The following is a 288,358-nucleotide window of genomic DNA, read 5'->3' as shown; positions in this document are numbered from 1 at the left end:
ATTCAGACACAAGAGTCCCTGGTTGGCTGGAGCACAAGTAGCATACGTAGCAAGCAATAGAACTCCTTTTGTATGATAAAACGCATTGAGAAATGAGCCCCTAGTTTGCATTGTATGCACGGTGTGAAAAGGACATTACGAAGATGAAAAGAGAAATGTGTCTGTTACCATAGTATGGTAACAAAGACTTGCACAAAGATTATTGGCTAGACATAATGCAAATAAACATATTTTCACATTAAATAACCTGTCTAAATGCAATAAACCCAAAACAAACTGAGGTTATGGTGACTGTAATGTGCTAATGAAGACAGGATAATTCATCAAATATGTCACGTAGAACACACAAGGCATAAATGGTCATTAGAACATTCATTGCATGGCAGTGACTATTTGTTGACAGCTTCACGGGGTTAAAATTAGAGTGTGCAGTACCACATGCAAACAGAGAGAACTACTTTCATGAGTCCTATTGCTGTATGTTTACAATCATGCGGTCTGTTTTCAAGCCACACAAGCAAAATGCCATATTATTTGATGTACTGCCTATTTTGACAACTGTGGTGGTCACATCTGTCTTCAAATTTTCCACATTCAATGACACAATCTGTCTCCCTTCTTCCTCTTAGGGAGAAGCATGTGGGTAATAGAGCACAACCAAACCTCTCTTCTACAGCTTGTAGATCACTTACAGATTATATGCAAACAAAAGATACTAATCAAATATGAAGATTGGATATTGCAGTGTATACAGTATATAGTAGTAATTAGGATCTGGCATATGCCGGGTCAACTCCGCACAGTCCTTGGTCTGCAGTTTTGTCCCTTGTCCCCTGCCTGTGAACATGTTCCATCTCCATCGTAGCATTGTTATGGTGCATACACATGGAGCAATTTCAGACCCTTTTCTAAACGATCTGATTAGATCGCTTAGAAAAGGAGCACGAAATGCTCCGTGTATGTCCTGCAGCGATGCGCAGTCCCGCACGTAGGAAGCGCCGGCTGGGTAAGCCATTATTAAAAAAAAAAATAGGCAAAGCCCCCTCAGCACGAACACTCAGCATCGCAGTGTGCTGAGCGGGTGTCCCGCTGTGTGCTGAGCGGTCCTGCTGCTGCACATCGCTCAGCACAAAAAGCTGAGTCACCCCGTGTGTATGCCCATTTAGCCATCCACATCATGTAAAAGAAAATAGGACCAATGAACAATGGTCTGGTCTGGTGAATCACGTTTTCTCTTACATCATATGGATGGGTGTGTGTGTGTGTGTGTGTGTGTGTGTGTGTGTGGCGTAATGGTCTGGGCAATGTTTATCTGGGAAATCTTGGGTCCTGACATTTATGTGGATGCTAACCTAGCTAATCTTTTTTACAGGCTGAGGTGCAGATGTATTAAGCCTTAACTGTCATAGGGCCAGATGTACTAAGCTTGAAAAGTGATAAAATGGAGAGTGATAAACCACCAGCCAATAAGCTTGTAACTGCCATGTCACAGGTTGTGTTTGAAAGTAGGAGCTGATTGGTTGGTGGCACAAGAGGGGACATACACAATATTAGGCAGATGATTTTAATGTTATGGATGATCTGTATATTATTCATCATCTAAAAAGATATATTTGCTCTTGTTTCTGGAAGTGTAGTTAAGTAGAGTGTTTGAGGCCTATCCCATGGCATACCTACAAGCTTAACATTATATCAGTTCCACGGTTAGAGCTTTCTTGGAAGCAGACTGGCAGAATCTTATGGGTATGTGGGTGAGGTGCCCACCTTTGACCTTGAAAGCACTCTCTATATATATTTTATAGCAGTCTTCGAGATAAATTGGATTACTCAAGATAACAAGTTGGCTTATTAATTTTCTATATTTATCTCTGGAGATTTGCTTAAAGCCCATACCTGTACTTGCAAGGTATTAACTTCTACAATGTATACTGAAATGTTTAAAATACTTAATACAGGACTTACTTGTCACCTCATAGGGACTTTGTCATTGGTCAGCCCTCTATGCAAAACTATTATTGATGTGCAGACCCAGTGGCAGACTTACAGTATACCATTTTCTTTGGCAATGCTCCTTGATTAGGAGATTTTTGCTACAGGTTAAGAAATATGGTGGTATTCAATTAGAGACATTTTTTTTCATAAGCGAAAAAATGAAACTAATCTGACTCCCGACTACTCAGTTGTGGGCATTTTTGCCTCTATTGAAGGCATTTTTTCACCAATACCGTTTCACTTTTTTTAGTGTTGATGCAAAGGTTACTGCAAAAAAATGCAACAGCAGTGAAAGCGGATGCAATTTTGCCTGGAAAGTGGCGAAATTACCTGGATCGGCAGCTAATTTGCAAATCTGCCCTCAATTTGAAAAGGGTGAATCCCCAATTGCCCTAAAAAAAAAAAACCTGAGAAATTTGCATTTTTTTTTTTAAAACTAATTTGTATCTATATAGAATGCACCGGGTTGAGATGGTTCTGCAGAAGGAATCTAAAACAGAAAAGTTTTTTTGATATGTTGGAAAGCTTTATAGACTCCCTATCTCAGGAAGGCAAAGGTCAAATTTATAGAAGCTTATGCTGTACGACCTGGTATCTTACTCGAGAGGTGCTGCTGACAAAAGCCCCCCCCCCCCATTCTATTTTAGGGTACAGGTGAGACTATTTCTGCCAGCATGGGAGTGGGTTTCCCAAGGTTCGAGAGGGGGAACTGTTTTTCTTTTATATGTTCATACTCATTATTTTCCTCCACCGGCAGTTGTTTTTATCATTGTCACTTCATTTCTCCTGCAAGGATTCCGTTTTATTTAAATATGGTATTGTTATTGTCTTTATTATCTGCTGGAAATATTGTTATTGTATATATTTAAATATCACCCTTATTGTTTCATGTTCTGCTGGTGGCAGTGTCCATTGTTATTGCACTAACATAATGACTACTTTGTGTTACATGTAAAAAATGATTAATTTGGTACTAAAAAGAGAATCCTAGCTGTCCTGAACTATTTGTTTCAGCAGAGTAGAAAATGTAGGTGACACATTACAGTGCCCCAGTTCTTACTATGAAATATTTTTGTCCTCAAGTTCATATTATACAACATTGCAATGAGTAAGAAATATGATGCCACATTTACAGTGTCCTCCAGCTGAGATTACGTCGAATTACAGTGCTCAGTTCGGATTATACCACATTGCAGTGTCCCCTTACCATGCAACACCACTCTCACTGACAATGCAATGTCACCCCACTTGGACTGGGCAATGGGTCAGAATCCATTGATTTAGTAGGTACGACTGTCTGGGGAAATAGGTGTGAAACTAGCTATAGCCACGCCCATGCTTATACGCCGTCATTTCAGCTACATTACTTTTTTGTTGTTTGTGACATGTTACATAGTGAGCCTTTTTATGTGTAATTCTGTGTACTTCATTCAGCTGTTGGAACAAGGAGATTAAGTTGTAACTTGGAATTGCTTTGCACTTCTTGGAATCTCCTTATATGTGTCTTATTTATCTCTGGATACACCCAATAACCATATTAAACAAATGCCCCATCTCTTGATGCAACATCGCTGCTTTGCATTACCCAAACATTCCTTTTGCCTTTTTTTAAATCTCAGCTTAAGTCTTGCATTATACAATTAGAATATTAATGAAAACAATGTGCTTACTTGAAGAAGTTCTATAAATCAAACTCATGTTTAATAATGTATTTATATTTTTGTTCCAACTGTACTTATTTGGCTCCCTTTTTATTAGATGAACATCATGTGCTTTAACTAAAGCCCTTTCATATGTGCATGAATAATATGTATTTAGCCTAAATTCATAGTATCTGTGAATGGGTAATTTGCAGAGATAAAGCTATTTTCCCTTTTAAAAAAATCCTATATAATGAGAGGTTAATGCTGCTCCTCACTCACAAGTGTTGATCCTTCGGGTGCGCACAGCCGCCAGCTCTGACATTACTGTTAGGATGTTCTCTCATTTTGACGGACTGGTGACTAGTCTGGAATAACTGCTTATTTCAGTTAAAAAGTGTGCATCTTGTAGCTTAATGTTTATACATTATAATGGTGTGTTTATAATTATAATTATTTAGCGCTTTTATCCAATTGGACACAATGGGCCAGATGTACTAAGCTTGAAAAATGCTAATCAGCTCCCAACTGTCCTGTCACAGACTGTGTGAAAAATGACAGTTATGAGCTGATTGGTGGTTTATCACTCTCCATTTTATAATTTTTCAAGGCTAAGTACTTCTCGCCCTTATGCGGTTATAGACTGTGTTTAAATAATGACAGTTAGAAGCTGATTGGCTGGACGTTTATCATCAGAGGGGACAAACACAATATTAGACAAATGATTTTAATGTTATGGATTATCTGTATGTTATCTGTTATCTAAAAAGATATATTTACTATCGTTTCTGTTAGTGTGGTCATGTAGATTGTTTGAAGTCTATCTGGCATACCTAAAAAGGGAGAGTAAATAAACTGGTATTGTATAATCAGCTCCCAACTGCCATGTTACAGGCTGTGTTTGAAAAATGACAGTTATGAGCTGATTGGTTGGTGGTTTATCCACTTTATCGCACTCCAAGGCTAAGTTCATCTCCCCCAATGCGCTTAAATGATTACAATGTATTAGGGGCTGTTGTGTAATGTGAACAACTACTTACTGTATTTATCGGGAATAATGTGTTTTCCTTTGTTTACAATATATTATGTAGTGCAATATATTGAGAGAATTACACAAATAAGATACAATTTAATGGCAGATAAGGTAAATCTGGTCCAGATGCGTTTCATCTTAGGGATCAGTCATATTTGGTTCAAGTTCCTTACAGCTTACAGCAGCCTGGCAGGGCAGAAATCAGGCTGTGAGGGTGTGATACACTGCAGCATGTACCTAACTGGATTAACCTCTTAGAAGGTATATACTTGATAATTAATTAATTTGTTATCCTTGAAGTCTGAAAGAGAATTACTACATTAAAGGACTTTTGCAGTGTAATACTGGTTACCTAGCCGATATGCCGGCCAACATATACTGCCAGGCAAACACACGGCTGGTACGACAGGACAATGCAACATGCCATATTGCATTCAGCAGCATGGCCTCATTAACAGTATATTCTGACTGATGATGCAGCATGGCTAACCTGAAGATTTCAGAGGGCGCCTTTTCCGGATAAACCCCTCACTAAGAGCAATTTTTTGTGGTGGTGGTGGTGGTGGGGAGGGGGGGGGGGGGGTGTTGTCTCATTGGTTTGCCTGAAAACAAACATCGGAGAAAAATTATGACAAATAGCGGAAAACATCCTTTTTTCCCCCCAATGTTTTTTTGTGGCTAATTGCATACCCTGTTTCTTATTTATTTATTCATTTATGGTACACTGTGTCACAGAATACGTTACTAACACTACCAAGCAATAACCGACATCTTGTAGGTCACCTTGCTGTTTCAAATTAGTATTGCATTAAGATTTCACGGCTTTCAATAACCTGAGCTCTGAGAATACCTCGTTTCCAACTGTATGTCTTAATATGACATTACCTTTCCAAATTTTTAATGACGATGTTGTCCGTCCATATCCTACTGTATATTTCAGAGCTTTCAAAAAGAAAGGACTGTGGTACCATTGCGACATCTTTATTTATAAGGTCATGATTTGATTTCATTTTTTACTGTGGTTGTTAGGCTTTTAGTAAATATTAGCTGGGTGTGTTATTTTTGTCATGCTCCTTCTTTACATCAATTTTTATTTTTTTACACTCTTCAAATATAATAATGGAAATCCTGGTTTGCTTTTACAGGTGTTCCGCTGATTGATGGAGGGACAGTGAGATTGCCACAGTTAATTGGGCTTTCCAGAGCACTGGATCTCATCCTTACAGGGAGGCCAGTTTGTGCCCAAGAAGCATATGCGTTTGGTCTTGCCAATCGGGTGGTCCCTGATGGACAAGGTTAGTTTTTAAGTTAATTGCAGTACTATTTCATACCTTCCAACATGACCCATTCCATTAGGTACAAAATACTAATGTTCTTGGATTTCCCTCTTAATTTAGGATTGCCGTCACCTGTATTGAACTAGTTCATTTATAAGAAAGGTGTGTCAACACACGTGCTAGCAATCATATTAGTAAGAGGGAAGTCCTGGAACAGAGCATTTTGTACCTAATGGAATGGGTCATGTTGGAGGGTATGCTATTGTAAAAATTCCTATATTAGCATATTATTTTATATTGTACATGTATAATTGGGTTGTATGTGGATTACCAGATAGACAATAAATAAGTCTACAGTAAAAAGGGTGACACCATATGGTTGTACTAAAGGTTGACACAAAAAAATGGTTTACACTGGGTTTTTTTGTGTCATTTTTTGTGTAACCATATGTAAGCTAAATTACCTTGAAATGTGTAACTTTGCAGGCCCGTTTCACTCATGATGCTTAGGTGAAGGTGCCGCACTGCGCTCAGCACTGATTACTATACCCAGCCATAGTCCACTTGTATGGAAAATGAGGATATGTTGAAATAAAATGAAAACAAACAAAAACAGCTCCCTAGACCAGGGGTTCTCAGATTTGGGACCCCACACCGTTCACATTTTCCAGGTGCACTCATTACTGACTGACACAGTGCACTCATTACTGACAGGTGCACTCATTACTGACTGACACATTTTAAAAGTGCGGATGGTGTAATGGTTAGCATTACTGCCTCACAGCACTGAGGTCATGTGTATGATTCCCACCATGGCTCTAATGTAGGGTACACACCAGGACGACCTGCTCACGATGCACATCGTGAGCGGGTCGTCAGTGTCTCGTCCGACCCGCTCACGATGACGCGGGAGGGCACGACCCGCTCACGATGTGCACCGTGAGCGGGTCCGATCCGATGGCGACCCGCACCCGGTTGTATGGTCGTCATTGAGATCCTACCTGCAGCAGGTAGGATCTCAATAACGACCGACCGACCCGCGGGACCGCGCATCGGATCGGAATCGCTCCACACCAGCTCAGAAAAGGGCCCAATCAGCACACAATCTGCATCCAATTGATCGGAATCGGATCTAGATTGTGCTGATCGGGCCCTAGTCGTCCTGGTGTGTACCCAGCATAACTGTGCAGAGTGTTTATATTCTCCCCATACTTGCGTGGGTTTCCTCCTGGTACTCTGATTTCCTCCCACAATCCCCCCAAAATATACTGGTATGTTTAATTGGCTCCCAACAAATTAACCATAGAATGTCTGTGTGTACATGTACATGTGGTAGGGATTATAGATTTTAAGCTCCACTGGGGCAGGGACTGATGTGAATGTTCAAATATTCTTTGTAAAGTGCTGCAGAATGTGTGTGCGCTATATAAGAAACTGTTAATGGTACTTGTTTCCTAGCACAGCGCATCGCATACCATAAGGCATACGATGGTATGCGATGCAATGCGATGTTGAGCGATGGCAGCCGATGTTATACAATTTTAAATCGTATACCATCACATTGTATGCCATTGTATGCCATATACAATGGTATACAATTTAAAAACATTGTTTTCAATGTTAAATGTGCCCCCTATAAGATTATTAATTGTATAAGCACCGTAATGGGTGCTTACAATGTTAAAAGCACCCCCACGCCAACCCCACTATGAACGCCAACCCGAAGCGTGGCGAGCGGCGGCGGGATGCGTCCTCCGACTTTTTCATACCCCACTATCAACATCGACGTGGAGTTGATTTTAGATAGTGTGGCGAGCGCAGCGAGCGTACGCGGAATACATGTAAAGTAATATGCGTCCCCTCGAGGGGCTCGCCATGCTTCAGGCTCGCTGCGCTCGCCACACTATCTAAAATCAACTCCACGCCGACGTGGATAGTGCGGGTATGAAAAGGTCGGAGGACACGTACCGCCGCCCCACGCAGGCTCGCTGCGCTCGCCACGCTTCGGGTTTGCGTTGAAAGTGGGGGTTGTGCGGGGGTGCATTTAACATTGTAAACGCCCATTAGGGTGCTTATACAATTAAAAATTGTATAGGGGGGCCATTTACCATTGAAAAAACCCATTAGGGTGCTTATACAATTTAAAATCGCATCGCATGCGGGCATATGGAATGGGATGCCCTATAATGCATTTGATGCCATACGACTGAGTATTGTGGGCGCCGTGCTAGGAAACAAGTACCCTGTTAATAAATAAATAAATAAAAGATCCACAGGTGGATCTAATTGTTTCACTTGATTATTTGAGGAGACCTGCAGAACATGCACTGTGTAGGGCCTGTGGACCGACTTTTGAGAACCTGTGCCTTAGAGCATATGCGTCTTGACCTCTTTTGTACCTGTGGATATATGCACGTCGAACTATCTATTGTATTGACTACCATACAGTACATCTAGCATATAAAATCTATAGTATACGGTTTTATATATTTAATTTAAAAACAGCCGGGCACACGCTAGAGCTGGGGTAGCCAACCCTCGAGAGCTACCAACAGTGCATGTTTTGCAGGTCTCCTCACAGAATCACAAGTGAGCTAATTAGCTCCATCTGTGGATCTTTTAAAATGTGTCAGTGATTAATGAGTGCAGCTGTGCAGCAGCTAGGTTGTCTGGAAAATGTGAACTGTTGGTAGCTCTCGAGGGCTAGGGTTGGCTACCACTGCGCTAGAGTAATGGCAGGCCTATATGCTGTTCCGTAATGACATACCGTATCCCTTACATTACTTAGGGGTGATTCTGGATGACTCGCTAAGCAGCATAACTTCGCTGCTTAGTGACTTAACGCCGACTAGTTTGGGCTGACCTAGACTTGCGGTCTGCATGGGGACGTTTAGTGCTCACCCAGCATTTTCGTGGGAACACCCAGAAAATGCTGGGCATCCCCATGCGAACACCCTCTGCCCGCCTCAAACCGCTCCCCCCCCCCCCCCCCCCCCCAGTGTGAACGCCTCGGTGAAGACGCACACACAGTAGTCCTGCATATGTGAATATCTGGTACATGCTACGGCTTTTCTGTGATTTTGTTTCACCTGTCTCCAGATGGCGAAGCAAAATCCCTGAAAAACAGCACAGTTTTTTGGGCGAAAATTTGGCTTTTTTAAGTTTTTTTCCCCAGGGTGTCCAAATTGGATAGCTCAAAGTAGGAAAATAAAATCAGTGAAACATCAAGAAAAATTATGTCTGTTTTTGTGCCTAATTGAATATTGGCCTTTATGAGGCATTCTTGTTTAATAAGCATCTGTAGAGCCTTTTTTTGTCATGTACAGGTATATGTAGAGCCTTATTAATTATATATGAGTGTCATTGTGATGACACATCAAGGGTGACATTCAATAGGATGAGGTATCTCGACTGATCCGAAATCGCACGTTTTTCCGAAATCGCCAACTTAATAGGATACGAATCGCGCTTAATATTGCATTTTTCCCCAGTCAATTCACACATGTTTACCTGTCGGTTTTAATTAGCACTTCTTGTCGCATCCAGCTGTTTTCCCATTCAAAAGTATACAAATCGCCGATTTCATAGGATGCGAACTTGGAATTCGCCTCTGATTTTTCTTTACTAAAAATCACCACATGAACAGACCAGGTTGTGATGGGCGGTTTTGAAACAGACCAACTTGAAAAAAAAAATGCAAATGGTTAATTTTACACAGGTGTCCCCTGCTATTATAAGAAACACCCCTACATATACCCCAACCTCATTAAGGGCACCTGTGAGAGTTTGATAGATGGAGTTTTTGCACTCTGGAATTGAGCTGGTTGTTTGTGATCTTGCCCATTTGGAGGAGCTGCACAGGGGGGGAGGGAGCAAGCTGTGCAATCAATTCAGGTCCCCTGAGCACTTTGTGATTTGCATAGGTACTGTACTGTGCTAGGGTGTACCAGGACTTCCACTCAGATCAAGAGGTGGTGGGGATGTTTCTGTTGACCTGTACTAATCTCTTGAATTTATATGAACAGGTGAGAAATGATTTGGTGCTGCAACTATGCGGTGTCTGGACTGCCCAAATTAATGTGTGCACTCCACTTCTCCACTCATGGTCCTTGGGGGTTTCACAAGCCACTTTCTCAAAGCATTTTACTCAGGTGTTATATGCCTTGAAGAAGCTGTGGCGCACATATACCACATTCCCATGTTGTGAGTCCGAGTGTGAGGGCCTGAAGGTGGCATTCTATCGGCTCTCAGCAGTGGCGTAACTATGGAGGGTGCAGGGGATGCAACTGCTATGGGGCCCGAGCCTTTGGGGGGGGGCCCAAGGGCTCAGCAGACACTCCCCTGCACCCATGAGATTTTTCTATTTTTAGTAGCTCGGTAGCGGCGCCGTACCGTTCCTCCTTACCCATTCCCCTGTCTCCCCACCAGTGGCTGAATGGGGAGAAGCCAGTCTGGCTAAATCAACCTCTGCTCTTGTCTCCCTGTCCTACCTCTATGACGCTGCCATCTGGTGACCACTGCCGGCCCCAGCGCGAAAATGAGAGCGTGGACTGTGGCGATGTAGTGTATTGTCGCCAGCGCTGTGGTGTGCGGGAGACCTAGGCCTAGTGACAGGAAGACTGGTGGCTGGCAGCGCTGAAGAGGAGTCCCTGGCGGCGGTGCTGAAGAGGAATCCTGGCGGCGGCACTGAAGAGGCATTCTGTTCTGGGGCTGCTGTGGAGACCCAGCGCAACTGTTGGAGAACGGAGGTACACAGTGCACATAATACTGAAGGAGGGGAAGGCACAACCTGTACTTGGGGAATGGGGTGATTTCTCCCAGTCCCCCTCTCTTTCCTGTATGTCTCACCCCCTCTCTCCTATTTTTCAATCTCCCCTTCTCTCCTTAAAACTTCAGCAAGTTTCACACTCGCCAGGCAGTTCGCTTCTAAGTGGCTGGAATAGGGGCGTGCAGGGGGCAGAAGCAGGAAGATGCCCACAAAAATGCTGGGTGTACCTCTGCAGATGCAGGCATATCAATGTCTGCTTCTGGCGGGCAGCTGACGTCACATGATATCAGTGCCCACCTCGAATTCAGAGGACAGCGTTCAAATGAAAAGTAAGTCCTGACTTTTCATTACGAATGGAGGAAAAATCATTCCATGATGAGTGACCATCGAATGATTTTTTCTTTGTGCGGCCACATGCATGTGGATGTGTAAGTATACATATCCACTGGCATAGAAATCTTTGTCTCTCACCCCCCTTACTCTTTCTTCTGCTCCCTCTCCCTTAAGGGGCATTGTAGCAACAACTGAAAGAAGAGCCCTTGTAAAAGTTTTGGGTACTCTTTACCTAGAACGGCGCCCACGATGTCCATCGCGGTCATCGGGGGGTAAAAAATCGCATGCACTAAAAAAACGGGTGCGACGCGATGCCCGCGATTTCCCATAGGGATCAATGTTAAAAGTGTCAATGGACGAGATTTTTGTGTTCAATGCCCGCGATTTTTCCATAGGAAACAATGTTAAATGGGCCACAGAGCCCTAATAGTCCCCCTGAAGCCAGAAATGGCCCCCACAATTGTTAACGCCACCCCACGATCGACGTGAACCCGAAGCGTGGCGAGCGCAGCGGTACGCGTCCTCCGACCTTTTCATACCCCCACTATCCACGTCGGCGTGGAGTTGAGAATAGAATAGTGTGGCGAGCGCAGCGAGCCACCGAGCCCGAAGCGTGGCGAGCGCAGCGCGCCCCGCGAGGGGACGCGGATACCTTCACAGGTAAACGCGTCCCTTCGCGGGCTTCACAGGTATCCGCGTCCCCTCGCGGGGCTCGCTGCGCTCGCCACGCTTCGGGCTCGGTGGCTCGCTGCGCTCGCCACACTATTCTATTCTCAACTCCACGCCGACGTGGATAGTGGGGGTATGAAAAGGTCGGAAGACGCGTACCGCCGCCCCTCGCGGGCTCGCTGCGCTCGCCACGCTTCGGGTTCACGTTGATCGTGGGGTGGCGTTAACAATTGTGGGGGCCATTTCAGACTTCAGGGGGACTATTTGGGCTCTGTGGCCCATTTAACATTGTTTCCTATGGAAAAATCGCGGGCATTGAGGCATTGAACACTAAAATCGCGTCCATTGACACTTTTAACATTGTTCCCTATGGGAAATCGCGGGCATCGCGTCGCACCTGTTTTTTTTTACTGCATGCGATGGCCGCGATGCCCGTGATGGGCGCCGTGCTAGGTAAAGAGTACCAAGTTTTGCTATGGGGCCCCATACGTTCTAGTTAAGCCCCTGGCTCTCAGCATTCCCTAATGTGCTGGGAGCCATAGACTACACCCACATTGGGATTCTGACACCACAAGTGCGGGGGTACGTCTTCGTCAATAGACGTGGGCGTCACTCCCTCAACGTGGTGTGTGACGCTAACCTGAAAATTCGTAGTGTGGTTGCAGGCTACCCCGGGAACTGCCATGATGCCTATATCCTGCGTCACTCTGGCCTTTTGGACCACTTCCTGGAGTGCACCATGCCCAAGGGCTGGCTACTTGGTAAGTACATTTTTACATTTTATTCATGTGTTTGCCTCTATCTATAGTGTATACAGAAAATGTTTAATATGAAAAAACTGCCGAAAACACCAGTACACAGGTGTGCTCACAGTATGTAGTGAATATTGCTTTAAATCCTGTACATGTCAGTTATATTTCAAATGGCATGTTGCTAAGGGCAACCAATGTGAATGGTCACCTTTTGAACTATTAAATTTGACCAGATATAAAAAATGATGCTTGCTTAGCCTCTAGCAACATTCCATGTCAAACTGTAGGTAAATTAGCTAGTTTTCATGGCGCTACAAACATGTTAGTGTTAATATGTAAACTAACATTAGTGTGTTTCAATTCGCAGAAATTTTACAAACAACAATGTGATGTGTTACCTTACAAACATAACAATACACATGGTGCCTAACACTCTAACACCACAATTATGTTTTCAAGGTGACTGAGGATATGGGTGTCTCCCTTGGCTCATGATGCCTCAGCATAACCCACAAGGCTGTGCATAGCACTGCTACAATAATGCACACATTGCCACCCGCAATGTTGTTGAACGCACCTTTGGGGTGCTGAAAAGTAATTTCCAGTGTTTGGACAGAACATCCGGTACATGCCTTTACCACATAGCCAAAGTAGTGATGATTCTGCATGACATTGCCCTGGGCCAAGTCGGTTATGCAGATAAAGGCATTGCAGCAGTCATGGAGGAAGCTGAATCTACCCAACCTAAGGCAGTTAGGGGTACGCGGAGGGGGGATGTGATTCGGAATGAGCTGATACGGCAGAATTTCTCAGGTATTCGGATGTGTTAAATGTACTAAATCAAAATGTTTAACCCCCAAAAAATTGAACTCCATTCATGTACATTAACATTTTTAATGTCCCCCAGGGGCGTAACTATAGCACCGCAGCCCCCGCGACCACGGGGGGGGGGAGGGGGGACTGGGCGCTGTGCATGTGCGGGCACCAGGGGCTGCAGTGCTATAGTTACACCCTGCCACCATCCCCCGCAGTCTTTACCTGTCTTCAGTACGCGCTGGTCCTGGCTCCCTTCTTCTGCTATGAGGACCACCACAAAATGTCCGCCCCCATTTAGCAGACAGTTCTATGAAACTGTCTGCTGTATGGGGGTGGACATTTTGTGGTGGTCCTCATAGCAGAAGAAGGGAGCCGGGACCAGCGCATACTGAATGTAGGTAAGATGGGGGGGGTTGCATGGGCGGCAGGGCGGGGGTTGGTGCGGCGGGGCGGGCGCCCTCCCCTTAACGGCGGGGGGGGGGGCGCCCAAAACCTAGTTACGCCACTGATGTCCCCAATGTTTAGGGGATTAAGGCCCAACACCTAAGAAGTTCTGCCATACCTGTTGGTTTATCTCATGCATACATGCTGGTAAGTATGGTGACCAAATGTAAGATTGACAATGTACTTTATCTTTTTACACATTTAGAATCACATAAGTGCAACTAAAGTATTAAAACATTTTTCAGACATATTTCTAAACAATCATTATCATGTTAAGCAATGAAAAAAAGACCAAAATGCAGGTTACAGTAGCCAAACGTGTTTTACTCTTCAGCAAAATGTACACATATACATATGTAGAAACATGGTACGCCTAAGAAAATATAATTACATTCAAGGAATGTCAGAGAAAGGCAAAAAAAAACCACAAACACCTCACCCCCTTATTAAGGCTTTCTGGGCTGGGTTCTATTACAGCCCCCCTTTTCCACCGTTGCCAACACCACACCCTGGGGCAGATGTATGAACCAGCGTTAAGTGCAAAAATGCACTTAACGCTGGTTAACTGGGGGGGATTACGATTTCCCTAATGTATCACTAGCGCACCTAACGTGCGCTAGTGACAGCCTGCTGAGTTACGCTCGGCGGGGCTGTCCCCTGCAATCCCCCTAGGGATTAACGGCCCGGGCGATGTATTCACCCTGGCCGCTTCGCCAGCTCAGGGCTAGCGTTGTCCTATCCCCCACTGTGGGGACAACGCTAGCCCTGCGTCTAGCTTGGGCTGCGCTGAAGATCTCGCGGGTTTAGCGAGATCTCGCGCATGCCCAGAAAGCCGGCCAGGTCGGGGGACTGCGAGTGCGCATGTGCGGGGCGGCGAGGGAGCCGATAAGGAGAGCCGTTCACGCTGGGGATAATGGCTCTCCTTATCTGCTTAATACATTTGCCCGCTTCTCCACGTTATGCTGAAGAAGCGGGACTCATTATTCGCAAAACGTTATAGGCAGAGTAATACATCTGCCCCCCTGTTAGGTGTGCTTGAGACACTGCTGATGGTTGAAGGGGCAGGAAGAATTATATTTTCAGATTGGGTTGTAAGTTGGGTGTGTAGTGATACCAAAGCAGTGGTTGTGCCATAATGGCTTAGGTTTGAGCATCTACACTTTTTATTGAGTGTATAAGTGAATATGTTTGTGCCCTTAGGGCCTGACTGATTTCCGATAGCTATTAATAGTGGCAGCCATACATATTTTTGTGCCACCAGTTACGTGGACGGTGTTGGCTACCTCAAGCAATTGCTGGCACATATTCCTAAGGTACCCCTGCTTGTTTTGCATTTGATTTGTTTGGTTTGCCATGAATTCCACCTGCTTGGTTTTAATGCTGTCTAATGCCCTTGCCAAATTAACAGCTGTAGGTGCTTGTTGGGTAAGTGGGGTACGTTGGGGTGGCATGACGCTTGTTGCCCTTTGCATGACGGCTGGCTATGTTGCTTCCTCCACAGGTTCTAAATAATCTACTGTCTCCAGAAGAATTTATTGTTCCTCCTCCATCAGAAGTAGTGGTACTTGTGGCTGGAGTGGTTGTTGTGATGTCCCTGTGAATATGTTGACATTGGTAAATGTGTTCGCAAAACTGAGGAGTATGGTTAAGTGTGCCATTTTGGGGCAATGCTAGGATATGCAGATTCATAACCCTTCTTTATACTGAGACTTTTAAATCACCATATGGTTTAACATGATGTGATATATACATGTTTTGATGGGGTTCCATTCAAAATAATTATATTGTGATTAAGTAATGGGGTGTGGGTATTAAAAGTGGTCTGCACACGATCGTCCACAATAATGCTCAGTAATTGGCCCACATAAAGCCACCTTTGTCCTGTGCATGTTTCACCCAGGAAACATGGCTTACCATGGGGCATTGGGTTATTTGTTGTAAAATATTTGGTTTGGGATTTAAAAAATGTAGGGGAGCGTTTTTCTGTGCTGGGGTTTAGCCTAGGTGGCATGCATGTGTACATAATAATTGTGTTTTTGTACATTTTTCAAGAAATTACTCACCAGCAGCTTGTGAAACCACGCTTGCACGCTGTGCAGTCTGTGGAGCAGGACCCCTTCTGAGATGTGGTGCTGTAAACACATTGGAGGACACTGTTTAAATGCTTGGCATTAAGGACATTTGGAACCAGCATGCATCAACACATGTGTAAATTGATCTGAACTAATTGACTACATGGCTGAACATTAATTGTGTCTATTCCTCAAAACTTTGGAAGCTAAAAAACATGGGAAACGATTATTTATTTTATTGTTTTTTTTTCCACTAAAAATATTACTATACTAAAAAAACCTAGTGATGAATTTCTTATTAGATGATGGTGTTATAAATATGTTACAAAATAATGGTAATTCCGACATTTACAACAGTATGTAATGTTTTTGTTTTTTTACAATAATAGCAGTTGTGGAACTACATGACCCAGCATGGCCACAAAACTTCTATTTACAACATTATCTTTACATGAGGCCACCTTGCTGGGATCTGTCGTGCCGCAGCAGCACTATATTGTATAAAACATACCAAGACTGCATAACATGTATTTTACATTAAAATGCTTATTTGGGTACTTGTTTAGTTTCACGGCGGCAGCTCGAGGACGCTGAAGCTATGAATATTGGCAGCTTGCCAAACTGCCTGAAGCTACACTATCAGCGTAGCGACTGTTTGAATTCTGGCAGCTTGCCAGCTGCTTAGTTGTTTAGTTTCAGGGCGGCAGCGCTGCCACCTTACTTCTGTCATGTACGTTATCAGCGTGCTACGCTGACTCCTCCAAGGCAGCCCAGTGCTGCTACTCGTAACCTCCTGTGAAGTGAGCGCCTCTCACACAGCGCTTGTGCCCGCATGATATCCTCTCTCCTGTGGAGAGGGGATCATGCAGGCGCCGGCGGAGAGGCGCTCTATCTGTGTGATGCGTAGTAGCGCCTCAGATGCTCCAGCAGCAATGCAATGATACCCTCCTGCCTCTGACCTCTGAGTAGCTATTGCTCAGCTGTATGATGTGGCAGGTTTGAATGTGTTCCTGAAACATCCACGCCATACCGAAGCGTGGCGAGCGGACGCGTTACGCGTCCTCCCGACCTTTTCATACCCCCACCATCCACGTCGGTGTGGAGTTGATTTTATATAGTGTGGCAAGCCACCGAGCCCAAAGCATGGCGAGCGGACGCAGATAACTTCACATGTATTCTGCGTCCCACGCCGACGTGGATGGTGGGGGTATGAAAAGGACGGCAGGACGCGTAACACGTCCCATCGCTGGGCTCGCTGCGCTCGCCACGCTTCGGGATGACGTGGACAGTGGGGGTATGAAATGGAGGCATTTGCCAGTATGTAACATGGAGCACTGGCAAATGCCTCCTTCATTGTGCATGATACGCAATTGCGTCCACACCCGCTCTTTGGACAGGAGAGGCACGCGCTGCTCAGGCGCAGGAGTCTCATTGCTGGAGCGTCTGAGAAGCTCCTACGTATATAGGCAGCACTTGCTATTTTTAACCATCTGGACTCTGAAGGCATCTCTGGACGCTGCCACTCACCACTCCCTGCTCACCCTGGGGCCACGCATTTGCAAGTCACCCGGATTTTCCACCATTCCATGGGACATTACCCAAACCCACTGTGGATTACAAATTATAAATTCTGCACTTCTCGTGAGGGCTTCTCAAATATCTGGGAATAAGATCATCCTCCAGCGTGAGTTTCCATATCCGTCACGGGACATTGCCTCAAACCCACTGTGGATTACAAATGATAAATTCCGCATGAATCGTGAGGACTTTTCATACATCTGGGAATAAGATCATCCTCCAGCTTGAATTTCTTATCCGGTACGGTACGGGACTCTTTCCACATCACTAAGGGCCTTATTTTGGTTCACTCTTTCTGACAAAATCCTTCTTAGATGGACAAAACCATGTGCACTGCAGGGGAGCATATGCAAAATGTGCAGAGAGAGTTAGATTTGGGTGGGGTTTTACTTCAAAGTGAGATCTATATTGAAGTGTAAAAATAAAGCAGCCAGTATTTTCCCTGCACAGAAACAAAATTACTCACCCAAATCAAATTCTCTCTGCACATGTTACATCTGCCCCCCTGCAGTGCACATGGTTTTGTCCATCTAAGAAGTATTTTGTCAGAAAGAGTGAACCAAAATAAGGCCCTAAGTGGCACAAACCCAGTGGATCAAGGAGCACATCATCTCCACGGGAGTATGATAAATTAGCAGCTCTCCAGATACAAATAAGTATAAGCCTTCATTGTCCATATAATTTATTGATACACATGTTACAATTTAACCTTACTATTGTCATATATATTTATATATTCTTTTTTAATAAATATCATTGTAATATTCAATTGATCCGCATAGCGCTCCACATCATTTTTCTGTTTTGTCCACATACCATAAGGGGGTGACACCCTTTAAGTTGGAGCAGCTTGACACAGCACCCCACCAGGCGCCCGTTTCTATTTTAAGCTACACATTCTCGAGTATACCCCCCTATTTTTATATTTTTAAGCTCCTACGTATCACAAAGTTGGAGCACCTCTCCGCCGGCGCCTGCATGATCCCCTCTCCACAGGAGAGAGGATATCATGCTTGCACAAGTGCTGTGTGAGAGGAGCTCACTAGGCTTCACAGGAGCTTAGGAGTAGCAGCGCTGGGCTGCCTTGGAGGAGTCAGCATAGGACGCTGATAACGTACAGGCAGCTGGCGAGCTGCCAAGATTCATAGCTAGAGCAGCACGCGCTGCCGCGCTACACTGATAGCATAGCTTAAGGCAGTTTGGAAAGCTGCCAATATTCATAGCTTCAGCGTCCTTGTGCTGCCGCCGTGAAACTAAACAAGTACCCTTATTTGTTATTGTAAATATGACAACACTTACCAGGTTGTGGTGGTGATGCCGGTCTGTCTGTGTTGGCAATGTGTAGGCCAGGAAGGACCTCTGGTGAGATAATTCAACTTCTCCTCATGGGCTGTGTATGTAACTTTCACATTGGTTCCGCCCCCTATTTGACTTGGCTTCTTCTTTTCTGTTGCTATTTTAATTTTGAGGAGCCGCTTGATATTGTTGAAGCGCTTCTTCAGTTTGCGCTTACGGCATTTACAGCCCCAGTAATCTCCTCCCACATTTGCGGCTTGTGCAGCATAGTGCATGCATTACCTTTGCCAAGAAGGAAGTTAAAAAGGGGCACAAAGGCACGGGTAAGGGCAGAATTCTTTTCATATCAAAAGCACACATGGCGTCCTGTGGTAGAGCCAGTGTCACCCTCCATCTCCTCCTCATCCTGACCACCAACATCCTCCTCCTAGAAATTGCATTCCGGTTGGTCAGAATTTTGAAAATGTCCAGTTCATAAAATCGCGACACATCGCACCTTATCACATTTTTTTAAGCCGCTAATTCGCATTCCATTATATTGTCAATTTTTTCCCCAAAAAATTGCAGATTTCAGAAAATGTGGTAAAGTATGATTTTGGAACATTACTAAAAATCGCACCCTATTAAATGTCACCCCAAGTGTTAGTAATGAGGTTCCAAATATTACTTTCAAACAATACACCTGTTATGCCATTGACAGTACGAGCAATTTGTATTTGAATATTTTAATAATCCAAAACTTGGTTCAGATGGGTGCAAGGTAAGTGCAATGGGTTCACACACCATGCATCCATTATATATTTGCCACTGTCAATCAGTGGTGGCACTGTAGTAAGCAACACCCAGTGCAGCAGACAGGCTTTGATGCGCGCCAAAGGTGAACAAGGGGTGTGGTTACAGGGAAGGAGCATTGCTTCTGCGGAACCCAGTCTTAACATTACTCAAGGGGTGTGGTCTAGTGGGATGGATTCACGGCCTAGCAAGGAGCTCTTGTTTACATCACTGGTGGTGCACTCAGCATTCCCAAAGACTCTGCCTGGGCTGTCCTTTGAGAACCTGACTGCAATGCCAGCTCCTTCTCAGCGACATGAGCTGGGTGCTGCACATAAATGTCACAGTGCAGCACCTGTCTCCTTGTCACTGGGGTCAAGCCGGTATTGTGGTGTCACTTCCTGGAAGAGAGTCATCCAGGTGTGGACCACTCCCTCTAGTGACTACACTGCTGCCAGCACATATACACCTGCAGGGAAGTGTATCTTTTGCACCTTGTGTAGAGAAGGTTCTAGTACTTTGTGGTGATCATTATATCTTGCAGTAATCTAAGCACATACAGTATGCTGTCGTCCAACATTTGGATTAATGTTTGTGTACATTATTTCGTTTTTTGTGCTTGTTGCTTTCGATTATTGAATGCCGATTTTGCTAACAACTCTATGTACAGAGTTGAAATGAATTGCTTTTTGTTGTGAAATAATTATTCAATGTTTTCTTTTAAATTGACGGCTTATAATATTTATTTGAACATAGCAGTTTATTTTTCTGGAGATTCTTGATCGTGTTTTCTAAGTTCATATAAGAGAGGCAACTATTCTGTAAACAGCTGGTCTAAGTCATGCTAAGCCTCACATTAATATTTTGTTATATGGGTTCCATGCCAAGCTGGGTCAGTACTCTGACTCATCACTGCCACTAAAGAATTCAAAGACTTTAAGACTCATTTTTAGAGGATTTTTTTTCCTCTTGTACAGAACAAACCCCTGTAATATTTTCCAAAATTATTTTTTATTTTCAGCATACCACTAGTATTGGAACCTTTGCTACCATATTAAATAATGGACCATGTGAAAAGCCTTATGACTTACGTCAGGAAAAAAATGTTCACTTCCCAACATCCCATGCTGCTTGTGAAAGTATATGTTACTCTGTCTCCTTACAACAATATACACTTGTGGTCAGAAGGTGAATTATCGGATGTGACCCTGCACCTACTCTGGTTAGCTGCCATGAATGGCTGTTGTGTCTACACGGGGGCCCAGAAACAAGTATTACTCATAGCTACTGGTGCTAGGAAGGAATGATTTCTCTGGAATGTATCTTGCCAATTAATCACTGCCCAAACCTATTCAGAATTTTCATTATTAAAAAACTTTATTAGGAACCTTTGACTTTTACAGAAATTAAATATATTCAAGTTAATATATTTTTTATATTTTTGAGATGAGTTAGAAATCCACTTTCTGCATTTATTTTATATGTAATTGTAATTTTCAATAAGTTAGAAGTACTGAATGAACTGTATGTTTTCAGTACAACTGCTCAAACCCCAACATGTTTCACTTCATTTTTACAGGTATCTTACACTAATCTTTGCTACTGGGACAACAAGGGGGAAATGTGTCAAACCCTCATGAGAGAGACCATGGAGGAGTGGCCTGTAGCAACCAATCAGCTTTTAGCTGTCATTTTATAAACTGCTAGATAAATAACAGAAGCTTATTGGCTGCTATGCAACTTATTCATGTTATCTTTCTCAAAGGTTGGTTACATTTACTCCCCAAATCCTTCTCATATTTAAGATAATAGTTTGAGTTTTCACACTGTGCACTGAAAGTAAGTATCTGCAGCACTAATCACTAATATGTTACTCCCCAAGTAACAGAAAAGTTTATGGAAAAAGTGAAGAATAAGTGATTTTGTTCACTGACACCTGTCCACTAGTTGTGAGAAGGTAATGAAATTTGTGACACAGGAGATACGCCAAGAATAAATAAATGAAATATTACTCTCCTTATTCTCGATGTCTTCGCCTTACTAGAGGCTCTCCATTAATTGATATATTGAAGACATATGGAAAGATAGAATTGCATCATAGTGTGATATTGTAAATATAACAAAATTTATTTGTACATCACACACAATAAAACATATATAAACACAAATATTGTTATTGCTAAGGTTTAAGATGGAGGTTTACCAGAGGCTGGTGGTTTAAAATGCCTGTAGAATAGGTCTTTCAATTCTGTAAATACCCTCGGTCCTCCGGAAAAAACCCAGGGCACAGGTACTCCAAATCGCCAGTAATGGTAAGTTTTCCTCCAAAAAGTGACACAATCCAGGCTGCTGCAACGGGTATCGGGACCTCCTGTCCCTTCCTCAGGCAGTATACTGGATCCTGGGTCACTTCCTTTATTTATACCCTCACCCTCAATCATATCCGGGTCATGGGTTTAAAATTAAATAATCATATTTATCTCCTAAAAAACATATAAAACATATCTGTAGTGCTCCAAACATTTCCTGAATACATATACAATTATAGACAGTTCATCGCAGTAATAATATGCCAAATTTAGAACCAGAGTTAATACCTCGTATCTAAATACAATGAACTTCCGGCTTCTGCCGATACCGGAAGTCTAAATGCGTCATGTGGAACGCGCACGCACACGCACTCGCGAATCCCAGAAGTGCAGTGTTAGCCGCTGGAGCGATAAAGAGAGTGATAAACAACAAGCCAATCAGCTCCTAACTGACATATTTCAAACCCAGCCTATAAGGAGCTGATTGGCTGGCTGTTTATCACTCTATACTTTATCACTTTTTGAAGCTTGATACATCTGGCCCTTTACCTCCTTTATTTCGCTTTCCCATGGCTCCATTGTCCTCTTCATTTAGGGGGGTATTCAAGCCATTTTAATGTGATCCGACAGTAAATGGAAAGTCCGTAGATTGGTGAAAACGGCCTCGGATTGTCTTAAAAAGTTTGAGAATTCGACCATTCGCGGCCATTTCCGACAAAACAGATTTGACTTTTTAAAAAGTCTGCTCCGACAGCCTTCAATGCTGTCATTAACGGCAGCATTGAATAGACGAGTGCCACTACTTCTGCCGGCGGTAATAGCGGCACAGATTGAATACCCACCTTAGTGCTGTCTCCATTTACTTAGGTGAGCAGGTCACTAAATGCCACAAGATAAGATCCATTATCTATTGAAATAATGAGTACTGCTGGAACAGTATGCTGATCTTATTTGCTATTGGTTGTTTTATCTATCATTCCCTACATTGATCAGTTTACAACTCACTCACCTCTCTTGATAGAAATAATTGTGGTTCTTGCAATACAAGGCAAAAGAAGGTTAATTTATTAGACAAAAAAACAATAAAGACCACATCAGAGTCCCAAGAGTCTGTTTCAACTGCTCACAGGCAGTTTTCATCATATATTTTCTATATGCAATCTGAAGGTGGTATTCTGGGGAATGGAGGTCCCCAGCAGTTATGAAGCATTATCACACTTTAAATCAAATAGATGCTGAGAAGAATGAAAATGGTGCTATAACAATAGGCCTTGGTGAGCCATGGCTCATATGGCTATCCAGAGAAGGCTAGTTGAAAAAGGGTCCATCTGTGTGTGTGTATGTATGTATGTATGTATGTATGTATATATATATATACAAACTTAGAATCGTTCTGGCACTCTACTGACTGTATGCAGCTGATCCAGTGCCCTCAGCAAATTAGGATAGACAAGTATGATGAAAAGAAGCGGCACTTGAAGTCTGTTTAATGCAAAACTTCTGCATTTCAAAGAACCACGATGTCCGATGTTTCGGGGGGGGGGGGGGGGGAGACATACTCCTTTATCAAGGTGTGAGAACAAAACAAAGTACATGTGGCTTACCTTATATCCCCAAATGTGAGAAAGAAGAAACCCTCACCTCCGTTTGAGCTGCCAGGCTATGAGGAGGGTGGAAGTTTTGACTGCCACTTCCGGTTGCGTCCTGCTCCTGATGCGTGTTGGTTGCCAGGGAACCCGACGCTCGGTCCTGGTGTTGCCATGGTTACCCAGTACCCGTGCGCTCCCCCGGATCTGATGTATAATAACCACCCACGACGCCACTGCTGTGGAGGCTCGAATGGACACATCGCCCTATAATAAACAAAAACACCAATAGTGATACAGGAAAGTTAATAATAAAGAAGAATCACATCATCTGGCATGTCCTGTCTATGCCTGATTAGTGTTACAGTAATTCATATTTTAACATTCATATGGCTATCCAGATATAGGTCTATGCCAAGAGATCAGGGATGGGAGCTCCGAAACTTACTCAAAACCACTATCATTAACATTTCTTCAATAAACTTGGTAATCAGCAGGGAGGTACTAACAAAATATTGAAAAAAGATGAAAAATACGTAAAAAATATAATACCATGTGCATATATACTAAGTGACACACTTTAATATGTGATATATATGGGCATTTCTAATACAGAAAATCTGCATAAAGTGCTCATGAAAAAAATGATAAGACCTATGTGTTTTATATTCCCCCGTCCCTTATAGAACCTTAATATTTTATAAATCTACTCCATGTCATTTTCTTATTTAGCCCTGCTAGGCTGAAGGTTTTTAATTCAAACATTCTCTTAATAATTGAAGACACCAGATTATTGAGCATATGCCCAAGAGTATCCGTGGGGAGACAGAGCAGGAAAATTACTTCAAATAGAAGCCCAATGGATGTTTGAATTAAAAACCTTCAGCCCATCAATGCTAAATGAGAAAATGCCATGTACAGATGGCAGGGGGGATCAATTACAACCTGCACATCTCTAATGATATCGCGCATATACATTTATTGATATGAACAGAATATTGTTAACTATAATCAGCTCGTGTACGCACCTTTAGTTACATTTACAATAGTGTCAAAGTATCTACATTCTAAGGTACATTTACAACAGTGTAAAAGTGGTTGGTTTGGCATGGAATGTTCCATTAGACTTTTTTTGCAGACGTTTATTTTGCACTATATTTACTATTTAAAATTATATGTAATGTGAAGTTTGCCATCTAGTAAAATGCCTGGGTCTACTAATAATATAGTGTTACGTGTCCAGTGGGGGAAAGACCTGTATGAAATGTTGGTGCTGTATAAATAAAAATAATAATTATATATTGAGTAATGGTCCTTAGAATGACTCATAAGGAAGGTATGTTCAGTAGCTGCCTAGTACTAGTTTTTTTTCACACTTTAAAAAAAATATATTTTTATTCAGCGTCTGTTGGATAACTGTCAGAGTGAATCATCATCTTTGAAGTATAACAGGAATATAACTCATTAACACAGTAGGTGAATCTTTCAAAATGTGGTGTACCTTGTACTGCTGTGGACAGTTCACCCCTCTGAAAGGTAAAGTGATCCATACAAGAGCACTTTGCACTTTTTGTATACCAATATATTACTGTAAAACCCATAGTGTTGCAATATATACACACCAGATTGTGAATCTTAACCCCTTCGGTGGTATGGCTGTAAATTATTTGGGCTGAGCTGCGCTGCCAGTGAGGGTTTTCCCAGAAGATTCCAGGCATAGCATAGCACTAACATCTACTGGGGTGGATTAGCCCGCCGGGAAACCGGGCCATTTCCCGGTGGGCTGCTCCACGGCCTGGCTGGGCAGCCGACCGTGCTATCAGGGCCGGTGCTGGCTTCATCCTATGTGGCTATGCTGTGGCTGCTAGTCGCTGGTGAGTGACGTCACCCTACTCCTGCACCAGCATCAACAGCCAGGGAACCGGAGCTGCCCAGTCCTGCGCTGCCGCCGGCGGGGACCTGGAGCGGGTGGCCCGCAACGGCGACATTGGCAGGCGGGGTGCTGAACGGAGTCCTGGGGCGCAGACCGTGCATCCTCCTGGCCAGCCTGCTCTCCACCGCCAAGGCAGTGGTGATGGCTGTTGCCTGAGACAAGGAGACCCTGCCGGACGGCCGTGTGGTGGTGGGACCCGGCATTGGTGAGTGTAAGCAGCACCCCAACCCCCCCCCCCCCCGGGCAGTAGCGCGAGTGACCAAACCCCCATACACCCCCCCCCCCCCCCCCCCCCCCCCCGCTGCTTCAAGATTGTTCCCGGGCCGGATATCGTTACCAATCCGCCCCTGGACATCTAGGTGCGTGCTAGTGGTGCCTCCGGTGATGCACAGTCTGACAGCACTGACCACTCAATTGTTACCTGTGTCTGTGACGTGTGCCTGGTATAGACCAGATGCTTGTGCTTACATTAGGCCCAAACCACATCTGACTCCATATGAGTATAAACTCACTATTTTTGCATGCAAGTTTTTCATCGTAAATTACACTCCTTGTGCAGCGATCTTTGCCTCAGGCCCTTCATTTCAGCGTTGAGACCAATATGTGTGTGTGTGTGGTGGAGATGCCATAAGAGTATTTATGTACTAATGTAGCAGCCATCATCTAGGCTGCGACTAGTCACACCAGAAATCTGTTTGTTGTGAGGCGTGTGCCTGTATATGTTGTGTGCATATACTGTATGCACACCCATAGCCCATAGAGTTTCTATGGTGCTAATAGTTGAAGCCGAGCACTTTTAGTCATTTCCACGATTAGTATGCACCTGCGTACTTATCGCAGCGATGATGGCAGCTGCAACATCTTAAAGAGGCAGTGCTAGGGGAAGTGGTTGCACCCATTTTTCACTGCTTACCCTTCCAGTCCCAAAACCATGGCAACAGCACTTAAGAAATGGCTGGAAAAATGGCCGACAGCGCTGTACTGCTACCAGCAGGGAGCAGGTTGCCCTGATGGAGGAGTGCACACATGGCTTCCTCCTCTCTTAAAATGCCCCTGGCTAGGGTATCTTACTATTTATATGATAGATCTCTTAAATAATTGTCATCTGTTATTTGTCTGTTTGTTTGTCCGGTATGCATTTGGGCCCCGTTGAACTGATTTGAATGTAACAAACACAAGGCCACTAAGACCCCCAATCCCAACCGCGTGGGAGTCCCGGGGGCCCAAAAACAGGTCTGGCCACTACACAAAGTGGGTCAGGAAGGCAGGATATGGCAAAGTCGCATAACAAAATGTGGTAAGATCCAGGAACCAACCACAGAGAGGTGTATGCCGGGCACACCATGGCCATGGGTCCAATATGCATTCGGACACTGTTGGACCGAGTTGAACGAAACCAACGCAAGGTGGCATGGGGAGCATGATCATGGCCTTCTATTGGATGGATTTAGATGAGAACTTCAGATGACACATGGCAGCCACCTACTAGGTCTGTTGTAGGGATGGCCATCGACCATCGATGATTAGAAATCATCAATGGTTTATGGCTGATGTTGAATAGTTTTGCCATCGATGGGGGAGAACCAGATGGTTTCCCACCATCGATGTCAAGCTTAAACGAATAGTTTTGTTTTTCCTTTTCCCCCAAGATGCCGGGACACGGAGCATAGCTCCGCCCCCAGCACCCATGAAGCCCCACCCCCTGCATTTTGATTGGCCCACAAACCAATCAATCAAAGGAAATGGATGACCATCAATATGTAAAAACATCGATGTTCATCCATTGAATATTTAGACACTATTGATGGCCAGTTGAACTTTTGCCATCGATGGCAACCATCAATGGCTAAGGCAACGATGGCCATCCCTAGTCTGTTGCAAGAGCTGACAACCTTAAAACAAGAGAAAGATCAAGTTCAAGTAATGCTAATTGCACAACCAAACCCGAGCAACGCCGGGTGCCTCAGCTAGTGTTCTAATAACACTCACACACACAGCCTTAATATAAGGCTTACACACCAATTCATGCCCCATTACTGCTTTAGCTCCACCAACAGTATTTACAGATCCACCACAATTCCTGGGCCCGACAATTTCTAATAGCAGCTGTGAAATCAGTTTTTGGAGTTGGAAAATTGAACAAAAAATGTCTTTCAAATTAAATTTGTTTTGTTCAATTTTGCTCCTCCTAGAGTGTTTTTGAGGACATTTGACACACAGTACCTGCATAGACAGACATTTCACACATTACCATTAGAACTTTTATTTTTAATTTTAAATACTCTTTCATGTTATACGCAGCTGGATCTAGAGACCGGTTGGGCGAGTTACAGACTGCCCTCACAAAGTAGAAGCGAGAAGTGTTTCTGTAGTTAATGCCAAAACATTTTCTACATTTTTACATGTGTACAATTTGTATACAAAAAGGATCTAGGGAGGTGCTCACGTATGAAGTGTAAAATGTTACAGCACGGAACGTTATTCAGACCTCCCGAAACTACCTTCATTTCATCCAAAAGGTGACTAATGTCTCTGCAGACTCACAGCAGCTGCCCCGCATCCTGGCTATGGTGTTGTCCTTATTCAAATTAAAATATTACTGTTTTGGTTGGCAGGTAATGAACTATCTCTAGAACTAATACTAATAAAATCAAGTGCTGTGTGCCGAGTATACTGTAAGCAAAATAGAATGACATTTGGCATGTTTTTCCTGACAGATCAGGCCAATTAAAGGATGTTCGGGTGGAGACCGACGTAAGGAGGGATAAAATGAAGACATTAGTTTCAAAGTCAAAATAAAATGATTCTTATTGATAGGAAACCATTTGAATATACTGTATCTACAAAAGTTCATCTTTTATTATAAAAATATAAAAAATATTGATTTAATTACTGTTTTTAGATGCTAGCTAGCGTCATTGCTTTAATATTATCATTCCAGTCAGGATTTAAGGGGTGTTGCACTGATTTCTGCTACAGATAACAGCAATCCTCCTGACGTACAACCCTTGCTTGCTTATATCTTAATTGCGTGTTTAATTTGGAATTCTCATTGTTTCTTATGAAATGAAAACAGCTGCTTCTGCTTAATGATATATTTTGCTAAACACACATTTACATGACAGCTCTTTGATTTAATGCTTTACCCACTGGGTTTGCATAACATGATACAGGCTACCACTGAAGTGAAATTTATGTCTTGAAACAGATTGGTTTGTTTTTGTTAAATCTCATTTTCTCTCTGGAAAAATCTCTACAACTCCCCCACCAAGACGTTACATAGCTGTAATATATCCAGTCAACTTTCTCACTTCAACTTACCTTTTGCATGCAAAGCTTCCACTTGTTTCTTTTATTCCTTTGTTGTAATAGTATTCCCATGTACTGTCCAGCCATTGCCCCTGTGCTTTATTTTAGCTCATACATACAGTAAGGCTACCCTCTCATGTGCATATGCGGAAATTGAATTGGTACCATGGCGTATATCATTTTGATTATTGGAAATTGTCCCGTGGGTCTCTTCTAGCATTACCACATTTTTATTTCCAAATTTCTGGACAGGGGGCATGCTCTGACTTCACTTCAGGGGTCCAGGAGGTGCAGGGCTGCCCCTGGAGACTCTCTGGTCCTCAGAGCTGGGTCCTGCACAGTGACTGAGTAGGAACTTGCATTTTGGTGTCACCCCTCGGCAGGTGGCACCCGGATGCTGCCCAAATCCCTTCTGATGCCACTGCTGTGGGATGTTTCCATAAGCTGAAATGGGTAACCGTTATTTCAAACCACTGTTCTAAATACAGAAAAATGTATTGGGCAGCACACACATTGTAATAGTTAGTGTTACTGCCTCACATCATTGAGGTCATGTGTTCGATTCCCACCATGGCCCTCTGTGCTAAGTTTCTATATTCTCCCTGTGCTTGTGTGGGTTTACCCTGATTTCCTCCCACAATCCAAAAATATACTGGTAGGTTAATTGACTCTCAACAAAATTAACCCTAGAATGTCTGTGTGTGCGTGGAAGGTAATCTAGATTGTAAGCTCCACTGAGGCAGGGACTGATGTGAATGTTCAAATATTTTCTCTGTTAGAGCACTGCAGAATATGACCCATATTCAGATCTGATTGCAGTACAAATTTGTTCTCAAAATGGGCAAAACCATGTCCACTGCATGTGGGGCAGATGTAACATGTACTGTATATAAAGAGTTAGATTTGTGTGATTTATGTTTCTGTAAATATTGGCTGCATTATTTTTACTCTGCCATTTAGATTTCAGTTTCAACACACCCCACCCAAATTTAACTGTTTAGAGGACGTATAAAACAAATAAAAAACTGAATACATTAACACATTACATCTGCCCCACCTTCAGTGCACATTGTTTTGACAATTTTGAGAACAAATTTGTACTGTGATCAGATCTGAAAAAGGGCCTATGTGTGTGCTATATAAATAACTGGTAATAAATACATTTATGGCATCAGATTCCACCCACATGCCATCAGAGGCCTAGTGGTACATGAGGGACCACAGCCCTCTCATACAACTTATTTCATTATTATAATTTCACCAAGAGCTTTCATGACCATCAGAACGCCTTCATGCACCTATATTGTCAGGTAGATGGGAGTTTGTGAACCCTGAAAACTTGAAGAGTCCTATTTTTGCAAAAATGTTCTCGTTGGGCCCTTTTATTCATTAAAGTGAAATAAGGTAATCTATGCATCAAACCAAAAATTTAGCTCAAACTTTGTGATAACAATGGTCCAGCAACCAAAATAATCATAACCACTACTCATGAATTGACCGGAACCCCAGTCTGACTGAAATGCACAGTTATGCGCTACATATCACTTAAATGACATTTGTGCAAACTATTATTGCTAAAAAAAAGTTTGTCTTCATATTTTCTCGATAATCTACAGGTAGGTATCGGGCATCTGTCACTTGATTTTCTTTCAAAAGTATTGTATTTCTTCACTTACAGTAGTTATCATTCAGTTTTTTCACTTTCAATTAAAATACTAGTTTGACAAGTGAGGTTTTTGGTGCCATATTTGATATAATTTCTTATGCCTGTCTTTTAGGACTTCAGAGTGCCATTGAGCTAGCAGAGCAGATATCGGCATTCCCCCAGAAATGCATGAAAGCTGACAGAGTCTCCGCTTACTACAGCACATTTGATGCTACAAGTTTCACAGATGCAATGCAGTTTGAATTAACTAATGGTGCAGATGTTATCGCTGAAGAGTCAGTTTCTGGTGCTAAAAGGTTCAGCGCAGGAAAAGGGAGAAAAGGGAAGTTATAGATAACTTCATACACATATATGATGATGATGATGGACAAACCGGTTTAATTGATCTTAATTTCATTAATTGATTAATTATGAATAAAATGCATAAACATGGATGATGTGTAATTTACATGGATGATGATGGACTAATCGGGATAATTAATGCTTTCCCTTTCAGCATTCTAAATGATTATACAGTCGTTCTAGATAGTTTGTAAACCATTTCCTTTTTTGGGAACTTATTCTTAAATGTGACCTTAAAGTTTTTCAGATTTTCATCCGTGAAGATAAATAGAGAAAATCCAATAAAAATCAAATAACGCACAAAAGGATATACTTTCTAATTTTTATGGCTCATCATGGTTCAATATTACATTTCTTTGTTGGGAAAAAGTATGCTAACCTTTTGGAGTCCATAACTGATGCTACAATCTTGATCAGCAAAAAAAAATGTATGCTAGTCCCAAACACCATGTTAGTTGGCCCATTCCTTTTTAAAGAACTGTTTCTGCTCATAGATGTTGGTTATTTTCTTGATCTTTGGTCCTGCCATAACATTAGTCCTGGATTATGGTCTAGACTTTGTCACTGCAATTTAAAATGTCTATATTTCAACCATTATGTTGTGGATTGATGTGTTTAGGGCCATTGTTTTACTGCAAGAACCTCCATCTGCTGAGCATTTGTTCATTGACAAATAGTCTGAAATTCTTCCGAACAATTTCCTGCTATAATCTACAGTTCATAGTTGAATCAATGATAGCAAACCATCTTACTGCCATGGCAAAAACAACAGCCCCAGACCATGATGCTGCCATCACCACCTTTCACAGGTGGGATGAAGTTTGCTTTATTCCAACATATCATTTTTTTAATTTAAAAGAGAGATGTTATCTCAGACTTATCCATCAACAGAATATATTCCTGTAGTCTTGTGGCTCATCCAGATAACCTTTGGCAAACATTAAACACGAAATAATGTTGCTTTTGGAGAGTAGTGACTTCCTCCTTGCTACCCTCCCAATGTATATCCTGATGTAGTTACAGTTGTGCTCATAAGGTTACATACCCTAGCACAGTTTTGATTTTCTGCCCATTTGTCAGAGAATATGAATGATACTGTAACTCACAAACTTTTCTTTCACTCATGGTTAGTGGTTGGTGATGTCAAACATATGTATTTACTCTTTTTAAATCATAATGACAACAGAAACTACCCAAATGACCCCGATCAAAAGTTTACATACCCCAGTTCTTAATACCGTGTATTGCCTCCTTTAACATCAATGACAGCTTGAAGTCTTTTGTGGTAGTTGTGGATGAGGCTGGTAAAGCTGCACATTCTTCTTGCAAAAAGCCTGTCAATTCTTGGGCTGTCTTGCATGAACTGCACGTTTGAGATATCCCTAGAGTGGCTCAATGATATTGAGGTCAGGAGACTGAGATGGCCACTCCAGAACCTTCACTTTATTCTGCTGTAGCCAATGACAGGTCAACTTGGCCTTGTGTTTTGGATCATTGTCATGTTGGACGTTCAGCTTCCGGGCTGATGAGTGCAAATTGTCCTCCAGTATTTTCTGATAACATGCTGCATTCATCTTGCCATCAATTTTGACCAAGTTTTCAATGCCTTTGTAACTCACACATCCCCAAAGCATCAGCGATCCACCCCAGTGTTCCACAGTAGGAATGGTGTACCTTTCATCATAGGCCTTGTTGACTCCTTTCCAAATGTAACGTTTATGGTTGTGGCCAAGGGTGTGACCAATTTTTGTTGGTCTACCTGAACGTGATTTGGTTTCCACAGAATCCCTCATTTTCCACTTTTTAATTAGAGTTTGAACACTGCTGATTGGCATTCTCAATTGCTTGGATATCTTTTTTATATCCCTTTCCTGTTTTATACAGTTTAATTTCCTTTTCCCACAGATTCTTTGACAATTCTTTTGCTTTCCCCCTGACTCAGAATGCAGACACGTCAGTGCAGCACTGGACGAAAGATGCAAGGGTCTTTCAGGAGACCAGAAACTCCTTGACCTTTTATACAACCACACTGATTACAAGCAAATAGATCACAGGTGAGGATGGTTACCTTTAGTAGCCATTCAAACGCGTTTGTGTCAACTTGTGTGCATGTTATCAGGCCAAAATCTCCAGGGTATGTAAACTTATGTAAAGTGGAGAATTCATTAAGGCTCACACCAATTGCATGCTATTTTAAGTGTCATTTTATTGATTATATGTATTTGATTATGCTTATGTTTATCCATTTTTTTTATGATTTTTTATTAATCAATAAATTGTTTACTGTGGTAAATCCTTCCTCTCAAAGCTCAGTTGTCTACTTTTTTTCCTTGGTGCTTTTAAGAATAACAGGAGAGGATTGACTGGTGCTTTATCTCCATCCACTTTATCGCCATTCAAGGCTTCGTAAATAGACCCTAGTTGATATCCGTATGAAGCAAAAACAAAAAAGTAATCTATACCTGACTAATGTACATGAAAATGTACATAGTAATTTTTCAAAACATGGAATTCAAAGGAATATAGTCTCCTCTGGGTCAGATGGAAAAATAATCAGGAATGTTTTAGGGTTATAGAGTGAGAGACATGTTTTTTAAACAGTGCTAGGGGATTCAGGAGCAAATGAAGTTCCATGAAACCAGGGAACATGTCATGTACACTACCTTAGGGAACATTGGCTCAATAAAGGACAAGTAGCTATACGTCTTATCGCCATCTCCTATAGGAAGTGGAGCATTGCAGAGACCAGCATCACTCATGTTTATGCATGTAGACACTGCCCATGTGCAGAGTACCTTTGCCTCCCTGACATGAGTGGAAAACGTGTGTGAAAGAATTAAAGTACTGGTAGTACAGCAAGTGTGAGAAACAATTGTGATCTTAAGATAGAGCATACATGTAGATACTGTGATGCCCACAACATGGAGGAGACTTGAAAGTAAAGTTAGAGAATATACCAGCCAACAAATGCAACAGCCTGATCCTGACAGCAACCCATTTCTTCCAACATGACTGCCATGCGCCTCAGGTTTGCCTCTGTGATGGGTGTCAAAAAAGTCATAGTGCAACAATAACTGCTGCGGCTCCCCAAGATTTTTTGGCAAAACTTTATCTCTTCCAATATGTCTTTACTTGGCCATTAAACAATATCCATGGACTCACATAATAGGTGATGGAGTCTTTGAGTGACTTGGAGGGAGCAATGCATGCTTTTTTCACTAAGGTTGCATGTAACTATTGTGACATGGCAGGAGAAGCTGCTGGCAGAGGGGCATAGGTAGTGTAGGAACAGATATTACATGTGCTATTATTCTGAGGAGCTGATGGCAGACAGAACCAAGACACAGATATGGTGCATGCTACTGTACCAGTCTCACAGATGGCTGCATGTTTGATAGAAAGAGCTGACAGCCTTACAAAGAAAGCTGCCTGTCTTGCTGAAAGCTGCCATTTGTGAGGAAAGGCTGCCTGGTTATCAGACAGAAGGAACTCTCAACTCCAGACGTGCGTTTATCATTGGCAGAAAGTATGCTGCCAGGGATCTTGTACAATCAGTGAGAGATAGCGCATGAGTCCAGGTTCAGCTGAGAGGTCCAGAGTGAGTCTGCAAATGTTGCTTTTCCTTCTGCTGTTGCTATTACTACACTACCATCACTGGACTACCACCCAGGAATTTGATCTGTGATTAAAGAGTCCTCTACATTCAGTCCATGGAGCGAATTGCCAGCAATGTTACATATTTTAGACAGAAGCTTAGCTTAGCCTTCAACTGCCATACACTGCAGATACAATAACTGGGCTTGGTGGTGTTCTCCTTTTTGATTGTTGTTTATGAAAAGATCATTCTTTGTCGTTACCTCATCTTATACCAATTCATGGTATTCACGGTGGGAAGTATCAAACGTAAAGACAACAAGTGAAGGAATTGCCCTTAACAACCAATAAACTTCTAGCTGTCAATTATTAAGTAAATTGTATAAAATCATAGCTAGATGTTCATTGGTTCTTATTTGCACCTTCTTCTTCTGTCCTCTTTTGAAGGTTTGGAACATCTCCCCCTAGGTATGGCCAGATTATACATGAAGCAGGTTTTATTTTCCTATATTTTTCAGGGTGTGCACTCATACAGTGCATATATTTAACGTGGTGCCTCGTTTAAGCACACGTTAGCCCATGATCTTAGCAATGAATATAACTTTAGACATGGTTCTTACATACAGTACATCCACAGTTTGCATGCCTATAACTCATTCCTTCTTATGGCAGAGTAACATTTCAACATATTGCCATTGTAAATCTGCTAATTCACAATTATTACCATTCGTATATTTAGAGTTGGTGTCAGATATTGTCATCATTGATTGTTCTTCTACATGTCATTGTCCAATGCTACTGTTCAATTAATCTCTCCCCACAAAAAAGTTGCTAACCTTTCAATTTTATATTTATATTGAGCTCTACGACACCACTCTCTTCAGAGAATAAACGGTACTCTTTACCTAGAAGGACGGCCATCGCGGGCATCGCATGTACCAAAAAATCGCATGCGATGCGACTGACGCGATTACCGCGATTTCCCATAGGGAACAATGTTCAATGTCCCAATTGACCCGATTTTCCATAGGGAACAATGTTAAAAGGCCCACAGAGGCCAAATAGGCACCCTGAAGTGTGAAATGGCCCCCCCAATTGTTAACGCCACCCCACGATCAACTTCAACCCGAAGCGTGGCGAGCGCAGTGAGCCCACGAGGTTCCACACTGTTTTGCTTTGCTTCATGAGGGCTGATTTTAAAGCAAAAAGGTCTTGAGACCAGCTGGGGGCGGGACCACTTGATCTGTCTGGGTTATCCAGGAATATGGAGTCCATATCGCTCCTGAGTTTATCCCTTCTGCTTTCAAGGTGTGGAGCTGAGAATAGAAAGTGTGGCGAGCGCAGCGAGCCACCGAGCCCGAAGCGTGGCGAGTGCACTTCGGGCTCGGTGGCTCGCTGCGCTCGCCACACTTTCTATTCTCAACTCCACGCCGACGTGGATAGTGGGGGTATGAAAAGGTCGGAGGACGCGTACCGCCGCCCCGCGCAGGCTCGCTGCGCTCGCCACGCTTCGGGTTGACATTGATAGTGGGGTGGCGTTAACAATTCGGGGCCCATTTCACACTTCAGGGTGCCTATTTGGCCTCTGTGGGCCATTTAACATTGTTCCCTATGGAAAATCGGGTCAATTGGGACATTTAACATTGTTCCCTATGGAAAATCGCGGTAATCGCGTCAGTCGCATCGCATGCGATTTTTTTGGTCGCATACGATGCGACCGACGCAATTTTTTTTACCTTACGATGCCCACGATCAAAATCGTGGGCGCCCTTCTAGGTAAAGAGTACCGAATAAACTTGTTATCTATTGACCACTCAGGGTTCAGGAAGGATTTTAATAGCAGCCTTTTAGTAAACATGCTACATGGTTTGTCCTGATGAATCTACAATAGTAACAATCAAACTGATGTCACTTATGATGTCAACGATAATTTCAATGCTGATGTGACAACAGTAACTGACTGAGGATGTCACCACTGATGTCACAACAGTATAACACTGACGATATCACTGATTATTCCACAACAGTAACTGTGACACAGCTGATGTTACGGCTGCTATCACTTATGATGTCACTAATGATGTCAATGCTGATAATACTGATAATGTCACTGATCACTTCAATTGTAGGGAAAATTTGTCCTCAAAATTGGCAAACCATGTGCACTGCAGGTGGGGCAAACTGAAATCTAAAGTGCAGTGTAAAATTAAAGCAACCAGTATTTACATTGCACAGAAACAAAATAACACTCAAATCTAACTCTCTTCTCATTACGTTAGGACCCCCTTCAGTGCACATGGTTTTGCTCATTTTGAGAACAACTTTTTCCTGCGATCAGGTCTGAATTAGGCCCTATGACACTGATGATGTCACAACAGAGTGAAACAAAAAAATATTGTGTAACCCTGGCGATAATTCACATCAGAGAACACTTACACAATCATATAGATGAAACACTTTAGGTTCCAAGTGTCCTATAACTTGGAGAAACAAAAAAACCATAGTACAAATATCATATTGATAAAAATATATTTGGATTTTATCAGACACTCAAATGGGAGTAAATTTCAATAGCGTTTCAAGATAGGTCTTTTATTCTCTGAGGCTTGTTGATAATATTTTAGAAGTCCTGGGGAGCTTAGAAAATACACATCTAGTGCAACAATGTTTGATAACAAATAAAATTTACAATTATTGGACAAACTCACATGTTCAAAGTGATAAATCGCATGTAACTCTCAATAGGGTAATCAATTCCTCCCTAAAGGATAGTAGATACAGGAAACCTTCACAGTGGCTGCAGCAGGTGTTGGAAATCATGGTAGATTCCTTCCAGTAGTCACAGAGGGGTCCGGTCGGCGACAGTGGTAAGTATGAGAGCGCTTTCAGGCAATATAGCCCTTCATCAGAAGCGTAGCAATTGACGCTGAGAAGGGCCCTTTTAACCCCACACATAGGGGCAGATGTATTAAGCCTTAACAAGAGATAAATGCAAGGGTGATAAAGAGAGATAAACATCCAGCCAATCACATCCTAACTGCCATGTCACAGGCTGGGCGGTATTCAATGAGCCAGAATCGTTGGTCACAGTGATCCAGATTTAACATTCGCCTGCCAATCGCCGGTTTTTAGCTGTGAATCGCCATGCATGGGGATTCGTGGGGAGTCGCCAAGTCACCCTATTCAACGTGGCTGAGAATCGCCGGCCCTAACGGCGATTCTCAGCCATACCGGCGTTTCCCTATACAGCCGCATTAATGTAGTCAGTTGTTTAAAAAAATGCAGAGAAATGCAAGAAAAAAGCAAATTACCCTGGACAAACGCTTCCCATACAGCATACGGCAAACGCTGGGTAATCTGCTCAAAGGGCAAACGAAGGAGTGAGGTGGGGAGGAGAATCATGGGTAAGTGAGGTGCACCATGGGTAAGAACAGTGCTTTGTGGGAGAAAAAAAAAATACCTGAAGAAATTAAATATATATTTGTATAGCACTTCTACGACCATGACATCACACAAGGGCAGCAAATAATAATACATTAGACTTGCACAGTTAAATAGAACACTTAAAACCAATTATTTCACATGTTCCTATAAAAGTTCACCAGAAAAAGATGACGAGGGACACTCGGTGAGGAACGGCGATATGAAAGAAGAAAAAGGAATCGCCAACTTCTCATTGAATACACTTTTGGCGATTCCCCTCAACTACCGTCGATTCCCCATGTAAAATCCTATAGACAAAAAACGGCGATTTGTAGAGAATAACATTTGGCGATTGCTGCTTCATTCACCGGTCGTCATCGGCGATTTCAGCTCATTGAATAGGGTGATTCGCATTTGGGGCTCCAAAAATCACCGTCAGACACGATAAAAACACAGAATCGCCATAAAACTTGGCGATTCCGGCTCATTGAATACCGCCCGCTGTGTTTAAAAAAAGTCAGTAAGGAGCTGATTGGCTGGATGTTTATCTCTCTTTATCACCCTTGCATTTATCTCTTGTTAAGGCTTAATACATCTGCCCCAAAATCTGTAGCAGCTGTTTATGCCGGTACTCCCGGGGCAGAAGTAACGTTAGGTGCTCCCACAAACTCCCCGAAATGCTGCTAGTTACAACAGATGATGTCACTTATGTCATCGATTATGTCAATGCCAATATCAGTGATATCATAAATGATTTCACAATACTATGACACTGATGTTGTCACTACAGATGTCACTGATTATGTCACTGGTGATATCACAATAGTAACCGAAATGGTCAGGTCCCATATCAATTGCATCCTCTGCACCGTCTATAGTTACGCCACTGATCGACAACCATCTTTAAATATTCTGTAGCAAGGTACTGTATCATAGCCTTTGCAGTGACCATCATATCCTATTGTTTTAAGGGTATTTGGATTTTTTTAACTTTTGATAAATAGGTCCATTAAATACAAAAATTGTTATGTTAGAAATTTGGTAAATAACAAGGTCCTGGGCTTGAGACTATAAGAAAAAGGTGAGGTTACCCTAACCGTGAGATATATCATCCCTCTTCCCACCTGGTGCATTGAAGTACCTGGTAATGCAGGAACTTTGTTAATATAATATAGTTTTATATATCTTGCTTGCTGAGATGTTTGTTTAAGGACCATTTCCCCAGAAGACGGTTTTCCAGGAATGACTGCTCCATATAAACTGAAGTCGACCATAACCCACTTCTATGACTCCAAAGAGGGAGGCTAGAATATCAAAAACAGCAGCACTCAGGGCTTAGTGAAAAAATAAACAGTATATTTCGAACCAACATCTTGGGGTTTGACCCGCTTTTGTCAAGGTGAAAAAGGTGAATAACAAAGCGTGTAAACATGATCTTACCTAAATATCCAGTTTTAGCCACTGCAAACGACGGTTGCAGGGCCTAGGCCAGTGCTTCCCAACCCTGGTCCTCAAGTACCCCCAACAGTGCACGTTTTCCAGGTCCCTCGGCAGGTGCACTCATTATTCAGACACATTTGAAAAAAATCCACAGGTGGAGCTAATTATAGCACTTTTGATTCTGTGTGGAGAACTGCAAAACATGCACTGTTGGGGGGGGGGGTACTTGAGGACCAGGGTTGGGAACCACTGGCCTAGGCCATCACATCCTAACAGATCAGTGTGTGTAGAGGGAGATGGGGGCCTTTCACACACACACACCAGTCTTTTGATATGCGCTTTAAGCTCTCCCCGCCCCCAATCTGATATCATCTACCATCTCCACCCCTAAATTTACACAGCACCGGCTCATGGTGTCAGTGCATGTGAAAGGAACAACTGTCAGACAAAAAGCCAGACAAAGTTTGTCCGGCTTTTTGTCTTCCAGTCAAAACCGGTGTGTGTGAAATAGCCCTTATGCTGCCCATACACTGAGCAATGCGCACCGTGCGCTTTGGACTAGATCGCCTCACATCTAGTTCAAAACACAGTCAACATACTAAAGCAGCCTACGTTATGAACTAGATGTGATGTAATCTAGTCCAAAAGGTACATGCAGCACATACTTTTTGCACCTTGCAATATGATGTACTCAGGAGCGCCCATCACAAGCAGCAGAGAATGCAGGGCAGGGAGGCGCCATGCAGTAGAGGCACTCTCCCTGCTCTACATCCCTTGCTGTCCTCTGTGCATGACAGGCATCGGCACCGACAGCTCTGGGGCAGATTTATTAAGCTTGGAGAAGAGATAAACTGGAGATAAAGTGGAGAAAAGGTAAAAGGAGATAAAGCACCAGCCAATCAGCTGTGTTTGAAAAAGACAGTTGGGAGTTGATTGGCTTGTGCTTTATCTCCTTTTACCTTTTCTCCGCTTTATCTCCAGTTTATCTCTTCTCCAAGCTTAATAAATCTGCCCCATCCCTCCTGGCTCCTGCCATAGAGCGGCAGGGACAGAGAAGGGGTAGGGCTACATGAATGGAGGGGGGAGCTACATGGGCGGAGGGTGCGGAGCTACAGGGGAGCAAGACTGATGAAAAAAGGAAGCAGGAGAGGATCAGCTGCCAGCCTGAAGTGCCCTAAACTAGGTGAGTAAAATGTGAGTGTACTGCAACTGGTGTGGGCATATGTATAGGCCGCAATACTGCTGTCTGCATCTGGTGTGGGCATATGTATAGGCAGAGCTACTACTGACAGCAACTGGTGTGGGCATATACAGATTGAGCCCCTGCCATTCTTGGCTGGGGCTCGCCAGACCCTCCCCGCTGGCGAGCGCAAGTGGCAGGGGCTTCACTGAACTGGGATGCACGCCCGTCCCAGTCTCTCGGCGGGGACGCTGCGTGTCCCTGCCCATCTCCACTTCAGGGAGATGGGCAGGGTTAGGGGGGCGGGCGGTGGGGACCTGGAGGAAGGCTCTGTTGCCCCCTGGCGGGGCTGGCGTGATGGCGGGGCTGGTGTTAGAAACGCCAGCCCTGCAAAGATTAAGCCAGCCCCATCTGTATATAGGCAGCGCTACTGCTGTGGGCAACTGGTGTAGGAATATGTATTGGCAGCGCTACTGCTGTCGACAATTGGTGTAGGGGTTATGTAAAAGCAGCGCTACTACTGTCAGCAACTGGTGTGGGTGTTACGTTTAAGCAGCGCTACTGCTGTCGGCAATTGGTGTAGGCATTACATATAAGCAGCGCTACTACTGTCGGCAACTGGTGTTCGCATTACGTATAGGCAGTGCTACTTCTGTCGGCAACTGGTGTGGGCATTACGTTAAGTAGCGCTACGCCTGTCAGAAACTGGTGTGGATGTTATGTATAAGCAGCGCTACTCCTGATGGCAACTGGTCTGGGCGTTACGTATAAGCAGCACTACTCCTGTCGGCAACTGGTGTGGGCGTTATGTATAAGTTGCACTACTACTGTTGGCAACTGGTGTAGGCGTTTTGTACAGTATAAGTTGCGCTGGTACTGTCGGTAACTGTGGGCATTATACATATATAAGCAGAGCAACTTTTGCAGTTATGTATAAGCAGCGCTACTACTGTAGGCATATGCAGGAGTACTCTGGGCATTGTGTGGAGCATAATGTGTCATAATATAAGGGCATTATGGTGTGCGTCATTACTGTATGTGGTATAATGTGTTACGGGCATTATGTTATTAGTATTTTTATATGGCCACGCCCCTTTCCCATGAAGCCATGCTCCTACATTTTGCACTGCGCCTTTGGCATGCTCTCTCCCTATTTTGACTGTGGTGGTGGGGCGGTCACTTTTTGCCTTTCTGGCACATGGTACCGAAATGGCTAGTTACGGCACTGGTTCTGTTGTTTTACTGTGTGGTGTCATTTGGAATGGGAGTACTATTGTGTGGCCATGCCCCTTCCTTATGAGACCACATGTCTTTCTTTTGGTGTGCGCTTTATAAAGTTTTGTAGGGCGCAAATTTATAGTTTGCAGGAGGGCACCAAACACCCTAGCACGGTCGCAAGTTAAAAATAGCACCATGTGTGGGCAGTGGCACCTTTAAATATATAAAAAAAAGTGCTGGAAAAATTGGTTTGGGAAGGATGAGAAGAACAAATGTAGTAACTGACGGGTTAATTTATACCGTGTTCTTACTGCCAGTGAGAAAAACAGGGCTTTTCCCTGGCATTTCCCTGTTCTCACTGCAAGGCAAATTCCCGGGTGAAGAAGTTCTACCCGGTTATTTGACTTTTAACACAGGTTTTTCTGCAGTGTGAATGGGTCAACCGGTGTCTGCATACCCAGATCACAAACACGGGCAAAAAGAAGGGTTTTACCCATGTATGAGATCCGGGTATGCAACCCGTTCACACTGCAGAAAAACCTGTGTTAAAAGGCAAATTCCCAGGTCGACATGCTAGACCCAGGAATTTGCCTGCACATTCGCAGACCCGGGTCATACCAGGGAATGTGTTCCCGAAATGCATCCCGGGACACTACCAGGGAATGTACCCTTTCACACTGTCCACCCGACCCAGAATGAAGTCGGGTGGGTGGCGTCATCTGGAGGCTTGGCCGGGGCAGCGCTGTGAGCTGTCAGCACCTCCCAGGGCTGCATTTTCACCGCAGTGAACAGAATCTGGGTCACGCTGACCCAGAATACCCGTTCACACTGACCACATCCCATGTCGATTCCCAGTTCTACCCAGGTCAGGACCTGGGTAGAAATCCCGGAATGCTGAACACGGGATATTCGTCCAAGACCCTTTCACACTGAGCTAAATCCCGGGTTGATGCGCGTTCATGTGCAAAAACCCAGGATATTTTTGCAAGTGTGAAAGGGGTATAATACCCCTTTTCCACTTGCAGTCCCGGGTCAGACCCGGGAATGTGTACCAGGATGCTTCCCGGGACACTACCCGGGAATGTACCCTTTCACACTGCATTCAGACCCGGGATCGACCCGGGACAGCCCCATTCATACTGATCCCGGGAAATCACTGCAAATACCATATGAAATGGTCATTTTAACTAAAAAAAAAGTGATGACAAGGGTGTTTAAAATTATAATATTTTTATTTGGTTTAGCACCTTTGGATTGTAGGTGCAATTTTTATTTGCCTTTCCTTTTGCCTTTGTATAGACACTACAATAAAACAATAAAGAAACCCTCCTCCACCTGTACCACCCCCATCCCAACCGCCCCCCGCCCCAATCCCCCCATACCAACCCCCCATCCAAACCGCCCCCATCCCAACCTCCCTCGTCCCAACCCCCCCCCATCCCAAACAAGAATTGCTTGAAGTTTAGCATTTCAAGCTAACCGAATGCACAACCAGTTGTGCATTAACACTTTAGTCAGGCATGTCCGACGTTGGCCCTCCAGGTGTTTTGAGGCTGCACATCCCAGTATGCTTTGCAATAGTTTTAGCATTCTCTAATAGCAACACTGTGGCGGAGCATGCTGGGATGTGTGGTTTCGGAGCGTCTGGAGGGCCAACGTTGGACATGCCTGCTTTAAGTGCAAAACAATGAACTACAGGTACATAAACGCATGCCCTCCAACATGGCCCATTCCATTAGGTACAAAATGCTCTGTTTCTGGACTTTCCTGCCAGTGGCAGTTGCAGAGTTGGAGCTGCAGCACAATCCAATGTTCAAAAAGGGGAGCCACACCTAATGCCACTCCAAACATCACTGTCCTGGACTCACTGACAGTTGATGTGACCCCCCTCTTTGAATTGTGGACTATGCTGGAGTCCAACCTCTGTAACTGCCACTGGCAGGGAAGTCCAGGAGCAGAACATTTTGTACCTAATGGAGTGGGTCATGTTGGAGGGTATGTAAACACTGAGGTAAACTGGTGCCTAAGCACTTTAAGTGCAACACAAAATGTACTAGTAGTGCATAAACACTGAGGTAAACTAGTGCCGAGGCACTTTAAGTGCAACACAAAATGTACTAGTAGTGCATAAACAACGAGGTAAACTAGTGCAGAGGCACTTTAAGTGCAAAACAATGAACTACAGGTACATAAACACTGAGGTAAACTAGTGCCGAGGCACTTTAAGTGCAAAACAAACAAAAAAAATTAAATAAATGTGCCTATAGCTTTAAGACAAATTGCGAAAAACTGAAAACTCTGAGGTTTGCTCATTTGCAGCATTGCTTGAACCAAAGTATGGTCCATGATTATATGTGGAATAACCCGGTTCAGGGTATTGTGAGCTGTGGTGTTGGCTTGGAGCTTTTGGATTATTGAACAAACGTTCCAGGAACGCCATGTTCATTTGCTGCAATTCCCTATGACGCTCAAGAGCCTCTCTATTCATGCGTTCCTGCATTGACAGGATTTTAGAAAGAAATGAGTCCTGCATTTCACGCTCGGCCTCTAAAAATTTGTCGATCCTTGCATTCTCCTGTGTGGACATAGCATTGTCCATTTCTCGGAGTTCTTCAACAAGGGCACTTGTCATGGCTCTAGCTGCTTGCCCCGCTTTGTTCATTTTCTTCGTTCTAGGTGGAATGTTGTAAACTGTAAAGATAAGATATAAATTGAAAATGACCATACATAAAAATAGCAGCTTTGGAAACTATTTAATCAGTGGCGTAACTAGAAACATGTGGGCCCCATAGCAAAAGTTTGTAAGGGCCCCTATTTCTCACCTAATGCTAAAAAATGCATAAAGCTAAAGCATATAATAATTTGACAGGCAAAATGGGCCCCTCTCAGCTCTGGGCCCCATAGCAGCTGCACCCATGGTAGTTACGCCCTTGTACACACTGCTTAACACTGCGACATCACTGCAGGTTATACTTTGATAACTGTATATTATGTCACCCCCCCCTTACCCTGTAAACCCCCTTCCCACAGCCTACAAGTACCACCATGCCTTGCCACAGTTTTGCTATTAGGTAATGCTTAAACAGTGCCAAGGCATACTGGGATATGTAGTTCCACAACTGCTGGAGGACCACTATTTGGTCATGCTGTGCATAACCCTATGCTCCACCTCCACCCCACCCCCAACCTAACCCTATAGTGGGCTATGTGTCTTTAAAAAATAAACTTACTGTTTCTCTGCAAAGTTGGGGAGACGGCACTTTGTGGAAACCCACTGTCACTGGTCGCAGCTTCCACGACCTCTTCAACGGCGACGGATATGCTGCCATCAGGGCTGGGCAGGTGGGTGGATGTTTCATGCTCACTACAATCAGGTGTGTCCTCAATTAGCAGGGGTGATGAGTGACAGACTTCACTTGTCTGTGTATCTTCAGGGCCTTGGCTGGTTTCTGCAGCAATGTACTTTGAACTTGAAGACAGACTCACAGGATTGCAGAGAGCTGTGTGCCCGAAGACAGTTGCGCAGATATCATAATATTCCCACTCGATGCGGCCAGCCCCACTCTTTTTACGGTTGTTGTCATGCACCTTCATGAACTTCTTTCTCAGGGTCTTCAGTTTATTGACAACTTGCTGTTGTGTCCGGATCATGCCTCTGGCTTCAAGCAGCTTTGATATGTTTTTATAAACCACGGCATCTTTTACTGTGCCAGTAATTTGGTGCTTTATCTCCTCCTCACCCCTTATGCTCAGGAGCTCTCTCACTTCCTGGTCCGTCCAGTTTGCCATGATGCCCGTCTGCTCCGATCTGCGCATGTCCAGGGCTTCTCTTCCGTTTTCCAGTGCGATTAAAGATGACATCAGCATTGTGAGCCCAAACAAAGCTCCAATCAGCAGCTTTTTTAAAGTCCCGTGTACCCGATCCCGGGTACGGGACCATTCACACTGGCCGCATCCCGTGTCGATTCCGGGTCCTACCCAGGTCAGGCCCTGGGTAGAGATCCCGGAATGCTGAACACGGGATATCCCTCAAAGACCCTTTCACACTGCACTAAATCCCGGGTTGATGCGCGTTCATGTGCAAAAACCCGGGATATTTTTGCAAGTGGAAAAGGGGTATTACTGAGCTCATTGCCATTGAGACTTTCCCGGGTTTCTCATTTTATAAATGCGAGTTCTACAAATACACAGATACACAGCTTGTAGCGATCATGGTAAGAATATAACGCAATATTGTAAATGGCCAGTAGATGTCTCCAGTGGACTCGCTTCTCTAACTGCTAAATCCCCGTTTAGAAGAAATGAGTCAATAAATGTGTATGGAAGGAAGAGCAAGTCGCAGAATCCCTTATAAAGTTTGTTTCCTTTCCACTTTCAAGGGTGTATGACAGAAGTCTGTGATGATAAGAGTCTGAGGCTGAATTACACCCTCTTTAGGTCTCTCATTAGTGAGCAGTTCATATGAATGCAGAGCTGTGTTGGTCATAGAAATGACTGTGACAGTATGCTGAGATGATGATGATTGTCTGAGAGCTGTCACACCTTTAGTAGCTGCAGTGCACACAGAAGAGTGGAGTAACCTGCAGGGAGTACAGGTACATGTGAGCAGAGAGACAGGTGCTCCTCTCATACATGTGCTAGTACAGCTCATCATTCAGAAGCAGTGAGATGATATCCTCTCCAGCACTGACTTCAGTAGCAAGAAGTAGGTAAGGTGGGGTATCTGGCTACTACACGTGTTGTCTGAGCATGCAGAGGTCATCCTCAACTTCCTCCTGGGCACTCTGGCTCTTCTGCTCCCTGCTGCTGTCTCTGGCACAGGGGACACTGGTGGAGAGCAGCAGAAGAGCCAGCATGGACAGCGGCTTCTTGTACCGGCGCCTGAAGAGCCACGAAAAGAGGGAGATGCAGAAGGAGATCCTGTCCGTCCTGGGACTGCCCCACAGACCGAGGCCAGTGCATGGTCTCACCCCTGCTCAGCAGTACCACCCTGGAAAACTGAACTCCGCTCCCCTCTTCATGCTGGACCTGTATAATTCCATGTCTGGCCAGGAACAGGGAATGGATAGCAAAGGCTGGTCACACAGGACAGCTCATCACAGCCACCAGGTGAAGGGTCTCCTGAGCAGCCCCCTGGCCAGTGAGCAGGACAGTGCCTTCCTCACTGATGCTGACATGGTCATGAGCTTTGTCAACCTGGGTGAGTTACCATACAGTATAAGTGTGTGTCAATTAGTTGAGCACAACACATGTGTTTGATGCATATGATCGCGATTTATTACCATTTCTTTAAACACATGAACCTAACTGAGAAACATGTGTGCAGTGAGATAGTGTAATATGTATTTTACTTAGTCCCTGTGTAATAATACTGTAGTAATGTGTTCCTGGGAGAACATGGAAAGTTGCTGCATCACATGACTGGCGATGACAATGTCCTGCTAATTACTACACTGACACTTGTCAGACAAGGACATGTGGTATGAGGATTGGGGATTCCCTCCCAAGTGTTGCAGAACAGGTACATCAATTTGGAAACACTGCATGTGATAGTAATTGCAGATGTCTTTGCTCTGATACAGCCAGATACACCTGTGTGTTGCAATGCAAATTTGTAATATATCTGACAACAATGTTTTGTCTAATATTGATATTTAGACCCTGTAGGAAAAAGGTCATATTCATTTATATTCTTTATCACATTGTTTTTCTAGTTTATTATACTATTTCCGCTATCACTATTACAGTTCTGACTGCACAGTAATGCTCTAATGCAGAGTTCTCCAAACTCCACCATTACTGTCTTGGCATTAATGATATACAGTATGTGTGCTTGAGTATAGATGGTTAAATCAAACTGACTATTGTACTAATTAAATCCCCTGTGCTCAAGCATGGATATCCAGAAAACCTGGACTGTATGTAGAATTTCAGAAACTCTGATCTAATATGATTCATTTATAACACTACTTCAGTATTTGCTTCCACATTTCCATGATGTTCAATGTAATGTCTAATGCATGGATCATCTGGTGCTGAGCTGGTTTAGAAACGTAACAATAGGCGCTAATACTCCGCGTTCATTATGTTTTCCAAGAGAATAAAATGGCTAATAGCCTGCTGCATACAATATACAGTATATATTCTGTAAATGCTGTATGCCTAGTTGAACGCTGTTTATTCAGATCAAAATGTTAAATTTGCATGAGCTTAGCACTTGTACCATTAAAATACATCTTGTATTTATTATATGAGAGACTCCCATTTGCAGATCTCAAGATTCATCAGGTTTATAAAGTATGGTTAACTTGCATTGGAAAAAAATATTTTGTTCTAGTTTGTTGGCATTTGGGTTGCTTATTTGTGCAGATTGCATCTAAATGACTGCACGTGTTACATCTGTTTATATAAAGCAGGTAAAAATAAAGTGACAACATGTTTTATACATTTTGCATTGCATAATAGTTGTACATTTGTCTATTTTAATTATTAGGGTGGTACCTTATTATCTAGAGGTTTGGGAATAGTAGTACTTTTTATAACAGATGTGAGCTGTAATCAGTAAGTGTCTGGTATACTGTAGTTCATACTTGCCTACCTGACCCTCTCCATGAGGGAGAAAATGCTCTGTTCCTGGACTTCCCTGGTAATGTAGGATTGCCATCACCTGTGGGTGGGCTACTGTAGGTAAATAATAAGAAAGGTGTTTCACCACAGGAGATGGCAATCATACATTACCAGGGAAGTCCAGGAACAGAGCATGTTCTCCCTCATGGAGAGGGTCAGGTAGGCAAGTATGCTGTAGTTCAGTGGTTCCCAACCCTGGTCCTCAAGTACCCCCAACAGTGCGTGTTTTCCAGGTCTCTAAACAGAATCACAAAAGAAATAATTAGCTCCACCTGTGGATCTTTTAAAATGTGCCTGAATAATCTGTGCACCTGCTGGGTGACCTGTAAAACGTGTACTGTTGGGGGAACTTGAGGACCAGGGTTGGGAACGACTGCTGTAGTTAGAAGAGCTGCAAGAGCCAAAAGGCAAATAAAACCCTCAATCGTGGATTAACATCATGATTGCCTACCTGACCCTCTCCTTTAGGGAGAAAATGCTCTGTTCCTGGTATTCCCTGGTAATGTATGATTGCCATCACCTGTGGTGAAACACCTTTCTTATCAATTACCTAGCTCCCCACAGGTGATGGCATCCTACATTACCAGGGAAGTCCAGGAACATAGCATTTTCTCCCTCATGGAGAGGGTCAGGTAGGCAAGTATGATTTACAGGAGTGATATTATCTTGGTGCTAAAGATAATCTTGAAATATTCAGTAAGCTTTTTGATACACAATTTTGACTGTATTTATGACATGTTTATTAGTTCTAAGAATTTATTGTTTTTAATTTATTTTTATGTTTGTGGGGAAAATGTCTGTCTCTTTAAATACATTTACATAAGTGTACAGTAAAAGACATAGGGCCAGATGTACTAAGCTTGAAAAGTGATAACATGGAGAGTGATATACTGTCAGCCAATCAGCTCCTAACTGTCATGTCACTGGCGGTGTTTGAAAAATGCCAGTTAGTAGCTGTTTGGCTGGTGGTTTCTCACTCTTTATTTGATCACTTTTAAAGCTTAGTACATCTCGCCCCCGGAGAGAACCCTTTATCTGTGATGGCTGACAAGAGAGTGAGAGCAAATCATCAACATAACAAATTGCTAAATTATGTTTTTTTATTGTGTCGGCCATAAAATATTCTTGTGGGGTATAATTCTGGCCATGCCGTACAGATATCAAGGCAGCACCATGAAAAGTATCTAACAGGTTGTCCTTATCTACTGTACATCCCTCAATTCAAAAGAACACTATGTTACCAGTTATTAAGGTTGTGTACACACAGTAGAAAGGGTTTGTGAACATGCAAGATGTCAACATTAACATTTGCCTACGCCATAATGGTACATGCTCAAAATGGTACCAATTAGCATCCTCAAAAACTGTCCTTCGTATGGGGGCAGCCATTTTCCGAATGTCACTTTTTTTTATAAGCAGCAGGAGCCGGGAGAGCAGGGACCCGCAAGACAGCCGGGATCCGCAAGGCAGGAGGTATCGGCCGCACGGGGGGGGGGGGGGGGGGGGGGTTTCTTAACCACATAGGGGGGAGTTCTTAACAACATAGGGGGAGTAGGTGTTGACCCTACTGGGGGGGGCGCATACTTATTAGTTACGCCACTGTCCCTGCAGCATATGTGAAGTGAGCGGCATAGTCCCTGCAGCAGATGGAAACTAGTAACTAGTTCCCATCTGCTGCAGGGACCCCGCCGCTCACTTCACATATGCAGCAGGGATCCCCTGCCTGCCAGCGCTGCCCACCCTGCACTGCCAGACTGCACTGCCTGCCACCCGTGACCTGCCACTTCAGCAGTGGGGTGGCGGATGTGGGGGCCCCCAGACCGCACTGCCTGCCCTGCGCTGCCAGACCGCACTGCCTGCCACCCGTGACCTGCCACTTCAGCAGTGGGGTGGTGGATGTGGGGGCCCCCAGATGTGTGGGGGCCCCCGGGGCGACCGCCCCTATCGCCCCGTGGCTAATCCGCCAATGCCCTCTGCCCTGGAAACACTTATATCAGGAGATCACTGGTGCTGCTGATTACACACCTGGCTTCTGCTACTGCTCTGAAACCTGGTCTGGATTCTCCACATATAGACATTGTAGGGGCTCTGCACACACTAAATTAACTGATAATAAATAGTGGAGATTTGGTTCATGAATTGATCAATGCATGAACCAAATCTCCACTATTTATTATCAGTTCATTTGTGTTAATAAGTGTGTGCAGAGCCCCTACAGTGTCTGTTTAAACAATGTGGTCACAAGCCATAGGGAACCCCAAAACTAGGAAAGGTGAGTGCCAATGTTTAGTGTATATAGTGTATATATATATATATATATATATATATATATATATATATATATATTCATGTTAGATCTCACATATAATCTGTTGTTCTAAATAACACAATTCATGAACAACTCAGCTGCTGCTACAAATGTTCCAAATTACAGTAGAGTTATATATAATTCCACTTCCTAACAACCAGTCTTCGAAGAACACACAGGGAGAAAAGTAACAGCTTGCAATTTGATTGTTATGGGTTATGAGTCTGTGGCCTATTGTCATTATTGAGATGACAAGGCTCTGAAATGAGTTATAATTATAGCAGTCATATGTCTTGGCATACTAACAACCAAGTACTGAATGTACATTTTTCTATGTTACAATTAAATGGCACATACACAGCATGGTATACTAAAATATAAGCTCACATTGAGGCTGAACACTACTATTCTACCTCAACATATTTAACCATTTTTGTCTGATTGATAAATTCCTAGGTAGTACAGGATTAGATTGCCACAATCGTATTTATGCCCATGTTGATTATAGTTGAAAGCAAAGGATTCCAAAATATCTTTCAGTTTACTCTTCAATTGACCGCTTGATAACCCGCATACAGTAGCTTTGATAAAACAAGCATTTTGCTTTGGGTCGTACTGCCCAATGGATTTATTTAAGTTTATTCAGTGTGGCACAATGATTAGCATAAATATAGGGGAAAATGGGCAGGAGGGAGTTAGCTTAGCTGCTAACCATGGCTGCCACACACACCGGGTCACGTCCCACGATGTGCCCAAACATTTTAGCAGGCACATCACTAAAGTGCGAGACTACACTACACCGCTTCTGTGAGTTTTTATAGTAACTCAAGTTTTATGTGTGGATGAAGATTGCATCTGCGTGAACTGGTTTTCTTTCTTCTCTTTTGTATCGTTTGTGTACCATTTAAAAAACAGTAGATCGCACCTTATGGGGCGGTATTCAATGTCCTGAATCGCTGGTTACAGTGATTCAGATTTAACATTCGCCTGCCAATCGCCGGTTTTTAGCAGTGAATCGCCATGCATGGGGATTCGTGGGGAGTCGCCAAGTCACCCTATTCAACGTGGCTGAGAATCGCCGGCCCTAACGGCGATTCTCAGCCATACCGGCGTTTCCCTACACAGCCTCATTAATGTAGTCAGTTGTTTAAAAAATCGCAGATAAATGCTAGAAACAAGCAAATTACCCTGGACAAACGCTTCCCATACAGCAGACGGCAAACGCTGGGAAATCTGGTCAAAGGGCAAACGAAGGAGTGAGGTGGGGAGGAGAATCATGGGTAAGTGAGGTGCACCATGGGTAAGAACAGTGCTTTGTGGGAGAAAAAAAAAATACCTGAAAAAATTAAATATATATTTGTATAGCACTTCTACGACCATGACATCACACAAGGGCAGCAAATAATAATACATTAGACTTGCATAGTTAAATAGAGCACTTAAAACCAATTATTTGACATGTTCCTATAAAAGTTCACCATAAAAAGATGACGAGGGGCACTCGGAGAGGAACGGCGATATGAAAGAAGAAAAAGGAATCGCCAACTTCACATTGAATACACTTTTGGCGATTCCCCTCAACTACCGTCGATTCCCCATGAAAAATCCTATACACAAAAAACGGCGATTTGTACAGGAAAACATTTGGCGATTGCAGCTTCATTCACCGGTCGTCAACGGCGATTCTAGCTCATTGAATACGGTGATTCGCATTTGGAGCTCCAAAAATCACCGTCAGCCACGAAAAAACCCCGGAATCGCCATAAAACTTGGCGATTCCGGCTCATTGAATACCGCCCATAGTGTCTGGGTGATAACCAGAGGACACCCTGAACTGGTCACCACAGACCACTCCTCTACTCTAAACATATATGTACTGTCCTAGTGTGGGTTTCCCTCATCACCTCTCCTGTGATCGTAGTGTCAGCGCACTGGCATGTACGCTTTGGAATTCGCGCATGTGTATCCTTCCAGCATCTTTGTATCCTACCTGATCCCTGGAGATTACAGCTGTGACATGGGGCCGGTCACAGTGACGGTGGAACAGGTGCCAAATGTTGACTTATGCCAGATGGACTCCTTTTGACAGGGACTGTGTAGTGGGGCAGAGGACACCTGGCCACTGAGTAAAGTACCCCAGAGGAGAGCTCAGACACTGGTGGGAGAATAGCTGGAGGGGAGGTGTAACAGGGTTAAAATGCCTGTGCCTTCTTCAGAGGGGGGCGCTTTCCATCACAGGTCCGTATGTGCAGTGGAGAGCTACAGTAGATATGAGGACCGCTGGTCACCGGAGGTCTGTTTTATTCTACCAAGAGAAGCACAGCAGCGGTGAGTAGGTGTGCCACAATGAATAGCTGTACTACATACATTGTGCCTGCTCATTGTACTTCCCTCCTGATCCTCTGTTTATCCATACACAGCCTATGATCAACATATATACAGCGTTATATACATTTTATATACAGTACTCTCTATCTATACACACACACACCTCTGTTGGGCCTCTGCTTATTCCCACCATGTATATTCTATATCTATCCATCCATTCAAACGCACATCTCCTGGGTGTCTGCTCATCCCTAAAACAGAGTGTGGCCATGGCCGGCTCAATGGCGATTTGAGTTCAGTGGACAAATGGGGGAGCAATCGCATAAAAAGTATAAGTCGCTGATTGTTTGGCTGCTATCACATGTTTTTTTCCTAAACCACCTATTTGTTTCCATCATACTGTGTAAAGGGGAAATGTCAGGAGAGCCATTCGGAGGCAGTGGTGGCATGTTATGAATATTGTGATATATGGTGTAAATGGGGATTATAGTGTGTGGCATATTGCTTAAGAGACACTAATCTGTGGTGCATAATGCGTAAGGGGCATTACGGTGTGTGGCATAATGTGTAAGGGCATTATAGTGTGTGTGGCATAATGTGTAAGTGGCATTATGGTGTGTGGCATGTTGTGTAAAAGGCATTACGGTGTGTGTGGCATAAGATGTAAAAGGCATTATGGTTTGTTGCTTAATGTGTTGGAGCATTACTATAAGAAGGCAAATGACAAATAATTAGAATGAATAATTAAATGAACACTGATTTCACAAAATAAATATCTGAACCACTGTAAATCTGGTTTGGGAATGTAGAGCCTGTCATTTTAAAGATTCAGAATTGGTATAATCTAATATGTTAAGATATGCAAGTGTTCTATATTTCAAATATTTTGCATTACTATTTTGAATAGGCAGTTCTGCATATTACTGCTGGTTGTTGTCATGAGACTACGGCAATTCTCCCCAGTGCATCCTGGAAAATTGGTGGCAGGAAAATACAGCACACATCTGCAAATTAACTAGACCTATGAGCAATGGCAAATCATCTTAGTAGAGGTATTTTGGAAAACCATCTTTCTTTAAATAACACATGATTCCATGCCACGGTGACAGAGCACACTGGATGAATGTGCTAATATCGTTTTACTACTACTATCCACTGCACTGCAATTTTAAAACTTTATTTTCTATTGCTGAATACCTATTACAAAGCTGCTAATCTTATAATGCACTATATAATAATACTGTGCTAAATGAAAATCCAATAGGAAAATATACCAATAAAAATGTTAGAAACTTAATGGTGTTCCTATATTTTGCTAATTAGTGTGTTCACTTCAAATATAAAATAGATTGCAGGATATTTCTAAACAAATCACCTTTTATAAGTGATCGTGCAGCAGAACATAAATCAATTTTTGCAAAAGTATCACTATTAAGGTAAATGATGCTCCTGCAGGTGAGAGGATTTAATGCTGGCCACACATCAGACCAACTTTCCTCCAGCCATCCAACTAGTTGCTTGGATGGACTAAAAATATGGTACTGGCTGGGAGCAAAGGACAATCAGAAATGTGTTCACAAACCCAGGAAAATGGACAAAAACATTCAGTCAAATTGTTTAAATCAAAAAGTTTTTGTCCTTTTCCAGATATTGGGAGCAGATTTCTGAAGTAAATATTACATTTGCTCCCATCCAGTACCAGATTTTCATTCCATCCAAGCAACTAGTTAGATGATTAGAGGAAAGTTGGTCTGATGTATGGCCAGCATTAGAGACAGACAGACAATGTTAGAGGCTTTATGACGACTTTGTCTCTAACCTCAACATTACATGTTGTAGAGAGATTTTTGTCTGACAATATATTGTTAATTACCAGGTTGAGGGAAGGTGCCAGAGGAATTTCTCCATTTTTGTGTGTGGTGTGGTAGACCAAGAAGAAGGACCTAGGTGGCATTCCTGGAGGCGCAGTTTCTCTTCTATTCTTCACATTGTGCTGGGTGTTCCAGAGTCAGATGTCACCTTACAGTCACTATTCCATAATGCTCAGTTTCAGCTAAATAACTTATGGGGGCATATGTAATATGGCCCGAGTTTGCCGGAGATGCAGTTTGCCTTGTAAATAATTGCTGCTTTAAAAAAAAAAAAAACCATCAGAAATCGTCCAGCTTCCCGCACCTCTGGCAAATGGCAGCCTTTAATAAACAGCAACGTCTTGTATTAATGAGTTTTATTTTGCAAACATTCTTATTGTACCCTATTCAATTTGGCCTGCACTTTTACTATCCTAGACCTGTCTGCTGCATTGCATTGATCAGAGGACCAGGGCCATGTTAACATATAGGCACACTGAGAAGATGCCCAGGCCAAGGGAGTGCTGCACAAGAGGACATCATCTGTCTTATGGGCTGGTGCCTCTTGGGCTTCTTGGGTGGCTGGTAGAGAATGCTGCCTGGCTTCTCTGATTGTGAATTACACCAATTCAGAAGAGCCAATCAGCATTCTCTTCACTGCCTCCCAGGCTGCAGCCAAGCATCAAATGGCTGTAATCTTGCTGATTGGTTGATGGTTATAGCTATCCAGCAATCAGAGTGCTGACAGCCATTGGATGTGTGGAAGCATGGGGAGAGATGGTGCGGGACAAGCAGGAGGGGTAAGATACATATGCATTTTTTTAATTTACATTTATTTGCATCAATTAGGATAGTGGTGCCAATGCATAGCTTTGCACAGAACCTACAATTTTTGTAAGGTAGCTCTTTAAAGGACCACCTGGGACATTTTGCAATTATTTATATACCATAACTAGAACAGAAAATATTTCAGGAAACAACTTTAAAAATTTTTTTGGTTGGGTGTCATTGGCCTCCAAGGTGATAGAAATATACATAAACCTATGATTATGTAACCCTCCCATACTTCCATGGGTGTAGAATCTGTCATAACTTCCGACATTGGACGCACTAGCCACCAGCTACAGTGTCAGAGGGGCACCAAGATAAAAATACTGATGGGGCTGCTGAACCAGAACAGAGCTCTCTCCAATCATTTAATAGTGATTTGCTACATTGACTGCTATCCATGGTCATAAAGACCCTTGGCAGCCCCCATTATCTAAAAAGTCCTAGAATATGGGTGATAATAACATATCAAAATGTGTGGAGTAAATAGTGAGCTGCAGCTCTGCTGTTGTGTCTTATATAAAAAAAATAAGGAGAATATACTGTACAGTAAGTTGTTTTAAGGAAATTCACTATTTATTATAATACAACTTTTAGGGGAGATTTATCAAAACCTGGAGAGAGAGAGAATTTAAAGAGATAATGTACCAGCCAATGTGCCCCTAACTGCCATTTTCAAACATATCCTGTAAAATGTAAGGCAGAAGCTGATTGGCCGGTATATCTCAGAATTTTGTTTTCAAATTTTAATTAAAAAAAAAAAACAACAACAACTCCTTATGGCTCGGTCATTTTCAGCTAGTAACTGAAAGGAAAGATTCCTTATCACCACAGTTACAGTAGCTGCAATTAGGAAGCTTTATTCTCCCAGATTTACCATTGGGTCATCAACATATGTGCAAGCCCCTGGGGGTGGGTGATGGGAGGGAGTTACCACCTCCTATTTTACCTCCTTGCACTTATTATGAACTTACACCCCTGGAACCTGTGCAATGTGGCACTCCACTTAGTGGTCAGTGATTGTGATAAGAAAATGTGGCTCCTTAACAACAAATCTCTATGGCATTGTCGGCATGGAGTTGAGAATAGAAAGTGTGGTGAGCGCAGCGAGCCACCGAGCCCGAAGCGTGGCGAGGGGACGCGGAACACGCTCCCGAAGCGTGGCAAGCGGACACGGATTACTTAACATGTATTCCGCGTCCCCTCGTGGGGCTCGCTGCGCTCGCCACGCTTCGGGCTCGTATTCCGCGTCCCCTCGCGGGGCTCGCTGCGCTCGCCACGCTTCGGGCTCGGTGGCTCGCTGCGCTCACCACACTTTCTATTCTCAACTCCACGCCGACGTGGATAGTGGGGGTATGAAAAGGTCGGAGGACGCGTACCGCCGCCCCTCGCGGGCACGCTGCGCTCGCCACGCTTCGGGTTGACGTTGATCGTGGGGTGGTGTTAACAATTGGGGGGGCCATTTCACACTTCAGGGTGGCTATTTGGGGTCTGTGGGCCATTTAACATTGTTCCCTATGTAAAATCGGGTCAATTGGGCCATTTAACATTGTTCCCTATGTAACATCGGTAATCGCGTCGGTCGCATCGCATGCGATTTTTTTTGGCCGCATGCGATGCGACCGACGCGATTTACCATGCATTTCTATGTAAAATCGCGGCCATCGCATCGGTCGCATCGCATGCCATTATAATGGCATGCGATGTACATGCGATGCCCGCGATGGGCGCCCTTTTAGGAAACAAGTACCCAAAAAAATATTCAATAAAATAAATGATGCAATTAAATGGCCTTAAGTGGTAAATATTGATACAGGTTCATTCATTTCAGCCTTGAGTCCTTATTACCCCACGCAGTGCATGTTTTGCAGGTCTCCTTACAGAATCACAAGTGAAATAATTAACCAGGGTTGCCTACCTGACCCTCTCCATCAGGGAGAAAATGCTCTGTTCCTGGACTTCCCTGGTTATGTACGATTGTCATCACCTGTGGTCAGCAAGGTAATTGATAAGAAAGGTGTTTCACCACAGGTGATGGCACTCCTACATTACCAGGGAAGGCCAGGAACAGAGCATTTTCTCCCTGAAGGAGAGGGTCAGGTAGGCAACCCTGTAATTAACTCCACCTTCGGACCTTATAAAATGTGTCTGTGAGTAATTAGTACACCTGTGCACCTGCTGGGTTACCAGCAAAACATGCACTGTGTGGGGTAATGAGGACCAAGTTCCCTGACCACTGCTTTAAGCAAATTAATAGAGCTGGCATCCCAGCAATGAATATGTGCAGTAAGTCGTTTCTAGTTGTAGTTAGTAATCTGCTTTATAAATAGAGCAGGTGTTAGAAGCTTATGCCAGTATGATCATGTTAGTAGGTTGACAACATGCCCCAATTCACATGTAAGCTGACACGCAATAGTGTCCCAATTGTAACAGTTATTGTTAGGGCATGCACGTAAAGCCTCAGGCTATAAGCAGTATGGATAACCAGGCATATGGGTACTTGTGGATTATCACGGCTCCCACGATGGTCATCGTACATGAAAAAATCGCATCGCATCGCATGCGATCGCATGCGATTTTTCACTAAAAAGCATCCAAATGCATTGGAATTAGTATGAAACATGTTCAATGGACCCCAAATGGCATTTTTGAGTCTGTACCACCCCCACTATCAACGCGAACCCGAAGCGTGGCGAGCGCAGCGAGCCCGCGAGATGCGGCGGTACGCTTTCTACGACCTTTTCATACCCCCACTATCCACGTCGGCGTGGAGTTGAGAACAGAAAGTGCCCGAAGCGTGGCGAGCGCAGCGAGACCCGCGAGGGGACGCGTATACCTTCACAGGTATACGCGTCCCCTCACGGGCTTCACAGGTGTCCGCGTCCCCTCGCGGGGCGCGCTGCGCTCGCCACGCTTCGGGCTCGGTGGCTTGCTGCGCTTGCCACACTTTCTATTCTCAACTCCACGCTGACGTGGATAGTGGGGGTATGAAAAGGTCGTAGGACGCGTACCGCCGCCCCTCGCGGGCTCGCTGCGCTCGCCACGCTGCGCTCGCCACGCTTCGGGTTCGCGTTGATAGTGGGGGTGGTACAGCCTCAAAAATGCCATTTAGGGGCCATTGAACATGTTTCATACTAATTCCAATGCATTTGGATGCTTTTAAGTGAAAAATTGCATGCGATGCGCATGAGATGCGATTGCATGCGATTTTGACAAAACCTGCAAAAATTGCATCGCATCGCATGCCACTATATATGGCATGCGATGGGAGCCGTGATAATCCACAAGTACCGGCATATGTAAGTGAAAGCTCACCAAAAGATTACTGCATACGTGATTATGAGGACCGTGACCCAGACCTCCCGCAGCAATGTGGGAAAGCACGCCGTTGTTGGATGGCAGATTCAGGGTCACGTCCAAGACACTCTATAGCAGCTCCAGTGGATGGTCCAGATGTTGCACTGACAGGTGTTGTACAGGGGAGCGCTGTGTAGGGGGAGGGCGGAAGTCCCATGGCACACGGCAACTGCACAGGCGAAGGGCGGAAGTCAAGCTGCTAGGTGGAAGTGACGTAACGACGTGTTTCATCTCCTTGACTACTGAAACTTTATCAAGATAGATTATCTAATTGTTTAGCATAAGATACACAGTCCGGGGGGGGGCACTCAGAGCTCCTCCTGTGGATCGGTATCCTCCTGGCCATTTCACTATGGTAGGCAAGTATGATGCTAGAAACGCAATAATGCTGGTTATTATCAGCAGCACATTGTAGCAGCTTTTTAATTGGCTAATTACATCTTAATCCCTCCGGCTGGTAGTACTTACGTTAGCACTGCAGGTATATTATTGGAAGATATCTATTTCATTGTGCTAGCCATATATCTGAGGGCCTATTCCACAGTTCCAATCCACATGTTCATCTGCTTCAGTAAGAATGTTTCCAATTTTTCCATTAAAGAAATAAACAGATTTTTACATAAAAAATGCTTAATTTTCCTTTCTCTCTTTCATCTTTCTAGCACTTTATTATAATAACTAAGGTCATTTAACAAGTATTCATTTAGCAAACATCACCGGATGTCAGCTGCCTGCCATTTTTCCCTTAGAAATACACGCAAAACTAAGACACCTTAGAGTGTCTTCGTTTTGCGTGTATCCTCCACATCAATCAGTGGTCGGCGATCATCGAATGATGTGGGTGGATCCCACTAGGCTGTGAATGGATGTTAATGTGAAACTACTTACTACTTGCACTGTTAAACCACATCTGTGTGCAGTAATGGGATGTTCCTAAGTCAGGTTAGCAGAAATATGTAAAAATGTTTTAATTCATACATATAACATTCTAAAATTAGTAAATACAGGTTGAGTATCCCCTATCCGAAATGCTCGGGACCGCGAGCATTTCGGATAGGGGAATTTTCCGGTTTTTAGAATATTTTTTTGCAGCCATACTTACCTGTCCCCTGATGGTCCCCGGGCGTCCGCGCAGTCCCCGGGCGTCCACAGCAGGCCTCCGGCATCTTCTCCTGGTCTCCAGCGGTCCCAGGAATGCATTGCGCGAGTGTGCGCGCGCACCGGTGACGTCAACGGCGCGCGCGCACACTCGCGCAATGCATTCCTGGGACCGCTGGAGACCCTGGAGAAGATGCCGGAGGCCTGCTGTGGACGCCCGGGGACTTGGTAAGTATGAAAAGAGGGTTAGGGGGTTAAAAAAAAAAAAAATTCGAATGATTCCAAAAACCACGGTTTTTGGAATAATTCGGATAAGGGATGTCCGGATACCGGATACTCAACCTGTATAAACAAATAAAATAACTGAATAAATGAATATATTGGGAATATCAGGTGGATACAATTTTTGAGAAAGAGAAGGCTGTCATTAGTGTGGCGCACTGGTAAAGAGATTGAATGCGATTAAGCTGCTTCCAGTTATTGTAACATCACCTTGGTGAGAGTCCACGGTTGGTAGTAGAAGGGGGAGAAATGGTTGGTGGAATGTTCCTCCAGACTATTTGGTGTGGTGTCCCTTGCAGAGCTTCCTCCAAACAGTTGGTGGGGGTGGTGTTCCTCCCGGTTGAAATATCTGAAGCTGTGGGTGATCCACTGGGTGACCAGGGTAGGTACTTTAGAGAGGTGGCTTGCCTTCAAATTGGCACTAACTGAGTTGCTTTACATGTAGAGTAGTGTTCAAAGATATGCTTCCAATGTGTTTGAGCCCTCAAACACATTGGAAGCATATCTTTGAACACTTCTCTACATGTAAAGCAACTCAGTTAGTGCCAATTTGAAGGCAAGCCACCTCTCTAAAGTACCTACCCTGGTCACCCAGTGGATCACCCACAGCTTCAGATATTTCAACCGGGAGGAACACCACCCCCACCAACTGTTTGGAGGAAGCTCTGCAAGGGACACCACACCAAATAGTCTGGAGGAACATTCCACCAACCATTTCTCCCCCTTCTACTACCAACCGTGGACTCTCACCAAGGTGATGTTACAATAAATGGAAGCAGCTTTATCAAATCCACCTGATATTCCCAATATATTCATTTATTCAGTTATTTTATTTGTTTATATTTGCTAATTTTAGAATGTTATATGTATGAATTAAAACATTTTTACTTCTACCATTAACCTTGTTCTGCCATCAATTTAGCGCAATCTACCTTCCATATTTTGTATACCTACAGGGACTCACCATCCCTTTTTCAGATTGCTGCTGGCCTAAACAACTCATACAGGCGCCCCAACAGCTACTCAGGTACCTGTTTCTCCAGATAGCAGAAATATGTCACTGGATCCAAGCGCACACAAAAGCAGGCAATGCTGAGTAATACGCAGCTTAGTGGCATCTCCACTTACTGCTAAAGGCAAAGTATACTGTGGGTATATCATGGTTGTGTTAATGGATTGGCAGGTCATGCGGAGATGAGCATATCAGGAAAAATCATCATGAAATACATGTTACTAGTACAGTAGTGTGATCGGATCCAGCAACTGAAGAGTACATTGAATAATTCTTCCAACATAATAAAAATCCACATGGTCACATTTGCTCATACTGAGCAGATATTTTCCCAGGTCTCCAGTACTGATAAGAAAACTGCTGAAAGGAAGACAGATGCTGACCTTCCTTTCCAGGGGCGATTCTACCGGTGACTGACCTTATGCCATATATTTCATTATTGTGGTTTCCTGCTTTTCATATTAGATTTGGTTTCTTGTTTCAGATGTTATCATTTGTTGCTCACACAATAAGAAAGTTGTTTACATCCTTGAGAAATGCTAAACCACAACTCCGTCTCAAAGAAACAGTCCCCTTGAACAGTCTCTATATACAGTATACAAACTGTTCTATATAACAGTCAGTTACACTATGCAATGCATGTACCCAGCATTGGCAAATGCATACACACTTGCCGATGTATTGGCAGCATGGAACTCACTAGCAATTCCTTTCATCAGCCCTGCATGTGACACATACCTCCCAAATGTCCCACTTTCCTCTGGAACATCCTGTTTTTTGGGGACATGCCCGGGGCCAGCAGTGTCCCCCAGGTGGAGGGGGGGCTGCAGTTGGGATTCCCCCGGGGGTGAATAGATGATGTGCTCATGCCCATGGGCAGGCCACATGGGAAGGGGGCGTGGCCTGGCTGGGAGGGGACACTACTTGGCTGGTGTTACTATTGAGGCAGTCCAGCCCCTTTACATCATCACCATCACAGATGGGGACGTGCCTGTTTTCGGCGTCAATGATGGAAGCATGCTCTGCACCTATGGAGGTGCAAAGTTTCCCCTAAGCTATATCTTTAATGTGAAGAGATGCTGTGTGTGTGTGTGTGTGCACGGCATCTATTCATACAACTCCAGTAAGACAGCAGGCAGGGTGCCTCGAAAGGGGCAGGGCACATTTTGCCCTTTAAAAATTTGGCAGAGTAAGGCCCCCTGCTAAAACAGCCTACAGTGAGCACTTATACTTATGTGTTGTTAACTGGTGATGGGGGTCTCTTCTCTCCCCATCTAACCCCACCCCTACACTAACCCATTGGAAGCCATTTCCAGTGGACCCTTCTTAGAGTGAGCATGTCACTATTAGGCCATACAGAGAATGCAGCATGGCTTATTGGTAAACAGTAAGATATGAAGGAACACAGTGATATTGCAGGGGTTAATAGCAGTGGTCATAAACTGTGGTGAATAGCAGTTGTCTGGGTGTCTCACAACGGGAGCCAAGTACTGTGTGTCTACACTGTACACATACTGTGTATGCACCTCTCCATACAGTAAAGAATATGGCTGCAGTCTTCACATGTGCAGTAGCACATCAGCTCAAAGCTCACAACACCCTGCAGACCTAGTACCCAGCAAATATCATTGGAACATTTTCCACAGGGCTACCTAAGCACCTGCCTAGGGCCCAACAGGTCCCAATAGGCCCCATAAATATATCATGGCCAACCAAAACGTTCCCAGAGGTGCATTGTGCGACTCTCATGTGACATCATGACATCAGATAGACCTGCCCACACTCCCAAAGTCCATTTGATGTTCTTGCTGTGAGGATTTTAGATTGACTTCAAAGTCTTCCACAGTGTGTATGAAGCAAGTGCTGAATGTAGGAAAAAGTGGGTTGCTGTCTGTTTGGACCTGCTCCTGGAACCTACTTGCCACTGTCATCAGCAGGATGATTTGACTGGTGGTAGGTTGTGTCTTCAGTGACACAGTTTGTGATAAGTATATTTTTAGTTTAATTTCTATTCCAAACCTGGGGCGAAATGTAATAGGGTGCGTTTTTTTAGACTAAAAAAAAATCGCACCAAATCGCACATTTAAAAATCGCGTTTTTTGCCGCGAATTCGCATATGTAATGAGATGCGAATTAGCGGCAAAAAATGCGATTTGCCGCGATTTTTAGTCATGAAAATGTGCGCATTTTCAGTCATGAAAATGTGCGCATTTTCATAAATGCGATTTTGTGCTAAAAAAAAAAAGTAAAAAAAAAAAATGGCGTGGGGTCCCCCCTCCTAAGCATAACCAGCCCCGGGCTCATTGAGCCGGACCTGGTTCCAAAAATACGGGGGGACAAAAAGCATAGGGGTCCCCCGTATTTCTGAAACCAGCCCCGGACTCTTGGACCGGTCCTGGTTCCAAAAATACGGGGGACAAAAAATCTGGGGGTCCCCCGTATTTTGAAACCAGCACCGGGCTCCAACAGCCCGCGGTGTCATGCCACAGCCGGGGGACACTTTTTATACAAGGTCCCCCGGCCAAAACATGAGCACCGTGGCTGGTCAGCCTTGGACGGGGTACCTGGAGGAGTGGGGACCCCCCCAATAAAGGGGTCCCCCCCCCCCAGGCTTCACCCGTCCAGGGCTGAAGCCCGGGGCTGTCACCGGCGTCCGTGGCCAGTGGACGCCGGCCTGATAGGGTTAAATCCATCATACATATCATTACATTGCTTTTTACCGGCGAACTACAAGTGCCAGCAGACCTCCCCCGCATGCTGGGACTTGGAGAACCACAAGTCCCAGCATGCAGGGCATTAATGGGCCCGCTGGGACTTGTAGTCCACCTGTAAAAAGAATGTTTATAAAAAACACACACACAGAGAAGTACAAGTTTATTACACATACACACCTCAATTTTACACCAGCGTAACTTACCATTCCTGGATCCAGCGCTGGTCTGGCTGCTTCACAGCCGGCTCCCCCCGCACTGACAGGCAGCGGGGAGAACCGCTTTCTCCGTTGCCTGTCACCGGCTTTCTCCGTAGCTTCTGTAGCTCTGTCCCAGTGCTACAGAGGCTGAGAGCGTGATTGGCTGAGCTACAGTATGCGTCTCCATGGAGACGCATACTGTAGCTCAGCCAATCACGCTCTCAGCCTCTGTAGCACTGGGACAGAGCTACAGAAGCTACGGAGAAAGCCGGTGACAGGCAACGGAGAAAGCGGTTCTCCCCACTGCCTGTCAGTGCGGGGGGAGCCGGCTGTGAAGCAGCCAGACCAGCGCTGGATCCAGGAATGGTAAGTTACGCTGGTGTAAAATTGAGGTGTGTGTGTGTAATAAACTTGTACTTCTCTGTGTGTGTGTTTTTTATAAACATTCTTTTTACAGGTGGACTACAAGTCCCAGCGGGCCCATTAATGCCCTGCATGCTGGGACTTGTGGTTCTCCAAGTCCCAGCATGCGGGGGAGGTCTGCTGGCACTTGTAGTTCGCCGGTAAAAAGCAATGTAATGATATGTATGATGGATTTAACCCTATCAGGCCGGCGTCCACTGGCCACGGACGCCGGTGACAGCCCCGGGCTTCAGCCCTGGACGGGTGAAGCCTGGGGGGGGGGGACCCCTTTATTGGGGGGGTCCCCACTCCTCCAGGTACCCCGTCCAAGGCTGACCAGCCACGGTGCTCATGTTTTGGCCGGGGGACCTTGTATAAAAAGTGTCCCCCGGCTGTGGCATGACACCGCGGGCTGTTGGAGCCCGGTGCTGGTTTCAAAATACGGGGGACCCCCAGATTTTTTGTCCCCCGTATTTTTGGAACCAGGACCGGTCCAAGAGTCCGGGGCTGGTTTCAGAAATACGGGGGACCCCTATGCTTTTTGTCCCCCCGTATTTTTGGAACCAGGTCCGGCTCAATGAGCCCGGGGCTGGTTATGCTTAGGAGGGGGGACCCCACGCCGTTTTTTTTTTTATAAAAACACTTTTACACATTTTTATTAACAGAACCATGCACAGATCTCAATGATCTGTGCATGGTTCTGTCAAATTCGCCTGTCAGAACCTGGTCTATTTTTTTTGCGATTTTTGGTAACATTGACCAAAAATCGCACCCTATTACATTTGCGAGTTGTATACTTTATAATGGGAAAACATCTGGATGCGAATTGAAATGTGACTAAAAATCGCACTTCTAAAAGTGCGATTTCGCGGTAAAAAGTGCGATTTTTTACCGCGATTTTCAACCTATTAAATGTGCGATTTTCGGAAAATGTGCGATTTCGGCCGTTTTTGACCAAAAATCGCACATGTCTAAAAAATCGCACTCTATTACATTTCGCCCCTGGTCTCTCTCACTCTCTCTGGGCCACATGTACCAAGTGATCAAATTGAGAGTGATAAAACACCAAACAATCAGCTAGGGGTGGATCCAGGATAAAATGACAGGGGGGGGGGCACCATGATAAAAGAGGGTTTAGGTGGGGGAGGGGCGGTGTTAGTGGTGCCAGTGAACATGCAAAGAGAGCGGCAGAGAGAGGGTGGGAATGGGATTAAAAATAGTCCCTGGCATTTAAAGTACGCAGGCCCACCATGGCGACAAAAGTGAAGGATGTAGTTGTGAGTGGCGCGCTCCGGTAAAGGGGGTGTGGCCACTCAACAGGGGGCGTGTCCTTGAGTGTAGTGTACAACACCATATACAACTTCTACACATTATGCAACAAAATACAAGACCCCATTATACTTGCCCCTTACACATGGAATGGGCCAAAATTCACATAATGCCACATGGATTGAGCCAAAATTCATAAAATGGAATGCGAATTGAGCCAAAATTCACATAATGCCACACGGATTGAGCCAAAATTCACATAATGCCACACGGATTGAGCCAAAATTCACATAATGCCACACGGATTGAGCCAAAATTCAAATGATGCCACACGGATTAAGCCAAAATTCACATAATGCCACACGGATTGAGCCAAAATTCACATAATGCCACATGGATTAAGCCAAAATTCACATCATGCCACACGGATTGAGCCAAAATTCACATCATGCCACATGGATTGAGCCAAAATTCACATAATGCCACACGGATTGAGACAGAATTCACATAATGCCACACAGATTAGATAAAGGGGGTGTGGCCACTCAACAGGGGGCGTGTCCTTGAGTGTAGTGTACAACACCATATACAACTTCTACACATTATGCAACAAAATACAAGACCCCATTATACCTGCCCCTTACACATGGAATGGGCCAAAATTCACATAATGCCACATGGATTGAGCCAAAATTCATAAAATGGAATGCGAATTGAGCCAAAATTCAGATAATGCCACACGGATTGAGCCAAAATTCACATAATGCCACACGGATTGAGCCAAAATTCACATAATGCCACACGGATTGAGCCAAAATTCAAATGATGCCACACGGATTAAGCCAAAATTCACATAATGCCACACGGATTGAGCCAAAATTCACATAATGCCACATGGATTAAGCCAAAATTCACATCATGCCACACGGATTGAGCCAAAATTCACATCATGCCACATGGATTGAGCCAAAATTCACATAATGCCACACGGATTGAGACAGAATTCACATAATGCCACACAGATTAAGACAAAATTCACAATACGCTTCATAAACAGGGACATTGTCCACCAAAGGCGCGCATTAAACATTTACACCATAATGTCCATTACACGTTAAGTTACACGCCATTATGTCCATTATGTATTATGCCAAACACCATAATGCCTATTAAAAATTATGCTACATAAGTGCTGCTTATCTACATGCTCATTGCCAAGGGTTCCATGCTCATTGCCAGAGGTTCCATGCTCATTGCCATGTGGGATTACATGCTCATTGCCAAGGGGGAATACATGCTCGCGGTAAACGGGGGACAGCCGCTGCCAGGCAGAAGTGATAGCCACTGACAGTGGCAGAGCCTGGCTGTATTCAGAGCACTGCAGGTCCCGGCTATTTGAAATAATACCCCTTTCACACCAGAAAATGCATTCCCAGGTTGGCCCCTTTTACACCAGCCAAGTCCATGCATTTTCTGGTGTGAGGGGGAGAGAAAACTTTAACCAGTTATCTAATTTAACCGGCTATATCTTCGAAACCAACTGAACCATTTACATGAGACAAGTATCATATGGAAGAACTTTTGAGTGGGCTTTGAATGATTTTGGTCCAGTGAAACTGGAACATTTGGTTCCAGAGTAATCTGCCCTCAAAGAACATGAAAAGCCATGAAATTACATTAAAAAAAAAAAAAAAATTGGTTTACACGCAATACATGCCCGGGTGCGTGAGGGGGGGGGGGGGGGCACATGCCCGGGTGCCCCTCCCCCTGAATCCGCCACTGCAATCAGCTACTAACTTCCATGTCACAGGCTGGGTTTGAAAAATGACAGGTAAGGGCTGATTGGTGTGTGGTTTATCAATTTCCATTTTTTTCACTTTTCAAGCTTAGTACATCTGGCCCTCTGTCTCTCTCTCCCCCCCCCCCTCTCTTCTCTCTCTTTCTCTCCCCCCCCCTCTCCCCCCCCCCTCTTTTCTCTCTCTCTCCCCCCTCTTCTCCTACTTTCCTCTCTCTCTGTCTCACCCCTCACTCTCTCCCTCTATTCTCTCCCTCCTCTCTATCTCCCCCCCTCACTCAGATTTATAAAGCTCGGTGAAGTTATAAAGTGTCTGGTCTTTATCACCGCCAATCAGCTCCTACCTGTCATTTTTCAAACCAAGCCTGTAATGTCACAGTTTGTAGCTGATTGGCCGGTGATAAAGTACCAGCCACATTATCACTTCACAGAGCTTAATAAATCTGCCCCACACTCTATTTCCTTCCTCTCTATCTATCCTCTTCTCCTCCCTCTTTCTCTCTCTCCCTCTTCTTTCTCTGGGCCAGATGCACTAAGCTTCAAAATTGATAGCATGGAGAGTGATAAACAACCAACCAATCAGCTCCTTACTACCATGTCAGACAGGAGCTGATTGGTTGGTTCTTTATCACTCTCCATGGTATCACTTTTGAAGCTAGTGCATCTGGCCCTCTATCTTACCCTCTCTTCCCAGTTTCTCCTCTCATCTGTTCATGGGGAACAGCAGGAGTTGTACTTTGTAACATCCTTTGTAGTGTCTCCTCAAACCATTCCAGCTGTGCGAACACTGTAATGATTCCAAATGAAGCTGCACTGATTAGAAAATGCATGTGCACATGTCTAATCACTTCATTACTGGATTAGAAGGTGTTTAGCATGTTCTCAGAAATTTTATTGAATGCCATTTCAACACCCATTGACCAACCCTTCAATAGTTTTATTTGCATCGTACCTATAGCATCTGTTTTGTTTTATTTGTTAATAATAAACTGCATTTAATTCTGCGTTGTTTGTAATTTTTCCACCAGGAAATGACATTTTATGGATACAATTACAAGACGAACATTTTATTGATTCCAAATTTGAAATAATGTTGAAATGTTAACATAATCTTAATGTGAGGGGTGTTTCACCACATATACTTATTGCGTATACACATACTCGCTGACAGAAAAAGACCTTAGGCAGGACTTTGTAGCTACGCAAATGTGTATAATATATTAATAAATGGTAATCTGGTTATAACGTTATGGCCAAAATATTGTCCCATGTTTCACATATTCTTATATTTTTCAGTGTTATTCAAATGCACAATAAAATTGTAGGAATGTCATATATAGGAGAAAAATGTATAAATGTAGAACGAATGCAGAACCATAGTGAGATGGGCACTGTTATGTTAAAAGGGTCACCTAGACGTACAGTAAGCATTAGCTAAGCAGCAGAGTGGATCAAACCGTGGATCAAATGAATGCAATTAATGCAAAGGCTAAATGTTTTCTATACAATTATAAAAAATTAAAAAAAATCTAGTTACAAAGAGCCATACAAGGTGCCTGAATCATGTTTGTAAGTGCAAGAAAACAAGCAAGAAACTGGGCAAAACCTTGATGCACTGCAGTTGGGGCAGATGGAACATTTGTGTATAGAGAGAACAGGCCCCCATACCCTAGTCCGACTTGTCCTAAGAACAAGTCAGACCAGATTGCCATTTAGAGCCCCTGGTAGCTCCTCAGGAGGCTCACTTACGATTCGACACTTGATGTGCCAAATTTACATACAATAAATCATATGCGATTTATTGCATGTAAATCCCCGAGAAGGGGGGGTAGCGGGGTCCATGCGGGGTGGGCAGGGGGTCCCTGCAGCGGATGAGCAATCAGTTGCGGGGTCCCTGCAGTGGATGGGCAGTCAGCGGCATGGGAACTAGTAGCGGTATTGGCAGCGTGATAAGCGGCTGCTGAATGTAAAACCATTTTTTAAAAGACTGGACGGCCGTTTATTGGCTGACAGAATTCTCTCAGCCAATCAGATAGGAGGCCGCTGATTGGCTGATAGAATTCTCTCAGTCAATAAAGACTGGCTAGTCTTTTCAAAATATAGTTGCATATTCAGCAGCTGCTTCCCGCTCCGCCACTAGCGCTACTAGTTCCCATCCGCTGCAGGGACCCCGCCGCTGACTGCCCATCCACCACAGGGACCCCGCCACTGACTGCCCATCCTACGCAGGGACCCACCCGCTGACTGCCCATCCGCTGCAGGGGCCTGCCACTATCTGCCCAGCCGCTGCAGGGACCCCTATGCCTCCCCATTGCTGCATGCCCCCCCACTGCCTCCCATTCTCTGCGCCGACCCGCTGCCCGCCCCACAGACCCCGCCGCTGCACATAGGTGTGTGCCACGCACCTGGGATGGGACCCAATCCATTGTGGTTGCTAAAAAGCACCTGCGATGTGCCAGTGATGGGTCCGATCCGATAAATTTAATGTGCAGCCCGTCTGACCTTCCAAATTCGATCTGATGCGCACTCGGATGAAATCGGGCCCAAATCGCATAGTGTATGGGGGCCTTTAAATTTGGGTGGGGTGTGTCTAAACTAAATATCAGTGCAAATACAGTATAGAACAGCCAGTATTATTTACCCTGCACAGAAATAATATAAATGTATTTTCTCCTCTTGCATGGCAACATGCTTTGCTCCACATGCAAAGGGATAAATGTACTAAAATCAGATTCTATCTATTATTTTCCGGAAGGTGCTAAATTAATAAGAAGTAGAATCTGATTAGTTTCTATGGGCAACTTCACATCTGCAATAGAACTGTCATGTTAGTAATTGAGCAAAGGATTATTTTAAATAAAACCACAGTGGTAAATGAAGATATAACACTAGATAGAATGTAAATTAGAATATGTGGCATTGGAATTCTAAGATCCTTGTATAAGGTCTCCGTGTCTCTATCCCAATATACAGTATATCCAGCGGCGGCGGCTCTGAACTCATTGAAGGAGGGGGCTGCCGTTAATGTTGGCCGCACTGCCAGCAATCACTGCTGCTAGCCACTGCTCCTGTTTGGGGTGTCATCACCTGTGTACAGTGCAGATAACAGGCGCCAGGACCGTTGCATGCGCAGTATTGTTGACAGTACTGCGCAAGCGCATACACCCAGCTGCTTCGGCTGCAGCCCATAGAAGACAAATTGGGCTGCGCGGCAAGCCAGCTCTCTGTTTTTAGCAGCCCGGCAACACTGCCTTACTGCGGGTGACTGGCAGGTTGGACTTCCAATAGGATTTCACTGCCAGTCACAGTGAAGCCAATGCAGACTCAGGGTCTGCACCTGGCTTCACTTAGGCTGAGCACAGTGGCGGATTTTACCTGGGGGGCTGCAGTATATTCCTTTTACATTTCACAATAATCTTCTGGACAATTCACATTAGAGATTAATTTATTAATTACCTTTTATATCACTATTATTAGGAATCAGAGGCATAAGTTCATCCCATTTGCCCATAGGCAAGTTGATGTTTTCTGCCCCTCCTCCTTAAAAAGTCTGTGTGTATACATTGTATTCTGGTTGACACGTGTCATTTTAAGCCCGCCTGCCGCTCGTACAGGCTGCCGCTCCCCATCACAGCGCGAATTCGGCCGCATGGCTGCAAATGGATGTTTTACAGCCTACGGGGCCAACCCACATCATTCGATGGTCACCGACCATCGAATGATGTGGGAGGTACAAGCAAAACTAAGACACTCTCACTCATTCTCAGGTGTCTTAACTTTGTGTGTGTTCTGGAAGGGAATATGGTGGGCAGCTGACACCTGGTGATGTCAGTTGTGTGCGGAGGACCGAAACAACCTGAATAAGTTCCTGTATGACAATTGTGGGTGGATCAGGCAAAGGGCACATACACATCATGCAATATTGGACACAATTGTAACAATTTAGTTCAGTACAATATTGTATGATGTGTACCCACTCCCGTGCATCTTATGAGACATCGTCTGATAGTCCTGCATGCAGGACCGATGGTAATATATTAGGTGATGCTCTGCACATATAATGATCTTATGTACATAAAAAATCACATGAAAAATCACAAGGAAAATTGTATACAATATTTTATTGCATCACATCGTTGTAATGTGAACATAGCCTTAGATTTATGAGATTCAGCTGTCTGCGGCATGCAGAATCAGCATTTATGGGTGGGTCCCATTTCAGTCCAGCAGCAGTGGCGGGTGAAGCATTGCTTGCTGCAGCGAAGGCAGAGTGGTATTAGGCTGGAGCCATCCTGACTCCTATTGCAGGTGTTAACTGGGCTCCTGAGAAAGAGTCAATTAGCTATGCAGCAGCTCCATTGGAAATGCAGTGGTCACACTTGGATCCCGTTGTGAACCACACAGATGCTACTCTACTTGCAATTTACCTTTCATGGGCTGGAGCACAGAGGCAGATGACTTCATCGCCCCTGTGAGTTACACTCCTGTTAGGGATATTATTTTAAACAAGATAATCCTAGTGTGACCATAGTGCGGAGGTGTGAACATTAATCTCTATAGCTAGGTTGTTTTTCCTCATTTTCTATGATGGCAATCGTTTGCATATCTGTTTTGTTATATTTGTGATATTATTTTACCAGTTTGTAAAGCCATGTACACACGGGACGATGGGAGCCCCGTGCTGAGGGATGTACTTAAGCACAATTGCACATCACTGACACACATACGATGCACCAGCGATGTGTGCTGAGCAACCTGTGCTGACCAGTGTTCTATGGTGAAATCACTGGCGATGGGATAGCGAAAAACAGGACCCCACAACGCCGTCAATATGGGCTGTACACACGGGGCGATGTCTGCTTCATTTCTAAGCGATCTAGAGAGATTGCTTAGAAGATAGCGAAAAATCACCCCGTGTTTACGGGGCTTAAGATCTCACCAAATGTGTTTCTAATAAATACAAACTATTTTTTGTTACTGTGTACAAGTTAAAACACAAGGAGGTGGTAGACTGGTGAGTTGTATTGACTGAGAGCAGGAAATGTTCTGCCAGAAAATCTGATATGCAAACTGCCATTTTCTTTTATTGTTGCAAGCAGATACTTCATTATTTATTGATAAAAATGAGCTTTGATAGTTACTGTAGCTATGATGATTTGAGGTGTTTCATTCGTGCAGTACTTTTGCAAGCAGACGTTACATAGTTTACCATCATTGCTATACCATGAGCTCAGAAAAGCAACATGCAGAATCCACTTTCTGCAAATGCACAAACTAGATCTGCAAAGTATATCAAGGAGTCTTATGACATCATAAATCACAGTTCTTCATCTTCCAGCTCTGAGAATTTTGGCCATCATCTGTCTGTATTATGTCTCCGGGATTGTAAAAGGACATTTTTCTGTCTGTGGCTCCTTTCTGTAACACTTTCATTGCCTTATTCATGTTAAGTCAGTGGTATGGAATTTTTTTTGCTTGAATTCATAAACTTTAATTAAAGTAGTAGGGGCCTATAACATTTGTAAAAATATTTATTTCATTCTAGACTATCAAAATAATACTAATAATTATAAATGATTGATATTATTAGCACATTGCAGGCCTTGTAAGACAAAAGCTCTATCAGTGTTCAGGTTCACATTCCACAGATTACTGAATAAAGCTGCAAACACCACAAATCATCAAAACTTTCCCGACTATACAAGGGTAGTATGCAGCAAGTCATATCACAGCGAGGATCATATGTCAGACAGTCATAGGCACTAGGATATTAGCAGCAGAATAGACATAGACAATAGCCATAAAACTGTAAGCAAGGTATAATAGATGACGTAGTGCAATGGCGAACTCAGAAAGTCCGGTACTGTGGGTTAGATGTATGAAGAAGTGATAAAGTGGCTGGTACTTTATCACCGGCCAATCATCTTCTAACTGTCCCTTTTTAAACCAGCCTGTAACTTAACAGTCAGGAGCTGATTGGCCAGTGATAAAAGTATCAGCCTTTCTATCACTTCTCCTCCCTTATCACTGCTTCATACATCTACCCCTGTATGTTATAGTAGCTAGCAGTTTATTCAATAAAGACCATCTGCTTAACTCATTGAGATGAATGAGAACCCCAGACAGTACCATAGCAGGATGTGAATTTGCTGCCACTAAGAAGAGCTGAGCACCTGAAGCCAAATGCTGGTCCCTAGGGGGAGCGATGATGTTGCGCCTTAGGCCCCGACAGGGCTGGACTGGCAATCTGGCAGTTCTGGCAAATGCCAGAAGGGCTGATGGCCTTGTGGGACGATTTTGTGCAGAACTTTAGCCGCAGTCATACGGCACCTGAGCCTGCCCCGCTGCCTCCCTGTCCGTCACTGTGCCCGCCACATCATTTGCATATTGACGCCATGACGCCGCAGCGCCATGATGCAGTGGCCTTTCCTGAGCCCGTCCCGCTACCTCCAGTCCTGGCCGCCCATCATTCTGTGCCGCTCCGCCCATCATTAGCATTTTCTCGGCATGACGCCGCCACTACTGACCCTCCAGCACCACCACATCCACAGTGACACACAGTTGAGAACGGAGGAGGGGGAGCTGATAGGCGGGTCAACCACGTGAGTCACTCAGACGCGGTCACTCACATCAATCACTCGTCACATGCATGATCATTTCCTGCGGACAGGAGAATCTGCAGCAGGGCACCATGGCGGCGGGATGCTTTGAACTCTGGGTCTCCCTCCATCAAGAGGCTCCGGAACATTAAGGTTATTGTGAGTACTTTCCTACTATTTCCAGACCCACTTGTTCCTACCATCCTAAAGAAAAAGTTATCCCGCACACGTGGGCTCCTGTCTCCCTGGTTAGCAGAGACGTCGGCATCTACTATTTACAGTGGAGAGCTAAGTCTCTAAGTTAGAGAGGTATGCAGCATTTTGTGTAATGGGCATTATGGTGTGCAGCATTTTGTGTAATGGGCATTGGGGTGTGCAGCATTTTGTGTAATGGGCATTATGGTGTGAAGCATTTTGTGTAATGGCATTACGGTGTGTTCCATAATGTGTAATGGGCAGTGTAATGCCTCCTGTTTGTGATGCCACGCCTCCTTTCCATGAGGCCACACCCTTTTTGCCGTGCAACGGTCCGGTCTTCTGCAGGTGGGCCTGTGTACTCAAAATGCCAGGGCCTATTAATGGTCCCAGTTCAGCTCTGGACCCTGACCCCTGAGCTTTGGCACTCTTTGTCCACCCCTAGCAACGGCCTTGTCTTCAGTACACTATGAGACTCGATTTACTGGTGTAGAATCATGTTTTGTATCCCAATGGCACTATTGAAGTAAGGGAGAACTGTGAGAAATAGACATTGAAAGGGATGCTGTGCCCAGACCTGCCTACAGATTACCTCACCCTATCACCCCACAGACACTCACCCTGTCCTCTACCAGACCTGTGGTATGGCATTGCCTTTGCCCCTTGTTGTGAGGTCACATCCACTTTCACTTCTTTGCAGGCTGAGATTGGCTTTTGTTGAGGGGTGGAGAAGTCTTTCTCTACCTGCCACCAGTGTGAGCCGGGGTCAGAGGCAGAGGGTAGAGGGAGGTCCTGGTATCTTGGCCAGGTTATGGACACGTGACTCTGTGCAAAAATAATTTATATTCCTTCAGCCACCTACTGCTAGAGAGCCAGCATTGTGAGACGAGAGCTGGAGGAGACGAATGGGATAGAGTTTGACAAGAAGGGGGAAAGAGAGTTGGGAAAGATGTGAAAATGGAGTGGTGAAGGAGGAGGGAGAAAAAATGGGAAAGGAAGAGTGGAGTGACAGCACAGCAGATAGTGACCCTATAATAGATGTGTCTAAATAATAGTAATACAATTATCACGTACACCGCCAGTTCTGTTTCTCTGTTTGCACATCACAGAAAAAAAAGATTTTGAGTCTATAGTGCATTCTGCTATGTCATACATAGTAACATAGTAATTAAGGCTGAAAAAAGACGTTAGTCCACTGAGTTCAACCTATCTAACCTGCAATTAATCAATTGGATTCCCTTAGTGGGCAAAAATTCATTCATTAACAGTAGTTGCTGTAATCACCCCCACCCGCAGTGAGTTCCAGAATTTTACTGCTCTAATGGTGAAGAATCCTCTTCTTAATTCAGTACGGAATTGAATTTCCTCGAGCCTCAGTACATGCCCGCGTGTGCTAAGTATAGGCCTGTTAGTGAACAAATCATCTCCCAGTTCCATATGATTCCCAATCCTGCATTTGAACATACTAATCATATCACCTCTCAACCTCCGTTTCTCAAGTGAAAAAATGTTCAGCCTGGTTAACCTATCTTTGTATTCTAGTGATTCAAGACCTTTTACTAGCTTAGTCGCCCTTCTCTGTACCTGTTCCAATTCATTTATGTCCTTTTTAAGGTGCAGTGCCCAGAACTGAACACAATATTTCAAGTGTGGTCTCACCAATGCCTTGTAAAGAGGCACTATCACATTGGCATCCCTTGAATCCATACCCCTTTTAATGCATGCCAGTGTCCGGTTTGCTTTTGCTGCTGCACTTGAGCAGTGTGCACTATTACCCAATTTTTCATCTCTGATGACCCCCAAATCCTTCTCTACAGCAGAATTTCCTATAATAACTAAATTTAGCCTAAAAGTAGCTTGTTCACTTTTGTTCCCATAATGAATTACTTTACATTTTTCACATTAAACTTCATTTTCCACCTTTCCGCCCACCTTTCTAGTTTATTTAAGTCACTTTGTAGTGTTTCCACATCCTCTCCTGAGTTATCTTCCTTACTCAATTTCGTGTCATCCGCAAATATTGCAATTGTAATCACTATGGGCCTTATTTTGGTTCACTCTTTCTGACAAAATACTTCTTAGATGGACAAAACCATGTGCACTGCAGGGGGGCAGATGTAACATGTGCAGAGGGAATTAGATTTGGGTGAGTAATTTTGTTTCTGTGCAGGGAAAATACTGACTGCTTTATTTTTACACTTCAATATAGATCTCACTTTGAAGTAAAACCCCACCCAAATCTAACTCTCTCTGCACATTTTGCATATGCTCCCCTGCAGTGCACATGGTTTTGTCCATCTAAGAAGGATTTTGTCAGAAAGAGTGAACCAAAATAAGGCCCTACAGATGGGTCAGGTCCCATCCTGGCTGGCGGGTCGCCAGAACGTCCGCGCTGGCGACCCGCCAGCAGCCGCGCCAGCGAATACACTGAGATGCGCGTGCGTCTCACGCGCACGCGCGTCTCAGTCTCCGTCGCCAGCGCGACGGAAACCCTGTCCGTCTCTGCCTCAGGGAGACAGACAGGGTTAGGGGGGGGTTAGGGGGGGATGCGGGCAGGCGGCGGGGACCCGGGGGAACGGATGGAAGCGCCATCGGAAGGGGACGCGCGCGCCTCTCGTGCGCGCGCGTCCCCTTCTCACCATCGCCATGGCGCTGGCGGGGGATGGCGGCTGGCGACGCCAGCGCCATCCCCTGCCAAGATGGGACCTGACCCATCTGTATGTCACTTTCAATATCATTAATATATATATTAAACAAGGTGGGTACCAATATTGAACCTTGCGGGGCTCCACTTTGGACCTTACCCCAGCTGGAATGTATGCCATTTACCACAACTCTCTGTCCCGATTGTGCAACCAGTTTTTTAATCCAATTACAAATTTTATCCCCCTAACCCTAAATGACCTAGTTCGATTAATAACCTTTTATGAGGCACCATTTCAAAAGCTTTAGCGAAATCAAGCAGTATTACATCAGATTTCCATAAGTCCAGCCCCCTACTGACTTCCTCATAGAAGCAAATTAAATTAGCCTGACATGATCTATTTTTTGACGAACCCATGCTGAGCCTTACTTATCACTTTCTCCTGTTTTAAGAAATTTTGGATACTATCTCTTATTATTCCTTCTAATAGGAATAATTTTCAGGCTTTCATTTTCAGGGTTAGTTTTGCTACCTTTCTTCTATATTGGTACTACATTAGCTATGCGCCAGTCCCTTGTTACCATCCCCGAGTTGACATAATTTTGACTCATTTTATAATAAATTTTTTATATTTTACAACATGCAAATGCTACAGCAGTGCTCGAAATGGGGCGATATACAGCAATATGGCATAACGCCACTTCAAACACTTTAGCCTTGTATACCAAATGTGATCAAGACAGCAGATATCTGCAGTGACACCAGTAATCACGACAATGGCCTTTATTCAGATCTAATTGCAGTACAAATTTGTTTGGAAAATGGGCAAAACCATGTGCACTGCAGGTGGGGCAGATGTAACGTGCAGAGAAAATTAGATTTGTATGAGTTATTTTGTTTCTGTGCAGGGTAAATACTGGCTTACACTGCAATTTAGATTTCAGTTTCAACACACCCCACCCAAATTTAACTCTCTCTGTACATGTTACATCTGCCCCACCTGCAGTGCACATGGTTTTGCCCATTTTCCAAACAAATTTGTACTGCAATCAGATCTGAATAAGGGCCAATGTGCTCAAGTAGCGAAGAGCCAGCTCACCATCCCCTCTCTTTTTGTTTTCTTCTCCCCTCTCCCCATGCAGATGCACCCTTCCTGCTGACCTCACCGTGACCAGATCCACTTTCCAACTATTACGGTTCAGGTGTGAACCCGCAGCCGGTGACCGCTGTTTAGGACAGCCACAGCGAACCCTACTCTGTCTCTGTTGACCTCTCACAAAGATGGCTGGCACCTGATCTCACATTTGGAGCGGTAAATTAGGTTTACCCCAACTCCGGTGCCACCAGGTCTTACATGGGACAAGGTGCCAGAGATCCTATATGAGAATGACAAACGGAGAGCTAACTAAGGGAACCTAACTGAAACTGCATTAATAACTAACGGCTACCTACCGAAAATACACTAAAAAGCAAACTCATTGCATGAGCAACCCAGTCTCAAAACCACAGGCGACCTAGTTGAACACATAAGAATATAACACCGTACAAAAAGCATTCCACACAAAAACAAGCTGGAGTCAGGAGAAGCCAGCAAGGTGGCAGGATGATATCTGTAATATCATGTAATGATGATATCTGATCACCAGCAGGGCTGTGCTGGACTAGCTCCCTTAAAAAGGCCTGAATAGCCAATCCCCAATGGAACAGCCCTCTGGCCCTAATTATCAGGTGCGGGCAGCCGTGCTGACCTGGCATTTCTGCGTCACCCTGCATTCGCTGAACGAGGGCCGTGACAAACACTGCTGTCACCTGGCGTCCCTGGTTGCCGAGCAACTGCAGGAGAATCTGAAGGAAGCAGCACCCTGACGCATCGCCCCCCCCCCCCCGCATCCCTGTCGCTGAGCAACTGGCTCAGGAGACGCCGCCATGGGGGAAGGAGCCGCTGCAGTCCCGGGACCTGACACACACACATGCTGACCATAGCACCAACTCTCTCTTTAGATGCCAGGTCTTGCAAGTTGTGCCAGTGATTGCCAAGAGGGAGGCTGAGGCTGCTCACCACAAGTTCTATACTCCATCTATGAGGGCGAATAGCCTCTGTTGGTTGGGATCCCGACTGTCGGGCTATCTAGTCAAAATCATCTGCCCAACTCTCACGGTGTGTACACCCCTTAAAAGTCTGGGGATATTCCAGGAAGAGTAAGCTGCCTCCGGTATCTGGCTTTCTGTGGGATTGAGCAGTATAATCTGCTTGTTTACGTGTGGTGACCAGGAGACTGCCAAATGGCCCTGTACCCTAAAGCCATGACCAGGATCACAGAGAACAGTGAACACCTACAGCATTAGGTAAGGCAGGGCACAGTGCAGTCATACAGCCACTGAAGGTCTATTATTGTTTAACCGTTTTACTGCAAAGCTGTGAAAAGGACTAACAGACTGTTGGCAGCTCCACTCAGTGCATTCATTTCTGCCCTGAGAATCTGCTGAGGACACTGACATGACCCTTTACTTCTGATTGTGAAGAGAAGGAGAGCCACCTTATGGGCTGTTCAACCGTTAACCTGTTCCATAGACCCACCACCGCGGGGACCTGAGACCACATCTTTAATACATTGTATCTGGTCCAGACACATTGACAGGAAAATGGAAGGGGAGGGGATAGGGATCGTTTTACACTTGAATTCTCCCATTGCCCCCTTCCCCTTGCCTGCTAGTGAGAATTTCTGGAAATGAAAGACTGTGCTATAGTAATACAGCTGCTAGGTGGAGTACCATAGAGAGGAGTGGGGTTGAAAGGTGCAGGGCTGATAGATGTAAGGAGGGAGTAAAAGGTTTAGGGCTAAAGAGTGACAGAGGCTATGAAACATGCAGGGATGAGACCGGGAAGTAGAATTGTAGGGGAGATGAGGGAAAGAGGGAGTGAGATGTGCAGGGGTGAGAGAGGAAAGGAAAGGTATGGGGGTAATTGGAGGAAAAGGAGGAACTAAAAGGAGCAGAGATAAGAGGTTAGAAATTACGGATTGGGGAAATAAAACAGATACGTGGAATAAGTGGATAGACAAAGGGGAGGTGGGGAACACAGGTTGTATAACTTCATGTGATATGAATATGATTTGGTTCTACTCTGGCCTTCCCTATGAGGCCACGGTACTTGTTTCCTAGCACGGCCACAACGATTTAGATCGTTGTGGTCGTAAGATAAAAAATCGGATCGATCGCATCGCATGCGATTTGGTCGCATGCGATGCGACCGATCCGACCGACCGATTTTTCACCCGATTTTTTTTTTTTTTTTCACCTGATTATTTTTAATTGCCCCCCCAAATGTTACTAAGTGGGCTAGACCCCACGATAGACGTCAACCCGAAGCGTGGCGAGCGCAGCGAGCCCGCGAGGGGCGGCGGTGCGCGTCCTCCGACCTTTTCATTCCCCTACTATCCACTAGGGCGTGGAGTGAGAATAGAATAGTGTGGCGAGCGCAGCGAGCCACCGAGCCCGAAGCGTGGCGAGCGCAGCGAGCCCCGCGAGGGGACGCGTATAACTTCACAGGTATACGCGTCCCCTCGCGGGGCTCGCTGCGCTCGCCACGCTTCGGGCTCGGTGGCTCGCTGCGCTCGCCACACTATTCTATTCTCACTCCACGCCCTAGTGGATAGTAGGGGAATGAAAAGGTCGTAGGACGCGCACCGCCGCCCCTCGCGGGCTCGCTGCGCTCGCCACGCTTCGGGTTGACGTCTATCGTGGGGTCATGGCGGGCACATAAAAAATGTGAAATGGGTCATATTGGCCCATTTCACCTTTTTTATCATTTTTCCCTATGTGAGATGGACTTAATCAAGTCCATCTCATCTTGTGCCATTATAATGGCACAAGACCGACAAGATCCTCCCGATTTCAATGTTAAAAGATTTTTTAACATTGAAGTCTATGGAAAAATCGGGTCAATCGGTCGGTCGCATCGCGGCCGATTTTAATTGGTCGCGACCGACCGATTGACCCGATTTCTGTCAATCAAAGGGAAAAAATTGTAAAAAATCGGCCACATCGTGAGGATCGTGTCCCTTAATTAAGAGCCACGATCACTCACGATTGTGGCCGTTCTAGGAAACAAGTACCGAGGCCACTTTCTCTGTCGTGCACAATGTCCTTACTTTGAATATGAGGGGGTCACTAATTCTATTTCTGGCACAGTGCACCAGTATCTAGTTATGGCTCTACAATTATGATGTGCAAGTACCTAACACACGACCTCATACATAGAATGGTATGTCCTTAAACTAACACAGCAGCATGGCAGCACTACCTGTATGTACCAGGTCACACCACACCTGTATATACATGAATAGGACTCTTTATACATTAAGTAAGATTACAATATAAGGTACTTGTGTAGTTTCACGGCGCCAGCATGGCGCCGTGCGTCTGAGTCCCCTTGCGGGGCTCGCTTCGCTCACCCACGCTGCGGCTCGGTGGCTCGCTACGCTCGCCACGCTATCTAATATCAACTCCATGCCAACATGGATAGTGGGGGTATGAACTATCCATGTTGGCATGGAGTTAAGTTAGTTTATTTTAGATAGTTTGTGGCGAGCGTAGAACACGGAAGTAGCACGGCGCCTATCAATCCAGGGGAAAGCCCTGAACATGCTCCCCATGCCCATGGTGTGACTGGCATGTACCTCTCTGTGGTTGGCTCCCGGATGCGACCACAATTTTATTCTTAAACCCCATGTCCTCTACTCTTCTATGTTATGCAACTGTGCCATATATTGCTTCCCTGACCCACTTTTAATAGTGGTGGGACCCACACGGGGTCGGTATTGGGGGTCTTAGTGGCCGTGAACCTAACCCGCGCCTTGGTGTTGTCCAGATTAGTCCAGCAGTTTCCAAATGCATACCGGACAAACAAAAACACAAATAACAGACAACAAATATATAAGAGATACAGTCTAATGTATTAGTTTGAGTCCTGTGAATGAATACACACATGGGTGAAAAGTGACACCAGCAAAAGGGACAGGAACAGAAGGGCAAAAAATTAAATGAATCACTGCAGAGAATAAAACCCTACAAATAAAGTTTTACCCCACGCTTCATATACTCACATATAGGGCCAGATGTATCGCGGTGCGAAATGCCAGATGAACTCTGAGGTTTTCCCCTGTAAATGACTGAACCTTTAAAAAACCTCCAAGTTTGTCCGGCCCATAGTAACAATAAACTATTATTGCTTTCAGAGACAGTTCTCACTGTAGGTTTGAGAACTTCAACTCATCTGAATATTGGGGGTTATTCAGACCTGATTGCACGGCCGGGTGATTATCGATACTACGGATCGTAGCACACATGCACAAGGCTGTCCTGCGATAAAATCCTACTTTATTCTTTTCGCTGGCCATACACAAGTTGATAGACAGAAAGCCGGAGTTTGTGAGTGAGAACTGCCCATTTTCTGGGAGTGTCAGGAAAAACACAGGCATGCCCAGGTGCTTGAGAGTAAGGCATGTGATGCCAGCTCCGGCCCTAAACCGACTGGTTCTATCGCAACCCCCGAGTAAGTCCTGGAGTACGCACCTACTGCACCCAGTGGAGAAATCATTAGATGGTGAGCGGCTTGCTAATTATTTGCAGAGAATCCCCTATCCAGCTAATCTCCAAGAGCCTGCTAAGCAATTTGCAGACTTGCATGGGGCGAGATTTCACGGGGTGGCGTATACCTGATTGCAGAGCTCTGCAATTTATCAGAGCAGCGATCAGATCTGAATAACCCCCATTAAGGTCATAATTAGAGGATACTTTGTTGTGTAGCAGAATGTGAAGGTTTAAGTATATTAGCTGGTTTTCCACTCTGCTTCCACTTATTTTACAGTATAATTGTATTCTGTACCTACTCACATTTGCAATATAAATGGATTTCATTTGATTGATAAATGCAGAACACGTGATCAAAAATTATTCTAATTTCAGATAACAATAATTACTGTAAATTAAATTTCCTGCATGTAACATAATAACCATTATCTATTATACTTGATTTGAATAGACAAAGAATAATACTTAACACATACCTCCTAACTGTACCAATTTTCGTAAGACAGTCACATTTTTCTGGGATTGTTCCTCTGTTCCAACTGCAGAGGGAGAGGGGGCAGTTAGGAGACCCCTTGTCACTGGCTGCCATCAGTGAATAGATGCCGTGCGCATGCATACAGCGTCTATACACAGAATACACATGGGGGACTGGGGCATGCCAGCAGCTGGGCATGTCTCCACAGAGGTGGAAAACGGGGCGTAAGGCCAAGCCCCCTTTTCTGGAACGTGCGGCAAGAGTCCCATCGTCTGATTGTTGGGAGGTATGCGGAACATATCTGAAATGGAATTCTACTGTATTCTAGAATTATTAAAATATGACTCATCCTTCTGTATTTTTTGTATAAGATGACATCATTTTGTTTCATACTATTTGGCAGTTTCAATCAAAATAAGATGACTCCACTACTGAAAGGCATAGAATGGTCACTATTACCCCATTCTCGAAAATAGGCTTCTCTTTCATAGGCTATGTTTAGCTCAGAGTGGATTTTGGGTCGGGTCACACCTTAGTACTTTACCACATGTGATATTTGTACTGTAGTTTTGGAGTCAGACTGTACCACGTTATATCCTTTAAGTGTTATATTTGAACTCTGGGCCTTACCAGATCAAAGATCCTTGCAAAGTGCAAATAAATAACACCATCAATGTTTTCCCACCCCAATTGCTACTTTCTGTCTCATATTAATTATTTGGTGCACTTGGCTCAAACTTTTCCCTAATGACGTGTTAGTGAAAATGACTTTCTCTTCTCAAAAGGCTGGTTGATTCAGGGCGATGGAGTGCTATAATCTACAGGACACACAGTCTCCTGCTATCAGTGCTAAGCTCAGCATGACAGTTTTACACATACGCACACTATACACACACACACGCACATGCTCTCTATAGTTTTTTTTATCATAGACAATGTATAATACATTGGATTTTTAAAAAATTAGAATAAACAGCGATACATTCATGAATCTATTTAAAAATTAGTAATATGGTAGATAATGCTGCAGTTATAATAACACTGGCAATATCAATATAGTACTACCGGTATGTCAAATAAATATGAAAATAAAAAATGGATTGTTTTATTTGGATATCATACACTTAATTCATATACTCAAAAAATTGAAAATCATAAGACCCTCCTGCTAACAAGCACATATAAATTATCCCACCTTCAGTTCTTACATTTTACAGACGTGACATGAGTGCATAAGGAATCAGTGTCTGCACTGCTTATATATTGGTTAGCAGTTTCTCACCATAAAGTCGAAGTAATTAAGAGAAAGATTTGTTAATAAAACTTGAATATTGTTAAGCTAGGTATACCTAGCATCCATCATTTATTACCGCAGGGGCGTGCAATCACCATTACACACTGAGCATGTAAGTGTTTTGATGTTATGAAACGGTAAATTGGCCCAACATCACTCTAGTGTGTATCCAGCTTTAGACTCCCCATTCAATCAGGCTTTTTATGTTGGCAGAGTATATAGCCTATAGATTGTAAGCTTGCGAGCAGGGACCTCCTACCTCTATGTTGGTTTGTATGTACCCAGTTTTTTAATCACTGTTGTTTCCAATTGCAACGGAATATGCTGCGCTATATAAGAAATAGTAAATAAATAAATAAATATAGCGGTGCTTGTGGTGTTGCAGGAGAAAGTTTGCCTTAGGCGCTGGAGATGACTGGGGTGTAACTCGATACCCAGCAGCCACCACGTAAGAGGGTTGCCAACCTCCAAAATTACAAAAACACAAACAGAGAGCGGGCGCTGCGGTGCTGACCTTTCCATTCAGCGCAAGTCTGAAAAAACGCCAGCAGACAACGACTGGTAAGAACTTGAAAGGGGACAGGACGGACACTGTTTCACCACGTAACAACTAGAAAACAGAAGTCCTTGCTCCCACTTTTGCTTCAATTATACTGTCGCTTTGCCAAGCTATTCCTGCAACTTCACTTAGTGTGCACACTAGTCATTCATACTTCAAATTGGTCTCAGTCAAATAACTGGACACCTAATCCTTATATAAGGAACTGTACCCTATATATTTGCATATACCCACCTGCCAGACCCGAACAAAGGGCAAAGAAGAAATTCACACTGGTGGAACACGCTGAGCAATCATTTGCATCATATCTAGTTGGATGTGCTGATATTTATTAATTGCTTAAGGTGCCCATACACATTACAATTATTGTATACAATATTGTATACAATATCGCATCTCATCCGATCTCGGTTTTGCGATGACATCAGATGAGATGAGATCTAGTACAAAAAGTATGTGCAGCACGTACTTTTTGTACTAGATCTCATCTCATCTGATGTCATCGCAAAACCAAGATCGGATGAGATGCGATATTGTATACAATATTGTGTACAATAATTGTAACGTGTATGGGCACCTTTAGCCTTAATTTTTATATTTTTATATTTTTTATTATTTACTGCAATTCTTTCCATTTACATATTTTTCTTTATTTATTCATTTTTGTGTTTTTCATGCATTATTGTCTATTAATTGTGTGTTACTTTTTAAACATTGTGTGTTGAATAAAACTTTTTTCATCCTGATACCCAAGAGCGCCCCACATCTCTGTTGGTGCTTGTGGTGTTGTTAGACAACACACTTTTTAGAAGCTTAACCAGGAATGGAGGTTTATTTAGTGAGTACAGAGTTAACAATCATTAAAGGGTTAACTTTGGGGTATGCAGCATAGCAGATATGTAACAGGCAGGTGTATAACAGGTGTATGGTGCAGGTGCTTCATATCCTGTAGTTGCAGATGTAATGGAGGTCTCTCTTATGCAGTAGAAGTCTGCACAGCAGTGCATACTGGTAGCTGTGGTCTGACAGCAGGGCTTAGCGATGTGAGCGCTGTGTGCAGGTAACTACCGATGGTGATTGACAGCTCCCCCACTGGGTTGAAGTGCCGTGGCTCAGGACCCACTGTTACTATCATGGCGCCGTACTGTCTCCACTCAGTGCGGGATCTCCACCGCACTCTCTGGAGCCGCGCTGACACACTGATTGCGGTGTCTCTCACTCCCCTTGTCACACTAGCAGGAAATGCGCGCTGGTAACAGACACAGCACGGGGGAACCAGGGACAGCGCCAACAGCAAGGGATGGCAGGTGCAAGGGACCAAAAAGCCTACAGGGCTGCTGCCGCTGCCCAAAGGGGATAGGTGCTGAGCACACCTCGTCAGCATTTTAGGGGTTAAGATTTGTTGTTATGGAGCCTACACACGGAAGATATGTTGAGCAATCTGAACGATGCTCAGAACGCTCAGCAAGATCGCTTAGCACACAGCGATGTGCCCCGCACTGTGTGCTGAGCGATCTCTCAGGGCCAGTGTTTTTCAGTGAAAACACTGGCCCTGACACTGGTAACTACTAGATTTATCCAGCATCGACAGGCGGTAGCAAGACATGACGCATTGATATGGCTATGGCACCTACACACGGAGCGATGTAGGGGCATCTAGTGAGATCGCTTAGAAAATACCAAGAGATGCAACAGTAATCAGCTGTGATGTGCAGCTAAACAGGTGACTGGACCACCTTTTCAGCAGGACCATGCACTCAGGATCTCCTTAGCAGTGATCAATTCATGAAATGTAGAATACAAGCGCTTAATGTTTGTGGAGTTAAAATATAAATGAGAATGTTTATAGTCTTTCTAAATGTAATAGTTGGTGACAGTTGTGGCTAATACTGTATAGTGCAGTTCTCCATGTTCCTCAGACTGGTGTGAGTACATACAGTGCCTCTATAACTTGTTTTGTTAGACCTATTTAACCATTCCTGGACCTCTGGCAGTCTGGGTGCACCTTGGTTTTCTGAGTCGATCATCTCTCACAGCTTGCTCAGCTGGCGGCAGCCCATGATGACATCACTTCCTCTGGATGCACCCAGAGTTTTTTTGTGCTTTTATTGCTTTGATCCACTTCTTGATCTACCTCCTGTGTGGAATTTAAGTAGATCTTGAGACTACTAAGGCAGATTGAACAAGTCATAAGATCTACTTAAATTCCACACACATCCAATTTTTTCGGTGATTTATTTAACCTAAGAATAAGAAAAGCCATGTTTTGCTTTGTGCAAGTCAAATTAAAAACTTCTGTACCACTCCCTGTTTCCCAGTCTATTTGTCACGCTTTCCATGTTTGTAGCAAAGTATTTTATATTTGCGAATATTGTGCATACTTAGAGCCCAACACATCATGTAAGCACACCACAGGTCTCTTTTCATTCCATAATTACATCACCAAATCAATTAAATTCACTTTTCCTTCATGACATACATACCCGAGTCTCTAGTTGTTAGTTCTCCAGTCCTTTCCTATAAATGTCACTAGCAGTTGCATATTGTCAGATAAACCATCACCTATTTTACAGCAAGCTGGACCAGGGGCATAACTAGATATTTTTAGGCCCCATATCAAAAGTTTTTAAGGGCCCCTATTTACCAACCTATGGAGATAAATGTATATAACACATGTAACTTACACTGGGAAGATGGGCCCCCTTCAGCTCTGGGCCCCATAGCAGCTGCACCCCTTGCACCCATGGTAGCTACGCCCGTGAGCTGGACTATTTTTATATACAGTGAAAAATGAAAGAAGAGAAAAGGTACCAATGAATGAATATAAAATAACTACTAAAAGTGTATATTGATCACATACATGTAAGTAACCAGCAGTCATCTTGTCAATTGATACACATGCCAGGGGCGCCTCTGTTTAGGATCAGATACCCAACTATAGTGTATATGAGTAGCTCCCGCTCCACTTGTTCTGGCTCACCCTATAGGACAGATGTCAACATACCACATCTCCACCAATGGCCACGTGTGGAGATGACAGGCTGAAGAACTCTGTCTTGGGAGAGGACTGCAGTACCAGGTTGACAACCTCTTCTCGCTATGTCATTAGCTCCTCTATGGGCTGGACACTCTGTTTGCATTAAAGGTGCCGGTGTTCTACCTGTCATGCAAAAGTGCTACTCTACCATATGCACCAGGCAGCTCCAGAGGTGTGTCAGCCCATCAGGAATCCATCTGGCCAGTTCACTGATGAAACAATGGAAAACAGCCTCAGACTATTAAGGCTTCAGAAGCAGATTAGGTAATTTTGAAACTATTTTAAATTAATTTAAATTTAAACTAACTCGCAAATTTACTAACATTTAACAATGAATATAAAAAAATAGATTTAGAATAATTTTAAACCAATTAAAATTTATCTTTAGTAAATGTTCCGCTAGATCTTGGTAGTTGGTAGTGATAGTTGCAAAAAAGGACAGATGGGTTATACCCATGGGTGGCCAAATCTGTCCTCAAGATCTACCAACAGTTCATGTGTTTCAGGCAACCTGTGGATCTATATAAGGTAAACATTACAGGTCGTTATGATGAATAGAAATGTTAGCTTGGCAATTTTCACACCAAGTTTTACAAATTCACTTGGCACTCTCAGTATGACACATTCTGTTGCTGATGATAGACTAATTACTGCATGATGGTTATTCATGATTGCATGCACCTGTTCAAAAGGGGTGTTTCTAAAATGGCAATATACAATGACTAGAATTCATGTTCCCGCTCATAAAGTGTTGTTGCCATGTTGTGTATGTACTGCAAATCATAACTGTTAAAGGTGGAAAAAAATGGTGGTAGGTCAATCATTTCTCCTTCTTAGTAGAGACTGTCTCACAGATTGTTGAATGTATAGGACTATCCACCAGCCAGAGACCTGAAACTTGTCCTATCACTTTTAATGGTAGATATCACCAACCATTAACCAATCAGTGTGTCAAAATGTACCAAGGTGCTAGTTGGTGAATGACTAAACACTTTTCACCAATAAAAAATACAGAGTACTGACTACTGTTGGTGATAGCTTTCTGGAAATAGTGACCTTTTTCTACAGCATGCCAAGACACTTGTAATAAAGTTCAGTAATCCATCTCTGCATTGTGTAGCCTCTAGACATCTGGAGCCACCACATGAGATTTGAGATTTCTGTATTTTAAAGGCACCATAGATTTGGATGGACTCCATTTTGAGGTTCGGCCATATCACACACAATGCTAACAGCATTCCATTGACTACTGACTTTGTTCAGGGTTTGTGGTTCATACAGCCCCCTGGCCCCATGTTCTCCAGTACCAAATCTGCAGCAGCAGTGCTACAAAGTCACAAAATGAAATTCTCATGATTAGTGAATGCACAGAACAAAAATCAGGGGGAAAATGGATGCCACTATATTTTTGCAGAGACTTGCTTATGCGCAATAGACTGGCACAATGCCAGAGCTTACTCACTTACGCCATTGGCCAGAGAGGAGGGAGCCAGAACAGAGACTGTACACAGGCCTCCTCCCCTCCCTGCATGCTATGGCCTTCCTTTTTAATGGCATATCAATGGTTGTGACCTCACCAAGTACCTTCTCCTGCATCAGTGTATGAAGAGCAGACTTGTGCAAATATACTGGTAGGCTCCCAACGAATTAACCCTAGAATGTCTGTGTGTGCGTGTACATGTGGTAGGGAATATAGATTGTAAGCTCCACTGGGGCAGGGACTGATGTGAATGTTCAACTATACTCTGTAAAGCGATGCCAAATATGTGTGTGCTATATAAGCTACTGTTAATAAATAAATACTTGTACATCTTGCAACAGAAACTCAAAGGAAGGGTGTTGGATCCAATTTTAATTTTGTAGTGTTTTTAATTAATATATTTACTCTAAAAGTTTCTAGATTTAGCGTGGTTTAATTCTTACAATTTAAACATTATCATTTTTTTTCAAAAACGAAAATAAAGCATAAAGGAAATGTTTGTTTTATGAGGTTTAAATTAAAATAATTCAATGATCACATTATTTGTAGAATCGATTTGCATTTTCTTTTATATTAATATTTTCAACATTCGTGTCATTTCAAACAAAAATTCTAAAAGTTAATTTCTTCTTTAGAATCAGTAAAAGCATAGTGCCAGTATTTAGTCCACGTAAAACCAGCTGGAAACAGGGAGGAGCAGTAAATAGCACACATCTTGTCCATGTTCACCCGTTTGAATAATTCTTCCTGCAGGTGCAAAATTGTGTACTTATCTTGTCATCATTTGCATTACGCTTGCCTGGCACACGTTATTTAGGTGTTAGACATTATGTTTACTTGTGCCAAAGAGGTGACATAATGTCTATTGAAACTCAGTCACTGGTGACTGACAGGGAACATTAAAAACAGAAACCTAGATCAAAGTTCTGAGAGGTCTAGATGTACTCAATTAGTGTGCGGCAGCAACAGCAGGGAGGCCAAGGTGCCATATTACGTTTTGTGAGTGAGAAATAAATAAGCCAAATTTAAATCATTTAATGACAAACCTGCTGACCATTACAGCCATGAAACGCTTCCTGTCATTAGGTGTTACTATACTTTATTGCCTTTAAACATCAAATAAATCCTATATGATATTTACAAAGAAAATACAGTTTTGACATGCTTAAAAGATTCGTAGACACTTAAATATTCTATTCGCATCTGTAAAATGAAAATATTCTTTTTGTGCAGAGATTGGTCATATTTGCCCATTTTCCTTTGCGTGTGCCAAGCATTTACAGAGTGATTATGTAGACTTAAGACACTAACTCAAACAGATCACTTCTCTGACAGACTGCATTTTATTTTTGAAACAATGGCTCATTTAATATTTTAATTATGGAAAAATAAAGTTAATCCATGTCATTAATATAAAAATTTAAGAGATTTTTTTTTGTAACTTTTTATGTAAGCTACAAACTAAACAATGCAACACAAATCAGTGAAATAAAAAAAAAATCCTAAAATCCTAAAATAGCTTGAAACATACATTGTGACACATATCTAGTATATTTATAAATGCATTTGGATACTATAAGTAGTGTCGGACCTGGTCATGAAAGTCCAACCGGGGGGAATGCAGGTATGGGGCCTATACTAAGGGGTGTGGCTAGACTCCATAAAGTCTTAGAGTGCATGATCAGAGCTTTTTAAATTCATATATATATATATATATATATATATAATATCCTTTTCCGGAACGTCCTTCAAGCAGCGCGTAGAAGATGCTTTGACCTCTGTCTTCATTCGGTGGAACAGGAAAAAGTCCACTGGGGCCAGATCAGGACTGTAGGGGGGCTGGGGAAGCGTTGCAATGCCGTTCTGGGCCAGGTAGTCATTGACTACGAAGCTGGCGTGGCTTGGTGCAGTCATTTTATCAATTCCTACATGATCTGCGATCATTCGAACACTTAACCACCAATCTGAGTTCAACACATCATGCACACGTTGCACATTGTCCTTGTTTCTGCTCATGGATGGGCATCCTGCACTGGGTTTTTCTTCCACATTCTCTCGACCGTCTTTGAATTACTCCATCTCAAAACAGCAGCTTTTGATAGGCTTTCTCTCCCGAACACTTTCTGGATCATGGCTAACGTCTCCATAGCAGATTTTCTGAGTCCCACACAGAATTTAATAGCATAGCACTGTTCGGTAGAACAATGCATTTTTAAGATTTGACCGAGCTTAGGGACAGGGGTCTACTAAAACCACGCTACGAACTGCACAGAAGCTCGTAGGCGACTGACACTCGGTACATGTTGAAGCTGACTTCACCCGCCATCGAACCCGCCTAGAGCATGTCCACTGCGACGTACAGTCGCGCCAGAAAAAAATAGGTCTCATTACTTTTTGTACAAATACAAACCCTGTATATATATTTATATATAGATATATGTATGTATGTGTGTGTGTATATATATATATATATATATATGTACTGCTAGTGCATGCGTGGCATTGTCTGCAGCTAACCCGTAAAACATGAACTGTGTGGGGTCCTGAGGACTGACTTTGAGAACCTATGGTCTAGAACATATATGAAATAGACCACAGGTTCTCAAAGTCCGTTCTCAGGACCCCACACAGTGCTTGTTTTGCAATCTCCTCACAGAATCAATCTTCTTTTAAAATGTGTCAGCGAGTAATGAGGGCACCTGTCAGGTGACCTGGAAAACTTGAACTGTGTGGGGTCCAGTGTCGGACTGGGGTATAAAGGGCCCACCAGGGAAATGCACTCATAGGGGCCCACCGAGGGGCGGGGTCATTTGCTTTAAGGGGTGTGGCCTCCTGACTGAAGGGGTGTGGCCTCCTGACCAGAGAGGTGCGCCTGCCCATGCCTTTCCTGTATCCTAGGGTCCTCTTCCTCTTCGGGCTGCACAGTCTCTTGAGCCTTGTTTCGTATTCCCATTGTTTCCATTATGCTGCTGACAGAGGAGGGTGACTGCAGGCCCTGCTATGATCATTGGCTGCACACATACTGTGGCTGCAGCAGTTGGCTCCGGCCGTGCACTGCTACCCTTTCTGCGGTTGCATACCAGCCAGATTGCCGCACAGACTGCATGGGCTACACTGCGCCAGGCTTCAGGACTGAAACTGAGCATAATATAACATAATTATTACCAGCCCTGCTTCTCTACCCACTGCTTGTAATAATTATGTGGGTGAGGTTATGCAGGGGCTGGCTGGCAACTTTCAGTCTGGGGGACAAATGGTACGAAGTGGCCCATGGATTTTCTGGTGTGCAGCTGGGTGGGTGGGTGCAGTAGTGTGCAGCAGGGTGGGTGGGTGCAGTAGTGTGCAGCAGGGTGGTTGGGTGTAGTAGGGTGGGTGTGGGAGGGTAAGTGCAGTAGTGTGCAGCAGGCAGGGTGGGTGCAGTAGTTTGCAGCAGGGTGGGTGCAGCAGGGTGGATTTGCACTAGTGTGCAGCAGGGTGGGTGCGAGGGTGGGGTGCAGCAGGGTGGGAGTACACCTGACCTTACTCACCCCCCTGCCTGTGCTGCGTCCTGATCCACCACCCCCTGCCTGTGCTGCTGTAATTCCTTCTGTGCCCCCGCTCCCCCCCGGGAGAGAGACGTGCTGCTGCTATGTAAATTCATTCATATCTCCCGCTGGACCGCTAGCCAATGGGCGCTTGCGGTCCAGCAGCCAATCAACTGGTGGCTGCTGGACCGCGAGCGCCTATTGGCTAGCGGTCCAGCGGGAGATATGAATGAATTTTACATAGCAAAACGGACATCTCTTTTCTGCACACAGCGGGCAGGGGAGCAGGCGAGCGAGCGAGCTGGCGGCACAGCTCCGGCGCCATGCTATGTTCCTGCGCCTGGAGCGTGTGCTTCCCCGGCTCCGGGCTCGCTACGCCTCTGCTGGGTAGGCAGGTAGGCAGGCTCCCGAGTAGCTCAGTGTGCTGTGCGGTGCGGACGTCTCCGTCTGACGTCAGGCACTGCACACGCTGGCTGGCTCCAGGCTCCAATATGGCGGCGCCCTGCGCGACCGTGCACAGCCACATGCCTGGAGCCAGCTGCAGCGCTGACACTGACAGGCGAGTGGGCGGCGGGCTGCGGATGGTTTGTGCGTGGGTTCGGCGGTGGGGAACACTGCTGACGGCGACTTCCCGGGCTGGCGGCAGGCGCAGGCTCCACCCCCTTTAAAAGTGGGAGGAGTTCTGAACCAATGGGGCCCACCGGGGAATCTCCCGGTCCCCTACCAGGCCAGTCCGAGCCTGGTGGGGTCCTGAAGACCAAGTTTGAGAACCCCTGAAATAGACTAATAAATTAACACTTTCATTTAAAAACAGTCATTTAATACAAAATTTTAAAAATGGTTACAGTATAAACAGACAATACTACCTGTGTTGTAATTCAAATAAAAACAGAAAAGCATACGGAATATGACATTATTCTGGCTGGAGGCGTAGCTGGAAACGAAAGTGCAGTGTCCCAGATTAATCTCCAAAGGCTGACAAATTATTATTTTATACATAAGGCTTAGGAACTTTTAACACAGGGTGTAACACTCTGAAGGGAATCCAGATGCTAATATGGGGGAGGAAATTTCACCTATTTGTGAATTATACTGTCCCATAATAATTGATAACCTTTTTTAGCATATAACTTTTATATGAAATTGAACAGAAACATAATTCTAACATTGCTCCATCGATCATATCCTCCCACGCAGTTTGACATTTTCATGGCATATTCTATAAAGATTATTGTTATTAACATGGTTTCTCATAGTTATGCAGCAGTTCATAATAATTTACACCTATTATACATTCCTTGTATTTGAACAAATTGGCAACAAAATGATCCCAATCCTAAAAATATGAACATGTGATTTCAAGATTCCTATTTTCTTTTCTCTTTGATAATTGGTTGAGTTATTTTCCTCTTAATTTTTTATCCCTTTTACCTGGAGCATGGACCTAGAAAAAAACAGGTCAAATAACTCGGATCCACCCAATTCACACTGACACACGACCTGAGCTTTTCCCAGGTTCTTGACACAGTGTGAAAGGAGTATCAAGACAGGGGGCGAAATGTAATAGGGTGCGATTTTTTAGACATGTGCGATTTTTGGTCAAAAACGGCCGAAATCGCACATTTTCCGAAAATCGCACATTTAATAGGTTGAAAATCGCGGTAAAAAATCGCACTTTTTACCGCAAAATCGCACTTTTAGAAGTGCGATTTTTAGTCACATTTCAATTCGCATCCAGATGTTTTCCCATTATAAAGTATACAACTCGCAAATGTAATAGGGTGCGATTTTTGGTCAATGTTACCAAAAATCGCAAAAAAAATAGACCAGGTTCTGACAGGCGAATTTGACAGAACCATGCACAGATCATTGAGATCTGTGCATGGTTCTGTTAATAAAAATGTGTAAAAGTGTTTTTATAAAAAAAAAAACGGCGTGGGGTCCCCCCTCCTAAGCATAACCAGCCCCGGGCTCATTGAGCCGGACCTGGTTCCAAAAATACGGGGGAACAAAAAGCATAGGGGTCCCCCGTATTTCTGAAACCAGCCCCGGACTCTTGGACCGGTCCTGGTTCCAAAAATACGGGGGACAAAAAATCTGGGGGTCCCCCGTATTTTGAAACCAGCACCGGGCTCCAACAGCCCGCGGTGTCATGCCACAGCCGGGGGACACTTTTTATACAAGGTCCCCCGGCCAAAACATGAGCACCGTGGCTGGTCAGCCTTGGACGGGGTACCTGGAGGAGTGGGGACCCCCCCAATAAAGGGGTCCCCCCCCCCCAGGCTTCACCCGTCCAGGGCTGAAGCCCGGGGCTGTCACCGGCGTCCGTGGCCAGTGGACGCCGGCCTGATAGGGTTAAATCCATCATACATATCATTACATTGCTTTTTACCGGCGAACTACAAGTGCCAGCAGACCTCCCCCGCATGCTGGGACTTGGAGAACCACAAGTCCCAGCATGCAGGGCATTAATGGGCCCGCTGGGACTTGTAGTCCACCTGTAAAAAGAATGTTTATAAAAAAGACACACACAGAGAAGTACAAGTTTATTACACACACACACCTCAATTTTACACCAGCATACTTACCATTCCTGGATCCGCGCTGGTCTGGCTGCTTTACAGCCGCCTCCCCCCGCACTGACAGGCAGCGGGGAGAATCGGCTTTCTCCGTTGCCTGTCACCGGCTTTCTCCGTAGCTTCTGTAGCTCTGTCCCAGTGCTACAGAGGCTGAGAGCGTGATTGGCTGAGCTACAGTATGCGTCTCCATGGAGACGCATAGCTCAGTCCTGATTGGCTGAGCTATGCGTCTCCATGGAGACGCATACTGTAGCTCAGCCAATCACGCTCTCAGCCTCTGTAGCACTGGGACAGAGCTACAGAAGCTACGGAGAAAGCCGGTGACAGGCAACGGAGAAAGCCGATTCTCCCCGCTGCCTGTCAGTGCGGGGGGAGGCGGCTGTAAAGCAGCCAGACCAGCGCTGGATCCAGGAATGGTAAGTATGCTGGTGTAAAATTGAGGTGTGTGTGTGTAATAAACTTGTACTTCTCTGTGTGTGTGTTTTTTATAAACATTCTTTTTACAGGTGGACTACAAGTCCCAGCGGGCCCATTAATGCCCTGCATGCTGGGACTTGTGGTTCTCCAAGTCCCAGCATGCGGGGGAGGTCTGCTGGCACTTGTAGTTCGCCGGTAAAAAGCAATGTAATGATATGTATGATGGATTTAACCCTATCAGGCCGGCGTCCACTGGCCACGGACGCCGGTGACAGCCCCGGGCTTCAGCCCTGGACGGGTGAAGCCTGGGGGGGGGGGACCCCTTTATTGGGGGGGTCCCCACTCCTCCAGGTACCCCGTCCAAGGCTGACCAGCCACGGTGCTCATGTTTTGGCCGGGGGACCTTGTATAAAAAGTGTCCCCCGGCTGTGGCATGACACCGCGGGCTGTTGGAGCCCGGTGCTGGTTTCAAAATACGGGGGACCCCCAGATTTTTTGTCCCCCGTATTTTTGGAACCAGGACCGGTCCAAGAGTCCGGGGCTGGTTTCAGAAATACGGGGGACCCCTATGCTTTTTGTCCCCCCGTATTTTTGGAACCAGGTCCGGCTCAATGAGCCCGGGGCTGGTTATGCTTAGGAGGGGGGACCCCACGCCGTTTTTTTTTTAACTTTTTTTTTTTTTGCACAAAAGCGCATTTATAAAAATGCGCACATTTTCATGACTGAAAATGCGCACATTTTCATGACTAAAAATCGCGGCAAATCGCGGCAAATCGCATTTTTTTGCCGCTAATTCGCATCTCATTACATATGCGAATTCGCGGCAAAAAACGCGATTTTTAAAGGTGCGATTTGGTGCGATTTTTTTTTAGTCTAAAAAATCGCACCCTATTACATTTCGCCCAGGGTGTTCACTGCCCCAGCTCTGACCCAGGAGTTTGGTCTGAAAGTGGCAAAAAGGGTGGCTATTGTTAAATACTAGCTAAACCAAGGAATTTGTCCCCTTTCAAATGGCTACTAATGGTATAGCTACAATTGAATAAAAAGACAGATTTGGTTAGTATTGTAAAATTTTAATGGTGGTGTTCACACGTTGCGATTTTTGCTTGCGATTCAATCTCGAATAAATAATAAATTTGAGTGTTATTTTGTTTCTGTGCAGAGTAAATACAGGCTGCTTTATTTTTACACTGCAATATAGATATCAGTTTGAAGTACAAACCCTAAAGGCCCATACACACTAGTAGACTTTCATTTCAAAAGACTTTGCCAAAATCTTTGATAGATAAATCTTTCACCAAAGTAGTGCGTACACACTGGACTATTTTCCTCAAAGAGCAAGAGATTTTCAGGAGGCGAAAGACTTTGCTGAAAATCTTTCATATGCAAGGCTATTTAAATAATGGGCTGGGTTTGAATTCCAAGGGGCCATTTTAATCAGTGCATTCCTGTTCTTGGTGCCTGATTCAGAACTGATTGCTGGGCTGCGTATATTCAGAGCCCAGCAATCAGGTAAACTCCACCCCGCGCCGCCCGGGTGATAGTGACAAATTGTGGGTGACGGCAGCGTAAGGGTGGCCAGTGATGGTGACGTATAGTGGGTAACAGCAGCGTGAGGGTGATGGGCAGTGGGTGATAGTGACAGATTGTGGGTGACGGCAGCGTAAGGGTGCCCGTTGATGGTGACGTATAGTGGGTGACAGCAGCGTGAGGGTGATGGGAAGTGAGTGAGGGTTACGGGTAGTAGGTGAAAGCTGTTTATGTACGGAGTGTCACCTGGCGGTCCCGCAGTTGTAGAGTTGTACTGGCTCAGGGGGCACATGCCATCCTGCCACCTGACACAGTCTGCCACTGGAACTTGGGCCCCTAGAATTATGGGGCCCTAGGGCAACCACCCATCAAGCCCTTGCATTAAGACGGCCCAGAATATATGTGCCAGCAATGTATATATTACTGGCTTATTAATAACATTGGTGCCCAGTGGTGCCAGTAATATATACATTGCTGGCATGTGCCAGCAATGTATATATTACTGCATTATAAAAATTATTGGTGGCCAGTGGTGCCAGGAATATATACATTGCTGGCATGTGCCAGCAATGTATATATTACTGCATTATAAACATTATTGGTGGACAGTGGTGCCAGGAATATATACATTGCCGGCCTGTGCCAGCAATGTATATACTGTATTAATGGCTTGTTAATAACATTGGTGCCCAGTGGTGCCAGTAATATATACATTGCTGGCATGTGCCAGTAATGTATATATTACTGCATTATAAACATTATTGGTGGCCAGTGGTGCCATCAATATATACATTGCTGGCATGTGCCAGCAATGTATATTAATGGCTTGTTAATAGCATTGGTGCCCAGTGGTGCCAGTAATATATACATTGCTGGCCTGTGCCAGCAATGTATATATTACTGCATTATAAATATCATTGGTGGCCAGTGGTGCCAGGAACATATACATTGCTGGCATGTGCCAGCAATGTATATATTACTGCCTTTAAACATTGGTGGTCAGCGGCTGCGTGTAATACATACACGCACTGTGGAGCAGGGGGAAGATGCGGCCAGTAAGCCGGGGGCGGGGCGTTCGGACGGGGGCGGGGCGCTCCGGTGTGCCGTGTAGCCGGGCGGAGGAGAGGAGTCTGCTGCGTGCAGCAGCCAGGTCTGCAGCGTGTGCCGTGTGAGTCGGGCAGCGTGGGTGAGTATAAGCAGGGGGAGGGAGCGGGCGGTCAGCTGGGCTGAAAGTCTGTGATCTTTCAGCCCGGCTGCCGTACACATTTAGTGATGATGGCTAAAAAACCAGCCATCATCGCTAGATGTGCTGGTAAAACCAACAGACTGCCGACCTCGGTAGCGATGATGCGGGAGCGCGCATCATCGCTAGTCGGGGATCTCTGGCCCATACACACTAGGCGATTTTGAGCTGAAAATCGGTCAAAACACCCGTTTTGACCGATTTTCAGCTCAAAATCGTCAAGTGTGTATGGGCCTTAACTCTGATTTGGGCGCGGCCTCGATGGAGATGGGATTGGGATCAAATCGACATTGAATGCGGCTGAAAACCATTCAATGTCCATTTGATTTTGATTCGATTTTGCTTATATAAGTAAAATTGAATAGAAAAATAGACCAATTTAAACCATGTGTACTGTATGTGGCATAGTCTGATTTCCAACTCCTTGGTCACAAATAAGTCCTAGTTAACAACTGTTGTACTTAAGATGTGGCATTCCAATAACATACAGTTAAATAACACCTCCATGTAACCTTTCTTATTTGAAATTATTAAGAAGCATCAGTTTCATACCTGCATTTTAAGTATGGGATCAGGACTTTGTTTCGGCATGCATTAGGTGGACAGTCAATAGTTTGACCACTATTGGTTGACATGCATTAGGTCAAAATGGACAAAATGAGTCGTCCCCCACACACACACACACACACATACATGCACACATAACACCACATTTTTTTTTGTCATATTGTATTTTTTGTGGAAGCCATATTGATGGTGCCGCTCCATACGATACTGACCATACAAACTGGCCGATATCACTCACAATATTGATCGGTGACTTAACCTGTCCCCCTGCACCGTACATGCAGTCACTGGCATTATTGTCAGATTGAGCTGTATGTAGCAACGAAAAGGGGGGTCATTAATGACTCGTGGCCATGTACATCTTTAACGATATTGATTATACACACTGGACGATATTTACGCAATATTGTCAACTATATAGTTATCGTCCATATCGTTGACGATATATCGCCCAGTGTGTACTCAGGAAGTATAGTTTCCAGTTCCAGTGTCTTTGTGTGAGACGAATGAGGGGCAGATTTATTAAGCTTGGTGAAGTGATAAAGTGTCTGTTTTTTATCGGCCAATCAGCTCCTAACTGTGAAGTTACAGGCTTAGTTTGAAAAGTGACAGGTAGGAGCTGATTGGCCGGTGATAAAAATCAGGCACTTTATCACTTCACCGAGCTTAATAAATCTACCCCTGAGTGACAACTGACTGGACTGGTAAGTTACAAGATTTATTTTGCTGCTGCTGGAAAGTATTGCTGGGGGCAGAGCATAGCTTACCTGTCCTGCTGATTGTTTCTTAAATAACTGAAAAGAAGCCTTTTCATTGCTGTGATGAGCAGTGAGAGAATATCTCCTTTTCGGGGTGGCCTCAGTAGAAGAGTTGCCCAAAGGCCTATCAGGCCGCAGGTGTGGAATGGTAGACTGGGCACTCATGTCATCACTCATCTCAAATTATGGTCTGTTGATTAGGCATAATGTTTTCCAAACAAATCTTCTGTATTCCTAACATCTTCTTTAGTTTGTTATGTAATATTAACTTATTTATTCTAAACTTGTTTTCTATTTTCATGATCGAAATTTTTATCCTATTGTTATTATTATTATTATTATGCATTTGTTTTAACCCCTTCCCGACATTTGACGTACATTTGCGTCATGGTCGGGATGTACTTCCCGACACATGGCATAAATGTACGTCAGAGACGCGGTGACAGAGGGACGATGTCTGCTGTCCCTGACAGCAGACATCTTCCCTCATTGCCCAGGGGGGGCAGCGATGCCCCCCGCCATGGGCGATCGCTGCGATTGGCTGTTCAAACGTGAACAGCCAAAAGCAGCGTTTACTGTGTTATGTGTAAAATTTAGACTCTGCTGCCCCCTAGCGTCCAAAAAAAAATAAAAGAAAGTTGAAATAATGATGTAATAATAAAGTTTAGATATGGTCTTTGTTAGTTATTAACTATTTTGAGTGGTATGATTATTTGTCTCACAAGCAGAAAATGTAACATTTTGCAAATTGCAAAATGTTCATTTTTTTTACGACATTTTGGTATTTTTCACAAAAAAAAAAACTGTATCGACCAAAATTTATCACTAACTTAAAGTACAATGTGTCACGGGAAAACAATCTCAAAATCACTAAGATAAGTAAAAGCAAAAAAAAGTTATCCCCACTTAAGTGATACCTGTCAGATTTGAAAAAAAGGCCTCTGTCAGGAAGGCAAAAACATGCTGCGTCGGTAAGGGGTTAAAATGCAATAAAGTTGGCACTTGTTATGTATTACAAATATGTTCTTGCTCCAAATCCTTCTACCTGATTTCTCACACATACCCAGTAGTCTACTTTTAGCTATTACAGTATATCCCATGGGCAGAGTGCATGGAGGATACAGTTAGGGGGATTCAAATGTATTATCGCTCCCGATCTCTCATCTAAAGTGACAGGAGATCATGGGGTGATATTCAAATGGTGGTTTTTATCATGGCTATCTTGCCTCGGCACACTTTGGGCAACTAAACCCAACAAAACTAATTGTCACAACAAGAAAAGTTCAGTTTGGGTGTCTTTCTCGTCTTTTAGCTCGCTACCCTCATGCCTGTTGGCATTAACATTTGAATACCACGGGTGCCGGAACCAGCGGCCAACATTTGATTTCCCCATTTAGTATCCTAGTTATTGAATAAGTTAACATACATATGGGCATATTTATCAATAATCACATTTGCACTGCAATCTGGGTGCAATATTAATGCCCAAAAATCATGTTTCAGTATGTAGTTATACTGCCTGGATACATAAGAGAGCACATGCTGTTTTTGTCGTGAAGAAACCTAATTAGCTTTCTTTTAACTCCTTTTACTGGATTTTAGAACAGTACTTGATTCTAGAACCCACTACCGATTAATTTTGTGTACGGCACACAATGCCAAACTCTGGAATGCCAACCATGGTAAATCTGACAGGATTCCATACCCCAGAGAACCCTATGAGGGCTTCGACTGCTGGAGGGACCACAGCAGATGCAGGAGATATGTGCTGCAGTCCTTCCTTCATACCTTGTTAAGGAATATGCCAGAAGTGTTTATTGATAATTAGGCCCATAGACCTAGCTCCATAGTAAAAGATCTATACCCTTGTTGGTTTTGTTATTGTGTTTTTTAAACTGGGCCTCATTTAGCTTTGTAACCCTTAATTTAATGGGTCTGTATTTACTTTGTTTACAATTAAAGTATAATGCTTCTAAAATATTACAAGTTACTGTATGAACATACAATTTCTCTATCACAGTATTTCCTCCCAAAATTCTAATCATGGCACCCCAGTATATTAGATATTTTTTTACATGTCTAAAGTTTCTGATTGCGAAATACAAAATTACAAATAATAATAATAATTACAAATAATAAAACAAATTAAAAAACAAAACAAATGAATGATTAACATTGTTTATGTCACCCTTGTGTTCAGTTATGCGGTGAGGACCAAGAATCACTTCTGACTGTCCACATATTCTATGATGGGAAGCCACAAGCACTGGTTTTGTCTATCACCATAAATAATTTGAATTGGTCCTGGACAACACACTCAACTTAACTTGTCAGTGCCCCGAGGCACCCAAGGGTGCCACGGCACCTAGTTTAAGAACCACTGCTCTATCACATGCCAGCTTGCATTAAATTATGTGAGAAATGTGTGTGCTAGGAAAGAACCCTATATTCAATGCTGTTTCAGCAGGAATTATGTTCCTGAATCTCTCATTAACTATGACAACATAATGAGGAACCAAAATGTGTTTCCTTCAACATAAGTTTCACTTTAAAGTCCCTTTTGAATGCCTTTAGCTCCACCCACAGACCCAGTGTTCCTGAGCCTATTCTTCCAGAGAAGTAACACTGCCTATATTCATTACATCTTTGGCGTTCTTTACATGATTCTTATAATGGAAATTCAATTTAGTATGTAATGTAACTGTCATTCGCCCATTGAAGGCTTAGTAATATATACTGCATTACTTAACATTGTTCTGGTTACATGTTTTGGTGTATCATTTCTTCTCCATTGCTACACGATGGCTTTATGAAAATAAATACATTCTTAAAGTGGGATGTAGTTGCATTATGTCATAACTGCAGGTCTTTCCAAGACATTGACATTGTTTAGCATTAAGTCTTTATTGCTAAAACTTTAACTGCAAGACATGTCTTCTCAACCTTTCCATCACAGCTACAAAACGGGACCTCCCATTGTGTGTGAGCTGGCCAGTCCAGCTGGCAGTCCTTCATCCACATAATGCCCTCAAGAGTATTCAAGCTGCTGTTAATACTGACGATGAGTCAAATCAAGCTGACAAGAAACTAAGTGGGAATTAAGTATAGTGACAAATCTAATGGGACATACACACAGGGAGATTTGAGCAAGAGATGTGTTCTGAGCCATTTAGTGTGTGAGATTTCCCACAGTCTAGAGATGGAAATGTGACAAAATATAAAATAATAGAATTAGATATAAACTGTAAAGGGATTATGTGTAGCTACAGTACATGTGAACAAGCACATTTTTTAACCCGTCGAAAAAAAAACCAGTAACTGTAGTAATTGGATATGCCAGAAAGGCAATTTCATTTTCCTTTGTACTTATCGCTTTATCACTGATACTAGAGGGGCGATTCTCTTACGCAGAAATGTGGTAAAACCCCGTTATCGGGGTTTTTACTTCATTTCTGTATGCTCTGTACCCCCTCCTCAGTGGCAGCGCTGCGGAGGGAATCTGCCGATTTCCTGCAGAAGCCTATGGGCTTCTTAACGCAGCACTGTGTGAGGGATCCGTGTCGGATCCTTCCCAGCAGGCCCTGTGGCCGGCGCCAAGCTCTGCACATGCGCAGATGGACTCCCGAGTCTCAGACCCAGAAGTCCAGTGCCACAGCGCAAGGGACAGCTCTTATCGCAAGAGCTGTCCCTTACGCTAATGATTGCATAGATGGCTGACGAAACAGGGCTGCAGATGTTAGAACATCCCGCCCTAGAGCTACAGAGAAGAATTATGGAGTAGGACACTGGATTTTTCTTGTATTTTTTGCTGAAATATAAAACTTGGGAAAGCTTGTGTTTGCATTGGTGACACATAGTTACAGTCACATTAGTTTCATAGTCATTTATTTGTGTTTGTGTTATGAGTCGCTGCTCATTGTGGTTGCAGGTCCCGGTTGTTGCTAGGCAACTGGGATGCCTCATCGCGCAGACTAAAGGCATTGGCGGGACAAGTTAACCATCACCTAGCCATGATAAACAGCAGCTGTTGCCTTATTTCGAGTTAATAGTTGTCTTGCCGTGTTTCCAGAGTACATACAGTTCAGCTATCATTCCATGCCTAGGGCCAGATGTATCAAGCTTCAAAAAGTGATAAAATAGAGAGTGATAAACAGCCAGCCAATCACCGATGTCCACGGTGTCCCCCAGCATCAACTGCAGCCTTCAGGATCCTTTTCAGCGGCATCGGTGAAGAGATGCCGCGAAAGAGGATCCCGGAGGCCACCGTGGACATCGGGGGATGAGGTAAGTATGAAAAAAAGGGGCTGTATATTGTTATATGAAAGAGCATCCAGAATGTAACCCCCATAAGATGGAAGTACAGATAAGTCTGTTGATAAACTATCATAATATTATAACATTTGTAGAATTACAAGTAATAGATCCGGGAAGCAAATTTTGTTTCTCATTATCTTTTTTATCATTTCAATTGAACAACACCAAAATAAATGGGTACTTATGTATTATCTGGACTCCCATGTTAAATGCACCCCATTTTTTCATACCCCTACTATCCAACTACGCATGGAGTTGATTTTATATAGTGTGGCTAGCGCAGCGAGCCACCGTGCCCGAAGCGTGGTGAGCGCAGCGAGCCCCGCGAGGGGACGCGGTCTCATAAGAAAAACGGGAGTCCAGATATTACATAAGTACCAATAAATGTAACTAACAACCCATGACACAGGACAGTAATATCTATTAGGCTGACTAGGCTAAATCCTAGGGGCCCATTCATTTCCGACCAGGTTTCAACTGAGAAAGTATCTTGTAAAGTCTCATTACAGTACCTTTCATGCACAACCCCAACCAGGGTGTGAGCCATGAGTGTATCCTGTCTCTGTCTTCTACGGTACATCAAGTCACTTGTATGTTACTGTCAGGGCATATTTATTATAAACATTTTGTGGGAAATCTGGATACCCCTTAAAATGTAAGTATCCCCTGAAAGTATTACAGGGGTTCTGCAGCAAAGATATCTGCTACTCTTTTCCTGATTCCCATCAAAATAGTGATGTAGTCTACAATTTTCAGAGCGAGGTATTGCCTGGATCCCTCACCAGTAAGCCAGTAGCACGTGCATGTGCAGAAGGTCTGCAGCATAAAGAAAAGCTAGTGTACAAATTGTTGGGGTAGGCTCATATTGGATCTCCTGTCACTGGATAACACATCTCCTGTATAAATTGGAAGAAGAAACAAGTACTCTCTTTTGTTGGGGGCACGCTTAATTGTAAGTCAGAAAAAAAGAAATCTTAGAATATAACTTTATAATTTTTTAATTAGAAAATCAATGATGAACCAGACAGACAGTCAACATGTGTTTGGGACAAAAAGAGGGAATAAATGATGGGATAAGCACTAAAATTGTACGGAATAAATCTACAGTGGTATCCTAAGGAGTAAATACATGTGCTTGTCCCTGGTACAATTTATATCTTTGATCATTCGCAGGCTACAAATTTATTGTGCCAAAATTGTTACAACACACTCACCCTATAGGGCCTTATATAAAAGGGTATTTACAGATTGTAACACATTTAATATTGCTTAGCGTTATTTTATGTCACATGTTGTCTGTCTGGTTCATCATTGATTTTCTAATTATTTATGATTAAAAGTTATATTTTAAAATATTTTTTTTTCTGATTTACAATTAAGAGTGCCCCCAACAAAAGAGAGTACGTGTTTCTTCTCACAATTCGTACTGTAATCTTATTCTCAGGGGAGCACCTCCACCAGAATTATCAATACAACGGTATTACACTTGATTACTGTGGATCTATTACTATCATGTCAATATCTACAAAATATTTATTGGAATAACTTGGAAGGTGGAGAGAGTTAGATTTGGGTGGGGTGTGTTCAAACTGAAATTTAAAATCGCAATGTAAGAATAAAGCAGCCTGTATTTGCCTTGCACAGAATAAAAAGAACTTATCCAAACCGAGCTCTCTCTACCCATATTGCATTTGCTCAACCTGCAGTGCACATGGTTTTACCCATTTGAGAAAGATTTAACATTTCAATCAACTTTGAATCAGTCCCATAGATCGATCTATAGATAGATAGATTTAGATAGATAGATAAATAGATAGATTTATCTGTCATTTGGTAAGTGATGTGGTAGGTACAGTAAGTCAAGATCACCCTAAGGGTGCAACATTCAGCGATTTAGGTGCGCGAAAATTAAATTATATTTTGCAACCCCATATATACACACAGCAACACACAAACATTTCCGAAGACTGCTGGTGCGATGGAGGAGGGTGGAGGGCTGGATGCTGGACTTTGCAGAAAAGGTGGTGGATTGAAGACCAGCACAGATTCTAGCGGAGGTTGAGGGAGGTGCCCAGATAACAGGGAAGGGAGGGTGGCCTATTCGATCCCGGCCTCTGTCATCAAGTACCCGCTCTGCTCATGTGCCGGTAAGGCAGAGACAGAATGCGCGTGCACAGATTTCAGGGGGAAAAAAGGCTTAATTTGTTAGCGCTGTTTGGACGTGACAATGCTGCCAAGTGTTTTAACGTTACCACTCACTGGTGGCAGCTTTACTGTGGAAATCTAGTATAAAAAAAACGTGCAGAGTAGTAATGTTAATGAACAAAAGAGAACATTTTTATTGATGGAGTCTGTTGGTATTTTCAGTGAACTGGCAAAGAATAGAAGCGGGATGCAGCTGTCAGTTTATACAGCTAGTTATCCATGCAGAGATCTGTTTCCACTTCATCATAAGTTCAAACCTCATTATAGAACTACCACATTTTTTAACAATTTTATTATATTGCCACACGTGAGATGTTGCAATACACTTTACACAACAAGCAATAGCACAATTACATTAATTGAATCATTTCATGTAAAAGTGCAGATTTTCTATGGAATAAAACATCATGCCATGAATATGAATCTTTTTTTCCCCCATCAATAGGTTTTATTGAAACAATTTTTCCAACGAATGGGGTATGGAACAAAAAGTAGGGAAAGCGGACAGAGTACAATGAGAAAATATAAAGTGTCTCCAACAAATGAGGTACAAAACAAAAAGTCGGGAATGTGGACAGAGTACAATGAGAAAATATAAAGTGTCTCCAACAAATGGAGTACATAAAAAAAAAAGTAGGGAAATTGGACAATGAGAAAATATAAAGTGTCTCCAATTAGGATACGGTAAGACACAATAGAAAAACATGCATGTACATTAACTTCAAGACAAAATGTCTACGGAGGTACTTTGAGAATAAAACAAGGGAACAATCAGTCTATCAAGAAGAATGAGAAAAAAACAGCACCCTTAATAGTATACATGCTAAATCAATTTACCATAAGGGTAGCTTATGTCAAATAACTACTTGACACCTGCTAACTGTATTTTGAGACAGCTACAAACTGGGCCAATGGGGACTAAAGCATGTGCACATGCCTATGGTATGTGGGTAGGTTGGGAGGGTAGAGGTGCTATAAAGATATTTCAGGCAATGAGTTGAGTGCACATTTTAGAACCTTACACTTCTATGCAAATACTTAATTAAAAGAGGGCTATATAGCATGAGAGGGCAAGAAGCCATAAATGCTGTGGCCCTGTCCAGCACAGTTGCACCAACAATAGTTAGACTCAGTGGGCCATATTGTGTGGAGACACTGCAGTGTGATACAAATGGTATGGTACCATTTGACTATCATTTCAAAGTGATTAAAACATTTTTGCACGTTTTCAGCAGAGAAGTAGATGGTCCCATTATGCAATGGAGAGCATTCTATGTTAATGATATTGAGAGGGTCTTGGCAATCGTGATCAAATTGAGAAGTGGTTAATATCAAATGGATAGGTTGCTTTTAACGGTACTTGTGTATTCTCAGGGCGCCCGGCTATGCTACGTTTTCAATGTAGGCTAAGCTACGTTGATAGCATAGCCGGTGCCATGATATTACAGGAGGCAGCACTCAGAGCAGGGTGGTGTGGTTTATACTTACTCTCCTCTGGGTGGCGATCCCCTGATGAGTCCCCGGAGGCAGCAACGGTCACTCCACGGTGGCAGCGTTCATTCCCCCTCCTCCGGCACTCGCAGCGCACGCTGTATGTAATTCAGTGTAGTGCTGCTGGAGACGCATCACATGGTTTCCCTGATCCCCCAGCGGCACTACGCTAATTGTGTACAGCGTCCGTGGCGAGTGCCAGAGCAGGGGGACTGAATGCGACTGCCGGGGAGTCACTGTAGATCCCAGCGTGAGACAGCGGGGATCGACGCGGTGCCCGGGCCAGAGGAGGGTAAGTATAGACCAGTCATTTTACCCCCATTATCCATGTCATACCCCCAGTATCCACATCCGCGTGGAGTTGACTTTATAAAGCCTGAAACATGGCGAGCGCACGCGTATCCGCGCCCCCTCACGGGGCTCGCTGCGCTCGCCACACTTTATCAAATCAACTCCACGCCGACGTGGATTGTGTATTTTTAGGGCTCCAGAGCAACTTACGTAGTTTATGTAGCCAGCATAGTGCTATATTCATATTCTGAATACACCACTACGTAATGGGTGCCATGATAATACAGATGGGGTAGGTCCCATCTTGGCAGGGGATGGCGCTGGCGTCGCCAGCCGCCATCCCCCGCCAGCGCCATGGCGATGGTGAGAAGGGGACGCGCGCGCACGAGAGGCGCGCGCGTCCCCTTCCGACGGCGCTTCCATCCGTTCCCCCGGGACCCCGCCGGCTTGCCGGCGGTAACCCGGGGTCCCCGCCGCCTGCCCGCATCCCCCCCTAACCCTGTCCGTCTCCCTGAGGCGGAGACGGACAGGGTTTCCGTCGCGCTGGCGACGGAGACTGAGACGCGCGTGCGCGTGAGACGCACGCGCGTCTCAGTGAATTCGCTGGAGCGGCTGCTGGCGGGTCACCAGCGCAGACGTTCTGGCGATCCGCCAGCCAGGATGGGACCTGCCCCATCTGTACACAAGTACCTTTTAATGATGTCAGATGTAAGCATAAGGTTATGCATTAAGGAGAACAAGTTTCTCATAGTCACTCACAAATTGTTCCAAAGTTTCAGGAAGTCCACAATGCTACTCTAGGTACCCACAGGCAATTTGCCACTGGGAATTTGGGGGCCAGAGAGGCCAGCATTTCAAACATAGTACATACAAAAAGTGAAATGTGTATCCTCAAACAGAAAATGGGGTCTCAGGGTCAGTAACAAGACATTAAATATCACCCGCAAAATGGCCTAATTTATGCCAAATACAGGCAGAGGCGTAGCTAGGCCGGAGCCGGTGGAGCACCTGCTCCGGGCGCCGACATGTCACCTGGCGCCGGAGCTCTGCCGCAGGCTCCCCCGCCCTGCTTGCCTCCTGTGCCCGGCATCAGTCTTCACTGTGGACAGTTAAAACCCGGCGAGTGCGGGGCGTGGCCTGGACGCCAGACGAGCAGGACGCTGGGGAGAAGAGCTCCTTTATGCTAGGGGTCTTTTACAGCCCCGTGTGACACCCCGCCGTGCCTCAGGTCCTGCTTCTTACCTGGAGACGTGTCCACAGGATTTGGGGGTCGAGCTGCGGAGCCGGGGGACTCTCTAGGAGTCCCTGCAGGTTGCAGCCTACTCAATAGCCGGAAGCCGGGGCCTAAATTCCGGACTCGGCTCCAGGGACGTTCTCCGGCGGCTGGACGGCTTACTCTTCATCGCGGAGGTCCTCCTGCGGATTCCTGCTTTCACCTCTCCTGGGCTGAGGTGACTGACGGCCGCCTCGCTCCTCCGGAGGGTTCTCCTGCTTCATAGTTGCGGCGGACATCTTGGACCTGGGACTCTGCAGCCGAAGGCATACTCCTACAGACTTCCTTCCCCCCTGGGCCTCTCACAGCACCCTTAACGCCAACAGTAAGTAGCACAGTGTGCCACATCAGACGTAATAAGCTGCTGTGCTGATCTCTGCCTGGTGCCCCTGCGCTACCAGAGTGGGTGGTCCCCCTGAGGGGGCTGGGGGATTCTTCAAATACTACCTACTGTTGTGTATAGCCTAGTGGCTAAGAATCGTGGACTAGGTTTGGAGACAGCCTGCAGATACCCCTCAGATCAGAGAGGACATCCCTCATCTTCCCTCATCTGAGCTGGAACATATTTGGGTCTATAGAGCAGCCTTATATATTATACAGGGGGAGCAATCTGTGGAGTCCTGTTATTATTATTGTACAGGGGGAGCAGCCTGTGGTGTCATTTTATTATACAGGGGAGCAGCCTGTGGTGTCCTGTTATTATACATGGGGAGCAGCCTGTGGGGTCATGTTATTATTATTAACGAGCAAGTCAGTCCTCCTTTTCGTGCACAAAGGGGAAGGGGGGTGTGAAACATGCCCTTGCTCCTGGCACCGTGGAACCCAAGCTACTCCACTGAATACAGGGTATAGCCAATCAAGTTCCCTGAGGAGCACAAATTATTAGTCATAGGTTCTATTCCCCAGCCAACACAAACATCACGGGGAACAGTAGTATTCCTGATATGAAAGGAACCAGACAAAATAAATAAAAAATATTACATTACAGTGTGTGTAATTGTTTTCCTTTCAGTTTAACTCCTCAGGGAAAAATTACATCATTTTGCCTTTCTTTGGGTTTTGTAAAAAAAAAATATAAATAAAAAGACAGATTATGCTGTTGTTTCACAACTTGCTACGCAAAGGTATAACATTCTGTACATACATTAGTGGCACTAATATGCAAAAACGAAGAACCAAAATCTGTACATGCATCTATGTCCACTTGCAATATACAAAATAATTAAATTCACAAATGTGAGGAAAGTACTTGATTGGTTTCAAGTGTCTTGTGCTCAGGGGCGGGCTGGGCCGGGGGGCAGAGTGCCATATGCCCCCCGGGCCGCTTACCCACCCACTGGCTGCGGGCCGTGCTGCGGCTGGATCAGCTTCTCCAGCCCTCCTGCACTGGCCGCGGCTTACAGAACACGGCCGCGGCTACAGGAAAATGGCCGCCGGCCCCCTGCACTGAGGACATGTTCTCAGTGCAGGAGGCCGGCGGCCATTTTCCTGTAGCCGCGGCCGTGTTCTGGAAGCCGCGGCCAGCGCAGGAGGGCTGGAGAAGCTGATCCAGCCGCAGCACGGCCCGCAGCTAGCGAGTGGGTAAGCGCTCTCCCCCCCCCCCCTCCCTCACCCCAGCATATGTGTTTCTGTCACTGTGTGGGGGCATATCTGGCACTGTGTGGGGGCATATCTGGCACTGTGTGGGGGCATATCTGGCACTGTGTGGGGGCATATCTGGCACTGTGTGGGGGCATATGTGTATCTGGCACTGTGGGGGGCATATCTGGCACTGTGGGGGCATATGTGTATCTGGCACAGTGGGGCATATGTGTATTTGGCACTGTGGGGGCATATGTGTATCTGTCACTGTGGGGGCATATGTGTATTTGGCACTGTGGGGGCATATGTGTATCTGGCACTGTGGGGCATATGTGTATTTGGCACTGTGGGGGCATATCTGGCACTGTGGGGGCATATGTGTATCTGGCACTGTGGGGGCATATGTGTATCTGGCACTGTGGGGACATATGTGTATCTGGCACTGTGGGGGCATATGTGTCTGGCACTGTGGGGGCATATGTGTATTTGGCACTGTGGGGGCATATGTGTCTCTGGCACTGTGGGGGCATATGTGTCTCTGGCACTGTGGGGGCATATGTGTCTCTGGCACTCTGGGGGCATATCTGGCACTGTGGAGGAATATGCGTATTTGGCACTGTGGCAGAATATCTGGCACTGTGGCGGCATTTGTGTCTGGCACTGTGGGGGCATATGTGTATTTGGTACTGTGGCGGAATATCTTGCACTGTGGGGGCATATCTGGCACTGTGGACATCACATTGTGCGGTGTAATGGGCATCATGGTATGGGGCGTAATGGACATTACGGTGTGGGGAGCATTGGGTAATTGCCATCACAGTATGGGGTGTAATGGGCATCAAGGTGTGCAGCATAATGTGTAATTAGCATCACAGTGTGCGGTGTATTGAGTAATTAGCATCGCAGTGTTGGGCGTAATGTGTAACTGGCATCATGGTGTTCAGCATAATGTGTAATTGGCATTACGGCATGTGGCTTTATGTGTAATGGGTATTACAAGGTTCGCTAAAATGTGCAATCTGCAGGTACACAATACAATCATGGTACAGGCAACGCCCCTTATGATAGGCCATGCCCCTAATTTTTCGGCGCGCCTACGGCGCGCAAAAGCATTCCTTCCGACGGTGACTTGGCTGATTATGGGCCAGTGCTCTGGACTTGCCCCCTAGGCTAAAAGTTGCCAGCCAGCCCCTGCTTGTGCTATAACTTGACTGTCAACACCTGCCTCATTCTGCTCCATGCTAGCTACACTAACATCTTTTCTCTAAATTGGAGGTATCCACTCCAATTTGTCTGCCCAGCTTGCAGGAGTTTTTGGGCTAGGGGACTTGGACGCAATTTACACTATTCACATGATGTTCATTTCACTCTTTCAGGGTCCACTGATGTGGAAGGTTCTGGAGGATCCCCCGATATGTTTTGCAAAATGTAGCTCATAGGCTACAGTCCATTGAAGATAATGTGAAGCTGCTAGAGCCAAACTCTGAAATTCTCTGGAGCTTGATAAATCTGACAGCTTTGCGTTTGTGATCATTGCACTTTTTTCCCTGCATGTAAAGAATAACATATTCTGGTGATACATAGGGGCAGCAGTATTTAAACTGTTAAAGTGATAAAGTGGTGGGAAGTAGAAGGTGATAACGCACGAGCCAATCAACTGTGTTTGAAAAATAACAGGAGATGATTGGCTGGTGCGTTATCAGCTTCCACTTTATCACTTTATCAGGAATAATACATCTGCCCCCAAATTTCTTATTACTGCGAATAGCAGACTTTAGCAACTACAAATATAGAGTCTGAAACCTGACGCAGCCTTTTCAAAATATTTTCAAATTCAGCAGCGCTTCTTGAGTCTCCGCCCGGCAAATAGCGCTACTTAGTTCCCAGCCATTGCAGGGACCCCGCGGCCTGCCCCACGCCGCACGGACCCCCCTGCCCACCCCCCCGTCGCTACCAACTCCCTGATCATATACATTCAATAAATCGCATGTATATGCCATTGCATGAATATGACTAGGAAACACCATTTGTTCGATATGGTGATTCCTAATTTACTAAGCGGCCGTATGTAAAAAAAATTTGCGGGATATGGCCGCTAATTGGCGGTCAACTACGGCTGGAAAATAAACCTAATTTTCCAGCCGTATTTTAGCAGAAGCCTGCACGTATCAGTCAGATCCATGCAGGCTTCAGTGTAAAAAAAATTGAAAATATATAAAGAATTTTTAAAAATGGCGTGGGGTTCGCCCCAAACGGCCATAACCAGCCCCAGGCTCAAAGAGCAGGTCCTTGTTTTAAAAAATGTAGGGGTCCCCTGGATTTTTTAAAACCAGCACCAGGCTCAAGGGCCGGTCCTGGTTCCCAAAATATGGGAAGGGGGGCAAAATGAGTAGGGGTCCCCCATATTTGGAACCAGCACCAGGTCCAACCAGCCAGCAGGGTAATGCCACAGCTGGGGGAGACTATTTATACAAGTCCCCCAAGCCAAAGCATATACCCCCTGACTGGTCAGCCTGGGCAGGGATCCTGGGGAGGGGGGGACCCCCCAATGAAGGGGTCCCCTTCTCCAGAATTTACCTGCCCAGACTGAAGCCTGGGGCTGTCCCCTGTGCCCTTGTCTGGTGTGTTTCCGGCTGATATTGGAGTAAAAAATAGAATAAACTATTGTGTATTGCTGTGGAATTATGAGTCCCAGCAAGCCTGCACCTCATGCATGGACTTGGAGAACCACAAGTCCCAGCATGCGGGGCATTAAAGGGCCTGTTGGAACTTGTAGTTCCACAATAGTACAAATAATAAAATAAACACTGGTCCAGTAGTAATCCATATGGGGTACCTGTGGAAGGAAACCATACTCACAAGGGTCCTCCAGCATAGATCACGTCCTCTTTGTTCCATGTAGGCATCCCAGGTACTTGGCAAAACAAAAAAAACATCAGGTCATAATCCTTAACGAACTGAGGAGAGCCGCAGAAAGCTTTGATAGCACTTTTGGCCACCTAGTGACCAATTATGGTTTGGACATTTATCTGCTGAGGAGACTGAGATCCTTTGGAGTGCAGGGAGCGCTCCTGAAGACCTTCTTCAACTGTGTAGTGGCATTGGCCATATTCTATGGAGTGGTCTGCTGGGGCAGCAGTGTTTAAACAGCCGACAGTAAGAGACTAAACAGACTGGTAAGGAAGGCCAGTTCTGTCCTAGGAATGCCTTTGGATTCTGTAGAGGTTGTGGGTGAGAGGAGAATGATCAACAAGATGATATCATTATTGGATAATGCTTCACACCCGCTCAAAAACGTTTTGACAGATCTGTGTAGCACTTTCAGTGATAGGTTGCTTCACCCTAGATGCTCAATGGAGAGATATCGCAGATCGTTCCTTCCGGCTGCAATTAGAATGTACAACTGTCATGGTCTGAAGAAGACCTGCATGTTCCTAGATTCTTGAGTTATATTGTTTGGATCTTATCTTATTATGTGTGTTCTTATTATTATGCTACTACTCTTATCTGTACTTGAACCTTGCTGTAACACTGAAATTTCTCCATTGTGAGACGAATAAAGGGATTCTATTCTATTTTAAAAAGGGTATCCCAAGTTTAAATTGATTTGTATCAAAAAAGACCATGGTGATACAATTTTGTTTTACATCCCCTTGACCACCGTTTTTTACCCACTTTACCACCATTTAGGACACCCCTCTCAGAGTGGAGATACAGGTTAAGTATCCCTTATCCAAAATGCTCGAGATCAGAAGAATATTGGATAATGGATTATTATGTATTTCGGAATATTGTTATATTTCAATGAGGTACCTTGTGGTATCTTGCATTTATGTTGTTTCAAGACATCAAACACATGAAATATACACACATATATTTTATTTGTGCATGAAGCAAGGTTTCAAAGCATGAAACAAAGTTTATGTACTATCTCATATACTGAATTTGAATGCCAAACAGTCATGTCCTTGCACATATTTAGTGCCAGTTACATATCATATTCTCAGTAGTGCCAGTTACAGTTGTCCCAGTTTAGCAAATAAAAAAATGTAACGTTCTGGAAATTATGGATAAGGGATACTCAACCTGTACTGTAGGCACACTAATGTTTCTATAAAAGGGCAGATTTTGAACATTAGGTATACTATTTATAAGGTGAAATCCCCCTTAAAAGGAACGGCACAGGCTGCCAGCAAGCACTCATTACATTTTCTTCACATGTTTACCAGCTGCTTCCTGATGGGCTGTGTCAGTGTAAGTTTCATAGAAAGTGGTGACACACACATCAGTGTTATGTCAACCCAGCTGTGTTAATTGGGGAACAAAAGTATTACACAACACTGCAGAGGAAAACTTGAGTGCATATTTTACACAATACCATGTAAACATTAGCAGTTTATAGCTGTACATCAATTATTTAATAGTTTTAATTAGCTGAGTGAAGAATGGCGAATCCAAGCACATTTCTGCATGACTGGCCAGGAACGAACTGAAGTACGGCTCCTTACACTTAGATAAAGAAGAAAATAACATAAGTTATGGTTTGTAAACACGTGCCTCCCAGCGGGGTTCTGGCATCGGCTGGCAGGGAGGGGGGGGGGGGGGGGGACACATGCAGAGCAGCATGGCCCTCGTTCCGTGATAGTAGAAATAGACTGCGCTGAAATCAAATTCCAATCAGGTGTGGCATTACACTAAAGTCAAAATTGATAGCCCAAATCGTACCATGTAAAAACAAAGGACCGCATATACATAAATGTGCACATATATATATACTAATGGTGCAATCAGACAGAACTGAATCTTTCAGTTTACACTGTCTTGTCCATGAAATGAATGAGTGCAATAACATTGGAACTATTTGCATATTTCTATCCGTTGTGGGGATGACCAAAGCTACAGTACCTGCACACGATTACATTTTCTTGTCATCTCGACAATCGGCACAATCTTTTGGCAAGTAGAAGATCTGGTTATCAGCAGCACACATTAATACTCCTTTTATATAAAATGCTAGGTCGACCCCTTTCAGAATGGCGACAGGACCCCATTTATTGCTGGGGCAGTGACGTCACCACTCACATGTACAGCCACACGCTTGTAGATGGGGTTTGGAGCATTAGGTCGACTGTAATTAGGTTGACAGTCAACACATGAAAAAGGTCCACAGGCTACATTGACCAAAGGTCAACATGAAAATGGTCAACACTGGAAAAAAGTCACTCTTTTCTTGTGGGGGGTCTATGTGAAATCTGCCAACATGGACACCGTGCATGGTGCGCTGCGTTTGCCATGCTTTGGGCATGGTGCCTCGCTGCACTCAACACACTATTATAATCTAACTCTTTGCTCACTTGGATCGTGAAGTAAAAACAAGTCAGTTTAAAAAAATCATGAAAAACTCATGTTGACCTTTTGCTTGTACTGAACATTGAAATGTCCCCCCAAAAGTAGTTGACGCCACCCCGCCATCAACGTGAACCCGAAGCGTGGCGAGCGCAGCGAGCCCGCGAGGGGCGGCGGTACGCGTCCTCCGACCTTTTCATGCCCTACTATCCACTAGGGCAGGGCTGGGCAATTGCGGCCCTCCAGATGTTAAGGAACTACACATCCCAGGATGCTTTGCATTAGATTTGCTATGTGGCCATGCTGAAACTGAAGCAAGGCATGCTGGGATGTGTAGTTCCTTAACATCTGGAGGGCCGCAATTGCCCAGGCCTGCACTAGGGCGTGGAGTGAGAATAGAATAGTGTGGCGAGCGCAGCGAGCCACCGAGCCCGAAGCGTGGCGAGCGCAGCGAGCCCCGCGAGGGGACGCGGATACCTTCACAGTTATACGCGTCCCCTCGCGGGCTTCCCAGGTGTCCATGGCGACGCGGATGAGTTTTTCTTGTCATTTGCCTTATACTGTAACAATGGAATTATTATTTTTCCCTGCTTATACAGTGATAAAAACAGGCTTGTTGCCATAATTAGCGCTATGATTTGGACACTAGTTTATAACAGTGGAACTTAATTGAGCAATGGAAATCTAAATTGACAATAGTTATTTATTGGTCTCTAGCATTATTTTTCACCTTATCTGTCTGTGAACGCCATGCTTGATAATTGTCCTAACACAGTTTAATGCTAGGTACACACCAGAACGATCATGATCAGATCTTGAGATGTCCATAGCATGGTCGCACAATCGTCTGGAGCACACAATCTGTATCCGATCCGATTCCGATCTGTTCCCAGTTGAAGCAGTCATTTTCAAATCCTGGCTGCAGCAGGTGGGATCTGCGGAACGACCCGCGGGGACGTGCATTGGATCAGAATCGATCCTAGAACTGGCCAAACTGTGCCCAATTTACATAAATTCGGTCAGGATTGTATGGAAATTGGGGGAATTGAGGCCAAATCATTCTGGTGTGTACCCAGCATAACAGCCACTTTCTTGTCTGTCTAGAAAATAATTGTGAAAATTATACCCCTTTCAGACATACTACCCGGGATTTTAGTCCCAGTTCAAACCCGGGTTTTAAAAAAATCCCTGGTCCATTGCAGGTGCGCAGGACCCGGGATTTTAGAGGACTAAAATCCCGGGTAGACCCTTTCAGACATACCGGGATTGTGCGCGTGCACGTGAAAAATCCCAGGATTTTGCCGTATGTCTGAAAGGGGTATTAGAGAAACGAATTTTAAAACAAATATTACTACTATTAATAATAATAATAATAATAATAATAATAATAATAATGTGCTATATTAGAACATGTAAAAGAAAATAGCAAAATTCTAGTAATATTCTGTTTTATGTCCCAGCCTTTCTGGGGAGCAGCAACAAATGACTTGCTAGCACTGCGCAGATGTGCTGGGGGACCTGTTATTCCCTGTGTTGGAGCTAATGAGTCAGATTGCTGTTGCTAAAATGTTTATGTGAAATCATTTCTGAGTCATAGATTTTCATCATATACAACCTGTTTTACAATCAAAACATCATGCCCTTCAGCTGTCAGCTAATGATTAGACAATGTTTTCCAGCAAGATCCTCGAATGCCTCCTAGCTGCATGCTGTCATGATGTCATTCCAATGCTACTGCATTACTGCCTGTGTGTAGTTATGTGTGACAGTATCATTCATTTCTAAGCGCAGTTTTGCCAGTGCATTATGTTATTGGAAAAGTTCCAATACCTTTCAAACATGAAGCATATAACCCCTCTGGCTGAAATGTTCCAATGTTAACAATGAATGTTGGTAAGTGAATAAATGATAAAGAAATATAAGTAAATCCCCATGCACACTACATGATTCTTTAAAAAGATATAGTTTAGAAGGGACTTTCTGAGTGATGTAGTTAAAAAAACCCTTGTAATGTGTATTCTTATTATCATCAAGGATGCCTGCTCCCACACATTGTTTCCAGAGTTAAATAATCACGCACCAGCTGTGTGTACAGCCCAGTTAATTAACCAGTAGGATGGTTATTAAAAATAGCAGGTACAGACATACTCTTATGACACAATGGTTAGGTATATAGTGGGGATTGATACGAAATCCCGGCGGTCGGAATCCCTATGGTCAAAATCCCGACCGCCGAAATCCCGACAAGGGGGGGACGTGGATCGCCCCCCCCCCTTGCGGGCTCACTGCGCTCGCCACGCAGCGGGCCCGATGCCTCGACCGCCGGGATTTCAACTACATCCCATATAGTGGAGCGGGGTTTCATACTGCTTAGCAGCTGTGGGTTTATACTCCAAAAACGTAGAGGAGCAGAGATACTGCAACAGCTGCAATACTGTTCATTCTGGATCTAAGCATGAAGAATAGTCTCCACCAAATGTTATTACACTCTCACTGTTGTGCAGCATTATATCAGATTGGAGGACAGACATCCCTGGGTCTTAGTGCCTAGCATTTATGCACAGTGGGAAGGTTTCTAAAACAGGCAGCTATCAGGGTTTCTTGGCAAATGTTTTGCCTGTGTGAGAGGGGTGTTGGGGGTGGTGCGGTGTGGAGCCTGCTGCCATGCAGGTGTCTTCGGGCCATTTACCTGATGCCGCACCCTCTCACCTTTAGGCCGTGACAAACCACGGCCCTGGAAATCTCCGGCACCCGGACATGAACACCTAGGAGGAAGGAGAGTAGGTGAGAGCTGTTCCTCCTTGATGAAGACCTATACGCCCTCCGTCCTGCGACTTCTTTACAGAGGCACTCTCCTGGCTCCGGGAAACATCATCACAACACAAAGCCCTAGAACTGACTAAGGGGGGTATTCAATGTCAGGGTCACGGCAGTCGAGCTTGCTTGACCGCCATGACCCAGTCTCGTTCTCGGTCAGCTCGACCGAGAACATGCAGGTAGGATTCAATGTCCCGCCTGCCGGGGAGTGAGAAGGGGGCATGGCCGCGAGGTGTGGCCGGGAAGAGGCGAGCTGCAGCCGGCAGCTCGTCAGTTCCCGGCTGTTCATGGCAGAACGAGTCCGACAGCTTGTGATGTCGGGCTCGTTCTGCCGAGATACCCTGTTCAATGCTGTCTGGGAAGACAGCATTGAAAAGGGCCCGGCGGGCATCTCCCTGATGGGAGATGCTCGCCGGTGATTGAATATCCCCCTAAGTGTGTGTGGTGCGACACAACTATAACAGCCTAAACAAAAATAAACTTCCCAAGGAAAGAGATCAGGCACTATGTCAGTAGCTGTGATTCTAAGTAAAAGCTGCTGCTCAAAATGTGGGGGTAGTCAATCCCCACCGAAAAAGCACACAAGACCAATCATGCACAAGGCATGTGAGCAGCGCTAATGAATTAAACCAATGTGTTTGATATAAAGATAATAATTGTTACTGTCAATAAATTAAAAACAAATATATAAACAATACACAATATGATGCACAATATTAATATATGAATAAAATCCCGCCACAGAAAGATGCATAAAGTGTGGGAATGGCCATGGGGAACAAGAAAATTGGGGAGTACAATTGGTCACAGGTAAGTGCACTTTACCGATTTTGTGGGTGACCTTTGTGGTCCAATGAAATCCACCTTATAGGGATGATGGTTGTCCTCTCTAGTTGTTGCGGTGTTGTATTGGCCGTTGGAGGAAAAGAGACTTGTATTGGCCGTTGGAGGAAAAGTCTTTTCCTCCAACGGCCAATACAACGCCGCAACATTGCAATGTAATCAGTTATCACATTGCGATTTGGCCCGATAATATCACAGCACATCTGCATCTGACAGACCCCCAAGACATTTGACTCCAAAAAGACAGTTATAATTATTCCAGCAACATCTAATGCTCAGATGACACCTGGTGCTGCAAAAATGAGGCGCAGCCTTTTCTGCCTCCGAAGATCAGTCAATATCAGAGGTGGATTTTCCACAAGACAACCTAGTCTTTTGCCTAGGTCCCAGCAGTCCAAATGGGCCCCATAAAGATGTCCTGGCCATCCAAAACTTTTCCATAGGAGCATTGCGTAACTACCGCATGACATCACATGGCCCTGCCCACACTCCCAAATAACCTTTGATTTTCCTTGCTAGGTTAAAAAACGTTTGTAAAGTAAAACGTGCAGTCAGTTTACTTTATATGTGACACAGGTATTAAGCTTATTTCCGAAAGACCGAAAGACAGATTCAGATTTGTACACAATGCTGATGTTCAAGCAGCTGAGTATTTAGTAGTAGCCTGGGCACGTACCAAGGTACTCTATCCATGCTGACTGCAATTGCATATTTCACATAAAAGATCTGCATTGCATTGTCTGCAGCTTTGAAATGGTTTTTATTTTTTTATTTCATTTTGTAGCAGTTAGACTTAAACCCCTTTCACACTGCAGCTATTAACCGGTGTATTGCAGATTTTTTAGCCTTTTAAACCGGTGAGAGCTGCAGTGTGAAAGCACCAGTCTGCATTTACCGGTTACAAATAACCGGTATTTGCAAACGGGTAAAAAGCAGAGTCCTACACGGTTCACAGCCATTTTTTATGCAGTGTGAACAGCTCTGAACCTGTATATAGGACTCAGGCAGTAGCTATGAGAGCGCAGTGCATAGAGTATGTAATGAGACGCTCATTACATATGCACATATGTAATGAGCGCAGTGCATATGTAATGAACCACTCATTACATATGCGAATATGTAATGAGCGGCTCATTCATATGCACTACGCTGTCTTATTGCTACTGTCTGTCCTGCTTTCACACTGCAAACTTGCTTGAGACCCGGTATTTATGTGCAGTGTGAAAGGGGTTTAAACGGTAATATACCGTTTTATATACAGTTTCAAAATACCGGGTCTCAAAACGTTTAGGCAATGTGAAAGCAGCATTACTAAAACCTGTGTATTCCAAATGCTTATGTTTTTCAAACCCTCTGAATATACCCAAACAGTGTTTTATGTTTAATGAAAATACAAAATAAATGCTTTAGTGTTTACGTGATATTTTTATTCTTCTATAGTATATAGACCCCACAGTGGTGTAAAGTTTGAATGTATTTATATGATCAGTCCTAGCCTTGGACACCACAAATGGCAAGTTTATGATTTGGGGTCCATGATTTTAAATTATATTCACGGTGCCAAGAAAGTTGCTGGAGTCTCTCCATTAGTTCAGTGTTAATTGCAAAGCCTGTAAACAAACACAGCTGCTGAGTGTTGGAACTGTATCTCTTGTATTAAAAAATCACAGTTACAAGTTTTGCAAAAGTCAAAGTGACATATACGTGTGCATCATGGGCCCCTAAAAAAAATACTCAAAATGTTCCAGGAACAATGTTTAAACCACAGGACTATTAAAAAGTAAAGAAAAAATAAAACAGTAACAAGAGTATTAGACATACATGGTAACCAATGATGTAAGCAACGCAATGGCAGTGTAAAGTTACAGTAATGCCCGTTTAAAAAGGTGGCTCTAAATCAGGGTTGCCGACTTCTACAAGAAGGGAGGACCGGGAGGGGGACCTGATTTTCAGGATCCTCCCGGCCATTCCAGGAGGGTTGGCAACCCTGCTCTAAATTCTACAGTCTTTCACAGCAGGTCCCAGTGCAATGAATAAAATAAAGGATTCTGGGGCAGATTTATAAGCCTGGTGAAGTGATAAAGTGGAGAGTGATAATGCACCAGCCAATCAGCTCCTAACTGTCTAGTTACAGGCTCAGTTTGAAACAGGACAGGTACTTATTGGATGCTGCATTATCACCGGCCACTTTATTACTTCATCAGGCTGAATGCATCTGCCCCTCTGATAGCTGCTCTCATATTTTACATTCATACAGTAATAATGAATCACAGAAAGTGGTCTGTGCCTTTCTAAATAGAAAACTAGCTAAATATACTAATATAGAGTCTCCCATGTGGAATCGGCATCTATTTATGGTCATTTAAGAAAACTGTCTCTCCATGAATGTCTATTCTGTATTAGGTGTACACTAGGGGTGACACTTGTTGGAGAGTGGCACAGCATGCTCACATGCATGAGAGTCATTCTAGGCTGATGGTCAGGTGATCCTTTTTATAATTTTTATATTTTGGGACTGGTGAGGACATAGGGGTCAATGGTTAGTAAATTGCATACCTCCCAACTGTCACGATTTTAGAGGGACAGTCCCGATTTTCGGGTCCTGTCCCGCTGTCCCACCCGCGGCAGGCATTGTCCCGCTGTGGGGGGTGGCAGTTGGGAGACCCCCCAATCTAGTAGAATAGACGCTGTGCGCATGCGCACAGCGTCTATTCTCGTATGAAAATGAGGTAGCGGCTAATTAGCATAAACCGCGTCCTCATTTGCATAAACCCCGCCCCCTTTTCGCCGCGCGAGTGTCCCTATTTCTTCAGGTCAAAAGTTGGGAGGTATGAAATTGTGGTGTTCGAGGGGAAGTTGCTTCAGCAGTCAAGAGGCACCAACACAAAGTGGGCAGTGACATGATGAGGGCTGAGGATACTGATAATGTTGTGCTGGTGAGTATAGGTTATTATATGCAAAAGTTTAGTCATTACAACTTCCCAAACATCAACCTGCTAAGAAAATGAGCTTGAGGCATCCATAGGGCTAAACTGGGCTCCATAGAATAAAAATGTGAAATGCCAGGTGAAACCTCTTCCTCACATGTGTGCCACATACCTTTCCCATTGGAGTGTTATAACTGGGAACCCAAGATGAAAGCCTGGCAATCCAGCCTACCCAGGACAAGAGATCTGCATTAAGATGCAAAGGTTCTAGATGGTAATATATCTTATAAGACAAAGACTAGAGTGCCAGGTGCCATAAAGTAATGGGGAACTGAAGTCCTACAACTTTGAGGTGTTTTGTCAGTGACTACAGCGAAATATACTTCCACATGGAAACGAGCGCTTAAAAATATATAAGTTTGAAAGTGAAAGTAATAAAATATGGGATATGAAAAGGTGAAAAAAATAGATAAATCTAATTGGGAGTGGTACCTGTAAAAAAACTTGTATAGGTTAGTAGATAATATTTACACCCTTTTGGGGGAAAAACTATAGATAAAAGGACCAGTGCTCCTGGTCCATGTGCATCTAGCACATGGACCGGATCGCAGGGTGAGGTAGGGACAGGAGCACTGGACCTCTTATCTATAATTTTTCCCCAAAAGGGTGTAAATATTATCTACTAACCTATACAAGTTTTTTTACAGGTACCACTCCCAATTTGATTTATCTATTTTTTCACCTTTTCATATCCCATATTTTATTACTTTCACTTTCAAACTTATATATTTTTAAGCGCTCTTTTCCTTTGTTCTAATCCATAAGAGCAGCTCTGACTTAGCGCAAAATTCCATCACAAAAATGATACTTCCACATGACAATAACGGTGACTCCCCAGCCCACTTGACTGAGAAACAATCCTTTTCCACTACCAAGTAGTGGGTTTTCAAAGGATAAAACTTTTGGCAAGGATATAAAAATTAGTGTCCCACACCTTCAAATTCCTGACACACAACCACCGCAACCCACATCAGAAACCCATACTTTCAGCATGAGTTGTTCTTAAAATAAGAAGCCCATAAAACAGGACCTTCACAAAGGATGTCTTAATAGCAACCAAGACTGATGCTCAAAGGACCAGACTCATTTATTTGGATCAGAATTTTTCAGTAGAATACTGGTGAATAAACATTCCATAGTAGCCATTGTAAAGCGCAACGGAATCCGCTGCGCGATATAAGAAACTGTAAATAAATAAATAGTAGCCAGGTAAACCAAAAAAAGAGAGTAACTTTATTGCTCAAAACAACTACTGTCCCCAATGTACACAGCATGTTTAGCATCTTTCATCTCTAAAGCCCCATTTTTTTGAGGCTAGCTGTTAAGATTGCCTATTGCAAGGACAGAATGTCAGTTCAAGTGTACATTTAAAAGGAAGCGGGACAAGGGATCTACAGGAAAAAGGTCAACAACCATTATGTCGGCAAAAAGGTCGACATGCAAAACGGTCAACATTCTAAAAGTTCGACACAAACATTAGGTTGACAGTGTCTAGGTCGACAGTCAAAAGGTCGACATGGGGTTTTTCACTGTTTTTTTTTTTACCCGAATGTCAACCCAGTCGACATCACAGTTTGAAGTGGATTGACCATTGATGGTCAAACATTACTTAGGTTAGGAATGTATTTTAAAAAATATATTCAAATATACCTATGCACCACTCCATGTCCATAGGCCCCTATTGTGATTGTATAGCCCTGTCCCTTCACCAAATTGCAGAGTGCGGCAATCTCTCTTGCTGCAGATGATCTGTGCAAACACAGGGGAGAGCATTTTAGTGCTTGGAGGGTAGTGTTGAACGTGAATTTGGTGCATGTGCCTCAAAGTGCTGTTTGCATGTCATTCTGTACATCACTGCTGGGGGGGGGGGGGGTTTCGTTCTGTAGTTATCCAAAATTTAGTTTGAAGATGGTCCCTTGCTTTTTGGGACCATCAAGAGAAATAATAATCTTTTTTAACTAGTAATACAACAGAAAATTCAATGCTTCTGGGAGTTGTCTGACCTTGATTAGTGGTACTAAGGCAAGGCTGCTTATATTGGAGGGAATCTGTGTGTTTTTCAATCCATCTTTGAATCTTCCCAAGGCGTGTCCCTGTAATGTCCTACTGTTTCAGAAAAGGACAAATTATTTTGTCTGGCCATACACCAGAAAAATAAATTAATATTGCATAGACTTACTAGTTTAGAAATATTACGTGCGTGTTTGTCAGCGTGTCATTTGTTCAGTATTTTAACATTATATCATTGATACTCTGTACTGTATAAAAGTAAACTTATTTTAAACGTAATAAAATAACATCTATGATATTATAATGCTTACACATGAAAGTAAAAATATTGTCCAGCCAAAATAACACCAAATGCCTGTGCCAGATATACATTGGCTGGAAAACCCCAGTGTGATGTTGCAAAAAAAGAATTCGCACAGTATGTAACTAAAAAAACAAATAAAGATGTAACACCTTTACTGTAGTATAAATACTTTGAATCAAGGAAGTATTTTTAAATTTAAGACTCAATACTGTATTTTAAGCTAAATTACATACAATGGATAACAGAAATATTTAACTCCTAAAAATAGGAGTTAAATATTATTATTAAGCCCTACTATTTATTATTATTTATTTACAGTTTCATATATAGCGCAGCAAATTCTGTTAAGCTTTACAATAGGAAACAGCATACCTCCCAACTTCTATTTTCCTTGAAATTAGGGGTGTGGCTTGCCGCGGGAGGGGGCATGGCCTATAATTATGTCATGAGGCCACGCCCCCGTTTTAAGCTGTGGGGGCATGGCTCTGAGGCTCTGTGAGCCTCTAGCCAAGCCTCCAGCCCCTCTGGATGCGGGGGATAGACGCTGTGCGCATGCACACAGCGTCTATTTTCTGCTTGTCAGCAACTAACGGGGGACTCCCAACTGTCCGTCATCCCCCCCCGCCGCCGGACACTGCCGTGGCGGGAGGGACGCGGGAACGTCCCCGAAAACCGGGACGTTCCCGCAATTATCGGGACGGTTGGGAGGTATGGAAACAGTGATAAACAAACTGCGTAGTAGCAAACCAAGATAGAGGTAGTAGGTTCCTGCTTGCAAGCTTACAATCTATAGAGATAATAGGAGGGATACATCAGGATAGGATTTCATAGCATTGAATGCAATTAGATATGACTGCTAATGGAGATTATGTGAGGGTTCTGGAATATGATAAACTTGCCTGAAGAGGTGAGTTTTCAGGGAACGCTCTAAAGTTTGGAGGCTAGAGTAGAGTCTTAATGTGCATGGAAGGGCATTGCATAAGGTGAGTGCTGCCCGAAGAAGTGCTGCAGTTGAGAATGGGATCTAGTAATGAGTGTGGTTTAGAGATACAGATCTTCTGCAGAGCGGAGAGGTCTGGTGGGGCTATATTTTGAGATAAGCGAAGAGATATATGTTGGTGTCATCAGATTAATGGCCTTTAATGTGAGTAGAAACTTTTTATATTGAATACGGTAAGATACAGGAAACCAATGGAGGGACTGACAGAGCGGATCAGCAGATGTTGAACGTCTAGCTAGGAAGATCAACCTCACAGCTGCATTCAACATGGATTGATGTGGTGAGAGTCTGTATTGGGGAAGGGCAATAAGGAGACTATTGCAATAATCAATACGTGAAATAACGAGTGCATGGATTAGATTTTGTGCAGGGTCTTGTGTCAAATTTGGACTCATTTTGGATATGTTTTTTAGATGCATGTAACATAATTTAGAGACAGATTGAATGTGAGGAATAAAGGACAAGGAAAGTCAAGGATGACCCCTAGCTTGTAGAGTAGGAATGATTGTTGTGTTTTCAACTTTGATAGAGATATCAGGTTGGTAACAACTCTTTGCTGGTGGGAATATAAATAGTTCTGTTTTGGAAATGTTAAGTTTGAGGTGGGGAGATGACATCCAAGATGCAAAGGCAGAAAGGCATTTAAAGACACGGAGCAATACAGATGGTGTCAATTCAGGGGGTGATAGATTTGAGAATCATCAGTGTACAGATTATACTAAAAACTGAAAGAGCCGATTAGTTTAAACCAGAGGACCTAGGAGTCCCCAGCTGCTCCAACTGACAGAGGTAGTGTAGAGGAGGTAGAATCAGAAAAGTGAACACTGAAAGAGAGATTAGATAGGTAGGAAGAGAACCAAGATAGGGTGGTATTCTGAAGACCTAGGGACTGTAGTGTTTGTATGAGAAGAGAGTGGTCAACCATGGAAAGTGGCCACATCCATGTCCAGAGGGAGGATAATTAAAAGGTTTTTGTTGGAATTGAGTAGGTGGATGAGGTCAAAAGCTCATCTTATGCTCTTCCTTGCCTGCTAACCAGAAAGATAAACACACCTGGTCATAATTTACCAATGATGGATGATCCATCTTGGCAATATATTTAACATGCAGTGTAAGATCGTTAGACAAGGAAATTGGCCGGTAACTAGCACTTGCTATAATCATCCTTGCTTTCCTTATGGAGAATTGTAATAGTTGTCTCTAAAGACTCTAGAACATGGAAGTTTCTCAGTGATAGAATTAAAGAGGATACAGAGAAGAGGGAACAGAATGTTTGAGAACTTTATACAATAAATGGCATTAAATCCATTAGGCCCGGGACCTTAACAGCCATTTATCTTTTCGTCACCTGTTCAATCTCCTCTACAGTAAAGGGAATGTTAAACTGACAGGCTTGTGAGGCGAAAGCTTGGGCAGACCTAAACTCTGGATTACGGACCTCATGGGCCTGGAGCTGAAAATGTCTAAGGGTCTATTATGAAGTAGAAGAGGTGAGGCAAATACCATGTAGGCAAATACCATTCTAGAACCCATACACTATAATTTCCATTGTCTTCCTAAATATAATTATAAAAAGTGGAAAATAGAAATGCAATTTTAATACTTGTGATTTACAGCCAACCATTCAGCCAGCTGGTGACCATCATGCTGCCATCATGATAAGACTATTTTTATGTGGAGGCCTGGAGCTGCAGTTCCATCTGCCCCATTGTTAATCGAGCACTGCCTAAGCTAACAGGAAACCATGTAAAACTACTCTTGGTGGTACATGGGTTAGAAAGTTTAGTGAGGATTGTTTGCAATTCAGAGTGAATTTTGCAAGAATCGTACTTAAGCATTTCAGTAGAGTCCCTGTTTGCCATGATAGTATGGTCTGAAGTCTTAGCCTACAGTTTGGTTGCCAAAATTCGAACAACTTTGTTTCCTTTTTCATAGTAGTGTTGATTTAACCATTTAAGTGAGCAGCAGCCTGATGGAATAGTAAAAGTTTAGTGAAGTTAAAGTTTTTAGTGAAGTATTTGGGTTAGGAATAAATTTATGATAAAGCTCTAACCTTATGTTTGTCGATCTATTTTGTCATCCTAGTGAGTTTCTGCTTATTTGCAGAAGAGGATAGGGCAAAAAGGAATAACCACAGCCTTCTGAACATCACATAGCATTATGGGAGAAATTTTTTAAGTACAGTATTGTTTAGCTCAAAGTAATCAGACAACAGTATTATGAGGTGTACAAGAGAGATGTGAGCAGGGAAGTTGAGGCACCAGATTAATCTAGGTGACCTAAAAGCTAAGGAGGAAATATATAAGGAAATTATTGTAGATTTTGAAATGTATAAGTTTCAAGGTAAGAGACTGTGCAGAATTTTGTCTATCTTGGATATTATGGGCAGAATTTAAGACTAGATTTCACAGCTTGTGTCTGTATTCTCTGGTGTTACTTCTGCTTCCCTTCAGACAATAATCCAGGCTCTGATATTTTTTGGAAAAGTCTGGAGGTACTTGCGTATTATCATGTCACCCAAATAGTTTACTTATGGCGGCGCTGGGATCGCAACGAATGCGATTTGCGTATGATGAGACTTGTGCAGTTTCACAGCACCCCTGCCCGCGGATCGCATCACATGCAAATCGCATATGATCACGTGATTTAATTGCGTGTGATGCAATGCGATTTATCACACCCCCACTATCCACATTTAGCACAACCCCACTATCCACGTCACCCCGAAGCGTGGCGAGCGGACACGGTACACTTCCTCCCGACCTGTTCATACCCCCACTATCCACGTCGGCATGGAGTTGATCTTATAAAGTAGAAGAGGGGGATTTTGGAGTAAGTTGCGCTGCTGTTTTTAAACAGATAGATAAAACAATAGACACACTATTGGGTGGCACGAGATGAATGAAGAATGGACACACTGTTTAAGTTTAAATTATTTTATAAGAAAAATAAAAAAGAAATGTATAAAAAAAATATATAGCATAACATTTACAGCCATCCGTCTTGAAAAAGTTCCCACTTGACTGAAGGGGACGAAACGCGTTGACGTCATACTTACCTGTTCTACGCAAGCAGACACTTGTTACTCTACAACAGAAGCGCAGCCCTCTACACGCTGCCGCTCTATTGCCGCCACACGCTGACTTGAACATCTCTCCGGAGCCCGCTACTGCCGTGCACCTCTATCACCTGGCCGGCATCAGTGCGGCGTCCCCGCTCACCTCCGGACCGTGCTAGCTGCTACAACAGTACCCGCACAGCCTGTATACGCCACAGGCTATCTGCAGATATACGCCGGCTTCATTTTCAGCCGCAGGTACGCGGTGCTGACAAGCTGCTTTGATATCAACACAGGTAGTTACCTGTCGCCATACCATCGCCTCTCAGCCTCATCCCCCAGCTGAAGTGCAGCGGATCCCCCCCACGCTGCCGGCCATCAGCTGTTTCATCGAGTATATTTACTCTGCACTAGAGGAACTTGGATCTCCATACCACACAATATCTCCTTTTCCACCGTGGCAAGCAAAGGTACACTCTATACCTAACCACTGGCTGGCTACACCGGCAGAAGCCGAGAGGAGCATCTAAAGCTGTTTTATCAGCAAAGTCATCAGTGCCATAACGCAGTTTAACAACTGAGCGTTGGAGAAATTCCAAGTTTACTCCTCTACATCCAAGGGTGAGCATATGTGAAATACCTTTGTTATTATTAACACTGCTGCTATTGTCCTTAATTAAGACTGTCAGTCCTGGACTTTCTCATCTATAGAAAGTGAATATTTCATAAATTTATCATAGCCCAGTGAACTATTAAGTGTCTGCTGCCAACGATCCTACTAATTCCTATTCAATCGGATATCACAAATTGGTGTACTGTTTATATATATATAACTACATCCAATTATGAAATTGTTTTATTAAATTTATATCTGTAAATGTTATGCTATATATTTTTTTTATAAATTTCTTTTTTATTTTTCTTATAAAATAATTTAAACTTAAACAGTGTGTCCATTCTTCATTCATCTCGTGCCACCCAATAGTGTGTCTATTGTTTTATCTATCTGTTTAAAAACAGCAGCGCAACTTACTCCAAAATCCCCCTCTTCTACTTTTCTATCTGTGTGAGTCGCGACAGACTCACAGGAGTATATGCTGCAGCTGTATTAACTTAGTTATATACAATATACCAGGAATTTTTTCTATATTGCCTAGCGCCGGGAAGTGTGTTTCTAGGGTGGTCACAGCTTTGGGTCTCCCTGTTACACACCCACCCCCCAGTTGATCTTATAAAGTGTGGTGAGTGCAGCGAGCCACCGAGCCTGAAGCATGGTGAGTGCAGCGAGCCCCGCGAGGGGTCACGGAATACACGTCAAGTAATCTGCATCTCCCCTGCGCTTCAGGCTTGTTTTCTCGGCCACTCGCCACACTTTATAAAGTCAACTCCATGCCGACGTGGATAGTGGGGGTATGAACAGGTCGGAAGGACGCATACCGTGCGCTCACCACACTTCAGGGTGACGTGGATAGTGGGGGTGTGCTAAATCTCATTGCATCGCATGTGATTTGCGCAGGGGTTCTGTGAAACTGCACAAGTACCATTGCATCGCACGCAAATCGCATGTGATGCAATTCCAGAGTACCATACTATGCTGAAAAGGACACTACATTAACTACTTAACGGATGCCATGATAATACGCAAGTACTAGTCTGGATATTGGGGTCTGTTGACTTCTTCTCAAGGGGGGGGGGGGGGGTGTTAATGTCATGAGCAGCAGTGGCTTATTCCTGTTATATATTTCTGTCTGTTTACATACCATGTTTTCTGGTGTATGGTTGTGGCACTCTGGAGCTGCAGCCTGACTCCTGTGTTCTCAATGTGCAGTGCAGCTGCTGTTTAATTAAACCATTAGCTCTGGGCCTTGTGTGTCAGGCTGTTCACCTGTAGTTAGTCTCCTCGTTAAGGGAGCTTGTCAGCCTTGGCTATTCTGATTGGGAGTGTTCCCTTTATCTCCCATGCTGCCTTTAACCCAGACGCCGGTTATAGCTTCTTGGTGCAGCTATCTACCTGCCTGCCTGTCTTTTCAGCTTGTTCCTGGTTTCAGTTCACTGAAGGTCCTATTTCAGTCCAGCAGTCCTTTCCTGGTACAGTAAGTTCCCCAGTTGGGGACCAGGTTATTCCTATTATTCTGTTCAGCCTTCCAATGCATTATCCTTTGCTTTATTTTCCCCTCTGGAGCTGCTGGAGAGGGCTGCAGCATTGTGCTGTAATTTTGTTTGTTGCCATCTGGGTTTTAACCCTGTAATGGCGTATTCATTGTTTTTCATGGTTTGTTCCATTTGTCGTGTGCCTATTTGGTGTGGTGTATTTATCTTGTGTATGCGACACAGTCACCTGTGGTCTTGTGATTAGTTTGCTGGGGCGTTTAGTCATATTAGTTAACCACTGCAAGGCACCATTTAGTTTCTATTGTTTTTCCTTCCAGTTAGGTCCTTTAGTTAGTAGGTAATCTTAGAGGTAATCTTGTTGCGTCTATGGGATCGCTGACACCTTGTCACCCCATAAGACCTGGTGCCACCGGTGTTGGGGTGGACTTAATTCACTTAAAAAAATGTGGCTAATATAGGTGAAGCATTAGTTCTGCAGGTATCAGTCATCTCCGTGCGTTACCAACAGAGTCAATGTAGGACTCGCCGTGGTCATCCTAAACAGTGATCACAGCCGTGGGTTCACACCCAAAATACCGTAACACTAGTCCTAAGCCAGTGGGTCAGAAACTCTTCACAAGTTATAAAGGTTGTGAAGTTTTAAGAAATCCTGCAATCCTGTCAGATGGACCTTGTTTGCAGATCTATTAGGCTGAGAAAATCACCTCCTTTATTTACTTCACATTGTCGGACATGGGATAGCATGAAAAATGTGTGTTCAACTATGTATATTCAGAGCATATACATTTACAAGCAGGCAGCGAAAATTATTGAGTCTTGCCTCCTTGTCCCTTTGGGAGTTTTGGAGGTCAAAGGTAAGATGGCAGGAAAGAGGATAATTATCACATGTCTGTAGCTAGTTTAATCACAGGCAAGAATAGGTAAGAAGAAATCGTTTTATGTTCTAGTTAGACAGTAAATATTTGCTAAAATCTATCTTGGTGCTTCCTTTCATGATTAAGCGCCATTCTGACGATGCCGTTCTGATGCCAGAACAGGCGAAACTGTCCATAACCTGTTATTGATAAGTGACCTGCATTTACCCTGGATGGTTATGAAGAAATGGTGGGTGAAAAGGTTATTCCAACAATCAGGGAATCAAATGGAATGCCTTTCCTTTGAAGTCCATACTCTCTGTTTATGATGTTGTGATGATATCTCCTCAGCATAGCATCAATGGAAGTAATTTCCCCTAGAACCCAGACCGAGATCTGGTCTGACTGGTATGTCTCAACACGGTTTGTTGACTCTGACCCCAGGGTATCTCACCAGGAGACCCCATGTGACAATGAAGATTCAAAGAGGTGGGGCTGTGTGATTGTGTGGGGGTTTGCAGATTTTAAAAGGGAATGGCACACAAGAAAAAATGTTCATTATCCTTGGAATGAGACGGGCCTGATACCTCTCTCTGAAATGTTCCAGTACCCGGAGAGATTTCCACTCAACTCCCATGTCTTATCGGATTGGTGGGTTTTTATAAACATCCCAACATCTCATGTGTACCTTAAGCATGTCATAACATATGTAAACTTAACATAACTAAACCTGAAATAAAGACTCGGAGACATAGGTTTGGCAGAATTTGTTAACTGATTTATTTGTAGCAACTTTTAAGCTAATTTGTTTGTTTGAATTGGTTTGATTGAATTAATTTGATTTAATTAATTAATTAATGGTGGCCAAGAAAGAATGGCCCCAAATGTAACTCCACCCCAATTCTGACGTAACTGGCCTAACTCAAAATACAAGCGGTATCCAACTCTACCCACACATTGACTACCCACCCAGCCGGGTGGGGACGCTGTCCCCGACACGGGTGATACAGCGAAAAAGGCCTAAGCCAATGAGAGGTGAGTGCACCGCAAACAAGCCATAAAAACGCCCCCAAAACCTGTGGTGTGAGCTAATTGATTAAAACTGACGTTCTTTCCCGCCTATCAGCTAACTCGATTAACATCCACCACCCTCGATAAGCAACAGGGAAGGGAGGGCGGGGAATTCTGCAGGAAGAAGAGGAAATCTCCTCCCCTTCCTGCTATTATCAATCAGTCACCACTGCCAGACCTATGTCCTTATTGGCTCTCCGAGTCACATGCCTCTCAGTGTGACACGCAGATGTGGATGTTTAATTCACTCCATGTCAAGTGTTGGCATTTCGTTACTCTAAACATCCCAACATCTCATGTGTACCTTAAGCATGTCATAACATATGTAAACTTAACATAACTAAACCTGAAATAAAGACTCGGAGACATAGGTTTGGCAGAATTTGTTAACTGATTTATTTGTAGCAACTTTTAAGCTAATTTGTTTGTTTGAATTGGTTTGATTTAATTAATTTGATTTAATTAATTAATTAATGGTGGCTAAGAAAGAACGGCCCCAAATGTAACTCCACCCCAATTCTGACGTAACTGGCCTAACTCAAAATACAAGCGGTATCCAACTCTACCCACACATTGACTACCCACCCAGCCGGGTGGGGACGCTGTCCCCGACACGGGTGATACAGCGAAAAAGGCCTAAGCCAATGAGAGGTGAGTGCACCGCAAACAAGCCATAAAAACGCCCCCAAAACCTGTGGTGTGAGCTAATTGATTAAAACTGCCGTTCTTTCCCGCCAAAGCGGGGGATTTGAATAAAATACCCCCGCCCCGCCACCATCTAGGCAACTAAATCTAACACACCTAGCAGACCCTCCAGAAAAAGAAACAAACCCTCACCCGCCAGGTGAACCCCATCCGGCCTAAATAGGTGCTGACGCCCAAATCTTATCATGGCATGAGGAACTACAGCCCCCCCATTCTCCAGCACCCAACGAGCAACGGCCGCATTAAGCTTTTTCCGAGCTTCATCAATCGCCCTGGGATCCCTAGCACCCCTCCAAGCAAGCCTAGGAATAACATAGGACCAAACAATGGTGCAAGACGGCCAAGCTGATTTAATGGCAGCAAAATCATCTAAGATCAGGTGCCGCAGCTCTAATTGGGACATTTTCCCGAGGTCATTGCCACCCAGATGTATAGCCAAAACTTCAGGCAACCCGTAGCGTCGGGCATTCACCATCAGGAATGCTCGCAGGTCCCTCCAAGACATACCCCGGACACCTAACCACCTAACTACCCGGGAGCAGGCACAGGCTGGACCTTCACCTGCATAGACTGACCTAGCTGCCCAGTATACAAAGGAATGGCCGACTACCCAGACCCTTTGCCTATCGGTTCCCAGACCTGAGGAAGATATAAAAAGAGGGGATTAGGTTGAATTCTCGGTGAGGCCTTATTACATATTAGGAGGATCTGCCAAAAGAAAAAGAAAATTTTGTGTATATATATACATAATTTAGGCACAATAATTAAGGTGCCATAAGACATGCTCTAATCACGATTGGAGCCATACTGGGATACAATGGGAAAGAGACAAACAAGGGAGGTAAGGGTATTGGAAGGTAAAGGAATGACGGGTGTACTCGGCCGGAGGAAAACGACTGGACCTGCTGAGGGACTATAATTAACTATAACCAAATTAGAGGGCCAGATTCAGTCCATCAGGTCAGGCAAAAAGCGAAAAAAACTCCGGACGCTGGCCTAATGGCAGAGCGTAGATAGCCCCCGAGTAGGAAGGACACAGGGCAGGGGAACAGAATGAGCATTCAGGCACAGGCAGGCACAACATACAAGCATAGGCATGACATACAAGCACAAGCACCTTTCAGGGCAGGAGGTGAGGCCTAATATACTTCCTATAGCTCGCAGAGCGCCACCTGCCTAACGCCTTGATGTCATTAACTGGCCAGCCAGCAGCTGCGGCAGAGGTGGCAGCCCCAATCCGAAAGGAATGAGTACCAAACTCCCTCGGTGAAAGGCCCAAACGTTCGAGGCAGCGCCTCAGCATCCATCGAAACTGGTAAACCGTCAATGGCGACCCATTATAATGCAATAGCCAGGAGCCATCCCGGGCAGGCCTGACCTCCGCATACAGGGATGCTAAAGCCACCGGGCAAATGGCAACCGGGACAACTGGTGTCACCGAAGACCACCTGCCTCTAGCTGACTGGTCAGTTTTAGACCGCCTAATCCTGAACCACAACGCCCCTGCATCTAAACGAATATCCGACACTAAAAGTACTGCCTCGCGGGATTTACCTGGGGAAACTAACTCAGAAATCCGAAAAGCCCCATGAAACGCCATGGAAATGGCTAATCTAAACAAAAGAGACTCAAAAGCGGAGTCCGCGCAATGACCTACTGCATTCAATAAAGACGGGAGCAGTGACGCATCGATGGGCCTGCGACAATCAGGGCTAACCGGAGTCAAGCGCGCCCAGCCCTTCATAGCTTTTACCACCAGGAAACACTTCGTACAGTCGGGCAAACCTTTGAGCTTAGCAAAGAAGGCTATCCCAGCCAAATAGCGCGCAGCCACTGCCCTGGATCTACCCGTGCAATACAATGACCATAAAAAGGACAACAAAAGACGCTGCCCACGCCTACCTGACTGAGCTGCCCCTCCCGCGAACGCTTCCCATTCTGTCCAGGCCGCCCGATAGTTCCTAAGGGTGGCAGGGGCCAATGAAGATTCTGCTAACCCCTCCAGTCCGACCCGATCACCTGCCAAACATAAGAGGGGCGGGGCACCCCGACATCATCAGCCTGAGGAACAAGCTCCCGAAAACGTTGCCATTGGAAACGGGAGAGGGAATCGGCGATTTCATTCGCAACACCAGGGACGTGGCGAGCCCGGAACAGGATGTTATGCCGCAAGCACTGCAGTGAAAGCTGCGCCAACAGACGTAAGACTAATAGGGACCTGGCCTTCTGATGGTTAATCGCATGCACAGCACTAAAATTGTCGCACCAGAACACTAAACTCCTATTTGCCAAGCGTGAGCCCCAGATTTCCATTGAGACCATTATAGGGAAAAGCTCCAACAACAACAGGTCCCTAGTGAGACCCCTTTCAAACCAGTCACCCGGCCACTTCTCAGCACACCAGTGACCGGCCAGAAAGCAGACAAAACCCACCGAGCCCGAAGCATCCGTGAACAGCTGCAGCTCACTGTTAGCCACTGCGGGAGCCAGCCAGATGCGCACCCCATTGAAATCCTCTAAAAAGGAAGCCCACACGGCCAGGTCACGCCTAGTCTCGGCGGACAGGCGAATGAGGTGGTGAGGCTTGCTAACCCCGGCAGTGGCCCTCTCAAACTTCCTGCAAAACAACCTCCCCATGGGGATAACCTTGCAAGCGAAGTTCAGCTGTCCCAAAACCGATTGAGCCTGTCGCAGGGTGATCTTATTCCTGGACCTACACAGCTCGACTGCATCGCGCAACTTAGCAACTTTGTCGGCCGGCAAGCTGCAAAGACCCTCAACCGTATCAATCTGGATCCCCAGAAAAGACAAGCAAGTAACCGGGCCCTCAGTCTTGTCATCGGCAATAGGCACCCCGAATTGGTGGAAAAGGGACTGCAAGGAGGACAGCAGGTGAACACAACGGTCAGAGTCGGCTGGACCGACGCATAAGAAGTCATCGAGGTAGTAAACGAGCCCGCTCTCCCCCGAGGACTGCTCCACGCACCAATGCAAAAAGGTACTGAACTTCTCAAAAAATGCACAGGATACCGAACACCCCATCGGCAAGCACTTGTCGATGAAATATTCGTCACCTATGCGGAAGCCCATGTACCTGAAAGCATCGGGATGCAGCGGGAGCAAACGGAAAGCCGACTCCACATCCACCTTAGCCATGAGAGCCCCCCGTCCAAACGACCGCACCATCGCCAAAGCATCATCAAACGACTGATAGGTCACTGAGCAACGCTCGGCAGGGATGGCGTCATTAACAGAGAGCCCCGTTGGGTAAGAGAGATGTTGGATGAGTCGGAATTTCCCAGGGACCTTCTTCGGCACCACCCCTACCGGCGATATGACCAAGTTCGCCAAAGGGGGCGTGGCAAAGGGACCAACCATGCGTCCAAGCTGTACCTCCTTCATCACCTTCTCCCACAACACGGAGGGAAGCGCTCTAGCAGATTGCAAATTTCTAAAAGCGCCCCCTTGCACCTCCCCCACCACAGGAAGTCGAAAACCTTTGCTAAAACCCTCCTGCAGGAAAGCAGCCGCTTCCCTGTCCGGGTACGAGCGGAGCCATTCGGCCATGGCCTCCACCCGCACCGGCGTAGCCGCCCTATCGAGCGCCCCCACCTCCGGCAGGCTTGGGGGCAGTGCCAGCGCCCGCCCCTCTGGCGGGGCGGGACCCTCGAAAGCAGGTGGCAGCAGGGTGGTTCCCCGAGCAATTGATGCACAGGTGTTTGTACTTGCACCGGGACCCCAGCTGACAGGTGGAATTATTGTAGGCAAAGCACTTGCCCTTAGCGGCCCCCAGGGGAGCCGGCTTACCCGCTCCAGGGAAGCGGCGGGCGGCAGAAGACTCCGCTACCGGCCGCTGTTGCGGGAGGGAAGCCGACGTGGAGGGAGGAGTGGCTGCCGCGGTTTCTATGGGGTCTAAATGTACACGGGCCACCTCCATCCAGACCTCAACGTCCTTACAGCCCAGGTCTAGGATATGCAAGCAATCCTGCTTACGCCTGAACTGCTCGTCGTACGTGCGCCAAGCATAACCCCCATACTTCCGCTGCATCTCATGTATCATGTGAATGTAGCGTATTACGTTAATGTGTTCATCCGGCCGATCTTCCAGATAGCAGGCCGCGAAAACACAGAAACCTGCCAGCCAGTTGTCATACGACCTATAGGAATCAGAGCCTATGCCGCCCTTATCCTTGGCTGCCTTAAAGGCCTTCTTGGTGTCCTCGGTCAGGCTGAACACATCCACGTAATCCCCTTTCTCGATCTTACGCCTACAACTCTCCCTCAGCCCCCTCAAAACTGCGGTATAGTCGCAGTGCACCACCCCGGGCTGATTCCGCCTCTTCCTTTCCCTCCGGGACAGGGAGGAAACCTTCCTGCGCTTAACGTGGCGAGCTCGCCTTCCCGCCTCCTTCTTAGCATACTTGGCCGCCCTCTTGCGAGCCTTCGCCGCGCTACCTATATCAGACCCCCCAGCGGATGAGGAGGAGGAAGTGGAAGAGTGGCTATCCCGAGAGCCCCCTGAAGAGGAACTCCCCCTATCGGACCTTGAACCGTACTCCGAAGAGTCCTCACCTGCCGACTCCGGCTGAGCAGCCCAAGTGTCATCGTCCTCTTCCCGGCCATCTGGATCATCCGAACCTGAGCCGGAACCGTACTGCTCCCCAGCGGGTAACCCGCCATCGTCATACTCTGGTGGTGGAGAAGACGCCGCCCTGTGCCTCCCGCTATGAGGCCGTCTACGCCCAGCGGAGGAATTCAGGGGTGTAGCAGACCTGCCAACCGCAGGCCCCCTATCCCTCCTTGCTCGCCGCCGCCGAAAGCGGCTAGGCCTGGGGTCCGTGAGGGCTCCGGAGGACCTGCGCCGTGCAGAACCGTGACCCCCGGTACGCGCCGGCCGGCCACCCGCCAGGGGTGCCAGGGCACCCGCCATTGAGGATAAGGCTGCCGAGAGTGCGGATGGATCGAAGGCCGGAGCAGGAGACCTTACCCTGGAACCCGCCCCGGACCCCGAAGAGGATCCGGTGCGGCCCCCATGGCGCCGGGCCCCATGCCTCCCACCATCGTCCCTAGCCGCCCCCAGGTAACCCCAGCCCCCGATGGCCTCCGGTGCCCGGGCATAAGTGGGCACATAACCAGACCTGCGTCCAGGAGAAACTCCGTCACTGCGCTGCCGTCCCCCATACACCTGCCGCGGTGACCCTGATCTATTGGCTGACTCTCCTCTATCCCCCCGCGCGTCGTCGGCATGCGCCCGACCACGGCCTGACTCTCTGTCAGAGCCGGAACTGACATGCTGGAGTGGAGGGGACGGGGACTGCGCTGCAGCCTGAGGCTGAGCGCCACCCCGCGCAGCTCTCCTGACACCCACCGCCGCCGTCCTGGACCCCCTCGCACCTCTCCCAGACCTGCCGCCCCGAGCTGCGCCCGACGCGGCGCCCCTGGATGACGCACCCCTGCCACGCGGCACACCCGCGCCACTCCCAGCAACCGGCTGCGCGGCGGATCGACCCGCCGACGCAGGCGGAGAGCCTGCGCCAGCACTGGCGGACCCCCTGGCACGTCGGCGTGGAGCAGCGGGTGGGCGCGTGCGGGCAGGGGGAGACAGACCAGGGAGCGCGTCAGACGCATCCAGGCCACCGTCCACCGCGAAGCGCGTGGGTGGACGGGCAGACCGTCTGGGCCGCGATGAGGGGGCACTAGCAGACATACCTGGCACAGTAGCGGGGTACAGGGCGCGCTGGGTGCAAAATTACTAAACACAGCAGGAGCTCCAAACTGCGACTTTCTCCACTGAATTCTGCAGGAAGAAGAGGAAATCTCCTCCCCTTCCTGCTATTATCAATCAGTCACCACTGCCAGACCTATGTCCTTATTGGCTCTCCGAGTCACATGCCTCTCAGTGTGACACGCAGATGTGGATGTTTAATTCACTCCATGTCAAGTGTTGGCATTTCGTTACTCTTTCCAAAGTTTTTCGTTTTCTCTGAAATTGTCTTTTACGTGTGACTTTTGATTTTTAACTATATATCATGTATTAATTTCCCAGACATAGCAATATATAATCAAGCGGCGGTATTTAGATACCTTAAAGACTGGATACTAACTAACCACACTTATGCTAACACGGCCCTGGAACAGCACTTTTTACCCCACACCTCACTAACTGCTTTCCTGCACCTAGAAGACAGAGACATACCCCTGGAAATACACCTCAATCCTCTCCTAATGTCTGTCCGTAAGCTATGGCTTACCTTGCGCCACTCATTCCACTTGAACCTTCAACATACGATACACCTAACCTTCGTAAGAAACCCTCAATTTCATGATGGTAATGCCCCACCCCTCTTCACAAATTGGAGAAACACAGGACTACACAGAGTTGGACAGTTGATAGACTCTCACACTCACAAACCACTTCCTTTTTTAGAAGCCTCTAAGAACTATCCAATAATAACCGCACTTAACTTAAACTTTATCCAAGCCCAATCATACGCAGACAAAATCTCTAAACTCATCCCAGAAAAAGACTGTAACGACCTCGACAATGTACTCCTGGCTCCTCCCTTACCTATAAAAGCGATCTCTACCTATTACAAATTCCTCCGAAAAACCATAGATTACTCATCACAAAAAAACAGGCCTCAACCAATGGCTAGAACACTTCCCCTCCCTCACAACAGATATCTTGCTAAAAACCCTGGAGACTTCAATCACGATATTCCCAATGGCCAAATTCACAGAAATGTATCTAAACATTTTCCATCGATCATACATCTCTCCTTCACGAGGGTTCCAAATGCAAATACTAGAATCCCCAAAATGCCCCAAATGTCACCACCCTCAAGCAGACTTATACCATTGTTTCTGGGCTTGCCCACAGGTTAAGAGATTCTGGGCAGAGGTCCGTGACTTTTCCAATGAATACCTGGTAAACTTCACCCCGCTCACCCCGGAGTGGGCCATATTCGGCATCCTTCTGGAGGAGACTAGGGCCCCTAAACCCATTAAAAAATTAATGATGGCAATCTCATCCGCCGCCTGCAAAACTATCCTACAAGTGTGGATCCAGAACTCCCCTCCAGCCTTGGCAATGTTCAGGGATAAACTGTTTTTTATTTTTCACATGGACTGGTTGGAGGCCTCCCTCCAAAAAGACTCACGTACAAAACAGTTCTTTGCTACCTGGAACAGTTATATGGAAACCCCACCTACATTGACTAAACAAACTCTCCACCAATGCTTCCAAAATACCCGCTGGTACGAAGAACAAAGGTTACTCAATAACCCCCCGCTAGTCCTGGACTAACCTACTAACTCCCTTTGCTACAATTATTGTTTTGACCACATGCTACAAAAATGGGAAATTTTATTGATACTATGTAACCCCTCTCTGTATATTTAACTTTTTGATTGACTCTCTTGCTTGAGAGCGCAGTAATTCAATCTGTGTTGTTTTGATGCTTTGACTCAATAAAAAAGTTTTGAAAAAAAAAAAACAACTATATATCTTGTAACCTATGTTTTCTGTAATATACTGCAAGCCTTGTAGTGTTTTCACTTAAATTGAAAATCATAATTTAGTTTTGGTGTCTGTTGTTATCCAGCCCAAGCCTCTGACGAAGTCGCCAGAGCGCTGCCGTGTAATTCATAATTTGGTATGTCGGCAGAACCAAAGCTGTCGTAGACTAGGTCCAAAGGGTACTTTGGTTGGTGGCAAGCGGAAAATAGTGGTGAAATAAACACACGCCTGGGGTACTCAGTAAACGTGTCACGTGGCAGGTATTCGCAGATTGGCGTATCTGGAGAATCATCCTGCTAGGATCGTGACATTCAAGGTACGCAGGGAATCATCCTCAGTCTGGCCCTTCTTGTGGAGGTGTGGGGGTAAGCCTTTAGTATGAGAGTTTCTGCCTTTAGGCATTGTTCGAGATTGGTGATGCACAGCACCACAAATCCCCAGAGAGGTAAGAGTAATGCAGGCCAGAGATAAATAGAAAGGAACATGTAATGAGGGTTACAGATAGTCTGGGCTACCAGGGAGCCTAATGACAGTTCCAGTACAGGGTAGCTAAAGATGCTGTCTGGATGCCAGGAGTAGTGGATGACAAGGTGCTGGCATAGATAGACCAAAGAGCTCACTGATGCCAGGATATAAAGAAGTAACAAGGATTAGGAATTTGTACAGAGACATCCAGTATTAAGTCTGTCTTCTCCATGGAGGCAGATGTGAACTGTTGAAACCCGAATGAGGGAGCTACAAGACGGTTATGAAGAGACTACAGAGTGATTATAAAGATAAAGACTGCAAACAACAGGGCCAGATAGAGAAGTAAGCTAGAAAAGTCCTTAGTGACAGGAAAAAGGGTGCATCAGCACAGAGATTCAGATGGGAGCACAGTGAGCAGGAACAAACACCCCTCAGGCATATTTCAGATCCAACAGAGATGCTTAGCATTGGGTGTAGGAATGAAAGGTGGATCAAAAATGTGTGTTATACTAGCACAAAGCAGGAGCTCAAGCGCTGTACATCCTACATGGTTACCTAGCAGACCACACACCTCTTGTTGCCCATCCCATCCCAACAGTATTTTTACTGAAAAACCAGTAGGCTCTTAAAGTACATTTTTAAACTTTACTTTTTTTTTTTTTTTATAATTGGTGATCAATATGAAAAGCTGTGAAAATGAAGACCAAAGAGCATTCTAATGCCAGGTACACTCTACACAATGTGTATACCCGGCGATATTGTCCGAGAAAGGGACCCAGTGGAGTGTTGGCATCGGCAAGTGCCTGCACTCCACTATTTTGAATAAATTTGCAAAAATCGCCCACAAACATTTTTCGCGTTGTCATTATGGGCTATTGTGTGTAGAATTTTGAGGGGGAAATAAGGCTGTAACATAACCAAATGTGAAAAAAGTGATGAGCTATGAATACTTTCCTGATGTACTGTAAATGGGAGGAAGCAGTTGCAGATTGATCATACTTTGGTGCTTGTGATGTAACTAATTTACGGGCCACTACCCCATTTATGCAAGCCAACCTATCTAACTACTTTACTACTCCACTGCTAACATTAGCCTAATAAAATATTGCTCACCAGTTAGTATAGAAATCCAAATTAATACAATAGCTGAAAATGAATACAATTTTAATCACAATATAAAACATTAAGTCTTTCAATACATTTACACTCATTAAATCAAGTATCTATCAGTGGCGGCAACCTGCCACTAGGCAGCCGGTTCATGGTATCTGTGCAATGGATCTAGCAGTCACTGGGACTGGCCCATGCGGACAAGTGGCAGCAGGACTGCTCATGTGCAAAATACCAGCTCTGTGAATTAAAGCCTGTCTGCTAGTCCCAGAAGTAGGAATCACCTTTTCTGCAGGTGACTGATAGGAAGTCGCTTTCAGACACAGTGCAGCCATTGCATGCACATAGGAATTTGGGACTTCTCCAGGGTTTAAAGTGGCCCTGGAGAGGTGGTGGAACTCATTTACAGTACCTCTGCCACCTAATCACACCCCCCCCCCCCCCCCTTTGCAAACTGTAATGCTTTTCTGTTAGATTTACTGTGTAGGGCCACGGTGGAGGCAATATTAAAACTACTCACCATTACAGGTGGTGGAACCCCTTCCCCCGGCCACCCCCTCCCCCCCACTTTAATCTGTGGATTTACTCATCCAACAACAGTATATTCCTGCCAATTCTATTGTTAATTGATGCTTATGGGTTCAGAGGGGGCAATGTTATCTTTCTGTTAATTCCACTAGCCCCTTATAATGAGGGATCAGCAGATGTAGCTTTTACACCTAAAGGTCCATACACACTGGGCCCAGCATGTATGGACAGCGATGATGACTATTATCGCTGCAGGGAAAATCGCTCAGCGCATATACACTGAGCGTCTTTCCCCCTGCCCGGCACCAACGGAGGGGGAGGATGGCGTTGCATAGCGGAGTGCTATGCAAAGCCGTCCTGAAAGCCGCTCATCTGCTGGTATAACCAGCAGATGAGCGGCTTTCCCGGCAATGTTGCGGCTTTCCTGGCGATATTGCTCATCGCCGGGCCATACACACTGGGCGGCTTTGAGCTGAAAGCCGCTCAAACATGATGATTTGAGCGACTTTCAGCTCAACGTCGCCCAGTGTGTATGGGCCTTTATTATCTGTCCAACACAAAACAGGTAGCGTATAACCAGTGAGGAATTCCCTACCCATGATCAGCAAATACATCCAACAAAAATTACACATTAAGAGGATTTGGGAGGTGCAATTGCCAGAAGAACAAAGAATTGTTTGTGTCTAACATTTAGATGAATTGACTAAATATTGCACTTGTTATTTTTTTTTTTAAATGTCACAAACTTCTCAGCAACATTCTGCAGAAGAATCAGTCTAGAATATGATTTTTTACATTTTCTATCATTCCTTTCTGTTTTGTACACTACCATGAGAGGCCTCAAGGCACCTCATTAGTTTTACTATGTGGGGAAATCCCTACCTCCCTCTTTCTGTGCCACAGCTATCCATTACACTTCTGTTAGCTACTATGTTGGATTTCAGTTTGTACTTTGTAGCTATTGAGGTCCTGGTTCCCATATTTTATTCTTGGCTCCAAATCACAGTTATGCCTGGCTGCGTCTACTGTGCGCTGGATGAAGGACCGTACTTTAATTTAGTCTCTGCACACAAAATTGTTTTAGGAAGCTCACAATTTGCTTCCTGACTATACACCAGATATGGGAATATGAGCAATGGTAAAGTAAAGCAAAAAAAAAAAGTAAATGTATTTAGCTCTTTATTAGGTGGAAAAAGTAGTGTTCTGCTCGGCTGACATAGAAATTCAGATCCCCAAAAACATGCATGCTTGGATTCTATCATTACATTTTTTTATTTAACTTGAGATTTATTGGTCTTATTGATTAAACATTAGGGGAGGTATACGTAAATGAGAGAGAAGGATGTGGGTGGGAGGGAGGGAGAGTGGATTGGTCACCAAATCAATCACAATATTGTAACCATACATAAGAAACTAACAAAAGATAAACTACATTAGGGAGGATCATGCAATCATTATACAATAAAGAATGAGTTAGGATTGCATTCTGTTTAATCTCTCATATTTCCCTTCGACAGATAATCATCTTTAGTGCGGGGATGGTTGGATGTTTCCACCATCTGTCTGTTTCTAGGAAACACCGTGAAGATTTCATGGTAGGCTATATTTAATTGACCAAGAGACCTACAGCCGGGCCACTCATCATATTCTGCAATGTGAAAACATCAGATTGTCTTCCCGAGGCCCAGTTCTACCACAAGTACAGGATACCAAAGGGGGACAGATTTACGCTGCTTATCAGGTACTAGGGAGTAGGTGCTATACATTTTACTCCTCCACCTCCAGGGACATTACTCATTAGTCCACACATACATTAATATGTCCATGTTTCATCACAGCAAATCATACAATCACAGCACCTAGGGGCCCATTCAGACCTGTTTCTATGGGTCTGAATTCAGCCCCGTTTTGAGCATGCAAGGAGATGTGTTCTAGTATATATCCCCTCACATGCTAGTGAGGGTATCCGGGCTTGGGGGTGTTTTGGTGGCGGGAGGGTTGTCACTGGCCTGTTCAGGGATACACAGCTTAGTGAACATGTCTAAATCAGGCCCCAGGTACCCAAAACCTAAAGTGTGACAGAAGAAAGCATAACCATAGTAAGCAGGCAGGATGTGAGATCCCTCAGTCTCCAAAGGGTTGTGACTAGGGATGCGTAATCATATGATGTTTCATCGTAACATCGGATTTATGGTTCCAATGTTCAATGTTTAACCCTGCAATATTGAGGATCCAATGTTTCCTCAACATCGCTAGATTTCTTCCCCGATGTTTTTCTTCATTTTCCAATGTTTTTTTATTTTTGTGTGTCACTGTGTGGTGCTGTCTCTGCTTTCGACAGCCAGCTCACTCCTTGTTTTATATTCATTCATTGACAACTTAAAAACACATACAAAACAGTAACCCAGAGTGGTGATGATACAGACTTCAGTTGAGAGAGGAGAATAGAGAGAAAAAGATTAAAGAGAAGTTAGAACATTAAAGGTAATATATAGTATACTCTTATATTGCAACAAAAAGGGCAGTACAGTATGTTCTATGTTGCACTGTATGGACAGTTTTTTGTTATTTTCTATGTTCAACTTAAGCCTGTTGCTACTGTTATAAATCAAGTTAAAAATGGTACTTCCTCATCTTTGCGGCTACCATTTACCATTTACGGAACTTACGTAGCGTACGGCGAGCCGCAAGGGTTATTTTTGGGTCCACGCCACCATCTATTACCTTTAGTTATGTTGTGGCGAATGAAGCAGAGTGGGCCACCGAGTCCAAAGTGGTGAGCAATAGTGAGGGGACACTCGCGATTCACGTAGCAGCTAACGGAACTGGCTTAAGTGGTGGCCACAAAGATGAGCAAGTACCTTAAAAATATTTATAAATAGCAGATTGTGAGCTGCTGTGAGTTGTAATAAAGTTTTGCTAGTTAATGCTTTATTTTTGTTTCCCTCTGTAACAAATTTTATGTACCACAAAACATGAACAACAAGATAAACTTAATAGAAGGATTATTTATCATTTCATAAGTTTATTAGTGTATTATATACTTATAGACAGTTTATTAAAAAATATAGAGAAACTTTGGTGTTAGAGTACCAATGTTTAGGTCTAAATCAGGCATGTCCAAAGTTGGCCCTCCAGATGTTTTAAACTACACATCCCAGCATGCTTTGCAATAGTTTTAGCATTCTCTAATAGCAAAACTGTAGCAAAACATGCTGGGATGTGTAGTTTCACAACATCTGGAGGGCCAACGTTGGACATGCCTGGTCTAAATTATGTTTTGTAACCAATGTTGAAAAACATTTTTAACTGATGTTTTCTTTCGATGTTCCATCCCTAGTTGTGACTAGTTCCCCTTCGCAGTAAGGACTAGGGGAGGAGAGGGGGTGAGGAGAGGAGGAGCAAGGTCGGAACAAGGGACACAAATGGACCCTCGTCACGCTTCGGGCACGGTGGCTTGCTCTGCTCCGCTTCGCTCGCCACCGGGTTACTAAAGGCAACCAGTGGTGGCATGGATAGTAAAGGAACAAGCCCTCCGTGCCTGAAGCGTGGCGAGCATCAGTTTGGGTTCCTTTTTCTGACATTGCGCCTCTGGCAGCCCCCTTTTCCCAGGTCCTTAAGACGAAGGAGAACTAGCCGCTACAGTCTCCCTATGTACCACAAACCGAAACTCAGATTGGCTGCTGGAATCAGAATGTTCAGCCAGTAGCAGAACAGATGAATGTCTACAAAAAGTTCATATGCAAAAAAACATAAAGTACAGAAAAAACTCTATATTAAATCTACAACAGTTACAGTTATACATTTACATTTGCTTCCAGGAATTGAGAAAGTAAACAAAAAGCTTGTGCTGAAATTTACATTTTACAACTATATCCCATTGGAACTGAAGAAAATCTTTCTTTCAGATTCGTCTTACTGTAATTTTAGTTGGTGTAGGTGGATGGTGGTGCATTACAGATGTTATTATACTTTCCAAGCAGCTGCACTTCATTTTTTTATTCCCTAGGTCTCAGTGGAACCCGTTTGCAGCAGCATAAGCTTTTTCTGTAATATTCGTGTCTTACTAATAGCACCTGCTAACCTACAAGGTTATCAGTTTAGCAAGTGATTTGTAGGCAATTTTGCAGATCTGTATAGAACATATATCCCTGCTGTAATGGTTACATTGTATTATTGATCATACAATAAACATTCCACCTTCCTTTGTGGCTTTAAAAAAAAAAAAAGGTAATTCGTTTAGACAGTGAAATGGACATAACTTCTGAAATAATACTAGAAAAGTTGGATATACTGTATGAATTTAGGATCTGATTCAGAGATGGCTGCAAAATGCAAATTTCTTTGCAGCTGCGCGTCCATACACAGCAACTGTCCCAAATTATGCAAATGCTGTAGGCGACAGGATTTGTATTGAGACGCATAGATCGATAATTGAACTTGTATGTTACTCTATGGTTGTGCAGCATGGTCGTCATTAAGAAGAGGCCAAAGCCATTTTAACAATGTTACCAATTAAACCATGTATTGGATATTTTATTTTATCCACGCGGGACCACAAACCGTGGACCACTGGATCAAAGAATGCAAAGATAGTAATCTGGGAAACCTTACGCTAATTTATATAGAAATGCCAGGGCTGAATGTAATCATACAAGAATGATTCATTAAGATTTATTTAATAATATAAAAAAATATACATATGTATTGGTGGCCACCTGAATTAAAGCATTACTGTGCATATATCAAATAAAAGATTTTAATATATGTGCCTATACTAGTCAGAAAACTATCTATCAGCAATTAATACTTTTAAGTCTGTAATATGCTTTTATCCAGTGATAGTATATTAGAGGGTTTTCTAAAGTTGTAATACCAAGGGCAGTATTCAATGAGATTAATTGCACTGTGCAGCGAATCCTGTTTAGGATTTGCTTCACATTCGCCGCATTCCAGAGGGCTGGAGCATTTGTTGCCAGCCTCCCTCTCCCCTATTCAACGCCTCAGGGGCTTGCTGCCCCTGATGGCGATTTTAAAAAAAAAACCTTGGTAAATGCCGCAAGGAGTCAGGGTTACGGCCCCCCGGGAGAGCTGGCAGGTGATGCGGTAGAGGGAGCCGCTGCGCTGGTCCCGCTCGTGCATATGTAATGAGCAGGACCAGTGTGCAGTGAATATGTAATGAGTGGCTCCCCCTGCTGACGTCATGTGTAAAAAAAAAAAATTTTTAATTAAATATATATTTGCACATGAATCCAAATAGCATGCCCCTTCACATAATAAAATTACTGATTTTTTTACACCAAAAAAAAAACAAAAAAACTTTATTTTAAAAGAACACATTCCAGTTCACCTTAAAAAGATCATGGCGAAAATCATGCTGAAAGCAGTTTGCCATCCTAGCATTGAATACACTCTCAGTGAATCACAGTGAAAACCCCATTCAAATACACCAGCGAATTGCAGCGAGCATGAAACGGAGAACTGGCCGGCATTCACTGTTCGCTTTCGGCGAACAGTGAACATTGAATAGGGTGAATCAGATTTTCAGTGAAAAATATTCTGTTACGGACTTGGGGGTTACCCACCGTGGGAGTCCGGAGACAGTAACGTGAGGATGCAGGAGGCAGGGAGCTGGAGATCAGGCGTGAGCCCGTAGCCGGGACCGCTGGTTAGAACGGCCACAGCGAAACCCTACACTGACTCTGTTGAGTCCCCCGGGCAGATGGAATACCCCTGCGGTAGTGCTAGGCTTCGCCTGTAGCCGCCGCGTTCGAAGGAGCCGGTTAAGCCTGCTCCGACCCCGATGCAGCCAGGTGTTATGTGGTGACAAGGGGTGAGCGATCGCCAGGGGGTATCTCAAAAGGCAGATCTAACTAATGGGCCTACCTAAAAAAAAACCTGACTAACCGGCACCAGGCCAAGGAAGGGACAGCGCGACCGAGTCGCAAACACCAGAACAAAGCAACAATAGGGTGCCACCAAATCAAACACACGCCAACATAAAAATAGTACTCAAAGTGACGGTACCCCAAAACAGACGTAAACCCACAGTTGTGGGCCTCTCCGAACCACGGAGAGCAGAACCAGGATAATAATGATTATAACTAAGGAGGAAGGGCCGCTTGCCCGTAGGAATAAAGAATAAGGAACCAGGCTCCACTGGAGCACTTACGAGACCGGCCCAAGACTGGACACTGACCGCAGCAATCGGGCGGCTGGATAACGGCTGGACTACGGCTGCACAGTGACCGCAGTGAGACGGCAGCTGGACAATGGCTGCACCACGGCTGGAGGTCCCTGGACTAGGACAGCAAGGGGACAATGATATTTGATCCAGACTGCAGCAGGATAGGACACTTGACTGGACCCAGACGACACAGGACAAGACTGTAAACAGGACCCAGACTGAAGTGAGAAGGACTCCGACAGAATCCAGACTGAATGGAACAGTAGCAGGACCTAGGACCAGAGAGCAGTATATCTGCAGCTACCAGCACAGAAAACAGCAAGCTATAACTGGCACAGATCCCCAGGAGAGCATGGCTTATAAAGGCCTCAGGTGATTGAAACACCTGGTGGATCTTCCGGCTGCTCCTGATTAACGAGCTAATACCTCACAGCCTGTGAATAATAGCTCAAAGAACACAGGGCTGTAATGGCAACAGACCTACCACTGGAGGCCACCAGTGAGTCAAAATGCCAAACAGAAAACAAAACACTGAACCATTGACCTGGTTCCTGACAGATTCACCGAAGGGAGTGAAAACAGCCCGATTCGCCGAAAAAACTGTGAATTGGGAGCAGTCAATACTGCCCCAAAGGTGGTGTACAGATATAACATTGCCATATTGAATGTACTGTCCCTCCTGGATGATGCCATAATCTAGACACTTTAGTGAAACTGTGTAACCAGGACACAACACCCACTGCAGTGATCCTGATGATCTAGGTGGTGGCGTCTCTAGACTGATGGATGGGCGGCTACCCCACCTATCGTTTACACTGCTGTTGACCCCGGTTCTGACTTGCACAACAGGTGGATCAGTCGTGGCTTCTGTGTTGTATGCCATCCGGACGGCCTGCAGAAGGTTTGCAATCACTGTGGGGGACAAGGGAATCAGATAGTGATGGCTGTGGGCTACAGTTCTCCTCAGCCAGATTAAAGATTTTGGTTGTTGGGTATATAATCCATCTAATGCGTTTTGCTCTAGAGGGGGTTTTTTTTTTCTTTAAAAAAGCAGATGTCAACATCCACATGGTTGACAGGAATTTTTAAGGATTTTTTGGTGCCGAATGTCAGTGATCCCAAGGTACACTGTATATGTGCAATTGTCCCCTCACATGGCTCGCTGCACTCACCATGCTTCGGGCACGCTGCCTTGCTATACTGGGCACACTATTATATTCTAACTTTATGGCCACTTGGATAGTAAGTTATGATCCAAGTGTACCTGCACCAAAAAATCCTAAAAAAAATCCTGTTGACCATGTGACCATTGACCATTTCTCACACGATCACCCGCTGGTGTGTAACTAGCATTACTGCCACTGTAGCAGCCATGACTGTATTTAGCCATCTAATTCAGCAGGGCCCACTAAGGGTGGTCGACCATAACATGGTCTATCTACACCCGGTCGACCCGGAGTCCGGATGCCTTCAGGGATTCAGAAAGGCTGGGGGAATGGCCAGCAGCTCTCTGAGAGCTGGCTATGCTTCCAGCAGTGAAGAAAATGGGGGCATGGATTCGTGATAGCAGCATTCAACTAAGCCACACTCCGTTTATGGCAGGCCATTGTTATTTTCGTGGGTGCGACTCCCTCTGCACATAGGAATCCTGTTCAGGAGGGCTCATAAATTGGTAGCTATGCTACATGTATTAAGCCATATGGATTGTGGCCACTTATATGGAACCATTTGTAAAACACAATACATGAACAAGCCATGACACATATCAATGTATTTTCTTTAACAAGTACAGAAAATCTTACTAACTGCTTTGGGGCTCATCTACACTTGGACGTACAGTGGGATTCGAAAGTTTGGGCACCCCAGGCAAAAATTCATTTTAATGTGCAAAAAGAAGCCAAAGAAAGATGGAAAAATCTCCAGAAGGCATCAAATTACAGATTAGACATAACATGTATAACATGTCTATAAAAGTTTGATTTTATTTCCATCATTTACACTTTCAAAATAACAGAAAACAAAAAATGACATCTGTAAAAGTTTGGGCACCCTGCAGAGTTTATAGCATGCACCACCCCCTTTGGACAGCTGAGACCTGGTAGTGTCATGGATTGTTCTCAATCATTATCTGGAAAGACTAGGTGATGTCAATCACAAAGGTTTTAAAAGTCCAGACTCATCTGACCTTGCCCCAACAATCAGCACCATGGGTTCCTCTAAGCAGTTGTGTAGAACACTGGAACTGAGAATAGTTGACGCTCACAAAGCAGGAGAAGGCTGTAAGAAGATAGCAAAGCGTTATCAGATGCCCACATCCTCTGTTCGGAATGTAATTAAGAAATGGCAGTCATCAGGAACAGTGGAAGTTAAAGCAAGATCTGGAAGACCAAGAAAAATATCAGACAGAACAGGATTGTGAGAAAAGCAAGTTAAAATCCACGTTTGACTGCACAATCCCTCCAGGAAGATCTGGCAGACACTGGAGTTGTGGTACACTTTTCCACTATAAAGAGATACTTGTACAAATATGGTCTTCATGGAAGAGTCATCAGAAGAAAACCTCTTCTACATCCTCACCACAAAAATCAGCGTTTGAAGTCTGCAAAATAACATATAGCAAGCCTGATGTATTTTGAAATCAAGTTCTGTGGACCGATGAGGTTAAAACAGAACTTTTGGGCCGGAATGAGCAAAGGTACGTTTGGAGAAGGAAGGACCCAGAATTTAATGAAAAGAACCTCTTTCCAACTGTTAGGCATGGGGGTGGATCAATCATGCTTTGGGGTTGTATTAGAGCCAGTGGCACAGGGAACATTTCACGAGTAGAAGGAAAAATGGATTCAATAAGATTCCAGCAAATTTTGGACCCTATCTTGATGCCATCTGTGAAAAAGCTGAAGTTAAAGAGAGGCTGGCTTCTACAAATGGATAATGATCCTAAACACACCTCAAAATCCACACTTGATGTAATGTTAGGATTACATCAAGAGGCGTAAACTGAAGGTTTTGCCATGGCCTTCACAATCTCCTGACCTGAACATCATTGAAAATCTATGGATAGACCTTAAAAGAGCAGTGCGTCACAGACAGCCCAGAAATCTCAAAGAACTGGAAGACTTTTGTAAGGAAGAATGGGCGAAGATACCTCAAACAAGAGTTGAAAGACTCTTGGCTGGCTACAAAAAGCGTTTACAAGCTGTGATACTTGCCAAAGGGGGCAGTACAAGGTATTACCTCTGCAGGGTGCCCAAACTTTTGCAGACGCCAATTTTTGTTTTCTGTTATTTTTAAAGTGTAAATGATGGAAATAAAAACAAAACTTTTTTTGATCTGTAATTTGATGCCTTCTGGAGGTTTTTCCATCTTTCCTTGGCTTCTTTTTGCACATTAAAATTATTTTTTGCCTGGGGTGCCCAAACTTTCGAACTCCCACTAAGTAATTTTATAATGGGTTACCTTCTCATGACCTTTAAAATACCTCTGTATTAAGGTGAACAATATAAACCAGAAGTCAGGACAAAATCCTTTTTGCCATGGTAGTGGGACAATCCCCAAAAATCAGCTATGTCACATGTGGTGTTCAAATCCTACTCAAAGTATTATTATTCTATTAATAATTTAATAATTTCTGTATTTATTTGTTTATTTAAAAGGAAGACATTAAACACATTAGTACAGGTTGAGTATCCCCTATCCGAAATGCTCGGGACCGCGAGCATTTCGGATAGGGGAATTTGCCGGTTTTTGGAATAATTTTTTTGCAGCCATACTTACCTGTCCCCTGATGGTCCCCGGGCGTCCCTCGGCGTCCACGGGCGTCCACAGCAGGCCTCCGGCATCTTCTCCTGGTCTCCAGCGGTCCCAGGAATGCATTGCGCGAGTGTGCGCGCGCACCGGTGACGTCACCGGCGCGCGCGCACACTCGCGCAATGCATTCCTGGGACCGCTGGAGACCCTGGAGAAGATGCCGGAGGCCTGCTGTGGACGCCCGGGGACTTGGTAAGTATGAAAAGAGGGTTAGGGGTTAAAAAAAAAAAACACGGTTTTTGGAATAATTCGGATAAGGGATGTCCGGATACCGGATACTCAACCTGTATCACCACACCCTACATTGACACTAATATACATATATTTATAAAGTTGCCTTAATCATGTCCTGTTGAAGATATTGCACAGACTTATAATAAGCCAAACAGCACATTCCATTGGGTCTCGGGTAGCTTCAACGAATACTAAAAAATTAGCAAATTACAGAATTTAATTTTTTTTTTTTACATTAATCTGCATCCTTTTTTCCTTTACTCGATAGGTAAACTTTACAGAATGATTTTCACTATTCCACTAGCTTATCTATCTAACCTCTTTAGGGATGTGTAAGCTTATATAATATGGATACAAACTCCTATGAATGACATTTTCTATGCTAAGTACATCCATGTCTAGCCTCAGACTAAAATGTGTTGACTACACACGGCACAAGTGAGGGCCCATGGATTACATGGGACTTTATTGCAGACACAGTTCTGGCACAGTAAGTAAGCAATGATATAAATACTGAGCACTAAAATAAAGAACTGGTGTAAACACAGTAAGAAATCACGACACAAAATAAGAGTGGAATGCTGCTGGATACTGAGGTGAACAATATTACTGTATGTGAAATATATGTTCAATATGTATTTATTAACTGGGACACATTCTTCACCAAGTTCATCAGCCAGATATGTCCGATCTTGGTGGGAAAGTTGTGCCGGCAGGGAGGAAGGGCAACTCCAACTAGGTGCAAGCTCTCCTCGCTTCTCCACTGCGCTATAGAGCAGGAGAGAGGGCAGGAGACATTGATGGCAGGGAGCTGGCGCAAAAGAGTCTCTGTCTGCAGTGGCCCCGCCAACAATCTCCACCATTTTGGTGGATACAGACAATAGAGGTCCTACTGGAGAGGAGCGCAGTGTCAAAGGAGTGCAGTGCATGCAATGCTACCCGGAAGCCTATAACCCCCCCCCCCCCCCCCTGGCACGGAACACTTAACCCCATGGCAATGAGCATGTAATTCCTCTGGCAAGGAGCAAGAACCTCCAGCAACAAGAAAGAAATGTATAGGAGGAGGGACACTACCAGGAGGCCCAGTGGAGTAGCTGCTGCACCCGAGGTGGCTTGGGGGCGCTGCTATAGGATATAGGATATTTACATTTAAAAAAGTGGACCCCCACCACCTGCTGATCGAATCCCTGCACTGTCATGGGAGGGGAGTTGTTTGGTAACACATCCGCTTGCATGCGGCTGCGCAAAGCAAAAATCATTCAATGGTTACTCACCATTAAATGTTTTTTCCTCTCTTCATGATTAAAAGTGAGTCTATACTTACTGTTATCCTGGACAGAAATGGCTGAAATGGGAGCAAGTGCTGAATTAATCTGACGTCAGCAGCCCTGTTTCTATGGGTGCACCCATAAAATGTTGGGTGGTCCCATGCATCTGCCCCCTGGCCACCCATCAGTGAGCACATGCCCTGGCGAGTGTAAAACTTGCTGAAGACGTTCGCTCTGGTGCTTTGCACATGCGCATATTCACAAATGTGCATACCCCAATCATCGGGACCAGTGGCGAATTCAAACCTGAGCAATCAACTCTGATTTGCCCCCTATGTGTGTAATCAGCACTATTGAGGGCATTATATATGTAAGTGTGTATATGTGTAAGTGGTACTTCAGGGGGCGTTATGTGTATAAGCGGTACTAGTGGGGGCATTGTGTGTGCAAGAGGCACTATGTCACACTGGGGTTTTTGTGGGACTGGCAGGGAGGAGGCAGCTGAGGAAGTGAGTGGATGGATGTAATGTTTTCTCATGTACTCAAAGTACAGGATAAAGAAGGAGAGTTGAGTGAGGTTTAGAAGATTTAATGATAAGGTCTTGCAGTACAGTCGCTGAATAAACTGAATTAACACAAGCAACAAATACTGATAACGTAAAGAATAAGGCAACAGTAATAACAGGAGCATTTTTTATATCAATGGATGGACTGTTTCATATAACTAGAATGAACAACTGTAAAAGAGGTTGGAGGTGACGGGAGGATTTGGAGACCACTGTAAGAGTTTGTAGATGGTGGTATGCAACTTGGAAATATTGTGAACAACTGTGAAGACTTGGAGACAACGGAATAACCGAAGACTTGGAGACGACTGTGGATAACTGTGAAAACTTGGAGATGACTGTGGATATCTATGAAGACTTGGAGGTGACTGTGGATAACTGTGAAGACTTGGTGACAGAGGTGGATGACTGAAGACTTGGTGACTGCTGTGGATGACTGTGGTACTTTGGAGATAACAGTGAACAACTATGGTACTTTGGAGACAACTTTGAATAACTGCGGCACTTGGACAACTGTGAACCACTGTGGCACTTTGGATACAACTGATCAACTGCGGAACTTGGATACAACTGTGAATAACTGCAGCACTTGGATACAACTGTGAATAACTGTAGCACTTTGGAGACAACTGTAAATAACTGCGGAACTTGGATACAACTGTGTATAACTGTGGCACTTGGATACAACTGTGAATAACTGTAGTACCTTGAACACGACTGAGAATCACTGTGGAGCCTTGCCACTGAACCATGCTCCAGGAAGTAGACTGAAGCACTTAGCTGTCAAAAGTGGACATTGGCAGTCGACACTGGACCCTTTGTTAACTGTCAAAATCAGGATACCCTCCAGCAGCAGACTCAGCGACCACGTGGCAAGCTGTGAGCAGAGGCAGCACCGCAAGGCTCAAGTAACAGCGACTAGGACAGTCATAGTAAGGTTTAACTCAGGAGCTCAGGTCTGTAGCACTGACACAGGTAAGCAACTAGAAAAAACTGTCCCAGAGCCTGAAAACCTGATCCCTTTTAAGGAAGTGGATTAAACCATAGCACAGGGACTCAAGGAGAATGGTCTGATCTGGTCTCCAACATTTGGCCCCCCCTGCAAAGAGGACACTATCAGGATCCAGAGTACAAAAGCTCCCAGCCTCCAGCAACAAGCACCAATACCCACACGGGCCTCAGCAAGATGGAGATTATCGCCGCACCAGAGACCCCTCTGGCCCCCCTATCCGGAGATATCGCCTCGCCAACCCGAGCCTGCAACGCTGCCTGCCGCCACGCACACCCCACTGGATTCTCCCTGCTGTGGAGATAAGCCCCCGGTGCGTGATACACTACAGGGGGCATTATGGGCCTAAATCTTTTTCACTCGCTAAAGCTAACCATGTGAACTGTAGGTGGAGAAGATGTAAAATGTGCAGAGAGAGTTAGATTTGGATGAGTTATTTTGTTTCTGTGCAAGGTAAAGTCGGGCTGCTTTAATTTTACACTGAGATCTAGATATCAATTTGAAGTACAAACCCCACCCAAATCTAACTCTCTCTGCACGTTACATCTGCCCCACCTTAGAGAGAATTTGAAGCCCGGTCTACTTCTGTAATTCTGCCGAATGTTAAGATAATGTTTATTAAAGGGGTAAACCACAAAAAAAGAGAATTTGCTTTTGCAAGTAAACCAGGATCAGGGCCAGTGTTTGTAAGAGTCACTTAAGGGGGCATTATGTGTGTAAATGGCACTAAAATGCCATGGAGGTGGTGCAAGAGATTAAAATTACTCCACTTATGGTGTGTGGCATATTGTGTAAGGGGCATTACTATAACATGTAAAAAGGGCTATGGTGGGTGCCGGAACCCTTGCTCAGGGCTGTCACCTAGCTACACCTCTGCTGGTGAGCTACTGTGTCTGTCTCTGTTGAGGCTCAAAGAGCGGTCCCAGTATCTGTGATAAGGAAGGTATTGTTGTGGGAGACAAGGCAGATGTTTGATGTACATCATGCGGTTTTAAAGTCCACAGAGAGGAGTCTTTGTACGAGTACGATCAAATCTTTTAAGAATAAATCATGTTGTGCTCTCTCTCTCTCTCTCTCTCTCTCTCTCTCTCTCTCTCTCTCTCTCTCTCTCTCTCTCTCTCTCTCTCTCTCTCTCTCTCTCTCTCTCTCTCTCTCTCTCTCTCCATATATATGCATTGCAGAGGAGCGCTGGGCATGCCCCTAAAGTGACTAGGCTTCGTCAATCTGACTACGCTCAAACGGCTGGTAGCTCACTTCCTTTTTCAGGTCCTTTCATTGATGGAAACTACCATCCACTCTGCTCTTCTGGCCACCGTGACGTAACCATAATCACACTTGGTACTTGTGGAGTACCACGGCTCCCATCGTATGGCATCGTATGCCATATGTAGTGGCATACGATGGCATGCGATGCGATACGATTTTTACCGATTTTTGAGCATTTTTGCTCAAAAATCGTATGCCATCGCATGGCATCGTATGCCATATGTAGTGGCATACGATGGCATACGATGCGATACGATTTTTTACCGATTTCTGAGCATTTTTGCTCAAAAATCGTATGCGATTGCAACAGATGCCATACGATGGCATCCGATGCGATGCGATGGCACACGATTTTGCACTGAAATGCATCAGAATGCATTGAAATGTGTATTAAACTAGTGAAATGCCCCCAAATGTCATTTTTATAGTGCACCACCCCCACTATCAACATCAACCCGAAGCGTGGCGAGCGCAGCGAGCCCGCGAGGGGCGGCGGTACGCGTCCTACGACCTTTTCATACCCCCCACTATCCACGTCGGCGTGGAGTTAAGAACAGAATAGTGTGGCGAGCGCAGCGAGCCACCGAGCCCGAAGCGTGGCGAGGGGACGCGGATACCTGTGAAGCCCGCGAGGGGACGCGTATAGCTGTGAAGGTATCCGCGTCCCCTCGCGGGGCTCGCTGCGCTCGCCACGCTTCGGGCTCGGTGGCTCGCTGCGCTCGCCACACTATTCTATTCTCAACTCCACGCCGACGTGGATAGTGGGGGTATGAAAAGGTCGTAGGACGCGTACCGACGCCCCTCGCGGGCTCGCTGCGCTCGCCACGCTACGGGTTGACGTTGATAGTGGGGGTGGTGCACTATGAAAAATGGCATTTGGGGGCATTTCACAAGTTTAATACACATTTCAATGCATTCTGATGCATTTCAGTGCAAAATCGGGTGCGATCGCATCGCATGCGATTTTTAGCATACAATCAGGATACGATGAAGGTCGTGGGAGCCGTGATACTCCACAAGTACCTCACACTTTTCTTAGTAGTTATACCCAGGACATGAACTGACCACATGTAGCCATAATAAATCTTATAAATACAGATGCCTATGTGCTGCTTAATTAATACCACTCAGACAGAAATGTCTGAAAATCCTGGGTTTTACCCAGAATTTTCATTGCTGGGTAATTTTGCCGGTCCCAGTTTGACCCCCCTTCACACAGAAAAGCAAATTACCAGGTTAGAAATTCCTACCCGATAATTTGCTGAATAAAATGGGTGTTTCTTCTGGGTGAGAGGGTCAACCCGTATTAAAATATCCCGTAAATTCCAGGGTCAAAGATCCGGGGTTAAGACCTGGGGTTTAAGACCCTTTCACACAGAAAAGGAACCCGTGTTCAACGGCAAATTACCTGGTAGAACTGCTTCACCCGGTAATTTGGTTTTCTGTGGGAAAAGGGAAATCCAAACGCCTTTGTATAACACACCCATTTCTGAAGCAATCTGTGATCATGTCTATATAAATCCTGGAAGCTGAGAGATTTGCATATTTTCACACAGTATCTGCAAATTCATTAGTATACAACAGCTCACATACGAACGGACCTGAAGGTCCAGAGTGTATATGGCAATATTATAATGCAGAGAACTGAGTGATGGAGGTACACGGATATCTAACTGTATACTATTTGGTGCGACTCATACTGGGTATCCGGGTATGCCAGAAGCCTAGATCGTGGTCTGATGTTAGTATAGCTAGAAAAACAGTAGTAATTGCCTTGTACCAGATTTTACTCCTCAAATGATGTATCATCTTGCAAATGATTGCCCTGACAAACAGACAATAAAGTACCATATATGTGAACATTGTGATCTGATTGTTTTTCCATGCATTCACTCGCCACTGGATAAAACAACACACATGCATTCCCAGTGCCAGTTCTTTTTGTGTGAAGAGGACCTATAAAGTTGAGCTTTCACAGTTCTGGCCAGACGAACAAGTGCTGTTTCTAGCAGAAACTGAAGATTAACCCGAAAGCATCAGAAAAGAATGTACAGCATGAAAGTTGTTTTTCTTTGTGGTCATGTGCAGGCGGAAAAGGACGAAATGTGGTTTGAAAATTAAATGCAGACAACCGCTGCTCTCCTCCGAGGTCAGGAAGAAAAGCATTTAACCCCCACGCACATATCTGTAGGCTCAACTCTTCTGTTGTCCAGGAGTTAATGAGTAGATGAGCGTCTTTGGACTGTGGACACAGAACCTTTCCGTGTGAGTGCAAATGCACAATCAAGATTTATAACAAAACCTAAAGTCTCCTCAGCATCTGTGCATTGCTACAGTGCTTACTGTGATTAATCGTTTGTACTGTGCTCTTTGTGCTGCACCTGTTCTGAAGCATTGTACAATCCTTCAATCTCAACTGTAACTTTTTGACCTTAGATATTTTGTTCCATGATAATATAATAAAGACCAAAATCATCAAAAAGCAACGCTTTTTGCTCTTCTGTTCCAAGGTAGGTTTATGTCCCCCCTGAGCTTGCTTTAGGAACCCTGTATTATGGTTTGCCCCATTTAAACTCCCCACCTGCCACTGTCCCTGAGAAGGTTGCTTGCCGGCACATGCCCCAGTGTGCAAAGTTACCCAAATCTGGTACAGAACACTTTTCTGATGTCAACGTGATATATTTTAACTTAAAGGATGTTCTTCTTTCATGTACTGTATATTTTATTTAAAATTCTTCATATTGGTGAGAACAATTGTGATTTAGTGAACACAATGGGAAGATATACATTTGGTTGACAAGATACCTATAGTTAAAGTATTTTAACCATGATGGCCTTACATTATAGAGGATATCCTATCAATATAAACCCCTTAATTGGGGGGGGTCCCCACTCCACCAGGACCCCTGGCCAGGCTGACCGGTCACAGGGATGAATGTTTTGGCTGGGGGGACTTGTATAAAAAGTCTCCCCCCGGCTGTGGCATTACCCTGCTGGCTGGTTGGGCCTGGGGCTGGTTCTTAAAATACGAGGGACCCCTAGTCATTTTGTCCCCCCGTACTTTGGGAACCAACCCAGGCCCTGGAGCCTGGGGTTGGTTATAAAAAAATACAACTGAGCTCTGTGCAAATTGTTCCCTGATTTTTTAAATTCTTTGGGCAGTATTCAATGAAGATATTCTCCGTGCATGGCGAGCATTTTTTTTTTGCTCGCCGTGCACTCTCCGTGTTCCGGAGGGCTCGCTGCCTCTCCTGCTCCTACTATTCAATGTTTTTAAGACTCGCCGCCACTCGCGGCGAGTCTTAACCCCTGCAGCGGACGAGCGTCCGCGGCAGGGAGCTGACAGGGACGTGGCATCCAGGGAGATTAAAGTCTCCCTGGATGCCACAGAACATATGTGAGGGTAGGGGGCCCCCCTGGGACCCAGGCAGCACAGGCTGCCCCCCCCTATAGCCAGCGGGGGACCCAGTATTCACTGTACCCGAACGTGCATACGGGTGCAGTGAATATATGAATATCTAATGAGCGGCTCGAGCGCTCCGGCCCCCTGCTGGCTGCACTGTGTAAAAAAAAAAAAAAAAATTAAAAAAAAATATTTTTTTTTTAAATTAAATATATATTCATGTGCTATAAGCACATGAATAAAAATCACATGCCCCTTCACAGAAAAAAATTCCTGATTTTTTGACACCAAAATTAAATACAAAAGCCTTTTAGATTAAAAGTTCACATTCCAGCTCTCCATCAAAAGATGGAGAATTTCTACACGGAGAGAGACGGCGAAAATCAGTTAGAAAGACGGAGAACATTTCACATTGAATAGGCTTGCTCGCTTTTGGAGAGCAAAATGCTCCGTCCAAGGCGAAAAAAGCACAAATTCTCCACAAAAGACGGAGAACTTTTCTCATTGAATACTGCCCTTTGAGCCTGGTGGTAGTTATGCCCATGGGGGGAGACCCCACTCCGTATTTTTTTTTTTTTTTTTTTGTTTCATATTTTTGTTTAATTTTTTTTTACACTGAAGCCTGCACGGATCTGACTGATCCGTGCAGGCTGAAGCCAAATACGACAGGAAAATGAAGCTTATTTTTCTGCCGTATCTGGCTGGCAATTAGCGGGCGTATCCCGCTAATTGCCGATAATTACCAGCCGTATTGAAAATACGGCCGGTTAGTAAATTAGGAATCACCATTCTTTTGAATGGTGATTCCTAGTCATAGTCTATCATGGGTGTATTCATTCGTATTTGTAAATACAAATACTAATGTCCCATCAATACGTATAATCATATTTTTGGCATAGTAAATGCCAAAAATACGAATACGCCCAAAGAAATTGTATTTCACTATGAAAATACAAGATTTTTTTTTTTTTACGAATTTAGCTTAGTGAATTTTCCCCCATAGAGTAAATAACTCCTGGAGCTTATGTGGTATGGTTGCTAAGGAAGTGTCTTTATGATCTAACCAAGATGTTGTCAGAAAATGAGAAAACTGAATTGTACCATTTTCTCTCACATCAAGGATCAGGTCCCAAGGATATGACTGCTTATAATTAGCAATGGCTTTCGTAATTGCAAGAGATGAAAGTGTAGGAAGATTGCTCCAATATTGCTTAGAAGTTGTTCACAAATAGTGGCAGAGACATAATAATAATAACAATAAAAATAATGTATAAAGCGCTGTTCCTCTACCCACAAGGACTCAAAAGTCTTTGCTTTTAAATTTGATAAACACAAGGTACAACAAATACTTAACACATACTTCCCAACTTTTGTCATTCTTCTATCGGGACCTGCCACGCCAAAGGCACAGCTGGCCCGAAATGGGTTTAGGGCAACTTGGAGGGCGTAGCCTCGGGTAGAGGGGGGGGGGGTGGCCTAGCCCCGCATCCCCATTTTCATCCCCTAGCAACTGAGTAGCCCCCCGGCTCCCTTCTTGCACTCCCTCCCTGCAGTGCATATGCAAGGCATCTCTTTTGCGATCACCGGCTGCTGAGCAGAGCAGTGGTGCTCTTTGGTTCCACCCATCTGTCCCCACTGCCCACAGGACATTGCCACCCGCAGGAGAGACAGTGGGACAGTTTCCAAATAGCTGGACAGTTGGGAGGTATTTTAACAGAATTGCTAATAGTCCTTCATCTACAGATTGCAGTAATCAAGTGTTGCAGTAAGGATACTAAAGGAACAATTAATGAAATGCTCATAAACAGGAAAGTCTCATCTGTTTTTGAAGCATTCTAAAGTGAGGGCCTGTCAAACTGTGTGGGAAAACACATTCCATAGAGTCAGAGCCATATGACTAAATGCTCAACCCTCAGTGAGTCCCCAGTTTGTTACTAAATTCTGACAAATAATTGGCTCACATATACACATTGGGCCTAATTCAGTATGGATCCGTAGCACAGATTTCCGATGGTCAAAAAACTGCTCACGTGTGCAGGATGGGCCTTGCGATCGCATTGTATTTTTGCAAACCCTTCTGCCTGATGGCAGAAATGGGGGCGTGTCACCGGTATTTTCCGTGACTGGCCAGTCCAAGTACTTTGCCCGCTGTAAGTTAAGCCACTATGTAAGTGCTAAAATAACAGGACTGTGCCAATAAACCCTGGACAGTTGGCATGTATTTTATTGAGAAAGAGAAGAATGTCACTTTTGTGGTGCACTTCAAAAAGAAAGGAATTTAAAATATAACCTTTATTTGGAAATAACTGATAAAATGTTGCGAAATATTGACTAAAACCAAACACATAGAACACAGACAGTGTAATTAAAAAGGATGCTGAATCCTCACACAGTGATCTCTGCTGCTAAGCCGTCCCCAGTATGTTTGATCACAATTTCTCTTATGGCATGTGTCACCAAGATTTCAAAATAAATATACTGAAAATCCTGTGCGTATCACTCTTATTGCTGACATGTAGCGTAATTCGGTGAAATCGTCCCTCTATAATTAAATGGCTTGTTAGTTGGAGTGGAAACTCAGGTATATTTGTAGTTATATTGGAATGTACATAGGGGGCAAACAGTGCTTTTTGAAGGTAAGTGCTAGCGATGGGTAACAACCCGGAGCCTGTATCTCGAGGCTGCGGGCGCGTATTCCATGGCGCTGGCTAGGTCTCACTGTATCGGCCACCGCTTCTCAGGCTCCACGGACTCAGTGAAAACTGACGTCCGTTGGTAACGCTGCACTAATTAAGCTAGCAATAATCAAAATACATTCAAAGGGGGAAGGGAGGCAGGGGGGCATACACTGCGGGCGCAGTCGGTCTGTGTACGAAGCGTAGCGCAGGTAAGCTTCGTTAGGACCAACCTGACAGTTGAACGGAAGCCTTTTTGTACCCATACAGGTCATCCATATTCATGAGGGGGTGTCCCGTGGGCATGTAAGTGTTGATATGCCCATATGGAGTAAGGTATGGTAATGAAAGAGGCAATTGCTGTGTATGTTTTAACATAATTAGTTGGTTACGATGCAGTGTCTTGATATGCAAAGTAATGGAGCAGGTAGTCGGGCATTGTTCTCTGCGTTACAAAAGGCTCACTATGAGGTTCAGACAAAGTGGAAATTTTTATACTTTTATTGTTGTTTTTATATGTCTCTTAAAAGATTGTCACGTATGTGGGGGTGTCCCGGCAATGAAATAAGCGATTGTCCTGTATGTTTTAACATAATTAGTTAGTATACGTTTTCTTGATATGCACAGTGATTTGAGGCAATATCCCGTGCATTTACAGAAGGGCTCACTATGGAGTTCAGACAATGGAAATTTTGATACTTTTATTTGTATATGTCTCTTAAAGAGATCGTCACACATTGTTATATATTTGCTGGGGGAAGAAAATACCCCCCTATCCATTTATCATAGTTGGTTATAACTGGTGCGATCTGATGGTTTGCATATGAAGCGAAAAGCTTGTAAAAGATACATATTTCAGCAATTGTTGTTATGATCTTATGGATTCCACAATGGTGATTTCCATATCAGGTATTGGATTTAGGTTGATCATATCTTGGATGGTACAGATCACAGAAAACAGCGAATCAGAGACCATTATAAATCCATCAGCAGCTAATCCAGACACTCATAACATCAAATTAAAAAGAAAGTCCACATTTTCACCAGACTTGTCCTTGTGCCCTCAAGTAAAAGTATATCTGGAGTTGGTCAGTAGAGATTTGGATAAGATTGAAACCAGTAAGAATTCACATAATTTTGAAGACAAACTTAACACACAAGAGAGAGAAGCACTCAGGGAGATCCAGGGGTGGAAAGATACCATCATAAAACCATCGGATAAAGGGGGCAATGTGGTACTCTGGTCCTCAGACAAATACCGTAAAGAACTGGCACGGCAGTTGGGGGAACCTCATGTTACAAATGACTCCTCTTTAAACCTACCAGTGATTATCTGGAGGGATACCAGAGGATGTTGGATTCAGCTTACAGGGAAGGTATCATAATTAAAACACAGTATGATTTCCTAACGGTAAAAGAGGTCAAGATCCCCACCCTGTACCTTTTACCTAAGGTCCACAAATGTGAGGAAAACCCACCGGGCAGACCAATTGTGTCCGGGATGGGATTTCTTACAGAAAAGGCCTCACAACTTGTGGACCACTATCTCAGAAAATTTGTCCCCACACTGCCTTCCTAAGTGCGTGACACAATGGACATGCTAAATAAAATACAGGATATTACTCTAAACTCAGAGTCCTGGTTAATTACTTGCGACGTAGAGAGCATGTATACCAGTATTATACACACATATGGTATACAGGCTGCCAAGTATTTTATGAGTATGGATCTTGAAACACCCCTGAATGACTTCATTATCAAATTGCTAAGGTTTGTCTTGACCAAAAACTACTTTGTGTGCGAAGATCAGTTCTACCTCCAGGTGCAGGGGACTGTGATGGGGAGCACTTGTGCCCCCACGTATGCTAACCTGTACCTGGGGTGGTGGGAACGCGAACATGTGTTCACCGAAAACCACGAAAGGTATACTGAGCACATTCTATTATGGCTGAGGTATATCGATGACCTGCTTATAGTGTGGGAAGGTGACATCAACCTGTTTATTGAATTCATTACAAAGTTAAATGATAACAACTTGAATCTTAAACTCACCTTCCACACAAGCCAGAAAGAGGTTGAGTACCTGGATCTTTGCATCACTATCGGAACAGATGGCTCAATATCCACTGATATTTTCTGTAAAAAAAACGGCCACCAACTCACTACTACACAATAGCAGTGCACATTTTCCACCAGTTATTAGAGACCTCCCAAAAGGGGAATTTCTAAGAACCAAACATAACTGTTCAAAGCAAAATGTGTACGATGAAAGAGCGAACCAACTGGACACTAGGCTCAGGCACCGTGGGTATAGCAAAAGAACTATACGAAGGGCTAAAAAAGAGGTCCGCGGATACAAGAGAGAACAACTTCTTGTCCCTAAAGCCAAACATATAGACCAACCAGATAAGGTGAGATTTATTGGCACATTCTGCCAAGAATGGCGTGGAGTACAAGAGGTACTCAATAAACACCTATATGTCCTCAAAACCAAGATCTGGAGGAAATTTTGGGGGACAGAACAGAAATTAGCTGGAGAAGGAGCAGCAACCTTAGGGACATCCTAGTCCACAGCCATTTTGAAAAAGATACTAGAGCCAAAATAACAAAAAAAGGCTCATACAAATGTGGGACATGCAAAATGTGCCCTCACATGATTCCAAGAAAAACCTATACAAATAAATACGACAAGGTATGGAAAATCAACCAATATATTAACTGCGAAACCGCAGGGGTTATCTATAATCTGGAGTGCCCCTGCGGTAAACAGTACATTGGTAAGACTCGAAGAGCTCTTAAGAAGCGATTTTCTGAACATCATCTCAGCATCAGGAATGCAGCCAAGGACCAACAAAGATTCAAAGCACTAACACCAGTAGCCAGGCACTTCCTCATGTACCATGGAGGCAACCCACTAGGGTTAAAAGTGTTCAGAATGAAAAAAGTGGAAATGGGAATACAGAGAGGGGACTGGGATCAGGAACTCCTCAGACAAGAAACCCGACTGATCTTTTTGATGGGCACTGTATCCCCAGGAGGCTTGAACGAAGAGAACAACTATACAGTTTTCATATAAAAATAACCTAGCAAGGAAATCTTTATTTCTTAGCAATATAAACAACATCCACCCCAAACAATTCAAGGGCTGTCTAATTCTACCGCCTTTAATCACTTTCAATCTTTAACACTCTCATTAGAGAACAACATGATAATACTCACAGAATTTCTACATCCCTACACCAAGATTGTCATTCCCAGTGTATCACCCCCTTTGTTTTATCTCACAGTTTGAGTTTTGGTTTTCCACACCTTTGCTTTTTATCTCTTTCACAGAGTATACACCCCGCACCATTCTACATATATCGGAGAGACATATGCGCTCACTCCCTCCGTTAGACTTCTCACTTTTCCACATTGGCTGATGCTCAGCCACTTGTATGGGCCGGACTTCAACCTCAGCATCACTTCTCCACTCGATATAGTGGTATATGATTTTGCCTCTAACCGCACTAACTAACCCTCCCCCACCAAGGATTCGTCCTGACACTTGCATATCACCTTCTTTGTCACCTACTGCAATCACGTTATTCACCTTCCAGAATTACATACAAGACATAATTAAGAAACAGGCATCTTGATCATAATATGCCAGCAAATGGATATCCACGTCATGTACTTATTTACACGTGTGAAACTCTGATCCCATCTCATTCTTATTATTTATAGATATTTAATATCTATCAGCACAATACAAAACACTCTTTTCCTCTTTTCTTCTGTATTAATATTGACCAGCACTCAAACGATCTGTACCATCCAAGATATGATCAACCTAAATCCAATACCTGATATGGAAATCACCATTGTGGAATCCATAAGATCGTAACAACAATTGCTGAAATATGTATCTTTTACAAGCAGAAGATAATACCGTTTTTTCTTTCGCTTCATATGCAAACCATCAGATCGCACCAGTTATAACCAACTATGATAAATGGATAGGGGGGTATTTTCTTCCCCCAGCAAATATATAACAATGTGTGACGATCTCTTTAAGAGACATATAAAAATAAAAGTATCAAAAGTTCCATTGTCTGAACTCCATAGTGAGCCCTTCTGTAAATGCACAGGATATTGCCCGACTATTAGCTCAAATCACTGTGCATATCTAGAAAACGTATACTTACTAATTATGTTAAAAACATACAGGACAATCGCTTATTTTATTGCTGGGAACCCCCCCCCCCCCCCCCCCCATACGTGACAAACTTTTAAGAGACATATAAAAACAACAATAAAAGTATAAAAATTTCCACTTTGTCTGAACCTCATAGTGAGCCTTTTGTAACGCACAGAACAATGCCCGACTACCTGCTCCATTACTTTGCATATCAAGACACTGCATCGTAACCAACTAATTATGTTAAAACATACACGGCAATCACCTCTTTCATTACCATACCTTACTCCATTTGGGCGTATCAACACTTACACGCCCACGGGACACCCCCTCATGAATATGGATGACCTGTATGGGTACAAAAAGGCTTCCGTTCAACTGTCAGGTTGGTCCTAACGAAGCTTACCTGCGCTACGCTTCGTACACAGACCGACTGCGCCCGCAGTGTATGCCCCCCTGCCTCCCTTCCCCCTTTGAATGTATTTTGATTATTGCTAGCTTAATTAGTGCAGCGATACCAACGGACGTCAGTTTTCACTGAGTCCGTGGAGCCTGAGAAGCGGTGTAGTGGCGCCACTCACTGCAGCTCCTTTCAGGGTGGTGATTGACCGGTGGTGTAACAGTCTGACACCCCGGTGCTTCCCCCACACCAGAGCGGCAGTCACAGGCGACGGCTGGTCCCTCTAGGTAGCTAAGCACTCCAGTGTTGGTACACCTGTCCGCACGTGGAGTTGGCCGCTATGGTGAGACCTAGCCAGCGCCATGGAATACTCGCCCGCAGCCTCGAGATACAGGCTGCGGGTTGTTACCCATCGCCGGCACTTACCTTCAAAAAGCACTGTTTGTCAATATTTCGCAACATTTTATCAGTTATTTCAAAATAAAGGTTATATTTTAAATTCCCTTCTTTTTAAAGTGCACCACAAAAGTGACATTCTTCTCTTTCTCAATAAAAATGTCTTCCATTTGTGTCCCGTGGTAGCACCCCCTCATGTGCATATTATCATTAAACACTTTTTGTAAAGTATTGTGATCATTAAAAAGAGGGGCTCCTGTGTAAAATTATAAAGCTATTTTCCTGTGCGACTGGTGCAATCTTCTCTCTTTTTTGCCACAGTTGGCATGTATAATCAGATATTGGTAGAAATTATTAGATATGCAAATTATTTTACATTGAAATATAACAAATCATTCGTTTTGAAGCCTAGATTGTGCATTGTAGTTAATATGTGGCATAAATTACTTTGTAACCTTTGTCTATTACAAAAGTCAGCAGCCTTCAGTAAACTCATGCAAATAATTTATTGCTCCTTATATGCTAAAAAATATATTTTAATCCAAATTAGTCTCTTATGACTTTTAAAAACTTCAGTGGGGTTTTTAATTAATAAGCGCAACAAAGGGAATTTTTTCAGTTTGTTCTAAATTAATTTGTACCTGATTTACTGTATAAATTAAGCAGAACAAAATGTAATTAAGCGCTAAATATGGAAATGAGTATTTGGAGAATCCCAAAAAAATCACAACATATGTTTAGAATTAGGTGCTAGAAACACCACACACTTTTCCATTTGTCAAACGTATTCTTGACAAACACCATTGAAATAATATGCAAGCTGTGGGCGTAGGTTATTCTGTTTGATTTGTTTTTTTTTCTTAAACACACAATAATCCACCACAGGGAGACTCTTATTTTAAAAGATTTTTCCCAAAGTCATATTTTTTACAGCAAATTATGTCCCCTGGAAATATTGTGGTCAAAATTTGGATCTGTCATTAAAACAGTTTTACACGGTATGTGTTGTATTACCCGTAACAAAAACGAAAACTGCCAGCCAAAAATAATAAAATAATGCACTGTTTCTGAACAGGCTATTATCCTTCTCTGTTTGGGAAAGCTGCAGAGCGGTGCAGATTTGTGCGTTCCAGGCCCGTGTGACAAACCAGTAGGAAGGACTATAGGAATGTTGGCATAGTACAGGGAATTTATACCAGCAGTAAGAAAGCATAGCATGTGCAGCATTGCTGAAACATTGTCTTGATTATTTCATTTAAACCTGGATAAATAAGCAAATCATGTACTCAGACATTCAACAGGGAACATTGCACGTACTCAAACATCCAGTCCCGCTGCTGTGCTCGTCCATGTCAGCTCCCTTGTTTCAAGAACATGTTCTCCATACATTTAAAGTGATCTTCACACATTGGGGTTGATTATGTTGGCTCGATAAGCAGTGAAAATCGCTGCTTACAGAGTGATGCAACGCCGTCCATCATTTTCACGGTGCACCCATTTCTATGGTCAAGCCGCGTTTCTGCCTCCGTCTGGTCATCCCTCCCTGCAACGAAAGGCCTGGCGAGTGTGTAAATCCCCGGAGCCGCTTGATGCCGGGGTTTCCAAATGCGCAGAAAATTCGGCCCCTTCTAAACGTTAGTGAATTAGGCCCATTGTGCAGTAAACCCATTAAGGGTCCAATCTGAAGACTAAAGATCTCCTCAAAGAAGTTAGAAATAAACAAGATGTTTCAAATTTTCTAAAGAGTGGAGACGTTTCCCATAGGAACCAACCAGCTTCTACTTATCAATTTATAAAATGTACTTGATACATGCTCACTAGAAGTTAATTTGTTACTATGGGCAACATATACATATCTTCCGCTTCTCCATTCTATAGAAGATTTGATACATTTCCTTTAAGGTGAGACAAGTGTATAAATATGGAAAAGAGAATTGCAGTATCCAAGTATATCGATGTCCAAGTGGGCATTGTTGGTTCAATTATCATTAAAAAGAAGCTACATTAAGCTATACAAATACATCTAGAAAATGTCATCCCTTACACCTATCTGTACACATATAAAGGAGACTTGTGAGAAGATCCACAAAATAATCACTATGAAGTAGGTACAGAGTTCAGCCACCAAGAGGTTCATGTTGATTTGAGAGTGCATTCTCGGCCATCAAATGCATCTTGATAATATACAAAACATGTCAGAGTTTGCTGAAATACAAATGAAAATCACTGCAGAACACACATGTACCAAACATTGGACCATTGGCCAAACTCAGGACTTTTCATAGACACATCTACAACACGGAAATTTACCACGATTTGTTTCTGCAAACACTGCCATGGAGTTTTTGGAGAAGCATGCATGGATCAGTCAGTTCCGTGCATTGCTTCTGTGTGTAATAGTAATAGTAAAGAAAACATAGAAGTTAAGAAAACATATAAAAAAGACTGCGTGGGTTCCTCATTGCTAAGCACAACCAACCTACTGCTGATTCAAAACGTTGATGGGGAAAATTGCGTAGGGCTCCCCTTATTTTTTAAGAACCAGCATTGGGCTCTTGGGCTGGTCCTGGTTTCAATCATACAGGAAAAAAAGGACGTAGTGGTCTCCTGTATTTTTTAAACCTGCACAGAGCTCCACTAGTCAGTAAGGTAATGCTATAGCCGGGGACACGTGTATATTGGTTCCTACCACCATAGCATTAGCCCCCCAAACTAGTGAGCCCTAGCTGGGGTCCCACCTTCCAGGGACCCAAAGGCCAAAGCCTGGTGCTATGCCCCGACACCCTTGGGCTGTCAGTGCCGAGTTCATAGCATCAAAGTGTAAAGTGAAGAGTTAATATTGTGTTTTACCTGTGGAACCCGCTGTTACCTGTAGTTCCATCAGTAAAACAAAAATTACAGTAAATATAGTACACACACACACACCAAAGTTTATTACACACTTATATGCACTTACATACATACTGAAACACTCACACATACTTACCTACATCTCCCGTAGTCCTTTGGCTCTTTTATCCAGTAGAAATCCTTCGGTACATATAATAATAAAAGATAATACTTCCGGTTCCAGCTTCTTGATGAGCGGCAGCTAAACGGAGCAGCTCCGCTAATCATCTGCCAGCATCAGGTCAAATTACGCCTGATTTAAAGAACGAGATTAGTTCATCTCATGGTGGTGCCCATCCGCACTAGCCACCTCCCCCAATTTAAAGGAGGAAGTCTTGAAGGCTTTGGACTTATATGAACAACCAATTCAGATGTCCTGTGCAGAGCTGGCAAAAGAAATCTTGGGGCCCTGTACAATTATATTTCTGGGGCCCCCACCTAATCCCAAATCCACACAACCCTCTTCTGTACGAGCCTCATTTAACATTTTGCTGCTCCAGATCCTGCATTCAGGTGCAGACTTCTCTCGTTCTCAGTCCTGTTGGCCTGGCTTCTGGCTGCTGCCTTCTGCTGGCCTGTCACTTTCACAAAAGAATACCGAGCACTACAAGCAGGCACGGAACAGACGACCCGCGCATGTGCTATAAAGTACAGGAGCCAGAGACTGAGGCTACAGTGCCAGCGGCGGGTATGGCTGTGCACCTGCGGCCACAGGCCATGTGCACACACAGAGTAGATGGCTCTGAGCGCCGAGTGGCAGGGCGCACACACAGTAGACAGCAGTGACACACAGTGTCAGTCAGACTCAGCCACACACAGATGGTGCACAGTAGACGGCCTGGCCGCGAGGGTCACTGACAGTGATGGGGCATGGAAGCTCTGGGGCCCTTGAGATTGCTGGGGCCCGTCACACTTGTCCCCCTTGACCCCACATTATATTGGCAGGCCTACAAGGCCACAATAAGAGGGCGCATTATCCCCTACTCATCACACTAAAAACTAGAAGACATTAACCAAAGCCTTCCAAGCATTTAAACATAACCCCACTCCCTCTCCCAGATCCAATTGTACTGTGGCTAAATCCACTTTTGAGGAAATTTTCGCAAAACTAGAAATATGGTACACGTTCACTAAGGTATTCAAATTTCAAAAGAATGGAAATAAACCCAAGTAAACTATTTTCAAATCTATTGAAAGGTCAGAGAACCCCCTCTGTAATTCACCCTGGTCACAAACTAACTTCCTCTGACAGACTGATAGCTGATGTTCTTAAATGCTTTTTATAGAACATTATAATCCCTCCCTTAGCAGTGGACTTGTCTGAAGCTGAACAATTTTGGGACCCAACTCCCCCTCTAAACGTTGACGGACGAATTTAGTAGATCATTAATTGCAGATATCAACCCGCAAGAAATAGCAGACGCTATTGCCAATTTGAAGCCAGGCAAAGCTCCTTGTGGTGTCAACCTAATACCTGTCAACCAATAGTGGTTGACCTAATGATTGTCAACATACTTTAGGCACAGTTGACCCAAGGACACATACCCCCTCACTCCTCCTCATCATCGTCATTCCTGTCTCTACCACACTCCCAATTCCCCACTCCTGGATCAGGTGCCTGTTATATCCAGCAGCAGCCTGGGAAGATTATGCAGCCGTAGGCCGGTGAAGCAGAGGGGGAGTGAAGTGGCAATATGATAGCCACATTGCCTCGCTGCCTGTCTTCAGGGGCTGACATCATGGCATCTCATTCAGGAGACACTGTGGCCAGGAAAGACAGGAGGTGTGGAACATATGACAGTAAAGCTGCAGCACTGTCCCCTGCATTTGTCTATTTATATTTTGTGTATGCTTTTTTGTGGCACTACATGGCACTGTAGTGACTTACAAATATAAATAATAACAAATGTAATAATACAATTGTGCCACGACAAATGGCAGCATGCATAGGTCATGTGCCACAAATACGTAGTATACTTGGTCCCAACATTCATTAGTATATTTCAATTAACATGCATACATACTGTATTATTGATCTCAGAATCGAATGCAAAAATAATAAGGGAAATGTAATACTGTCCTCCCAATAGAATAGTGAAGTCATTTGCCCAACACTAACTGTTTTCCCATAAACATCATTATTAATTGTGATTATACTCTCAAATAATAAATATTATTTTGCAGCCACTGGTTGGAGTGGGGGTATGATGTTACTTTCCTTTACTAAGATCTCTGTGTGATTGACATGTCCTCAAATGTCTGTGTGAGTTAAAATTAATAACTGTTAAAGACATATTGTTTTTTCCTTATGCAGAGCATATTTCCAGCTATTTTATGCTTCATCAGCATTTTTCCAAACATCGCACCATTTAGCAAAACTGTAAAAATAAATATTAACATGTGTAAACTACAAGAACTTTTAGACTACTATTACAGCCCCATTAATCCTAGTACTAGTTGTGAAATCCAACACTTCCAGAGCCAATATAATATATATGTTTTTATCATCAGAATCTAAGCATGATTGGTATAGGAGGTATTCAAACGTGCCACTGTTGTTGGCAGGGGTGGATTGGCCATAGAGTTCACAGGGAAGATTCCTGGTAGGCTGACGTACTTCCAAGTCCTCCTTTATCTGAGATGTGGCCCTACAATATGGCAGCCAATTACACACATTACTTTGCTTTGTCCCCATTGATTCTGTTATTCTGCAGTACAAAACTCCATCTAAAGATGCTGACCATGTCTGGCCACTCCTCCAAAATCTTCCAGGGCCTCTTTCGGATCCCAATCTACCGGTGGTTGTCGGGAGAGTCAGGATTTTTGAGATCTGGACATTTGTCGATTGGTTGAAATTTTTTTTGGGGAAAAATGCTTACCGTGTCCCATGTGAATGCCCTTCCATCCGGGATCTCCGGAGCCAAGACCTCTGTTGTTGGGGGTACAGTATACACATTTATACTAGGATGTGCTCAGGACAAGAAGAAATGTGCCCAGATAGTTGACATAGGCAGGATTGGCAACAGAAATCTTGGGACCTGGAACACCCATGTTTTTTTGAAATGCCTGTCCTCTCCCCAGGGCCAGAGCCTCGACCCGGGTTATTGCTGGCAATCTGACAAGGAAATGCTCAAGGTCAGACACGGGGCTTATTCAGGGTTAGAGGCTGTGTACATGGTACTTCCCCGGGGTATTTGACCCAGAAAATGTCGCGAGAAGCTGATTGGTGCTTCTGTGTCTCTGATAGACCCGCACAGAGCACGTGGAGCAGCAGAAGCAGCGATACAAGGCTGTTTATAGCCTGCACCCTACACTACAGCAACATCCTGTGCTGCAAGAGCTCTACACAGTGTGTTTAAAGCCTCATCTCTGCAACACACATGGCTGTCATGCAGTGTGTACCACAGCATCACCCTCCGCCTGACTGTTTGGCAGACCCCAAACTTGACCTGCACCATCATGTGTGCTTCCAGCAACTGGTCCTATAAGGAGATACGTGAGCTCCTGCAAATAACGGCAGATGAGGAGATTCGGCATCAGATGATCGGTGCCATTATGGAGCGATAGTGTATTGCAATATTGCAGAGATACTGAAATTCAGAAGAATTCATCACGCGCAACAATAGCTTGTGAATAAATTGAAATCTCTACGAAAATATTTCAGCAAAGTGCATGACCTGAAGCACAATTAGGTCAGCTTTTAGGCTGGATTGAGTGCACTGTGACTATTCTCCTTGATTGCAGCCAGATGGACAATAGCCAGGATAGCCATGATGTAGCGACTACCCAGGCCACCCAGTCGTCATCATTGTTTTCACCGAAGGCACTGAGATTTCAGCACACCTGAGCCCGGCAACACCGCTGCTGTTTTGTGATGATGGGGTAGCAGAGAATAATGTGATGGCTTCGTCAATGCAATCTGATGATGTCCAAGAAACAATAGATGATGTTGAGGAAGCAGATGGCGCTCCCCAAACAAAGCACTCCATCTAATTGTAAGTAGACAATTTTTATTTACACCCATTTCACACAGTAAAATCACTGAAATGCAAACTGGGGGTAGGCTGCTCTAACATATGTCTGCCATCTTTGCTGCCTACCGTGGTATAATCGTGTATTTATTTTTATTTTATTTATTAACAGTTTCGGTACTTGTTTCCTAGCACGGCGCCCATCGGGTCCCATCGCATACCATTACTTAAGGTATGCGCTGGGACCCGATCTGACCTGATATAAGGGTTTTTACAGTTCCTATACAATTTTAAAATCGCGTCGCATCGCATGCCATTACAATGGCATGCGATGCGATTTCCCATTGATTCCTATGGTAAATGCACCCCCAGACCCAATTTTTAATTGTACACCCACCCTGATGGGTAATTACTATGTGAAATGCCCCCCCCCCCCCCCCATAGTTAAAGCCACCCCAGTATCAACGCCAACCTGAAGCATGGCGAGCGCAGCGAGGGGCGGCGGTACATGTCCTCCAACCTTTTCATACCCCCACTATCCACGTCGGCGTGGAGTTGAGTTTATATAGTGTGGCGAGCGCAGCGAGCCACCGAGCTCGAAGCATGGCGAGCAGACGCGGAATACTTGTGAAGTAATCCGCGTCCCCTCGTGGGGTTTTTTAACGCATTTTCTTGTGAGTACATCCCGTCCGGTATCTGTTGCAGAATGTTGCTAGCATGCAGGTGGGAGAAGGCCACTAGCACATTTACGCAAACAATACTGCTATTTTTATATATCAGTTGTCATGGAACTGTCTAATTTGATTATTTTGTTTCGTCCAATTGTAGTGTACACCGTTCCTGCCAAAAAGAAAAAGCCTAACCGGTCTGAATAAGCGACTAAAGCGATGACATCTGTGATAGTGGAACATCTCCACCAATTGTATTCTGATGTCCAAGCAAAGGAGGATGCTCGCATGGACAAATATTTTGAAGCTGAGAGGCAGAAATCAGCAGGCATTTATGTCTCAATTGATGGCTATGCAAGAGAGACAAATGTCCCTTTTAGAACGCGCTTTTTCACATGTTTTCATGCAGCCAGCACAACATTCCCAGCAACATTCCCAGCACTACAATTACCAACCCACAAATCCTAGAGTCACAAGAACTTTTTGTGTGCCGGAATTTGACCTAAGGTTGCAAACTCTTAAAAAAAGTTCTAAAAGGTTGCACTTTATTTCTTCATATTTATGGCTGTGATTCCCTACAGGAGCAGTTATTTGGTTATGTTTTTTTTTATAAGGAGTCTTATTTTACCAGTGGTTCTCAAAGTTGGTCCTCACAGTTCATGTTTTCCAGGTCAAAACACACACTGTGTGGGGTCCTGTGGACTGACTTTCAGAACCTGTGCAATATACAGTAGGTAATGTTTTATGGGATGCAGTTTAAATCCCGGCGGTCGGGATCCCGGCGTTCAAAATGCCGACGCCGGAATCCCGAACGCCAAAATCCCGAACGCCGAAATCCCGACACTTTCTCCCCCCGTGGGTGTCCACGACACCCTCGGAGGGAGAATAAATTAGTGTGCCGAGCGTAGCGAGGCACCGGGCCCGCTGCGTGGCAAGCGCAGCGAGCCTGCAGGGGGGGGCGATCCACGTCCCCCCCTTGTCGGGATTTTGGCGTTCGGGATTCCGGCGTCGGGATTTTGAACGCCGGGATCCCGACCGCCGGCTTTTCATGCCGAATCCATGTTTTATGTAGTGTGTTACAAAACACTGTGTTATAAAGTGTCCTAGGTTGGTAAACTTTTCTGGCATAATGTTTTACTATTGGTCTATTTTCCAAGTTTTTGCCTGTTCTTACTCATACACATCTCTATATTTCAATATGAGAATGTATAACATCTATATATAAAGTTTACAAATGTTTGAACCTTTTTATGCATATTTTCAGAATAATAAAGCAAAAAAACTTGTTCCCTTTCTTGTGACCTCATAATAAAAAGCCCAAAAAGGCCATTTTTAATGACATCAGCAAGGAAAGGCAGGGCTGATCCATTTTCAGTGTAAAAGGGCATTACCAGGGAATAACCAGGATTGAAGTGCAGTGTAAATGGGGAATGAGGCAGGACATGTTCAAATTCCCATGTCCTACCTGGGATTTTGGTGTAAAAGTGGTATTAGGAGGTACTCTACCATGCATACATAGAGCTCCAGTGGCAGAGCTTGTGGGTTGTGTGCCCAGGAGCAAAAATATGATTTAGGTCCCCCTCTTACACCCCAACCCAAGTTCACAATATGCAACATGGCAGTGGGTGACAGTGTACGGTAGAGGGGGCACATTGTGACAGGGAGAAAGAGTGGGTGACAGGGTACAAGCACAATCTCCTGCGTGGTATGGTTTTCCTCAGTTTGGCTCATACTGGTTGTGAGCTGCCTTTAATTCACAGACAGAAGTGAATCAGAAAAAATTTACAGCTGTCTGTTAATTAGAGGCAGTATGTGACTGTGATCATCAGCACTGATGGCAGGACTCTATCCTATGGCAGGACGCTATCAATCCAGAATACAAGGTCATTCCTATCACTCTAGTCTAAGGTTAAGGCAGCCTTAAGGTGCCCATACACGTTACAATTATTGTATACAATATTGTATACAATATCGCATCTCATCCGATCTCGGTTTTGCAATGACATCAGATGAGATCTAGTACAAAAAGTATGTGCTGCACATACTTTTTGTACTAGATCTCATCTCATCTGATGTCATCGCAAAACCGAGATCGGATGAGATGCGATATTGTATACAATATTGTATACAATAATTGTAACGTGTATGGGCACCTTTACACTTGTCCAACAAGTTGGACCTGATTGACTCGAGATTTATCCTATGTGCAGGAGGATCAATCTCTTGCAATCTCTTGGTTATACCCAATGGCACGGGATTGTGCATTGGGTCTAAAACAGGCACATCATATTTTGTCAGATAAATTGACCCAATCCACCTGAAATGGGTCAAATCTGACAATCTCACAAGTGTAAGGGGCCCTTAAGACTGCAGTCAAAGAGGGGCACTGATGGAGTTGGTCTCCATTTTGTTGTGGATTATTAAAAATAAGTAGGTTGACAGTCATTAGGTTGACTAATCAAAAGTTGAAAGTGAAAAGGTCAACCAAGTAAAAAGGTTGACATGCACTAGGTCGACAGAAGCAAAAGGTCATTGGGGAAATTGTCAACTTACGAAAAGGTTGACGTGGGTTTTTCATGTTTTTGTGTCCATGTCGATATCTGTCTATATAGACTCACAATTAGTGTAACAGGTCCCCCTGCTTTCCTCTGCAGATTTTACTGTTCCCAACTGAAGTCCATGCAGATTGCAAAATATGAACACATTATCTGAGTGACCTTTTGCCTGTTGACCAATAGTAGTCAACCTATTGACTGTGTTTTTAACCTTTTTCAGCTCATGGCACACCAAACAAGGGGACATATATATTAATCCTGGTGAAAAGATAAAGTGGCGATAAACAGCTATGTTTGAAAATGACAGTTAGGAGTTGACTGGTGCCTTATCACCTTCCACTTTATCTCTTCAGCCGGCTTAATGCATCTGTCCCAATAGTTTAAAATAGCCAAAGCACACTATCGGACCCCTACAGGGAAAAACACATTGGCCCCCATAGGAAAAAAAAAAAAAATCCCATTGGCCCCTATATGAAATAACAATCACACTGGTCCCCACAGTTATCAAGAATAAAATACATTGGCCCTCACATGATAACAAGAGAGCAGTAAATAACAGATGAAACAGTGGTGGCTCTAACCTAGTGTGGACATCTCTAGCTCTGGTGGCACACTTTAGAAAAGCTCAAAACACTAGTGTGGCACAGCGCAGTGGTTAAAAAACTGGTCTACCTAGTTACTGTCAACCTATCAGCCAGATCCATTGCAGCTATAACAGCTTCCACTCTTCTTAGAAAGGCTTTCTACAAGATTTTGGAGTGTTGCCATGGGAATTTGTGTCCATTCACTCTGAAAAGCACTTATGAGGTCAGGCCCTGAAGTCGGACGAGAAGTAATGTGTCATAATCTCCGTTTCAGCTCATCTCAAAGGTGCTTGATAGGGTTGAGGTCAGGGCTCAGAGCTGGTCAGACAAATTATTCCGCATCAAACTCTTCAAACTATGTTTTGATACGACATGTAACGTTCTCATGGCATCCGCTAAACCCAGACTCACCCAACAGAGAAGAGTTATTCGTCACTCCACAGAACACTTTTCCACTGCTCCACAGTGCGGTGTCCGTGTGCTTTACCCGACTCCATCCGATACTTGGCATTTGACAGTTATGTGATGCTTGTATTCAGCTGCTCGGTCATGGAAACCCATTCCTTTACACTCCTGGCACACAGTTATTGTGTGTACATTAATGCCAGTGGAATTTCAGAACTCTTCAGCTATGGAATAAGCAGATAATTGCCAACTTTTTTACGCACCATGCACCTTAGCAGTTGTTGACCCTGTTCTGTGATTTTATGGGGTTTTCCACTTTGTGGCAGAGTTGCAGTTGTTACTGAGTTTTAGGCTGATAATACCCAGAAATATTCACCTTTAAAAAAAAAAAAAAAAAAAAAAAATTTTTTGATACATCAGTTATTAGTAGTTGAAAGAGAATATATCAAAGTGTAGGACATCACACCACTGAGACTGAAGTGCTGCTTTATAATGTTAGGTAAGAAACTAGTAATTGGAAACCAGTTAAGTTGGCCCAGAAGTCTTTAGGGAAACTGAAGTCCAGTCCAAATAAATAGTAGTATAATGAATTGCATACTGTAGATGCTATAGCACATTGAGTTGTCATTTGGTTGCAATCAGTGCCTGAGAAATCTGTTCCAGGTGATGGAACTTACCATGCGATAAGATGCACTCTTCCGGTGACCGCTGTTTCCTGTGTGATTTAGCTGGTATGTCAAATATTTCATCACATACCTGGAATACCTTGGAATTAATAGGCATATGTATTCTAATTTTACATAAATACATTTTCACAGCTGCAGAAATATCAATATACAGTACTGTAGTACTGTACTGCTAACATTAAAAATAACAGTATCTCTAAGCTGTGCCTGATACTGCCTACTAATTATTTTTAGGAATCATATTATACAGGGTATATGCCTGAATAGAATACATTAAAATTCTATTATTAATTTTCATGTCCAATGGTCAAATCATGTAGGATAGGTTTATTGTTTTGTGTTGATAGACAATTTAATGCTATTTATTATTGTAGTATTATGACGATAATGTTAATTTGAAGAAGAGTGTTTTCCCATGATGTGATAGTTTGTTATAGTAATGCTCTGTGATCAGTGCCTGTTGTGTAGGTGTAGTGTCACATGGTTGGGTGGAATGTGTATGAGTTGTATTATGATGCCCAGGAGCATGTCATTCAGGAATGTGTAATGTCCAGTGTTTATATACAATGTAATAGAACATTGGCTAATACACATGTAGCTCCCCTTGTAATGCTGCTAAACACACATGTATGAGCGCTCAGGGACTCACCATTTACACTGCCCATGTGCATGTGACGAAGGATATATGACTGGCATGTATGATCTAATGCTTGTAGCATGTGAAGGAGAGTTTGGCTTTAGGCTGCCCAACTGGCGCTGTAACATGAAGTAATGGTTCCATCAGTAAGTCACATTGGCACAGCTGTCTGGCAGGCACCTTTAGAACTTTACCCCCGCGGTACATCGAGACGGGTGTTCGCTTGGAATAAATTAGGCCATTTTTCCTCGGCTGTTATTTTCAAGCCCCCCACCAGTCCTGGTCCTCTAGGCTGCAGGTTAATCAGCCTCTTGGTTAATCAGGCAGTGTTACTGAGTGTAGAATTGAAGGCATAATAGAAAAAATAACCTACAAAAAAATGTAACAGACAGTAAGGGCCCAATTCAGCAACTCTCGCTAAGCAACACCCGAATGCCCCGCCCATCCCTGCCGCCGAATCCCCCCGGTAACATGCGCAGGGAGGTACACGAACACATCGACTCACATGCAGCTGAAGAGCAGAGAAATTATTAGAGGGCCATCGACCATTGAATGATTTCTCTCCCCTTTGGAAATAAAAGTCAGTCTAAACTCTTTTTTATTTCTGTTGGAGTCCGCCGAAGAGGGGGCAGGTGTTGATCATGTCAGCCACCCGCCACAGCAGACATCAGCCTGCCCAGCATTTTCACCGGGGGTGCCCATAACATGTTGGGCATTCCCCTGCTCCAGCCCCGTCTCTACCCCTGGGCCTTCCTCCCCGCAATGAATGCGCCGGCGAGCCGGTCGGTTCCGGGGTTTGCACATGCACAGAAATGCATGCACAAACCCTGTCCATCGGGCTGGGCCCGAATTTGGATCGCTACATGCGATTCTGAATCTGCCCCTAAATGTAGTGTAAAGTACAAGGCTATGCATGCAAAAGAGGTTTTACTTTATCAGTGTACAAATGTACAGTATCATCTATCTATCTAGTGTCTGTGTGTCTGCGAAACACTGCCATCTGTTGGCAGCGAGTGAAACTACATCCCTGTCTTTCTCTAACAGAGGCAACTAGCTTTCGAAGCTTTTGCTTTGAGCAGGCTTACTAGTACTGTATATATGCACTTTACAAAGCCGGAATGAATGGTTGATATTTATTAAAATTGTGTAGGGTAATGAAATGAGGGGTGAAAAAGTTATACTGTACTTATTTTGGATAAATAATAGTATTTCTGTCAGGGACAGAATTTTTAATTGATGAATATGGTTTAATATAATGAATTCCCCTATTTGCAATTTGCTTCAATGACCCTTATCACACTCAAAATCCAGTTCCAACTCCTGAGCCTCACTTATAAAGACCTTACTAATCCTCCTTATCCTCCAAGTACTCTACATCTCCAACCTCATTTCTGTCTCCACTCCCTTCTGTCTTATGTGTTTTTCCTGTGATCCCAACTTCTACTGTACACAGGTTATCTCCTCTCACTTCCCACCTCCAACATTTCTCCTGCTCTGCCCAACATCTCTGGAGCTTTCTTGCTTGCCAAGTCAGACTTTCTACTACTCTCTAGAGCTGGGGTAGCCAACCCTAGTCCTCGAGAGCTACCAACAGTGCATGTTTTGCAGGTCTCCTCACAGAGGGGCAGATGTATTAAGCTTTAACAAGAGATAAATCCAAGGGTGATAAGGAGAGATAAACGTCCAGCCAATCACCTGCTAACTGCCATGTTACAGGCTGTGTTTGAAAAAAGTCAGTAAGGAGCTGATTGGCTAGACATTTATCTCTCCTTATCACCCTTGCATTTATCTCTTGTTAAAGCTTAATACATCTGCCCCAGAATCACAAGTGAGCTAATTAGCTCCATCTGTGGATCTTTTAAAATGTGTCAGTGATTAATGAGTGCAGCTGTGCAGCAGCTAGGTTGTCTGGAAAATGTGAACTGTTGGTAGCTCTCGAGGGCTAGGGTTGGCTACCACTGCTCTAGAGAATAGCCCATTTCTGTGAAGCCTACCATCCCTCCTGCTAAATCTAATTTTGTATCTTTTGCCTTGATGTGATCTTCCCCAGGTCTCGCTCAAACTTTTTACCCATTTCCTGTGTAAACTTTCATGAGTTCGTCCCTCTTTCCGTCACTTTCCATGTTTTTAGTGCTTCCTGTATCTTGTATCCTAGAACTGTTCAGCAACTCTGCTTTTTGCTTACACTACTATGGGGACATGCTCATTGAGTTCTGAACTATTCATCAACTTTATGTCAAATTTCACTGTTTCTTTGTATTTTCCATGTACAGTGCTGGGGAAACTACAGTATGGGGGAAATTTACCAATATGAAAAACCTAGTTTTTCGTATTGGTATTTCCCCTACGGCTGCATACGACTGTTTAAGTCGTATGCAACCTCGTGTTCCGGAGGATCAGTTACAAAGCAGTCATATACGACTGCTTTGTAACCCTCCGATGGTGTAGCCATCCGTATTAGCGGCCGTATATACGGCTGCTAATACGAATTATTTGTAGCAGTCTGCACGGATCAGTCAGATCCGTGCAGGCTGCAGTGTGTAAAAAAAAATAGAAAAATTAAATAAATAATAAAAAAAACGGCGTGGGGTCCCCCCCACAGCCGAAACCAGCACCAGGCTGACAGAGCCTGGAGCCGGTAATTAAAAATCAGGGAACCCGACAAATAGGGGCTCCCCGATTTTTAACAACCAGCCCCAGGCTCCAGGTCCGGGGCTGGTTCCCAAAATACGGGGGACAAAATGACTAGGGGTCCCCCGTATTTTAAGAACCAGCCCCAGGCAAAACCAGCCAGCAGGGTAATGCCACAGCCGGGGGGAGACTTTTTATGCAAGTCCCCCCGGCCAAAGCATTAACCCTACCGACCAGTCAGCCTGGCCAGGGGCCCTGGGGGAGTGGGGACCCCCCCAATAAAGGGGTCCCCCCCCTCCAGGACTTACCTGACCAGGCTGAAGCCTGGTGCTGTCCTCGATGCCCCTGGGCGGTGGGCATCGAGCTGATAGCGGTGTAAAAAATAGAAAAACCATTAGAATTCAGTCTGAGGAGAGGCGCCGAATATGAAACTTCTCAGCATCTCTCCTCAGCGGGATGCAGAGACAGCGCAGACAGCGGGGACCGGCGACAGCTTGAAGATTACCTGGATTACGTCGGATCAAGAGAAGACTTCTTCAGCGCAGGACCAGGTGAGTAGGATTTCCTTCCACAGCTCCAACATGGATTTCTTCGGACCCGGACACCGCCATGGACCTGGAGGACGACACGGACCGTCGACATGGACCTGGAGGACGACGCAGACAGCCGACATGGACCTGGAGGACGACACAGGACATCAGGACCAGGGCTACCTACGGGATCAAGAAAGGTAAGTATCAGTATGTATGTAATGTGTGTATTAAACTTTTATTTAAAACGGGTGTCAGTGTGTTTTATTTAACTATTTTTTTTACGGTGGCACTACAAGACCCAGCGGGCCCTTTAATGCCCAGCAGGCTGGGACTTGTGGTTATCCAAGTCCCAGCTTGCTGGGGAGGCTTGCTGGCACTTGTAGTGCCACAGTAAAAAACAATGGTTTTTCTATTTTTTACACCGCTATCAGCTCGATGCCCACCGCCCAGGGGCATCGAGGACAGCACCAGGCTTCAGCCTGGTCAGGTAAGTCCTGGAGGGGGGGGACCCCTTTATTGGGGGGGTCCCCACTCCCCCAGGGCCCCTGGCCAGGCTGACTGGTCGGTAGGGTTAATGCTTTGGCCGGGGGGACTTGCATAAAAAGTCTCCCCCCGGCTGTGGCATTACCCTGCTGGCTGGTTTTGCCTGGGGCTGGTTCTTAAAATACGGGGGACCCCTAGTCATTTTGTCCCCCGTATTTTGGGAACCAGCCCCGGACCTGGAGCCTGGGGCTGGTTGTTAAAAATCGGGGAGCCCCTATTTGTCGGGTTCCCTGATTTTTAATTACCGGCTCCAGGCTCTGTCAGCCTGGTGCTGGTTTCGGCTGTGGGGGGGACCCCACGCCGTTTTTTTTATTATTTATTTAATTTTTCAATTTTTTTTACACTGAAGCCTGACTGATCCGTGCAGGCTAAAACGCAAATAGAACAGGAAAATGGTGTTCTATTTTCCTGTCGTATTTGCGTGGGTGTTTTACACCACTAAGCAGCCGTATTATCAATACGGCTGCTTAGTAAATCAGAAACCACCATTCTTTTGAATGGTGATTTCTGTCATATCCTATCGATGGTGTAGGGCATTCGTATTTGTAACTACAAATACGAATGTTCCATCTTTAGGACTACGAATTGTTGTATTTTGGGGATTGTAAATCCCGAAAATACAAATTCGTAAAAAAAAAGGTGTATTTCTCCCTACGAATACACCTTTTTTCTACGAATCCATTTTGGTAAATGTCCCCCTATGTGTCTATCTTATTGTTGTTGTTATTATTATAATTATTATTATTATTATCATTGTTATTATTATGGTTGTTCTTGTACCTAGTGTCAATTTATATTAAGATATATTTTATTTGTGCTTTGTTATAATTACACTTTTAATATGCTTTTCTTCATGTCTTTTGCAGTTGAATACGACAAGGAGTTGTCACCTCGTCTAAGACATCATAAAGAATTCAAATTTAATTTATCCCAGATACCTGAGGGAGAAGCAGTGACAGCTGCTGAATTCCGCATACACAAGGACTGTGTAATGGGAAGCTTTGAGAACCAGACTTTTTTAATCAGTATATATCAAGTCTTAACACAGCACAAAAACAGGTATATGAATGAATGAGTTATGAAGATGTGCCCTGTGATTGTATTTTACAGGGTTATTCTACTTTTGCTGTTTTTATAGTAATAGAATTCTTAAGGCATATGTAACATTTTGAAAAATGAAATCCTATTCTCATCTGCATTTGGTATATATGGATATTACTACTGTAGTGATGGCCAGAGCCGGCCCTAGCCTAAATGACACCCTAGGTAAGATTTTGGCTGGTGCCCCTTAGCACCGCCACTAGTTCCGCCTTTGACCCTGCTCCCCTTTCCCAGCACCATCAACCCTCATCATAGCAGTCATAATTTTGGTGCTCCTACCCGCAATATTTTAAATAAAAACAGGGGTGTGTTCTTGCTGGGAAGGGGCATGGCCACACAATAGTATACCCAATTCAAATTATGCCACACAGTAGTGCAACTTTATTCACATTATATCATGCGATGGTGTTCCTTATTCACGTTACATCACACAGTAGTACCACTTTACCTTATATACATTACTCCTCACATTATTCACATTATACCCTTATAAAAAAAATGCTGAGAAAATATTGTATTTTAAGCACCTCCATGGCCACACTGCAACCCAGCACAAAGCAGTGTGTGCTGGGCAGAGGAGAAGAGCTGCAGCTGCTGCTGTCACTTAAGGGGAGGGGGCCCGGCAGGGGCGGATTGGGACTGCAATCCAGCCCAGGAGAACTCGTGCAGCAGCCCTTAGGAGGGGTGCTGGCGATGGCAGCCCGGGGGGGGGCGTTGGGGTGCTGGCGGAGGCTGCCCGGGGGGGGTTGGGTGGTGCTGGCGGAGGCAGCCCGCGGGGTAGCGCTGCTGTAATGCTGGCGGGAGCGAGAGGCGGCGGGCAGTGTTTGTTATGCGGGGCGGGGGGGCTCACCTGCTCTGTTGCCTCCAGGTGGGGGAACAGGAGCAGTGGGAGCCCGCGCTGACGCCGCACACGAAGCACTATGGGAGGTGCTGTGCGCTATCGCGCATGCGCAGCAGCCCTCCCGTGGCCATTTTGGATGTGGGAAAAGTGCCAAGAGAGTCCAGGGGGAGCGCGGCCGGCCCAGTTTTACGGCGTTTTGGGACGGCCCACCGGGAAATGGCCCGGTTTCCCGGTGGGCCAATCCGCCCCTGGGGCCCCACTGGGCCCTTCCATCAGACTTTGGCCTGGGTCATTTGTACCCCCTACCCCTTTCTCTCGGCACCCCTGATAATACAACACAGTAATGCCCTTTACACATGACACACATTATTAATGTCCTTATAAACATAATGCCCCTTACATATTCTACCAACCTTTATTAATGCCCTTCATACACATTATGACACACATAATGCCCCTTACACACATGTTGCACATTATTAATACCCTTATACACATGACACACATAATGCCCTTTGCACATATGTTGCACATTAATAATGCCCTTATACACATGACACACATAATGCCTGTTACACATGTTGCACATTAGTAATACCCTTATACACATGACACACATAATGCCTGTTACACATATGCCGAACACTATTGCACAACCAACCCACCTGCAGACAGCACTCGCACAGCTGCTAACACTGTGTCCTCTGCCTCTGCTTGGATACAGATATTTCCTCATACATCTTGCGGCCATGCAGCTCCTGGCCAGTTCTGCTAACGTTGGGTGCCTTTTTTGCTGAAAATTCATCTTATTTGCATTGTTATGTGACCAGGACACACAAGGAGCTTCCGATGATTAAAATGTTATGCGTCATGGCTATATTCTGTGTGCGACTGTGGCTGTACCTGCATGCAGAATGCTATGTTACAGTGATTTCCATGAATACACTACTTCATATGCAGATGAGGCTCACTCACACACAGAATATAGGCATGCTGCATATCATCTGCAGAAGCTGCTGGTGCCCCTAGGTATTTGCCTAGTTTGCCTATGCCTAGGGCCGGCTCTGGTGACAGCTTCTCTTCTGATGCTAGTAAAGGGCTACTTAATAGAAATTTCATAGTGGCACTTGCAAATGTAGACTTTTATTTCTTAGGCAATCCAAAACGATTATCAATAAAAAGGACTAAAACCAATTCTAGGTTTCACATTTACTTTAATACTGGGTACATTTCTCCTATGAACCAAGCTGCCAAATGTATTGGAGCTTGGTGCTTAGACCCTGTAGCCAATGCCACATGGACCATAAATATACAATAGATACAGTAGCACCTGTCCATGGGCCAGTTACGCCAAGCTTCAAGAAGTGATAAAGTGGAGAGTGATAAACAACCAGCCAATCAACTCCTAACTGCCATTGTATAGACTTGGTATCAAAAAGTTACGAGCTGATTGGCTGATGGTTTATCACTCTCCTCTTTATTACTTTTTGATTCTTGCTGCACCTGGCCCCATGTTTATCAGTGCCTGTTCTCCCTATAGATTGCAAGTTTGCGAGCAGGGCCTTCCTACCTCTATGTTCTATCACTGTTGTTTCCAATTGTACTGTGCAATGGAATATGCTGCACTATGTAAGAAATTGTTAATAATTCTAATAATAGTAATAGAAGCCTATGGGTTTCTTATTGCCATGTTTCCAGTGTCCCTGGGGCATGCATGTCAGCTGGCGCATGCACAGGTGAGAACCCCGGGTCATAAACCCGGATGTCCTATCATCACAAAGCGCAATTCATATCGATCTTATCGCCGTCCTGTGTGATTCCATCAATCACTGTTATGCTAGAGACCAGTGGTGGCTCTTACCATTTAGGAAGATGGGGGCTGCCGCAATGCGGCCCTACCCCCCCTCCGCTGCCGATGCCCCCGCCGAGATCCCCATGCCATCCTGGCCGCCGGTCCTCTGCACAGGGCCAGTGCATGCGCAGTAACTTCATACATGCTGCACATGCGCTGGCCCAAGCCTCCATGGGCTGCCTTTGCAGCAGCCCCTGAAGGTTTAATCCGGTTCCTGGGTATGGCGCATGCGCAGTATCATCTGTGGTACTGCGCATGCACAGAACCTGATTTGGGGGCTGCCACGCATTTGCGCAGAGAGCCATCCCAGAGGGAGGGAACAACTCCCAATTGGACTGCCTTGAGTGACTAACAGGTCAGACTTCCAATAGGAAGTCACTGCCAGTCACATTGAAGCCAGAGCAGTCTCACAGACTTCATCTGGCTTCACTTTAGGCAGAGACAGTGGCGGATTTTACCTGGGGGGCTGCAGCCCATACGTAAAAACCGCCACTGCTAGGGACATACAAAATGTGATGCTTGATGCATCCCACCCTATATGGGATGGTGCTTGCTGTGCTGATCATTAAACATCCTAGCACCTCATGTGTGTGTACCTCTAGCATGTTAAACCTTTAACTTAACTTATCTTAGCATTAAACCTGAAATAAAGATTCGGAGACATAGGTTTGGCAGAAATTGTTAGCTGATTTATTATTTGAAATATTTAAGCTAGTTTTGATTTGATTAAACTAATTTAAATAAATGGTGGCCAAGAAAGAACGGCTACTAAACTAAACTCCACCCTCAAACCCAGCATACGTAATCAAACTACCCTACCAAGCGGTATCCACTCGACCTACTACATTGACTACCACCCAGCCAGGTGGTCTCGCTGCCCCCGAGCGGGTGATCGAGCGAAAGGCCTAAGTCAATGAATAGGCGAGCACACCGAAAACAATCTATATACGTTGCATAAACAGGTAATGAAGGCTAAAAACTATTTACCTGCCGTTCTTTCCGCCGTTCTTTTCAGCCAACGCGATTAAACACCCCCGAAAAAAAACACCTTTTTAAACCCAAATGGTCACAGGGAAGGGAGGGAGGGAAAATTTCAGCAGGAAAGAGAGGAAGACTCCTCCCTTTCCTGCCCTAATGTTCAGCTAACTCTGCTATTCCCTAAGCACCTTATTGGATCCCCTGTAGGGATGCCAATCCCGGGGCATTTTTTCAATCCCGGGATCCGGGATTGAAAAATGCTCAATCCCGGGATTCCCGGGATCCCGGGATTGGCATCCTTAGTTTGCTGGCATGTGCCCTATACCCACTCCCACACCGGCCGACCCGCAGATTTACTTACATTGGCAGGCGGGCGGCCGGGAGTGGCGTGGGTTCTGAGGTGCACGGTGCCGTCGGGCTCGTGCACCTCCTCATATCATCAATGCAGCCGGGAGGAAGGCGCCGGCGCGCCGGCGTCGGTGAAGGGGCGGGCTGGCCGGCGCAGGAGAAGAGGTGGGGGCGGGCGGCCAGGAGGAGCGACGCTGTGGGCGGTGTGCGTGGCCTGCACAGCGTGACCGTCACGCTGCGCAGGCCGCACGCAGGGGTCTAGAACAGTCGGGCAGCGTCTGAGCGAGTGTTCAGACGCTGCCCGGTATTAGACTGCGCATGCGCAGTCTAATACCGAAATCCCGGGATTGGATACTCCAATCCCGGGATTGAAATCCCGGACTTTTTAGGGCCAAATCCCGGGATCCCGCCGATCCCGATCCCGGGATTGGCCACCCTAATCCCCTGAGTCACATGCTCCCCAAGGGTCACACACACAGCCTGGGATGTTTAACCCATTCCATACCTAGTGGTGGCATTACATTAATCTTCACTTTGGTGGCTGGGTTACAGTCGACTCCTCACATGTGCTTGAGATCTATGGTTTTCCACATTTTTCCACACAGTAATTCACAAAGATCAATACATAAACAACACATTATTCTACATTTCATACAAACAGGATAAATATTTTATCAGCATACACAATGTTTTAACATCTGCAGAAGCTGATGTGGATACATATTTTAATTTCTCCGTGTGATTCATTAGGAATGTCACTGCAGATCTGCTGGGAGTATAGTGCTCACATAATCCTCACAAAGGGAAGTGTAGTGATAGAGGCAGCCAGTTTCATATTTGGAAGATTTACGTTATGTTCTAGTGCAAGATGTGTAAGCCAACTAAGAGCAGCTGTTTAGCGCAAACAAGGATATAGTTCCTGACATGTCATATTTAGTTAAGTACTTAAACTATATTTCATTTTCTTTTGATGCTCTTAGGAATTTTGCATAAATTTAAATCTGTTGTTTGGCAACAATTGTTGTCCAGCAGGAATGCATGGTCCTTACACAGCAAATCAGTTCTCAAGACAAATTAATATAATGTGAGATTGTTATTTGGAGTGAACCTTGCTCAGTGGATGTGCAATCACACTAATGGTCATCTGGGGGGGGGTTATTTATCAATTTGATGTTGGCTGAAAATAAAGTTGATACTAAAAATTTCATCAGACTTTTCAAAGAGAGAATTTCCATGCAGCAGTGATTAGACCTCATTGGAAGAGCTATTCGTAATGACATTCACGTGTGACTAATGGCGCTGCATCAGTGTCCCAACACTAATGGAAGTTTTCCACAAAATCATCAATCTATGTTTTCAGTACTTAATACGTAGCAGTAAGCATTTTACACCCAAAACACATCCCAAAAATATTGCTTATATCTTTTCCTGGGTTATTATACTACCCAATGCCTAAAGGAAAAATCCCACAGAGTATTTGTAAAGGAAGCTGTGTATCTCTTTCTAGTATGTGGGTTCTTACAGCAATTCCTTTTTAAAGTAACTTTAGGTCTGATTCAGACCTGTCCGCTAGGCTTCAATGTTCGCGGACAAGCGAACAGGTAAATGCTCGACCAAACGCCCACACCCCCGCCGCGCGAATCCCCCTCTAACATGTGAGGGAATGTGTACGCTAACCCATCCTCTCGCATGGGGCCGAACTGGAGGAAAATCATTTGATGGTTGCACCAAACCATCGGTAATAAAAGTCAGTCTAGATTGAGTTTTATATTGGCTGCTATCTGCCGAATTTGGGGCGGGCTCTGATGTCTTGTGATCATGTGTCAGCTGCCTGCGCCGAGCAGTCATCGCCACACCTGCGTATGTAGGGGAACGCCCAGCATTTTTTGGAGGGGGATGCCCATAAACCGCTGGGTGTTCCCCTGCTGGCTCCACTGGCCCTCCCTTCCCGGAGCAAATGGCTTAGGGAGTTTGAAACTCGCCAAAGCCGTTCGCTCCCAGGGTTTGTGTATAATCACGCATGTGCAAACCCCGATCATCGGGGATGAAATCGGACCCAACCGAACCGGTCTGAATTGCCCTGTTTGTGTCGGTCTGTAGGAGAAATGTTTATAACTGCAACAGTACACTAAAGGCGGTACTCTTTACCTAGAACGGCGACCATCGCGACCTTCGTATGCACTAAAAAACGGGTGCGATGCGATGCCCGCGATTTCCCATAGGTATCCATGTTAAAAGTGTGATTGGACGCGATTTTAGTGTTCAATGCCTCAATGGCCGTGATTTTTCCATAGGAAACAATGTTAAATGGGCCACAGAGCCCAAATAGTCACCGTAAAGTCTGAAATGGCCCCCACAATTGTTAACGCCACCCCACGATCAACGTCAACCCGAAGCGTGGCGAGCGCAGCGAGCCCGCGAGGGTCGGCGGTACGCGTCCTCCGACCTTTTCATACCCCCACTATCCACGTCGGCGTGGAGTTGAGAATAGAATAGTGTGGTGAGCGCAGCGAGCCACCGAGGTAAACGCGTCCCTTCGCGGGCTTCACAGGTATCCGCGTCCCCTCGCGGGGCTCGGTGGCTCGCTGCGCTCGCCACACTATTTTATTCTCAACTCCACGCCAACGTGGATAGTGGGGGTAGGAAAAGGTCGGAGGACGCGTACCGCCGCCCCTCGCGGGCTCGCTGCGCTCGCCACGCTTCGGGTTGACGTTGATCGTGGGGTGGCGTTAACAATTGTGGGGGCCATTTCAGACTTCAAGGGCACTATTAGGGCTCTGTGGCCCATTTAACATTGTTTCCTATGGACAAATCGCGAGCATTGAGGCATTTAACACTAAAATCGCGTCCAATCACACTTTTAACATTGATCCCTATGGGAAATCGCGGGCGACCGCGATGCCAATCGCGGGCGCCGTTCTAGGTAAAGAGTACCCTAAAGGCTTTCGCTACTGAGCCAGTCAGGAAGCTCCCCAGTGGTCATGTTAAGGCAGCAAATGTGTGAGCTTTCATGGTGTAGTAATGATGTTGTTCATTGCACAATATATAGTCATTCTGAGTTGCATGCAATCTGCACACAATGCAGGTGTTCATGTAGTTGAGTGATTATATGCAACGGAGTATGCGCATACATTTTTTTAAAACAGCTGTTGCTGTTGCATTTGGGTCATACCCACTCTCCCAAATTCTGCACGGGATTCCAGAATTTTTGGGGTAGTCCCTTGCGGGTGAGGCTGCTGATGCCAAAACCCTAAAGAAAACAAACAAAAAACTGCATCTTCTAACTATTTTTAAGAATCAATCTTCTTGTATTTATACCCAGGGCCGTTTCTAGAGGCGGACAAGCCGTGCAGCAGCCCGGGGCGCCGCACGGCTTGTCCGCCTCTAATAAACAGCCGGGGCGCCCGGCAGCAGCTCCCCCCAGCACTGCCTCCCTTCCTCCCCCTCTCCGGCTCCCCTCTCAGCTCTCACCGCGTCCACCGCCGGCGCCGCTGATTAATTTCCCAGGGGAGGGGAGGGAGCGCATCGTGCGTGCGTCTCTCCTTCCCCTCTCTCACTGTGTCACTGGGCTGTCAGCTAATCAGGAGACAGCCCGCGATGTATGAATGGCTGACAGCTCAGTGAAGGGGAAGGAGAGACATGCGATGCGCTCCCCTCCCCTCCCCAAGGAAGATGAAGAAGAGGCAGAAGCAGAGGCGATGGCAGCAGGGGGAGGCACAGTGAGTTACTGTGTATGCTGCTTCCGGCACTGTGGGGCATATTGGCACTGTGGGGGCATATATCTGTGGCACTGTGGGGGGCATATTTGGCACTGTGGGGGCATATATCTGTGGCACTGTGGGGGCATATATCTGTGGCAAAGTGGGGGCATATATCTGTGGCACTGTGGGGGCATATTTGGCACTGTGGGGGCATATATCTGTGGCACTCTGGGGCATATTTGGCACTGTTGGGGCATAGCTGTCACTGGGGGCATATATATGAGGCGCTGTGGGGGCATATGTGTGGCACTGTGTGGGAATAGCTGTCACTGTGGGGGCATATATGTGTGGCGCTGTGGGGGGCATATCCAGCACTGTGGGGGCATATATCTGTGGCACTGTGGGGGCATATATCTGTGGCACTGTGGGGCATATTTGGCACTGTTGGGGCATATCTGTCTCTGTGGGGGCATATATGTGTGGCGCTGTGGGGGCATATGTGTGGCCTTTGAGGGAATAGCTGTCACTGTGGGGGCATATATGTGTGGCGCTGTGGGGGGCATATGTGTGGCACTGTGGGGGCATATGTGTGGCACTGTGGGGGCATATTTGGCACTGTGGGGGCATATCTGTGGGGACATATCTGTGGGGGCATATTTGGCACTGTGGGGGCATATGTGTGTCACTGTGGGGGCAAATATGTGTGGCACTGTGGGGGCATATCCAGCACTGTGGGGGCATATCCAGCACTGTGGGGGCATATGTGTGGCACTGTGTGGGAATAGCTGTCACTGTGGGGGCACATATGTGTGGCGCTGTGGGGGGCATATCCAGCACTGTGGGGGCATATATCTGTGGCACTGTGGGGGCATATATCTGTGGCACTGTGGGGGCATATTTGGCACTGTTGGGGCATATCTGTCTCTGTGGGGGCATATATGTGTGGCGCTGTGGGGGCATATGTGTGGCACTGTGGGGGCATATCTGTGGGGACATATCTGTGGGGGCATATTTGGCACTGTGGGGGCATATGTGTGTCACTGTGGGGGCATATATGTGTGGCACTGTGGGGGCATATCTGGCACTGTGGGGGCATATTAGTAAATGGCATCAGTTGTGCGACAGCGGCTCGTGGGGCATAATGTGTAATGGGCATTACAGTGTGGGGAGTATTGCGTAATTGCCATCCCAGTGTGGGGTGTAATGGGCATCACGGTGTGCAACAAAAATGTGTAATTTTTATCACGGTGTGCGGCGTAATATGTAATTGGCATCACAGTGTGCGGCATAATGTGTAATTGTCATCACAGAGTGTGACGTAATGTGTAATTGTCATCACGGTGTGCGGCGTCATGTGTAATTGGTATCATGGATAAATAGTGTATAATGATTTAAGTAGCCTGTCATTGTTTGGCCTTGATCTGTGAGGCGTACTAGGTCACTGTGTGGGCCTTTATATTTTTTATGTCACTGTGTGGCCTTCAGCCCGCCAACTTAAGTGCAGGAGGACAATGACAACTCCTGCGGTAACCAATGTCTGGTCACGCAGGTCACAAAAGTGTGATGTAAGGTAATTGTTTTCCGGCTAGGCCACGCCCTTATATTAAGCCACACCCCATTTTAAATTAAGCCACACCCCTATTTCGGCGCGCGCCTCCGGCGCGCTCAATGTCTTCTATGCCATGTTATGTATTTGGGAGGGGGGGGGCGCATTTTTTTTTTTTCGCCCTGGGAGCTAAATTGTCTAGAAACGGCCCTGTTTATACCTCAGATGCTGCTTTGGGCCCTGTCCTTCTCCGCCATTTATGCCATCTGCTGCAGAAAAATAGGGTGTTTCTGTTGGAAGGTTGGAAAGTTAGTAGGATCCCTGCCTTGTGGTCAGTGACTTTATATGGCATTTGAAACTGCAGATTGCAATGTGTGATTCTAACACACCATTCAATGTACTCAGAGGAAAGTGCACTCAGAGGAAAGTGCACACTGATGTTCCTGAGCAGATAGAGCAGAGATGTACTGTACAGTACACACAGCAGTGATTGACAGCTAGAGGAAGCAGGCAGTGTTACAGGGTTGTAAATGATTATGGTGGACATAGTTACTGTACATGAGGGATTGAGGGAGGCATGATGGTATGGAGCATACATCTTCTCACCTGAAGAGGAGTTGCAGCTGATCACAGAGGGTGTGGAGCCATGCATTTTGTGTCATTTAGTCCCACCCCATTGCATAGTAATCCCATGAATCATGAATCTAACAAAAGTGGGTGGAGCAAAAGTGATGTAATTATGATGTAATTGTATCATATTGACCCCTCCCTACAGATCCTCAGTCCCTGTCACTAGACTCCCAATCTTCCGCAGGTCCAGGGGACTACCTATATAAATTGGTAGATAAGTATTGTAATATATTAGGTACATAATCATGTGGGGAAAAGACACGTTGGGGCTAGTGAGCTGATAATGATGTTGGGAACTGATAGAGGATATGACAATTCTGGGGAATTTGATGGTGACATAATGCCCATAATAAGGAGACATATCCTTGCAGGGATTCGGTATGAAATCCTGACAGTCAAAATCCCGACGGCTATTGACAGATGGTCAAAATCCCGACAAGGTCAAAATACCGACATTTAAATTGCCAACAAGATCAAAATTCAATATCATATACAATGTAGATAGGTGAAAAAAGTCAACATGACTTTCGGTCTACAGGTCGCGAGGTCGACATGGGTTTTTCCGTTTTTTTACCCGAATGTCGACACAGTTGGAAGTCAACCGCAGCCCCTCACATCGCTCGCTTCGCTCCCAATGCTTCGGGCACACTATTTTATTCTAGCACCAAGCCCTAGTGGATGGTAGGACATGAAATACCGCCTGTCGGCACATGTCGGGTCAAAAAACAGTGAAAAAATCCATGTCAACCTTGCGACCTGTCGACCGAAAGTCATGTTGACCTTTTCACCTGTCTACATTTTACATGTCAGTATTTTGACCTTATCGGGATTTTAAATGTCGGAATTTTGACCTTATCGAGATTTTGACCACGTCGGGATTGTAAATGTCGGTATTTTGACCTTGTCGGGATTTTGACCGTCGGTCAATGGTTGTCAGGATTTTAACCATCGGGATTTTGACTGCATCCCCCTTGCAGAAGGGCATGGCCTCAATGAAGATTCCGTACCAAGCAGTCATGCACTGGGAAATAGTGTGAAACTCACATCATTTTCTTCCCCTATTTTCCAATGTTGGCAGAGTATATATCGGTGCTTGTGGTGTTGCTAGACACACTTTTGGAGGCTTAACAAGGAATTGTGGTTTATTGTAGCAATATGCACAGGTTAACAGGGTAGTCAAGAGTTAACATGCATATACAGAATATAGCAGATATATAACATGCAGGTGTATGGTGCAGGTACTTTCCTGTAACTGGATTGGCAGTGTGGAAGATGGAGGGCTCTCATGCAGTAGAAGTCTGCACAGCTGTGCAGACTTGCTTGTCTTGGTCTGTGAGTACAACAATGGCTCTAGCATGGACTGTGTAATGTGTTTGGAGAAGGACAGCACCCATTTAAGGAAAAAAATGACCCCATTTATTTACTTTTAAAGATAGCAAAGCCTGTGCAGATCAACGTAATCTATGCAATGATGTCACTGAAATATATTGTTAACATATCGCTCAGGTCACGGTAAGAAGCCTATGGGTTTCTTACCAGAGCCTTGCCACCCCGCACGGACCCCCGCTTCCCCGCCCGAACCCCTGGTGACCCACCTCACCTGTGTCTGGGCTGCCCGGACCAGTGACCTCCTCTTCCCTAGCCCTGCACTAAATGAAAAATGTGGTAAAAACCCTGTTATCTGGGTTTTTATTGCATTTTGAGATGCAGGAAAATTTGCACGCTGAGCTTTCGCTGCTAGGGGTATCACCAGAAAAAGCTGGCAATACTGTATAGAAGCCTATGTGCTTCTTACCATGACCCCCGCCGCCACCCACACGGACCTCTTAACTTTTCCAGAGGGGGGGATGGAGACCTGCTGCACCCAAAAAGGGGTGGGGGCTTGAGTGGGTAGGAATTGCCTCAGATGGAGGGACAGAGCCTTGAGCCACTACCCCTGTTATCATAATTTTGGGTGGTGCCCACCGCTCCTTGAGTAACTGGGGAGACCCCAGGTCTCCATCTCGCAAATGGGCCAGATGTATCAAGCTTCAAAAGTGATCAAATGTAAGCTGTGTACACATGCTTAGATTTTTCCCTGTTTCGATGCGAGCTCCCGTTTTCTCAAAATCGAATAGAAAAATCTACTGTGCAGCCAAGGAAATCTCGAATTCGATCCAGTAAATCGAATGAGTACATTGTGCCTACATTGTGAAATCAAAATCGAATCGAATGCAAAAGTACAGATCTAATGCCAAATCGAATGGGATGATCTAATGCCAGAACTAATAGAAAATCGAATCTAACATCAAATCTAAAGCAAATCTAAGCGTGTGTACAGGGCTGTAGAGTGATAAACAACCAGCCATTCAGCTCCTACCTGCCATGTCACAGACTGGGTTTGAAAAATGACAGGTAGCAGCTGATTGGCTGATTGGTTATCACTCTCCAATTTACCACTTTTGAAACTTGATACATCTGGCCCCCTGTGAGATGCCATGTGCACAGCATCTATTCAGTGATCACCAGCTGCTTTGCAGAGCACCGCTTGCGGGTGGGATAGCGGTACTTTCCAGCTGTAATCGGGACAGTTATGAGGTATTAAATTACCATGCATCCATCCTGATTGAAATGAAACATGTCTCCCCACAGTCAGGCCTACCCATCGGCTGGTGTGTTTTCTTTTAATGTATTATTTCATTCTCAGAATATTTTATAGTTTACCAAAGTTACTGTATAATATGAATATATATTCTTATTCAGAATAAAAGAGTCCCTGGATGTTTTCTTTCACTCATGAAGAAATCCCGGGTTGACCTGTGTTCACAGGCAAAAACCCTGGCTTATAGCTACATGTGTAAAAGGGATACAACACTGCTTTGGTGCTTGCAATCAGTGATGTGGATTATTTTACACCTTGCTTATACTAGGAACACTTGGTATACTGGAGGCTAAGCTAATAAGGGCTGCTCTTTAATACAGTACCCCTTTCACATCGCACAAAATGACTGGGTTCATGCCGGTTCGACCCAGTAATTCGTGGGTTACAGCTAACTGGTAGCAATGCAGCAATTCGAAGTGGGTAAAGGTTCTTACCGGTTCATTGCTGTGCAGTGTAAATGGGTTAATTGGGTCAAACAACCTGTTTCCCATTCACACTATGGAGGAGGCAGCGATTGGAGCAGCGCCAGCTCTAAGCACTGCTTAATCCCCCCGCCCCCGGCGATGCTCCGACACGCCCCCACATGACGTTAGCGAGCCAGCAATATTGCCGGTTCGCTGATTCAATCTGAACGGACCACACATGCAGGGTCGCACCGGGGCTGAACCGTTTAAACGTCCCGGTGCGACCCTGCATTGCGGTCTGAAAGCAGTTCTGAAAGATTTATATACAGTACTTTAGGCATCAAGTTTAAATACAAACACAATTTTAGACCTTGAGATAAAATGTAACATTGCACATACAGTACACTGTAGAATATTTAATTCCACACTAGAGCTGTCTATGTATGAAATTACCTTCAATTAAAATGAGATTATAAAGCACTTTCTACAGAGTCTTTGAAGTAGCATAGATGGAACGTTTTCACGGATTAGATATATTTTTTATTAACATGTTTAATTAACGTTCCATTGAAACGCTGTTGATGCACGGCAATTGTTTTAACACCTGGTTTAATTGTAAGCTTTGAACTTCAGCCAAAATATGGTAAGATATAATTAAAATGGGGGTGGGATTGGTTTGCCCTGTCAACTCCTTCTGTTATCCCACTAGAGCTAAGTGAGTTTTACATTACAAGCATGGATTGGAGGTGTGACAAAGCTTTCATTATTTCATGTGGACGGTGTTGTGCTTTCTGCAGTGTCGCTTCACACCTGAAGGCTCTTCCATCTTGTGCATTCTGCTGTGGACACGTGAAGGTTCATAATGCAGTTTCCCTGGTGATGTAGGATTATTATGACTACCTGCATTCGCAATTATATTCTATGTATTTGCCTCTACTGAATGCCTCTACAAATCCAATGCAAAAATAACTTGTGTGAATTAAATAATGCATAATATTATGTATATATATATATATATATATATATATATATAGAGAGAGAGAGAGAGAGATACTAAGCTAAATTACAGCTGTAATTCAGGTGTTACAGAAAAAATAAAAACATATTATTCATGTTTGTGTTATGATGGACAAATGTTGAATTTGCTGCTAATTTGCTTCTAGGGCACCACACTATATACCAGGTGTTACGGATTAAAGTGACTTTAGTGGATTTACGTTTGCTAATCTGGATTTGTGTTGGCAATTGTACAGTCTAACAAGGTCTTCAACAGTGACCACAAAGGGGCGTGGCCAGGCTGCTATAAAGCTTGTAGGCTTGCTCTCTGCTGTGCTCCAGATGTGACGTGTCAGCAGAGTTACCATATGAAATTGTGGTGCCTGATACTGACAGGACCCTACCACCCCCCTATATATTTTTTTGGGGAATATACCAAATCCAAAAAATAATGGGATAATCAATAAAATTTCAATAGGGAAACTGTATTAATCAACAAGCTTTCGGGCAGTAACCCCCTTCATCAGGATACAGTACATTCCAACAGCAAATTAGATACAGGTACAACCTTTTATCCCCCCATCTGGCTTGTTCTCCTGCCGCCGCCAGCACTGCATCACCACCGCTGGCAGAAGTGGCCGCTCAGCGTACTTCTGGGCACTGACGTCCCGGTTGTTGCAAAGCAACCCCGGCTTGCATTCCACCTGAAGTCCAGCACTCCATGTCCATCAGCAGCTGGGAGCCCACAGGGGGACCTATGGAGAATGAAGCCCTACATTTAAAAACAAATATACAAAAAAACGGTACTTGTTTCCTAGCACGGCGCCCATCTCGTTGATTGTATTCCTTAAGTTTTAGGCACTTAAGGCATACAACTTAACGAGATGGACCCGATTGTGTGTCAATCACCAGCTAATTTGCCGGTGAAAGACAAAATCGGGTTGATCGCGTCCATCGCGGCCCCTAATAAGGGGCCGCGATGCGACCGACGCGATCAACGCAATTTTCCCATAGGGAACAATGTAAAATTATTTTTAAAGTGAAAATCGGGTTGATCGCGTCGGTCGCGGGCCATTATAATGGCCCGCGATGCAATCAACGTGAGCAACCCGATTTTACATAGGTTACAATGAGAAATGGGCCAATATGGCCAATTTCAAATTGAATATGGTTTAAAGTATGTTTAATGCCCCCCCATTGTTAACGCCACCCCACTATTGACGCCAACCCGAAGCGTGGCGAGCGGCGGCGGTACACATCCTCCGACCTTTTCATACCCCTACTATCCACGTCGGCGTGGAGTTGACTTTATATAGTGTGGCGAGCCACCGAGCCCGAAGCGTGGCGAGCGGACGCGGATATCTGTGAAGCCTGCGAAGGGACGCGGATACCTGTGAAGGTATCCGCGTCCCCTCGTGGGGCTCGCTGCGCTCACCGCGCTTCGGGCTCGGTGGCTCGCTGCGCTCGCCACACTATATAGAATCAACTCGCCACGCTTCGGGTTCGCGTCAATAGTGGGGTGGCGTTAACATTGGTGGGGGGGCATTTGAAACATGAGGGGGGGTTTGGTATTAAAATGGGGGGTTTTGGGGCTTTTTACATTGAAATCAATGTAAAATCGGGTCTCAGGGACCATTTTACATTGATTCCAATGTCAAAATCGGGTCGATCGCATCGCATGCGATGCGATCGACCCAATTTTTCCGTTCCGATGGATACAATCAAAATCGGTGGCGCCGTGCTAGGAAACAAGTACCAAAAAAACTATACATACAATACATATAAATGACATACACAAAAACGACCACAAGAGTGAACAGTAAATACACCAAGAGAATATACATAGATAATTAAAAGAGCAGAGCACAATACATTTTAGTTACAATTTCTTCTATAGCACATATTACGTTGCGCTTTACAATTGGAAACAACAGTGATTAAACAAACTGGGTAAAAACAAACCGACATAGAGGTAGGAGGGCCCTGCTCACAAGCTTACAATCTTACAATACATAAGATCTGATCACATAAGGGAATTTCAGTTGTTCTTATCATTTAACCCATTAGGGCAGTGGTTCCCAAACTGTGCGCCTAGGCTCCCTGGGGTGTCTCGGGACACTTGCAGGGGTTCCTCGGGTCGGTCGTCCAGGACCAAATCAAATTATTTATTATCAATTACTTCTGGACAAATCCAGTGCTGGTGGCTGCCAATCATAAAATGTGTAAAATCAGAAGCAAATCCTGCCCTTTACCACATAACTGAACCTAAGAAGCATATAAACACAATCTACTTCATTTGATATATATTTTTTGGGGTCTAGGGGTGCCTTGGAAAAATTCTGATACTCTAGGGTGCCGTGATTAGAAAAAGATTGGGAACCCCTGCATTAGGGTAAATGGTATTTAACCTTAATATCCAGCGAGACTCTAGGAGTAACAGGCTCTTAGCCCTGTCACCTTCACACGGGCATTCCCTGATGTGATCGATCATAAAACACCTGAGAGGAGATCATTCATGCCCCTTCATTTTAAAATGACACGCCACAGGCTGATAGATCTCCCTGCCAGACAAAGCCAGGTTGATCACCAACCTGTGGAGCACCATTCTGTCACGAAAGGGGCGAGTGGTCTGGCCTACATAGTAATATCCACAGGGGCAAACAATGACATACATAACAAATACTGTTTTGCAGGTCAGAAAATGACCTAAAACCTTACACTTTTGACCTTCAAGGAGGTTAGGGTCATAACCCTGCTTAATAAATTTCTGAATGAGATAATCTAGACAACAAGGGATCTTGACCGGATCGCGGATCAATCTCGCCACTCTTTCCATATGAGATAAAGGAAGCCCTTTCTTCAAGTCAAGGGGGTAAAATGTATTTCTGGAGTATATCTCTGTCTCCCAAAAGGGGGGCAGAAAAGTAGGGGGAGCAGTGAGTGAGATGTTCCACTTGATGTGGCTGCTGCAAAAATAGGTTTAGTCGAAACCTAAAAAATCAAACAAAGAAAACACAAAAAATGCAGCGCCTAAGATAATAAAAAAACTGAATGCCGATTGAATTGACTTTACATATAGAGTTACATCAGAAAATTAAAATAACATTTTGATCAATAAATATGGGGATATATATATAAAAAAAATAATTAGATACAGATATATAAAAACCACATTAAAAAGCATGTTTTGCAGCATAGTTACATAGTAGAAGAGGCTGAATAAAGATTTGCGTCCATCTAGTTCAACCTATGTTTATAATAGATTATCCCTTGTTGTATAGTATGTTCCAATATTTTAAAGACAGATTATGTTACTTATTCATACCCGTGGATATTTTTAACCAATAAATGTTTATCTAACCTTATTTTAAACGTATTTATAGTGTCTGCCGACACCACTTCTCCAGGAAGAGAGTTCCAAAGTTTGACTGTTCTGACTGTAAAGAAATGTTTTCTTCTAGATGAACAAAATCTTTTTTCTTCTAATCTAAACTCGTGCCCTCGCGTCCAAGATTCCTGTCTAGCAGAAAAAAGGGTGTTTGACAGTTCCTTATATTGGCCCCCAATATATTTATGCATGTCGAGTATATCCCCCCTTAAACGTCTTTTCTCTAGTGTAAATAGTCCCAGATTGCTTAATCTTTGCTCGTAGCTTAAATTCTCCATTCCCCTAATAAGCTTAGTTGCTCTTCTTTGGATTTTTTCTAATTCTATGATGTCCTTTTTATAGCACTTGATGACACTGTCCATTCCTAGATATACCTGGAATAGTATAAGCAGTTTTTAGGGCAGTTTATTTAGCATCCGCCTTTTTTGGATCTAGGGTCCAGAATATCCTGCAGACTGTTAGGGTTCCTCCTTTAGGATTATGGAGAGTCTGGTTTCTGGTATAGAGTCCCCTTTATTTGTAATCCATTCAGTACAAGGCGTGGAAGTTGACCATCGGTTGGAGCTCAAGTTACCGATATCCAAATGGTTAGTCCATCCAGGCTGGTTCGGGATTGTGTCCAAATTGGAAATAAATGCTGCATATATTGATTCCTTCTAACGTGGTTCGCTACAAGTAGCTTTCCTCTAACGCGTTGGATTTTTAGTGGCGCAGGAAAGCAATGTATGTGTTATCGCCACCAAAGCCCACCAATGTATATTGTTATAGCGGAAATGCATACATTGTTGGTGCAAGTGCTCTGTTTACTATGAGGAATATACAAAGGACATGCGGGCATCACCTAAGGCTGAAGGCTATGTTACTCTGCATATCACTGCTTGGCCTTGTCAAAGATTAATCTCCATGCTACTTGTTATCATCAGCCACCAGCTTTTGAAGAAGGGCAAAGGCAAATTAGGGATTGTGTGTGCAGTGTACAGCACTACCATACTCTTATTTAAATTGTCACTGTTACTAAATTCGTTACTGCCCAGCTTCCTTTTATCATATATTCATTTTTGATACATCTAAATCACCCCCTGATAAATGCTCTGAAAAATAGTGAAAAAAGCCTCAAATCCATCAAGCAATTCTTGAGATTATCCTGTCAGACAGAAGCTTTCCAGGGACTTTATTTTATTTAGAGAGATATGCACCTGGTTAACGCTCAAGGAAATACTGTAATGCCATTACTCTGTGTGATTTAAAAAAGGGGTAGTGTCTTTGGCACTCTATGGAAATCAACTTCATAAAAGGTCACCTACAGTTGGCTTTCATCAAACACATAAAACCCTAAGCAGATGGAGGATAATATTCTTTGTTTATGACCAGTTCCAGCGTGTTGGCACGTCCCAGGTCCTGTCACTGGCATGTCACATCAGGGGCACAGCAGATGGCAAACATACAAGCCTTCCAAAAGCCGTTCACAGCCAGAATTTGATCTGTTGCTGTTCCTACAGCTACTGTATATCATCAGTCACTATGAAGGGCAGGGTAATTGTTACAGTAATGCCCAGTGATTAGGTAGGCCAATCCTAATATATCTGTTCATTGAATAAAGTTAGAGATGGCTTTTCTTTTAAACATACATATATTTATTATCTAACACATGACGTACTCAAACCCTTAAATACATGACTGTTTTAGGTTTAAAACTAGAGAGGTGCGGGTTCAAAATTAACCAAATCAAAAAAAAGAAAAAATCTTATTGGTTATTGGCTGTCATGTGTTTTGGATAGCCAATAAGATAAATCCAGGTACAGTAATTCCGAGATTTGCTCTAGTTTGGCGAAAAGAACCAAGTAAATCTGAATCCAATTTCTAGGTACAACACTCCGGCTGCTCCTGCCACACAGTGGGCCTAATTCAGATGTGGTTGGAGGTGCTATTATAGTTGCTTCTAAGGGATCATCAGTGATAGTGCTGTATGGTAATGCAGCATGAGATGTCTTTTACAAGTACTTGCCTCCTACTGCAGTAGTGATCCTGGTACATGGCATGGAATCACTCACTCACAATCTGGTCACAGAAGCCAGGAAATCTCTGTACAGAGTGGATTGCTGATCAGCGAATTCACAAATCGAGCAATTATCAAATGACTGCGCATGTGTACCATACTCATTACGCATGCGTGAGCCCAAATAACAACCGAAAATGCATATGGATCGTAACTACAATGTGGACAGGGTTTGACTGTCCACATGGTGGTTCCCTGCAGTTTTCAGAAAAAACACAGGTGTGCCCAAGCGTTTTAAGCGCTGGCCTCGATCAGCCTGTGTCAGTCGCAGATTTGAGGAAGGTCAGAGCTACTGTACCTCACTTTTGCACAGACTAGAAAAAACATTAGATGGTTTGGGAATTGCCATCCTGTGCGGCAAGACTCGTTCTCTCATGTGCTGTGCGCGGGCAAAGCACATGGGTTAAAAAAATCTTAATAATTTTCTGTCCCATAAAATAAACAGTATTTTAGATGTTGAATTGGTTTTAGATTTTTTATATCATGTATAGTTTTTGAGAAACACATTAATTACATTTTTCAAAATCTACACTTTTTTGCCAATATGGCTGTTATTACATGTAAAATATGTATAAATGTATCTTTAAAATGAAAGAGCGTACAATTTTCAGCTATATTTCGATGCAGGAATATCTCTTTCCAGCGCCAAGCAATAGTCTGCCAACAGACTTTCACTTTCCTTGGTATTTCTTCCCAGTGTCTAAGTTATCCTGATAAAATCAATTGCCATGTTTATCACTGGTTGGTAAAAAGTAAATTTTTAGACTCCTAAAAATTAAGGCATGTACAAGGGGGGGTTGGAGTTAGGCTGCTGGGCAGGGTGGTTAGGTTTAGGCACTAGCAGAGAGGGTGAGGGTCGGACTATGGGTGGGTGGTTTTAGGGTTAGGCAGTTGCAAGGGAGGGTTAGGGTGGTATGGGGAGAGGATTGGAGTACGTACAGAACCCTTTCTGGGATTCTCTTTATCAAGATGCCGGATTGAAAAATGCAAAATCCATGAGTCATAAATAAAAATTGCGATTGCAGTTCTTGTCCCAACTGGATTTGCTCATTAGTCCTAAATGATGTATATGATATGTACAGGAATACAAACTAAAATTACTTTCTCTTGTTCTGAAAACAGGGACTCTGATTTTTTTCTGTTGGATACCCAGACAGTTTGGGCCTCTGAAGAAGGATGGCTGGAATTTGACATCACTGCAACAAGCAATTTATGGGTAATGAATCCACAGCATAATCTTGGACTACAACTGAGTGTGGAAACCAGAGATGGTAACTACTTGTTCACACTCCAAATGTTCTAAATGATATTGACTCCATTGTGTAAAGCTAGTAATGATATTGTGCAAAGCTAGTAATGATTTTTTAATTGTTAATATCTTCTGGAAAAGAGTGAGAGGGCGATGGGTGTAGCCAGGGAATGGGCAACTAGAGGAGAAAGTGGGTGATGCCAGGGGTAAGCATAGTAGGAAGTAGAGGATGATGGGGAGAGCAGTCAGTGACAGGTAGAGATAGTGGGAAATGGAGAGGCAGTGGGTGAGTGGGAGAGGCAAAGTGTGATGCTAGAGGGTGACAGGGAGAGACAGAGAGAGTAAAAACAGATAAAAAATTACAGTGCAAGACAATTCAGGACAAGTACATGGTAAATATGGATAGTTTCATCAAGGGGTAGGACACTGAAGCAATTATCAGGGTGGCAGATATATTCTAAGAAAAGCACATGAGGAGGATAGCATGCATTCAGCTGCACTTTAAGAGAGGAGGAGGCCTCCACCATTCGGGCCCCTTCTCTCTTCTCACTGTAGTACCCCGGCTTAAACTCTACTGTGCTTGTGCGGCCCTCCGAAAAATGACGCGGTAAGTAAGTAGTAAAAATAGGAGCAGTCTGTGACCAGGGTCTGCAAACAATTTCCTGGTCCTAGCTGAGCAGTTTCTGTGGTCATTGGGGCAGATGTATTAAACATGGTAAAGAGATAAAGTGGAGATAAAGTGGAAGGAGATAATGCCCCAGCCAATTAGCTGTGTTTGAAAAATGACAGTTGGAAGTTGATTGGCTGGTGCATTGTCTCCTTTCACTTTATCTGCACTTTATCTCTTCACCAGGCTTAATACATCTGTCCCATTGTGAGTAAACTTCAGCTTACTCAGATGACCAATTCTGCCAACATCAGGACCAATGCTGCATCTTCAGAGACGCTACACGGATCACAGATGGAGGCATCTTTACTGTATATATCGCTTCTGAATCATATCTGGATCTAACTCACACGTACATATCCACATTGTTGAGAATTAGGTTTGTTCTAATACCAAAGTGGGCCATCTGGGACATTATACCAAGTTATAGCCCATCTGACCTCTCTGGAGGTGCTCGCCAACTGTTAGCAAAGACTGCAGCTGCTGCAAGGAAGACCATCTCATCTCAATGTATACATTGTCATTGGGCCTGATTCTGATTTATTTGCAAAAGCTAATTCTCTATCTAATGGACAAAACCATGTGCACTGCAGGTGCACATGGTTGCCTGTGACAATGATCAATAATTATAGAGATACAGGGGCAGATTTATTAAGCCCGGTGAAATGATAATGTGGCGGGTACTTTATCACCAGACAATCAGCTCCAAACACCTCATTATTTACAACCATAGCACTGAGGTCATAGGTTAGGTCACTATGGCCCTAACTGTGCGGAGTTTGTATATTCTTCCCATGCTTGCGTGGGTTTCCTCCAGGTACCAAAAATATACTGGTAGGCTAATTGTCTCCCAACAAAAATGAACCCTAGAATGTCTGTGTACATGTGGTAGGGAATATAGATTATAAGCTCAACTGGGGCAGGGACTGATGTGAATGTTCATATATTCTCTGTAAAGAGCGGCAGAATATGTGTGCGCTGTACAAAAAACTAGTAATAAATAAAGAAACCCAGACTTTTACTTGGCAGTTAGGAGCTGGTTGGCCAGTGATAAAGTACCAGACAATTTATCATTTCACCAAGTTTAATAATTCTGCCCCACAGTAACATGGGCCCTTATTCTGGTTGGTGCGGTAATATCTGCGTGCGTTCGTGCCGCAGATGTTTTGTGTCTGCGCATGTGCAGAGGCGTCTCTGTGCATGTGCGAGCGGGACGCACGGCCACATTCCGCATGAAATGTGTACACTACGAACAGGGGGTGGAGAGGGGTGTGAAGGGCTGTTTGGGCTCATTACCATATGTTTACACCCCGCGTTTCATGGGCATTCCCATGAAAACGCTGGGCGTACGTATAGTAATGCGGCCGTGACGCACGTGTAGGGGGGACATATGACATTGCCGGATGTCAGCTGCCCGCCCAGATCCCTGCTTTTGCACGTAGAAATGTCCGTGTGGTCTGAGGTTGCGGGAGCTGCCTGGCCACTCGGTCCTGCATTCGATGGTCTGCGACCATCGAATGATGGGGGAGGTTCCCTGAGATGGAGGAGGCGTATTCATGAGAAATACACGTGCGGTCCGTTCGGACAGCTTCTTACTGCGTTCGGACGGAGTTGGCGATCCGTATGGAAGGCGGGGTTTAGGACGCACGGTCCTGGCCGCATATTCGGATCAGGCCACACCGATCAGAATAAGGGCCATAGAGAGAGTAATGGAAGGAATCAGATTTGAGAGGTAATTCCAGAAAGGCAGTATACTAAAAGTAAATGCGAACACAGTGAAATTTGAATGAGTTTAATAAAAGTAATAGTGTAAAGGAACCATTATATACTGATAATATAATAATAATATACTTATCCCACACCTAGTTTAACAAATTCACTTGACACCTAAAAGGGTTAAGAGGGACAATTTCAAATGCTAGCGCAATGGGATCACAAGTATCCTCAGTGATCCAGTCAGTGGTAGCAGTAGCCACCGAAGCCCCCAGCGTCAACAAGCCACCCAGCACTTCTAAACCACTGCGGGGGATATAACTACGCCCTGGGCCCACCCATATAGCTACATAATCATCATCGGTATGGGGGACACTGTAGAATATGCCTCATGGAGAATTGTAAAACTGGGGGGATTTTTAGATTTACTTGCCTTTAACAAATTTTGGTGATTAGCAAATTAATTGTAAAAATTATTAGTGATTTTAGCAATATTGGCACCATTTAATGTATGACACAGTTATTCAGCCCATAACTGAGTGTACATTTGTTGATAACACATAGAGCCTTTTGCACTAACAGTAATATACTGCCAATATATGTGTATAACAAGTACAAATAATAGAATGGGGATTTTATTCATATTTTGATCACAACATTTACATTTTCAGCTGTTAAGGAACCACAATTATTGGCAAATCCCTACAATTGCAAATTTGTATTTGGTTTGCATCTCTCAGCAAATCTGGATTTGCGACATGAAGTTTAGAGAACTCTACAATTTTATTTATGTTTAATTTTGTACTTTACTAAATCATGTTCTATATATTTTGCTTGGCAGCATGGTATAACACAGAAAAGGTAGCTTCCATGAAAAATACAACTCCAGTCTTCGCTATCACAAAAAAGAAGCAAAAAGTGGAATATAATAGAATAACTATTTTAGAATACTTATTTTAATGTGATTTTGAATATTGTCACAAAGTACTGTACATTACTGTACAAAAGTTTTCCACAGCTCTAGAAAAATGTGTGAAAGTAAAAGTAAAAGTGTTAATAGTTTATTTTTATCAATTAACAAAATGCAGTGAATGAACAGAAAATAACTCTAAATCAAATCAATATTTGGTGTGACCACCTTTTGCCTATGAAACAACAAGTCTTCTAAGTACTCTTGCACAAAGGCCCTTATTCAGATCTGATTGCAGTGCAAATTTGTTCTCAAAATGGGCAAAACCGTGGATAGAGAGAGTTAGATTTGTGTGACTTATTTTGTTTCTGTGCAGGGTAAATACTGGCTGCACTATTTTTTACACTGCAATTTAGATTTCAGTTTCAACACACCCCACCCAAACTTAACTCTCTCTGCACATCCTACATCTGCCTCACCTGCAGTGCACATGGGCCCTTATTCTAGTTGACTCGGATGGATGCGTATTTCGGACGGCCACAGAGTGTTCTTAGCCCGCCTATCGTATGGATCGCTCACACTGTCCGAATGCGGTAAGACGCTGAGTGAACAACTCAGTGGATGTTTTATGTGAACAACTCCCCCATCTGTGGGAACCTCCCCCATCCTCCGATGGTCGCCGACCATCGAATGATGGACCGAGTGGTCAGACAGCTCCGAGTGCTCCAGACTACTCTGACATTTCTCTGTGCGAAAGCAGGGATATGAGCGGGCAGCTGACATCCGGCTATTTCAGCTGTCCACCCCCCACACGTGCGTCACGGCCGGATTACCATACGTACGCTCATGAAACATGGGGGTACGCATATGGTAATGAGCCCAAACAGCCCTTCACTCCCCTTTCCACCCCCTGCTCGGATTGTTCCGACTGATCGTTTTCTGTACGGAATTCATGCAGTATTCGGATGTGCACGGCGTTCGCACATGTGCAAACACAATACATCGGCCGTCCGACCGAACACGCAGCCGTCCGACTCAATCAGAATAAGGGCCATGGTTTTGCTCATTTTGAGAACAAATTTGTACTGCGATCAGATCTGAATAAGGGCCAAAGTCAGGGATTTTGTAGGATAATAGTCAGGTGTATAATAATAACAAATAATTCCAAACAGGTGATAATGATCATAATTTTCAAATGTAGTTTGAAACACAGCCATGAGCTGTGCCGGAGGCTTAAAACTGGGTTTTACAGCCAAACTCTGCTACAAAGGTGAACTTGTGAAAGACCATTTCATGTAACAGGTCCATACACCATGGCAAGACAAAGCAGGTGTGGTACAGATCACAGACAGCTCTAGGATGACAGTCATTAGGTTAAAAGCAACAATGTCGACATGAACAAGGTCGGCATTTACTTATTGACGATACAAACAAAAACTAAACATGGAAAGGGTCGACACATAAAAAGGTTAACATGAGTTTTTTATGATCTTCATGATGACACTTGAACATGTGGACCCCCAATTAGTGTATCACTTCCCCTCACATAGCTTGCTTTGCTCACCATGCTCACCATCACCATCAAGGGCTTTAACAAGGTACAGGTGGGAGACATTCTTCACAGGAAGAGGAGCTACAGAACACGAGGACATGCACTGACACTAGAGGGAGGAAGATTTAGGGGAAATGTGAGGAAGAATTACTTCACAGAAAGAGTAGTGGATAAGTGGAATAGCCTCCCATCAGAGGTGGTAAAGGCAAATACACTAATTAAACATGCTTGGGATAGGTATATTGATATTCTTACAAAGAAATAAATATCAAATATGGTTTGAGGTAACATGTTTTAAAAAGGGGCAGACTAGATGGGCCAAGTGATTTTTATCTGCCATCAAATTCTGTTTCTATGTTTCTATGCTTCAGGCCATATGGTAAAGTATGAAAAAGTAAAAAAAAAAAATCCCCCCAAAAAATCATGTTGGCCCTTTCATGTGCGGAACATTGTCACGTCGACCTTTTGCTTGTTTCAGTCTTTTGTCAATGTCAACCTAATGCATGTCGACCTTTGGTGTCAACCTATACTGTCAACCTAGAAAAACAGTAGGGGGGTATTCAATACATACCGTTTTTTTTCCGTAAGGGGAATAATGTATATCGACACTTGCCTATTCAATGCTGCTATTTATGACTGCATTGATGGCAGATTTTGCCAAAACAGATCCAAATTTAAGGAGGATCTGTTTTGATGGAAACGGACACGGATTGTCAAAATCATGACCGTTTTTCAACGATCTGTGGCCCTTTTTAGCTGACACGCCCATTTGAAGATGTCCAGCAGTGCCATCAGCTCAATCCTGGCGAATGCAGCTCGATACAGTTACACCCATCTACTGTGTGGAGAAGTCTGGCCAGCAGTGGTCTTCATGAAAGAATTGTGGCCAACAAGTCATAAGTGAAGGCAACTGTGTAGGTTCCCTGCAAGTATGGGGCTGCATTTCAGCAAATTAAGTTAGGAATTAATGCTAAGAAATACTGTCAGGTACTTAACCATCATGCAATACTATCAGGCAGGCATCTGGGTGGCTCAAATTTATTTTGCAGCAGGACGACTACCTCAAACTTACAGCTAATGTCATTTAGAAGTATCTTCAGTGTAAAGTCCTGGAAGTGATCATATGGCCCCCATAGAGCCTGGATCTCAACAACATCAATTCAGTTTTGTGTTACATGAAGAGACATAAGGATTAGAGCAAGCCTACATCCACAGAAGCTATGAGATTCTCCAAGATGGTTGGAACAACTTCACAGCCAAGTTCCTTCAAAATCTATGGGTGGTCACACCAAATATTTATTTGATTTATGTCTTTTCAGTACTTATGTATTATCTGGGCTGCCGATTTTTTGATTGTATGCCTTAACTTAAGGCATACAATCAGATGCGATGCGATATCGAATCGCATACGACCATATCGCATGCGATGCGATAACCCGATTTTTCCATAGGATTCAATGTTAAAATGGACTGAGTCCATTTTAACATGGAATTCAATGGGAAAAAGGGGTCCTTTTCATACCCCTACTATCCAAGTGGGCATGGAGATGGATATAAACCTGTGGCGAGCGTAGCGAGCCACCGAGCCCGAAGCGTGGCGAGCGAAGCGTGGCGAGCGAAGCGAGCCCCGCGAGGGGACAGTATTCTGTGTCCGCTCGCCACGCTTCATGGTCGGATGTGATGCGATGCAATGGACCCGATTTCAAAATCGGCAGCCCAGTTAGTACATAAGTACCGTCTTTTCTGTTCATTCACTTTGCATTTTGTTCATTGATCAAAAATAAATTATTAACACATCTATTTTTTAATTCATTCTCACTTTGCAGCATTTTTCTAAAGCCTAAACTTTTGTACAGTATAGTACATAAACTTTTTGTAATATAGTTTTACTGTATGTATTTTACCTGTTAGCTCATTCAGTTATAAAATGCTTGAGGGAGTTCTGAAATCATTATGTAATTTCTTGAGTAGTTAAGAGATGGATTGCCAAGAACCTACAGAAAACTTTTCTTACCACCAGTCAAACTCATTTGTTTAGTTTGTAATTGTTTAATGAATTGGCATGTCACTTGCACAGTATTTATTTTGTGGAAAACTTTGTGTTTTCAATAAACTAAATCCATTATGTTGAAATTCAAAATAACGTGATGGATTTTACACCCGCCAACATGACCTCTTCCACCTGGTACAAAAAACTTTGCTCCTGACCTTCCCTCTTAATATAATAATGCAGTTTCCAGTACTGACTTTAATTAATTGAAGATGGAGGCCAGGCAATAATAGTACTTTTTTGTATAACTCAAAATTAGTAGAGTCAACCTACACCTTTTATGGTACCATTTTTGTTTTTGCTGCTAAATAATGCATCATCATTTCGGTTCAGCCAACTGACTTTGGACAGCGATAGTCAGCTCTTGCGGTAAGAGCTGTCTTTGACAATGATAAGTCTTCAGTGTCCTATCTGCGCATGCGTCAGCTGTCTCAAGGGGGGGTGCTGGGAGGGACGCGATTGGATTACTCTCATCAGAAAAATGCAACAGAAGCCCATAGGCTTCTACTGGGCAATGCCATTTAAAATGTTTGGAATAACCCCCAATTGGATTCCTTTCAGCAGGGATATGCAAAAAATCCTTCCCGTCTCCCCATGGATACCTTGTGTTGCTTTGCTATAATAGACTAAAAATTGTTATTTAACCATTTAACAAGCCTATTATCACTAATTAACCCCAGGCTAACGGGTACTATTGTTGTTTGACTCATTTAATCATTAACCAAAATTACAATTATCCAACACACTAGACATGTCTACAACTGTCCTATTTAAGGACACACCCTAACCATACACCAACAGTGTAGGTTAAACATACAACACCACCAATTACTACTATATAGATATAACGTACAAATATTCAGTAGAATTACCTTGCTTATAATCCTAGAAGTATACAATTTTGCATTTTTATGATAAGTCATATATATTTTGTCAGGCTAATTAGCCAATATTTTAGATAAAAATTGGAATTAAAAGTTAAGTTCTATTATACTCATCATTGCATATTACATAAAAGTGTGCCTCCCACAAGGAATCTCTTCTGTGAACGGCTGCCTGCTGCTTGCTGTCAGCCGTTTCTCTCTCCTGAATATGCAAAAAATGCCCATACACTTCTGCTGTGCTTCTAAAGATGACATTGCCACCTGTATCCAAGCCGCAGAATGTATCGCATTCTGGGGCTTAGTGCTTAAGTGGTAAGCAGCCAAACCTCAGAAAACAGCATTTTCAGAGTTTTCGCCAAATTTTTAACCTTTCCACATCCCACCCATTGGGAGATGTCTTACAGCAGATCCAGTTGATAACGGTCAGTTCTCTACCATGCAGTGACCTTTCTACCAAACCTAAGTGACATCACAAAGGATATTTATGATGTATGCAAGTCATATGGCTAGCTTTTCTCTATCAATTTTTTTTCTAACATTTAGGTTTAAATAAGCTTCCAAAATATAGTCAGTAGACCTAGCCTCAGTCCACCATACGACGTGGTATGCCTACCATGATAGGGCTGCTTTGAGAAATGCACTTTACTGTCTTATGCTGTATCTTAATATTTGCATCACAGATGCAGTGAAACACCAGTTGAAGTTTACTAAATATACTTGTTGATGCACAATGAAACTTGGCATTTCTTCATATACAGATTTAGACTCATTTGTTCATAGATATCAAAATGATCAGTGTAGTCTAGCAAAGTAATTTGTCCTATTCAGTTGTTTTACTTGAGATATATCATTATTCATCTAACATTGGCCCTTATTCAGATCTGATCGCAGTACAAATTTGTTCTCAAAATTGGCAAAACCATGTGCACTGCAGGTGGGGCAGATGGAACATGCAGAGAGAGTTAAATTTGGGTGCAGTGTGTTGACTTGAAACTGAAATCTAATTTGCAGTGTAAAAATAATGCAGCCAGTATTAACCCTGCACAGAAACAAAATAACTCACACAAATCTAACTTTTTCTACACATCTGCCCCACCTGCAGTGCACATAGTTTAGCCCATTATGAGAACAACGTTGTACTGCGATCAGATCAGAATAAGGGCCATTGTCTTTACATAACATTTAGATTAAAATAAGCATACCTTAAACTGGGTAACCTATACAATAAATTGCCTGATGCTGATACTAGTAGAAACACAAGTACTAGCAGATGGGTCATTAAGGGCAGATTTCCACCTACAGTACATTCCACCTGTAAAAGAAATATTAAAATCTAGACAGGACACTGACTGTTTTAATATGTTAATATATATTGTCTTCTCCTGGGGGACGGCAGCCTTTAAGCTGTTTTGTGTGTCTGCCGCCTCCCCCACAATTCCAGGATGTTTATACCTGATGACCATACTGAGCAGTCCCCCAGTTCTCTGGTGGCTTTACAGTGCAGTTATGCAATTCTCTGAAATACTGTAAAAGAGCTTAATTCTCTGTATCCTAGTCCTGTCCTCCATATGAAGCCATATACAGGGTGAATACAATTAAATATATCAGATAGTATTAATATACGGTACTACTGCAAAATTTCAGTTACAGTATATACAGTACAATCAGCAATATCCATAGACTGTATTTCATTTTGTATATTTTGTGCATACTCTTGTGTTTTGTGCTATTCTACTCATGTTATTTTATTACTGTACTTTTTTTTGTGTCTGTATATGTCACTTGTTTTTCCAGCCCAGTTATATGTCTGTGTAAATAGGCTATTCACATGTGTACAGTATGCGCATATTTATAGATACTCTATTTCAGTACAGTAACCAATACAGTCATGATTCCTCTCCTTTGGTTCCAGGTCAGAATGTAAACACAAGAGCTGCAGGTTTGGTTGGCAGAGATGGTCCATATGACAAGCAGCCCTTCATGGTGGCTTTTTTTAAAGCAAGCGAGGTTCACCTGAGGACAGCAAGATCTGCGACAAGTAAACGCAAGAACCCAAATCGTAACCGCTACTCTCAATCACAAGATGTATCGAGAGTACCCAGTGTAATAGGTAATGTGCTACCGTACCATTCTCTGTTTTACAGCGCTAAGTTAAAAGGGCTATACTAATGACTAATTTAAAATTATGGGCGAAATGTAATAGGGTGCGATTTTTTTCTTACGAAAAAAATCGCACCAAATCGCACCTTTAAAAATCGCATTTTTTGCCGCGAATTCGCATATGTAATGAGATGCGAATTTGCTGCAAAAAAGTGTGATATGGTGCGATTTCGGGCGCTTTTTTAGTCCTGAAAATGTGCGATTTTCAGTCATGAAAATCGGCACATTTTCAGTACAGTGCGCTGTGTTGTAAAAAAAAAAAAAAAAAACGCGTGCGGTCCCCCTCCTAAGCATAACCAGCCCCGGGCTCAAAAAGCCGTTGCTGGTATAATAAAATCAAAGGAACAATCAAGTTGGGGTTCCCTGGATTTTATAAAACCAGCACCAGGCTCAAGGTCCGGCGCTGGTTCCCAAAATACGGGGGACAAAATGACTAGGGGTCCCCCGTATTTTAAGAACCAGCACCAGACCCAACCAGCCAGCAGGGTAATGCCACAGCCGGGGGACACTTATTATATAAGGTCCCGCGGCCAAAGCATTAACCCCCTGGCTGGTCAGCATGGGCAGGGGTCCTGGGGAAGTGGGGACCCCCCCAAAGAAGGGGTCCCCCCCTTCCAGGACTTACCAGCCCATGCTGAAAGTCCGGGGCTGTCCCCGATGCCCCTAGGCGGTGGGCATCGGGCTGATGTAAAGTGTACAAAAAAGATTAAAAACTATTGTCTTATGCTGAAGAACTATGAGTCCCAGCAAGCCTACCCTGCATGCTGGGACTTGGAGAACCACAAGTCCCAGCATGCGGGGCATTAATGGGCCCGCTGGTACTTGTAGTTCCATAGTACAAGAAATAGTTAAATAAAACACACACTGACACCCTGAAAAATAAAAGTTTAATACATACACAGCCCACACACACTGATACTTACCTACCTTGAGCCCGTAGGTCGGTCCCTGGATCCTGGGTCCGGGCTCCAGGGCAGAAGAGTCCGGTTCCGGGGCCTTGGTCCTGGTTCCGGGGCTGGTCCTGGGGTTCCGGGGCTCCAGGGCAGAAGAGTCCGGTTCCGGGGCCTTGGTCCTGGTTCCGGGGCTGCTCCTGGGGTTCCGGGGCTCCTGGGCTGAAGAATCCGGGGTCCAGGATCCGAAGTAGTCCACAGGGGTACCTGAGGAAGGAAATCCTACTCACCTGGTCCCCGGCAACGACCCCGGCATCTTCAGCTCCAGGCGCGCTGCTCCCGGCTGCTGTGGTACCCGCTCACGGACTGGAGAGGCGCAGAGATTTTCATCTTCCGCACCTCTCCTCCGGATGATTCTATTGGGCGCCTAGCGGCCAATCAGGAGCCGAATTTCTCAGCTCCTGATTGGCCGCTAGGCGGCCAATGAAATCATTCTGAGGAGATGGAAATCTCTGCGCCTCTCCAGTCCGTGAGCGGGTACCACAGCAGCCGGGAGCAGCGCGCCTTCATCTCCCGCATGTGTGGCACGGGCAGATGAGCAGGGCCTTCTGAGCGACTGAAGACGCCGGAGAATGCCGCCCTGAATCTCCGCTGATGCCATCCTGAAGCCAGACCCCTACCCGAACCTGCCATGTCTGCTACCTTCACTCGGTGGAAGCTGCAGACTTGGTAAGTATTTTTATATTTAACACTGCAGAAACATTGCAGGGGGGGGGGGAGCACACAAGCCACCAATAATTCAAGTTTTGCTTGTGGGGGGCCACCAACACTTAAATGTTTGGGTGGGGGTTGAAACGCTATGCCGCCAACATTTATTTGTAAGGCTACTGGCCACCAATGATTTTATTAACCATCAGCCTGGCGCCCACTGCCCAGGGGCACCAGGAATTGCCTCTTCAGCCCGTGCTGGTAGTGCCCTGGAGGGAAAGATCCATTTTTTGGGTTGGTCCCCACTCCCCAAGGCACCCGGCCCAGGCTGACCAGCCATAGAGGTAATGATTTGGCCGTGGGACCTTATATAATAGGTGTCCCCTGGCTGTGGCATTACCCCGATGGCTGTTTCAGCCCGGTGCTGGTTTCCAAAATACGGGGGACCCCTTCTCCTTTTGACTCCTATATTTTGGGAACCAGGACCAGTCCTAGAGTCCGGTGCTGGTCATGCTCGTGGGGGGACCCCATGACATTTTTTTTTACATGCATTTAAATATTATTTAAATGCAAGCATTTTAAAATGACCCCCCACCCCCCCCCCACACACACACACACACTATTGCACCAATGTTTATACCAGGCTTTATTCAAACCCATTATTTAAATTTAAATACTTTTGTATTCCCTTGAAGATGCCAAACACTTTCTATGAGAGATTTGTAATCTCTCATGCTGAATCTCCCATTATGAATCTCTGGCAGAAATCTCTCTGTGTGTGGGCCCATTATCTGAGAGATTCAGTTTAAGGGAAATCTCTCATGCTGAATCTCCCATTATGAATCTCTGGCACAAATCTCTCCATGTGTACGGCCCTATACTATAAGTGGGATTGGAAATAGCAACCTTTTCCCTGCCACAGAAATGTGATGTATATCAGGGTCTGTCCCACATTTAACACACTGACGTAAATCCTGTGTTAATTTCTTAAAACTGTATTTAATGGTTATGTAAATACTGATCTGGTGCACTCCCGGACAGCAAATTGCTAATTAGAAACATAGGGGAAATGATCTAATTGACACTACTGCTGTCAGTGAGGGGGTTTTGTGATGACGGAGGATAAGCAACTACCAGTACTGTGGATGTTACTATAGTACATAAAAGAGATCATATAGAATGAAGACCCAGATATTCTCTACTACAGCACCCCCTAGTGTTGGAGCATGTTTATAACCTAACATACAATAGTATGTTTAACCTCAACCCATAGTGTTGTATGTTTAAACATGCAGCTTTACTGTATCTACTCCCACACACAAAAAATTCCCCAAAATCATTACAAACGAATTACTAAGTGGTCACTACTCCACCACCACCAACACACAATACAAACATACATGAGTTTGGTGGTACCGTGAGGGCAGTATACAGTCTCATTTACTAGCACTGCAATAAACTCTTGAGTAATTGGAGTTAGCCCTATGGTGGGGTTTATATAAACAAAATTAAACTATGTTACTTATAGCTGCTTCCGTAGGATTTGCATGACACATCCTGATTAGCAGAGTCAGATTTTACCTAGGAGCTCTCAGCTGCTCCCCCAGTAAAACCCACCAATCTCATTGAGTACAATTGCCGTGGCTTTCTGCTAACTACATGCCTAACAGGCTTTACTAGAGGTAGGTGGGTTGTCTCCCTAGGAGTGCCAGTCCAGGCTGCGATCAGCAGAAAGCTCTTTTAATGGGAACGCACTCCCCTACTGTTCAGCTGGCCTTATCGTACGTCTAAAGGAGGCATCTAATGTAGTTCCTAAAAGCCAGTTTGTTTGTTTGTTTGTTTGTACACATACATAAATCATGCATTGTGGGAAAACATACTATTTTTACCAATTAAAGCATGAAATGTTGAAAGTGAAAGTGGACAGAAGTAAACCACTGTTTGTTTTTTAAATGAGTTACATAAATGAAAACATGACCCTTTTCTGGTCTACATGATCTCTACCAATAAGGAACATATACTTCTACATTGGGGTACATTCAACTAGGAGAAAGGAGGCAAGTTCCTATTGCAATGGTATAGTAATGTCAACAATGGCAGATGAACTCGCTTCCCTCACACCCTGATCTCACCCTGTACTGGTGGGTTTTTATACACAGACATTTGGGGCCATGAACAAAAATCCACAAGGCAGGTGGTAACACATATAGGGCCAGATGTATCAAGCTGCATAGAGGCGGATGCTCTAACATCCACACCCCCTTACCGCTGCACATCGCCGGTTACCGCTAACATAATTATCGCACATGCTCTAAAATATGCGATAATTATGGCAAAAGACAGCTCATGTGTTAAGAGCTGTCTTTTGCAGTGAGCCAGCGATGCACGGCGGGTCCCGGCGGCTCTCCCCTCCCTCCCTTACCCGGCTAATTTTGCTGCTGCTGTAGGGGGGGCGGGCTCTCCTCTCTGCACCCAGAATATGATTTTCAGTGCAGGGAGGAGGAGGTCACAGGTCCGGGAAGCACAGCGCTGTGCTGCCCGGACACAGGTGAGGGTGTTTTTTTTTAGAGAATCTCCCCCAAAAAGTGACAAAATGGTGAGCCAATCAGCTCCTACCTGTCAAGCTTCACAAAGTGATAAAATGGCGAGTGATAAATATCCAACCAATCAGCTCCTACCTGTCATTTTTTAAACCCAGCCTGTAACATAGCAGGAGCTGATTGGCTCGCCATGTTACAGGCTGGGTTTAAAAAATGACAGGTAGGAGCTGATTAGTTGGATATTTATCACTCGCCATTTTACCACTTTGTGAAGCTTGATACATCTGGACTAAAGCCTCATGCTTTAGGGCGGGATGTATCAACATACATCCCCGCCCTTCGCACGGCAGCCGCCGCGATGCTACCGCATATGTACTAACATATGCGGCCAGCATCGGGCTGCGGTAACGGAGACCCCCGCGATACCTGTGATGTTGGCTGCGGGGGTCTCCGTCACCTCCCGGCGGCTGCCAGCGTCCCCCTGTGTCTCCTCCTCCCCCCTGAAGCCGGATGTCCTGCCGTCTGTCACACCAGGGGGAGGAGATGATCACAGGAGGACGGGAGGGGGTGGGCACGCGGACGGCGTACATCGGGCGGCGAAAAAAGCCCATGGGCTTCTATAGGGTATCGCCACCCTCTGGGTGGCGATACCCTGGCCTGCGAAAACGGGGCGAACCGGTGATGATACATAGGAAAATGCGGTAAAACGGGGGTTTTACCGCATTTTCCCGTTAGTACATCCCGCCCTTAACCTCTTAATGTTCTAGTAATGATGGTGACTTGTACTTCAATTGTTAACGTTATTTGCTAGTGAAAACAGAAGTAGGTAAATTCATGCATTTCTACGAATATTGCCAATGGTAAATATGTATGTGTTCATTGCCAGGGCTTAAGTTAGGCAATCTTAAACTACTTAAGATGTATTAGTGGAGGGAGGGGAGGAATTACATGGCCATAGTTTGTTTTATTTAAAGTAAAAAGCCATTGTCATTAGCAAAAGAAACAGCTGCTCCTTGCCACTGGGATGGTTTCTAATGCAGTCCTTCACATTGTACCATTTCCAAAACATCAGGAGCTAGTTTTAGCCTCAAAAAGAACTATGCTAAGTGAGGCAAGATGTGAATTAGAACAGCAAGTTTTTTTTAATGAGCTTTGCTGATGATCATCAAGGTTGGATGCTCTCCACAAAATATAACATGTGAAGGAGCATGTTACATGTATGTAATCTCCTGCCTCTGCTTAGGCACTTTTAAGTCAACTACTTACAAGTAGGTTACTACTACTTACAAGTAGGTTACTGCCTCACAGCACTGAGGTCATGGGTTCGATTCCCACCATGTCTCTAACTGTGTGGAGTTTGTATATTCTCCCCGTACTTGCGTGGGTTTCCTCCAGGTACTCTGGTTTCCTCCCACAATCCAAAAATATAATGGTAGGCTATAATTGGCTCCCAACAAATTAACCCGTAGAATGTCTGTGTGTGCATGTGGTAGGGAACATAGATTGTAAGCTCCACTGGGGCAGGGACTGATGTGAATGTTTAAATATTCTCTGTAAAGCGCTGCGGAATATGTGTGCGCTATATAAGAAACTGTTAATAAATCAATAATAAATAACTTAAAATACTGCCAATAGCATAACTCCTGAAAAAAAACAGTTGTATTCCAGAGGCTGACTAGCTGGTGTCGGCACTGATCACTGGTGTATTTCCCTTCCATTATCTCACCTCATCTTGTCAGATCTTGTAAATGTTCACTAGCATATGAACATCTAGACAAACAACACATTGATCCACCAGCAAAATTTAGAGAGCGCTAAGCACTGCTCTTGGAAAAAAGAGATGAAGGTATAAAATAGATACAAAATTAGATTACAGAAAAGGAGACAAAGGAAAAGTGATCAGAAGACTAGTCTTGATTTGAAATGCTTCAAACAGATGATATTAGTTTTTTAGCAGTGGGTTTTAATGCTGATTGGTATACAGCACAGGTTCTCAAAGTTGGTCCTCAGGACCCCATACAGTGCGTGTTTTCAGGTCTCCTCACAGAATCAAGTCAAATAATTAGCTCTACCTGTGGATCTTTTAAAATGTGTCAGTCAGTAATGAGTGCACCTTTCAGGTGACATGGAAAATTTGAAGTGTGTGGGGTCCTGAGGACCGAGTTTGAGAACCACTGGTATAAGGGAATGGCTAACGAAAACAATGATGCTGGATTTTAGCAAATGCAATGCATTGGTCAGTAATGAGAAGCTCCAACTACAATATATATTTTGTTTGAATTACTAATCTCAAATAATGCAAAGCTAATGCAAGTCTTCAAATTAAGGACAGCCTGTGCAGTAAGTGATCATACTGTAGAGTTAAGCACATTGGTTCAATAGTACAATACACTTTATTTAGGATAGCACTTTAAAGAATTACAAGGTTACATAAAGAGAAAGATTACTTGTTAATAACTGTTAATAATCTGTTAATAACAAAGTTATACAATACCTTCAGATAAATTCTATAGAATTTTTGTATGTTATGACAATTACATTATTGTGAACTTGGGAAAGAATTCCGGTACTTGTGAGTTATCCGGGCTGCCGATTTTGTCCTTAAGTTTGGTTAACTTAAGGACACCCGACCGACGCGATGCCCGCGATTTAGCCCCAAATCGGGGGCATCGCGTCGGTCGTGGCCGTTAGAAGGGGCCGCGACGCGATGCCCACGATTTCCCATAGACAGTAATGTTAAAAGACACGATGGACCCGATTTCCCATAGACAGTAATGTTAAAAGACGCGATGGACCCGATTTCCCATAGACAGCAATGTAAAAATAAAATGACAATGTGAAATTGGCCAATATGTTTATAAAAAAAATGTTTCATGGCCCCCCACCACCGTTAACGCCCCCACCCCACTATTGACGCCAACCCGAAGCGCGTGGCGAGCGCAGCGAGCCCGCGAGGGGCGGCGGTACGCGTCCTCCGACCTTTTCATGCCCTACTATCCACTAGGGCGTGGAGTGAGAATAGAATAGTGTGGCGAGCGCAGCGAGCCACCGAGCCCGAAGCGTGGCGAGCGCAGCGAGCCCCGCTGCGCTCGCCACGCTTCGGGCTCGGTGGCTCGCTGCGCTCGCCACACTATTCTATTCTCACTCCACGCCCTAGTGGATAGTAGGGCATGAAAAGGTCGGAGGACGCGTACCGCCGCCCCTCGCGGGCTCGCTGCGCTCGCCACGTGCTTCGGGTTGGCGTCAATAGCGGGGTGGCGTTAACGGTGGTGGGGGGACATGAAACATTTTTTTTTAAAACATATCCAATGTGAAATGGCCATATTGGCCAATTTCACATTGTCATTTTATTTTAACATTGCTGTCTATGGGAAATCGGGTCCATCGCGTCTTTTAACATTACTGTCTATGGGAAATCGTGTCGGAAATCGGGTCCATCGTGTCTTTTAACATTACTGTCTATGGGAAATCATGGGCATCGTGTCGCGGCTCCTTATAACGGCCACGACCGACGCGATGCCCACGATTTCGGGCGCGATGAAAAAATCGGCAGCCCGGATAACTCACAAGTACCAGAATTCCAGTAGTTCCTGATTCTTTCTGTATACTGGCAGCTAATCCCAGTTTTATAGCAAGGCTAGCTGTTTTTTTTTTTTTAACATCAATAGTTTTTAATTGAAAAATCAATGTTTTTATGGGGTACAGAAAAAAGTAGGGGGATATTGGGGGGGGGAAGGGGGATTTAGAGGAAAGGGGTGGAGTTAGGGTACATCAAGAATTTGGCAAAAGCCACATTACAAATAACAAGACTCATGAACAACAGTGGCGTAACGGCGGCGGGGAGGCGCCGGGGGGGGGGGGAGCTACGGTCACTATTGTTACTCACCCAGCTCCCACTTCCTTGTGGGTGCAGCGGGGAGTAGGCAGGGGGATCTGTGCAGCACACGGGTACATGCTGTCAGGGAGAGCCTGGAGATCCCTACGGCTCTGAGTATGACGTTGCCGGCGTCTCTGTAGTGACCTGGAAACAACGCGCTATTCGCCGTGCGGCAGCGTGGGAAGCGCTTCTGACATTGAAAACACTGGGTGGGGGGTACCGAAATTGTCCCGGGCGCAAATGTTTTTGTTACGCCACTGAGTATATTGCAGTACAGTCAGATTGCGTGGACACATAATAGTACTGAGACCTACTAATACAATATGAGAATTGGGCACATATAAGTAATATGGAACAAAACTGTATAGGCAATCAGTCTCAGCGGTTAGGTGGCAGGAGTTTCGTTCAGACTAAACTGGAGTGGGTCGGTATGTGAAGAACTTGGGCTCCTTTGCCATCTGTCATGTACGTGTGCCAGGGAAGCCAGCGCACAAAAGGGGAGGTGGCCGTATAGGAATATGGGAGATGTTCGGTTTCCATGAGGGGAAGATTGCTCCCACTGTTGGGTTAGGTTGGTGTGAGCAGCAATAAGAATATGGCCTAAAGAACAGTAGATGGAATGACATGGAGCAGAGCTGAAGCTAGGTCAGGTGGAACCTTCATCTTGAGTACAGTCTTAAATAAGCGAAGACCACGTTCCAGTATTGTAAAATCACTGGGCCGGACCAGAAGATATGAAAAATATGGCCTATATTACTGCATAGTCTCCAGCACAAAATAGAAAAAGAGGGACAAAAAGTGTGGAGGATGTCAGTGTGGTTGAGGCACCTGGACATGGTGTAGGAGGTGTACTCGGTATATCGGACCAAGTGATAGGTAAAATATCAATGTCTTTAGTGTTTTGCAAAGTCCACTTATCACAGAGGATGAAATCGATTCTAGAATAGGAGTTATGTGCCGGGGAATAAAAGGTGTATTCACGTCCGGAGGGGTTGCGGGTTCTCCAAATATATAGATCGAATTTAAGTAGTAAATTACGGAAAGATAGAGAGGGGCCGGCCGCAAGGGGAGATCGAGAGGTGGGTTGCTGGGATTTATCTAGCCTGGGATCTAACACTAGATTAAAGTCTCCTAGTACATCCAAGGAACCCTTGTGTATAAGGAGGCATAGTTTACAGAGGAAGGGTACTTGGTTACAGTTGGGGGGAATAGAGGCATACCAATGTTGTTAGTTTATCCTCCAAGAGACCTGTCAAAATCAAATATCTACCACTCTTATCAGCAATTTGGGACTGTAAAACAAAGGATGTGTGTTTAAATAAGGGGGAGGGGTAACAGAGGAGAAATGTGTATCTTGAATGGCAAAACATCTGCCTTTTCTTTGTGAAAAAAGGAAATTGCCAATCTATGCTTATTAGGGGAGTTTAACTCCTTAACATTCAGTGAGAGGAGATTGGGCATTCTGTGTTAGAGTACATGGGCGAGGGAGAGCTGGCATGACCTGTGAGATGTGTGGGATACAACGAAAGAATTTAACATGTTGCTCATTGAGAAAGTAGGGATCTGGATAGGGTGAGGGAGGGGGAATTGACGGATATAGAGGGACTAACAGAAATAACAAATTGAAGGAAACAGAAAAACAAAAAGGTCTGGTGTATGGGACCTGCATGACTACTGCAGGGGAAAGAAAATACATGCAGTAGTGTAAAAGAGGTTGGAGGTGGCTCGGTGTAGAGAGAACCGCCACTCAGACAGGGTAATACTAATAAAACTTAACATGTAACATGAAACAAGAAAATTAAATATATATATATATATATATATATATCCTAGATATTAAGTATGGTAAAAAAACAAACAGTAATTTCATAGTAGGCATTAATCACAAACAGAGTGAACCAGGTGGAATAGACCCCGGGACACATAATGAACAAACATAAAACATACTTATCAAGGGATTCCCATCCCGGTGGAGGGAAACCGAGGCCAGGGACACCAGAGTTCTAAGAACCTGTGGATAAATCAATGGGTTTTACTGAAAAACCTCAAGTGGTGGACCATTCTTAGCGAAGGGCCTGGGGTCGTTTCGGCTCTGGGGGGCGCACAACGGAGATATCCTAGTCCATCAGTAGCTTAACTCCTGCGTCTAAGGAGGAGATGGTATAGGTGTATTACTCATAGGAGACAAGCAGTTTGACTGAAAACGCCCAGCGGTACCGGATGTCATGGGATCTGAATGCGGTGGTATTAGGGGCAAAGGAGCTCCTGTTGGCAAGGGTTACTGGAGAGAAGACCTGGAAGATCTGTAGACCACCCAGAGTATCAGTGTTTTTCGACTCCCTTGCCACTCTGAGAATGTGCTCCTTGACAGTGACGAATTGGACCCACAGGAGGGTGGCTTTTGGTAGATCAGAAGAGACTGTTCGCGGCCTAGGGAGGCGGTGGATGTGATTAATCAGAAGTTCCCTGGCGTAAGAAGGGGGAAGGAGCTTACGAAACAGGGCACAGGCATAGTCATCCAGTTCCAAGTTAGAGACTGAATCAGGGATGCACCTGATCTTGATATTGTTGCGTTGGATCGGTCTTCCAGATCTGCAAGCTTAGTTTTGAATTGGTCCATGTCACGTTGTTGACGATCATATCAGGTCGTTGTGTGAGGCAACGAGTTCCTAGATCTTGAGTTCAAGGTGGTCAGTACAGTCACCTATAGCAACCAATTCAGTCTTCACTTCGTGGATAGCAGATTTTAGGTCCTTAGACAGTTCCGCTTGGAAAGCAGAGAAAACCTAACACAGAGATTTCACCATCACCGGAGCGTCAAAGTTGCAGTCAACGCCAGACATCACAAAGGGGACAGCAAAGCCGCTCGGTATCCCAGGGTTAGGAGCAGCAGATATCGGGGGACTGAGTCATTATAGGTGGCGAGTCCTTAATCTTCTAGGAAGGCATAGCAGAGCGGGAAGGTACAGTACACTTAGTATGTGGAAAGTCTCAAGAGGATGGGGTACCCGGAAGTGATATAGAGGTTCACTTCATCATATTCGTTAAATGCAGATTAGTAGAAATTAGTGGCAGCTGGCATATTGGGACATTCACATGTGCAGACAGCGGGCTCATCAGTGTAGTTTACAATGGCACCCCAGGGGTGAGCTGCTCAGTGCTATAGTAGTATAGGCCCACTGAGGTAGAGCGATGTGGGGTGGTTGGAGATGCTCTGCTTCACAATGAGAAAGGAGGGGGTGCAGAAAGGATACTGCACCACATAGCCCGCCTGCCCCTGAATATAAGCCTAGGCGACTGAGCAGGAGGGCTGCACAGGGGAGAATAGTTGCCTGTAAGTGGTGGGCTGTCCAGCAGCTAATTACATACATAGTTACATAGTAGGTGAGGCTGAATAAAGACTTGCGTCCATCTAGTTCAACATATGTTTATAGTAGCTTATCCCTTGTTGTATAGTATGTTCTGATATTTTAAAGACAGATTTTGTTACTTATTCGTACCCATGGATGTTTTCAACCAATAAATGTTTATCCAACCTTATTTTAAACATATTTATAGTGTCTGCCGACACCACTTCTCCAGGAAGAGAGTTCCAAAGTTTGACTGCTCTGACTGTAAAGAAATTTTTTCTTATAGATGAACAAAATCTTTTTTCTTCTAATCTAAACTCATGCCCTCGCGTCCTAGATTCCTGCTAGTAGAAAAAAGGGTGTTTGACAGTTCCTTATATTGGCCCCTGATATATTTATACATGTTGAGCATATCCCCCCTTAAACGTCTTTTCTCTAGTGTAAATAGTCCCAAATTGTTTAATCTTTCCTCGTAGCTTAAATTATCCATTCCCCTAATAAGCTTTGTTGCTCTTCTAATTTTTCTAATTCTATGATGTCCTTTTTATGGTGCGGGGCCCAGAACTGCACTGCGTATTCGAGGTGCGGTCTAACCAATGATTTGTACAGAGGCATAATAACTTTTGAGTCCCTAGTTTCCATGCCCCTTTTAAAACATGCAAGAATTTTGTTGGCCTTTTTTGTTGCTAAATTAAAGGGCAGTCTCCCCGGCTCTGCCGGAGGGTCCACACAGGAGGTGCCGAGGTAAGCTGGGTGGCTAGGAGGGCTGGGAAGCTCCAGTTCAGCTATAGAAATCTGGAGCTCAGCCGGTCATCTGCCACACACTATGGCCACCAAGCCAAGTCCCCCAAGGCTAGCTGGTTTTTGAGTGTTTGCTTATTTGTCATTTCTGTATTATCTATTACTTATCAGTACTTCTAAATGGCAATCTTCTGTCTTATTTCTCTGCTGTAGTAAATACAAAAATGTTCACGTACCTAATGGTACCATCTAGAATCATGAAGTATTGATCCTTCTTTTTAATACTGTATTGATACTGCCTAATTTTGTCTAACCTGTGCTATATTGTTGTACCTGCACTTTGTCATTACGGCTGAATTTACTGTTGTGCTATATTTCATGTTACGGTCTTGAACGGAATTTTTCCTGTCAGTAAAAATAAAATAAAAAAATAAAAATAAAATATATCCATTGAAATATGTGTCCAAGGACAACTGTGCAGGTTTTTGACCTGGATCATGAGAACAGCTTGTCTCAGAGTCTCAGAAACACAAATTAAATGAGATGGAGTAGTAGTGAAATCTTAGTCCCATGTTCTTAGTCCAGAGAGCAATTAAGCGTGAATCCAGACAAAAATACTGTGGAAGGAACAGTAGGAGAATTAGAAACTCTTCGATAAACAGCTGCCATAATATTTTTTTTTACGAGCATAGTAGATAATGATGGTATGGGGTATGTCTAGGACTCCAGTACAATATATTGAAGATTCCTATTGCCATTATAGACTTTAATGCCAGTATCTTAATTTTTAAATGCTGATTTGACTGCAAGTAACTCATGAATGGCCACAGTTGGCAGTAAAATTTCTTGGAAAAGAAAGTAGACGGATAGAACTTTGAATCAAGTACAGATATCTGAGACAGAACAGCAGCAGCCCCATCAAATGATGTGCCAACTTTAAAGATGATAGGTACCTCAACATTTGGATGATGGAGCGCTGTGCTGAAACAAATACATTCAGAACAGAAAGAAACCATGTCGTAGGATCAACTTCTTTCTTAGTCAAAGCAGTAATTGGAGTCACCAACATAAAGACGGTGTGAATAAATCTGCTATTATAGTTGGCAAAACCACTAAGGACCTTTGGATGGCATTAAGATTTGTGGGTAATTTCCATTCTATGACAGCTCGTATCTTGGCTGGATTCATCTGCAATGATAATAAATCGTAAGAATACCACTTTGGAAAATTCACATTTTTCCAATTTTGTGTAAAGTTGATTTTCTCTGAACACCAAACGAACATCATTTTGATTCTGAGATAGAAGAAGAGTAAATAAAAATAGTGTCCACATTAATGATAACACATGTGCCCTGAAAATTCTGGAGCACATCGATAAGTCCTGAAAACTTGGGCAGATTCTTACGCATCCAAATAAACATGGCTATACAGCAATTTGGGATCATTTCCTAAAGTGGTTTCTGGAGGTGAAGGATGTTACATAAAGCGAATTCATATGCATGACCAGTGGTTGGTAGAAGCATCCCAATAATGGATGTTTTGACAGCGGCTGGGTAAGTATACTTACCCTCTCCCTTACCCTCTAACCTTAACCCTCCATACATAGGGGGTGAAATGTAATAGGGTGAGATATTCAGAAAGTGAGAGATTTGGTAAGAAATCTCCAGGTTTTTTTTAAAGCGGCAATCATTTACTCTGCACAGCCAGTTTGATTTTGAAGTGTAATCATTTACACTTCAAAATCAAACTGGCTGTGCAGAGTAAATGATTGCCGCTTTAAAAAACACCTGGAGATTTCTTACCAAATCTCTCACTTTCTGAATATCTCACCCTATTACATTTCACCCAGGGCCTTATTCTGGTTCACTCCTTCTGGCAAATTCCTTCTTAGATGGACAAATCCATGTGCACTGCAGGTGGGGGTAGATGTTACTTGCTCAGAAAGAGTTAGATTTGGGTGGGGTTTTACTTCAAAGTGAGATCTATATTGCAGTGTAAAAATAAAGCAGTCAGTATTTTCCCTGCACAGAAACAAAATAACTCACCCAAATCGAATTCTCTCTGCGCATTTTACATCTGTCCCCCTGCAGTGCACATGGTTTTGTCCATCTAAGAAGGAATTTGCCAGAAGGAATGAACCAGAATAAGACCCCCAATGCCTAATCCTAATCCTCCCATCTCCTGCAGCCTTACCCTAACCTCTTCAATACTGCCTAACCTTAGCTTTGCCTCCCCACAACCTAACCCTAACCCCCATTAATGCCTAAACTAACCTCCCTTTTTTACTGGGTAACCCTGCATCCTTAACCCTAACCCTACCCCCCAGTGCCTAAACCTAACCATTAGACTTTATACTTGTACCCAATAAAAAGTGATATGGTTTCATCTCAAAACAGGTCTCCGATATATTTGCCACAAACAGGTCCACACATAGGGTCTGATATATCATTATGGGCCAGGTGTACTAAACCGGAAAAGAGATAACATGTACAGTGATAAACCACCAGCCAATTAGCTCCTAACTACTATGTCACAGGCTATGTTTTCAAAATCACAGGAAGGAGCTGATTGGCTGGTGGTTTATCACTCTCAATTTTATCACTTTTGATTTCTCTCCCCTTCGTTAATGAAACAGCCTGAACCGATGGAGACTTAACAGACACAGACTGCATGTGAAGAGGCCTGGACAGATGGAGACAGCAGACACATACTGCATGTGAAGAGGCTTGGACCGATGGAATCTTAGCAGATACATACTGTATGTGAAGAGGCCTGGACCAATGGAAGCTTAGCAGCCAAATACTGCATGTGAAGCAGCCTGGACTGATGGAAGCTTAGCAGACACATAATGCATGTGATGCAGCCTGGACCAATGGAAGCTTAGCAGACACATAATGCATGTGAAGAGGCCTGGACTGATGGAAGCTTAGCAGCCACATAATGCACAGATGGTGTAATGGTTAGCATTACTGCCTCACAGCACTGAGGTCTTGGGTTCAATTCCCACCATGGCCCTAACTATGCAGAGTTTGTATATTCTCCTTGTGTTTGCGTGGGTTTACTGCAGGTGCTCCGGTTTCCTCCCACAATCCAAAAATATACTAGTAGGCTAATTGGCTACCAACAAAAATTAACCCTAGAATGTCTATGTGTGCGTGTACATGGAGTAGGGAATATAGATTGTAAGCTCCACTGGGACAGGGACTGATGTGAATGTTCAAATATTCTCAGTAAACGTTGCGGAATATGTGTGCGCTATATAAGAAACTGTTAATAAATAAATAATAATGCATGTGAAGAGTCCTGGACCGATGGAAGCTTAGCGGGCCAGTTTTGTGATGTTCTCTCTGGGGTGCTGCACAGGAAGGACAAATAATTAGGTACCTGCTGAAATAAAGGCTGCAGGTGCAATTACCATTTTTCCAGCACACAGCAGGAAAACATTGCACAATGGTTTTTGATACGCATCCCGCTCTATCTATTAACTGTAAAAATGGGAAATGTAATAGAGTATCCTGATTTCTGGATTTGTTTCCAGGAAATATAAGACATCCCTCTGGTGTGTATCTTAAACTGAAAAGCAGAGCTTCTGTTTTAAAAGTACACTCCTGATGAGAAGACCGTGTCCTTTGGTTCTTATTATGCAGCCAAACTCCGAAACCTAATCTAAGCAGCCGGTCTTACATTAAAGCAGATGCCTTTACCCTTAGATGGAACATTGGTGTAGAGAATTTCATCTTGTCTTTGTACAGTGCTGGGGTACAGTTTTTTATGCCTGGATTTTGGCAACATAAAAGTTTGGTGCAGTCCATTGTGCAGATAAGATGTGTTTTCTAAAGGCTCAATATGCTATTGCTGGAAGAGTATTAGGTCATATATTTATATCAGAGGCCTATGTTGTGTGTACTACCAGTTACTGATGCTGATTGAGACTCGGATCATGTCACTGTCACCGGATCAAGGTCATAATACATCCCCTTGGATTGCCTATGCATGCACAGCACTAGTAAATATTGTTTACCTGTCTCAAACAGGAATGAGTGTCCTCTGTCTACCATATTTAAGAAAATAATTTTCCTTTTATCATGGTCTCAAAACATGGATTGGACCTAATGAGTTGTGTCATATAGTTTTGCCGATGTTTTTTATGGGGCAATTCAATCAGTTTGCCCGATGAAAGACACATTTTGCCCCCCAAACACGTGAAAACAGTGTGTTTTCGGACACTGCAGCCCCTTTTTTGCTGAAAATAGAGCTGCCTTCTTGGTTTTTGCTTTGCCTGCCTGAGGCAGGCAAAACAAAATCCCTGATATGCCATCACAAGCACCAGTTTATTTTGGCTAATAGGATAGCCCCCTGGAAGGGCCAGTTACCCTCAATCACCAAATGTGGTTAATTAGTTATGACCCTTATTGTATTTACTTCCATGTTATGGAAACCGGGAGATACTTCCATAACTAAAATATGCTAACTTCTCATGCAACACTTATGCTGCTTTCAGACCGCAAAAATGGCATCAACCCGGTATTTTGAAACGTTTCTAAAAACGGGTCAGGCAGCTTAAACCCCTTTCACAATGTATATGTGAAACGGTATTTTATCGTTTCAATGCCGTTTTTGTGGTCTGAAAGTTTACACCCCCTGATGGAGGCATTTGCAACCCCCCCCCACTCCCCGATGGAGGCATTTACAAACCCCCCCCCCCCCACTGAAGCATCCTCTCTCTCCCCCCACCCCCGTGGAGGCACCCTCCCACACACACACACTAAGGCACCCCCCCACCTGGGCAGCGCAGGGAAGGGATTGCGCTGGGGAGGTGGTCCCTGCGGCATATGTGATCCGCTGATCTCACATACGCTGCAGGGACCCCCTGCCTGCCAGTGCGATCCCTTCCTGTGGCGTATGTGAGATCAGTGGCAGGGTCCCTGCGGCGGATGTGAACTACTTGTTCCTATCCGCCGCAGGGACCCCACCGCTGATCTCACATATGCTGCAAGGACCTCCTGTCTGCCAGCGCGATCCCTTCCCTGCGCTGCCCAGATAGGGGGGGGGGATGCCTCAGTGTGTGTGTGTGGGGGGGGGATGCCTCCAGAGGGTGGGGGGGGGAGTGTTTTGGAAATGCCTCCATCAGGGGGTGGGGGGTGGAAATGTCTCTGTGGGGGGACGGGCCCCTAGACCTCCGTACATATCTAATGACCGCAGTGCATATTTAATGAGCTGGTCCCCACCCACTCATTAAATATTCACTGCACTGGGTCACGCTCATTAGATATGCACAGAGCGGAACCACTATTGGCTGGGTCCTAAATCCCATTTCAGACTGCAAAAAAACTGGGTCTGAAACGGGTAGGACCATGCTTTTTTACCGTTTCCAAATACCGTTTTTTTTTTGGAAACTGTAAAATCACTGTGGACCTTTCAGACCGCACATATTATCGTTTTGAAATAGTAAAAAAAAGTCAAAATACCGGGTAATATGTGAGGTCTGAAAGTGACCTTAGTTACTCTGTCTATAAATAGTTGTTAAATAAATAGCCAGTGAGAAAAACACAATCGATTTCCATCTGCTGAATGGAATTGGTATAACAGCCACTTGTACTCTGAATGTGGGAGATAGAGGCTCAGGTGTTTTAAAACTTTTTCAGTTTAGGGGGTAATGCAATTAGCCACGATAATTTACCACAAATTAATTGAAACAGTGAGGCTGTTTTATTAATTCCAAAAGTAGCCCTCAGGCTGCAGTTGACTGGGATTTTTTTTTCTAGCCAAAAGGAAATCCCTGTTGAATAGTTCTGGGAACTTATCCAAGATTCTATGGGTTAATGTCCATTATCACGGTAATTTACTGGGGGTGAGAAAAAGTGTCTTTAATTGAAAAGTCACAGACAGTAAAGCCTGAGACTACCAAACTTTTTCACCCACGGTAAATTACTGCATCCAATTGAGGGCAAATGGATTTGCCAGTCAAACATGCATGACAGACATCAGACTTTCTGGCAGTGGGATCTTGTGGAAAAGTGTTTGCACAAGATCCCACTGCCCATATGATTGCAAGCACTTTTGAGCAAATTGGTGTACAAGTTGGTCCTGACAAAGGGTGCAAATCAGACTATTGTTACCTGCATTTGAATTCAGGTAACAGCAATTCACACTCATTGTGCTCGGTTAAATTCATAGCTGCCTACCCTCCTACATTCTGCAGGAGACTCCCTCAAATAGCAGCAATCTCCCTCTCTCCCTCATTAGTCTAACAATCTCCCTCATTTCACCTAACCCACATTACACTGTTACATTTTTGGGGGAAAAAGGAATGAGAGATAGATACATTTACATTGAATCATCAGCACCATTTCCCAGCACTTTACCAAGTATAGTAGCTCTTACTAACTGCTTTGGGGCTCATCTGCATTTCGATATAAGTCATTTTAGAAGATTCCTCTCAGATGTAGCAGCACACACCCACGATTTTAAGGGCCACATTCACAATCTCTTTTCACAATCTCTCCATATATGGAACTAGACACGCCCTTTGGGATGAGCATGACACTCCCCCTCAATGGGGTGCTGCTACCAACAGTTATCTCCCTGAAACTAGTTTTCAAAAGTAGGCAAGTATGGTTGAATTCCCTCCTTAGTCTCTACTATGTACTCATGTTATGTTTGTAACTGCCCTTATCTGACCCCAACCCCTCATCCCCCTCCGTCCCTCCCGGGCAGCAGCATGCACCGATAGCATGTTCTGTGCTGACAGCAGGCTCAGCATGAGCATCTCACTGACCGTGTGAGAGGTCATGCTGAGCCTACTGTCGGCACAGCAGATGCTGTCGGTGTGTGGTGCTGCTGCTGAGGGGGGCAATAACACACCCCCCTCGACTTTAGAGGTTTTTTTTTCACCTACCTTAAACATTTGGGGGGGAGTGGCCTAATAGCATACCTCCCAACACTCACGATTTCAGCGGGACAGTCCCGATTACCGGGTCCTGTGCCGCTGTCCCACCTGCGGCCAGAGGTGTCCCACTGCGGGGGGGGCAGTTGGGAGCCCCCCCCCCCATTTAACAGAATAGATGCTGTGCACATGCGCACAGCGTCTATTCCCGGCCGAAAACGGGGACGTGGCTCATTTGCATAAGTCACGCCCCTCATTTACATAAGCCGCGCGAGTGTCCCTATTTCTGCAGCTACAAAGTTGGGAGGTATGTAATAGCGGAAGGTGGCCATGCCTCCTGGGATTAGGCCATGCCCCCAAAACTTTACTGGGGACTGGCATACCTCTTGACAGCCTCGCTACTAATCAGTGCTTTTGATAAATCCCTAGTTGATAAATAAACCCCTTAAAAAAAAGAAAAATAATTCCCAAACTATAGGAGTAAAATTATAAAAAGACTGGGTATATATTTGCTTTCTGTGACAAGTGTTTCTGATATAAACAGTAAAGAAAACAAAAAAACAGTTTGTCCTGATCTTGAACAGACGTGTTTTAATCAAAGGCCAAACAGAACATTGTTTAAACTGGAACAGCACAGCATTAAAAGCAGTGCTCGAGTATAATGAAATAAAGGAAGATGAACAATTACTATAACGCTGTTTTTAATTAAGAGATACAGAAGCCAGAAGGAACATAATGAAATGTAATGCTCTTAATTATACTGTTGTCATAAATCACGGTGCAAATCCAACATGGCTGCCAAAAATAAATTTCCCACACAAAATCTCCTCAGATTTTTCACATAATACAGTCTATAGTCATTTTACTTGAAAAACTTTAAAAGGGGACAATTTGTCAGTGAAGTGTCAGCAAGGTGCCCAAACCATCTACCTGAGCAACATTTAATGTATTCCTGTTTGCTATCATGTACTGTATGTCAATATGCTATTTTAAAGTGCTTTTTTTCCTTCGCTTGTAATGCAAAACACTATTTTTCCATTGTCATAAACCATTTCTTGTCAGATATTCTAGTGCTTTGTGTGCTTCATAATTTATTTGTAGCAACAGAAAGGAAGTGGGGTGCCATAAGTTTTTATTTTTGGTTTGTTGTAAAACAGGATTTGCTTTGATTTGTGTTAGCTAATTATTAGTATTATTCATAAGGCGTCACCGGTGTGCAGACATGTGGCAGTCAGCAGAATTTTCTCCCACCAATGCAATGGATTCCCTCTCCCTTCAAACACAATAGGATCATGTTTGTTCATAAGTGCAAAAAGAAAGCAACACAAGGCTCTATAAAGAGCAGAGGCATTTTTATGGAGTTGACTGATGCAAATAAGAATCTAGACTGTAAAGCAAAGTGAATATTTCCCAAGTGGAAGATGCATAGGTGTCTGGGGTCTAGGGGGACCCACACCATGCACACACCACACTGGAGATGCATACCACTTGAAAAATGGCCAACGCGGCCATGTCCAAGTGATTTGCGATGGCACCATGTTCCCAGAGACCTGGACAGTAGAATCTGTCATGATGCCAGAGTCTACTCGCCGACAGAGAGAAGGAGGCCCGCAGCGGAAACTGCACGCGGGTCCTCTCCTCTTTTGAAATGTCCCTGGGCAGATAATTCTATTTACAGTATGAGCATTAACACGGGATTTATGGTGCAGGATGTGCCAGAGGCATCTAGTTGTGATTAATAGATGTTTGTCACAAACCTCTAGTGGAACCTCATGAAGAAAGTACAGTATGTTAACACTAATTTGAATATTTTTTTTTTGAAAATAAGTATATTAAGTTTTGCTCAGTGTCTTCTGTATCTTCCATAAAGTCTGAGAGCCAGTGCCTGGAGGTAATAGGAGGAGTGGGAGTTTGTCTTCATGAAACTGTGGGGGATGAAAAAAAGGGATCCCTCTGGCACGAAGGTCAGAAAATGAGCATATAAATGGACCTGCATTGGTAGGAAAGGGAGAGACACCAAGTTTTCAAGTGTGAGTGGAGCCTATTTTTACCCCTGGCTCCCTCTAAATTCAAAACTTGCCATTCCCCCTGGTGATGGTGGTCACCAAACTAGGCAGGCTGGACCAATCCACTGTAACAAGGACCTGCCGCAATGATGTCCCACATAAAAGTAACAATATTTCTCTTTCGTCCATCCTGGTGACACAGCTCTACCATGGGATGTAGGAGGGTCCGAAGGAGCAAGGCACCTATGCTGACTTATTTTGAGAGCAGGCTCCTCCCTTCTGCATCCCAGAGTTCCTCAGTTCATTTTAGGTGCCCACCGGAGTGGGTGCTGTGCTGACTGGCTGCTGACTGCAGCCATTTTGTGTAGAGTAGCTAGGTATGTTTTATTTTATTAATGTACTAGTTAGTGCAGGTTTTCCAGTGTGTTACTTCTACTAGAAGTCAGTGCAGAGAGACGTATCTGCGTCTCCGGCACAATGCTCAACCTCCTTTATTGAGAGGTTTCCTGGCCCCCGGGGGCATCCTGAACTGACTCCCTGCTTAGGGGCGGATTGAGGGGGAAGGAATCCCCGGTGTTGGCGCCCGCCATCTTAAGGCGTTTATAGGCTAAAATCCTGAAAAGGAAGTGAAGTCTATCACAGGAGTCCAGCGCTGCTGGACGCTTCCAAGTGGTCCCATGAAGGAGGGGAGGAGAAACACTTGTGGCAGCAGCTAAAGGTGGAAAAGGCACCAATAAAGGCTTCCTTCCCCGCTGAATTAGAGACTTGGTCTCTTCCTACTCTCTGTGCTGGCGCCCTTTACTCTCCAGGCTGCGGAGCTGAAGCAAGGGATTGGCATTACAGTGCAGTGAGAAGTTTCTCCTGGGCAGCGCTTCCCCCGCTGATCACTGAGGATTGTTGGCAGCAAGCAGACAGATAAGTAACACTAATACAGTATTCTGTGCAATTGCCTGACATTGTGCACCGTGTCACTGTATCATGACAGAGACGTGTAGTGCTGCTGCTTTGGGGGAGGAAGCGCCTGCCATGTTAGTTAACTGCAAATTTTGTGGTGTTAATTAACTGTTAAACAGATGGATCAGGGGGATTTGTGCCCCTCATGTGAGTCTGTGCCCAGTGGGGCTCAAGCCCAGAGGCCTGAGCAAGCTGAACCTGCATGGGCGGCTGCATTGGGGAGGTCTATCAATGCCTTGGTTAAGGCTCTAAATAGGCAAAGAGATGATCTGGTGAAAGCTCCTGGCCCCATGTCCCCCTCTCAACCGTGCTCTGTTGCATAAAATGCATCCCATCCCATCTGAGTGTTCATAAAATAAATGCTTTCATGGAGCAATTGGTTAAAACCCCTGAGATTACTTCTCCTAGACACCCCTTATCCACTACTCCCCTGTTGAATTTAGATTCTGATGAGGAGGGTGTGTGCGCAAAGGATGTTTTTTGGGACCAAAAGGAGGAAGTTGAATCTCCTGGGGATTGAGGATTTGATCCTGGCAGTTAAGCAGACTTTAGATCTGTCAGAGGAAGATAAAGTGCCTGCACATTGTGTTTTAAGAAAGTACGCAGAGATTCTGTAACGTTTCCCTCAGATGAGGGCATGATTTCTTTACTAGGAGAGGCATGGAAACTCCTGACAAGAAGCTTCTTATGCCTAAAAGGTTTGCAAACATGTACCCAATGCCAGAGGAACATGTTAAATTATGGGAGAAAATCCCTTTAGTGGATGCACCTGTGGCCAGGTTGTCTAAAGCCACTGCCTTACCCGTTCAAGGGGGTGCAGCATTTAAAGACCCAGTAAACAAAAAGATTGAAGGATGCCTTAAGGTGGTTTTTGAAGGGGTGGGCTTTACCCTGAGCCCTATTATTGCCTCGGCATGGGTATCCAAGGCTATGATTAAATGTGCTGAAGCCTTAGGAAATCAACTACAGCCTGATTCTGAGGTTTTCGCACTGGCTGAGAAGCTTAGGTGTGTGGCAGAGTATGTATGTGAGGCTGGGGAAGAAGGCGCAAAGATGGCGTCAAAAGGGTCAGCCACATCTGTGTCAGCAAGGAGAGCTCTCCGGCTAAAAGCTTGGGAAGCAGACAGCGAATCCAAAAAGTCTCTTGAGGCATTGGCCTTTAAGGGTGAACTGCTTTTTGGGTCAGAACTGGAGTCCATTATAAAGCAAGTAACAGGGGGGAAGAGCCCTTTTCTTCCCACCATGTCAAAACACTCAGTGTCCAAGTTTGGCGCCTTTAAGCCGTCCTTTCATTCTTCCTTTCGAGGGGAGCATCTAACAGAGGACAGGCAGGTAGAGGAAAGTTTCCAGCCAGTAAGGGGAGGGAACCCCAATCCCGTTTCGGAGCCTTTGCCAAGAAGCACCCATCCAAAAGCGAGGATAAGTACTCCGCATGATGGGGTGGAGACTCTCCATTCTGGAGTCAGAGTGGGGGGTCGTCTCCTGGAGTTTTGGGACCAGTGGATCAACTCCTTCACGGACCCTTGGGTCCTTTCCATCATTTCACAGGGTTACAGGATAAATCTCAGGGGCTCTCCTCCAAAGAGGTTTCTTCCAACACCCTTACCGCAGGAAGCTCGCCTGCGGAAAGCTCTCTTGGGGGCGGCAATCTCTCTTCTCGAGAAGGGAGTGGTGATCCCGGTACCTCAGGAAGAAAGAAAGAGAGGTTTTTATTCAATTCTCTTTTTGGTCCCCAAACCAGATGGGTCCTTCAGACCCATTCTACATTTGAAATCTTTAAATCTGCATCTTTGGGTGGACCACTTTCGTATGGAGTCTCTTCGTTCTGTGCTGTTAATCATAGAGTCGGGGGAATTTCTAGCATCAATGGACATCCAGGATGCTTATCTACATGTGCCTATCTTAAAGGAACATCAGTCCTTACTGAGATTTGCTATAGTGGAGACTCTCCAGTTTCAGGCTCTTCCTTTTGTCTTGGCCACAGTGCCAAGGGTATGCATGAAAGTGATGTACTATCCTACAAGGGATAGTAATCATCCCATAACTGGACGACCTCCTGTTCAAGACGGAGTCAGTGGAGAAATTACAAGAACATGTGGACATTGCGACACGGTTCTTCTAGACATGGGTGGTTGTTAAACCTCCCAAAGTTGCATTTAACGCCCACACAGAGACTTCAGTTTCTGGGGGTGATTTTGGACACACACCTACAACGTGTGTTTCTCCCAGAATCCAAGGCAGTGGACATTCGTCAATTGGTTCTCTTGATCTTCCAGTACCCGAATCCTATGGATTGGCAGGGAGTGAAACTGCTAGGCAAGATGGTGGCAACCTTCGAGACGTTGCAGTTTGCAAAGTTCCACTCCAGAACATTTCAGTGGAACATTCTCTCATGTTGGTCAAGAAATCCAAACACCATGAAACAGGAAAGGCTGTCACTGTCTTGAGAGACGAGGGAGTCCTTAATCTGGTGGACAGATCTGGAGTCACTGCAACTGGGGTATTCCCTCCGCTCATGGGATTGGTTGGTTTTCATGACCAATGCTAGTCTTAGGGGCTGGGGGGCGGTAGTTCTGCAATTGAGGTTGCAGTCTGTGGTCCAAGAAGGAATCCAGACTGCTGATCAACATCTTGGAGCTCCGGGCACTTTGGAACACCTTTCTGCAGGCAGGAGATCTCCTGAAGGGATCATCTGTCTGCATACAGTCGGACAATGCAGCGGCTGTGGCTTACCTGAATCATCAGACTTGCAGCAGTATGGCAATGCAGGAAGCCTCACGGATCTTCCAGTGGGCAGAGGTGAACGTTCCTGCTCTGTCGGATGTGTTCATTCCGGGGATCCGGAATGTCGAGGCAGATTTCCTCAGCAGGGAACAGCTGCTGGAGAGAGAGTGGGCACTTCATCAGGAAGTCTTTCAGGAGATAGTGGTGCTCTGGGGGCTCCCAGAGGTCGACTTGATGGCATCCAGGAACAACTGTCAGGTTCCAAGGTTCTGCTCTCGGACCAGAGATCCAAGGGGCGTGGCAGTGGATGCCATGACAGTTCCATGGCGTTTCAATCTAGCCTAGATGTTCCCCCTGGTCCCTATGATTCTGAGGGTCCTAAAGAGAGTGAGGACGCAGGAGGTACAAGTCATTCTGATTGCACCGGACTAGCCCAGGAAATTGTGGTATTCAGACATACTGAGGTTGTCAAACTCTTGGTGTCTACCTCTTCGGCCAGACTTGCTCAAACAAGGACCGTTTCTACACCTGGACCTAGCTCGTCTAAATTTGGCGGCCTGGCTTTTGAAACCTACCTACTAAGTAAGAAGGGGTTTTCGGAAGAGGTGATCCAGACCATGCTCAGGGCTCGCAAGCCTGTTTCAGCTGCAAATTACCATCGTGTCTGGAAGATCTATATCAGGTGGTATGAACATCAGAGGGTACACACCTCTAGGTTCAAATTATCTAGACTGTTGGAATTTCTCCAGGACGGATTTTCTACAGGGCTTAGTCTGCAGTCTTTAAAGGTACAGTTGTCGGCAATATCCATTTTCTTTCAGAAAAGAGTAGCCCTGTTACCTGAAGTTCAGACCTTTTTACAGGGAGTCATGAGGCTCAAACCCCCATATAGGCAGCCTTTGGCACCTTGGGACCTGTCTTTGGTTTTGTCAGTGTTACAAAAACCTTATTTTGAGACGTTAAGGTTGGCTGATCTTAAGTTTCTATCTTGGAAAGTTACATTTTTGTTGGCTATAGCCTCGGCTAGGTGAGTTTTGGAGTTGGGCGCCTTGTCCTGCAAGGCTCCATTTTTGATTTTTCATGAAGCCAGGGCTGTGCTTCGAACAGTGCCTAAGTTTCTACCGAAGGTAGTGTCTTCATTTCATTTAAACCATTAGATTGTGCTCCCGGTGTTTTCCCCTCCTGAAGGGACAAAAAATAGGGACAAGTTAAGGAAACTGGACATAGTTCATGCCTTGCGAATATACGTTGAAATGGTAAAGGACAGCCGCAAATCTGATTTGCTTTTGGTTTTATATGACGTACATAAGAGAGGGTGGCCTGCTTCTAAGCAGACCATTGCCAGATGATTAAGGTCAGTCATGGCCTTTGCCTACACTAAGGTAGGTAGACCTATTCCTTCATGGATTTAATGCCCATACCACCAGGTCAGTTGCTTCCTCTTGGGCTGTGCATCATGGGGCTACAGTGGAGCAGTTGTGCAGGGCTGCCACCTGGTCCTCTGTTCATACCTTTACCAAATTCTATAGGTTCCATGAGTTTGCATCGGAGGACGCTTCATTTGGGCAAGCAGTAATGAGAACGGTAATACCCTCCCAAGGACCAGCTCTTGAATGTCCCATGGTAGAGCTGTGTCACCAGGATGGATGAAAGAGAAAAGGAGATTTTTGTAAGAACTTACCGTTTGAATCCCTTTCTCTGAGCCCATCCTGGTGACACAGCGATCCCTCCCTTATGCTCAGTAAGTATACCGTTCATGCATTGTCATGTTATTGGATATATTGATTGTGCATAATAAAATGTTCAGGCATTGTACTGAGTAATGTATTCCAGTGTGCTTTAGAAGTTGAACTGAGGAACTCTGGGATGCAGAAAGGAGGAGCTTGCTCTAAAAAGAAGACAGCATAGGTGCCTTGCTCCTTCGGACCCTCCTACATCCCATGGTTGAGCTGTGTCACCAGGATGGACTCAGAGAAAGGGATTCGAACGGTAAGTTCTTACAAAAATCCCCTTTTTATACAAGTCAGTACTTGTGTATTATCACGGTGCCCGTGAATTAAGGTATGCGATGGACCCGATTTGAGGCTTTTCCTGGGATTAGTGTACAATTTTAATATTGCGTCACATTGCATGCCGTTATAATGGCATGCGATACGATGCGACGCAATTTCAATGTTAAATGCCCACCCATACCCGATTTTACATTGTACACCCACCCTGATGGGTAATGACAATGTTAAATGCCCCCCCCATTGTTAACGCCACCCCACTATCAATGCCAACCTGAAGCGTGGCGAGCGCAGCGAGCCCACGAGGGGCGGCGGTACACGTCCTCCGACCTTTTCATACCCCCACTATCCACATCGGCATGAAGTTGATTCTATATAGTGTGGCGAGCGCAGCGAGCCACCGAGCCCGAAGAGTGGCGAGCGGACGCGTAATACTTGTGAAGAAATGCGCATCCCTGCGATGGAAATCGGGGGCGCCGTCATAATACACAAGTACCTACAAGTCTACAAATTTTAAATAAATTATCAACATTGAAGAAATTTTGGTAATTTATTGACAATATTCCAATGGCAATTAAAAACAGCTGAACAATATCACCCTTTACTGGTTCCCTTTACTGCCTCCCTATGGCATATAGCAATTGTTATTCTCTTATATGACAAACTCCCAAAGAGGGAAATGGTGTCAGGATTTCACCTCAGCCAGTGTCATTATAAAGGTATTTGGCATCTGCAGTTTAATAGACATATACAAACATATTATGTTACAGTCAGAGAGGATTATGTACCTTCTGTATTTTCATAGTAACAATTGTGCTGTGTTTTTCTCCTGTTAGATTACAACAGCAGTGACCTTAAAACAGCATGTCGGAAACACGAGCTCTATGTTAGTTTTCAAGACTTGGGATGGCAGGTGAGGACATTTTTTTACAATGCTTGTCTTTTTACCTGGATTTATGGTAACAAATATGCTTGCAATCTGCATTATTGAATTATAGGAGAACTATAGTCAAATGTTGGTTATTATTATTTTTTAAAACCTTTTGTTACTGCCAGTGCTTGCCGGCTTGGGCTAATAGATGCAGCTGATTGGGTGGTTGTTGCAGCTTTAGCATTGGCTTAAGTTGAATTATCCCTCTAAGTACTACTTACTGTGAAATGTCTCTAGGATGATATCCTTGCTACATGAGGTCTGGACTTGAAATCCCTTACATTTCTTGTAGCTGGAGATAGGAGGCTAATCGATTGGAATATTTAGAACATGTAATGTTGTTTTAGGCTGTAAGAAATTATTGTATTATTACAAATAATACACTAGTTTAATGCTGACCACACACATTGCCCCAGAGTTCCTTAGTCAGCTTGCCAGGCCAAATGGAAAACAGACCACATTCAAATTAGTTCCACTTCTGCTGAGGACCTAACACATGAGCCAATGAAGGCCATCTGCGAACAGGATTTTCTACTCTACTTAGTCAATTCCAGTTGTATTTTGAGAGATTAGAATGACTGCTTAAGGGGCAAACATGGAAAAAAGGTAGCAGGTAGGGTATATACACAGTACATTTCTTTAATCAGGTGCCTGATATATTAGATAAATATACAGTACGGCAATGAAAATGAAACTGGAGATGTCCTTGATGTTGGATGCACTTATGTGCTGTTTATGGAATTCTCAAATATCTCATCTTTATTTATTCCAGTTTCACCACGATCACCACACAATGTAATTATTAGTTCTGCCTAAATGTCAGTGTGGTCTGCTGATTCCACTTCATTCATTCAGTGCTGAAAGTGTTGTCATGTACATCTGCGTGCTGTATTTGCAAATGGTGCAACTAGATGTGATGCAATCTACAATCTTGTAGTTAAAAAAGTATGGGCACGATGTGATGTGCGCGAAAGTGTGCATACTATTGCACCTGTCTGTCTCACCGTGTATGGGCGGCATAAGGTGATTCTACAGCCATTTAATCACTTTTCATCCCACTTGGGAGTGCACAGTCCTGTGCACATCGCATTGGAGCCTGAAGATATCACCTGCCCTGCTGCTGCATGACTGATTTACAGTGTCACCAACCCTTTTGATAGGCTTGGCTGGGATTGTCTAAGATACATCATATGGAAAATGACTGCACACAGAGTATCATATACAGTCCTGCCTCTGGGGACATTACCGGATGGTTCAAGGGGGATCACAGGTGACTTCTCCCCTCTGAGAAGTCGTCGTAGTGTATGGGCACCTTAACAAGGCACTGATTGTCCAATATCAGAGAATGGGACTTCCAGTTGTCGCTAGAGATGGCAAAGTCATATGAAACTGGTAATCTGCCAATAGAAAGCTCAAGATAGCTAACCTTGTTGGACTGTAAGCAGAGCGTAGCTAGAGACATTTGGGGGGTAGAGAATTGAGGAGTTTCCGAACTCTGATTCCTAGAATTTCCATCTCGAAAGACGTGCGTAGTACTTAAGTATTATCCCTTTTCCCATAATAACTTGCATGGTAATAGTAATAAATACATCTTAAAATAAAGAATGCAAGATTGTTCTTTATATGTTTAGAATATATATATATATATATATATATATATATATATATATATATATATATATATATATATATATATATATAGAGAGAGAGATATTTTTTTTATTTACACCTCCAAGTACATACAGTGGAGCAAAAAATATTTGGACAGCCACTGATTGTGCAAGTTGACCCACTTAAAAAGATGCGAGTGTCAGGGCTGCCATTAGATATTGTGGGGCCCTGGACGGCCCAGACAGATGCATGAGGGAGTGCCTGCTATGCCCAGCTGTGCTATAATTATATATATATATATATATATATATTTAATTATATCACAGCTGGGCATAGCAGGCCCATATATACTGTATATAAAACAAAATATAGCAGGCTTATATACTGTATATAAAACAAAATATATATATGTATATATATATATATATATATATATATATATAGTGCGTTTGTTGAAGGACAGCTTTTTTCATTAATTCGCACATTTTCATGACTGAAACTCGCACAATTTCACGCTTAAAATTTGCACCATATTGCACCATATCACATTTTTTTTGCCGCAAATTCACGTCATTAAAAAGTAGATTTTTTTCCCCAAAAATGCCCGATTTTGAAAAATGCGATAAGGTGCGATTTTCATCCCATTAAATGTCATGTAATTTCACATACAATCTATCATAAGATCTGCAACTCCAGCATACTGGTCGTTCGTAGCATCAACAGATCATACTTTCGTGCAGCACATAAGATCTGAGGATGAACCTCACAACCAGCGGGGGCCATGCATTGTACCAAAACACCTCATGATTTGCATTCAAAATACACACAATGCATCACATTGTGCATTCGGGCTGGAAATCGTTCTGATGTATGGTCAGCTTTGGTCTCTTATGTGTGGTAAACAACTGAATGGGTGAAGATGTGAGAATGACTTTGCCTGGTTTTGGTATGCGAAAACAAGCAAGGTTTATCTACTCAGGTAACCCACATTGCTTTCAGCTGAAACCTCAGAGCAAAAGATTAGGATTTAGCAGCATGCTGCACTGAGTTTATCAGACCCAGAAATACATTTACACCTAACGCTCTCTTTCTAACATGCACATTTCAGAATAAATTTGGAGGTTTGGAATTCAGGGAAATATATACTTTTTTTTTTTATTATTATGTCCTAAAACATGGATTTCAATTTGCTGCAAGATAATTCGTTATGGGTCTAATTTAGATGAGCTGGTTCTAGAGTACAGGGATGCCCACTACTATCGCATCATTTCCATTGGACAGAGTGCAACTGCTTTCTAGTAGCAAGTAAGATTGCAATGGCTAATTTATGTATGCCCAGACTACGCGTTTCCCTGCCCATTCCCCATTTCCACCCTCCAAATGCTATCTTCCTATCACTCCCTTTGAGACTGATTCCTCAATGCAACCGCCATCGCAATTTACTCACTGCACGTGTGCTCTGCCACTCAGGTGCTTGTGCAGTAAGAAAATATTGACCAGTTAGTGTACAATAGCTGCTTTGCGACTGCATCGGAACTATACCCTATGTGCCACCACAAAGTTTCTATTTAGTCCATGGCACCTTACACAGAATTTTTTATTTCAGAATATCGTGTCTTTGATGACCTACAGTTGTAGCCACGCTGATTGCGGGTGTGACTTTTTACACTTGTGACTACTTTGCCACGATAACGTGCCTCATAACCTGCAATCTATAGAGAATACATTGTGTGATCGCAGGTACAACTATTTGCACCCAGCCGCCTGTAGTCACTGTGCACGTGTGTACGCATAGTAACAAAGATCATTGTGGCTGTATCCGTAGCAACTAACACGTTACGGTATGATTTTGTCTTACAGGACTGGATAATAGCACCAAAAGGCTATGCTGCAAATTACTGTGGTGGTGAATGCTCATTCCCACTCAATGCCCATATGAATGCCACAAACCACGCTATTGTGCAGACTCTGGTGAGTAGTCCTTGATACCTTGTACATTGTAGCAGATGAAGGAGTTGAGACATAGCAAGAGTTCCCACAGACACTGGAACAATTGTGGTTGGTGTTGCTGGTTGCTTTGTTTTACCACTAAAAAGTATGCAGCAGAAATTCCCAAATGGACAAAATGAGTACAATTTATAATCACGTCTATGATTTTTATTCTCTAAAAATCATACACTTTAGAAACCTTCCACTTAATAATTATAGCTGTACTTATTGGGGTAAATACTAAAGAGGGATTGGTTATGATATACCAGTAGTCAAAATCCCAACCCTCTCCCCTGTCACCAGACCTGGTAGTAACCAATATTACCACTTATTAATTCACAGATATAGCATTCATTTGGTGGTGCTCCCAGAGCCATCTTAACAGCAATACAGGCCCCCGGGCAAAGCAGTGCATTGGGGCCCCTGCCTGCCTATACATTTCACAGTTACCTTCTGGCACCACTGGGAAAACATAGAGCCCTGGGTAGGGGTCCCTGACCTCCACAGATGGGGAACAATTACAGTAGGTAGCAGGGAGAACTGTGTGGTGCCCAGGGAAAGTAAGCAGGGTGCCGGATGCGTTCCCGGCAGTCATTTACCTGACCTCGGGTTCCAGACTGAAAAAACGCAGAGAGCCGGGTGCCCGACGGCCACCCGCTACTTTCCCTCGTGGGGGTCCACGACCCCCATAGAGGGAGAATAGAATAGGTGGCTCGCATAGCGAGCTACCTTGCCCGCAGCGTGGCGAGTGAGCGAAGCAGGCTTTTTTGCACTCGCCATGCTGTCTGAGTCCGGGCAGTCGGGATCCCGACGTCGGGCTAATGACAGTCGGGATCCCGACTGTCGGAACCCCATACCACACCCAGTAAGCAAGCAGCATTCCTTTCTGCAGGAAACATTCTTTACAGTTGCAGTATAGTTTTCTACATTCACTGCTGCTCAGGTACATGATTAACGATGGTACACCCGCATCTCCCTCTACTGGCACCCACGTGCACCGCCAGCCCCTTGCTCTCTCTGCGCCAACCCGCCTGAGTGATGCTGCTGCCGCAGAAAGTGCCAGCTGGCCGGGGAAGCAAGCAGCCTGCGGCAGCAGGAGAGCGGTTGGGCTGTTGCTAGTCTGAGACTTTAGGGCCGGCCATACCGAGGTAAGGAGCTGTGGGACCAGCCTGGCCAGGGGTCTGAGGGACTGGCAGTGCAGGGCAGGCGCCAGCGGACAGTGCCGAAGATGAGGAGGGGTGGATTTCCGATGGCCCAGGGTGGAAGGCTGGGGCGTTGGGCCCATCTAGGCCTTGCGTTAAGATGGCTCTGGGTGCTCCCAGAATTACTGTAAGTATATGTACTAAACTACTGCTTAGCAATACTTTGCCAAATTCAATTCATATAGATTGGAGCAGTCAAAATCTCCTAGAAGGTTATCCAAAATCTTCCAGTTTTTCTCCTGATTAGTATATTGTCTAGCATAGATTGCATAGCATAGATTGACTGTGCAGGCAAGGCAATTTTGACAAGCTCATAGACTATCATTACTTAGACAAAATTGTCCATTAGCCAATATCTCACCATGTGTGCAGGGCTTTACCCCGACGTTCCTTAAGGCCCCCATATATAGAGCCGACTTGTCCTAAGGACAAGTCGGACCCAATTCTCCTCCGAACCGCCCGGCAGCTCCCCGGGAGGCTCACATACGATTAGGACTTAAGGTGCCATTTTTTACATGTGATAAATCGCATGCGATTTATCACATGTAAAAAAAAAAAAAATAACAGGGAGCTGCAGGGCGGTGAGGAGCAGTGGGGGCGGGCAGCGGCGGCTCTCAAATGAGTGGCCGGCTGGGGAGGAAGGAGTGGGGCAGCAGCGTTAATCAGACAGACTCACTGTGTTCAGCGCTGTAGCGGGCGGGCAGTGGCGGCTATTACATCTTCAAAATAATGTGTCAAATGACTCTCCGGCTTTTGATTGGCTGAGATAGAGCACTCTCAGCCAATCAGCGGCCGTAGAGGGAGGCCACTGATTGGCTGAGAGTGCTCTATCTCAGCCAATCTTTAGCCGGGCAGTCATTTGGCATGTTATTTTAAAGTTGTAATTGCCGCTACGGCGCTGGACACAGTGAGTGCACACTGATGATCATTCTGGTCACCGCCGCCCCCCCCCCCCCCCCCCCCGGGACTACGACCGCCCGAGCACTGCGCACGCCCCACCGATTGCAACGGATCTTATGTCCCGAAATCGGACCAAATCGTCTCGATGTATGCCCACCTTTAGTGACATCATTGCCCTTTTAGTCCCTTATCCTAAGAAATGCTAAGTGATGTACAAATAGAGTGTTTATAGCTAATATGCCTGTTTCAAAGAGGATACGTAGTAGAGGGAGAGCGGTCTGAGACTGTTACAAAGATCTTTATGTACTTTCACACAATTGCATTATATGATTAAGGGCCTGATTCAAACCTGATTGCTGCTGTGCACATTTGCCGCCGCCCAGAGTGAAACCTCAACTGTGCAAGTCTGCGAATGACATGCGAATGGATCCCAGATCTGCAAATATATACGCATCTCACTCAACATCTAATGATTTCCCCAGTCTGTGCAAGTGTGTGAATGTGACCCTTCCACAGCTCTGCGACAGAGAGAGGCTGGTTGAGTCCATAGCTGACATCACAGACCCTCCCTTAAAATGCCTGGGGACGCATGTTACACTCCCAGAAAATGGGCAGTTGCCGCCCAGATATTCTGGCTTCCTGCCAGTCAAGTTGCAAGGGGATTGCCAAAAAAGTAATCGCTGATTTTTTTTTTTTTACGTTGTTTGGCCTCGGCATGTGCGCTACTATCCGTGCGTCAGTAATTCGATAATCGATTGGCCTTTCCAAATTCCCACAACAGCAAAGAGGTCTAAATAACCCCCTAAACCCAACCAAAAACTAGATTTCTTACTGTAAATACTGGACGCTTATTTTGTTTTTATTTCCCCCCATTGTACAGGTCCACCTTATGAACCCAGAATACGTCCCGAAACCATGCTGTGCTCCAACCAAGCTAAACGCCATATCAGTGCTTTATTTTGACGACAACTCAAATGTCATACTAAAGAAATACCGGAACATGGTGGTGAGAGCATGCGGCTGCCATTGAGTACCAATCGCCAGAGGAGTAAGGACCATCCAACACAAGCACTCTCATTTAATTACGCATTGCTAACAATGACTGAACAATTCAGCAGGAAGATGGGCAATGCCTATTGCTAGAGGTCAGCTATGTGTATTACATGTGCTCACACTGTGCACACTGGATGGTCCTTTAACTGCAGGATGAACAGGAGTGAAATGGGATCTTCCAAAATGAAATGTTGCTAATTCATTATTAGTTAGCTTGGATCAAGCTGTGTTTCTATTAAAATAATATTTATATATATGATATGCATTAACCTCTGTGCTGCTTTGGTGGTCCTGGAGTTTGGAATCATGAAGGGTTAGACTATTGCTAAAATAGTTTCTTTATTGGAGTCATTTTCAAAAGAACATTAACACCAGCAGTATTGGCCATTGATGTATCTGTAAATCGCTGTATTCCAGACATCTCTCATATTACTGCTTAGAACAAATCAGTGACTAAATACAGTGCAATATTATTCGGGTATAAACTCGGTTTACTGCCATAGATCTTGCTAAGCACATATTCAATGTATAGGTCAACATTTCCTAGCACTGGAAGAGTTAACTCACCACATGGATTTTATACTTAAACATAAACATCCTTCCCAGGGATTTTCATTATCTGTATTTATCAAATCTTAAACATCTCATACGTCAGTGATTAAATTGGCTCAATGCCTAAAGAACACTCAAAACTTCCAGTGAGTGTAGTTTCATTGATATGTAGGACGCTGTAGGCACTAAACCACTGATCGCTAACCTGTGTTCCACAGACTCTTGTGGAACTGCAACTCCTAACATCTTCTTCCAAAAACTTGGTTCTGTGTCCTAATCATTATTTGTTCATCAATGGTCATTAAACTCTTTAGTAACCCTATATTTTATGTTCAAGTTTTTATTTGTTGTCTTCCTTCATGGAAAAACAGACTTTATCATTGTGCAAGCACAGGAAATAAAATATTTGAACTAAAGCCAGAATGATATTGTACAATCTCGACTGGTTGTATGACGGATTGTATGCAGATTCATCCATGTCTAAGCACATTCAGTCCATGTCTAAGCGCTAGAGGGTTTCCACTTATAAATTTTGTATGCAGATTGTGTGCACACAATTGTGCAATGCGTGTTCCCGCTGGTTGGGGGATTAGTCCTCTGATCAGACGTGCTGCATAAGTTGATATTGGGAGCCGATTGCATGTGCTTTTAAGCACATGCAATCTGTCGCTCGACGGGATGAGAAGCGCTGGCTTCTTCCCACCTTCCGCTGCACTGCCCCCAGAGTGGCTGCATCACCCATTGGTGGTGGCAGCTGGATCCCCCATATATATATATTAGCCAGCGCGTGATAGGGGGCATGCAGTCCAGCGGCGGAGGTGGAGCAGAGAAGAGCTCCAGAAGACGCCTGGAAGAGGCAGCCATGCAAAAGAGCTTAAAAGGCCGCCGTCCCCAGAAAAAGAACACGGATGAAGGAGGTTGAAACCATGGGCGGCTGTGGCCATGCATAAGAGCTTAAGAGGCTGCGGCCACCAGGTGAAGATACCGCAGAAGCCCTGGGGGGGGGGGGGGGGGTGTACATGGTGTGTTCCCAAGTTCCAGCATGTGCAGAATGCTTCCTGGGACCTGTAGTCCCACTGTAAAGGATAATGTTTAAAAAAATAATAATAATAATAAACCCTGCAGCCACCACCCAGGGGTGCAGGGGTTAGCCCCGGGCTTCAGCCTTTCAATACAATCACGCAGCAGATGGACTGGGAGTACACTGTGCATCCAAAAACCACCAAGGGCTGTGGAGGAGTTGAAGAAGTGAAAGTTGGACACAATCATGATTGTATGACAGTTCTTCTGATGTATGGCCAGCTTAAGTGTTTAAAAAAAAGAATGCGTTGACTTTTTTTTTTCATGTTCACCATTTGGGGTCAACCTTTTATACCAACCCCACCATATCCAGTAACGCAGCCTTCATTACCCAAAACTCCACTGTGGGAAACAGCGCAGTCAGGGTGGTCGAGTTCTATAAATTTAATTGTAACCCAAAAGCCTTCATCCATTTGTTAATGATAAGCTGAACGAACAGTCTTGTTCCATATTATTTATAATCCTTATTACTATTATTTATTTTACTTACAATACTTCTTTGTATCAGTTATCTCACAGAACATGCTTACGTAAGACAGGCCCATGCTTACACTGAAAAACTTAGAGGCAAAATTAAAATAAATCCAAAACGCATTGTTTGTCTTATAAAGCTGCATTTATTGAAGCAGCCTAGCCTAGAGCCTAAAAACAATTAGGTTAGGCTTACAGTACAGTGAGACAGAGGATCAGAAATGACATTTTCCCATTAGGTAAAAAAAAAGGTATAACATTTTCTAACAAACCATTGATATACGCTGCACACACCATAATCAGAAATCAACAGAACAATGACAAATATTTATTGGTTCAGTTTAACCCTTCAACCCTTACCCACCCAGCAAGTAAGGCACTTCACAGCTAATTTTTCACGAAGGAACATTTTTATAATGGTAAAAAGGTGATCAAGAAGCATGTTTAAGAGACGGATTGTTAAAATCTATTCTCTTTAAGAGGTACGGTCCATGTAGTGGCATAATAAACCTACATCCCAAGTATAGGTTTCTGTGGCCCTTTGGAAAGGCAAAGTGTTGTGCCCCCTCTTTTTCCATGTTAGACGTCTTACAGAATACTGAGAAGACAAACCATCATATTCGGATGCTCTGTAGTACTGCATGTAAAAAAATTCAGTAACTGTTTGGCCCATACAGGCGGCATAAACCCATAGGGTTCAGGAAAGTTTTATAGTTCATCTCTGGAGTGACGCAAGACAAAGTTCTGTAATGTTTCCAGATCTCTGGCTCCTTCATGCTCACCAACTTTTTCCCCAGCACGAAAAAGTAGCAATGACGGATACCCGCGTACCTGTAAAAGGGAAGGATTTCAATAAGATAAGACAAATTTGAAGTGGACAAAAAGGTCAAATCTAAATCAAAATGGAAAAATTCAACCTGGGTTGAAAAATGGAGCGCTAATACCAGAGGTGTTTTCCTAAAAAGCGGCTGCTAGGATAAGGGATGGTCAACCCTTAGAAAAAACAAAGAAGCAACAAGAATTTTAGCAGCGCTTGACAGTGAAAGACACTAGATGGTGAAAAATGTAGCAATTTATTACACAATTAAAATACAGTCTAAAAATAAAAACATATCCACATAATAATGGGGGAAATGGGGGGCAAGTGTTGGTAGGAATAGAATGGTGAGGAGGACCAAATGATAATATGACCTGCTCTGATCCGTGTAGTAAGTCCCGATGGAGTATAGTCCAAGATTGTCTGGGAATCGCTGGAGGGATCGGTCCTTATAGATGTTGAAATAGGACCAATCTTAAACCTCAACCAGTGGAGCGAAGAGTGGTTCCAGTGGGGATATATACTTTCCAAATCGGGTGGTGAGATGAAATGAACGGCAATCAGAAAAAGTAGGCAGGAGATGGTCCAATATGCCCTCAGAGTCCAAACCAAGGTGGGGGGGTTGTTGGCACCAACGCGTTTCGCTGGGACTGAATTCCAGCTTTATCAAGGTGACTGTCCTTTGTCTGGGCACCCATATATATACCCAGACTCCTTTGTCTGGGCACCCATATATATACCCAGACTCCCTTGCATCAATTTGCATAATTGGGCAATGGATATGTGTTACATGACATAAAAACAATAAAATATTAAAATATATAATGGAGACAGACATATAATTCATTCTAACTAATCTCTTGATCTAAAATGGAACATTTATAGATGCACATTGACATAAAAAAGACGAAAAGTTTAATATATGAGAATTACTTCCGGATCAAACTGTGATAGCTTAGTGTTTGAACCAGGCTTTTAGAATCATAATATCATCATCCATAGGGCCTTGGGTAACATAGACATCAACAGTATACTTTGATTGTGTTAATACATATTTATTAAAACAGCAAAGGGGTAAATATGAGAGATCTTATTAAAACGTAAGACCGGATGTGTAAAGCCGATATTCGGCCAATAGGAATAAGCGTGTAGTGCTTCCTGCTTATTGGAACGCACTCACGTGTATATGGTTCCACCGGTTATGATGTCAGGGAAGTGTTACATCTATTCTCCCCTCTTGCCGGAGGTGACGTATCGTAGTCACCGGCATATTACCTCGGAGGGCAGGATGTGATGTGTGGTGTTACATCCATCTACATCCCCCTCCCGGAAGTGACGTATCAGCAGATTCTTAGTTGCGCACAGCCCGAAGATCAGGAAGTGGTGCATGGTGCCGCATACGTCTGTGTTCCCCTACCGGAACTGACGTATCGACATATTTATTGACTGTGCGCCATCTTTAGCAGCTTGTGGAAGTACCAGGGAATGGAGTATAGTTTATCAAAACGGATGTGACGTTACGTAATTGATACTTGTGGCACATTTATTCAATTTATCACCGCACATCACGGAAGTGATGCGTTTCCACCTGGTTTTACTGTGGGGGAAACATTATTTCGATGTACACTAACTTCCTTTAGGAACGTTTAATCATTTAATAATTATATATACCTCATTCAGACACAAATATAAAAATATATATATATATATAAAGAACACAACAACAATAAAAAATGATGAATGATAATGATCAGAATAATTATATAATAAAAATTATGAATAAATGATTAATTAAATATAAAAGACTAATAATCAATGAAAAATATTAATTTTTAGAGGAATTTGATAATTAGTAATAACTGGACAATTGATATATAGAGTAGATATAGAACATTCAGCTGGCTGATTAGATACATACAATATCATTCGTCACCGTATAAGTAGTGGTGGCAATAGTGAACAGGAAAGACGATACCGCAATAATAATTCATTATTAGTGATGGTTTCAGTTATAACTCTCAAATAAGTATTTTCAGAAAACCATCCTACGCAAATACAAACGATAATCTAAAAACACAGGTATATCGAGAAGTTATTCTTCACTCTAAGAATTATATGTTTTGATGAGACTATACTTAAAGGACAGTATTTAGCTCCAGGGACTCGTTCAGTCCTTTGGGGAACAATGAGTCAAATTTAAATATCCAGTAGATCTCTTGTCTACATAATATTTTGTATCCATTTCCTCCTCGTTTACTGGTGTTAACATGTTCTATTCCAAGTACTTTTAAGCACTCTGAGTCACCATTATGGTGTTCCGCAAAGTGCCTAGATACACTATGTAGCATGTTTCTATTTTTAATGTTTTTTCTGTGCTCTAAGAAACGTGTTCTTAGCGCTCTTGTTGTTCTCCCAACATACTTAAGATTGCAACTACAGGACGAATGATATTGTATGTATCTAATCAGCCAGCTGAATGTTCTATATCTACTCTATATATCAATTGTCCAGTTATTACTAATTATCAAATTCCTCTAAAAATTAATATTTTTCATTGATTATTAGTCTTTTATATTTAATTAATCATTTATTCATAATTTTTATTATATAATTATTCTGATCATTATCATTCATCATTTTTTATTGTTGTTGTGTTCTTTATATATATATATTTTTATATTTGTGTCTGAATGAGGTATATATAATTATTAAATGATTAAACGTTCCTAAAGGAAGTTAGTGTACATCGAAATAATGTTTCCCCCACAGTAAAACCAGGTGGAAACGCATCACTTCCGTGATGTGCGGTGATAAATTGAATAAATGTGCCACAAGTATCAATTACGTAACGTCACATCCGGTTTGATAAACTATACTCCATTCCCTGGTACTTCCACAAGCTGCTAAAGATGGCGCACAGTCAATAAATATGTCGATACGTCAGTTCCGGTAGGGGAACACAGACGTATGCGGCACCATGCACCACTTCCTGATCTTCGGGCTGTGCGCAACTAAGAATCTGCTGATACGTCACTTCCGGGAGAGGGATGTAGATGGATGTAACACCACACATCACATCCTGCCCTCCGAGGTAATATGCCGGTGACTACGATACGTCACCTCCGGCAAGAGGGGAGAATAGATGTAACACTTCCCTGACATCATAACCGGTGGAACCATATACACGTGAGTGCGTTCCAATAAGCAGGAAGCACCACTATATGCTTATTCCTATTGGCCGAATATCGGCTTTACACATCCGGTCTTACGTTTTAATAAGATCTCTCATATTTACCCCTTTGCTGTTTTAATAAATATGTATTAACACAATCAAAGTATACTGTTGATGTCTATGTTACCCAAGGCCCTATGGATGATGATATTATGATTCTAAAAGCCTGGTTCAAACACTAAGCTATCACAGTTTGATCCGGAAGTAATTCTCATATATTAAACTTTTCGTCTTTTTTATGTCAATGTGCATCTATAAATGTTCCATTTTAGATCAAGAGATTAGTTAGAATGAATTATATGTCTGTCTCCATTATATATTTTAATATTTTATTGTTTTTATGTCATGTAACACATATCCATTGCCCAATTATGCAAATTGATGCAAGGGAGTCTGGGTATATATATGGGTGCCCAGACAAAGGAGTCTGGGTATATATATGGGTGCCCAGACAAAGGACAGTCACCTTGATAAAGCTGGAATTCAGTCCCAGCGAAACGCGTTGGTGCCAACAACCCCCCCACCTTGGTTTGGACTCTGAGGGCATATTGGACCATCTCCTGCCTACTTTTTCTGATTGCCGTTCATTTCATCTCACCACCCGATTTGGAAAGTATATATCCCCACTGGAACCACTCTTCGCTCCACTGGTTGAGGTTTAAGATTGGTCCTATTTCAACATCTATAAGGACCGATCCCTCCAGCGATTCCCAGACAATCTTGGACTATACTCCATCGGGACTTACTACACGGATCAGAGCAGGTCATATTATCATTTGGTCCTCCTCACCATTCTATTCCTACCAACACTTGCCCCCCATTTCCCCCATTATTATGTGGATATGTTTTTATTTTTAGACTGTATTTTAATTGTGTAATAAATTGCTACATTTTTCACCATCTAGTGTCTTTCACTGTCAAGCGCTGCTAAAATTCTTGTTGCAAATCTAAATCAAATGCTGCTTACTACTAATTATAAAAACACACACACACCAAGATATTACTCATGTTTTTTTCAACTGCAGAATTATCAAAGCCAGTTATTTAGGAGTTCATTTTTGTAGCATGAAGCTTATGGGTAACTTGTGTGTAATGAATAGTGAGTGTTGAATCCATACACAAAAAAAAAAACACACACACACACACACACACACCTTTTGTACTGCTGAAGTGATGGCTTAGCTGATTGTGGAGAAGAGATACGAAAATGTTGTGCCAGATGTTAACATACATCCATACTCCATGCGACACAAGCTGCATTATATTACACACAAGCAGCTTCTGAGGATTAAAAGGATATGTGGCATACCTATATCCAGTGTGTGACCGCCACTGTATCTACATAAGTAACTGAACATTAAGTGTTTCCCGGAAAAGACCGTAAGGTAGCATTATGTATGAAGATACAGCTGCAGTCACAACAGAGTATAGGCATGCCACATATACTAATCAGCAGGAGCTGCATGTGTGCCCTATTCCACATACATCGAACCTACTCATTTCATCATCATCTATACCAAGGACATGAATTTTCTGCATACACTAAATAAGGATTCATTTTAGCAGAATTTTCAGGGTGGGAAATCCAGGCATGTCTGGAAGTGACTGAGAACAAGGAAAATATCTGCCTGGTTCAAGTTTCATCTTTCCATTGTAATACAGAAATTACAAAGATGGCTTGAAATAATTACTGGGTTTAATGAACCATTTCTTTTTCTTCTTCATTTAATGCCAGAACTGAAAACATTTCTTCAATTGAACACATGGAGGCTTTGCTGCAGAGGCATGGACTGTACCATATGCCTTGTATATTACACATGCTAGATTGTGTATATCTAGCAAAATCGCAGAGAGGGAGATTTTTTTTTTTACGTAATAGCTTTTCCAAAACCCCCAGGTCCAACATTTCACGCTGTGTCACACCAGCCTGAAACTCCATTCTCACCCCAGGCTGGGTTTGGTTCTTCCCTTTACAGATGCTAGGAGGGAAATCATCTCAAAGCACCATTGCTCCAGCTCTCTATACTTTGAGTTACCCAGGTCACATCAATGGCTTCCTGGGTTAGTTTCAGGTTTGACCCCGCTAGCTACCAGAATCGGATTTCCTAACACCACAACCCTGGTAGATCTGGCAATAACAGGGGTTACAAGTGGTTGTGAAAGGGGTAGAACTCAAACCTCATACCATTAGCTGGCAAATATATAATAAACAAACAGTTGAAAAAAAAAGTTTCCTACTTTCCAAACCACTTGAGCATTTTGGTAAAACCATGTGATTGTGTCACAAATGACAGTTACCCAGATTGCCCCCAAAAATACTGCCCCCAAAAATACTGCACCTAACAGTGGGGTAGATGTATGAAGCAGTGATAGAGCAGGAGAAGGGATAAAGTGCCTGGTACTTGATCACCGGCCAATCAGCTCCTGACTTAAGTTATAGACTGGGTTTGACAAGGGACAGTCAGGAGCCGATTGGCCGGTGATCAAGTACCAGGCACTTTATCACTTCTCTTGCCTGATCACTGCTTCATACATCTACCTCAGTGTGAGAGGTCATCACAGTACCAACAATCAGCTTCTACCAGTTTATAGGCGGCGTTTGAAAAATAAATATAAAGTACCACTCGGTCAGCTTCTCTCTCTCTAAACTTTGCTTTATCTACCCCAATAGCCTAGTCCTGACCCACATTAGTGTTAACCCAAACATACTTTGTAATTCTACCACCTTATATTGCATCCAAGAAAAAATAAAAATGGTGATGATAGCCTAAAGCAAACAAGCAGGCTACAAAACAGAATACAACTGAAGTTCAGAGAGGGCTGGGGGTGTTTGAGGATCTCTTTTCCTCAAGCAAACACATAATCTGACTGGGGATAGGGGCACACTGGTGCAGTACCACAGCAGAGTATGCCCCTATCCCCAGTATTTATAGTTTTGGATAATCAACCAGTTCTCCTCTGCATCAACCCCCCCCCCCCCCCCCACCCCCACCCAAGTCTAATTTCCTGTGTTTAAGCAGCTCCAGCCCAGCATTGTCCGTCTAGAACTGGCTAGCCCCCTACTGTCTCCAGCCCTGCACAGTGTGTCCCCACATTCATCCTGATTTGGGGCATTTTTTGGTCTACTGCTCCTCACATCTTTCACTTCACATGGGACATAATGATAATCACAAACTTTCACACTGCAAAAGAAAGGATCTAGCTATAACTGCCTGAGCCGCTGCAGTGATCAGCAGAGGTCAGGCATCGGTAATAGATGGATCTCCGTGTTCTCCTGACAGCTGCCACCTGAAGGCTGATGCTTCCATGACCTCCAGGAGTTCTGACACTTACTGGGCAATGTCACTAATGTTTTTTAAATTATAAAGGACTTGGTACCTGAGCCAAAAGGGGAACAAAGGAGTGCACAGACTTACCGAGAATCTGTTACAGAGTGATCTCTCTGCAGTGCAGTCAACCTTGGCAATTTTAACATCGCTGAAACCAACAAATTCCTTTTCCGAGAGTTCCTCCCACGTAGGAGCAAGGTGCTTGCAGTGTCCACACCTTAAGAAACGATGACATCATTGTGTATATACCAATTTATAGAAACCAATGGAAGATTTACCATCAGCGGACACTTTAGCAGTACACTTCATAAACGTTGCTACACAGTTAGCTTAAACACCAGTGTATACGCCAGACAGCGGTATTCAAATACCTCAAACCACAGCAAACACAACAGTCTGGAGAATCCACAAAGTTTCAGCTGAAATACTCACCATGGTGCATAAAACTTTATAAAGCTGACACCTGTGGCAATAGTCTGGTCAAAGTTTGTTTCAGTAAGAGACAGGACCTTGGACTGGAAAAGATAAAACATCCTATAGTTAGAGACTGGAGAGGCCTATTCTTAATGAGGCATGTCTATTCCTAATATATGGAAGATATTTAATGGACGTATGTCTGATAGAGTGCAGCTTTTCCTACAACTGCTGAGAGACTAAAAGGTGCTATGTTGTGTAACACATATACACACACAACCATCCCAAAAACGCCACTGGCATAAAACATAGAATGCCCCTTAATGCCACAGCGCCTCCCACAGGAACTGACATGGGAGTCAGAGTTTGGTAAACAACTAGCCCTGGAAGACTGGGTGAGGATCAGAAAAAATTTGATATCAGTATCCCAGTCAATTCGTTATAGAGAAAACGCTTTTAAAATATATTCCCGGTGGTATCTGACCCCGAATAGACTAAGTCGCATATATAGTGGGGCCAACGACCTATGCTGGCGTGGTTGCGGGTATAAAGGGGACCTCGCACATATCTTTTGGACATGCCCACAAATTCAACAAACTTGGAAATTAGTTTTCGACTTAATTAAGCAAATTACAAATATAGAGATTCCTAAGTCCCCTGAATATGTTTTGCTCCCTTTAAAAATTCCAGGGATTAAAACATCGTCCCAAAAACTTATATGGTTTATATTGAGTGCTACGAAAATAAAAATAGCCTCACATTGAAAATCAAATAGGGTTCCATCTATGGCAACAATTAAAGAGACGGTGTGGCACCTATATCAAATGGAATATTTAGCAGGATTAGTAGAGGAGAAAATGGACATGTTCAGGGAAGTATGGACGTCGTGGGCAGAATTCAACAACTCTATAATCTGATGCGACCAAAAGGACAGGGAGATCTTATATAGATACAGCGAAGCCCATGTGAGTAGAATAGTCTGGATCAAAGAGACACCTCCCCTCCCCACCCCTCCCCTCTCCATTCCATTTCCCCAATCACTGTATTGTAGTGTTATGTTTATGTGTAGTTTGCGTTAGTGTCCGGGCCTTAATGGATTTCGGGAGGGGAAAAGTGAAAGCATCCAGGAAGACTGGCTTATAATAAAGGGATAAAAATTGAATAATATTGTATATAGAGGGGGAGAAAAGGGGAAAAAGGAAAGACTAAGAAAAATAGAGAAATGAGCATTGATAACTCGCTACCACTCCCCAAAAAGAAAACTTAAACACTATACGATGCTGATAGTTGATGAGAGTAATGATGAACTCCCTGGTATAATCTTCTTGACAACAGGTTAATGGTGTTAAGTCAAAAGGGACCACCACACACAGATATAATTAGATAAAGGAAAGGGGAGCTCTAAAGAACAACGAGCAACGCAGTCCCCCTAGGATAGAGCCCCTCTCCCATCCCCCCTACTCCTCCATTTACTACCTTACGGTAGGCTCTCGGAAGTCCCTTGACTACGGATGTATGTTAGTTTTTCTTTTTCTTTTTTTTTTTTTCTTTTCTATTTTTCGTTGTTGTTTTCAGTTAAGTGTCTGGAATTGTATGGGCCGTAGTGATTAAAAATACATGGTTTACAACCAATCAAAAAATAAGAGATATTATACCATAGTTATAAACCAATAGAAAATTAGTATAAGTAAACAGATTGTTTAACATTAAGTATATGGAAAATGATTATTTTTATTGCATTTATAAAATGTCCGTAATCTGTTGAAAGATCGTTCTCTTAAGGCCTAGATAGATAGATATTTACATGTGTGTGTTACTTTGTGATATTGTTGGAAAATTAATAAACAGATTTATAAAAAAAAAAAAAAAAAAAAAACAGAAAAAAAAGAATGCCCCTTAAAATATATATTCTTTGCTTTCCCACCGAATCTCTGCATATTTCCCCCCTATGCGCATGGACAAATTGAAACCAGCTCCAGTAATTGCACAACATATATAGCCAGCTGTGTGCAGTTTCCACATTTTTAAGACTTTACCAAAAGGCACAGCCACAGCTCTGTACAGACAGAGTCCTAGCACTTTTCTACATGATGTCTAAAGGTACATTGGTTAGTTATTAACAAAACCAGGATTTTAGAATCTCTCGCTGTAATTTTACGACAACCCCTGAAATATGTGCTAATCATTTTCTTCAAAATACAGAGGCCTTTTTCCTCCCAAAGTAAAAATAGTAATTTTATTAAAAGACACGGGGGAACTGAGCATCTGTGCTTCGCAGTCGCTCTGCGATGTGTGCCGAGCCATCTGTCATGGACAGTGTTCTCTGTATACTGCATGCTGTATATATCTACACAACACTTTTGTTGGCAAGCTGCTCAATCAGAGGTGTGTCATTCAGGTGCCAAAAGGGAGGGGTATTTCTGTCTAGGAAAAAAAACATTTTGTATCCCAATTGCACACTGAGTGAGAAAATAACTACATATTAATCAGATAATAGAGATCTTGGTTGCATATATCTGCAGATATAGGGCTAAGCCCCCAGGCCGTACGTCAAGGCCTCTCTGTCACTGGGGGTCCCTAATACTGTAGTTATTTTCTCACTCAGTGTGCAATTGGGATACAAAATGCTGTGTATATATATCTCGTCAGACGATAACACATACACACGGAGCTATCCATGCTTAATTTCTAGTCAGATAACTTAGAATTGTGGCTTTAAATCGCCCTGTGTGTTTGGCCCATAAAGCTGGAACCAATTATCCACGGCACATTACAGATGCCCAAGCATGTCAGAGAAAAAAATTACCCGATAACTAGCAGGGCAACAGGCGTTAATACATAAATCTGTAAACTTGACGGATACCGGGGCAGATGTACAGATGGGGCAGGTCCCATCCTTGCTGGCGGGTCGCCAGAACGTACGCGCTGGCGACCCGCCAGCAGGGAGACTGAGACGCGCGTGCGTCTCACGCGCACGCGCGTCTCCGTCGCTAGCGCGATGGAAACCCTGTCCGTCTCCGCCTCAGGGAGACGGACAGGGTTAGGGGGGGTGCGGGCAGGCGGCGGGGACCCCGGGTTACCGCCGGCAAGCCGGCGGGCACCCGGGGAAACGTATGGAAGCGCCGTCGGAAGGGGACGCGCGCGCCTCTCGTGCGCGCGCGTCCCCTTCTCACCATCGCCATGGCGCTGGATGGCGGCTGGCGACACCAGCGCCATCCCCTGCCAAGATGGGAGAAGACCCATCTGTATGAAGCCTTGAGAAGAGAAACTGGAGGAGATAAGCACCAGCCAATGAACTGTATGAAAAGGACAATTGGGAGTTGATTGGCTGGGGCATATCTCCAGTTTAGCTCTTCTCCTGGCTTAATACATCTGCCCCAGTGTGTGTGTTAACTTCCATTAACACGCTAATTTCAGGTTTTGAAACAAGGATACCTGGTGAAAGTGAGCACAAATGAATAGCTCCTGCCTAAGCGCCTTTGCCTTTAGGATGGACAGACCGAAGTAATATGATTTTGTACATTGTGGCATGATTATTGTGGGCCTGGAGTTCAAGCTTTACCAGCTGCATTGTTACTAGTGTTAACTCTAGGCTGTTTGCTAAAACAGCCAGGCCCGCGGGTCCCTGCCACAGTGCGAATAGATACTGTGTGCATGACATCTATTCACATTGGAACAGAGAGTTTAGGGGAAGCCCAGCACAGATGCCCCCAACAGTCATGTTGGCAGGACCACGCCACCATGTGTAAATTGCCCTCTTACCCCTCCACTGATCCTGGAGGTATAACTAGTTACTTTGGATCAGCCAAACCCACAAAAACAGCTATGAACCTGCAGACTGCTGCCCACCTCTATTGCTACAGGCTCTTCAGTTGGTACTTGGACATCATCTTCCTTTTCCTCTGCAGTTTTCAGCTGGCTATCAGCATATTCTTTCATTGAATCTAAATCCCGCTTCCCTTTATATTGGTCCACCTGCATCAGAGGAGAAAGAGTAGCCATGCAAAAACATGGCATTGTCAAAGATAGGAAAAAAAGTCAAGAATAGATAGGTAATCATCTACAATATTGGATTACTTACTTTTTCGCCATCTCTAAACCACAGTAATGTTGGATAGCCACGTACTTGATTGTCAGAGCAGAGGTCATTATGCTGAGTGCAATCAACCTTTGGAAGGAACAGTGAGCAAGTTATATATGTACCAAGCAGGAACACACACACACACACACACACACACACACACACACACACACACACAAAAAAAAAAAAAAAAATCACAACATGTTTTAATTAAATTATTGTGAACAATATATTAGAAATCCAATTTTTTTTTAACTGAGTAATAATCACACAAAATAAAAGGATAGTGAAAATACACTTATAGAAAATTCATGACTAAACAAAACAATGGTGTAATAAAAGTTCATTGACCTGTGAATGACACCAGTCTCCTCCAATAGAAAAGCGATTCCTTCCACAACACCTGGGTTCCATGGGACCTTTACTATACTAGCCCTGTACAGAGGTCCTTATACCTCTGTGTCACACACACACACACACCATGACAGTCATTTCCAACCACGGTCCTCAAGGCACACCAACAGTGCAGGTTTTGTAGATATCCAGGCATGAGCACAGGTGACTTAATTAGTATATGAGTGATTCTGACTAAACCATCTGTGCTGAAGCCTGGATATCACTAAAACCTGCACTGTTAGTGTGCCTTGAGGACCGTTGTTGGGAATGCCTGCACTATGAGCTCCACACATCAATTGCCACTTGTATATGCCAGTGGTCCCAAGCTTGGTCCTCAAGGAGCACTACCAGTCCAGGTTTTAAGTATACCCAATCCATGCATGGCCACAGGTGACAATTAGTATCTCAGCCAATTTGATTTAACCATCAGTGCCGAGCCAAGAACATATTTAAAATCTATACCGTTTGTGCTACATGAGGCCCGCATTGAAAACCACTAATCTATGGCAAGGTCTCCCCCTACTGGTTACCTCACATTTTCTCCATTACCCCCTATCCTCCTGTGCTTCAATGAGAATCCAACAGCGTGTTTGTTCATTTCTGAAGTATTATACACTGATTTTTGTTTGTGGGTGAAGACTTTTTTATATGCTGTAATGTCTATTTTTTCTGTTGGAGTAGTAGAGAGATGCCTTATGTATATTATGCCTTATTGCTCCCCTTTCTATAAAAATACATTTTGGGTACAGTAAAGGACATTACCCAGCTTTTATGCTTAGATGTATATCAAATACTATATAATAGAGGCAGCAGCTGTAAAATACATTAAAAGTTACACTACGTCTCTAAGTTTTTACTGATGTTTAGGTAAGACAAGAAGAACTTTCAGCTATTTTGCAGCAGCAATGAATATGTGCTTGCCTAGGCCATGAAGCCAGTGGAAGCTTGCCCAGGCCATGAAGCACCGCGAGCAGACTACTGAAGGCCTTAAGGGGCAATTCTAATAAGTAAAGTCTATTTATATAGTATGCAAAAGGCGCTTTGGTCTAGCACAGGATTTTTGTACAGGGTGGAAAAAGCGAAAGGTAGATCTGCTGAAGGAGGCTATTTTAGCAAAAATGCATCTTGATCTTTATTTTATATTCATTTCAGAATACAGCAAGATTCTGAATTGAAGAAATATCAAAAACACACGTGCTATGGGCAATAAACTCCACATTTCAAAAAGCGCACTTTAGGAAATATACCAATCAGAGTGCACAGAAAGCCCAACTGCGGATGCTTACAATGGGCCTAGCTGCTTATATACCTTGGCAATCTTGACTGTTTCAGAGTCATGGAATGAGGCTGCCAGTTGTTCCCATGCGGGGGCCAAGGATTTGCAATGTCCACACCAGGGAGCAAAAAATTTGATGAAATGGTTTCCTGCAAAACAGACAGACAATTTATGAGATCAGTATAGTTCAATTTACTATATTCTAGCATCATAATCCAGGCTGTGATGGGAGCATGACCAGCTGAAATCTTTTCTTCCTGAAAGCTGGACAGTGTAGTATAAAACATAGGACATGTCACTCAGATAAGCGGAGGTGGTGGGTCACTACCTGCTGAAGTTCCACAAGGCTTGGTCTTAAGGCCCTCTAACAAACATCAACATTTGTTAACATGAGAAACCCTGTACCCAGTTAAACACAATGACTTTATGTAAACTGGTGGTGGGTGCTTTCTGGACTCACAATTGCTGCTCCGCTTAAGATGACAGAGCTACAGAGCAGGTAAGTGCTATGTACTGTACAATGGACTAGGGGCCAGACGTATCAAGCTTCAAAAGTGATAAAATGGAGAGTGATAAACAGCCAGACAATCGGCTCCTACCTGCTATGTCACAGACTGTGTTTGAAAAATAACAGGTAGGAACCGATTGGCTGTTTATCACTTTTGAAGCTTGATACATCTGGCCCTTGATGAGGCCTTTTCAAGAATTTATTCTGACAGAATTTATAATAAAAAAAGAAAATAATTCGGAAAATGTATTTTTCCCCAAATTATTATGAAAAACTAGAAGAACATATCGCTGGAGCTTCGCAAAGTAGCATGTTTTGCCTGCTAATATCAGCTCATCTCCTGCACATGGTAAACGCACACAGACAGGACAGATGTTATAGAGATCTCCATTTTGCAAAACTACCACAAACCTGCAAAATTTACTATGAAATGCACCCTCCATACAGCAGTCAACGCTCAATTTTAAAGATGGGGAGTTATTTAAAAATATATATATAAAAATGTAAATAAGTAACACACATATCAGCACATGTTGGCTTCAACAAGAACATTTTAATGGACCAAATTATACCTTCGGCTATATGATCCTTGAAGGTTCCTGAAGTAAGCTCATACAGGCCCTGTTTAGCTTCCAAAGTTTTCAGAGGTTCTTGTTCAACTTCTGGTTTCTAGAAATAGATAATGTTTTTCATATTTTCATATTGGGCGAAACTAACTTCAGATCAAGCCGACATGAAAAAAAAAAAAAAAAAAAGCCCACATTTCACACTGACACCTGGCAGTGAGGTTTATAATTTTCTAGCAGAAGATTAACCAGTTCCATCCAGGACGCTGGTAGGGCTGCAAAGGTGTATAAAAAATAAAAAATGATTTTTAAGCAACATAACTACACAACTGCTTGTCCGGGTGCGATCCCAAACAAAAAACAGTTGACCAACCAGTCACCCCTTATAATGAAGCAAAGCACTGTAGTAACTAGAGAAACAGGCATCAAAAGCCCTTCAGGAAGGACATTTCCTGGACACTCACTTCTGGTTCCTCATTCACCGTCTGAAGCATCCAGTTTTCCAGAGTCTGGAAGTCCCTTGCGCCCTGGTACTTCACAGCTTCTTGGCCTGGTTTAAACAGCTTTAGGCTAAAAGGAAACAATGAGCGGAAATATTATTACTCACTACACATGCATTTATCTACATACACTGGCAGAGAAAACGAAAGGACAGGAATATCACTTTTGCAGATAAATATTTGAATAAAATGCATGTTTTTTTTGTTTGTTTGATTTCCAGTATTTGTTTACTGTATTTGTACAGTGGTTGTCTTCAGTTGGTAGATTAGTTTTGTTTGTCACAAGAAAAACAAACTTATTGACAAGAATTGCAATTGTATACGGATTTCATCACTTTATACCCCTTTCACATCGCAGACACGGTTTAAAAACCGGTATTTTAAAACGGTAATTAAAACGGGTCAGAGCCTTAACAGTGACCCAGATTACCGTTTTAAATACCGGTTAAGTGTCATTCACATAGCACTTGAAACGTTTCATCCAGAACACGTTTCAAGTGCTATGTGTGCCTTTTGCCTGTCATATGCGCTCTTGCATTTTCCTGACGAGTGACAGGCTGTCGGACGGGCTGGGCGGGCGGGCGGGAGCTCCGGCGTACCGATCGCCGGAGCACAGGTACAGGGGGGGGGACAACGACTGGGGGGACAGAAGCTGGTCACGGGGGTGTCCCGTAGAGGTGCTGCGCCAGTGGTGCACACCTGGACACCACTGGCGCGCACCTATTGTATAGCAGTGGTATGCCCGGAGATTTTGTGTAACGGGTTCTAGTGTGATTGTGTGTCCTGTGTGACATATAGGAGGGGAGGGGGCGCCACAAATTGTGCCTGTGCTTGTGTTGTTTGCCTGAAATACCGTTTCAGACAAACTGTACACATTCACATTGCACAAAAAACGGCAAGGAACCGTGTAGGACTCTGCTTTTTACACGGTTCGAAATGCCAGTTTTGAAACGGTAAATTGGCTGTGGTGCATTCACAGTGCAGGCTTAAACGTTTTAAAAAGGGAAAAAAACGGCAATATACCGTTTTAAAAGTGCGATGTGAAAGGCGTATAAGTGTTTGTCTTACAATCTTGTAAACGTGTTTTTTTTTTTACAGATGTTTTTTCCCCCCCTTCTTATTATGGTGTATGCCTGTACTACAAACTGCAACTGATTTTTTAATAATACACTAGTTTCACAATATCTGCATGCAACATTTCTTTATCTTTGAATAAAATTTACTCGGTACTTGTGTATTATCACGGCGCCCATCGCAGACCATAAGGCATGCGATGCGATGTCCCCCAATGTTAAAATTGTATGGCATTGTATATGGCATACAATGCAATGCGATTATAAATTGTATGAGCACCCTAATGGGTGCTTACAATGTTAAATGCACCCCCACGCCACCGCCAGTATGAACGTGAACCCGAAGCGTGGCGAGCCCCGTGCATTACTTCACAGGTATATGCGTCCCCTCGCCACACTATATAAAATCAACTCCACGCCGACATGGATAGTGGGGGTATGAAAAGGTCGGAGGACGCGTACTGCTGCGCTCACCACGCTTCGGGTTCACGTTCATACTGGGGGGGTGGCGTGGGGGGTGCATTTAACATTGTAAGCACCCATTAGGGTGCTTATACAATTTAACATCGTATAGGGGGCTTACATCGCATCGCAGTGCATGGCATGCGATGGGATGAAAAATCGTGCAACTTAATATCGGGGGTGCCCTGATAATACACAAGTACCATTTACTCTATTCAAAAACCAAGAAAACAAACAAACAAACAAAAAAAATTACTTAAAAAATATCTTCTGGTTAGCAAACTCTCACAATGCAGTTTACACTACCACAATCCCACGTTACAGTCTGCTTCAATAGGAATTATTCATTCACATGACATCTCACAAAGGGCCAAATGTACTAAAAGTGATAAAGTGGAGAGAGATTAAATTAACAGCCTATCAGCTCCTACCTGCCAAATTACTGACTGGGTTTGAAAAAAATGGCAGCTAGGAGCAGATTGGTTGGTGGTTTATCGCTCTCCATTTATCACTTTTCATGGCTAAGTACATCTGGCCCTATTTCTTACATACATTTTGTGGGAAAGCCTCTAAATGAAAGTATCCCTGTATGTATTACAGGGGGTTCTTGATCACTATTAAAAGACATCTGCTGTAGTTACCAATAACAATAACAGCCCCACCAGCATTCCAATGCAGGGAATCCTGACAGGGGTCAGGTAAGTATACTTACCTTTACCCTGCTCCCCCCCCTCCATCCTTAGTGCCTATGGGCTACATAGATTATAAATTTACCAGAAGAGAATGTGATGACAATGAATATGCTGTAGGTCACCACAGGTCTCAAAGCACAAAGTAAAGTGATCACAAGATAAGCTTGTCATTTAAGGCCCCCATTCACTAACCGATTTTGGTCAGATTTCAGCCATATCAGTCGGATCTGGCCGAAATCGGACCAAAATCGGCTAGTTTTGATATCCCCTCAGATCCGATGCGCGGTCCCGTGCGCATCGGATCTGCGTCGGGTGGTCGGACCTGCTGCACGTCCGACCACCTGACTTGGGACCTAGTGGGGCGGCGCGGCGGTGGAGGGAGCAGGGGGGGCTGGTGACGCTGCGGGGGACACAGGCGGCATAGAGCCGGGCAGGGGGAGCCGGGAGCTGTCAGTACTGAATTTAAAAAAAAAAGCCCATACAATGAATGGGCGACCTGTGATTGGCTGAGCGCTCTCTCGGCCAGTCAGCAATTGGCTGAGAGAGCGCTCAGCCAATCACAGGCTGCCCATTCATTGTATAGGCTTCTAGCACTGAAAGCTCCCGGCTCCCTCTGCCCGGCTCTATGCTGCCTGTGTCCCCCGCAGCGTCACCACCTGCTCCCACCAGCAGCCCTGCTCTGTAGCCCCCCCCCCCCCCCCCCCATGTACATGTAAAAAATGGCACATCAAGTGCCAATCTAATCAAGCTCCCCCGGGGAGCAGCCGGGGAAGCTCAGGGGGAAGTCAGGGGCGTCGCCCTAGAGTGTATGGGGGCCTTTAGACATCTCAGCTAGTGTCCTATTTTAACATGCGGAACAACACCAACACGTTCTTTTCCTTAGGGCAAAACAAATAACCTGATAAAGGAATACACACATTTAGTATGACTATGAGCCAGATGTACTAAGCTTCACAAAGTGATACAACGGAGAGTGTCATCCAGCCAGCCAAGACAGCCAGCCAATCAGCTCCTACCTGTCATGTTACCGGCTGGGTTTGAAAAATAACAGGTAGGAGCTGATTGGCTGGTTGTTTATCACTCTCCACTTTATAACTTTGTGAAGCTTGATACATCTGGCCCTATATGTCTTTAGGAACTTACGTGGGGTACCCTCTGACACCATTTTCGGAACATATGGTGTTATCTATGGTACAATCCACCTTCGCAACATAAACTGGCGTCTCTTCCATATTGTTAAACTTATCACCCAGATCATTCCAGGTTGGTTGCAGACGCTGACAGTGGCCGCACCTAAAATGGAAACAAAGCTTTTTACTACTGAATCAACATTTATTAAGTTCATAGGACACTATAAAGATATGTCTTCAGAAATTGTTGATGCAGTCGCTGCAAGTAGTAGAACCTCCCTTCATGCTAAGACCTGCAAGCCACTGCTTGCAATGAGGCATCTTTTTCACTCAGACTGCATCTTAGTTGCAATGCATTGGATAATGATGCACCAGCAGACTTTTCAGATTAATTTTATACATGACACATTTATATTTGTGTGCGGCTGAGTCTCTGAATTTGTATGTGAAGTGATACAATGAAGGCTTTTTTTTTTTTGGTACTTGTTTCCTAGCACGGCGCCACCAATTTTAATTGTATGAAATCGGGTCGATCGCATCGCATGCAACCAAATCGCATGCGATGGACCCGATTTTTACATTGGAACCAATGTTAAATGCCCCCCAGACCCCATTTTTCATTGTATGCCCCCCCCCCCCCATTGTTAACGCCACGATCAATGTCAACCCGAAGCGTAGTGAGCGCAGCAACCTTTCCATACCCCCACTATCCACGTCGGCGTGGAGTTGATTTTATATAGTGTGGCGAGCGTAACGAGCCACAAGCGTGGCAAGCCCAGCGAGGGGACGCGCATAACTTGAGACGTATTACGCGTGTGCTCGCCACACTATATAAAATAAACTCCACGCCGAAGTGGATAGTGATGGTATGAAAAGGTCGGAGGATGTGTACCGCTCCGCTAGCCACGCTTCGGGTTGGCATTGATCATGGCGTTGCGTAAACAATGGGGGGGCATTTGACCTAATTAACCATCAGGGTGGGTTAACAATTAAAAACCGGGTCTGGGGGGCATTTAACATTGGGTTCAATGTAAAAATCGGGCCGGTCGCATCGCATGCCATTTTCAAAGTGCGTTAAAAACGTCTTTAAAGCACGAAAATCGGGTCGGTCGGGTCCCATCGCATACCGTGCTAGGAAACCAGTACCTTTTTTTTTTTTTAAAAACCAAGTTCTGCTGTGCTGCATATACAGACTCAGTAACACAAAGGGTGTATTCAATGTAGGCGCCGAGCAGCGGAAAGGTGGGTTTATATGGCGAGAAAAAGCCATCTTCGCCATCCAACCACCCTTGCCATATTCAATGTTTTGCAAAATCCATTTTGTGGAGAGCCCAGCTGTTTTAATTGGCACATTCTACGTTTCCACCTTGCTGAAAAGGACCAGCGAGTGAAGGGGAGGCAGTTGAATACTCTGACGGCGAGCGATCAGCGCTGCTCACCTTCAGATCATTGTATACACTTCATAGACAGACAAAATGCAACGTGAAGGATGCACCAGAAGGCACTTGTCCAAGATGCATTTTCATATGAAGACGATGCAAAGTTGCACGAAACCTGACTACTTAGTCCCACCAGACATCGCTGGCCACTCGGCTGTTTTAGCAGCTGAGTGAACCATTTCACACAGTCTCCTACTGTGTTCTACGGTCTATTGGTGCTTTTTCTTAAGCTGGCCACACACTTAAGCGATTGGGGCCGATGTATTAACCTCCCTCTAACGCTTGTTAAATAACGGGTCCTGCTGTTTCTGCATAACATGGAGAAGTGGGACCCCCCCCCCCCCCAATAAGGAAAGCGTTTACAGCTCTCCTTATCGGCACCCCCACAGGCCTGCACATTATTAATTAAGTGTCCCCCCTCCCACCAGCTGGCTGTCTGGCCATGCGTTAGATCTAATGCGCAGCCCAAAGCCAGCAGCAGGGTAGTGTTGTCCCCACAATGGGGATAGGACAACGCTAGCCCTGAGCTGACAAAGCCTGGAGCGGAGACGGGCAGGGTCACATCGCCAAGTGACTGGGCACACGTGCCAGTCTGATGGAGACCCTCTCCGCCAGCACGGACATTCTGGCGAGCGCAGGCAATGGAAGAGAGGGGCTCCATCTGTAGGCAGAGCTACAGTATATACAGAAGAGTTACAGATAAAGCAATGTGAGAGGATAATGACCATCAGAGCAGAGCATTGCCTCAGAGTGAAACATCCCAGTCTTAATATTAGGACAACCTCCTGAGCACAGAGACAGTTAATGCCAGCAATCCTGAGCCACGTCAGCAGCATCCCACACCCACCACACATACTGGTGAGTGAGGGCCAACAGGCAGCACAATGTGGTGTGTACACAGGAGGGCAACAAACCAGGGGACCTCGGGCAGCATTTATTTACACAGTATTGTGACATTCCTCTCCACACAGTGTTAGAGTATTAGTAGCGCCATAATGCAGCTCACAATGTAAATGACAAATCTAAACACAGCCCTGTGCTGCCATCTGTACTTATTCAGCTCAGGTAACACATTAGTGATCCCACAGAGGAAATACCTAAAGCCATTTTTGGGTCAGGAATGCGGCAGCCTCATATCAGAGGGTGGGTGGGGGGGGAGCGGCTGGTCCTGGAGCTGGCACAGCACAGGCCTTACACAGGGATACATAGTACAGGTGGCAGCACACCGGCCTGACTGGCACGGGGCCTTGGAGGAGTGAAGCCACCAGCCCCGTGCCCACATGGGCACCGGCTCCGTGCACTGCTGCTATATGTAGTGTAATCAGCGGGGTATGCGGGAGACACATATACACAGACAGGTAGAGGTAGAGCTACAGCCGCCACTCCCGCCTCCTTACCAGGGAGCGAAGAACATTATGAAGTGGGGAGACTGCTTGACGGCGTGGGTGAACATCTCGGCCGAGTAGAGGTGCTTGCTGTGTGGATCGTCCTCCTCCTCGATCCCCAGCTCCCCGCACACGCCGACCACCAGCAGACATACCAGCAGCGGGCACCGGCCTCCTATCATCTTTCTGGGCAGCAGGGAGACGGCAGAGCTCGGCCTAGTCCGGAGCACAGGGAGGAGGAGGAGACAGTGCAGGGGCCGGGAGGAGGAGGAGGCTTATTACCCCACTACGGGGCCTGTGTATGGTTACAGGAGAGGAGGCGGGGAGGGGACACACCCACATACACACTCCTCCAGTGTTATGTGTGATCTGGCTTCATGTGCAGAACATTTGATTATCTCTTATATATTTAGCCAGATCTGTCACTCAACCCCTGTGGAGAACGTTCCTGTGTAGAACAGTTTCACTTTCATGTGTCTGACGTTCCACCCCCTTGACATCACCTCCCCCCGCCCAGCCAGGGCTACAGTACACGCCCACCATCCACCATTACTCCACAGCCACCATCCACCATTACTCCTGCACATCCCTACCCTCTGCCAGGACCCCCGCGACCCCCCTCCCGCGATTCGCAGGACCCCCCGCGACCCCCCCTCCCGCGATTTGCGGGACCCCCCCGCGACCCCCCCTCCCGCGATTCGCGGCACCCCCCTGACCCCCCCCTCCCGCGAATCGCGGGACCCCCGCGACCCCCCCCCCTCCCGCGGATCGCGGGACCCCCGCGACCCCCCCCTCCCGCGAATCGCAGGACCCCCGCGACCCCCCCTCCCGCGATTTGCGGAACCCCCGTGACCCCCCCTCCCGCCATTCGCAGGACCCCGCACCCCCCCTCCCGTGATTCGCGGGACCCCCGCTTTCCACCCTCCCGCAAGTCGCGGGACCCCCGCGACCCCCCCTCCCGTGATTCGCGGGACCCCCGCGAACCCCCCCTCCCACGATTCGCGGGACCCCCGCGACCCCCCTCCCGCGATTCGCGGGACCCCCGCGACCACCCCGGTATCCGGACTATTGTTAGACAGCACTTACATCGACAGCCATTACATCGACACCATTAGTTCGACACCTCAATAGGTCAACATGGTTTTAGGTCGACATACCATTAGGTCGACATGTCATTATGTCGACAGCTCATTAGGTCGACAGCTCATTAGGTCGACAGCTCATTAGGTCGACATGTTTTTAGGTCGACACTGCCATTAGGTCGACAGTGTCTATGTCGACAGTCAAAAGGTCGACATGGGTTTTTTCACTGTTTATTGAGCCGACATGTGCCGACAGGCGGTATTTCATGCCCTACTATCCACTAGGGCGTGGTGGGAGAATAAAATAGTGTGCCCGAAGCATAGCGAGCGGCTGCGGTACACTTCAAACTGTGTCCATGTCGACTGTGTCGACATTTCGGCCAAAAAAAAACAGTGAAAAAACCCATGTCGACCTTTTGACTGTCGACATAGACTCTGTCGACCTAATGGCAGTGTCGACCTAAAAACATGTCGACCTAATGAGCTGTCGACCTAATGAGCTGTCGACATAATGACATGTCGACCTAATGGTATGTCGACCTAAAACCATGTCGACCTATTGAGCTAATGGTGTCGATGTAATGGCTATCGATGTAAGTGCTGTCTAATATACGTCCCAGACCCGACCACCCCCTCCCGCGATTCGCTGGATCTCCGCGACCACCCCCTCCCGCGAAATGCGGGACCCCCGCGACCCTCCCGCAAATCGCGGGACCCCAGCGACCCCTCCCTCCCGCGAGCCCCCTCCCGCGATTCGCGGGACCCCTGCATCCTCCCCTCCCGCGATTCGCGGGACCCCTGCGACCCCCCCTCCCGGCATTAAAAGGGCCCCCCGCGACCCCCCCTCCCGCGATTCACGGCACCCCCCATCCTACTATGATTTGCGACCCCCCTCCCGCAATTCGCGCCGCCCCCTCCCGCGATTCACGGAACCCCCCGTAGCGCCCCCCTCCCGCGATTTGCGGGCCCCCTCGGCACTTCTCGCGATTTGCGACCGCCCCCTAATTCACACATTCGGGGACCCCACCTCCCGCGATTCATGCCCCCCTCACGCAATTCACGGCACCCCCCACACCCCCCTTCCTGCGATTCGCAACCCCTCACGACCCCCCCTCCCGCGATTCACGAAACCCCCCGTAGCGCCCCCCTCCCGCGATTTGCGGGCCCCCTCGGCACCTCTCGCGATTTGCGACCGCCCCGTAATTCACACATTCGGGGACCCCCCCTCCCGTGATTCATGCCCCCCTCACGCAATTCACGGCACCCCCCATACCCCCCTTCCTGCGATTCGGAACCCCCCACGACCCCCCCTCCCGCGATTCATGCCCCCTCCCGCAATTCACGGACCCCCGCACCACCCCCCTGCGCCCACCCTCCCTTGATTCACGCCCCCCTCATGCAATTCACGGCAACCCCCCACACCCCCCCTCCTGCGATTCGCAGCCCCCCCACGACCCCCGCCTCCTGCGATTCATGACCCCTCCCGTGATTCACGGACCCCCGCACCACCCCCCCTTGACTCACGGCACCCCACGCGCCCCTCCCGCAATTCACGGACCTCCGCAACCCCCCCTCCCGCAATTCACTAACCCCGACAACCCCCCTCCCGCAATTTGCGGACGACCCTTCCCACGATTCAAGCGCGCCCCCGCCCACGATTTGCGGACCCCCGCCCCCTCCCGCTAACCGCGGATCCCCACACACCACCCCCCCTCCCGCAATTTGCAGACCCCCCAGACCCCCTTCCGGCAATTCCACCCCCCAGCGGACCACCGCGGCCCCACGCTCCCGCATTTCACGTACCCCCGTGACAATGGGGGATCCTGTACCACCACAAGCAGGTACCGCCCCTAGGTGGGAAATCCGGCCCTGGCTGCCGCACTGCAGGTTTCCCCACTGCCCTCTGCACCAGCGCCACAACTTTTATCAATGTCTTGCCCACATACCACTATTATACAGCCTCCTGCTCTCATGCACGCTCACTCCCTCCCAGTGGGAGGAGACGCTCACCCACTGCCGGGAGCTGCATACTGTCCCCCACCCTCCTCCAGTTCTAGGGATGCCCATCGACCATCAATGATTTTCAAATAATCGATGGTTTATGGCCGATGTTGAATACTTTTGCCATCAATGTGGGAGGACACTGCCCTGCCTCCTGTTCTCCTGCCCCGTAACTTCCGCCAGTAGAGACCCGCTCACCCTGTGTTGCCCACATTCCCCTATCATGCTTTACCGCCCAGCCTCCTGCTCTCATGCACCCTAACTCCCACCCAGTCGGAGGAGACACTGACTCCTGTATTTCTGTGCTGCCACGCTGGACCCTCACCCACTGGCAGAAGCTGCACAGTGTCCACCACCCTCTTTAGTCCCCCGTATGCCCACACACCCCTATCACTACCCAGCTTCCTGCTCTCCTGAACCGTAACTTCCACCACTGGGTAATCGCTGACGCTGTGTTGCCCACATACCCCTATCATGCCTCATATCCCAGCCTCCTGCTCTCATGCACCCTAACTCCCACCCAGTAGGAGGAGACACTGACTCAGGGCCACCGTCCGGTACTCCTGTGCTGCCACGCTGGACCCTCACCCACTGCCAGAAGCTGCAATACAGGGCATCTTTCATACAATTCTAACCATATTTCTCACAATACAAATGTTCACAAATTAAGGGGCGTAGCCCCTTACGCCGGTGTGAAGAGCGCCCGTAGGGCGCGATGAATCACCTAGTGTGAAAATAATTACACCAAGTTGGATCATGCTGGGTACACAGGGGGCAGATGTATGAAGCAGTGATAGGGAGGAGAAGTGTTAAAGTGCCTGGTTTATCACCAGCTAATCAGCTCCTGACTGTGAAGTTACAGGCTGGGTTTAAAAAGGGGCAGTTAGGGTCTGATTGGCCGGTGATAAAGTACTAGCCACTTTATCACTTCTCCCTTATCACTGCTTCTTACATTTACCCCACAGTCACACTGGCAATATTTACTTTACGATATGGATGATATCGTTAAGAATATCGAGTACATATTGTCCAGTGTGTACGGTCAATATTGTTGTCAATACACATAGCTGCAGGTCATTAATGCCCCTAACCACTCCCCCCCCCCCCCCCCCTATCTGTACATGCAGCTCAACTGCATGTAGGATGGGGGGTAGCAGGTGTGGTCAGTGTGTATACCCTATATCGTTCTCCCGTGGCCGCAGAAATCGTAAAGACGCGGGTCAGCGTTGGTCCATTTCCTCCGAATCCTACCCTGGTCCTGACATGTCAGATTACATTGCCAAAACATGTAATACTGATTATACAGTACTGGGGAATGGATTTGAAATAAAAACAAAGAAAGTATGAACCAGATAGGTGCGCAATTAAAACACAGTGCAGCTATAAGCCAATCAACAGAGTAGAAACACCTTGGACTACTCGAAATACAGTATAGAACAAAAAGATGTGGATAAGCAGTAATAGCGCTCAGTGTTAGCTATGATGCAGGGTGTTTGAAGCCACTGCAGATAATACAAAACCAAATTGAAGCTTTGTAGCCAGTATCACATGGATGACCCAAATCCAATCGATCCACTGAATGGATTTGAAATTTAAGCCATATTTACTTGTTTCATCTTCTTGGTCAAGTGGTTTTTGGCAGAGTGAAGCCCCGTACACACGGGGGATATATTGCTGAGCGATATATCGCTGAGCGATGAGCGATATGTCGCTCAGTGTCCCAGAGATGGTCGCTGATTCAAAAGAAACTGCCGGTGGAGCCTGGCAGTGGAAATCAGCTGGTCGCAGGAGCATATTTCTGCGACCAGCGATCACTACGGGGGAGAAAACGGGAGCGCGCACCCGGCAATATATATCACACTCCCATCGCGGGCAATATGGTCGCTCAGTGACCATATTGCCCGCGATATAAGACAAATCACCCCCGTGTGTACACAGCCTTAGCAGGGCCGTCATTTCGTATGGGCTTAATTGGCACTTGCCCAGGGGCCTCTGGTGTATAAGAGCTGATAGCTGAGGATCCCCTTTTTCCAGGGATACCAGAATTTTGAAAATCGGCCCTGGGGAACTGGAGATATCCAACTTCAAAGCAGCAGTCCACATCTGACCTGTTAATTGCAATTCCCAGTCATATTTCTCAGGTTCTCTCTGACTTATACGGCCTACACACATGCCGATATTAAGGCATTTTGTAAGCGACTTTGCTTAGTTTGGCAAAGTCGCTTAGAAAATGCCCCCACATCGGTGTGTGTGTAGGGGCTATAGCGACAGCAATGCGCGTCCCCACGCGTTGCTGGCCGAGATTGATGAACAGTGTCCATCAATATCGGTAGGCTTCTTTCACCGGAGAACACTGGCACTGTCTGCTCTCTCTGGCCCTTATTCTAATCTGTGCGGTACGGCCCGCGTGCGGCCGTACCGCCGATGTTTTCACTCTGCACATGCGCAGAGGTCACTCTGCGCATGTGCAGGCGAAATCGCCGCACACAAAAATTATACGCCGCAAAGGGGGCGTATAGGGGCGTGAGGGGCTTGATAGCCTCATTTACCTATGTATACGCCCAGCGTTTCATGGGCGTTCCCATGCAAACGCGGGGCGTATGCATGGTAATGAGGCTATGACGCCAGTGATGGGGGCGGAAAGCTGACATCGCCGGATGTCAGCTCTCCGCCCCCAAACAAGCTTTCACACGGACAAGTGTCCGTGTGGTCTCAGCTTGCGTGAGCTGGTGGAGCGTGCGGCCCTGCCTTCGATGGTCGCCGACCATCGAATGCAGGGGGCAGCTCCCACCATGGTGGAGGCGTACGCCCCACCATTTTTCATGCGGATCGCCAGCCGTCCGCGTACGGACGGCCGTGGCGATCCGTATTGTAGGCGGGGATTGATTTGTGCGGCCGGAGCAACGTATGCGGCTCCGGCCGCACAGATCTGAATAAGGGCCTCTGTGTGTGGGCTGTCAGCTCTGTGTGCTGAGCGACAGAGGAGCAGAACGGCCCGACCTAGCACAGCGGCATGTGTGTAGGGCCCATTAGAGTTTTTCTGATAGTATATTCCAAAAGCTGGGACTCTTCCCTTTCTGTCAACACTAGCGTCTTGTCTCTATCATGCCCAGAACCAGCCGGTCCCTGCTCCAGCTCCAGACGTCTGGTGTACATATTTATATTTTTGTCAATGGATTGCTCTGGCTCCTGATCTCTGATCCCCAAGTCCCCAGCACCTCCTGAAAGTTGCGACTCGAAGTTTTATACTATTGAAGGCTTAGAAATCTATTTCCAGATAATGTCAAACAAGCTGCCCTTCCACCGGAAAATGACGAATATTAAGCCCACTCCAACCCTCCCCTGTGTATAAAACACCCCCTACCTCCCTGGAAGTCATTTACAAGGGACCCTTCATTCAGCTCAGTGCCCCCTTCCACACGTTAGTGTTCTCCCTCCCATCACCTGTGCAGTAAAGGAATTAGAAGAAGTTACTGCTCCAGGTCCTACATGTTGAGCATAGGCGAATCTAAGGGGTGGTCCGGGGGTACACCGGACCACCCATTAGATTGCCCGGCGCCTGCAGCTTTAAATATTAATTGACCGCCGGATTACATTACCCCCACACTGGCGCAGGACCTGGGAGGGCTGTGCGCATGCCCAACTGCACGCAGCTCCTCCCATGGTCCTTTGCGGAGCTTGCGCCACCATGTGATGATGGGAGGCGCTGGCTCCGGAAAACCTCCTTCCCAATGCCCTGACCAGTGACCAGCAATGGCTTAAAAAAAAAAATTTTTTTTTATCTTTCCCAGCACTGGGAAAGATTACACTTTAAAAAAAAAAAAAAGCCATTGCTGGGCACTGGGCAGGCCACTGGGAAAGATTGCAGCCTTTTTTTTTAATAAGAGCCATTGTGGGCATGGCCACTGCCCAGTTAATCTTTCCCAGTGCAGCTGGGCAGGGCACGGAGAAAGATTACAGCTATTTTTTTTTTAAATAAAAGCCATTGCTGGGCTGGCCTGTCACTGGGCAGGGGCCATGCCCACAATGGCTTTTATTTAAAAAAAAAGGGTGTAATCTTTCCCAGTGCCCTGCCCAGTGCCCAGCAGTGGGTTTAAAAAAAAAAAAGTTTAATCTTTCCCAGTGCTCAGTAGTAGCTCAGCGTTGCGTTCCGGGTCCTTTGTGGCAGTGACCTCCAGTCACTTTCTGACCTCATGCTGCTCTGCCGTCGCTTGGCGGCAGGAGGTCACTTGTTTGGATTAGGTGACGTCCCCAACGCAGAATTCGCGCATTCTCCCTCGCCTTATGCCAGGCTCATTTGTCGCGCCACCGTCGCTGCTCCTATTTAATGCCTGCATTCGGTAAACTTTTTTTTTAAACTGTGTGCGCAGTAGGTAAATTAGCGGCCTGTGACTCTAGCCTGCATACCCTTTTCACTGATATATAATGGGCATCATGTGTGTGGCATATGTTTAATGAGTCATTAAACATATGCCACACACATGATGCCCATTATACATATGTCACACACCTTGATGCTCATTAATAATGAGCTTCACGTTGTGGGGCATATGTATAATGGGCATCACGGTGTGGGGCATATGTATAATGGGCATCACGGTGTGTGGCATATGTATAATGGGCATCATGTGTGTAACATGTATAATGGGCATCACGGTGTGTGGCATATGTATAATGGGCATCATGTGTGGGGCATATGTATAATGTAGCATCACATTGTGGGGCATATGTATAATGGGCATCACGGTGTGTGGCATATGTATAATGGGCATCATGTGTGTGACATATGTATAATGGGCATCATGGTGTGTGGCATATGTATAATGGGCATCATGTGTGGGGCATATGTATAATGTAGCATCACATTGTGGGGCATATGTATAATGGGCATCACGGTGTGTGGCATATGTATAATGGGCATCATGTGTGTGACATATGTATAATGGGCATCATGGTGTGTGGCATATGTATAATGGGCATCATTTGTGGGGCATATGTATAATGTAGCATCACGTTGTGGGGCATATGTATAATGGGCATCACGGTGTGTGGCATATGTATAATGGGCATCATGTGTGTGACATATGTATAATGGGCATCACGGTGTGTGGCATATGTATAATGGGCATCATGTGTGGGGCATATGTATAATGTAGCATCACGTTGTGGGGGCATATGTATAATGGGCATCACGGTGTGTGGCATATGTGTAATGGGCATCATGTGTGTGACATATGTATAATGGGCATCATGGTGTGTGGCATATGTATAATGGGCATCATGTGTGGGGCATATGTATAATGTAGCATCAAGTTGTGTGGCATATGTATAATGGGCATCATGGTGTGTGGCATATGTATAATGGGCATCATGTGTGGGGCATATGTATAATGGGCATCATGTGTGGGGCATATGATTAATGGAGTATCACGCTGTGGGGCAGTTGTATAATGGATCTTCACGTTGTGGGGCATATGTATAATGGCCATCATGTGTGGGGCATATGTATAATGGAGCTTCACGTTGTGGGTCATAGGTATAATGAGCATCACGGTGTGTGGCATATGATTAATGGAGCATCATGTGTGTAACATGTATAATGGGCATCATGTGTGTGGCATATGTATAATGGGCATCACGGTGTGGGGCATATGTATAATGAGCATCACGGTGTGTGGCATATGTATAATGGGCATCACGGTGTGGGGCATATGTATAATGGAGCTTCACGTTGTGGGTCATAGGTATAATGAGCATCACGGTGTGTGGCATATGATTAATGGTGCATCATGTGTGGGGCATTTGTATAATGGAGCTTCACGTTATGGGGCATATGTATAATGGGCATCATGTGTGTGGCATATGTATAATGGAGCATCACGCTGTGGGGCATGACTTGCCCCTGTTAAGCCACACCCTTCAAATGAGGCCACGCCCCCTAAAATTTTCAAGCGCGGCTTCGCCGTGCACAGATTCCATTTCTCCAATCTAAGACCATTAGCATATTTCTAGATTCGCCTATGATGTTGAGTGGAAGATAGAGCACCCCCTGCCACCTGTGGGACATCAAAGCTAGGAGGGGAGAATGGGTAAGGGCCCCAGTGCATTGCTTTGCCCAGGGGCCCACACTGCTGTTAAGACGGCCCTGAGCCTTACTCCACAATTGAACAGTATGTGAAGCACAAAGACAAGAGACTATTGATATTTTCATGTAAGTTATTTCCTAATCCTTGTCTCATAACAATTAAGGGAACAGTTTTTACTTCTCTGCTATTTCATTGACCTTCCTTACCTTCCTCTCATTACTTCATTTTTTCAGCTCAGTGATCTATACATAGTCAAACATGTTATATTGCAGATTATATTGGGATGGGCCCATCATGTCTTTCTTTATTATTGCTTTTTTGCTTTACTCTGTTTATTTGTTTTACAGTTATTTTTGGTACTTATGTATTATCTGGGCGCCTGATTTTTTCATTGCATGCCACTACTTAAGGCATGCGATGAGATGCGATTTTTCATTGTAAAGACCCGAATTTTAATTGTATAGTCAACCATGGGTGATTTCATACCCCCACTATCCAACTACGCATGGAGTTGATTCTATATAGTGTGGCAAAAGCAGCGAGCCACCGAGCCCGAAGCGTGGCGAGCAGATGTGGATTACTTTACATGTATTCTGCGTCCCCTCGCGGTGCTCGTTGCACTCGCCACGCTTCGGGCTCGGTGGCTCGCTGCGCTCGCCACACTATATAAATTCAACTCCATGCGTAGTTGGATAGTGGGGGTATGAAATCACCCATGCAGGGGTTAAAGTGAGGCGGAACGGGGCGGAACTGCGTTCCGTCAGTTCCATTTTGGAGGCGGAACGGTTCCGCCTCCATCCGCTCACCTTGCCCCCTCTGCTTCTCCCTGCCTGCATTGCTAAACAAGACAGCCGGGTAGAGTGCTGGAAAACCCGGCTGTCTCAGAGCACGTCGTCCATCCGTCCGCGGGCGGCTATTTGAAATGACGTGCCAGCTTGCGACTGCCTGATTGGCAGCCGGGCTGCGCGTCATTTCAAATAGCTGCAACGCACGCGGAGGGATGGACGACGTGCTCTGAGACAGCCGGGTTTTCCAGCACTCTACCCGGCTGTCAGGGGCGGGCTGGCTACAGGAACATGGCCGCCGGCGCTACCCGCTCAGGAGGCCAGGACGCTCTCCCTGCTATGCTCCTTAAACTGCTGCTGCCGCGCTTGTCATATTGTATGACAGCGCAGGCGGCAGCTTGCAGAGCGGCTCCCTCTCTCCGACGCGGCCGTTGAAATCCGCGCTCTATATCTACCCCCAGCCCCCACCATCCGGTGAGCAGTAGCCTCTCTCCCTCCCTGCAGTGTCCCAGGCCCGGCTCCCAGGTACCTGGTATGTACCTTATTTATACATTATATTGCCTTTATTTGAGTGCCGCCACCTCCTATTCATTATATATATATATATATATATATATATATATATATATATATATATATATAATGCAGCGGGCACTTTAAGCACTGTTTTCAGCCTGTTTGTCCTGGTTATTCAGGGGGAGCAGCCTGTGGTGTCCTGGTTGTTATGCAGGGGGAGCAGCCTGTGGTGTCCTGGTTGTTATGCAGGGGGAGCAGCCTGTGGTGGCCTGGTTGTTATGCAGGGGGAGCAGCCTGTGGTGGCCTGGTTGTTATGCAGGGGGAGCAGCCTGTGGTGGCTTGGTTGTTATGTAGGGGGAGCAGCCTGTGGTGGCCTGGTTGATATGCAGGGGGAGCAGCCTGTGGTGGCCTGGTTGTTATGCAGGGGGAGCAGCCTGTGGTGTCCTGGTTGTTATGCAGGGGGAGCAGCCTGTGGTGTCCTGGTTGTTATGCAGGGGGAGCAGCCTGTGGTGTCCTGGTTGTTATGCAGGGGGAGCAGCCTGTGGTGTCCTGGTTATCCCAGCCTTCATACCCCCAAAATTCGTCTGAATGTGGGTAGCAATCGCGGCTCCGCTCTCTTACTGAATTATTCTCCACCCATTTGCTGCATTATTTAATTTTTTCGGGGGCGGGGGTTCGATATCCAGGAATCGCTGATGCGCTGTTACTTATGGGCCAGTACTCTGAACTTGCCCCCTAGGCTAAAAGTTGCCAGCCAGCCCCTGCCGGCTGTCTTGTTAACCTTGTGTTGCTGGCAGGGGTGTCGAGGATTGGCAGGTATGCATGGGCTGACCTTTCTGCAGAGCAGTCACCTGGACCATGACGCCTAGTAATGCACAGCCGGCTCAAAGCTCCACTCCCAGTGTCCGGTCACTGCAGACCACATCAGCAGAGAAAGAGCACTTTCTGGGACTGCAGAAGTAGCTGCCCGGGCTGAGATCCTTACTTGCCAACAGCTGAGCGGAGAGCAGTGCGGAGCTTCTGTGGGAGCTAGGGAAGCAGCGGCATCTGTTCTAGAATGACCATGAGCAGTGTAACCTGCACTGGTGGATGTCCAGCAGCTGCAGCAGGGAAACAAGCTATGTGCAGACCTCCTACCTGAAGAGGATGAAGGTGAGGGGCCCTGTGCCAGCCATTATATTATTGGTTTTATGATTGTGTCACTTTTTCACATGTGCCAATGTTGTGTACTGTGTCCTCATTCTGCAAATTATGTCATATTGGGGTGTGATGTAGGGTACATAACTTGTGGCATAATGTAGGGAACGGAACCTTGCAGTGTGATGTGGGGTTATGCGGTGTGATTTAGGGGATGGGTATGTGTTGTGTGACATAATGTATAATGTGCATTACGGTGTGCATAATCCCCTGTCCCACAAAGCCATGCCCTAAAATTTTGTGGCTCGCCTACGGCGCGCACTTTCACATTGTTTGGCCTGTTAGATTCTTTTGCACTTTGGGGCATAATTTGCATTAAGGGTGGCGTTATGTGGCCCGCATTATTGTTTCCATGTCTATGTGAGATAGGTCATACATTTTGAGCTCGCAGGGGGGCGCCGAATACCCTAGCACCCGCCCTGGTTGTGACATATGGGGGGGGGGGGGGGGGAGATGGCGGGGAAGAGAGTTCCACCACCTCACCAGGACCACTTTAAGCACTGCACCCATGGGTGACTATACAATTAAATATCGGGTCTTTACAATGAAAAATCGAATCGCATGAATTGTATGCCACTATATTGCATGCGATGCGATGAAAAAATCGGGCGCCCAGATATTACACAGAGAAGAAAAATGATTTTATGATGATTTTACATTACAGATCTAACAAATCAATATAAATATAGATACATTGAAATACATCAATAGTTGATCTGTAAGTATTAGAATAAACAATAAAGGGGAAGAAATAAAATAAAAATAGGGCGGTACAAAAACAGAAATAAATAAAAACAAGTATAAATTGTAAATATAAGAAACTATCAATCAAACACACACGTGCACACACAAAGTACACACGTGCCTTCAAAATTCAGACTGAAAAAAGTCCACAATACAGTAGTACAGAGTTCGCCTTGTAAAGGTAGATAATACGGCCACTTAGGAGAAACTTTCCCAAAAGCAGTGTTATTAGTCCCTGGAAAATAAAAACAACCAGTGGAATCTTAGAAATAAATTAAATAAAAAATATCCACTTTCCCAAGTATATTCTAAACACTATCAGTAGAATAATAATTTGACCGCACCAACCATTTAAATAGAGGAGATAAAATAGGGGATACGGTCATTCGGTCTACAGCATATTGGTTGGCAAGCATTGAGTCAACAGCATTAGGACGACATGGGGATAGGTCGTCATGTGTCTAGGTTGACATGGCTATAGGTCAACAGGTCCTTAGGTCGACAGTCAAAAGGTCGACATGGGGTTTTTCACTGTTTTTTTGAGCCGACATGTGCCGACAGGCAGTATTTCATGCCCTACCATCCACTAGGGCATGGTGGGAAAATAAAACAGTGTGCCCCCACTCACTTTGTCCCCTGTATTTTGGGAACCAGGACCGGTCCAAGAGCCCGGTGCTAGTATCTTGAATATAGGAGGACCTTTTTTTCCCCCCTGGTATTTGAGAAACCAGGACTGGCTCAGAGAGCTCGGGCAGGCCATGTTCATGGGGGGGGCCCACTCCATTTTTTACATTATTTATTTTTCTATTATAGACAGATGAAGATGACACTCCCCAGGCTTTATTCCAATCCATTATTTAAATTTGAATACGTTTTTTATATTCCCGTGAAGTTGCCTAAACACTTTCTGAGATTCAATGTAAGGAAAATCTCTCATGCTAAATCTCCCATTATGAATCTCTGGCACAAATACATATCGACCACACTTAGGTCGACAGTCATTAGGTCGACACGTTGGGTCGACAGGCAGCAAGGTCAACATGGATGAAGGTTGACAGGTGTCTAGGTCGACAAATGCGTTAGGTCCACTTGGTTTAGTTTGACAGGTCGGAAGGTCGACATGGG

The 288,358-nt window shown here is 44.6% G+C and overlaps 3 protein-coding genes across 8 annotated transcripts in view; 2 read left to right on the top strand and 1 right to left on the bottom strand.

Annotated features, from left to right (window-relative positions):
• The window catches only part of LOC146080545 (enoyl-CoA hydratase EchA19-like), a 110,532-nt gene extending 77,639 nt beyond the window's left edge, over positions 1–32,893 (top strand). For all 6 annotated transcript variants that reach the window (XM_083187959.1, XM_083187961.1, XM_083187960.1 and 3 more), the window contains 2 exons: positions 5,811–5,960; positions 30,357–32,893. In XM_083187959.1, coding sequence (XP_083044085.1) covers positions 5,811–5,960; positions 30,357–30,577 — 371 coding nt within the window. In that variant the 3' untranslated portion in view covers positions 30,578–32,893. The remainder of the gene's footprint in view (positions 1–5,810; positions 5,961–30,356) is intronic.
• Positions 32,894–45,829: 12,936 nt separating this feature from the next.
• Positions 45,830–252,293, top strand: BMP6 (bone morphogenetic protein 6). The gene is made up of 7 exons (XM_083187957.1): positions 45,830–46,641; positions 186,248–186,440; positions 206,986–207,134; positions 216,801–216,998; positions 244,570–244,646; positions 248,136–248,246; positions 251,247–252,293. Exons 1-7 carry the CDS (start codon positions 46,191–46,193, stop codon positions 251,394–251,396), a joined length of 1,329 nt encoding a protein of 442 aa, XP_083044083.1. The 5' UTR covers positions 45,830–46,190; the 3' UTR covers positions 251,397–252,293.
• A 1,420-nt stretch (positions 252,294–253,713) lies between these two features.
• TXNDC5 (thioredoxin domain containing 5) lies at positions 253,714–275,086 on the bottom strand. The gene is made up of 10 exons (XM_083187956.1): positions 274,835–275,086; positions 272,012–272,161; positions 268,606–268,711; positions 268,148–268,244; positions 267,101–267,216; positions 265,396–265,482; positions 265,164–265,289; positions 261,333–261,415; positions 260,988–261,117; positions 253,714–254,353 (listed from the first exon to the last, which is right to left on the bottom strand). Exons 1-10 carry the CDS (start codon positions 275,002–275,004, stop codon positions 254,231–254,233), a joined length of 1,188 nt encoding a protein of 395 aa, XP_083044082.1. The 5' UTR covers positions 275,005–275,086; the 3' UTR covers positions 253,714–254,230.
• Positions 275,087–288,358: the final 13,272 nt, after the last annotated feature.

Source organism: Crinia signifera, chromosome 5 (genome assembly GCF_055691185.1).
Source record: "Crinia signifera chromosome 5, ASM5569118v1, whole genome shotgun sequence".
Classification (NCBI taxonomy): domain Eukaryota; kingdom Metazoa; phylum Chordata; class Amphibia; order Anura; family Myobatrachidae; genus Crinia; species Crinia signifera.
This window is presented reverse-complemented; position numbering and strand designations above follow the sequence as displayed.

Excerpts from the sequence above, each read along its gene's own strand:
- TXNDC5 (XM_083187956.1), bottom strand. The coding sequence starts at position 275,004 with ATGATAGGAGGCCGGTGCCCGCTGCTGGTATGTCTGCTGGTGGTCGGC. Across the intron at positions 272,162-274,834 it reads ATAATGTTCTTCGCTCCCTG|GTGCGGCCACTGTCAGCGTC; the intron begins GTAAGGAGGCGG and ends TTTCCATTTTAG. Across the intron at positions 261,416-265,163 it reads AAGAGCCTGTAGCAATAGAG|TCCAAGGTCCTGTCTCTTAC; the intron begins GTGGGCAGCAGT and ends TATCTTTTCCAG.
- BMP6 (XM_083187957.1), top strand. The coding sequence starts at position 46,191 with ATGCAGAGGTCATCCTCAACTTCCTCCTGGGCACTCTGGCTCTTCTGC. Across the intron at positions 186,441-206,985 it reads TTAACACAGCACAAAAACAG|GGACTCTGATTTTTTTCTGT; the intron begins GTATATGAATGA and ends TTCTGAAAACAG. Across the intron at positions 216,999-244,569 it reads GAGAGTACCCAGTGTAATAG|ATTACAACAGCAGTGACCTT; the intron begins GTAATGTGCTAC and ends TTCTCCTGTTAG.